The sequence below is a fragment of the Ochotona princeps genome, chromosome 27 (genome assembly GCF_030435755.1).
Source record: "Ochotona princeps isolate mOchPri1 chromosome 27, mOchPri1.hap1, whole genome shotgun sequence".
NCBI lineage: Eukaryota > Metazoa > Chordata > Mammalia > Lagomorpha > Ochotonidae > Ochotona > Ochotona princeps.
This window is the reverse complement of record NC_080858.1, coordinates 16,747,126-17,035,483: the sequence shown is the minus strand read 5'-3', so window position 1 is coordinate 17,035,483 and position 288,358 is coordinate 16,747,126. Positions and strand designations below refer to the sequence as shown.

At 42.5% G+C, this 288,358-nt stretch overlaps 1 protein-coding gene across 1 annotated transcript; it reads right to left on the bottom strand.

The window, feature by feature from the left end:
* Positions 1-64,463: 64,463 nt before the first annotated feature.
* Positions 64,464-260,696, bottom strand: LOC101523627 (glutamate receptor ionotropic, NMDA 2B). Its single transcript, XM_004592578.2, has 11 exons — positions 260,104-260,696; positions 178,185-178,299; positions 111,731-111,933; positions 110,805-110,976; positions 110,477-110,630; positions 107,129-107,254; positions 104,203-104,432; positions 72,856-73,016; positions 71,119-71,306; positions 68,460-68,698; positions 64,464-66,323 (listed from the first exon to the last, which is right to left on the bottom strand). Exons 1-11 carry the CDS (start codon positions 260,688-260,690, stop codon positions 64,464-64,466), a joined length of 4,035 nt encoding a protein of 1,344 aa, XP_004592635.2. The 5' UTR covers positions 260,691-260,696.
* Between the last annotated feature and the right edge of the window lie 27,662 nt (positions 260,697-288,358).

Here is a 288,358-nt window from a genome sequence, read left to right as displayed (position 1 = left end):
ACAACAATGGGCAACAAAGACACGGTCAAAGAAGAAAGCAGAGTTCACAGGGAACAGGCCCTCACCAGCTGCTGGGTCAGCCAGTGTTCTTGCCTTGAACATTCCAGTCTTTAGAATTGTGAACACTCAACACTTTGTGTTTATGAGGTACACTGTTTAGTATTTGTATTAGAAAAGCCTGAATGGCCTAAGACATAAAGCTTTGAAATTTGAATATGGTTCAGATATCCCAGAAAAACAGAAGTAAAAGGGATAAAACCCATTATATATATTTAGCTTTTCATTAGGTGGTTATAGGAGTTATCAGAAAACATGGTAGCTTTGATGGTCCTCAATAGCATGGATTTTGAAATTTTTTTTATTATTGTTATTGACCTTAAGTCAGAGATTCTTGCACATCATTTGATTTTCATACTCAATTTACAGAAGGTATTAAAAACTCCAACACACCAAAACAAGAGCTCATTCATCTTGTGATGACACTAAACATTATGGTGGGAGTGATAGAAATCTCCAGCTCAAAAGAGAAAGCCAAAGAAAAGAGACAAATGAGCTTTTCTGCCTTTCTCAAACTGCCCTACCACCCCAACAATGACTTTTATTACTGGGTAGAAAGCATGGTTTTCTTTTCCTTAAATTATCAGATGCTATTTATTAATTCAGCAATGGGCCTAATATTAAATTTAAAGAGTAACTGCTGTATGTCTCCACTTGCAAAAAAAATCAGATGTTGAAAACATGTGGTCACTTCTTAAAGCTTTCTTCTTTTTCTCTTTGTAACCCTATTTTTATTTTGGCCTTCGGCTCTCACAAATTTATTAACCAAAACTGTCATCAGCCCTTTGTTACTACAGATACATCTTTGCCCTGCGGAGTGATCTTATTTTCTTTGGTGCCATTAACATTGGCAAGGATCCTGAGTGCAGTTTTTATACATTCCTGTCCTTAGTCTAGCACTCTACAGCCCACACCCATTGCAATACACTTCATTTTAGGCTCTATACATCTACAGTCATTGAGCTTCTCTGCTGTTTCATTAACCCTTTCCTTCATTTTCACGCCAGTGGCCATCATTTGAATCCAGCTCCTCATGACTTTCATCCAGACAATGGTCCCTCTTCTGTGCTGGAATACATTAACATTTCTCACGGATATCATGCTTCCCTGTACTCCCTCCAACCTTAAAGGGAGGCATGGACTTACACCTTGACCCGGGCTGTCAAGTAGAAGCAAATTGTATCTCTTACACTGTGTATCCTATGGTGTGGATTTACATCATTCTAGAACATGGAGCTTGTCTGTGCCAACAGAGCTACTGTTGAAGATATGGAGGATAGAACCCCTCCCAGAGTGATGTGGCCATGTGTATACCAGGATTTGAATTCTTGTATGGTTATTCAGCAAAATCTCATTAAAATACCATGTCTCTTTCTCCTGTAATTTTCTTTGTTCAGTCTTGCCAGGATAATCTTTCTAAGTCACATGCTGGTTTATTTACTAATCCAAAATCATCAGCAGTTTAACATTATCCATACTATCGATCCAGAGTTGCAGTTTTCAAGAAACTGAGCCCTATTCTTGATTACTTATTTCCACTTTCTTACCAATCCTGATGTTCCAGACCCGTTGGAAGAATCTTTGCTACCTTCAGAGAGTCCTATCTTGATTTGGGATATTGCCTTTGCACATCTCATGATCATTCATATATATATGTATATAATGTTGAAATACAATACTCCCTTAAAGCACAGGTTCCAATGATAGACTTTCCTGACACCCAGACTTAGATGAGTGCTGCCTGGAGCCCTTAGAGTTCTACATCTCATCTATACTGCTTATTTCTTCATACAGAGCATTAATGTGCTTGTTGGACAATGTATGTCACCGCTCCCTATTAGATTACAAGTTATATTCAGGTAGGCACCAGGGTTTTTTAATTTTTATTTTCTCTACAGTAATAACTTTATAGGTAGTTGCTCAATAAAGAATTCATGAACTAAATGAGTCTTCAGTGGAGGACTATATATTTCTCTTTTAAATTCCAAATGATGACAGTTTAGTAAGTGACCAGAAATGCCACCTGTGGAGCAGGCACATGTTTTTTGGGTGACCTCCTTTCCTGGTGAGAATTCTGTATGAACTCCACAGAAGAGTCATTTTCATAGCTCTAGAAATGTCCAAAATTAATACTGAGTCTGTTCAGCACTGCTTTATGATAATATCTGCAGGTAATGAATCATGTTTTTGAAATTTCAACATAGAACAATGCTTGTGGATAGTTACTTTTACAAATCTAATGATTTGATAAAGAGAATCAGACAAAAATAGGAATGATGACAGAACAAAATATGGTATACTATATTGTGTGATTAGAGTACATGCGACCCAAATACCCATCAACAGATGACTGGTTCAAAAAAAATGTATGCATACTATGGAATACCACTCAGTCGTAAGAAAGAATGAAATTCTATCTTTTGCAACAAAATGGATGCAACTGGAATTCGTTATGGTTAGTGAAATGAACCAGTCCTCAAAAGACAAATATCATGTGTTCTCGGATCTGTGACAAGTAGTACATAGAACACACAACAAATGTAACCTCTGTGAGCAAGGTTGGCATCTGGAGATGTGATTGTTGTTCCCAGTCTGGGTGTATAATCCTGAGGAGTAAGTGTGTTCCGTACTTTGTGTTTGTGGCATCTTTGCCAGATGAGGCGCTAAGCCTGTGGTTGTGAAGTGAAATAAAAATATGGCACTGTACCAATTAAAAAAGAAATCAGAAAGGAGGAAGGTGGGTAGGGAATGCAGCCACGAGGGAGGGAAGAATCACTTTGTTCCTAACTTTGTATTTTGAAATACATGAGATGTATTCACTTCATACAAATACACTTTGAAAATGTGACCAATTAGATGATGACAATGAATTATCACAATGAATTTTATTTAAGGCCTTTGAGAGGGTTCCTTTTAGTTCTTAAATCTTCTTGTTTTTTGTTTTTTTGTTTTTTGTTTTTTAGTACAAGGGAGTGCTCTGCTATTCGCTGGCTTATTTTCCAAATGACCCCATTGGCCACAGTGAGGCTGGGCCTGAAGTGCACATGGGATATTAATCTAGACCTCCCCGGTGAATGTCAGGAAGCAGTTACTGAGCTCCTCTGGTGCCTCCTAGAGTGCACAGTAGCAGGAAGCTGAGTTAGGAGTGGAAGTCTGAAATGGAAGCAGGTGCTGTGAGCTGGCATATGGGCCACCGAACCAGTGGCTTCACCACTAGGCCATATGTCCTGCTTTTGGAACTTACACATAAATATGTTAGCTTGTTAATAGATTAATATATTACTCATGTATATCTTTAAGTGCAAACGTAGATTAAGTAGTTTAAAGAATTTCTAAAAGTTCTGCACAGATGAATTTGTGGTTTCTGAACTGTTTTTCGCTCAGTTATCAACAGCTGTGTTTTTGCATAACATGTCAGCTTCTGCACCAGCAGGAACATTGGGATGCAGAATTTTCTAAACAGTTCTCCCCTGGGATTTTTCCTAAGCTGCTGACATCCTTCTTCAAATTTTTTCTTGCTTTGTGTGTGTTGATTTTTGTGCATGTATCAATGAACTGGAATATCAAAGCTTCATCCATTGTTAGACAACTTCTTTCTTTTTGACTTGTAAAGTCCTCGGTTGTTACCTCGAAAGCAAGTAAAGACCTATGGCTCTTCCTTCCATATCAAACATTTGCTTCATGCTATCCATTTTCCCTCTATTGTTCTGTTTCTGTACCTGTCAGTGTATACATAACAGCTTCCTTTCAAAGCCAAGTGACAAGGTATTCTTTGTAGATATTTAAAAGAACGTTGAGACTCAACTGTGTAGCACAAATAGTAACAAGTAATTGATTGCAGTAATAAGGATACAACTAGCCAGCAGGAGCTCTGCACAACACAGGGAAGGAGGACAGTGTCTGCCAGCCTCTTGAGATTGTTGAAAACCTTGCTGGGAACTCATAACCTGGCTTTCCGTGGGGAGGGGTGAAAGGCGTATTTGTGTTAGAATCAAGGAACTATGAGTCTTTGCATTCCAGTGATGCTTATCAAGCTATCTTGTTGAATAAAAAAATGTGTCAGTTATGAATCTTCTGAACCAGAGCTGGGGATATCAAGTTCTTCCTGTCTCCAGAAGTGTTGCCAGAAGAAACTCTTCAAGTTTCAAAGCAAAGTTCTTCATTTACCTGTTTGTTTGTTTTTTGTTACTATAACGAAAGACCTAGTACAGGCTGCTTAAGAAGGAAAGGGATTTATTTTGGCTCATGGTTTTGGAGAGTCACGGTCCAAGACTTGATAAGCCACTTTGGTTTGTCTGTCTGGTTAGATGGGAGGATGGCAGTGGTGGAGAATGCGAGGTGAAAGTATCATTTGGTGAACCAGGGACCAGGAAGAGAACAGCTGTTGTGGACCCAGGGTTTTCTATCCAGCTCTTGAAAGAACAACCTTATGAGGGATACAGTTGCAGTGGTATAAATACCTCCCAAGCTCACCTCCCAAACACCACAGTCAGATTCAGTTTCTGCCCTCATAGCACCTTTCCTTTATGACTTTGGAATTTCACATCCACTTGGGTTTGGGAGTCATGGCCTATTCCAGTCATAGCCAGGACTGAACACTGGGAAAGAAGTTACCATCTCAATTGTTATTCTCTTTTTGGAAACAACTCCTCACCTTTTCCACCAGCATCTCGTGAGTTTGTAAAGCAATAAAGGGGTGTGCAATCCTAGCATATTTTTCTCAAAATGGTGGTATCTAGGGTCTCACCATTGTAGTGTCTCATATTCATTCACTGAACCAGACATTCTGAACTGATTTACTCAATAGCCACTTTGAGCATGAAACAGACCCAAAAGCCCTGCAGCCATGGAGATTTCAGGGCAACTGGGGAAGCAAAAGCAAACAAGGAAGAGGTATGCTTGGGTACGCATGTGGCATGCAGTGATGAAGACAACAGGATAGAACAAAGCTGGGAGGAAGGAATGACGACTCCAAATCGCTCAAGCCTGTTGTGCCCAGAAGCCGAATCAGCCAGCTTGCTCTTGGCAGCATGGCAGTCCCTGGGTGGGCCCCAGGCAGAGCTTGTAGTGCACACAGGATCCAGTGAGTCTTCTCAGTCCATCACAACCTATTTACCCATAGGGCAGGTTGTTCTTTGCCATCTGCTTGCTGATCTCTTCTTTATAAGGCTTTGAATCTCTCACCAATCACATGAGCTGGATACATCTTTGTCTTCCCTTGAGGGCCTGCCTAAACCGATCCCTCTAAGCCAGGATGACCAGTACCATCTGTCTGACTACCATTTTCACCACAACTGGCACCGTTGGGGACACTGGCTCAGTGAGTGGGTGACAGCAAGGATCAAGGATGAATTTCCATGTTGGGTCACCTCTTGCTGAGTGCCACTTCCTGCTTAGTCTCCATGTAATCATTGTTCTCTTTTTCCTCTTGCATATGTTCTTTCCTTGCACAACAGGTGCACAAACTTCTCTCCTCCTTGCCTTACCGAACAGCGGTCTGGCATTTCCATCTAAGGTTGATTGTGAAGACTGTGGGTGTTAGCACAAAGAAACATGACACAGGCGAGTCCCTTACTGCTGAGAATCACCATTTTTGCAGCCTAACCTTGGCCCCGAAGACCTGAGTCAGGTAGAACAGCTGCTTGCACAAGCAGGTGAAAGAAACCAAAGCTTTGGCTCTTTCTCCTTTCCTGCATTGATCTGGAATTATAAGGGACCAGAAATAAAGCCAGAACTCCAGTGGTGTGTGGCTTCTCAGAGAAACAGCACTCTCTGCTTCCCAGAGCTGCTGGGCTGGGGTTGAGTGCTGGGATTCACAGCTTGCCCTCTTGGCTCCCCACTGTCAACTGCCTCTGTAGAGGGAAACCCATGGAGAGAAGGCAGCAGGCGAACTGTTTGCAGCACTGTAGTCCATGAGAGCTTGTACAAGATCCACAGAAGGCTCCTATTCAAGGGCTAGAATGAGCTTTCCCCAAGCCCACACAGTTTCAGCAATCTCTGCTGAGACCTAGAAGCCCTGCCTGGGAAGGTGGTTGTAGGATGCTGCCACAAAAGAAGGAAGGTTTTGTTGTTGTTATTAAAAGATATACTTGAAAGGTAGGGTGACAGAAAAAAGAGACCTCCATCTGTTAGCTCATTCCATAAATGGTCTTAGCAGCCAGGACTGGACAAGGCCAAAACCTGGTGTCCAGAGCTCCATGTGGGTGTATCCTGTGGATGGCAAGGCCAGCCCCAAGTCAGGTCCTCTATCACTGGCTGCTTTCTTGGGTACATTTATAGGGGGTTGGATTAGGAGTATCTGGGACTGGAAGCAGCGCTGCTGGTGAGCTGGTGTCAAAAGCAGTAGCTTAATCTGTGCCACATTGGGAATCCTGATAATCCAGGATTTTGAATATGACTTGTTTCCTGGTTGAACATAAGGTGCTGTGTGAACACCAGGCCTGGCTCATCTTAGGCATCTAGATACATGGGTCAAGCAGTTTCCCTCCTGCCAAGGGTGAGGGGCTGGGATGCTGGGATTATTGTTCTGCTGAGTCCCTTGTAGGAGGAGAGAGGCAAAAGTTTCAAAGCTGAAGCAGGAGGTGGGGATTTGGAATAATTGTTAAGATGCCACTCAAATATCCTCTCAGCAAGTCCTGGTTCTACTGCCTATTCTGACTTCTTGCTGATGCACACTGAGCGAGGCAGCAGATGATGTAAAGTGCTTGAATCCCTACTACCATGTGGGAGATCCAGATTCAGTTACTGGCTTTAGCCTGGCCTACTTCTGGCTGTTCAGTGCATTTGGGGAATAAACTAGTATATGGGAGATATCTCCTTTCTCTCTCTCTCCCTCCCTCAGTCTCTCCCTCCCTCTCTCCCTCCCTTTTCCTCCCTCTCTGCCTTTCACAAAACAAAACAGGCAATATAGACTAACAATGTAAATCTGTTGAAAGGAATAAAGAGGCAGATCTGGAATGACATAGCCACTTTCTCCAGGGGTATCTCTGATATTTTGGGCCTCAGAAACTATATAAGAACCCAACATGGGCCTGAGTCATACCAGACATAGCTGGCCATAGGATAGTTAGAAAAAATGATAACTTCAGAAGTTAAAAATCACACCTTAATGATGGAACCTTAAAGATCTTTGGTTTGTTCCATTCCAGACCTGAGGTGTGTCCAGTGACTGCTCAGTGACTCAACTATGAGAGCAGGAAAATGGATAGAACGGGTTTAGGAAAACAGACAAGCAGAGGCCAGAGTCTGTGGAGGGAGCTAGGGAAGGACTCAGAGTATTAAAAACTCTAGTACAGAGTGAGGAGACCTATTCTGAAAACTGATTCTTATCTGATATGCCAGGTGGAATAGTGTTACCCTAACATTCATCTGGAACCCATCAGTGAGACCTTGGCTGCACATGGGGTTTTGCAAATTAAAACACGGTGAATGCTTATGGCATTGGGGCATAGGACTTGTAGCCTTATAAGAAGAGAGCAAGTTGGACACGGTGACATGGGTGGGATGAGGAGAGATCATGAGAAGGCAGGGCAAAAACAAGCAAGACAGCTAGGAGCCGAAGAAAGCCAAGAATGGCAGGCAGCCCCTCGAATCTAGATGAGACAAGCTACATTTCCCCCTAGCATCTTGGGAAGGAGCACAGCCCTGTGAACACCTTGATTCTGAACTTGTAGCCTCTACAAGCTTGAGAGAATGAATTTCTGTTGTCTGAGGTCCCCTGAGTTCATCAGAGCATTCCTAGAAAATGGATATTCCTGTGGCCAGGGCTATGTGCCAGGTGGGCACTTATTAACTCTTTCTCTGGAGTGGACCGAGACAGTACGAGCTTGTTGAAGGGGTGATTTCTCTGTGGTTCTGAAACCCTCTGCTGGCTCCCTGATTGTGCACAGCTTTGGCTCTCGCTCAGCTCTCAGACAGCCTGGTGGTTTTGTGTGGATTTCTCTATGCATTACAGACCTCCCTAATCACAGCTGTGCTCATCCTAGTGGCTTTCAGAGCTTTGGGTCTCCCTCCCGAGCCCTCTCCAAGTGAGGTGGCACTGAGAGGCACCCAACAAAACTCCTTAACTGGTTCCTTTGGAGATGTTCCCTTCATTTCCACATGGTGCGCATGGTCTCCCCCTTTCTCATCAGTCCTGATTTGTGCAGAGCGCCCCAGCCCTCGTTCATTCTTGATTGCACTTGTGCCCAGATTCAGATTTCTGAAGAGCAAGTGAAGTGCTGGCTTGCTCTCTCAGGCTGGAAAATGATCCATTTTTCCCCTGGGGTCTGCTGACTGAGCTTGACACTTGCATGTTAGTGAATAGAGTGTCTCCTTCACACCTTTTGCATTAGTGATCTAAGTGGATGATCCCAGGGCTCGGCAACTTAAAAAACACTGATTATGTCACACCATGGCTGAGGCTCAGGAATCTGGTTGTGTGGCTCTGGCTCATCACCTTGTCCAACAGGTGTGATGGTGTCAGAGCCTTTGCTGCGGAGAGAGAGCAGGCTTCCCAGATCACTCGCTTGCTGGCTTCATTTCCTCAGTGATGACTGGCTGCAGACGCCATCACTCATCCTGATGGTGGCTCTGCAGGCTGCTGGAGTTCCATGGGACAGAGTAGCTGGTCTCTTTCAGAGCCGTGACTGGAGAGAGCATGTACGAGATGTTGCCCAGTCAGGAAAGACCTTAATAATTCACCTGGGAAGGGCCACACCATCACTTTTGCTACTCTTTATTGGTCACACAGAACAACCCTGATACAAAATGCAAAACCCAAAAATGAATATCTGGAGGAGAGGAGTGTGGGGGTCACATCAGAGGCTGGCTGCCGCTCTATATTAGACTAGCGCCTATATTTTTTGAGCATGGTGTGGCAGACAGATCACTGAGTCTGTTGGTGCCTCTGGAAAGATTTAAATTTCTCCACTTTACCATGAGATAAGGGAGAGAATTGCTGCAGCGCTAGAAAATATGTGTGGCATTTTGTTTATATCTCTTGGATCAGATGACCTGGATTCAAGTCTTGTGTCTGTCACTGAGCTGTGTGATTTTGGGCAAGTTAATCAATTTCTCTGTGCTCCAATTGTATTACATGCAAAATGGGGCTTAAATAGTATTATGGCATAGGATTATTTATGATCATGAAACTAATAATGCATAGAAAATGAGTTGAATGTATTCATGCACTTTTAATATCTCTGTGAAGTTTGGAATGGTCATAGTTCAAGAAGATCAGAGCCAATAGATTTATCTGTGAAATATTCATTAGTAAAATCACCAGCCTGCCATGCTTCAGAAACTGTTTCCAAGGGGATGGAGCGCAGTTGGTTAAAGTCATTTATTGTAGGATTAGAAAGTAGTTCCTGCTTGCAGGACTCCTTGGGTAGTCTCACTTGTTGTTCTTGCAATACCTGACAGCCCAGTGGAGACACAGTAACTGTTTCTCAGAAACGGGGGCCGTGGGACAGGTGGTACAAGGCGATGATCAGCCAAAAGACTCAGCACTCAGGCCAAAGAATCTTTGATAAGAAATGAGACTTTTTTTTCAGCCAGTTTTCTATATTAGTTACTCCTCTCGCTTCCAAAGGCCCTGCTACCTGACATATAGAAATTCATAAAGTCACTGGAAAATTGTCAAACTCAGCAAATTCTCCAAGCAGATAATGATCACAGAGTGTTCACGTTTGCAATAATGAAAATAATAATGCTTTCTACACCTAAAGGGCTCTTCATCCTTTAGTTTGTTTTTAATATGAGGTTTGCACATTTGCATAGTCCTATAGGAGAATGCATACTGTATAAGTACAGAATATAATTCAGTAAAATATTGGTTGATTAATATCCAAAATTTATTCATCTTCTTTTAAAAATGTGGTCATAATGAGTACGTTAGTCTCCTCCCAATCTTATCAACTTTTCCCATTCACTTTTTCAGCATCAAGGATTTTGTTCATTAATATATTAGTGGCTAAGATGTTATAGCCCCTTTCCTCTAAGCATGTCATTTCTGACTCATAAAGCCAATACAGAAAGAACCTTGTGGAAGGGAAGGCGCTGTGTAGGGGAGTAACCCACAACTTTGGGCACCTGTATCCCGTATCAGAGTGTTGGTTTGAGTGCTGGAGCAAAGACCACGTTTTTATCATTACTGCTTGCACCTGGTTTCGGTTTTCTCTACCCAGTCTCAGGTCAGGAGTTCACGAACCAGAACCATCTATCATGGCTTTATTCATGTTTAGAAACCAAACACTTGAAATACAGAGTTGTGTAGAGTGAAGGATTCCTGCAGCCAACAGTGGCTCATGAACATAGTGAAAGAAACATTTTTGGTTTTGGCCTTTAAACGTGCCTCCTTAATCGCTGCTGGCTTCTCTTCACCACGCAGGATTCCACTTAAGACATCAGAGCCAGAGTGATAAAGCTCCCTGGGCTCTTTAAAGGGAATGGCTGATTTTGTGCAAGCAGAGTGCTAGTTTTATTAAGAATACAAGAGAAAATAAAACCAGGCTTCGCAGAGTGATGGGGAGATGCCACTGGTGGATTGAATTACCATTACTGCCCTTTCCGAGACCTGTGATATTGTCTGTAAAGATCAAGGAGGAGGTAAGCAAAGGGGAAAGCAGGCCTGTTAGAAGGAGAGTGAGCTTTGAGGAGGAAATTCATTTCAGCAAGCACTCACTGAACTTAGTGTTGGAGACAAAATTCCATACATCTGCTCCAAGCGGCTGCACAAACGGGAAATCTCAACATGTGCCTCTGAAGTCCCAACAAGAGCATTTTAATTTTTATTTCAGAGCAAGAGCGAGAGTGAGAGCGAGAGAGAGAGAAGCTCCCATTTGCTGGCTCCCACCCCAAATGCCTGAGAACCAATCAGATTTCCCAGTACTTGGGTCCGCCCCAGGGAACCAATCCAGATCTCCTGGTACTTAAGCAATCCCTGGTGCCTCTCAGTCTGCATCCTGTTTGCCATTGCAGGAAGCTGGAGTGCAGAGTGGATCCGGGAATCACACCCAGGAACGTCAGTCAAGGATACAGGCAGCCCAGGTGGCATCTTTACTGCTGCTCCAAATGTCCGCACCCTTTGGGGTGGTTTAAAGAAGGTTCCTGAACTGTGCGAGCCTCAGTTTTTGGCCAGGAGACACAGACAGGAAGAGTGGTCTAGGACAAGTGACACCACCCAAGAAAACAGGAAACCACGGTAGGTACTGGAAATTTCTAACACTTTCGTTGTAAGGACTGATGGAGAGGCAGTTGTGGCCAGGCCACATGGCCGTTAGCTGCCAGGCTGAGGAAAATAGTCTTGTTAGGTTGGAATTGTAGGAGCCACCTTTTGAAAGGCTTCACTCACTAGAAAATGGTGTCTGACTTTTGTCGTAGGTCATTCACAGTGGATGTTGAAGGAGCGAGATTGGTGTTGTTTGAGGGTGACTGAAACAGTGGTGGTGAACCAGGGCAGGGATGTTAGGGCGAAGAAAGTTGACTTTGGAGGCATAAATCAACAGGACCTGATCCATTACTTGAAGGACACAGGAGGAGTTTGTAGATCAGTGGTAAAGCACAGTCGCAGGAGAAGCAAGGGAGGAAGCATGGGCATCACCTGGGAGCTTGTTAGAAAAGCAAACTGGGACCACCTGAGAGCGTTTGAACCATTACTACATCAGAAACAGCAAGGCTGGCGCCAAGCAATCAATGTGCTGATGGAATCATGGTGTTGGGATAGCGTCGTCGATTTGCGCCTCGGGGTGTGGATAAGTGATGTTATTTGCTGAGAGATGCGCTGCTCTGGAATAAGCATGTGGACCAGGAAGAGCCAGAAGTTAAAGGGAGAGAAAGGCCACAAGGAAAACAGAAAAGGCAGAATGAGAGAACAAGAAAATTGCAGGTCAATGAGGAAGTCATGGTCAAACTCCTGCTCGAGGCTGGCAGGTGGCAGAGGAACAGTAGATTGCTCCTAGAAGGAGGGTTAGGTATAACTAGTGTCAGCTCTATGTTTTTCTGAATCAGTGGAAAGATCTTATTTTCTCCAACACTGATTGTAGTATTTTCTACTTTATATACCAGTGTGCAATGGCTGTAGTTTGGCAGGACTTGACTAAAATCTCTGTACCCTCATGGGAGGACAAATCTGTGGAAACAAAAGACTCCTATCACACGTTCCTGAGCCCAGGTTGTTCTCGTGCCCCGAGAACTGTTCATGTGATATTCAGGGAGCAGGGCTGGTGAAACTTGCAGGCCATGGGAAGAACTGGCCAAGGGGATCAGAAAGCCCCCTTGTCACCCCCATGACATCAGGTGTCTAGTCATGATGGAGGAAGAAGGGCTGGGAGAGAAAGCCCAGTTCCCCAGCTCTGCACAGGGATGTGGTTAGGAGCGGTGAGGAATAAAGCAGACCAAGTGAGAGAGAAAAAGCCTGGGGGAGCTGGTCAAGACAGGGTTCTCCTGTGGAGAGTTCTGCCTGGTTCGAACCTTGTGTGCCTCAGGGGGAGATGAAACCGCATCCTCATGCCGCCGACATAAAGTGGCTTGCCCAGGACATTTGAGTCTGAAAATAGAAGATTGAATGCACTAAGACAGCTGCTAACCCCATCATGACAGATGTGTGGAGGCTTTTTCTTAAAATGGTATCTGAAGATAAAAGCAGTTCAGGATAGACACATATTTTAAGTGTTGTCTTCCTAATATGAATCCATCATCGGTTAGAGGTGCTCTTTGATTGGCTTTTTAGCAGTTAGAATGGTTTGTGCTGATGAACTCATATGTTCTGTGCCAACATCTCCAGGTCCCTGGCTTTACAACATGGTATTCTAACCAACTGTTCCTTTCTCTGCTACAATTCATTCTACACATCCCTGGCCAGCTTGATCTTCTTTAAGTGGGTTCCATGTCATTCTTCTGCTCAAAACCTACAGTGGCTTCCTTTTGTCTGTACAGTCGAATACAGACCTTCTGACTTGGCCAGGGTACCTGAAACCTCCATCATTAATGCCTGTTTTTCCTTCAAAGCTGTAGTCATAATGGAATTATTATGACACCTGGGAAAGATAGTACATCAGCATCAGCTGAAAATTCAGCAGTGAGTGCATTTAACAGATGGATACGAAGTAGGCTTTAGGTGGACATGGAAGGGGCATTTTAAATTAAGCTTTCTTCTTACATTTGAGCAGTTTTATAATGGAAATTTCCAGATGGCATTCATTTGTGGAGGAGCCAGGGGAAAGGATTCAAGGAGCTTCAATGAGCACTAGTCTGAAGACTCTGTGCCCAGCCTGGGGATGGACTGATAAACTGCAGAAGAACCCTCGTTAGAGGCTTGGCATGCTTCACAAATGTGCAGCCTGGGTCCTTGCAGAAATCACATCCAGACCTCCCTCTGGGTGTGGCACATGTGTGAACAAGGGAATTCTGCTCCCCGCAACTCTACATACGCTGCTCATCCGAAGGGGCTTCCTCCCCCTTCTGAAATATTTATTTAAAAAATGCTAAATTTGATAGTACCAAGATTTTGTCAAGTGTGTGTGTGTGTGTGTGTGTGTGTGTGTGTGTGAGTGAGTGAGTGAGTGAGTGAGTTGGAGGGGGAGAAAGGGAAATAGAAATAATGGAAATAGGATCATGAAATTAGCTTCATTTGCTGTGGGAAAGCAGCAGATGCAGCTCTAAGCAGCACTTGGAGAGAGCACAGGATGTTCTCATTTCCCATTCTTGATCGGGTGCTCAGGGAACTTGGTTGAGTCACTTCTGGTGTCCCCATGTGTGCAGTGGAGAGAATATATTAATAATCGCACATCACAAGATTAGAAAATACTTACAACTGTGTCTTGTGTTCAGTAAGGCCTAAGCAAATCCTGCTGCTCTGTAAAGACTGGGTTTTGAAGTCTGTTTTGGGGGTTCAAATTCTACTTTGATTTTGCTGACCTTGTTCAATTACAAAATCTTCTCTCTGTTTGGTTCTTCCTTTGTAAAGAGATGAAACAATACTTCTCATTGGATTGAAGTGAAGATTAAATTAGTAGAGCTTGAGTAGTGATTGACATGAAATGTTAACTTTATGAACTATTCTAAGTATCTTAGTCTTTCACTGTTCCGTTACCATTCTCTGCCTCTCAGTCCATACTATTATTTCTAAAAGATTTACATATGTTCATTGGAAGGGTCGATTTACAGAAGGAATGAGAAAGATAAAATGATCTCCCAATCCTCTGGTTCATTCCTCAAGTAGCCACAATGGCCAGAACTGAGCTTATTGAATCCAGGACCCAGGAGTTTCCTCCAGGTCTTCCATATAGGTATGGGGCCCAAGGACTTGGTCCATCCTCTGTTGATTTTCCATGCCATAAGTAGAACACTAGATCAGAATTGAAGCCAGTCGGTGCATGAACTGGTGCCCAGATGGGATGCTGGCACTCGCAGCTAGAGGCTTAGCTGGCTGAGCCACTGTGTTGGCCCCGGTACTTGTTAAGAAAGGGTTAGCACTCTAACTTGTCTTTCCTGCAAGTTCTATTTCCTGTTTTGATTGGTGGGTTGTAGCTTTAGGATCATGGTAAAATCCTGATGCTTGAGTGTCAGCATATAGACTCTGAATCCGTTTGACTGCAGTGGGACCACTGTACTGTCGTTTTAAAGTTCTGACTGATACAACAAGATTCCAACTATGGAATTTTGTGGTGGGGCTTTTAGGAGTGATTAAGTTGGAATGCGTCATTAGGGTGTCACTGTTGTAAGGAGATTCTGTTAGCTTTACAAGGATAGGTAGGGACTTGGCACACAACCTGCATATTCCTACTATGATGTGTTCCAGTCCAAGGGGCCCTTGCTGGAGTTTGCATCAGTGTGGTTGTCCTGTGACCCCTGCCCCCCAAAACATTGGCTCAAATAAACTACTTTTGTTGACTTTAAATACAAGAACATAAGATAGAGAGTCAATATATCAGACCACCCATCACAGACAACCATGATATTTGAAAAAAAGAAGTGATCATACTGCCATGATCAAACACTTCACATTGATTTAAGAGGTGTCTTGTGTTTACAGATGTTAAAATTACCTGAGGGTGTGTTTAGATTCAGCCCTGATACCTGTTGTCACATTTACTATGAAGTCTATTTTGAGTTCAAGGGCAGTGGATACCACTTTGGGGTCATTAAGTCTTGACTTCACAGCTATAATCTTTAAGAAATCATCTAAATTAGAAACCAAAGTGAGAAATAACTTACTTCAGAGTTTTCCGGCTGCTAGACAAGGGACATTTAGTATTTCTATATCCAGGGCAGCTTTTACAGCCATTGTAAAAGGTTCTTTGACTCAGGCTAAAGGATTTTGTAGTTTATTCTGTAAGTTGTAGAAAAAGCCTGTGAAATTTTGGGGAAGAAAGCAGCATGGTTGGCAGAAGAATTTGAAGAGGATTGATGGTGGTATGTGGAGTGGATTTTATTAAAGAGCACAGACTGTCTTTTACAAGGAGTCGACCAAATTTAAGTGAAAAGTGTGGCGTGAGAAAGAAGAATGTGGTGTAGGAGGGAAAGGCTAGGATTCTGAGTGTGGGCTGCAGGTGAAGCTGGTGTTGGGGGAGGGAGGTTGGTCTGTCATAACCACCCCAGCATGTAGACAAAAGGCACTCAGTCATTCCACTTTCAATCCCCTGTATGTCATTGACTGTAGTGTAGTTTTAATGTTTATCATCTCCTCTCCCTACTAGATGGTGAAGCTTACACAATCTCTTCTGACCACCCAGAGCTCACTGCAGCACTAACACCAGCATCAGAAATCATCCACCTTGAGGTTTAAGTCAGTGCATTGCTGGATGAGAGATGAAGGAAAGGCTGTGGGGCTTCATAATTTAAGCTGTAAGAGACCAACTTCCTTACCCCACCAAGATCAGCCTCACCCAGCTTCTGATATGTGAACTTATAAGGGACACTATCAAATTGTATCCAAGCAATAGCAAGGTCATTAAATGAGGACAGACTTACTGGATTCAACCAATAGAAATTACTGGGCCAATGTAATGTCAGTTGAGTTAACGGATTACCCCAACAGGAGTGGGTTGAACAAGGAATATAAATATTCAGGATAAGGGAAAGCAAACTTAGAAAACTGGAGGTTTTACTGTGCAAGTGAGAAGAGAAATAGATGGGTCTGGGATGATCCAAATCGTTTGGCTTTAGAGTAAGCAACACTAGAACGTGCTGGTGTATTGATCACAGGATGCAGTGGTTGATGCTGGGGATGGCGGGGTGAGGCTGCAGGACTGAAGTCCTTGAATGTGAAGGAATATGGATCCAGGCACAAGACAGGGTTGCATCTGCCTGAGAGCAGGAAGAGATGGTGAAGGTCATGAGCATCCGTACTGGAAGGATGATAGAACTGGTGAAAGGGAGGAGTTTTTCTAATTGGTTTTACTTTTTTATTATTTAAAGTGTTTTAAAATATGTATTACACTTGAAAGTTAAGATGGTGGATTTTATGTGTTTTAGGTGGTATTAGGTGTAATTTAGACTTTGGGAAAAATGTGTTTCAGGATGCACAATCATTACCACTATCCGTCTTTACATCTCTATGTTGTGTAAAACTGAAACTGTAGCCATTAAATAGCTTCTCAGTTTTCTGCATGAACCTACCATTCCTCTATTCTACTGGTAGAACTGCTCTCTGTCCTATGATTGTACCAAGTACCCCAGGCAAGTGAAATCACATGGTATTTTTCTTCTTATGACTGACATTGACTTAGCACGCTGTTCTCTAGGTTCATCGATGCTGCAGCATATTACAGCGTTTCCTCCCTTGGAAAGCTGACTATTCCACGGTGTGTACATAGCACACTTTGTGTTCCATTTTTTGTATGATGCACGATTGATTTGCTTCCCTGTTACAACTGTTACAACTGAAGCTGCTGTCATGGGTGCACTACGATGTTTTCAGAAGCCTACTTTCAGTTCGATGGGGCATGTTCCCAGAAGTGCAATTGTTGAGTGATCAGGACATTTTAAGTTTTGAGGAACTACCATGCAGTTTTCCAGAGGCTGGATTGTTTTGTGTTCTCTCCATAATATGAGAGTTCTTCATCCTCACCAATACTTTAAAATATTTTTTTCTTTTCTATTTTTGAAAGATTTGTTTATTTTTTTTATTAGAAACGCAGATATACAGAGAGCAGGAGAGACAGAGGAAGATCTTCCAGCCAATGATTCACTCCCCAAGTGGCTGCAACGGCTGGAGCTGAGCCAATCCGAAGCCAGGAGCTTCTTCCGGGTCTCCCATGCAGTTGCAGGGTCCCAAGGCTTTGGGCCATCCTCTACTGCTTTCCCAGGCCACAAGCAAGGAGCTGGATGGGAAGCAGGGCTGCCGGGATTAGAACTGGTGCCCATATGGGATCCTGACCCATTCAAGTCGAGGACTTTAGCCACTAGGCTATCGCACCAGGCCCTCTTTTTTTTTTTTTTTTAATACCATAGGCTTTCTAATAGGTCTGGAGTCATTTCCTGCTATTTTAGTTTTCTGATTAGTAATGTTAGACATTTTCTTGTGATCATTGGCTTTTTAGATGCCTTCTTTGGAGAAATATCTGTTAGATTCCTTGATCATTTTTTTAAATTTTTGAAATTAAGTTTTAGGAACTGTGTGAATTCTGGATATTAATCCCTAATTAAAGACATGATTTGTAAATTTTTTCATTTCTGTAGCTGAATGGAAGGTTCCCTATTGATAAGACCTTTTGCTTTTAACTTTGGAAATTTAAAAAATATTAAATACTTTGAAGAGCAGTTTTGGGCTCACAGCATGAGGAAGATAGATTCTGTGTAGCTTCCTTAGTCCCACCGATGCGTATCCCCCTGATGAGATGGTGTCTTGATGCCAAAACTGAAAAATTTCGTTGTGGTTCCATTTGCTACTTTTTCTTTTGTTTAAAAAGTTTGTTTCAATTCTTATACTTAGGTTTTTGATTAATTGAGTTAATATATCATAAAATGAGGGTCTGACTTCATTCTTTTCCTCTGGTTTGTCCTTCTCCCCCCATGCCATTTGTTGAAGTCTGTTCTTTGCCTCACTGCATATGTTGGCACATCTGTTAAAAGGCAATTAATCATAATAACTGGGGTTGATGTCCAGTTTTTGTATTCCAGTTCATTCCTCCCTTTATCTTTATGTGAGTACAATCTTATTTTGATTATTGTTTCTCTGTAGTGAGTTTTGGAATCAAGAAATGTGACTGTTCCAATTTTATCCTTTTAAACATTGTTTTGACTACTTGGTGGTTTCTTGAAATTCACATGAATTTTGTATTTTATTTTCTGCAAGAAGTCATTGGGATTTTCGAAGAGATTGCGTTCAATCTATGGGTCGCTTTGGGTGGTACTGACATTTTCCCATGAAATTTCCACTGTGCATGTGGGATGGGCTGTCACTTGTTTATGCCTTCTCGGGTTTATTTGGTGACATTTTGTAGTTTCCACCTTACAAGTCTTTCAGCTCCTTGGTTAAGTCTTAAGGATTGTTTTTGGGAGCTATTGAGTATGGAATTGTTTCACAATCCACTTTTCAGGCTGTTCATTATTGCTGTAGGAAATGCAAGTGATTTTTATGTCTACTTATCCAGCAACTTTCAATTTTTTTTCAGTTTTTTAGGCTACAGTAGCACAGGCTCGGGGTTTGCTCTTCCTCCTGCCATCCTCATTCACCTGCTCCCACTGATTTGCCTTATGTGATTGTAATAGTATAGTCCTGCAACGCACTCATGAGTGTAACACTCTGCTTTTTAAAGTTTATTTATTTTAGATGTCGTTAACATAGTAGATCAGAGTGGGCTAGATGAAGGGTTAGAGAGGAGTGGGTGTCGCTGTCCCGCAGCGATGGACTTGGTGCACGGAGCCGATAATAACACGCGTGGACCCTGACTGATGGTCAAAAGCCGAGGTTTATTAGTAGCATCAGACTTTATACTCTGAGGGTCATATAGGATAAGGGAGGAAGTGCTGAGCTTATCAACAAAACCATTAATGCTTGTTTGGAACTCCTTTTGTCTTGTATATTCCACCAGGTGTTCTCATATACATATGCAGATGATATCCAATAAGGTATACAAAAGGTAGCCATTTGGTTATTCTCCTCCAAATATTATCCAACCAACTGTAGTCCTGTGCTCACTGACCTTTTCGGGTCACAATGTCCTCCTACAAGTGGGTTCTCCTTGTTTCGGAGGGTGGGGACAGATAAGGAGAGAAGCCATTGCCAGCCTCCCAGCCGCTCCAGTAACCAGGGATGGAGAATGGTCACTGGATATCAAGCCAGGGTCCCAATGTGGCTCATACTCCGCCCAGGTGGTTTCAAAGGTAGAAAACCCAGCACACTATTGTCAAGATTCATTGGGAGTCCTTCTATTATCCTGCTACTTTAATTCATGTATTACAGCAGTTTCTTTTCAGGGACATGTTAGATGTTTCTCCATTTTAAGATCTTGAAATCTATAAACAGATATTTTCTTTCTTCCTCATTTTATACTCTTTCTTTTCCATGTAGAACTTTTAGTATTATGTTGAATAATTGTGGTGAAAGGGACAATCTTTGCCTTATTCCTGATCTTAGACGAAAATCTTCCAGGTTTTTTTTTCTTGAATATGATGTTTTATTTTTAGGACATCATATTGATTTGAAAGGCAGAGACCAATAGGTAGAGACAGAGTTTTCTTCCATGGTGATTCTTCCCCAATAGCTGTTACAGTAGTTCTTGGGTCAGTCCAAAACCTGAAGCGAGGAAATGCATCCCAGTCCCCCGTGTGAGGCAGAGGTCCAAGAACTTGGGCCATCTTCTGCTTTTCTAGGTACCTTAAAGGAACTAGATTGGAGGCAGAGCAACTGAATCTCAAAAGAGCACTCAGGTAGAGTCAAGCATCATAGAAAGTGCCCTAACTCGCTGTGCCAGCCCTGAATCTGACCTTTTCTGTGGGCTTTCATGTAACTCTTATATTGAAGTGCTTTCCTTCTAGTCCGATGTTTTGAGTTTTTTTTTTGTTGGATTTCTCAAGGAAATAAATTTGATTTCTCTTTCTGTTACATGTACCTGTCTTCTACTCTATTACCACTGTCTGTCTACAAGTTGGACTCAGCTGTGCTTTCTAGTACCTGAAGTTGTTAAGCTGGATTTTTGATATAAGATCATTCCTATTTTTCAATGCAAGCATATCAAGGTATACATTTCCCCCTTAGCATTGCTTTGGCAATGTCCCTTGGCTTTGGGTATATTCTGTTTTTATTTTCATTTACCTGTCAGTGTTTGGAAACATCCTTTGTGGTTTGTTGTACTCATTCTTTGTTTAATAAGAGTGTTTCATTTGATTTCCACAATTTGAGAGTCTTCTAATTTTACTTTTTTTTTTTTTTTTAAAGATTTATTTTATTTTTATTACAAAGTCAGATATACTGAGAGGAGGAGAGGCAGAGAGGAAGTGGAGCTGCCGGGATTAGAACCAGCGGCCATATGGGATCAAGGCGGGGACCTTAGCCACTAGGCCACGCTGCCGAGCCCTAACTTTACTTTTATTATTGACTTCTAACTTAATCCCCTTAGGGTTGTAAGATGAACTTCATGTGTTTTCTGTCTCAATTTATGTCTTAATATACAGTCTACCCTACAGTAATCTTATGAAGAACGTTGTGATGTTGTCTGCCTATGCCTTTTAGATCCACTTGCTTCAATTCATTGTTTAAATATTTCACTTTTAAATGTATGTTTTATATGGTTGTTCTATCCATAATTCAGAGAATAATCTTCAACTATTATAAAGTTATCTCTATGCAGTTCAGTTCAACTTTTTGCTTTATATGACCTTTCGATATGCAGATATTTATAGTTTAGTATTTTGTTTAAAAAATTAACACATGGATATTCAAAAAGTGTTTGGATATTCTGAAAATAAATCTATGCATTGATTTCAAGAATTCTTATTGAATGCAGCTCATTTAACTGAGTTTTCCAAAAGTTTGTAAAGCTCCTTTGTGTTGAATGCTTTTCTTTATCTTTAGTAACTTAAATTTTTTTTTAACTTACATTGTTCCATGATACAGTTCCGTAGGCTCTGAGATTTCCCCACCCCTCCCCAGTCCCCCTCCCCTACTGATTTCACCTATATTATTACAATAGTGCAGTTCTTCAAAAATAACAATCTATTTTGTCTGTAGGTCAGAAAGGTACTCCATCTTTTTGCTACTATTTTCATTTAATAGCTTATTTCATCCTTTGCCTGTCAATGTGTGTCTTTTAGTATAAAATGAGTATCAATAGCGTGAGTATATTACAAGCAGCATTTGAGCAGATCATGTATTTGTATTCATTCTGCCTGACACAATGTAAGAGCTTAATCCATTCACATTTAAAGTGACTTCTTCTGTTATCATCCTGTTTGTTTCCTGCATGTATTATCACTTTTCTGTGCCTCATTTCTTGCATCTATGTATTTTGTCTTCAGTAGATTTTCCTGTACAGAAATATCCAGATTTCTTTTTTATTTTGTACATATTCTACAGCTATTTTATGCGCAGTTACCATAACAATTACCTTAATGTCATAAAGTTATAAACTATAATTTGAATTTGTTTAATTTCAATAGCATTCAAAAATTGTATTTTATCACAGCTCTGGCTCCACCCCTTACAGCTACTGCTATCAGTATTTTATATTATTTTACTTTATGGACCCTCAAAGGTAGGCTAATCATTGTTTCCAGTTCACTAGTTTCTTAAATTTTACAGAACACAGAATGAATAAAGGTTTGTAAGGCAATGTTATAATACTTGCTTTTTGATTGATAATATTTTTGAGCTATTAGTCTCTGAAATTCTACAGAAAACAAGTGGGGTTGCAAGCCATTGTTTAAAAACTAGTAGCTCTTGTAATTGCTGAAGTCTGATTTTGAGACGTTCGTTTGGATGGCTTCAAGTTACTGTCCGGAGACCTTTCGTTTCACATTGCCGGATTCGCTGTGGCATTCCTGGCAGTGGAAGTCCCGGCGCTCACACAGGTCTCCATGGCTTGTCTGGAAGTGTCAGTTTCTCCTTTAGTGTTTGAAGGCGAGTGTTTCCAGCGGTAGGATTAGTGGTTGGCAATTATTTAGTTTTACTGTTTTGAACATGTTGGCCGAGCCCACTCCCTGCTGGCTTCTGAAGTTTGATGGAAAATCCACTGATGCTGTTTAGTATCTACCAGGGGCTTCACAACATTCTAGGGGGGCAAGAGAATGTGATAATGGTTTCTTTCTTGTTGCTTTCAGTATTTTTTTCTTGGGTGTTGACTTTGGGCAGTTGGATTAGACTGTGCTGCAGTGTGTATCTTCATGTTCATCAGCTTTAACCTCTTGCCTCTGCTCACGTCCGTTCTTTAACATTTTCATTATCCTGTCTTCCTGTTCACTGACTGCATCTTTCTGCAGCCGGTTCTATCTCAAAATGTACCGGGTTATTTGAATTTCGCTTACTGTCCTCAATTTCAGAGGTTTTTGCTTTATGTTTCAGATTGTCTGTTACTATTTCACTTCTGTTCATAATTTTCTTGACTTCATGTGTTTTAATTTTCAACACCTTTTTAAAAAAATTTTATTTTTATTGGAAAGGTGGATATACAGAGAGGAGGAGAGACAGAGAGGAAGATCTTCCATCCGATGGTTCACTCCCCAAGCAGCTGCAATGACCGGAGCTGAGCCAATCCAAAGCCAGGAGCCAGGCGTTCTTCCCGGTCTCCCATGCAGGTACAGGGTCCCAAGGCTTTGGGCCATCCTCGACTGCTTTCCCAGGCCACAAGCAGGGAGCTGGATGGGAAGCTGGGCCGCCAGGATTAGAACTGGCGCCCATATGGGATCCTGGCGCGTGCAAGGCGAGGACTTTAGCCACTAGGCTATTGCGCCAGGCCCAATTTTCAACACCTTTAAGGCAGTTATCTTACATTATTTGCCAAGTAAATCTGCCATTGAATTTTATTTTTCTTCTGCTTAGTCATGCTTTCCTGTTTAGTGGGATTTAAAATTTTTTTTTGAAAAATGCATTTTTAATCTAATAATGTGGTAACCTTAGAAATCAAAATGTCCTTCTCAAGGGTTTCTGATTTTTCAATATTGTTTTTATTTAGATATTTTTTATTGCTTTACGTGTATCTGTCAAAATCATCTTCAGATGTGAACTTTTAAACATTTGTTTGACAAGAAAATGAGAGACTGTGAGAATGAGAGAATGAGAAAGCTAGCTCATACCGCAAATGGCTTTGCAAGTCAGCATTGGTCCAGAGTAAAGCCAGGAGCTTGAAACTCAAGCTGGTCTCTCATCTGAGTGATAGGAGCCCAAGAACTTGGGTCACCTGCCCTGTTCCCCGGGGTGCTAGCATGGAATAGGATCAGAAGCGGGGCAGTTGGGAAACAAACCAATACTCAAAAATTTGGGAATGCAGCCACTCAGGTGCAAACGTCAGGTCATCTCAGGTCATTTCTGAGTTTGGTTCCTTTCCCAGGGCACCTGTGCTGTTTCCAATGTTGCTTGTATTTGCAGTTGTGTTTATATTCTGTAGTCTAATATGACTCCCCAAAGGAGAAAACACAGAAAGATCAAGGAGGAATGGGAAAGGTGTCTGTGCTTCACACCCTCTGGAAGGCTGTTCAGCCCAGGGAACGCACACACAGCAGAGGGAGGACCGGAGACAGACGGCCATTAGCCTCTGTGCTCAAAGTACCAGTGATTGCAGAACAGATTCTTGATATTTGAAGAATAGGGTCATTTTTCTCACGCTTGCTTCTGTGTGCTGTGGCTGAGTGCTCCAGGAACAAATACCCAGATCTCTGCCTTCGGGGTACGAGTGGAGAATGGGTAGTCGCTTCTGTGGGGTGAGCTGGAGTTGACTAAAGTTCACCACCATTCATGATGCGAGCCCTCTCCTGAGAGTTGCAAGCCTTCAAAAGAATCAAGAGTTGCAAAAACAGCTAAAAAGTGCATGCTTATTTAGGTGGTAAACGGATTCCTGGTGTTTTCTTCTCTTTCAGCTTCTCTTCAGTTAGCACCCTGTTAATTTTACATCTAAAGAAGTATGAAGTGAAGTAATTAATTTAATGAAATGGGATAGAGGAGAGGGTAAGGGAACTTTAAGAAACAAGAACAAGAATTCCTCTGTAGAGTTGACCATGTTTCAGGAATTCTATACGAAATTGTTCACATCTACTAGCTTGCATAGTTGTCATAGGAACCCCATGTAGAGGTTCCCTGGTGAACAGGGCTAGGGGAGACTGAAGCACCTTGAGATTTGATTTGCAGTATTGATAATGAACACAATGGCTGTTCAAACTGCTTCTGGGGACTAAGTGTAGCAAAGTTATTTTGGACATAAAGATTTGTGTGCGATAAAAGCTTGCCCATCATCAATGCTGAATTTCATTTAAAATTTGTTTTCATAAATTTAACATGGAGCAGTATGCCAGGTACTTTCCTAGAGCTCGTAAGTTAGGGAGGAGGCACAAAGTAGACTAGCAATTTGATCTAACCCGGTGCATGGCCTGGCAAGCTCCCTGCGGAGGGAAGAGTGCAGGTTAGTTCACAGTTTTTGTGAGGGAATAAGTATGGTGCTGTTCAGCCATGGGCAGAGCCATGAAGATGTGTGAGTAATGGGGAGTTGGGGGACGTGAGAGGGTCCATGCATGGGAGATGATGATTCTAGGCCAAGACGTTGTACGATGGTGAGAAGTTCAGGTGGAGGGATGGTGGCAGGAATTCAGATGCCAGAAAATGAAGTTCTGGTGAAGTCACAGGTGACAGAGTCAGGCCTGCAACCTGGTTCACTCTGTTGCCACTCGCTTCCACCCTTGTGACAGACTCTGTGCTGCTTAAACAAGTGTTACAACTCCCATCTCCATGCCTTTGAGCACATCCTCGCTTTATCCAGGATTCTTTTTCCACCTTTCCTCTCCCTCTCTCTCCAGCCCCATTCCCTCATCTTCTCTCACTTCAACAGTCCCTATTGTTCAAGTCCTTTCCCAAACCAGAATGTGCTAGTCCCTCCCCTCCTACTCTGGTATCTTGAGGCTGAGGCCATTTAGTTTGTTCACTTGTGGCACTGTTTATACCCTTCATATAGTCCTTTTTTTTTTTAAAAGATTTATTCATTTTATTACAGCCAGATATACACAGAGGAGGAGAGACAGAGAGGAAGATCTTCCGTCGAATGATTCACTCCCCAAGTGAGCCGCAATGGGCCGGTGTGCGCCGATCCGAAGCCGGGAACCTGGAACCTCTTCCGGGTCTCCCACGTGGGTGCAGGGTCCCAATGCATTGGGCCGTCCTCGACTGCTTTCCCAGGCCACAAGCAGGGAGCTGGATGGGAAGTGGAGCTGCTGGGATTAGAACCGGCGCCCATATGGGATCCCGGTGTGTTCAAGGTGAGGACTTTAGCCACTAGGCCACGCCGCCGGGCCCCATATAGTACTTTTTATGTGTTGCTTCCTAGGGAGACATTTATTATTGTGCCTTAGAAACTCTGCTGGATTTTAAGAGCTCGAGGGCAGGGGCTATGACTCCACAACTTGTTATGCTGGTCCAGGCATGACCTAGTGCCTTTCTAGAAGTAAGAAAAATATACATCCCCATCTTTGAAGTACAGAAATCGTGCAGTACATACTCAAAAATATCTACTCAGTGGAGCTAATGGCTCAATGCATTAGGAGTATCTTTTTATATTTCTCAAATTGGGCTCACACTTAGATCTCTGCAGCAGCATTCCACCAAACCTAATTCTTCATGAGGTTCGTAGTCTAGTCCAGTTCAATGGTCCAGCCCTTAACCAGTATTTCCTAACATTTTAATCTTGACATGCAGTGAGAAATGCACTATAGCTGGCCATAGTAAATACACAAATAAAGATCTAGAATGAAAATTTCACAAGCTAATCCCTTCTCTGTATGTGGGATAATTTGGCATTTTGTTTGATTTTCTGTTATGTCACAATTTCTGTGTAGATTTGGATTGAGACTGCAAAAGACTGTTCTACAAGTTCTAGCGCCTCCCATTGCTGGAATAGATGAGTGATTGACAATCTTTCTCTAATTCTCTCAAAAAATTGGTTCAAGTTTAATTTCTTCATAAAAAGTGTGCTAATTATTGTATCTGGGAAGTAGCATGCACTGAAACTGCTGTTTAATTACACAGTGTTGAGTGTAAGTTAAATGACATATTCCCTTCTGAGTTACAAGTCACCCAGCTACAGAATTGCTCGAGGAGTAGTTCAGACAATCCTAATTGAAAAAGAAATACAATTAAGATCAGAGTAGTCCTCTGTCTCTGAAGTGAACCCCTCTGCAGCAGATCTTTGTCTCATTTAGATCACAGAAACTTCTGGGTGCGTAGAATTCAGTTTGCTTTTTCTCATTTATGTCTTCACTTAGTTGTTAACTTTACCCACCCATGTATTTTGAAAAGATTAACTTAAGCCTGTTTTCCCTGATGAGTCTGCCATCAGTTTCAAATTAACTGTCACGGTGCTAAAAGGGAGAAAGGGTCCCAGCAGCCTTGGAAGGACGAACGGCCAGCCATCCGTGCTGAAGGGAAAGGGGAGGACATGTAAAAGCAGACACTATTTAGAGCTAGTCCTGGGGAGTGATGGATAATAAGGGAAGAGCTGGGAGGTGTCGGGTGGCATGGGGAGAGAACACTGCAAGCAGACAAAACCATGTGCAAAGGAATGCTAACAGTAGGTCCAGAATGAGGTGACTGTTGTGGAGCTTTGAGTTCTCATGAGAGATGCGAGGGGCGTGAAGTGGGGTAAGTGATGAACGATAATTAATGATGAGGATTTTATAACATACAAGAAATTTGGACCACATTATATAGGTGATGCTATGCTACTAAAACGTGTGATAATTGGATGATAAGCACTGGTGTGTTAAAGAAAGGTGGGAAGTTAATGAAACAGGGTGACACTGTAACAGGACAAAATGTTACTCATAATGCTGAAAGTGGAAAGGAGCGGAGAGGGAGGATTAGAGAGAGGGAGAGAGAGAGAGAGAGAGACAGACAGACACAGCAGGGTGCCCAGGAGTTCCTGAGTAGTCCATGTGGGCAATGGAATTTGGAGTCTGCTTCAGGGAGTAAGGAAGATGTTAGTGCAATTTGACAACAACAAGGGCCTCAGGATTATGAGGCACAAACCACTAAGCTCTGTTTTAGGGAGAGTGCATTGAGGAAATTGTTACCTCCAGGTGTGACAACACAAATAGGTAGAGTTATTCGAGTTCAGACGTGAGTCTGGTTACAAGCACTGACTTGGGAGTGATAGGTTCTAGTTAGTGCTTCATGTGTTAGGGGTGTGTGTGTGTGTGTGTGTATAAAAGCAAAAGGATAGTATTTGAGCCAAACAGGTTTTAAAAGGTGAGATGAAGAGGAGGAACATGTTATAAAAATCCCTGAAACTATTAGCTGGAGAGGTGGGAAGAGAATGGGGATGGATTGTCATTATAGATGTCAAGAAAGATCGCAACAAGGAATTTTCCAGAAAAAGTCCGAAAGTATCCTCTGGTTGTCGCAGAGATATTTGTAGATATTGTAGCTCGTTGTAGATCCTGAGTGTTAATCCACTACCAGCTTCATAGTTTGCCAGTATTTTCTCCAATTCGGTTGGTTACCTCTTCATTTTGTTGGAGGTTGTTTCTGCACTTCCAAAGATTCTTAGCTTGATGTAATCACATTAAGTTTTTTGTTTTGTTTTGTTTTGCTCGCCCGTGATTCTGAAGTCTTTTCCAAGTGGTCATTGCCTATGCCTATGTCTTGCAGAGTGTTCCTAATACTTTATTCTGGTAGTTTGATGGTATCAGCTCGTAGATCAAGATCCGTGTGTGTGTGTGTGTGTAAAGTTTAAGTTGAGTCTTTTTCATATGTCTGCACGTACAGATCCAGTTTTCTCAGCTCCATTTGTCAAACACACTGTCCTTTCTCCCTAAATTGATTTCAGTTCATTTGTCAGGAATTAGTTGGCTCTGGATGTGTGGATCCATTTCTGGTATTTTTATTCGGCTCCGTTGATCTTCATGTCTGTTGTGCCAATACCAGGCTGTTTCGGTTACAGTAGCCCTGAAGTCTGGCATGGTGATGACTCAGGCTTTATTTTTATTGTTTAAGATTGCTTAAGGTATTTGGGATCTCTTAGGTTTCCATGAAGATTTCAGCATTATTTTTCTAGATCTAGGAAGAATGCTTTAGGTATTTTGATTTGAATCACGTTAAATCTGTAGACTGCTTTGAGTAGAATCAACATTTTGGTGATATTGTACAAATCCATAAACATGGCAGTTTTTTCCATGTTTTGGTGTCTTTATTTTTTTACGATGAAAATTACAAAACATTGCAGATCCCTCAAATTCTTGGTTAAATTTATTCCAAGGTATTTAAAATTTTTTGCAGCAACTGTGAATGGTACTGATCTAGCAAGTTCTTTCTCAGCTATGGAACTGTTTCTGTGTATGAAGGCCGTTGATTTATGTGCATTGATTTTTGTATCCTGCAACCTTGACAAACTCTTCGAGTTCTAATAGTGTCTTAGTTGAGTCTTTAGTTTCCCAGTCTACAAGATATTATTTCATTGAATAGGCCTTCCAATTCACTGTCTTTGCATACCGTCAGGAACTTCTAAACAGGTATGTTATGTTGTTTGATGATATCCCGTAAGTATTGAACACTGTGGTTTTTGGCCATCTTGATTTTTGTCTTGATTTTTTTTTCCAAAGAATTATCTTCTGGCTTAGTTACGTTTTTTTTTCTGCCTCACCAAGTCTGTTGTTAAGGCTTTTCACTGTATTTTTTTTAATTTGCCATATTGAATTCTTCATTTCTAGTATATCAATTCAATTTCTCTTAAATTTTAATCTCACAGGAAAATTTATCATCCACATTGTGTATGGATTGTCTGAATTAATTCATTTGCTTCTCATTTTTCAGTAATAACATTTTAAATTCATTCTCAGTCACTTTATCAGCATCCTCACATTTTAAAATTGAAGTGTTCCTTTTGGGGAGTCATATCGGCTCCCTTATTCATGTTTCTCCAATTATTTTTATCTTTTCTGGAAGTGCTCATGTTTTTCTCCTCTGCTGGCTTTTATCTTTGAACTACTACTCTGCGGCTTGCTGGAGTAACTGCATATCCAGAGCAGATGCTTGGCACAGGCAGTGAACTCGGGTCTGTGCTCAAGTGTGGGATGAGAACCAGCGGGCCCCCAAATTGGGCATGGTGTATTTCTTCTATCACTCCTGGGGAGGCAGTGATTACTACTGTTAGTGGAATGCCTGCCTCTCTTTCCTTTCAAGGTGATCCATGCCCCAGGTTAGCCCACAGTGGCTACAACTCCCAATCACACAGCACATGAGTTACACAAAAGATATGTGCAGTTTTTTTTTTTTTAAGACATTTATTTTTATTGGAAAGGCAGATCAGATTAACAGAGAGGAGGAGATAGAGAAAGATTTTCCATCCACTGGTGTGCTACCCAAATGGCTGAAGTTGAGCCAATCTGAAACCAGGAACTTCTGGGTCTCCCACACAGGTGCAAGATCTCAAGGCTTTGGGCCATCCTCTACTGCTTTCCCAGATCATATGCAGTTGGTTGGATGGGACCCCATATGGGATCCTAGTGCTTGTAAGATAAAGATTTAGCGATTGTCCCCAGCATGTTGGGCCCATGGGTCCATGTGCAGCTCTGTGTGCCTGGAGACTCAGCTACACATCACACACACAAAGAATTCTTACAGTCTGTACAAAAGACTTGTGCAGTTGTAGGGTGTTGAAGCTTCCACTCAGCCCTGTGAGTTTGGCCCAACCATGGAGACCACTGATACTTCTGGCTCAAACTACCTCTAAAACTGCACCTTAGTGGCCTGTGCTCCATGCCTTCCCAGAGGACTTGCAGAAGGGTGGCATTGTGTGTGCGCCTCACAGCCCGGCGGGCATGCACCTCCCTCTGTCAGACCAACAGGCCTGGCTCAAAGTCCACGGGGAACATAGACCTATCATTTTGTGAGAAACACCTAATTGTGCCCACCTGCTCAGAGCCACGTGTGTGGTACAGCCTCTGCTGTGGCAGCCTAGTGATCGTCACTTTGCTCATGCCAGTGTGTGTTCCTGGCAGGTCTGGCTGTCAACATGGTAGCTTCTTTCTGTTGGTCCCGGGATTTTGTAGCAGAATGGGGTAAAGGAGTGTTCTTCTGCCCCCGCCTCACCCCTGCCTCGGTTGCTAGCCTCTATTTGGTTGCCTTGCATCTTGAATCTGTTCATTTTTTTAAAAAATTATTTTACTTGAAAAGTCATAGATTTTCCACCTGTTGGTTCAATACCCAAGTAACCACAAGAGCCAGAGCTGAGCTGATGGGAGTCAGGTGCTTCTTCCAGGTCACCATGTAGGTACAGGTCCCAAGGCTTTGGGCCATCTGCTATTTTCCCAGGCCATAGGCATGGTGCTGGATCAGGAAGTGGAGCAACTAGGACATGAACTGATACCCAAATGGGGTGCTGGCCCGGGCAGGCAGAGGATCAGCCTATCATACCATTGTGCTGGCCTCAAACCTGCCTGTGTTTTAACTGTATTGTCTTTTGAGTTTCTTGAGCTCTTTATATATCCTAGATATCAGTCTTTGATTGGATATATAGTTTGTGAATATTTTCTCCTGCTGGTTATCCATTTACTTCACTAATTACTGCTTTTGCTCTGGATCAAAGTAGAACAGATGGGACTCCAACCTGTATTCATACAGTATGTTGGTATTTCGGGTGGTAGTTTAATCCACTGTGCCAAAACACCTGCCTTTCACTGATCTTTGAGTAGCATCTTTCTGTTCTTTATATCTCTGCTGTAATTTTAATTTTTTATTGTACTAATTTGTGGTTCGGCTCTTTGATAACCTTTCCAAGTTTTTGGTCTTTGGCACTTACCACTGTAGAGTTTACCTGTCATTGCTTTGCTTGTATCCCTGACATTCTGATTTCTGTTTTCATTTTCTCTCTTTTCAAGAATTTTTTTTTCTGCCTTTGATTTCTTCTATGACCCACTGCTTTCAGCTTCCATGTGTATAACTTAGTGTTTCTGTTATTAATTTCTGACTGCATTCCTTATGATTGGAGAAGATATATCAATTTTTTTTAATTTGTTGGAACTTTTTTTATGGTCTAGTATGTGGCCAATCCTGGAGGATGTTCCATGTGTCGATGAAAATAATGTGTCTTTATTCTGATATTTTAGCTGCAATGTTCTGTAGATGTATATTATGTTCATTTGGCCTATGGTGTAGGCTAGCTGTGTCTCTGCTTTGGGTGAGAGACACTTTCTGGTTGATTTGTCCATTGGTAAAAATGGGGCATTGAGGTCTGACAACATCATATTGGAGTTTAGATCTTTCAATGGTTATCTTACAAAACTGCCCTAGAATTTATATTAGTTACATCTTCTTCTGAATTGATCTGTTAATCATTACATAATGATCTTCTTTGCCTTTTTAAGTTTTTGTTTTGAAGTCTATTTTGTCTGATACAAATAAAAATCTCTGGCTCCCTTTGGGTTTCTAGTTAAATGGACTGTCTTATTCCATGTTTTTATTTTTAGTCTGTATATCTTTATTTGCGAAGTTTCTTGATTTTTTAAATGTTTAGTTTTTGAGATGATATATTTTCAGTTTATATTATAGTAAATTGCTTAATGTACCACTAAATAAGGACTTCAGCAAATAAGCAGTGAAAAGACCAAAGTTAATCAAGAATATAGGCAAAGGACATACAAAATAATCAAATGGTAAGAAGTCAAATTCACTTCTATATAATTAATTTTAAGCTAGTCACAGATTGGGCCTGGTGCAGTAGCCTAGTGGCAAAAGTCCTCACTTTACACATGCTGTGATCCCATATATGGGTGCCAGTTCGTGTCCCAGCTGTCCCACTTTCCATCTGGCTCCCTATTTGTGGGAAAGTAATCGAGGATAGTCCAAAACCTCGGGACTCTGTACCCATGTGGGAGACCTGGAAGAGGCTCCTGGCTCCCGGCTTCGGATCAGTTCAGCTCTGGCCTTTGCGACCACTTGGGGAGTGAATCATCAGATGGAAGATCTTTTTCTTTGTCTCTCCTTCTGTCTGTATATCTGACTTTCCAATAGAAACTAAAAACAAACTTTAGAAAGAAGATAGTCACAGATCATTAAAATATAGCAGTAAATCACTCTTAATTTGACAGACATTTAAAACAGTTAGTTTTTCTGTTTACTTTTTTTTTTTTAACTATATTTTCGACAATCTTTACATTGCTAATTAGGGTAAAAAGGTACAAGGGCTATAGGGAAGTGGGTAAGACTATTTCCCTATTGTTTCCTTCATGTGTCTGAGGTAAAGGGAATATTGAGGGAGAAGCCCCACCCAGTCTCCCACCCACCCCAGGTCCCGGATGTAGGGCATGCTCTGAGATCCTCACTGAAGTGGTTTGGATAGTTCACCAGTTATGAATCGCTGCCAGTCTTGCCACTCCAGGCATGAGGCTGTTGAAGAATCCACTGATTGACATAGTCCACCATAGAGTCTCCCTTTGTCCAGAATTTCGCTGCCAACATATAGCTGAGGTGATGGATTGACCTGTTCTGTCTTCCATCTTTTCTTGGTTAGGGTTCTGAGTCCACCATTTCGATTGGGGAGATCCCCCCAAAAGAAACCTTGAGGTATTCCCAGACCAGATTCTTGCATGTGCTAGCAAGTATAGGGCCCGGCACAGTCCATCACCCCGATCAGCTGGTGGTTGCATTTGCTGGGTTGGTTTTGTAAAACAGTTATTTTTAAAAACCTCTTATTTGCAGAAAAACCTGATATATACGTTCTTTTGTTTTAATGTAGTTCTTACATTTAAAGGAGAAATGCAGTATTTGTTTTTCTGTGTCTGGCTTATTTCATTCAACCTGTTGCAACCAATTTGATGAAATGATACGATTTTATTCTGTTCTACAACTGAATAGTGTGTGTGTGTGTGTGTGTGTGTGTGGTGTTTGTGCATCCTAGTATTGGGTTGCTGAATTACATGGCAAATCTGTTTAGTTTTCAAGAACACACCATTCTGTTTTCCACAATCACTGCACTAATCTATTAACATTCTTGCCAACAAGGTATCCTAATTCTCCCTTCTCCATACCCTCACCATTGTTTGTTACCTCCTTACGAGAGTTGAACTTCAGCATTTTTTTGTAAGTCTGGTCTAGTGGTAAGGAATTCTCTGTTTTGCTTATCTAAAAAATAACGCTTCATTTCTCCCTCACTTCCAGAGATAGCTTTGCAGGTTATAATGTTCTTGGTGGGAAGCTTCTTTCAACTAATTGAATGTATCATCGCCCGCTCTTACTGCCTGTAGTGTACCTGTTGAGGAGTCTGCTGCTAGTCTAATTGGTTTGGCTTTATATGCAATTTTATGCTTTTCTCTTACTGTCTTTAGGATTCTTTTTGTTGTTGTTTGTTTCATGTTTGAGAACGTCATTACAATATTCTTTGGAGATTTTTTTTTTCTTTTTGGTTAAGTGAGCCTGAGGTCTTTTGAGATTCCTGTATCTGTATGTCCATATCTCTTTGAAGTGTTGGAGTTTTCAATTGCTTTATTTCATTGTTTCTCAATACATTTTTCTCCTTTAGCTGTCCTATAATATGAGTGGCATCATATGGTTCACATAGGCTTGCTTTATACGTTTTAATTCTTTTCCCTTTAGTTTTGTCTGATCCAGTTACTTCTAAAGTCTTGTTCTCCAAATGAGGAATTGTGTGGCTCTTGCTTGTTCTCCCTACATCCTTTTTTAAAAAAAGACTTATGTTTGTTTATATGAAAGAGTTAGAAAGGGTGGGAGAGAGATGTTCCATCCACTTGTACACTGCCCAAATAGGTGCTATAGCCAGGCGAATGCCAAGACTCTGGGACTCCATCCATGTCCTCCACATGAGTGCAAGGGATCAGACATTTCAGGCATTTTCTGTTTCCCAGAAGCATTAGCAGGGAGCAGCACTGGCAGTGGAGCAGCTGGGACTCACGGGAGCTCAGATGGGATGCTGGTGTGGCAGGCGGTGGATTAACCTACCCAGAATGCTAGTCCCTGCATTCCCGTTCTTCCATCATGCTAGTTGCCCTTCTGTGTTTCTGTGGCGAGCACATCGTTAAGTAACACTGCAAGACTTGCCAGGTGGAGAAAAATTCTTGCAGTTTTTTTCCTGGTTTTAGAGGACCCTTGTTTCATTTTCATCTATGAATGAGAGCTTCACTGAGGAAAACATTCCGTGTTGGCAGGTTTGTGGTGGTGGTTGTTGTCATTGTTTAAGATCATGAATTATTGAGCACTGGCTTTGTGCTACTACTGTAGGTTAAGCCACTTGCCTGCAACACCAGGCTGGTTCCTATCCTGGTCTGTTCACTTCTGATCCAGTTCCTTGCTAATGTACCTGGGAAACTAATATCAGATGGCCTAAGTACTGCCACCAGGTGGGAGACCTGAAAGAAGCTCCTTGCTCCTGGCTTCACCCTGGCCCTAACCTGGTTGTTGCATCCGTTTATGAAGTGAACCAGTAGATGAAAGATACTCGTTCTCACCCTGTCTCTATCCCTCCTCCTTTCCCCCTTTCCCCCTTTCCCCTCTCTCTTCCCTCTCCCTCCTCTTTCTGTAGCTATAATTTAAAAATACATATATAAATCTTAACGTAAACCAAAAAAAGAACTGAACTGTATCTTCCCATTCTCTTTTGGCCTATAGTTCCTGAAGAGAAGTATGCTGTCAACCTGCTTGGAGTTTCTTTACAAGTTACCTAAGATTTCTGATTTGCAAATGTTAGAATATTCTCTGTATGTTTTACTTTAGAAAGTTGGACTATAATATGTTACAGGCAGAATTGTTGATCATGCCTATTTGTCTATATGTGTTTCTTAAAATTGGAGAAATTTTCTGCTAATTCATTAAATAGCTTTTTTAAACCATTCTTTTTTCCATTCCTTCAGGTATTCCCAAGTGTTACATATTTGGTCATTTGCTAGTACCCCAGAGATCCCATATACTGGTTTCATTCAATTTTTTCTATTTTGTGTTTGTTCTGAGATAATTTCAAAGTCCTGTCCTCTAGATCAGCTACTTTCTTTTGCTGTATTTCGTCTATTGTTAAAGATATTTGACTATTTTTTGTTTGATTTGCTGAATACTTCATTTCTAATATTTCTCTGTGGTATTTTCCCATTACAACACCACTTCTGATTTCTCATGATTGCCATGTACTAATTTCCTTGAACTGTTTCTCTGCATTTTTATTTTAAATTAACAGAACAGATTTGCATTTCACAATACAGATTTAGAAACATAGTGATACGTCTTCCTTGACCGTCTCTTCTTCTTCCCTATGTGTCAGTTATGGATAACTGGATAAGTAAAAAGTGGTATATACTCCATGGAATGCTGCTCAGCCACAATAGAGAATGAAATCCTGCCTTAAAAAAAAAAAAAGAAACAGATGGCACTGGAAATCATGCTTAGAGCAACAAGCCAGTCCCCAAAGACCGATGCCTTTTCTCTGATCTGTGGTTACTAATTCAAAATATAAAGCATGTAATCTACATGAACAAGATTGACATTTTTAAATTTATTTGTGCAGGTTTGTATCTATACTCTTGAGGAATAGCAGTGTTTTTATTTCTACTTGCTATTTGAGTTATTACTAATAAGTGTTAAGCCCGTGATTTTGAAGTGCATGGAAAGTATGCTGTTGTGAAAATTATTTTTTCTGTATATTTGCATAACCTTTCAATCATTGTGAATTTTTCAGGCATTTTGTTAATTTCCCTTTCTTCAACAGTTCAACATTAATGTGATATTGTGTTCTTTTATAAAGAATCACGTTGTCGTTCATATTGGTTTTTCTAGTATTTCTACATTGGTTTTTATTCATCCGGGGGATCTCCTGAGTCTATCACTTTATTCCTGGAAATATTTTGGTGACTGTTGGTTTGCTGGAGTGCTTTATCTTTCCATTGAATTTTCTGGTATAATCTCATTTTGTCTTTATTGACTTGGTCGATGGTAGCTGTAGTAAGGCTCCAAGATTTCTCTGTGGATCAGTACGGTAATGGAGATTCCAGTTCCATGGGTCTTCAGCCATCACTTGAGGGAAGGACTCGTGTGATGAGCTGCTCAGACGTTGCAAACAGACCCGCCTTGTGTTATGGCTATGCCTTGCACATCAGTTCTGGTTCCAGTAGCTGGCTGAACTTAGAGATTCCTAGGCCTTGCCCAGTTCCAGAGCTCCCAGAGTTGCACTGAGGTTAGATGGAGGAGGTGGACTCCACAGATGTTACCAGATGCTGTGGCTGGATAGGTGAGAGTCACTTTGGCTCTGTAACAGAGGACAAGATGTCCTGCACTGTGCTGTGCTGTTCACTTGTTTCCATTGTATGCAGCTACCTTAGGCCTAAGAATTGATGGATGAGAAGAATCAAAACTCAAGCAGCTGGAGGGAGGCTGGAGTCCAGAATCCTGAATCCCACACTGACCATGGACCTGGCAGATATCCTGTGGGCCAGAGATTCTAACCAGCAGTAATGTACTGTGTAGACTCAGCTCAAGGTGTTTAATGAGCAAGACACTGCAAGACTTGCTGGGTTACGTAAGGCTTATACTGGAATTCCAGGAGCAGGTGCTGGGTGGGACCAGAGAACACTGGCTGCAGTCCCTGGTAGGAGTAGTGGCTGGTGGCAAAGGCTGCTGTGGCAGCGTATTTGTACTCTCATGGTCGAAGGGGTTTTGTGCTGTTCTGTCACTGTTTTAGCAGCCCCTTTAGCTCTTGTACAGACAGTTGGGTGTGGGGATGTGTTTTCAAATTTGTGCTTCTGGGGAAGTGATCACTGGAGTTTCTTTACTTTCTGTCTTCCACTTGCAAGTCACTATCCTTTTGTAATTTTCCTCTAGATCCCTTCTGCCAACTTAGTGGATGAGTGTTGGTGGACGCTGGGCACACTGCACAAGAAGCAGGCCTGTTGCCAAGGTGACTCCACTCCAGAATGTTTCAACACTTTTCATATCAACACAAAATTCCATTGCTTCTAACGTTCGGACTCTCTTTCCTGTCTGGGTGTTTGTTGTCAGGACATAGCAGAATCCCACTTCTGTCACCAACTAGCTGTATAACTTTGAAAAGATTCCTTAATCTTTGGGCCTGCCTTTCCTCCATTGTGAACATGAGAGTTAAATGAAATCACTTCTGAAAGTTCATGGAGAAAGGAATTAAGGGTGTTTATTTTGGTGTAAAATGTTTTGTAGTCCACATACAGTCTCTTTCCTAAGATGTATTTCTATGAACTTTTGGAAGATGGATCATGAATACAATTTCAATTTATCTTTATAGCATAGTGTATCTACCTTTTAATTTTACCATGAGACTTGTTAATACTTGCAAAAGTTGCTTCTTGGAGTCGGTGCAGGGGCAGACCTGAAAATGCAAAGTATTTGCTCCAGCTCTCTGGCATATAGTGCTTACTAAAATGTTTCAGCAGTTAGTCCCTGAAGATGCAATCATTGTTTTACCTCATAGTTACAAAGACATAATGTGAGTATGGTCATTTACTTCATTTCCTGGCACATTGAAGGCAAGGACTTTAGCCACTAGGCTAGTGCACTGGGCCCCCATCATGGCCTTTTACACTGGTGTGTTCCCTGTCATTCTTGGGACTGCAGGCATGTCTGCTGTTCCCTTGCGTCTCCTTACTGAAGATTTGAGTCTAACCACTTAATCCATTTTTACAGATAGTATCGGTTCTATCTGCTGTGATAGTAAACATCTCTGGAAGTCAGTGAAGGCAGAAAGGAGAAAGATACCACTGCATGTCTGGCTCCTCCTTCCGGTTCCTCTGACCGTGTCTGCATTGAGCCACATGGTACACCGTCCTCAGTGTCTTAGCCCTGCTGCTCCTTTGTGTGGAATGTTCTTCCCCGGGATGCCTGCAGAGCTCACACCCTGTGCCCCTGTGGAGCCTTCTTAGGGGGTCTGTCTCCCCACGCACTCCGCTTTCTCCTTTGGCTTTAATTACTACTCGGCACGCTACATATCTGATGTGTTTGCTGCTTGTTTGCTTCCTTCTACCAGATGTTAAGCCCCACGCTGGAAGGGGTTTCTGTCAGCGGTGATCACGGCTGTACCTTCAGACACAAGAATTTACCTGACATGGGTTGCATGTTCAGATATTAGTTGGGAGGCAAAAAAGGCGGAGATGTAAAGGAAAAATAAAGATAGAAAGGCAAAGTTGCTTTTTTTCCTTGATTTGACTTTGAATTGAACCAAAATGTTTGCCCTGAGTACTGTGCAGGAGCACTGCCCCTTCCTTTAAGCACACAGTTGCGTTAGGGTGGCACCGCTCACGTGGGACCACCGCTTCCGGTTGTACTCCTGAGACCAGAGAGTAGGCAGATGGCCTTAGAGAAGTAACCATCCTATGAAGAGCCCGCAGAGGCAACAGGAATGTGCCCATAGCAAGGCTACGCCTGTTCCTTGTAGGAAAGCCCTGGGGTAAATGTTGAAGTTACTAACTGCTCCCAGTTTGTCCCTCCTTTGTGTGAAATGTGGAACACCCGGGTCTAACAGTAGCCCCGAATCCAGCCGCTCTGCAACACAATGAGCCAAAGAAGTTGGAGTTTGAAGTCTAAAGGCCTTAGTGCTGCTGAATTCTGACTTTCTTTGGGGAACGTCCCTGAAACCAATGGGTGCCTTCATTTCTCCTGTCTTGGTATCAGACAATGCTAATTTTCACCCACCCACTCTGCAGCTTTGAAGTCTAAAGGCCAGTTTTGTTCCAGGTACTGAACTTCTGGCTTAGGATGAGCTGTGGTGGAAACAGAGTTGGTCTGATGGCAGGAATTGCTGGTTATGTTGGAAGTGCTAATGTCCTGCCACGCGGTTTATTGAGTGAGGTGGGGGTGCAGCTGTCTCAGAATCACACCAGATTCCAGCTAATGGAATGATGCCCCTCCTGTGGTTGTTCCCTCCGTACTGTTTGGTCTTTCCTTTGTGCATCGCTCCCTGTTCCTGGCCCTCGTGACTCTGCTGTGTTCTGTGCTGATGGCTCACCCCTGCCATGCGCCACCAGGGCAGGGGCTGTGCTTGCATAAAGAGAGAAAGGGCACTAAATGGCTCTGAGAGACTCAGGCTGTGACACTCCGGGGCTCCAGGACATTGGAGGGGTCCAAGCAAGGCAAGGTTATTATTTTTCCATTCTCTAACATCCAAACAGGAGACTACACCTGTGGCATGTGAATTACCTAGGCTATGTTTTGAATCTGTGTGGAACCTATTGACTTGAGTTAATTAGGAAAAGAACTGTGAATTATTCTGGGTTGAATGCCACCTGCAGGGACCCAGGCCCCGTGTGCATTCAGTTGCTGCTGTGATATGAAAGCACACAGTGCCTATTGCTTTCCCATGTGAGGCAAGGCAAGATTGATTTTTGGGTCTCTGCTCTGATGGCAAAAAATATTTTTTAAAAACTTGCCCTGAAAAGTGGGACTTTGGAGGTCTCAAACTAACAGAGGCTGGAAGTGTTACAATAGATGGAAGAACATAAGTTTAGACTTCTCAAGGGGAGAAGCCTGTGTGAAGGCACCTGGGGTCTGCCCCGAAGCACCGGCCTCCAGGCTTGTGATGTGCTGCTCCCTGCTCTCTGAGCCAATACTTCGGACAGGAAATTGGAGGGGAAGACCTGGGTGGCCTCCTTGAAGGCAGGTGGGTGACAGCCTGCAGTAACGTGGAAAGCTGCCCAGTAGGTCATGGTGTCAGACGGATCCTATCATTTCTTAAAATTCCTCTTACCTTCCTTCCCAAACCTTTTCATGTCATTGGAAGCATACCATTGAAGCCCATGAAAGAAGAAAACTAAGAAGGCAGATTGAAGTTTGAATTCAAAGTAGAGTACCTGACCCATTTTGACACCCACTTTTCTGTGGGAAAGTAGAGGACCATTTGGCTTTCTGGGTTTTGCTGTTCTGCTACTGGGAAGGGCAATTTAATGGGTAGAAGGGAATGTTTCTGTGGCCGTGGTTTCATTCTTACTCCCTTCTGACAGTCACCACAGTAGCACGTAGGGAAGCATTCATGGTGGGTCCAGACTCTCTTGCAAAGATTTGTCTTCCCAAATGACCTATGGCCTCAGCCTATGCTTTTCCCTTGATTGCTTTGGCAGTGTTTTCTTTGACTCCCACTCTCTGAATTCGCTCTGGAAATTGTAAGCCACTGTGGCTCAGAACCTACAGAGGGGGCTAACTGTAGAGGTCAAGAAAAAATTGTGTCGAACAAACTTGGGAGCTCCCTTCCCTGCTGGTTAGAATCTGAGTGCTTGGTTGTCAGTACGGCATAAGCACAGCCCGGGGCCAGGGCTGGGTGTGGGGAGGGTGATGAGGAACTCCTCTGAGGCTGTGCAGCAGCCTGAAGATGCCCTCATTTGTTTTTCTTCTTTAATATGAGTGGCAATGTGTTGTGTAATGATCTGGGAGAGAGGGGTGACATCCAGACCCTACAAGATTGGGGCAGAGCTGATTGAGAACATTATGCAAGGCAGAGCACCAGCCAAGGCTCTCTCATACTTCTCTTACCCCTGGGAAGAGATCTGCATTTGCTGACTTAGCAGGATGTCTGAAGAGATGAGTATGGTTCAAGCATCGTCAGCTTTGAGGGCAGCAGGTGGTCAGTGATGTTGCTGGGGGACCATAGCAGTGTCTGGGGCATGTGATTGGACTCTGCATACTCAAAGTGTGGGGGTCAAAAGTGGTGGACACAAGTAGCCTCCCCCGTTACATGCGATCTCTAGGTTTGTTGGAGCCAAATAGACCCTGCCCAAAGATGCGTAGGCATGCATGTTCCTTGATGGCAGGACTTTGCTTTATTGTTGTGTCTTTAGCTCCTGGAACAATGCCTGACACATAGTAGACAATGAATGAATAGATGACGATAAATGGAAACTCTGGCCCTAGGATCTTCACACAGATCAGAATCATTTCCTAGTTTTCACCCCATCCTTTGACCATTATTGGCAGTGTGTCAGCTTTCTCAAAATTTTCCAGCAAGCTTATCCTAAGAGATTAAAGTTCCCTTATTTCTCTCTCACTGCCATCATGGTCAGAATAAACATAAACAGATAAATATCTACTTGTATGTATTCTTATTAAATAAGTAGCAGAAAAATCCATATATATTAAATAATTAATATGTAAATATCGTATCTCTAAAGTTGTCAGGAAATAATGTCCTATTTATGTAGCTTGCAAATTAATTAACTTGAATTTTCCTAACAGTATGATGTAACAATGGAAACAAAGCAAAGTCTTGAGCTGTCACAGGATAAATCTGCCTACAGTTCCTGGAGTCTTTTCTGAAGCCAATCCTCACTTGGGGTGGATCTCCTTGTTCATACACTCCTAAGATGTTTCTCCTAGAAACAGAACTGAATTTTGTATTGGCTATTTGCAGACAGAGGAGCCCACATACAGCTCTTCTATCCTCATTTTGTAATCTGTTGGGTTATGAACAGCATCAAAAACTGACAAATGTAGCATTTTAGAGAATCCAGTGTATGGAGTAGTGATGGTAGCTGGAAGAATCGTTGAGAGGATAGCTGTTTACTAGAAGGCTGAAAGAGATGCCAAAGTTCTGAGGGTTAACTGCAGAGGGGCTATGGGAAGGTGAACGCAGAAGCACCATCAGGAGTTGGAGCTGTTGTCTGGGGTCATTCTGGGATGTGCCAGTGGCTCAGCAGGTTGAGGAAGACTTCAGGGACCACCACAAGAGGAGAGACTATAGTCCACTGGCTGAACAAGACTAGGCAACAAAACAACCTTGCTCCTCCACCAGCCCTTCTCTGGAACCCTTTATTGGCAGAGCCTAAGGTAGTGTAGGGTTGGCAAGGCCTAAAGGCAGCTCCCAGGAGCAGTCCTTTGATGCAGGCCAAAGAACCTTTGATCCCAATCCAGTGTCTGTGCCCATTTGGAACTTGGAGGCTAAAAATTAATACCTGATACCCTGGAAAGAATTTATGGGTAACACATGGCTGAGCTTCATATATCTTCACCATGAGCTCTGTCTGCATTCAATGGGCTGGGAAAATTTGTAGCTGCCTCTTTGCTATCTCCTGGTCCTGATCTTATTTTCTGGTATTCAATCACACTTGTCCCCAGTCTGGAATCTGCAGTAGGTAAACCTAGTGAGGTTTAACAAAACAGTGAATATTCAGCGTTTGCATTTTCTAAGTCTTCTTAGGTGGCTTGACTATGCAGCCATATAGTGGCCAAAAGACAGGTTGCCAGAAAAAATATGGTGGAATAGCACGAAGATTTGAGAAGGATCTGTTCTTTATGAGTGTCAGGCTAATTAAGTAGCCTCATGGCTCCCTGTGAAACATGCTTTATCTCAACATTAGTATTAAAGGCAAATGGGTAATAAAGGTGAACTATTTAGCACATGCTGACAATTAAAGACATAATGGGTGATGTTCAAGGCTGCAGGGTTGCTTATTGTCACCTATAAGGAACACTTTGCATGGCTTTCTCAAGGTGCCTTCCCAATGTGACACTGTAAGCAGAGTTCTTTGCCAAGTAACTGACCCTGCCTGCCAGGTGTATTCTTTTCATCAAACTTTGACTAGCTTGCTGACCACTCATCTCTGAATTCTTTTCTTACAGGAATCCAAGAACCAAATCCTGCCTCTCCAGTAGAAGTACCTATCTTCAACTTTTAGCCTTCATCAGGGACAAAAGGATTCCAAGAGACATGAATGAAATGGCCACCTGGAATACAGTAAGTGCACATTAAGTGATTATTTAAGTACAACTTGAAGAGAAAAAAGTATCTTATTTCTGGGATCTATTCTGGATAAATTGTCCTGCTGTTGTGTATACTGGACTTAGAAAAGAATCAACAAAAACTTTAATTTTTTAAAAATGTGGTAAAAGAAGAAAATTACTGACATGCAAAAAGTTAAGTAATATAAAAAGCGATATAAGGGTCATTTTGTTCATTGGTGAGACCTCAGTGCATAGACCAAGAGTATGTTTTTTTCTCTTTATGTGTGTTTGAGGGGGGATGTCAAGACATGGCTCCAAATAGTAGTATGGTGTAGAAATAAAATCTGTAGAATGTTCCCTAATGGTGAGGAGGATGGACCTGTGTCTTTGTGTTGAGGGCAGGTGGGAGGGATGGGGTAAGTTACTACAGGCCCAAATACCTTCCAAAGTGAGCCAGGTCAGGAGAAAGAGTTCTGGAGTTGTACCAGGCAACAAAGGCTATCTAGACAAAGTCAAGCATAAATACCACTAAAGGAAGCAAAAACTTCTGTTCTGCTCAACAGAAGCCACTCCTCCAGCTGGGATCAGCCCCAGGACACCCATTTTCAACTCTTGGTTCAGGCCTTCATCTGTGGAATAGAGTCCCAGATGTCTACCTGTCAACCAGGAAGAACCTTCTACTCCAGTGGGGCATCTTTTGGAAGACGAGCTTACAAGCGCTGAAGCTGACCCTTGCATGTCCTGTTTTGTTTTTTCTAAACTTTTTTTTTAAATTTGAGATTTTTAAATAAAACTAGCATATAACTTTGAGCTTCTTATCTAAGCAATCTTATGGTTCTTGTACAGTTTGAAAATTAAGGTAGTATGAAGAATTTTTAGTTCATGGAAAATGTGTGTTATGAAAATACTATTAGGTAATTCACATGATTTTACAGCATTATAAACAGCTTTTAGTTCAATGTTTTATAAACTTTTTGAAGTTGTTTGATATCACCAACAGTGGAAATAATCTTTATAGCTGGGAAAGTCTGAATTGACCTTAGAACTTTCTGGAATGTTTAGTGAAAGACTTTTTAGGTACAGTGTAGCAAAAGACACTGGAGGAATTCTCACAGGGCATCTGAGGTATCACATCTCCAAAGACAGGACATACTGCCTGAAGGAAGCCTTGGAGCCAAGGTAAGCAATGCCTGTTTGCCACAATTGCCGCGTGTCCACTGCTGCTTGCTCTCCGTAGGGTTCTTTCTGGGACTCGGAAGATAGCAGGAGCACGTGATGCCTTTTGCCTTTTCTTTCTTTTACAATGACATGTCTTCAGTTTATTATATATTAATAGCCATGCACTATAGAATTCAGCAAGTAGTATCTAGAAAAACTATTGTCCCTGAAGAGTATAGATAAGGACTATAAACAATGATAAATTCTCAAAATGTCAATTTTGCTGTTGTAGGTAACATTTTTGGTACTCTGTGTATTAATTACCACGTATCATGGCACATATTCTTGTCTTTGGGGCACTGGTTTATTTCACTAAGCACAATGGTTTCCAGTTGAATCCATTTTGGAGTTCATCTTTCCTTACGGTTGAGTATTGTTACATAGTGTATATATAACTTAAACAGGTGGTGTTGCAGTGTGCTTTATGATTGCCATTTGAAAAGCTAAATATATCCGTGCTATTGTCTAACTATGAGAAATGCTAGCTGTGTGTATTTTTACCTAAAAATAATAATTCAGAATGATTGGAGAGATCATCTGATATTCACTTAGATGGCCAGAGATAGAGCTGGGTCAAGAAGGGAGAAAAACATTCTGGTAACTGTGGTAGCTGAAAGGACAGGTTGGGGAGTCCAGTGCAATCTTTGCTGCTTGTCTTCACTATGGGAAGAGCTTACTCATACCTAGACCCATTTCACTGTTTCCCATCTGGAAGATACCAGATTCTTGCTAGTACATTTCACACTGGTCAAAATCAATCAGTTTGCTTTCCAAATGTATCGAAGCAACAGGACTATTTCTTAAAGAACAAAACAGTTAGCAATTTATAGAGAATTCAGAGGACAGAGGTACATATTGAACATTAACAAAGATGCAATCAGCCAAATCCCCTTTAGCGACAAAATGCTTCTATTCTATAATAAATAAGTTTCCAGCTAAAAATAACTTAGGAGAAAACCACTAGATTCAAAATAAATTTGAAGAATAGCAACCAACTGTAGAACTTACTTAGAATGAAAAAAATCTGTAAATACTGCTAGCTTTTGGAAAATTAGAATTTTGAAAACTAGCTAGATACCTGCTCTCAATTATGATTGAATGTTGATGTTACAATGGCATAATGGCTAGTTAAAGTGGAGTCCTGAGTTTTCAGGGCTACATACTGAAACATTTGCACATAAAATAATACATTTATGAGAATTGCTTCAATATAATCGAGGAGAGAGAAGTGAGCAGGTGTAAGGTTAAAATGGGACCTGCATAACCTGATGATTACTGAAGCTGTGTGATGATTACATGGGGTTCATTTTACCATTCTCTACTTTTCAATATACTTAAAATTTCCTGTACTGATAACAAAGACAATTGGCAGTTACTATAAAGTCAAGAAAGAATTCTATGGGAAATAAAAATTGTGTTATGATCACATGTACTTAAACTTGGCCACCTTATAACCAAGAAACTAGCATCAGCTATGATAAACAAATACCTTGTTTCAATCCCCATTAGTCCTCATTAACTGTGTGCCTGTTGGAGCCATCTAATGAGCAACTGTGAACCTGCAAAACTGAGCTGAAAGAAGCCTCCTTCCTTAGTGGGTTCTCTTAGATATTTGTAAAACTCTTGGCTATTTCCCCCCCGAAGCACAGCAAAGAAAGCAAAAATACAAAGGAAAAAAAATAACTCTGATTCTGGTTTTTTTTTACCCTGATAATTTGTGGTAGGTTTCTTTATTTTTTGAATATAAAGTGACAGAAATAATTTGCCATTAGAAAAGAGAAAGAATCTTTGAGTATTTACAGCTTTTATACATCACAAAGTTTTTCTTGTTTTTATGTTGTCTGTTTTTTTTATTTGTTGTGATTTCTGTTCCTGCATCATTTGAACAAGTCCAAACTGGAAATCTATACAGCTCACAAAAAGCCCTCCACCCGAAAGGCCCCCCACCCCCACCCAACCCCAATGAGAACAAGATAAATCAAAAGAATGAAATCAACTTATTTCTTTTTTAAAGGTTAAGTCATTTGCTTATATATATACTTGTAATTATTTTTTTCAAGTTCAAACACCAAAATCCAAGAGAGAAAGGAAAAACTAAAAAGACCCAGTCATCCGCCCCCTCCCCCCACTCCAGAATCTCAGTTGATCCCTGCATGTCCAAAATATGAAATATATATTTACAGAAAACAAAAACAAAACTGGAAAACTTGGAGGTGGGTGGGCTGGGGATCTGAAAGTCAAGAGGAAGGAGAGCTGGCTCCAGGGAGGGGTGGGATCTGGGCCTTACCTAGTCATCTGTGCTGCCCCTGGGGAAGACACCCATGGGAAAGCCATGACCAGTTCCCCTCCACCATGCTACCTCGGGAAGGGTACAGCTCGGCATTTGCAACCAACCCCACAATGGATTTGTAGTCTATGGGTTTGTTTCTCTCTCTCTCTCTCTCTCTCACTCACTCACTCTCTCTCTCACTCACTCACTCACTCGCTCACTCACTCACTCACAACTTTTGTGTTCAGTTTAATTATGACCCTGCTGGAGCACTGGCTGCTGTCCAGTGGGAAGAGGTTTTCCCTAGGGACAAGAGTGTCTTGGCCAGTTTGCCCCATCTCCCATCTCCACTGTAGCCTGCCATCTAGCTCCCTTACAATGTGTCCCACCCATCAGAGCTGTTCTAAGTGTTAATGCTGGGATGGCAGTGCAGTGAAAAAGCTCTTGTGCAGAAGATTCCCTCTCCCCCATGAATTTGTCTCCTCCATCAGCTTCATGAAAATCCCAAGATCCAATCAGTCAGGTGCAGGGAACAACCTGAAGCAAGGCAAATAGGAGACAGAGTAAATGGAAGCCATGTTGTTTACTGCTCACCTTGTAAAAGCTGGGTTCCTGGAGGTCATAAGGAAAATAGAGGTCACAATGAAATCATCCCTGGCTTCCTTTGCTTCCTTCTCCCTAATTCAGTGGAGGTCACTTGCCATGCAGATAGCATCTAATAACCCTTTGAATTGGTTGCAGTACCCTTCCAATACATAAATCCAAGACATGAGTACAGTTGAACCTTGCGGGGAAAATGTCAGATACAATAGAGCCAAGATGAAGGGTTTGACTTTACTGGAGGACTAGGCAGCTAAGCCAGCAGTAGCAGCAGCAGTGGCTGTGACCTCATTCATTCCCTGTCAAGATTTTGAGGGGAATTGGAGCACCAGTCCACAAGAAATGGTTTAGCAGCTTCTGTTTCATTTCACATTAGGATTTTTTAAGGACATAGAAAATGAAGTAGAATGAGCACATCCTCTGTACCACAAGTGTGTGAAATGTTACTGGGGGTGGGCTCTAGTTTTGTTCTGGTAAATCTTCAACTGCCTCCCTTGGACACATTTCTTATTTTTGCCAGACTCAGCCCCGATGTCCTGTGTTCCCCCATGGTGTGCAGTCCCTCTCCTGAGCTTCCTCCAATACTCTTCCTCGAGGCTTTGAAAGACCAGCAATCATTTCTGTATGTCTCTGTTCATCGTTCCTGTCAACAAAAGCAAATAGTATATAAACCTGGTAGCGGAAGACTTTAATTTAGCAGAACTGAGTAAGATGTTAAACTGCATTGCAATGCTTTACCTTGAATTTAAAAAGTGAGATGAGTAAGAAGTGGGAACAATGAATTGATTTCCCATTAAGAGACTGACTTGGTTAGGAAACAGTAAAATGGAAAGGATGAGACTGACTGTGAAAATGTGTTCTTTCTTGGATGAATAGTTGAATGTGGCCTTAGCCCAGGAGCCTCTTGGCTGATGTCTACAAAATATATGCCATGACCTATTGCGGATGGCAGCAGAGCTTTAATGAAGGTAAAGAAGCAAACTGCAGGGTTGAAGAAGACATGAGTTCCTACATCTTTTCCCCCGCTTTGTCCCTGTAGCCTGATGATATCATGACAGTCACTTTCTCTCACACATCCCTCATGCCAAAAGACCAGGAGTTGGAGAATGTTCCTTCCTAGCTCCCTGGTGATGTTTCCAGATCGCCCACCCTCTTTCCTTTTATAGAAAACCACACAGCAGTGGGATTTTGTGCTGAGGCACATCAGACTATGCTAGCTAGTCCTTTTACTTAATACAAATATTCTTCCGTCAATGTCAGAAAATGCTCCCACACGACAGGAATGTGTTTTGTTGACTAAAATACTTGCATCACCATCTCCAGATCCTGTACCTTCGGTTTCTTGACCTCTGTTCCTTGGATAACATTTTCCTCCAATTTGCGCACCATTTCCACACCTGATCTCCCATTTCATAACCAGTTGCTGCAACACCACTTCAATCTCAGGTAGCTCTCTGACCCACCTTATAATTCCTAGATTAGTCTACCTGGGGCCTTAATTCTTTCATTTGATGACTGCAGACGACCAAGCAGTCCCCTCTCCCTACCATCCTTCATTCTTTCCAAATCTCTGCTTTTCTCAACTCCCAGCTTAGATTCTTTGGTCAAGCGTTATAATCAGTACAATATGGTTTGCATTTCATTCTACACCATTTGCTGAGTTTATTGCATTCGCTTGATTAAATACCAATTTTTCTTAAATCCAACTCTTCACTCTTTTCAGATTAATATGACCAAAGAAAATGTCTTCAATCTCTAAATTCATGGCCATTAAAAACTCAAGTTGTTTGTGCCACTCACTAATGTCTTCTACAATTTTGTTGACTCTTTCCTCTTTCTGCTTGATGACTATATAATCACACATGCCTTCTTCTCTAATACTCAGATACTCATTCCTACTCTCAGTGTTATCTGATGAATGCTCCATGTATTTCATTGAAAACTATCATTCAAAAATGACATACTCCCATATAAGACTAACCCTTGCCTTTGGGCCCCTATATACTATTTTCTTGTTTACTGTCAACAACCTCATTGGGCAATTTAAAACTTTCTTTTCATTTGTGCATTGGCTCCTGACCCTCTCACCTCATCAGAGAAGTGACAACCATTGTCTTTTCTTCCTAAGGAACAATTTTTACCTCTTTGTTGGATCATTCTGGTCAGTATAAAATAGGCTATTAGTTCTCTAACCCAAAATAATGCTCTTCCCTAGGCTCCACATGGCCTTGCATCTTTGCTATTTCTCTGTCCTCTTTACAACAGAGTTCTTAAAAAGTTGCTTTTCAAGTGGTCTACACTTCCTGTCCTCCCATCTTTTAAACCTGTCCCCATTGCTTTTGTCCCTGTAAGTGCTTTCTCCCTGTCTTCATTGGAATCACCTTCATGGTTTTAGACATTCTTTAGTAAATATACCACTTAATTTACTGCTGTCTACTCCTTGCAGATTTAGTGTCCCCTTATTCCTTGGGGTTTTAAACAATTCCCCAGGATGAAGTCCATGGAATTCTTAATCTGTACTCAGTCCCTAGTTCCAGATTTAAATACCACCTGACTGCCCAAAAACCCCAAATATACTCTCAGACCCTACTTCATCTCTGAGATCTATGTTCCCAACTGCAAATGCCCAACTGGAACTTCTCTGGATTATATCACAGACATCTTAAATTCCAATGTTTACCAATAGAACTTCTGTCTTATAGCCAGTAACTCAAAACTTCTAGTAGTTCAGAACACAAATTTGGGTCCTCCTTTATTCTGTTCTTAATCAAAATCTAACTCCTCAGCAAAACATTTTAAAACAGTTACAGAATCCACTTACTTCCTCTGTCAACATTATGGCCTGTGGTCCTAGCATCTTTTAACTTAGTTACTGCAGTTGTCTCCTCAGCGGTCTGTTTCTTCCAGTCCCTACTCTCTCAAAGGATAGTCTCAATATAGCAGTCACAGTGGTTCTTTATAAAGGAAAGTCTGGTCATGTCACTTTTGATCAGAACCTTCTAGTGACTTTTCTTGCTCTTGGTCCAAACTCAAACCTACACAATGGCCTACAACAATGCTGAACTGGGTCACTGACATCTCTTGGACCTCACTTCTCCCAGTCTCTTTCCTCAGTGGCCTCCTGGATCTTCCTGAAGTATACACCACACATGGTTTCATCCAAGGGGCTTTGGAATTCCTGTCTTTTCAATTGAAGGAAACCTTGGTCTAGGAAGCCTCAAGTTTCATTCTTTTGTTTCTTTCAAGCTTTTATTAAAATGTCTATTTAGAAACATATCCTACCAACCATATAAACAGTAACAATACACTGATCTCCATTCCCATTTAACTTATCTTTCTGTAGGGCACTTTGAGCTGTCTGGCATGAGTTTTTCTTTGCTTCCTCTCATATTCATGCAAAGTTACAGAGGGTATCAACCTCGTGCCGATCACTCTTGTATCACAGCACTGAGCTTGGGGTTTCCACTTAACAGATATCAGGGCATGGATAACTCTGTTCAGTGCATGCTCTATACCTGCAAATTCAATCAACTTAACAGAATTCTGAAGGAAACAAGAAACCCCAAGCCTCTATATTTATTTTAAATCATAAGCAAATTTCTAAATAGCAACTACAGAGTTCACTTTCAATGCTCTTTCCTGATTGAACATAGGTTTACTATTTTGTAATAAGTGACCCCACGTTTCAAAAAAATGATGGCTGTCACTCTCGTTCATTGTTGCCTGAATTCTAAATCCTAATGTACATATTCAGAGTGTTTGAGAAGAATATTTAACTTCCTAACCTTCCTTGATTAGTCAGAACCGATGATCTAGGACCTGTTTCTGGTATTTTATGGCTCCAGAGATCATTTCTGAATCAATTCCATGTTAAGATGTGTTTCCAAATCACGATGAAATCTCTAAAATGAGTATTAGTAATATAATCTACCAATTCACCTTCCCAAAGACAGTAATCAGGTTAGAAGCCTGGTGTTGTCACTGAGAATGGGGAGATGTAATTTTTATTTGAAAGATTTTCTCTACCAGAGGTGACCTGATTTTGTGATCAAATTCATTCCAAAATTAAAAAGAAAGTTAACCTAAACCAGTTCCCATGAGAGAGCCAGTTTTCAATTCCATGGACTTCTTGATTGAAGTGAAGGTAATGAGAATGAGTGTGTGCTCACATCGTCTGAGAAAAGCTGCTCTAAAGATCTGTAGCGCTTCTCAAGTGTGGCACTGCATGCTCATCGGTGCCTTCCTGGAAGAAAGCCCTGCCTCACTGCGACGTCCGTCTGTCAGCATTGCTGAGCCTTCACTGGCAGCCAGCTGCTTCTCCTGCCAGAGCCCATGGGGAATGATAATCTCCTAGGGGATAACCCACAGCATCTGGAAATGCCTGATGTGCCTGTCACACCACCTCAGCCCCGATGGCTCAATGTGGAGTCACTGCTTTTCTCTAGATCTTTTTCATCTCTGTCAAGAGTATTTATTAGAGCAAATCTTTTGTCTGCTGATCACTGAGCTGATCTGTATCCCACCTTCTCTCAATAGATATACAACGGTAAAGGTTAATAACCAACATGAAAATTTCATTGGGTGAGGTTTCTAGAAACACTTTCCTTCCATGAACTTTGAGCCCAGGAAAGCTGAGGTTTTTGTCAACAGCATATTCAAATAAAACAAGTAATCTTTCTTCCCAGAAGGTTTGTGATGAGAGAGAGAAAAAAAGAAAAAAAAAACCAACTTGTGTGGGATACACACAAGTGCCCTAACCAAAGCCCCTATCCAGAGTTCACTCTTGCTTGGGAAGTAACAAAGCCATAATGTCAGGAGGTACATTCTGCTTTCAAGTTCAGTGGTAATCCCTGATCTCCTGAGGATGCCGCAGTTTGGGAGTGAACTGTACACTTGGAAATTGCCTTGACCCTCTCGTGCCTCTCCATGGAACATCTTACCACCCAACCCACTAGGTTCTCTACTAAGATGATACCCTGAAGATGTGAATTTTCTAGGTGAGCCTATCTTTGACATGCTTTCCTGAGCTGAATTGCTAGAAACTTTGTTAGTGGCAGTCTTTTCATTTCTCCTTCATACATATTAACACCAAGAGCTGTCTGGTTTAGGTGAAATAGTTCTGTTCATAGAGTTCCCAAGAATCTTGCTATTCTACCTCCACTCCACCCCCTCCTCTAATGATACCAGAGTAGCACCAGCACGTGGTCCATCTTGGGAAACTCATCATTTGTTGGTTCCATCATCGCTTATTATGACCCAAGTCTCTGTGAGGACCCGTGCATGAAAGGCAGAATCAAAGTAGCATAGCCCTGTGCTCTCAACCTAATCTAATGATTTCATGGAACCCAATGGAAGGCAGAATGGAAGCGAAGAAAGGATATTTGTGATTTCCTTGATTGAAAACTTAAGCTGGAGGAGGACTTTGGTGCCTGCCTTTCCCCTCTTCCCCACCCACAGTAGGAAAAGTTGTTTCCTCCCTCCACCCAGTTTTTCCCCTGACACCTAGCTCCTGAACTAGGTTCAAGGGTATGGCCTCACTGTGAAGTAGATGGCAAAGAACACTCAGCTTGCCTATCTGAGGACTCTTCCCTCTTCCTACTTCTCCTACCTTTCTTTTGGAGACAGATGGATTGGTGAGCTAACTTTTCTTCTGCATTGAGGTCCTGAAGTATCTTTCACTGTTGTCGGCAATATGCAGAATTGTCTATGTATCAGAATCTTTTCAGTGGTGAATATCACCAGCATCTTTTTCTTTGGACAGTCCAGTAACAGTGAACCTTATAGTATTACATAATGAACAAGGGACTTTCAGGAGAAGGAAGCTGCTCCATGGAAGTACCCAGCTCACTATTGAAATCATGGGGCAAACTCAAGGTATTGCAGGTATTCTTGGATCATATCTACTGGTCTTTAGGACATGTGTGATTCCTTTCCTTGAGGACTTAGGCCACGACTTGCTATGAACATGGAGAATTCCTTTATATTAAGTTACACTGCTAGAATTAATCTGTCTTAGGAATGCAATTAGGCTTTTGGCATTGGGACTTAGTGAAATCAGGCAGAGGTGTCCTTTGGATGTTGCTTCCACACTTTGAGCTATCCAAGACCATCCAAGTGCCAGGACTTCCTTTCATATGCTCCTGAAGACTCCTATCCCCATGGAACACTCTAGAAAAAAAATCTCCCTGTGTTGTTCAGATTTTATTTGCTTTACATGCAACATAGAATTGTTTTAAGACATATTCACAATGACTGACCCCACAAAATTGAAAATCATTTTGACTTTCAGCGTTTCTTCAATATTGAGAAAACTTTTTCTGAACCTATCTCTGATTTTCAAATTTCTGCTTTGTATTCCCCTTTAACTGGTCTCAGATCATACCACAGACTAACTATGGCAAAGGCGTAACGGGCTGCTACTGCTCCTGGAGGCTCCATCCTTTTCCACAGAGGGGAGGCAGAGTTAAGTGCAGGAAGCTGGTTCAGCAGGGTCCTTCACATGGGAATTAAGTAAAACATGTTTAAGAAATGATCCAATTGCTATGAGGTGCAATTCCTATAGCTGCTACTGAGAAAATAGCCAGAGAACATGCTCTGAAAGTAAGCAAGTATCAGGAGCAATCTTAGGACCATGTTTTGTTTTCTGCAAGACAATGAGCCTGGTTATATACAGCAGGCTCCCTGCTAGTGCTTAAAACACAGAGAGATTGATTCTATTCAACCGGGTTGGGCTCTGGTTTGGGAACATAAAAAAATTTGACACGTTCGGGCTCAATGGTCTTTCAACTTCTAATCTTAACACTGGATGTGTGTGCTTGTGTGTGTGTTTGAGAGTGACGGTCTGAATACAGAATATTTCAAGACCCAGGAACTGAAGAATAAGAAAAAGACCTGAAAAGGTGATAAGAGAAAACCTGTATGTGTCATGCTTAACTTCCAAGTGTAGTCATCCAAAGACAGGATATTCTTTTTTACTTGCCTCCCTTTCAAAGACAGTTCTACTTGAGTACGTCTATGAACTTCTTATTTCCAGTCCACATGACATCTTCCCAAATCTTGACCTTGGGAGAGGTAAGGAGAAAAAAAGAATGAACCTCCCAAGGCATTCCTACCAGCAGTGAGGGCAGACCTCACCACCCCTGCCCATGTGAACATATGTGGTATGTATGTCTCTTAGGGACAGGACTGTGTTCCCAGGGAAACTGGTTCAAACTTCTCAACCCTACTAGCTCTGACCCATGAAGGGAACACCAGGAGACAACAGATGGGTTCTACAGGTTAATGAGGTTATTCCCTCATGTGAAGCTTGACTATTTCTGTCCAATCTTGTGTGTTGTGTTGTGTTTGTGAGTAGGATGGTTCAGAAGAGAAAACCCCCGCTGGGCAAACTAGTGTGTCTGTGCCTGTCTGCCATGAAGTGAGTGATAGTAAGCTTGTGTGTTATATAAAGAAGTACATGAGCATGGTGAAGAGGACGAGATAGGTACAGTTATGCTGTGTAGGCGAGTGTGAGGATGCTGTTTGTAAGTGACTTGGAGCACAATGCAGCCCAAGAAAAATGTATGGCTGAGGTTCTGGTTTGCAGAAGTCCTTACATCCCAGGCAGAGGGAACATTAAAATAGCCCTTGATTTGCAAAGAAAATGACCAACTATAGTTCAAATGTGACAATGACAGTTAAGTATACAGGCTGTTCTAAACAGGACAAGATCGTTCAGGCCAGCTTTTAAGAAATAAAACAGGTAATAGAACCTTCTATTTTTTTTTAAAGTAGGCAGGCCAGTACATTCCTACTCCCATGGCTACATACTCTGAAGCTGCACTTTTATCAGGTCTTGGTGCAAGCCTCTGCAAGGAGAGATGAAGTCAGGTTTTGGTGCCTTAGGCTCCTGGATAGAAGAGGTACAGTAAGTCACTTCCTCTCTGCTTGGAGGTGCTCAGGGAAGACCCATAGCTGGGCTCGTCACAGGCATTCAGCTCCTCACAGACAGGGTAGGACCCAGGTTTCAGTCAACTCAGGGGGCCAGAGTAACAGGTGACAGCAGCTGTGATGTGGTTCTTGCTTTTTTGACACTGTTGTGCAGCTCTTAGCTTCCTTGGCTTTTCTGGCATTGAATCAAGTAATTCCCAAAGCACAACTAGGTTTGAAGGTGGCCTTAGGAAGTGCCTCTCATTTTTCTGCATTCCTTATGTGCGCTCCTGCTGCCTTTGTAGTTACAGTGACCATGAACAACAGTTCCATTCTGTTCTTGGTCACATTACACCCAGAGAGCGAGCTCCAAGTTTCAGATGAACTTTTGCTTCTTATGAGAAATTCTATGGGTGGATATTTGGAAGGTTAATCTTGGCAATTCCCTTCTTTCCAAAGTTACTGTAAATGCCAACCTTCAAGGGAGACTGCAAGACCGAAGTGTAGGCTCCTGGTTGTGTTTGTGACGTGAAGGGAGTACCAATGTATGCAGGCCCTGTCCTTTCTCTTCCTTAAGTTCTCTTTCTCCTTTTGCTGGTATTCACAGGCAAAAATTTAACATGCATACCTCAGAAGGAACCTGCCTGGCTCCAACAGAATTTTCAGTGTCCTTCATGAGGGTGGCTGCCTTAATCTCTCACCAGCTTGTTCCCAGACCCTTGTTTCCTGGGTCAAAATAGCAATCTCACAATGAGAAGGAATTTGCTCTAAAATGTTAACTAGCTCCATTCCCAGGAGTGGGATTATCAAAACTTTTAAGAAAAATGACCCCTCTCTTGACTTATATTTCTATTTTCACTAAGCATCTCCCAGGTTGCCACAAGATTTGCCAAACATCTTTTCAGTAATAATTCCTCCTTCACTACCCTCTGCACCATCTCAAAGAAGAACGGCATTCATTTGCAAAAGAGACTTGTCAGTGTTGGTAACTTATTGGAATTGGGCTCTCTATAGCATGCTTTAAATTAGCCCACTGCAGCAGAATGCAGCTCCCCAAAGAAAATAATTCATGGCCAATGACAGAATGAAATTTACTGGGGAGGGTGGCGAGGAAAAGGAAAATGACATTTATCAATGACCAGAGCAACTTGAGTGAAAGAACAGTCATAGCCCTGAGTTGCTACACAGGGACAAAGAACGTTGACACTGATGCTTTCCCTGTGAAGCAATACATCCTTTCATATTTACTGAGAAAGGTGTTGTTTCCGAACTAGAATAGCCTCTGCTCCAGCTCATTCAAATCCTTACTTTGATTAGAAACAGAGATCAGAGGTGAAGTGTTTAATTATCTCCACTTTGATTTTCCATTCAGGATAAGTGATCCCATAAACAAAACCTCAGAAAGAGATCCTGCAGAGCCCTGTCTTGCAGTATCATCCAAACAAGGTCATGAACAGCTCAGACTGTTTCTGGCTTCACACAGACACAAACTGGGGAAGGACCAGCACGCAGTGTGATGCAGCTTTGTCAGTCTTGCAGGACCCATCTAGGATTAGTGGGGGAGGGGGGGTCCTTCTGATATGGCAAGTGTTAAAAAATGCTACATATTGAATCATAGTCTGATCAATTCCAGCATAGATCAGATTGTTCTAAAATCAGTCAGAAGCATGGAGTGTCTGGATACAGATTCCACTCTGTATCTGGAAAGTTCCTGCTACCAAATAGGTGACCAATAACCTCATGGTCTCTGCCACTCATACTGTATAACTAGAAATCCAGAGAACAGTCACACAACATTCTCAAATTCTCACTTGACAGCAATCACTCATATAGAAATGTGTGTGGAGATCTCTTCCTTAGGTTCTCCCCAGACTCAAGTATCCAATGGAGAAGAGAACATGAGCTCTTCAATAATAAGTTGTAATGGTAGCCAATGCTTACTAGTCTTTCATGTACAAGGAACTCTTATTGGGTGAAATAAGAGATAAGATGAATAAATATATTAGGGAGAATTTATAATATAGCATTAAAGATGAAATAACCAGATAACTGTGAAGAAAGATGACCTTTAATAATAGACACTAAAGGAGATGAATTTTTGTGCTCATTCACTTTTAAAAATACCTTTATCCCCAAGCTAGAAAAAAAAAAAGAGAAGTTGACATGATGACTACCTTCTAGTTTTTGTCTTTGAAGGCTTACATAGATAGGATGGATGTTAAGACAGGAGTTGGGAGACAAGGAGAAGAGTGCTATGGGCAAAGGAAATAGTAAATAAATGCAAGGGGGAAATAAGTTCGTATAGGACAGTTAAGGGGCATGCTTCACATTCAGCCAGCCTTGGTTTCAGGATAGTGACATAGGCAAACAAGCTATTCTTGCCGGTAGATGTGTAAATGAAGCCCATTGAATGTTGTTTCTTAGAATGACATCTGACTTGTATTTAGGAAATGAGTTAAGAATGGATTAAAATGTAACATCTTGGAACAATGCTAAAGGACTTGGAAATAATCCAGTCTAAGGGAAAAGGCATGAATGTAAAGGGAAGACTGAAAACAGGTGTAAGAAAGAACAGGCCTTCCAGGCCATTAGGTGGACAAGATGAAGGAAGCGGAGTGGTCCGAAGTACCTGAAAGCTTTAGTTTGATGAAAGGAATGGAAGAACCATTCACAAAAAAGGGAACTTGGGGATTATGTTGGTTTCACGGATGGTCTTGGATATTTGAGTCAATAAAAGTTGGTGGCTTAGGTTTAGGTGGAAATTTTTATGGTAAGCTTAAAAGCAGAGCTTAGGAGTAAGGACTGACTGGGAATTTACCTTAATGAAAATAGTCAGTGAAGTTGTGGAAGACAAAGATTTCCATAGAGCTATGGAGAAGAGGAGAAGAGGGCCCAGCTCGGAACCTCATGGGAAATCCATGCTAAGGGGTATAAAGGAATCAGAGGAATATATGACATAGTAAAGGACCAGAGAGCTAAGACCAGAAATAACTGCTGGCCAAGGTCAAGGAGATAAAAAGGAGGAGAGGAGGGAAGTTTGATTTTATAGTAAGAAACACATTGGGATGTTACCAGGGAGTAGTTCACAGGAGCATGACAAGGTGTAGTCCCACGATAAAGCCATGTGTACTGGAACAGGAAATGGCGAGTGGCATAAAGGAACAGGTCGGGAATCCAAGCGTCTCATCGGACTGAACAGACGCACCCTTGGCGATGATGATTCTGGATGTGGGGTAGCGGGTGAATGGAAGATGCACCTGTGTTTCTGAAGAGGCCAGGGATCACTAGCATGAGGGAAGAAGGGAGAGCTAAGTGAAGGGAAGAAGTTATTAAGGAAGAGAGGGGCTTGCATGCGAATGTGACCAAATGACATAAGAGGGAAAGAAATAGGGCTGGGGATAGTTATGATGGAGAAAGCTGTCTTTGTTTTTAAAAAAATACCATAGGGTATTTCATTGATTCAAACCCAGAAGTCAGAAAATATTCAACCTGCATTTGTTATCATCCATATCCAGGCTTATCTATTTATGCATATATAAAATATTTAAATATGTTATACTGACAGTCTATTTGAAAATCGGCCTTCACAGCTCTAGCCCAGGGATAGTCTGTGCTCCACAGACACAGGTCTACTGAACTAACATTTGATCAGAGCTTTTATTTTTAATCTCCTTCATAGTAGTAGAATCTGCCCCACACCCTAAATTACAGCACTAAAATAATTACACATAAGAGAATTTAGGCTTAGAGTGGAAACTAAATCTTTACAGTAACGGTTGTCTAATGGACTTAGTAGTATGCATCTTAATTGTACCCTCAATGCTTACATTACATTTTCATTTCTTTTCTCTTTGCCAAAAACACGGATTTGACACATCAGAGTCTCAAGGCTGTGAGGAATTGCACTCATCCACACTGCTTTCTACCTCCGCTTCTCATCAGGGGTCCTCACCCTCCTAATCACACTAATGATTGTATTGTAAAGCATGGAACAGTGCCAGACGCTCACTGTGATGAACCCAGAGGGAGATGCAAATGGACATGCCAGAGGGAAACGTGTAGAATTTCTAACTTCTCTCACTTCTTCCAAGTAATGGGCTATGATAACCCATTACTCTCTGAACAATATTCTTTTTCTTAGCTTCAACATTATAAATCAGAGGTCCTCTACTTTACCAATTTCCCCAAGGCACAGAAACAGCATTGGCTTCCATTTAAGGTTTGTGGTGGGGGAGTAGAGAGGTTGCCTAATTCTTCCAACTCCTAGGACCTCTACATGATTAAGTCAATGTGGCTGCAATGGCATGAAAGTAAGATGTTTACAGATGAACTTAAGTGTATATATATTATATATATAACATACATATATAATATATATACTCCTGGAACTCCCACACTAGAAAAAAATCCTAGATCTAAATCAAAATAAGAAGTTCTCAGATTGACCAGTCTGCATTTCAGTGCCACCCCCAGCATAGGATAGACCAAAAAAAGAATTGTTCCACAAGTTAAGTAGCACCTGGTAGTCAACTGGCTCCTAAGCAGTTAACATGTGTTGGAATAACTGGACACCTTGAATGGAGGAAGAGAAATACTAATAGAACTAAGCTAAGTGGAATAATAATTGAACTGGAACAGAACCACAGCAACTTTTTATTCAATGATGTTAGCTTTCTACTCCTTAATGTGCAATGGAGGGGAAACTTCAGTGTTCAATTTGCCATAGGTAGAGTTTCAGCCCTCAACCTGCTCTATATGTTAGTGATTTTAGCAGTTCTTAAACTATACACTTAACTGAATATAGTTCCCAGATAGCAGTTGTACTTGAGTGTCACGTGAGCCTTAAATAAAAGCAGGTGGGAGGTGAACTACAGTTCAAATGGCTTTGCCCTCTAGGATCTGTATCCTTGCTCCCTGTCAGTGTCGCCTGCTCTGTTTCTCTTCTCTTGTATCGTAACTGATTCCCAGAAGAAGGAATGAAAGTCCTAATGTAAATTAGGTGTCTAAATGTATAAATTCTTAATATGGCTTAATACATCATCCTTCCTGGGACTACTTTCATTTAAATGACAGGTGAATAGCTTGCTGCTAAAGCAATCAATCTGTGTGGGAAGCCAGTCATTGGAAAAAGAGAGGTCTTTCTCAAGACCTCAGAATCACATCTTGGGCCATTTATAAGGCCAGACCACTGCAGTGTGACTGTCCTCCATTAACTGCTTCTCCTGCAGAGTGAGTGACTTAAGACAGGAAGAAGAGTTTCTGACACCCCGGTGAAGCAATCAGTGGCTCTACCCTGAGCACATTTACTATATGGCTTTGGGCTCGGACAGCACATACAGTATGGCCAATCAACAGCACTGCAGTGACATCAGTTATGCATACATCTAGAGCATTCCTAACACATCAAGACAGACATGCACAGGGTGTCAAGCGTTGACAGGGTTTTCATTGTTTTATTCAGTTTAGGGAGAGGGTGATTTTTTTAAAAAGTGAATTCTGGAATAGCTTTTCCAAAGGCAACCCAAACAATCTAGTTACTCCATCCTTTAAACTTGGATCAAATAAAAACAAGCCAAAAACAAAAACAAAGAAACCCCCATTCTTAAGTGAGATGCGCAGGTGACCAGCACTCTGCAGACAGTTCTCTGTTGGGCGACCTGGATGGCCATGGAAGACTGGGCGGGTGATAGTCACCTAACTGTATAGACAACTCCTATTTTATCACATTACACATGCGTTTTGGCACGAACTGACACCACCAACATTTAATGGAATCATTTGGGATTTTTCCCCAACCACTTACATGGCTGTGGCCAGCACAGGGGAGCACAGAGTAAGGAGATTCCCCAAGTTCTGGCTGAGGGTACACAGTGACAGCTTCTTAAATGAACAAGATCCACTGTACATGCATCACTCTGCAGGGTGTGCACATTCTCGATTCAGGCAGATTCAAGGGTCAGGTTATTGAGATGAGTGGAAATGTGAGACTTCAGCATGGCCACAAACGGGAGCGTTGTAGGACCACACCCAGCAACCCTTTTCCACAATGCACGGGGAAGATAGAAGGTACAATATAGAAAATATGGATTCTGAACAAAGTTTGATCTGCAGAATCTCACTATTTTGCATAAATTGGGCTTTCAGCCACACCCATCTGTGATAAATGCATAAAGGAAGAATTCAGTAAGCCTCATCTTTAACTGGCTTATTCAATAATTAAGTAGCACTAGAAATGGTCAGTGCTCACCCATCCTTTAAGCTTTCTTGAGAAGTTCATGAATAGCTAGCTTGGTCTCAATTTAAGCATCTAGTTAGAAGAAAGTGACCAGTTGGTGCCAAATAAGGGGTTTAGAAAAATGAAATGATCTGCCTGACAGTTTCTGATAATGGGAGGATAGGGGAACAAATCACGTAATGTGCTGGGAAAAATGGATTTGCAGATTTTATCCTATGGTAAAGAGAGAGGCTACCATCATTGACAAAACCAACAGTCTAGTGAAAGAAATTCTATTTGTTTAACCCAGGGTTCAGGTTATGGATACCTAGCTCAAGGCAAATAGCACCTTCCTGATGGCAGTAATGAGGACAAGGCAAGTAGAAAACTCCTGTCGGCACCGTCCCCCTTATACCCTGCCTTCCTACCTCTACTGTGAACAGCAGCAGTGTCTCAGAGAGCCATCTAGCCACTGAATTTTGAGCAGATGGACTCTGCTCATCTTTCCTGGAAAAGTATGTCAATTGATGAGCTCCAAACTCTTCTCCTCCTCTCCAGATGTCACATGCTTCAGAGAGTCAAGGTAGTGGACCTGTCTGGGTATGCTTGCAGTGCTGAATTTTAAGGAGGGGGAATGAGTGGCCTTCCAAGAGGGGCCAGGTGCAGGTATGAGGAAGGTCAGACTGAATGAGATGATGGTCAGATGTCCTGAAACCTCCCTGCTATCCCAAGGATGGGAGGCTAACTGGACCTCAATTCCATTTTAAGCCCTTTTTAAAACTCTTGACTACTGTTGCTACTGAAAGGAATACGAGGGAGCCACCAGCTCATTTTGTAAGGAGTGCCAGGAAGCCATGGTCGACCTGGAAGCTCAGAGTTAGACCCGAGGTTTGCTTAGAGCCTGTGCAAAGCCCAGGCTAAAGCATATGAGCATTTCCCACACAGACCAACATGAAGACTGGCTTGGAGGAACCAGGTGCAGGGGAGGGGCACAGACCCCAAATGCTTCCCCTGGTTCTTCCACCGCCACTGCTTCTGTTCACATTTGCATCTCCTAGACACCTGGAAGCTAAAGCAACACGAAACACTTTTCCTAACGGAAAAGGAAAACCCCAGAACAGAACACTTGTCTTCCCCTTCACTCCCCACCCTATCCCACCCCCTCCAGCCCAACACCCTGAATACTGACAAGAGAACACTTTATCTGTACAAAATTAATTAGAAAACAAAATATTTACATATGAAATTAACACCATCTTCACTCCTGTTGCTGCGGAGCCTGACAGAGCCCCCGGCTGTTCTAGATTGCTGTTCGCTAGGTTAGTTGGTTTGGTTATTTGACTCGAGAGGGATGAGGTAAGAGGAGGGGTGAGGGAATGAGGCCCTGGCCTGAGCCCGGGAGAAGCAGTGCTGGGCAGCCCTTCACCTCCTTCCTCCTGGAGCGGCCACACGCCCTCGGTCCTCTCTTCCCAAGTCTTCCCTTTTAAACCTCAGTAAAGCACTCTGTGTTCCTCTCCCAAATCTGGGAGCGGTTCAGCCCCTTGTCCCCATGGTCATTTTAGAAAGAAAACAAACCTTCGCAAGGCCTTCAATTGGCTGGAAAATGAAAGAGACTGAGGTAAACATCAAGGTGTGGAGGGTGAGGGTGAGGAAGGAAGGTAAGGCAGGGCAAACCAGAAAGCCAAGAGCAGCTGAGGAGGGCTGACTGGAGGAGACATGGCAGCTTCCATCAGAGGAGGATGAGCACCTTTCCGGGTAGTGTGTCCTGTGTGTAACATGGCAATCCTGCAGTCTAGCATGCATACTGACTTGGGCTCTTTGGATGTCACCCTATATAAGGGAAGGATGGCTGGGCCCCTAACACACACCTACCCAGCAGTGCCAAGTATTCATTTCCCGTCTCAACTCTCCAACTTTAAGCCAAAGGATAGGTGGGGAAGAAAATGCATCCTGTCTTCCCGCACCCTGGTCCTTGGAGTTGCACACCTATTTCTTGGAAAGGAGGTGCTGCTGGAAGGCAGAGGGGCTTCCACCAAGGATGGTCACACTGGATTCAGTGACATTCCTGAAAGGTCAGGTGCAAGTGCACAGCCCCTTCCCTCTTCCTTCCCCCCCGCCCTTGCCAATCCCATCCCTTGTATCCTGAGCTGTCTGCATGCAGGTGGGCTCATTTCTCTGAAGTGTCTGTTCCATACTGATTATAATCGGTTCTGAAGGAACAAGACTGTTCTTCTAGCTCCAGGTTAAGTAAGAAGGGATCAAAGCATTGAAAACATCCCCCTCTCTCACTTACCCTGCCATGGATGACTCCCTTCCTTTTCAAAGTCTTGCTAAGCTCCTCCCCAATCCTTGACCAGTTGAGAGTTTAGAAACTTAAGACAGCTTATGTCATCTTTTGCTTTCAAGTGTGGGCAAAAGAGTCATGGCTGCCTCTATCTCCCCTTAGCCTTCTGGAAAGTTCTTGATCCAGACTGGCTGAAATTGTTGGCAGTCATTGAGGAACCAGTGTAGGATTGTCTCATCACCTTTTTAGTCTGGACCACAGAGTTGTCTCCATTCTCCTCATTCAGGAAGGTTGGAGGGGTAGAAAAAGACAAATCTCAGGTATCTTAGGACCATCTCTGCTTGCATATAAGCCAAACCAAGCACATTGTTGAGCTCACGGCAGGTGAGTCAGGGCTGCCTTCCCTCCATGTGGAAGTACCTGACTGCAACAGTGTGCAGCTGCCCATGAACAGGCACATGCAGTCCAGTCTTGCTCTCAGTGTACCACAGAATGAGCTGCTAATGTTCTCTCATCACCAATGAGCTTGCTTTGCAGATCATGCCCAGTGAGTCTCATGGAGTTGAAGCAAATGCTGTTTTGGCTTATACAGAAACACACATGGCCTTCTACCCTCTTTCCCTAGGCTGATGTTACCCATGCAACTAGAATTTAGCAACAGCCTCTTTCATGGCCAAGCAGTTTGCTAAACAGTCTTACTTAGATGTTCTTACTTCCTCACCTAAACGAAAAGATTCCTGTGGGAAAGGCTACGCCAGAGTTCATGCGCTCCTCTCTCTTCTAGTGTCACTCCAAGTGGGACGATGGCAGAGTCCTTCCGCGCTGGGAGGAAGCTTGTGGGCGGTCCTTCCTTTCTCCTGGCCGCCCTCCCACCTCATCCTCTGCTGCGAGCGGGAACTGCTGACAGATGGTGGAAGGAGGGGAAACAGAGACTGGCAAGAGCAATGGTGCTGGTCACCAGGGCTGCCCTCAGTAGGAACCAGAACTCCAGCATCCCATGAATGAATGAAAACAGCACGGAAGGAGCAAATGGGAACCAAGTTCACCCCCGTCCCCCTCTGTGAGGTGCGCACCACTCGACCCCCGGCCCTCCCCCTCCCGGCCCCACCTCCACCTCTCTCTTCCCCATTCAGACATCAGACTCAATACTAGAAAGTTTCTCATAAACGTGCCCATTGCTGGAGCCATTGAAAGCCCTGGGGTTTTTGTTGTTAGGCACACAGGGGTTGGACTGGTTCCCTATACAGATGTCCTTCTGGAAACGGCCTGGCACAGCCCCGTGGAGGGCTGAGACCACCGGCTTGTTGGTGACGAGGGCCCGGAAGTCCGGCCTGGCTTTCGATGCCCCCGCCCCCGTGGGCTGCCTGAAGAAGTAGGATTTACTGCCATGGAGCAAGCACTGGTCATCCCCAAAAGTGGGGATGAAAGGGTTTTGTGTGACCCGGTCAGGGTAGAGTGACTTGCTGAGCATGTAGCCGCCGCTGGGGTTGTTGCTGTGGTGATGGTGTCCAGCGGTGGGCACTGAGGACTTGTTGTTGGCAAAGGTGCTGTCACCGGCTGGCATCTCGAACATGTGGGCGTAGGGGCTCCCATCGAGGAATCGGCCCTTGTCTTTTAGGCTCACGCTGCGTGGGGCCAGGGCGGCTTCCTCCTTCTGCAGATCCACGAAGGTGTCGTAGGAGTGCTGCCGGCGCAGTTTGTTCCGGTTCTTCTTCTGAGCCTTGGAATTGGTCGGGCTCTGGGGGTACTTGGTGGAGGAGGCGGTGGAGGGCACCGCCACGGGGGCTGCCGGCTGGTCCAGCTCCTGCAGGGAGTTGTCTTCGCTGATGTCGTACAGGTTGCCAGCTTTCTTGCAAGCCTCACAGCGGATGCACGCCTGCCTGCCTGAGTTCTGACCTGCCACCGTCGTGGAGTAGTTGTGCAACTTGGAGGGGCAGCTTCGGCAGAAGTTGCCCCCAGACCGGTCCTCCCAGTCGACGTTGGTCAGGTTCTTCTCCCAGGGGGCCGGCACCCCACCGACCCCACCGTGTTTGTCGCCCTGCCCGTGCTTGAGGTGCGACCTGTTGGTGCAGGGCCCTCCTCCGCTGATGGAGTCACGCTTGAAGTCATCGCTGCGCTCCTTGTAGATATCGGTCAGGTCCACGTGCTCCCAGTGAGGCGAGTTCTCCTTGGTGCGAAACTGGTCCAGGTAGAAGTCCCGTAGCCCTTCCTTGTCCCTGAAGTAGCGTTTGTGGTCAGGGGAGCGGGGCGGCCGGCGGCGGTAAGCCAGCTCGATCTCGTCGAACTCCCGCCGGGACTTGGCGGAGGCCGGTCTCTTCTTGAGGCTGTCCTTGTATTGCTGCTTCCGCCTCTTGGCCGCGTTGCCCTCAATGTTGCCGTAGGTGACGGTGTGCGTGGAGATGTCTGAGACGTCAGAGCGGATCAGGTCGTCGTGGCCACTGTAGCGGTCACTCTTGAAGGAAAATTTTCCATATAGGTCGCTGAGCTGGCTGTGCTTAGAGGACGGCAGCCCGATGTCCAGGGGCTTCTTGCTGATGGACCGGGGCTGGGTAGTGAAGGGTGGGTTGTCACAGTCGTAGAGCCCGTCGATGGAGCTGGCGCTGCCGATGCTGTGTGGCCGGTGGTGATGGTGGTAGTGATCTTGGTACACGTTGCTGTCTTTCAGCTGCAGGTTGCCGAACGTTCTCTCCACCTCGCTGATGTAGTCACTGAACAGGTTCTCCTCACAGGGTGGGTTGTTATAGGACTTGCAGTCAGAGTGCGTGAAGCTGCGTCGGTGCTCAGAGATGTCATAGACAGATGATTCGCGGCGTATAAAATCCAGGGCGCTCTGAGGTGAACCATTCACACCAGACAGGTTTGCCATGTTCTTGGCCGTGCGGAGCAGGCGCAAGATGTTGGAGTGCGTGTTGTTCATGGTGGCCGTGGGGGAATTCATCACAGACTGGCGCTCCTCAATGGCCACTCCGTGGATGCAGCTGTAGATACCCTGGAGCAAGATGGGAGGGGACAGGTGAGGTCTCCACATGGCCAGCCAGAGCCCCTGCCGACAGCCAAATGCTGAACTGGTTAAGGACAGGTCAGGGAAAAACAGATATGCTCAAACACTTGCATAGACTGATGTGCCTAGAAGCTTGCCTGATGCATCGCATGGATGGTATCAAAGTTTGTATAGCCACGCCCTGAGATTGAGGGAGACAGACTGGAATGCCAAGATCAGGCATTCTTGCCTCAACCTCACTTACTTACCTTGGTTTTACTTTCTAGTCTTCCACTTTTGCATCTTAAAAGTGAAGTCATGATAGCAAACCATAGCAAAATGAATGGCAACATCTCACAGGTGTGGACACCTTTTTGCCCTGGCTGTGGCCACTGGTGGCCAGGAGGCTCAGGAGCTCAAAACTGGTATTTCTCTCCATCACTGACAAGTTCTGAGCAGCTTGTAGAATTGTGGCCACCCAGTAACAGCTGGTCACATTCCTTCTTGAGCCAAATTCAGAGTGAGATTATGAAGAAGCCTTGTAGGCAAGGAAGCAATTCTCTCCTGCTGTGCCCTACACTGTGGGAGGGAAGAACTGGGACAGATAACAAGTGCTAAATAGGAATAAATAAGTCCCTTGTTGAATTATCTCATTCTCTTGATCTCCTGTTGTCCTTCTTCTACTTTTTCTCTCATATGTACTATCATACATAATTAATGCCTTAACAAATTAGTATTGATCAAGAACTCTCTGTATATAGCTCCTCAGAGGGCTTGAACGAATCCAGCAAAGGGAACGGACGGGGTTCCTAGAGGGCCCTGCTACACTTACTTCTAAAGGCAACCTACTGCTCTCGTCCTGCTTTGCAAGGTGGACAGGATGGGCTCGGAACATTTCTCCCTGGCAAGTCAAGGGACTTGAAGAGGGGTTTGTTGAATTGTGTTTTTGTCATTGGGGCAATTGAGTTGGAAAGAAAAATGGTCCCAATGGAGGGAGGGAAGTTAGAAGGAGGAAGGAACTAAGAAAGGAGAAAGAGTTGGATGAGTGAGCCTCAGCTAAGATCTTACTAAGATCTGCAACGTAAGGTTAATCTATCTTCCCACACTTTTCTTTAACCCTGTTTCACTGTGGCCAGAAGGAAACACCAACTGTTTCTCTTTTATAGTGGCATGGGTTATGTTGAAGACTTAGGAATGGGATGTCCATGATGCTTTACTAGCTCTCATTCTATCATCATCCTGTCTGGGATCAAGGCAAAGTACTCACAGTACAACAATGTGGTTCAGGGACTGTAACCACCTCAAGTTCCATTTTCCTGTTTTGATGTGACTTAAGGATATACATTAATTCATATCCAGGGATAAACTGTTCTGAGTAAAATACAGCAGGAAATTGGTCAGTAAATTAAGTTAATGAAAAATCCATGTTCTTTTGTAATGCTACTGCAATCTAGGTTGGTCATAGGTGGAACATGGACCTCAATACCAAAATGACATTCAAGGTCACCATCCATGAATAACTGTTATAACTGTACAAATAAAATCAGGTGAGGCTATTAAAAAGAAATCTGTTCCCTGACCCTTCTCACAAACAAAAACTATGTTCTTATGACTAACTCTGGACTATAAAGGAATAGTTATATTCTTGTTCCATTAAGGAAGTTTCTGGAATAAAAAGTTCTTATAAGTCAGGGCTGGTTTAAGAAGGTTATGTTAAGGTTTTAACTCTTCCTATCCAACAAATGGTTAAAATACAGAGTGGAACACTTAAACTACTAATATGCCTGTGTATACTGCAAAAGAAATGTTACATTTCATTCAATGTAAAAGTAATTCTTTTAAAGGATTACATGATTAATGCAGTCTATAAAACTCAACTAATGGTGATGAAAGGCGTCTGGCAAAAAGCCAAATTTTTCATTTTGGTAGATCTGCCAGTTCTTAATGAGAACCAAAAGCCAAATTCCCACATAAAAACTGTTGATCTGTTCAAGAAAATATAATAGCATCCATTTTTTTAAAGTAACTTGAAACTTTCTCACCCAAACTCCTGAGGGGAGTTTGTTTGATGTGGCATTCTGCTTTGCACAGTGCTAGGTTAAGTTGTCTTGAATGAGCTCCAGGCATCTAAATCAAAGCACTTACTCTGCTGATGGAGAAGACCATGCCAGGCTTGCCAGAGCAGACACCCATAAAGCAGTGTCTGAACTGCCAATAGAAAAGGTGTTCGCAGATGAAGGTGATAAGGCTGAGAGCCATGGCTGCCCCCAACATGTAGAACACCCCTGCCATGTTGTCGATGTCCAGCTGGCTGCTCATAACTTCATTCTTTTCATTGTGGCAAATGCCAGTAAGCCAGAGAGCTTCCAGTTCCTCCATCTCCCCTGGAGAGAGGATAGAGAAGGAGAACAGATAGCAACAGGAAACGGGGAGAGAAGGGTGTTGGAAAAGAGAAAAAAAGAGTAAACAAGACAAGGAGACAGAAAATGAATAGTGTTAACAGTGATTTATTAATACTATTATGAACAAACTCATCAAGGTATTCAGTAGTAGTCAATGAAAATGTCACATGGGATATAGACATTACTGCTGTTCTGCATCCAGTAGATGATTATTAGTATATGAATGACCAATATGACAAGCTATTGGCTATTCAGGTAACAAGAGATACAAATGACTGAGTCTTTATGGATGAAGTGGCTAGTGATTTCTCACTAAGGAGCAAAGATGTGAGGTGGGAATGATACATGAGTGAATTTCAATGTATATCATACACAAAGACACTTGAGGTAGCAGCTCAAACGTGATCCATGGCAAGGAGGTGGGAAACTACAAGGACAGTCTGTGGAAGGGCATGCGTAACAACTGTTCAAGCAGAGCAACGTTAGTCAAAACAAGCTGAACAGAAGGACACATGGGAGTATTGAGTATCTGAGAATCAGATTTTTATTTTTATAGACAATAGTGGTACAACATAAACAAATGAATCATGAAACTGCTCTTAAGCTTCTGCAAAGCCAATTGATCAGGGAAAGGAAAAGTGATTGGCAAAGAGAGAGAGGCTATTTCCCTCGACCTCTGATACCCTGAGCTCTTGTAGAAGAGTACGCATGAGTAAAATCAGGGTGCTCTGAGCCTGCTGCCACCTTTTAATTTTATGTAAATACACATTGGGTCTCAAAGACCTTAAGTACTTTACTGAGTACCATCAATTATAAAGGTCGAGACTCTAGATGAAAGAAGCTGTGTGCTCTAGAATGAATCTCTTCTCAGAGAAGCAAATTTTTGGGGAAAAGAAAAATCTCTGGAAGAAAATTGTCAGTTCTGACCAGTCCAAGGTTGTTTAAAAACTGGAAGTATGTTTTCCCAATTGGATTCAAGTGTTCTCAACTTTCTCACCTTATGTCTGAGGACTTTAGTCCTGCACCCTACTTGTTTCAGTTCAAAGAGTTGGTCAGGAGATGGCTAGAGATAAATGCCTACCAGGTGACTTTCCTGCCCTTCATTGGGCACATACATGGCAGAGGTCTTTTCAAGTTTCCTCTGCTTTGTTTTGGCCACATGTAAAATGACTGGCTGGAGCATATGACAGCAGCCAACTTCTTCCCAATAGGTTAACTATACTCTGCAGTCCTGAAGCATACTTCCTGGCTGGTTACTTTCACCTTCGCCCCCATCCTATGCCCATAACCCTGTTACAGTTGAGTTGCGTCATCCCAAAATGTTTATGTACAATCCTAACCTTCGGTGCTTTATTATGTGACTTTATTTGAATGGGTTGTCACCAAGGTGACTGGTAAGTGAGGACATTCTGGATGAGGTGGGCGCCCAAGGTGATATAACTAGTGTTCCCAGGAAGAACAGGGTGTTTAGATACACACATTTAGAAAGGTCCTTCAAAAAGTTTGTAGGAAAATAGTTATGAAAGAAACTCCACATTTCATGGTTTTTTTGCCATGAAATACACTTAGGTTTTAATTCTGGTTTTCCACAAACTTTCTGAAATATCCTGGTAAAGAGGGAAAATACACACAGGCAAAATGCTATGCAAACAAAGAAATCAAGGTGATGCTTCTACAAACAAGCTCAGGAATGTCAAGTGCCAAAGAAGGGGGTGGACAAAAAAATCCACATTCTCCCGCAGGGCCACAGAAGCACCAGTTCTACTGACATTGCAGTTCAGACTTCCAGCCTCCAGCAATGTGAGATGATAAACTTCTCTGCTTTAGTTCATTCAGTCTGTGGTACTTCCTTGCAGCTGCCATAGGAAACTAAAATACATCTGCTATATATGAAAATGATTTGGCTCCCAACCACTAAGTCATAACTTAGTAACACAAAGAGGATGGGAACATAATTCTTTTTAGGGGTAAAGCCTTGGCAATTTGAGTAACATTAGATTGGGTCATTACAGTGAAATCCCCATGCTTAAACCATGATGGTTTCCAAGGATAAGAACCATAGATTGACAGACAGATGGGCAAATATACATACAGCTCTTCTTTTGCTATGGAAGATTCTAAGCTACCTTTGGACACAGCCAGGAAGAGGTGACCTAATGCAGCCCATCCCGTCTTGGACTGTGTATCTTTAGAACCATAAGCCAAATACTCACTCTCTTTAATAAGATTAAGTATATTTCTTTATAACAATGAGAAGCTAATTAATACAACACCTCAAAATCTCAGGCTGTGAAACACTTCTTTGCAATACTTGAATTAGCCAAACAAAGGGAAGAAAGGTTAGTGTTCTGAACTGGCCATCAGAGGAGATCAAATAAGCACTTCCCTTTTCTTTAACTCACCATCTCCAAAGAGCTGCAGGATCGCAAGGTCCACTTGGCGCTTCCATCCAGAATCTTTCTGGATGGCAATGCCATACCCAGTTGAAGCAAAGACCTTCCCACTTCCAATGGTCACCAGCTTACAGCCTTCATCTCTGCCTGCCATGTAGTTCAGCACTGCTGCATCATAGATGAAGGCATCCAGTTTCCTATATAAAACAGGTAAACAGGATCTAGTGAAGGGGTTCTACAACAAAAACACACATGGGACCAAAATGGGAAGCCATAGGATTCCAGCAAAGTATGCTGAGAATCTTCAAAGGCTCAAGTTGGAACTCTGCCAGAATCTACTGAAGCCCAAATCCCAGGCTGTGTGTTCTGTGATTTCAGGTTCAAAGGAGGAGCTCTTTCCCGCCCACTGGGAAGCTAAGTTGGGCTTGAAGCCAACTCATAAGCTGAGTCTGAAAAGGAGAAGGAGTAAAAGGGAATCAATAAAAATAATAACAGAAATAATAAAAAGTAAGCACTGCAATGATAACAAATAGCATGGGCAGGATTTATATAACATTTTTCATTTCTCAGTCCATTACAGTCCAGAGTGAGGATAAGTGTAGGTGTGTGTGTTCCAGTAGATGTGCAATGTTATTTTTGTGGTCCCAAAGGTGCCAATATTTTTTGTGTAGTACTGGGTGGAGTTGAGCATTTGGCGTGGTGGGAACACAGGCTTCTGCAACAGCAAATGTGAATAATATTAGAAATCAGGTATCTAAGATTTCTGAACATGTAAGAACCTCATTTTGTGCATTGTGCTTGGCAATGAAGGAATGCATAGAAAAGGAACGAAAACTCATGGTAGAAGTATGAAGGTATAAGTTAATACTTAAAAACAACATTTAAACACACCCATAATGGAGGAAGCAATTCAGATAAAACTGTTTAATTCATTTTGCAAGCTATGTAACTTTGTCCCTCATTAAGAAATTGCCCCTAAGGTATGGTAATACATGGTATTTTATAAACCTTATGTTATAGCAAGGTGGGACAGCACAAAACCAAAGTTCTCATATGGTAAGAACTTGGCCAGGCTACCTATATTAGTCTTACTCCTAGCTTGAATCCCATCTTCTAAAATTTGTGTTTACTTAATTTTTTGGTGGTCAGATAAGAATCCCAAAGTATTTCAAGCAACCATGTCCATTTGGCTCTTCCAAACCTGTAGCAATAGGGGTGTGGAGAGAAGGCCAAATGCTGCCTGTTATGAAAAAAAGACAATCAACTATAGGACCCCCTGGTCCCCAAATCCCATCATCTATAATGCTCCACTGCCTGGCTGCCAAGAGTCAGAGCTGCAGAAACAAATGAACAAAGAGACAGGTGTGGCTGGGACTATCCAAGCCCATACCTTCTTCGTTCATGAACTCCTTTTCTTCCTTTTAATATATGTATTTGTTTATTTGAAAAGCAGAGTCGCAGAGATCGTCCATCTGCAGGGTTTATGAAATCTTTTTAATGAACAAATCTTCCCTAGAGCACACAGCTGGATCACTGCGAATACCACAGAAACTGGGATTGGCAGACAGCCAACAAACTCCTCTAACATTTACAATTGAATTTTCAAAATTTCTCTTGTTCATTAAGATACCAGAACAACGATTTTCACTCATTGTCTTCTTTAACATTTTGTGGCACCAAGCATGGTATCTTAGCCCAACACATCCAATATTCATTTAATAAGTATCAAGAATAACCAGTTCTTACCCTGTTTTCAGGGAGAGCAAGGCATCATCCACCCCTCTCTGGTTGAACTTTCCCATATAGGCGTGCATTTCCGCATAGTTGTTGCGAATATTCCTCTCTGTGCTGCCATTAGGCACTGTCCCAAAGCGGAAAGGAGGTGAGAAGTCATTAGGTCTCTGGAACTGTAGAGAGAGAGAAGAAATGTTTTTGAAAAGGTGTGAATGTACATTGAGTGGAAGCACATCAACAATTGATCAATATATTAGTCCTCAGAATAGCATTTGCTATCCGAGGTGGACTTCCCTCAAAATCTGAGACGTATTGTCAAGTGATTTCCTAACCCTAATGTTACACCGTATGTGTCCCTTGTAAGTATGAGGTACAATGTGAGTGATTACAGCCCACAACACTGTGCTGTTGGTTTAATAGTGGTCACCTTTATTTCTAAAAAGTGTTTGAAGTCTGCATCCAAAACTTAATTTAGGGGCCTAAATACACTGACATTTCACTCCTGTACTTTGTACTATTTAGAAACATTTTTTTGGGGGGGGGAGAGAAAGACAGATAAAGATTGCCTGCTTCCCAGTTCACTCCCTAAAAGACCAGAACAGCTGGGGTTGAGCCAGATCAAAGCTGGGAGCTCAAACAAGGTCCCACTTGGGTGGCAGGGCTCAAATACATGAACCATCTGCTGCCTCCTAGGTTCACATTAGTAGGAAGTGAGAGCCTGCAGTGGACCTAGGATTTGAACCCAGGAACTCAGATGGGATGTTGGTGTCCACAGGGACATTTTGACCATAATGCCAAATGACACCCTTGTCATTGCATTATTTTAGCCATTGGGCTGAGGTGAGGTCAGTTATATTCCTGAAAACAGTCAAATCTGTTTTGCTAAGAAACTTCCTCCTGACTTTCCCTAAAAGTCACATTTAGCTGTATGAGTTGTAGAATAAACTGTAAAACCAAATACAATTTTAAGTATTTTCCTTTCCCTGCCTGAGAACTGAGAGTTATCTCCATTTCCTACTATACAAAATCTTGGATCTTCCTCCTAGGACACCACATTTATTTCTGGTTAGTACCCTGGAATGAAGAATAAACCTGAAGGTTGCTTTCCCAAACACTTAATTTGTTCTTTTGTATATTTGTGGTCTCAAAAAACCTATGTTCTCAGCACAAACTCAACTTTATCTGTATTCCAGTTCGGTTACTTTATGTTGAAGAAATTGCTTTAAATTTTATTTTAAGACATCTTCTATGAATATTTTCTTGTGTTCAGTTTTCTCTAAATAAACCCACCCATACTTGTTTTTCTGGTTTAGATCATTTCAGTTCACATGACCAATTCAATTACTCTCTAAGTGCACTCTAACTTATGAAAGATAGCATCTGATGCAGTCATGGAAGAGTTGTAGCTCTAGATTCAAACAGGCATAGATTGAAGACCAGTTCTGCAGTCACACTGAGCTTGGACAAGGAGTGTACTATCAGCTCCTCACTTCCATGAAGGAGCCAATAGCACCTGGTGTTCAAGCTGATTATGAGAAGGGCTTAGAATAGCACTGGCACACAGTAAGTAGTCCACTGTATTAGTTTAAATTCACAACTACTTTCTGAATTTCTTTGTCAAGTTCATCATCTCTTAGGCTTCTCATTCTGTTCGGCTAGTATAACAATGATCATATAAACCTGACCACAGTAGCTGTAGAGGACCTTGGCAATAGGGATGATGAACAAGATATCTGAAGTTCTTTGGATGTCAATATCATATTACTTAATAAATATCAAGAGCTCAGATTAAGCAGCTCTTAACATGATGGTAGATAATCATCAGATCTTCTAGCTTTAGGAAAACTCTAAACTGCAGAATTGCCTGAGCTTTGAAAATGGCATTGCATTCACTCAGCACTTGCCACAGTTAAAAACAGAGTCCAGCAGGTGTGTGTAGCAAACTATGACATATCAAAAGACCGCTGCTTCCTGACTACAAAGTTCCCTTCTTTGACACATTACAACACTGCAGTGAAATAAGCCAGTCCCCAAAGGACAAATATATCTTACGACTTGTGGTAATTAAGATACAGAATACCAAATAAAGGTAATGTGTATGAGCTAAATCTTGACATTGCACTTTTAATAAATTTTTTTGTATTCCTGGGGGAATATATTAATTGTTGGAGTCTTTATTTAGGGGAGATTTATGCTTAGGACTATAAAGTGAATTGAAAGTATGTCATCTTGAAAATTAAGAGGAGGAGAGGGTTGGAAGTATATGAATATATGCAGGGGACAGCTTATATCTATTTCATATAAAGAAAAACCAGAGAAAGTTTCAAATACTTTCTTTAAAGGGGAGGTTGTGACTTTGACTATTTTAGAGTGCCTTTATTAACTTAAAAGAATCTTGGAGCAGAATGGGCCAGTAAAGGGTCACTCATCCAAACCACTCATTTTACAAATCGCAAACTCCAAGCCTGAACCTGGTAAGTGTTTCCCTTGATCACCTACTGGCAGTGATGGCTAATATTGCCAAGACTCAACTGGCCTAATTAGGACTTGTTCTCCCCTTCTCCAGCAAATAGCAAATTAAATGGGGATATGCTTTCTTGGAAGAGACTGGCATCAGAGTGTCACTGTCACATAAAACTCTTCAGATGTTTGAAGAAAGGTATCGTCCAAACCAAAAACAGGTACTGTGGCTGGCGGCAATGTAACCGAATCAAGTCCCAGCAGTTCTTCACCTTGCTAGTAAGAACCCCTCACTTGGCTAGACAATGTAATTTAAGCAGTAATTCTCTAGTCAATGAAAATTGATGCTTATGATAATGAAGGTACCTCTGGGGTTCAAAGTAGTTTCTGGAACACCAAGAAAAGTTGTAATCATCATGTCCAACACCATTCTAGTAGACATTATACTTTCCCATTTTTGAAAATGGGCAATCCGTGCGAAGTATAGGCAACAGTTCCTGATCAATCGAATGACATCTAATGCCTAAAGAGCTCATTCCCTGAAGTCACATCACAAAATGTTTCTAAGCTGCTGCAGATAAGTTTTAAATTATCTTTAGATTTCTACATGCTGTTCTGTAACTCTGTCCCTGAAACAATAGGAATCAAATCAACTGTCAAAGACCTAGTATAGCCAAGATCATTTTGAAACAGAACACAATCAAAAAACTTACACGATGTAACTTTAAGATTTCTCATAAAACTGTAGATATCATGACAATGTGTGTATGGTATTAGATCTTATCCAGCAACTTCTTTTTCTATCTTTATGCTGTGTGTCCAGTAACAGACACATTCATATTTGCTGTACAGGCAATTCAAGACAGGGCACTCTCCTCAGTGTTGGAAAACATTAGCATAATTAAATCGGTGGGTCATATACCTAAGATGTGAATCATAAAATGATATCAAAACCTCTAGGGAAAAATCAAAAGGGAAATATTTGTAACCATGAATTAGGAATTTTTAGGTATAACACCAAAATTACAGTCCACCAAAAAAAGAGGAAATCTAAGTTGGACTTCATCAAGTTTAAGATCTCATATGGAGACAAAGTTCTGCATGTCTCTGGGCACACAGACCAAAGATAGGATGTGTTCAATTTTTTCACTGGGAGTCTCACAGTAATATGATGGACTCTCTGACAAGGTCCATGACTACATTGTCAGGAAACACTTCAATAACAGCATGGTGGACTTGTGACTGTTCATTAAGGACAGCCATTGGAAGACCAGAGGGGAAATCAATGGGCGGGGGGACCTTGGGGACGGGCACGAAAACCCTCTATATCATAAAACAAAATACAGTAATTTTCAATGTGAAAAAGGTATTACTAAGAATATGCAAGAATATGAAAAGAAATGTCAACACTGGGTAAAAATATTTGAAAATGAATTAAAGCTACTGCAAACCTGGAAGAATTCTAAAATATGGTAAGACTTACTTAAAGTGTCAAACCTGGAAGAATTCTAAAATATGGTAAGACTTACTTAAAGTGTCTTCCATATGAAATACTGAACGACATCAGTCAGTCAGTAGTGGGTAGACGGGAAGGCCCACTCCCATAGATAGGAATGGTCTTGGACATAGACAGTGGGTTTGGAGTCCTGTCAGTGCACGAATGTGGCGAGGTGTGCACAGCTGCAGAGGCTTATGTTTGGGAAAGCACTGTTGTAAGAGCAAGAGGACAGATAGGGAACAACAAGCATCTGCATGTAATGAATCCCAGTATTGCTACCTGGCTCTGTGAACTTTTGTAGGTCTGACATCTTAAACTGTCCCGTGGGAGCCAATGCTCCTTCAGGCTGAAAACCCTGCCATCTCATTTGATCTTTAAGCTTGGCCAGTCTGGGCATGAACCTGGAGAGAGAGCCTTGCCCCAGAACGAGCCTAAGCAGAAACACAAGGCTTGCATTGTCTTTTCAAAAATCTTACTTGGGCCCGGCGGCGTGGCCTAGCGGCTAGAGTCCTCGCCTCGAAAGCCCCGGGATCCCATATGGGCGCCGGTTCTAATCCCGGCAGCTCCACTTCTCATCCAGCTCCCTGCTTGTGGCCTGGGAAAGCAGTCGAGGACGGCCCAATGCATTGGGACACTGCACCCGCGTGGGAGACCCGGAAGAGGTTCCAGGTTCCCGGCATCGGATCGGCACAGCACGGGCCCGTTGCGGCTCACTTGGGGAGTGACTCATCGGACGGAAGATCTTCCTCTCTGTCTCTCCTCTGTGTATATCTGGCTGTAATAAAATGAATAAATCTTTAAAAAAAAAAAATCTTACTTGAAGTACGTAAGATCTATGTGATTTAAATAAAACATAGGTTTTTAAAAACCTGTCATTACACCTTGAACTTTACTAAAATTAATATCCATAAAGAAGTTTATGTTTAAGGAAACCCATGGAAAAGAAGGAAAATATAATCTTCCAAGTATCTTCATGCTCCCAATAAATATCTTTGTAAATAAGACTTAACATCCAGCTCTAACGGATACTGTGACATTGGTTTAACTCGAGTGGTGATCAATGCTCTCTGGGGTTTTGGGAAAGGCTAAAAGTTAAGACTTACCAATTTTTGACAGCTACTAAAGTCCATAGATAAAGAAGGACCCTAAAGATGAAATTTTTCAAGAAAATGTAAAAGCATAATGTACTACAGAGACAGGCAATTGAATTAAAAACTTTAGAGTTTTGTACAGTATTCCTTATTCATCATATGTTTTCCTTGTACTAGGAACCACCCATAAATACAGCTTTTGAAAGGGGGACCCGACGTGGTGTGGCCTAGCGGCTAAAGTCCTCACGTTGAACGCCCTGGGATCCCTTATGGGCACCGGTTCTAATCCTGGCAGCTCCACTTCCCATCCAGCTCCCTGCTTGTGGCCTGGGAAAGCAGTCAAGAATGGCCCAAAGCCTTGGGACCCTGCACCCGCGTGGGAGACGTGGAGGAAGTTCCTGGCTCCTGGCTTCAGATCGGCACAGCACCGGTTATTGTGGTCACTTGGGGAGTGAATCATTGGATGGAAGATCTTCCTCTCTGTCTCTCCTTCTCTCTGTATATCTGACTTTCCAATTAAAACATAAATAAATCTAAAGAAAAGATTTATCAGATTTTGAAAGGGAGTGAATTTTAGGGATCAGCTCAATTTCATAGGTAAAGAAACTAAAGCCCTGAAGAGGATGACCAAGTTGTTCAAGGCCCTTGGAGTAGAAGGAGAACAAAGACTTGGCCCTAAGGCCTGAACCTACCCATTATCAGCTCAAATGCCAGCAGAACAATCCTGTTGCTGCCTACTGGTGAATAAAGCCACGCACTAGGAGGGGGACCATGTGGTAAGGGTGTCTTTTCCTCTGGCATATCACATGGCAACACCCATTCTTCCCCCTGAGTTAAACACTTGTGTTTTCACAATTACCGAACACACACACACACAATTTACACAAGGGTAAAACAATGCCAGACTGCTAAGAGAACTATCATCTCACCTGATCCTCCTGGATGGCAACAAGGAATCATATCCCTCTGTGTGCCTCAGATCATAATCTAAGCTGTGTCTTCGTAACCTCAAAGCATATTAGACGTGGCCCTCACGCAAGGAGTGAGGTATCCAATGGCAAGGAGCAGAAGGCACCTGTCTGCTGTCCTGTCCCTACTCTCAGACAACTCCAAGGCCTGAGCTGCTTTGGCTACCTATCACCTGATGCAACCTGCTGCCAGGAGACAAGGAGTTAACACAAGCCAGGCAAGCAGCAATCTGGCCCATTTTGCTTTATTATGATTAAATAAATCTATAAATTGATTTTCTGATGCATAATGCATGATTAATTCATTACTTACAGCCACTCTTACTCAATGTCTATGAACATGCTGGGAATGACTCACATTATCTTCCTTAACTATAAGAATTAAGACATCAATTCAGTTGACAAATATTAACCAAGCATCTATTAGCATAGAGGACTGTGGCAGAAAGTGAAGGTGCATGGATGAAAACTCACCCTGTTTTCCTGCGGACATTCTACAGTTAGACATGTAAGCATTTGTTCAGTTTTACAACTATCGTTTTGTTCACACATTTTCATTTATATATATATAATATACATACAGCAATTATATAAATTATATATATATTCAACAAGTATTTGTCTCTATTGTGGTGATAATATTTTGAGTACAGAAGAATATGATATTGCCTTCAAAGGCACTGTCAAGAGGAAAGGCAGGTAATAAGTCTCTCAGTGTAACAAAGTCTACTACAAATTCTTTGCTACTTCCTGCATCAAGAGGAAAGGTCCATATCTTTCCCTTGATTCTGGAAAGACTTATGTGACTGACTTGATCGGCAGAATGTGGTATAAATGACACTGGAGAATAAGAGGTTAAACAGCTTCTCCTTTGGTCTTGAACTTTTGTTTCACTAGTTTGGTCCGTCACATAAGAAATTCAACAACTCTAGAGCCACTATTTAATGATACCACCTTTCAATGTTCCTAGCTGAGTTCCGCCTTCCAACCACTGCAGCCACCAGCTGAACATCAAAAGACCTCAGCTGATGCCACTCATATGAAGTAGAAGAAACACCCAGACAAGCCCTATCCATATATTTGGCCCACCAAGTACTGTGACACAATGAAACCGTTCCTGCTTCCAAGTGCTGTGGCTAGTCTGCTGTACAGCAGTAGGTAACTGCAGCACAGATGATTTCAAATAGTGAAAATGAAGTGCAATAAAGACAATGAAACCGCATAAATGAATAAAGGAAGATAGGCAGAGAAACAAGTTTAGACTGGCCATTCTGAAAACACCTCTCTATGAAGGTGGCATCTGAAAAGGGGTCTGCATAAGAAGCAATCAGGTGCATGACCATCAGGGGAAAAGTGTACCAGGCGCTGAAAACGGCATATGCTAAGTATCTGGCAAGGGAAAGCTTGGTAAATCTAGGGGCCTGACCAATGTTGTAGGTGCTGTTGTGCACCTGTGCCCACCTGGCAATGGGGACGTCAGTCGAGATGGAGGACTCACGGCATCACAGGTGCTATGACATGAAGGAAGGGGAACAAAGGCATTTGTAGACAGAGATAGTAGTCTGTTCAAAGACAGAATGGTGAGAGAGCCTGAGCATGAATGGGAACCCCTGACACTTAACCATAGCTACAGCCTAGCAGACAGAGATATGGCAACTGGAGGTTGACCTGGCCGAAGAGAAAGGCAAGCCCTGGATCACCAGGAGAATTGAATTTGGTACAGCAGAAGTTTGGAGTTCATCCTCTGGATATGAGTATATCTGAAGCCAAAATACTCGAGCTCAAATCCCAGTTCTGCCATTTGACAGCTCTGTGACCATGGCAACTCAATATCCATGAGCCCCAGTTTCCAGATTTGTTTAATGTGTTAACTGCAGTAGTGACCTCTAAACAGCTGAGAGTTCAGTCAGTTCATCTGGATAAAGCATAGCATGTGACAAGGACACTGTACTATTATGATTAGCATTATTAATGCCCTAGTCATCGCAACCATTTTCCTTGTCAATGGAAGCAACTGAAGGATTGTGTCAGAATGCAAAGCCTGGGATTTAGAAGTGCCAGCAGATAGGATGGGTTGAGAGGACTAAGATGGAGTAATAGGACAGAGGAGAAAACAGTTCCTGCTAATGGTCTAGGCAGCAGGAGAGGATAAGCAGGAACACAAGCATCATCAGATCCAACAGCAGGAAGGGGAACAGGCACACAGCTGGTCAACACACAAGACCAAGGAGTATATATGGTTACCATAGAAATTCCCAAGCACCAGCCTTGGGGGAAAGCAAGTTAAGATGCCTGTGATGCTGAGATCCTATATGGATAGCAGTTCATGTCCTTGCTACTCTGCTTCCAATCCAGCTCCTTTCTGATATGTCTGGGAATGTAGCAGATGGCCCCCGTTCTTGGGCCCCTGCCAGCATGTGAAAGATCCAAAGGAAGCTCCTGGCTTTGGCCTGGCCTTGCCCTGGCCATTGTGGCCATCTGAGAAGTGAACTAGGAGGTGGAAGTTCTTGCTCTCATACCCTGTCTTTTACATTTAAAAAACACTACCAAGAGAGGCCTACATTGCAAAGACACTTGTTACCATTGAATGTATTATTGCTCAATTAAAAATAAATTCCAAAGCTGAAATGTGGCAACCATAGCTAGTTAGAAGAGAAAATGAATGGATGAATATATATTCCTCTGGCTTATTCACTATCCAGGTGCCCACCACTCCTAGGATTGGGTCGGGCTAAACCTTGGAGAATAGAGATCAATCTGGGTCTCCCACATGGCCAACAGAAACCCAAGCATGTACACCATCACTTGTTGCTTACTAGGCAGCTAGAATTGGAAACAGAGCTAGGAAACAACTCCAGGGATCCCCATGTGGGAGTGGACATCCCAAGAGGTGTCTTAACCATTGGTCACACAGACCTACCTTTTGGAAGGCTTCTTGAAGCAGGATGAGTTGAAATTAGCAGAGCAGATGCTCTGGATTTGGGGTAGAAATAGAACATTTCCACCAGTTCACACCAGGGAAGCCCTTGCCTTAAGATTTTCCTCTTTTAGTAGGTTAGCCTCCTGGATGAGGGTGGGGATGCAAACTATAGAAAAGTCTGATGTCGTGCATGAGTCCTGCAGAAGACCAAGTTCTGAAGAACAGTACCCAGATGGATGGTATTCTCTTCTAGCTGTGGTTCTAATCACAGACAAGGCCATCTACTGCTCAGCCATCACCAGGTCCTCGGGAGGTTAATTTGAATGACCTCCAGTGAAGGGCAGCACACAAATCAAGTGGGTAGGAATGGTCTAGGAGTTGACTGCCCTGCACAGTGGCTCCTCTCAGCCCAAGGACCTCTTAGGCCTATGCAGATTCACGCCAACCAGGGCTCTCCTTGCAGTGCTGGGAATTGGATATCCTGTTTGCAGGCATCATCTGCATGAGACACGGAATCTGCAGGCTTTTGTCTTCAAAGCTTGACAATCCTAAGCATGAATATTCATACCACTTCTGATTTTAATATGAATTGCAGAAAAAAAAACCCACGCTCAAATGCCACTCAGCCCTTCTAAGGTACCCAAGAGAAAGCGTGGGAAGGCTAAGGATATAGTGGGTAGGGATGGGGGAGGCAGCGAAGGGGGTCATGTGTGCTACCAAATGCTGTGGAACTGTATGGGCTAGGCTGTTTTTAGGCTCCCCAGTACCCTCGGATTTCTATTGTCACTGCTCTCTATGTTAATAGTACTTGCAAATTACTGAACTTTATTATTATTACTGATGCAGAATTCCCCTAGATCACTCCAACTGTGGACACAGCCAGGGAATAGAAAGTCAGTTTTCACTTTCATGAAAGTTACAGCCTGCAATGATTATTTCCACATTTCATTACAACTTCTTCCTTGGAGAGAATATTTTTCACTTTCTTTTAAAGGGGGTGACTGAGTTATAATAGCCAAAACATTATAGAATGTAACTAGACGTCATAAAGTCAGTTTTCTTCCTGAGCCCCTGAGGAATCTGATGTCACACTGCTAGTACCAGAACGCGAGTGAACACACAGCCGTCATACAGCACCTTGCTCGGTTCTGCTCTCCTCTCGTGATTAATGCAAGTGCTAGAATGGTCCAGAATCATGCATTTACGTGCAAGGGAACCTTGCCATGGATGTGAAACAGTTGGCGAGTCTACCCTTCCCCTGATCATGCCACCTTCTAGACGGTGGGTACTGCTGCTGGGGAGGACCCTGGCGTTGATAAGCTCTGTGTGGAGCTGGCTTTCCACAACTGACTCCAGAGGGGTGTCGGTGAAGAAACTGCTAGACCTTCAGTCGCCACCCCCTGCTGTGGCCCAAACACCAGTTTTAATGATTTGTGATACCTTTAAATTCAGCTGTAGAGGAATGGTCATTTTTAAAATGATTATTCATAGGCCTTAACTATATTCCCACTGTAAAATAAGGTCTTTTTACTTGTTAAAACTTTCTCATTGTAAAGTATTAAGCCTTTTTTTAAAACTGAAATATAAATTTAAAATATATTATCTCAAAAAATTAAGAGAAAGGGATGGGGATGGAGGGATGAAGGGAATATCATTATGTTCTTGCATTGTATCTACAGATCACATTGAATCTTAAAATTAATTAAAATTAAATGCAAAAGGAAATAGGGGCTCCTCAGATTTTTGAAATATGGTAATCAGTTTTCCTTGCAATGATAGTCTTAACACAGTAGTCTTTTCTATTTTATAAAACTGAATATGTATGTCTTTATAAATATTTTGTATTGCATCATACTGCGCAGTGGCATTGTCCTGCATGTTGGACAGCAGGGAGTAGCTCCCTGAGCCAGAAGAGCCAAGTGAGACAGCCAATTCCTCTACTCATTTTGTAACTAACCTGACCCTACCATTACCTGTGCCCTAAAAGTATTAGCTATCTGGTCAAGTTTTTTGGTCTGGCAATTAATTGTTATCACTAATACACACTTAATGGGCATATTCCATGTGTAAGTCACAGCTCTGAAATGACGTGAAGCCACAGATACTAGCACAGTTTACAGTTTAGTAGGAAATAATAATGATCACCCTAGTAATGTAATGCCAGCAACAGCTGGCATTTCTGCAGCACTTGCTGTGTGTCTCACAGAATACATTAAGTAACTGGTTAATCTTCTCATCAGTTCCGAAAGATATTACTATATCCAGCCAGTGGACAGTGAAACTGCTACACCCTTCCGTAAGCTGAAGAAAGCCACAGGAGGAGACACTGGCAGAGCAAGAATTCAAACCCAGGCTCCTCACATGTAACCAGAAAGTACAGCACACAGACCACCTGCTCAGAAAAAGTATAGAATATGACGGCAGGCACAGGACACAGCCGTGAAGATGCTGCTTGGGTTATCTGAGTGCCTGATCTCACAGTCTGTTTCCCATCCAGCTTCCAGCTAAGCAGCAATTGAAGGGAGCAGACAGACCATGGTTCAAGTAGTTGGGTCCCTGCCTCCCCACCAAATGTGGAAGATCTAATTTGGTTAGGTTGGGTGCCAGATTCCTGGTCCAGCCTCGGGTGTTGAGGCTAATGAAAGATTTCCTTGTCACTACCTACCAAAATAAGGAATCCTTTGGAAGGTGCGGAGAGTAGGGGCTAAGGAGGTCTGCAGAGAGGGTAGCACTCATCACGAGGGGGTGTGATTGGGGAGGCACCACAGAGGTGACAGAAGGAGAGCCACTCCTGTAGGCTGGCAACGATCACACAGTGCACGCTGGGGAGGCCATGAGTGCAGGTGGCATGGCACTGGCAAACAGCATCTGCAGTGACGCCAGAAGAAATGCTCACATATGCACACAAGCCACACCAAGATGCACGTTGAAAAAGAGAGGCCACACTGCACACCACACCGAATGGCCAGGCGAGCAGGCTGCGGTGGGGACCCTGTAGCACAAAGGAGGACTGCTACTCAGCTTGTGACAGAACAGCCTGAAGAGCATGGCTTCAGAAGAGCTGGGTACCAGAACACTGCTCAGAGCCTGGACTTAGGATCTGAGGGAAACCTTGATTAAAGCCAGGTCAGCCTATAGATCTGGAAGAACCATGAAGAACCATGAAGAACCAATCCGCACTGTTCTACAATTCTATTTTCTCTGTTGCTTTTAACACCTGCCAATATCACACACAATTGCCTTTTTAATTTATTTTCTGTTCTCTGCCAATATAGAACACAATAGAATGGGTAATCATGCTTCTTACAGTGGTGAAGTTGCCTCTTTGGGGATTGTGTCCCACATCTCTGTGTCTGGGTTTGAGTCTGGCTCCACTGCCCCTGAATCCAGCTCCCTACTGATGCGGACCCTGGGAGGCAGGGAATGGCTCCAGTACTTGAGTCATTGCCTCTCATGTGAGAGACCTGGGTTGAATTCTGTACTCCTGACTTTGGCCTAGCTCCATGGGGGCTGTTGTATGCTTTTCAAATAAATTTTAAAATGTAAAAAAAATGCCTTATTGTGAAAAATATTTTTAAAAGACTGTGCTGTAATGGACAAGGCTTTTGTCTGGTTTTGTCACTGCTACTTACTAGTATATAGAAAGGTGCCTGGCCCCAAAGCAGCACTGGAGATGAGAAATGGATGGTATAGCATGGAAGTGGACGCAGTCATTGCATTAAGAGTGCACAGCTTGAAGGTCTATGCCTCTCATGCAGCACATGTTTATGCATTTGTGCGTCTGATTTCCCGCTAGCCTCACATGCCTGGTGAATAAAGGCTGAGCATGTCCTCACCCAGCCAAGGACATACTCGTAGGCACTTTTTCCATTTTTCCTTAAAAATCCCTTCAGATATGAGATCTCCCAAGAGCTTGTCAGATTTAGGATTTTGACAGGGCATACGATTCTTTCTTTGGCATAAAACATGTGGCTGCATTGGGAAACAAGTCTGGTAACATGAAGACCAAGTGGAAAAGGGATGAGCCCAGAGGCTTCTGAGTCCTGCACATGACCTGGAGGATGGAGGGTGAGCAAGGCCACACTGCGTCCTCCTACACTGAGACGAGCCTGCTCACTACGAAGAGGTATGAGGCCTTCCACTCCACTGCACCTCATGAACTGACCTGGAAGAGTACAGGGGATTGTTCCAGACACTTCATAAAAGCGGTGGGTGCTAGCAAGTAGTAGCCTTTAAAGCTGCTTTCATGTAAGGGATACGGATGGATTCACCATGGAAACCGGGATGTGGAAGCTATACCAAGAGCCCTGGCAGCTGTCAGGGAGAATACTGAATGCTACTCTCAGAGTTTCCATGTGCAGAATACTTAGATGCATGCTCACCTGAGGTCCTTAACACAGTATCAGTATCATCAGAGTCATGAAGCTGGGGTGATAGCAACTGCCAAAGGTTCTTACAAAGCAGGACCTACTGCAAGTGAGGACCTGAGAAGAGGCAAGTCAGGGGCAGAGGCACACCTCTACTGTCCTGGCTGCTGATCAGATGGATCAGGTCCAATCTGAGAGATGGAAATGCCAGCATGTGCAAAGCCTGGCACATGGCAACCCATTTACGGCACAGCAGAATGTGTTGCTTTGATCAATAAAGTGAGCCCTCTGCACGGAATATCTAGGTGATGAAAGGTCAGTGCTGTGAGATAAGCCAGTGATCCTGTGGTGCACACTGCCTCTGCCTCTAGGGCTCACCATGCATGATAACAAGAGATGTCTCCTATTGGTCTTTGGTTTTCTAAAAAAAATTAAACTTGGCATAGCATTTCCCCAAACTTGTTCTTCCAAAGATTTTCTAAAAATTAGAGAGAAATGAAAGAGATCTTCCATCTGTAGCAGCTGGGGCTGAGCCAGGTAAAGCCAGGATCCAGAAGCCACAGGTAGCAGAGAACCAAGTCTTTGAGCCATCACCTGCTGCCTCCCAGGATGTGTGCACCAGGAAGCTGGAATGGGAATCAGAGTCAACTCAAACCTAAGCACTCAGCTGTGAGATATTGGCACTCCAAACAGCATCTTCACTGCTGCACCAAATATCCACCCATGGTTTACTTTGAAAGGATACCCATTTGGGGCAGGCATTTGGCCTAATGAAGAACACTGATTGGGATATCGACATCCCATATCAGCCTGGGTTTAAGTCCTGGCTCTGCTTCTGATTCCAGCTTTTGACTAAGATCCTAAGAACATCTGGGGAGTAAGCCAGCAATGGTACTTTCTGTACTTTCTCTTTCGCTCACTCTCTCTCTCTCTCTCTCTCCCCCCTCTTCAAATAAAACAACAATATCTATTATTTTCCCGGAACACTCATGGACTCTGTAGAGTCTGAGAATTCCAAGAGTCACTTTCTCCTACACAGATGAAGAGCGGAGGTCTGGGCAGCTCATTACCTAGCCATGACCGTAGCCACTCTCTGCTCCTACCTCACGCATCCCTTGCTTACTCAGTCACTGCATGCGTCCTGCAGCCTACTCCATCCCAGGAACAGCACTGAAAGTCAACCAAGATAAGGCAAGAATGTCCATACCTCATGTCTTCAAGACCAAAGGAAGCCTGATGGGTATAAGTCACTCTTAATGAACCTCAAATTATAACGACAACATCATTATTATACAGTTACCATTGCCAAATTACAAACATGAATATGCTAATGGAAGAATTGTACTTCATTTTTCCAGCTGACTAGGGCTTAGGCCAAAAGCAGTATTATTTTGTTTGACTTTTAGGGTTACTATTCACTCAAGCATGTTCAGTGAACACCTGTTCTGTATCATGACTCAGGGACATGAATGCTTTCCGGGAGTTTCAATACAAAGAAGGTTTAAGAAATTCTATTTAATGTGAATTTAATTCTAGGAAAATTCTAGAAACTATTGTGACTTTTAATAATGTCCTTTGTAGGTTTACTTTTTTTCATTTATTACTTTTCCCTTTTAAAAAGTATTTATTTTATTTTTATTGGAAAATCAGACATGCAGAAAGGAGGAGAGACAGAGAGGACAATTGTCCATTCACTGATTCTCTCCCTGAGCAGCCACTACAGCCAGAGCTGCGCTGATCCAAAGTCAGGAGCCAGGAGCCTCTTCCGGGTCTCCCATGTGGGTGTGGGCTCCCAAGGCTTTTGGTTGTCTTCGACTGCCCTTCCAGGCCACAGGCAGGGAGTGGGATTGGAAGTGAGGCTGCTAGGATATGAACCAGTGCCCATAATGGATTCTGGCATGTTCAAAGTGAGGACTTCAGCCACTAGACTACCACACCTGGCCCTACTTTCCCCTTTTGAAAATGTGAATCATTACGGTTCTTTTCACTACCTTTTGTTAAATGAGTGATGTAAGAAAGGTATTCCAAAAGTTCATGGAAATGCATACTAAGGGCTCAAGGTTTTGTCTCCAAATCAACTCATCTTTTAATTCCATCTTTCACACTGCAGCCCCTTGTGTAAGGAAATGGGAGGTCTTGAGCACTAAGCTGAGATCTCAGGTCACCCTGCCGGGGTAACAGGCATATGGAAGAGGCCTGGCATCCTCTTTTCACTTCTCAGATGAGGATAAGTCAAATACCTGCCAAGTCAGTCCTGAATGTACTTCATAGTTTCAGATCTGCCAGGTTCCATCAGTAGCACAGTAGCAGACTACAATTTTCTTCTTAAATACCTGCCTCATTTCAATGGTTTGATATAGGACTAGAAACCTACAAGGTGAGAAGGCTCTGTTTGGGACTCATAACCATGAGTTATGAAACTATATTTCACTGTTTCTCAAATTCAAATGGCTAATAAAGAATGAAAAGTATTGGCTTATTACTACATATGCTATATGAATTACATTACTGCGTTCTTAGTCACTCACTAGCTTAATGATTAAGACATCCATTCTCCAATAAATATTTCAGTACTATTATATGCCAGACTCTAGTTACTGCAGAACAAAACAGACAAAAATTCTCACCCTAGTAGAGGACAGTCTGAAATAGAAAAGCAAACAAGCATTAGAAATACATTAAACACTGGCATAACATTGCCGTTTAACATGATCCTATTGATATAAAAAATAGAAAGGAATAAATATACTTATTTTTAAAGATGTTCTGACTTTTTGATCTGAAGCTCATCTAACAGCCTCAGCAACCCACCCACTGCTTGATAACTCTTGTCTCTTGCAATACAGGTGTATCTCTACTCCTGAATTAAAGATGGGTCCCCAGTGAAACTGTTAAATGAATCTTGAAAATCGGATGCTGCACTTTGTACCACTGTCTATACCTACAGTGTAAGGATACATTTATTGAGCAGAATGATGGAGTTCTGACTGTTGCAGAAGGACTATGCTATTATAAAAGCACAGAAGAAAACATTGGGTAGGGGGGTGGTAATTGGTGAGGATGGAAGGGGAAATCCCTGAGCCTATGGAACTGTTTCATGAAAAAAATACATATACATACATATGTGTTTTTAAAACAACCATATTGGGAGAACTTTATTTCAGTATAGTAGCCCCACTAGCCTGAGCTGAAGCAAATGTTCAAAACAGTTTCAAACTTCCACCAGAGAAATATATTGCACTTTATTTTCCACCTAAATCTCAAGGTTTGTTTCATCTCAGGCATCGAAGAGGGGCTTTTTGTGGAGTAAGCAGATAGACTGGTTGAAGAGATAGAATTACTGACAGGACAGCTTGCCTTGGAATTGCAACAGATTTTCAGAAAGAATCCAGATGAGTCCATTTACTTTCATAGTTTAAAAATCTTAATTAGAGGAAAATACATTCACCCACCCCACAAGGATATGTTCTCATTTACCGATTAGCTTGATATTCTAATTTCCTTATTGAGTTCCAAGGTTATTCTATGAAGAGACCAGGCCACTGTGTCCTTTTAATGATTCTGAGATGTGCATCATGTTTTCTGTGGCTGTGTTACAGAGAAGCTGGCCTACTTTAACCTTAGTAACATATAGTTCCCAAACAGGAGCCTATAATGAATGCAAGAAAGCCTCCAGTTGATACCAATGTAAGCTGCAAAGAAAGATGTTTCCCTTTATCAAACAAAATCCCCAATCGCTAATCAGGTGGGATGCTTGGTGAAAGGGCAGACATAAGCAGTTGAGTTGGGAGTGTGAAGTAACTTATTAAACATTGAGGGAAGGAGCACATTCAGTCACTTCTGGGATGGTATGGAAAACTTGCTGTGTAAATTTGTAAATGTTGGCTATTTGGAGCTCAAACTGAGTGAAGGACAGGACATCAATCAGTGACCTAGAGGAGGGTCTCTAAGGTGGGTTTGGGCTGTGGCAGAGGACAGGGAAAAGGGATTGGCCAAGTATCTGCGGGTAGAAGAGGGGCAGGGGATGGGCAACGAAGCCCTCGGCAAGAATGGGGAACTTCCCTCTATCTGCCAAAGGCCATGTGGGTATTTGTATTATCATTTTCAGGTTGCACAAAATCTTCAAAAAATTAACCTGCTGCAGATTTATTGAATTCTGGGTCCCAACTGCAGTTGCTTTGGCAGGCTAGACCAAATGATTTCCCAGGTTTTATGTGGCCTGTGGTCGGATGTTCCCTACCCCTGTTGAGAAAAGGAAAAGGAATCACCTATGCTGAGGTTTCGGGCTAGCCCTTGGACCTCCATGCCCGTAGCCCACTTCCTGGGTTCTGAAACTCTCCCGAGTGCCCCCCGGAGCAGCCACATCTGACAGTCCCTATCTTCCCACACGATCCATGCCCACAGTGTAAAGTCCTTCCAGAGAATCATATTTAAGTGTGAAGACACTGATGTGTGCTTAGAGTCACTCAACTTCCCGAAGATAAATACAAGGCCACTTCCAAAAGGTCATAGAAAATGGAATTAAAAGGTAAATTTATCCTGGTGAAATTTCTAAATCTATGCACAGAAGGTGGGTCATAACAGTCATAGAGTTCATGTGTATTATGTGAAAAAAAGAGTGCACAGATTTCCAAATTTGTGGCACCACCATAATCTCATCTTTTAATTCCATTTCTTTTTTCTCATGGACTTTCCAATGTGCCTTCATCTCTTCCTAAATGCGTTTTTGAAAGCCAGCAGCTGAAATGCTGTTTTTGTTTAACCTGAGAGGATAAATGCAGAGGAGCATTCAGCAAAAGGAGCAGTCCTGCACGCCAGCGGGCTCAGCTGGCAGGTGTCCTGGGACCATCTCCCTCTAGAGAGGCTGCTTCCTGAGCCCCAGATCCCGTAGATGTTGCCAGCGGGCTGTCCTTTTCTCCTCGACCAGGAGGAGAGGTGCAGTGGAGTGGCAGCTTCTCTAGTTTGTCTGCAACCTGAGGGAGGGACTCAGTGAGGAGCATGGATGCATGGGTGGGTGTGTATTTTCACAAAATTGCTGAGGGAAAGGTACAGTCACAATATGAGGACTCTCAGTTTCAGAGTAGCTAGAAAACATCTTCTCTTCCCAGACCAGAACCTGGCTCCATTCCTTGGGGGTAAGATCGCAGCTGCCTCGCCAGAGCTGCCTCCTGCTGGTTCAAATCTCCTCCAGCACAGAGCAGGCAGGGTGACCATTATATAATTTTTTCTAAAAGACTCTCTTCAAAGACTTTGGATTGAACTGTGGGACTGTAATTCCAATTTAAGAGGAAAGTCTGAAGATCTGGGGCAAAGTGACATGAGAAGTAGTCAAGGGAGAAAGAAATAAAATGACTGGGAAAGAAAATGACTCTGCACACAGCAGAATGAATGAATGTACAGTCCCTTTTTCAGTGAATTTCTTGATGGGAGTGAGATCTTAGTGTTTGTTGGTTTCTTCCTGTGTGTGTATTTGCAAATCTTTTAAGGGTGCACCATGCTCACCCTTGACTGCAGGTATTCCCTGGATCCAAGCATTTCTCGTCATACCTGGCCTGATCTGTTCAGCTTTCCCCACCATATGTACAAAATGTATTTATGACTATCAGATCACATGGGAATCTAAGAGACTGAGCCATCTTGTATACCTTGTTTGGATTGGAAGCTATCCTGAACTACATCTGATCCGATGGTGGTCTTCCCCATCAGGGACTCGGCCACATCAGGGGAGCGGTGCTCTGGGAGCTGCTGTTGACTGACTCAGCCTCCAGTTCCACTTGAAGCTTTCCAGCCTCCAGACAGAAGCATCAGAACTGAAGGCAGCTACCCCAGCCCAACTCTCTCTGCCTGCAGAGGCAGGGACCTCTTATTACCAATCTAGAATCAGGGCGGTGCTGACAGCTGAATTATTCTCCGGTATTTGAATAACAATTCGCTTCACCAAGCAGGTGAGAAACCCCCTTACCAGTTTAGGCAGCCAAGACTGGCAGAGAGAAAGGAATGTGGTCCTAATTGGCTACAATTAATCTGATGTGCTTTAATAAGGTTAAAAAGAAAAAGCAGAAAATTTGTTCAGTGCTCCAGGTCAAAGCTACATCCACACCCTCTGTGGTGCATGTGTGTATGGTTGCAGCAATGGGTGGGGTGTAACATGTAAAGGCATATAATGGCCTAACCCTGTGTGTTCAATTTCCTTGCATTTCTTGTTCTAAGGCCAAAAAAAGGTTCACTTCCCCAAAGTCTGAGGCTACAACATCCTTTGTAACACAAGACTGTTGGCCATCTTGTTCGATTTATATCTGAGGCCACTAGGAGACATGATTACAAATCACAGCCTTCTTTTCAGTTTGAGGATAACACCCAGCTCAACATCTCTTTTGTACCCGTCCAAGAAAGGCTGAGTCCCAGCTGTCTCTGGGCCTGTAAGCAATCAGTTCTTGCAAGAAACTTAACTGGCTTAGGCTGTACCCAGAACACACTGTCATGTTGGTGATAAGCTGGCAGATGTGTGAGCAAGGTTCACAGAATTAAGCGTTTAGGAAATTTAATATCAAGGTGGTTTATAGGCTTAAGCTGCTCATGGTCTCCTAGTCACAAGTACTTCAGAAGCACTAAATATGGCTCTTGCCTTATTCCTCCCCTAAGATAAGAATGGAGGGACAGGGTAGGGAATATAACCCTTCTCTCTAATGCTTCCCTCTGCCAGAGAAAGAGTACTCTGAGAGTGTGGGCTTTTCCCTTCTAAGCTAAGTACACCAAGTCCCAGCCTAGAAGAGCAAAACCACATCACCTAACAATAAGCATGACTGACTGAGATTCATTCATCCAGTCCACAATGGGCAGAGGGCTTGCAGACACAAAGGGTCACCATAGAGTCTTTGCTGGAAACACTTTTAGAGCACAGTAGACACGAATCCCTTCAAAGTCTCATGGCTGGCAGCTGGGGAGAGGGAAGATCTCTGCTCTGGGCCCATTCCCATTCACTTGAGAATCTAAGAAATCAGGCCAGAGAAGGTCCCCATGACAGAAGCTTTGTTGGACTCTGTGGCCTCATACCAATGCCTCTAGAACCTGTTATTCCTTCCTTGGTCCACCCAAGGACACAGGTGGAGCTGCCATGCAGTGTATCTGGGACAGGCTTCCAGGCGAGCTCTTTCTGGAAGATGCACAAATCCTCATTTTCTAGTTGTGTGTTTAACTCTTACATTGGCCGTCCGCATCTGTGAGATGTGGCAATCATATGATTTCCAAAGTGGGCATGAAGAAGCAAAGGAGCAACAGACATGAAGGGTTAACAACAGTTCTGGCCCATGATTCAATTTGGTTAAGGAAAAATGGGCAGTTTGGCCCTGGGAAAGTCAGTGCCCATCTAGGTGCCAAGATTTGGTGGATCCTGCATTTTGGTAGTTCTCTCACTGTCTGGGAGGTGAGACTGGGAGGCAGTGGTTCAGAGAGGAGGCAGGAAGCGCTTCTTGGCTGTGCCATCCTCCTCTACCATTGACACCCTCTAGGCACAGCAGGTGCTCTTACGGACTGGCAAGTTCATGACTATTACAGATGCTCTGAGAAACTACTCTGCATCTCCTCAGAGCAGGTGGCCACTCCAGCCTCCATGACACAAGACCCTCCCTGTTCTTTCTTTTGGGGTTGTCTCTTCCCAGGCAAGAGACTTCAGGCAAGTGACCTAGAAATGTACCTAATGCTAAATCAATTCCCCCTTCCCATGTGGTCCAATCTGCTTTTGAGAAACATATCTACTCCTGCCACTGGTGACAGAACAGCCCACTTTCAGGCACCTGGCTCTGGCCAAGACTCATCACCTTCACCTTTCTCAGATGGGAGTAAAATACCAGCCCCGCCCCACCTGTAATTTGAGGGGGTGATTATGCAGTTCCCTAAATGACACCCTCAAAGCAGTCTCATTGGGTAACAAGTAGAGAAGGGAGGTCATGCCACAACCCTCCAATAACTGCCCCTAACAGTAGCTTTCTTTCATGTTCGGTATCTGACTACCTCTCTAGCAAGTGCTGCCCAGGTGGAAGCATTTGGCATCTGTAGGTTCATCTCCATCCAGTTGGACATAGACCAGTGTTGTTGGAAAGGGTTCCCCGAGTGCGCTGGCAGAAGAAACAGCTGCTTGATGCCATACCTCCCCCTCACAGCTGCTCCCTCCTGTGTACTCCATGGCAGAAAGGAGTACAGGCCCAGGCTACTCAGTGGTTTTTAAAGTGAAGATCCAAGACCCTGATCTTTTTACACCTGACTCTTCCGAACAATCCAGGTAGCCTCCACTGTGATGGACCTGGCCTGACTAATTATCTTATCTCTTCCCTGAGGCTTTTGGGATCATAGTGGCAAAGCCAAAGCCGTGGATGCTCAGAATCAAACTACCATACCTGGACCAGACCAAAGTCTGAAAGATTCTGGAATGTCTGAGAGTCTCATGTTCGTACATGAGTTGTGCACTCTTTCAATGGTTCTCTGTGACTCGAGCTAGAAAAGAAATCTTGGCATGAACTGTAAAGCAACTAGTTAGACTTCCCCAGTCTCGGCCACCCGGTCCCAGCACAGGCATTTATTCAGAATGGTTCCAAGGAGATTAGCAGGCTACATCCAGTCTACCAAGAACCTTCCCCACGCTTGCTGCTGTTACAGCTGGAGACACTGGGAGGGCAGTAAAGCCGAAACACATTGGAAGCCCAGAGCCAGCTCAGCAACCATTTCCACTGTGCATACAATCCCAGCATCTCTAAAGCCTGATTTATTCTAGTCTTGATGCCTTTGGCCACATATAAATTTTCATGCTGCATTAATTTTTCTCAAAGGACTCAGACTTTGTTGTTCAAAAGTGAAACACTAATTCTTAATAAATCCTTAACCCACAAGCCAAGATTTAGTGAACATATAAATGCTTAGCCCCTCATGTATTAAAATATGTATTTATAATTTTTATTTTTAATCAATGAAAAAGGGGTGTTGGAAACTCTCTTATTTCCCTTTGATATAAATAACCTTCAGAGTGAAGATACTGCCTTCAACAGTCAGCTCAAGAGAACAGCTCTGCGAAGTAGAGATGTGGTTGTCAACAGATTTGAAGTTCAGTGGGAGGCCCCAGAATCACTTGCTCATCCCATACTAAGAGAGATGCTGTGATACAGAGAAGCCCCCATGCAGTCACAAATAGGTTCAGTCATCCCAAAAGTACAGAGAAGTGTGCACCAGCTTCACCTGCTTCAGAACCCCTGAAGCTTACAAGTACCCCATCCCAAGTGACATGCTTTCATTTTTTGTTAACTCAAATTGTGTAGCTATTGCTGGTCTTCATTTTGAAATAAGCTCAATTTGGATAAGGTGCAGCAATTCTGAGTTCATTCTCATCCTAGTCTGAACAGCTGCCTTAATCTTCTGGAACCCCAGGAAGCATCTGGTCCTCCAACATCCTGTGTAGAGCTCCCTTATGAGGAAGAGTTCTACAGAGCAGGTCTTGCCCCAGATTGGCTCTGCTATTTTCTGTTCCTTCCTTCATAACCTCATCCATGTATTTCCCTCTTATTTACATAGTTCTCTTTTTCTCTCTTCATATTTCCTTATGCCATTTCAGTTGTTAAAAGATTTATTTGAAAGACAGGCCAACAGAGAGAGGAAGTGGGGGAGGGGAGAAAAGAGACATTCTATCTGCTGGTTCTCCAACTGGCTATAATGGGCAGGCCAGGCCAGGCCAGGCCAGGCCAGGCCAGGCCAGCCAGGAGCTGGGAGCTCCATTCACATATCCCATGCGGATGGCAGGAATCCATTGTTCTCTGCCTTCCCAGGTATATTAACAGGGAGCAGGGTCAGAAGTGGAGCAGCAAGGACTTGGACTGGTATCCATAATGGGGTGCAAGCACTTTAGGTAGAGGCTTAACACACTGAACCACAATCCCAACCCTCCCTAGTTCATTTCGTTTCATCCCATCTTATAAAAAAAGATGTTCCCTCAATATCAGCAGAACGAAGAAAGGCTGCTTTCTTTCCCCAGTAAGAATGACAGAATGACAACATTCAAAGATCCCTTTTGTGAAACTTGCATTCTATGTACTTGGGAAACTCCAGCTCTTTGTATAGCTCTGTGGATGCCAAGCCTGTATTTTCTATCTTGTTAATTGATGCTTCGATGAATGGAAATTAAACACACAAGAATATATGCATCTGTGAATATGCATTCTTGTGTAACAAGGATGATACAGCCATCTGCAAAGAGAAGTCACTTCCAAATCTCAAATAAAATCAAAATACATAGATTTTTATGAGGGGGGAAGAGGGCAGGTATTTGGGTCAGCTGTTAATGACTTCTTGGGACACCCACATGTCTAAGTGCCTCTTTGAGTCGCATCTTCTTCTGTTCCAATCTAGCTTCCTGCTACTACTGCACATCCTGGGGGACAGCTCAGCTACGTGGAGGCCTGTCACCAACAGAGACCCATGTAGTATTTCTGGACCTGGGTTTCATCTTGGCCCGGCCTCAGTTACTACAGGCATTTGAGGAGTAAACTAGTGGATTCAAGATCTTTCTGTGTCTGCTTCTCTGTGTCTCTTGCTTCATCTTTCTGCTTTCCAAATAAGTGGTAGTAATTTAAAAAGAAAGGAGGAAATTTGTTTTGTGTTTGATGAGAAAAGAGTTATGCCTGAAAATCAAGCAAAGTCACAATTCTATGCTTTGAACAACACAGAGTAAGAGACAGCGGCACTGGTAATGTCTCCAACACACAGGGATTGGGAAAGTGACACATCTCTCAGAAGAATGCCTCCAATCCCCTTCCACACTGTCATGGCTACTAAGGCACCTAGGGGAGCTCATGAGAAGTGTGCCTATAAGTAACACATGGTACACTGTGGGAAACTCATGCTAATTAGGCTCAAGGACAGAGTAAAAGGCAACACATAATAACACATGGCTTTGCTACTCCCTGAAATGAGCCAGCATGAAAAAGCTTGGCTGCTTGTAGAACAGGTCTCTGCAAATCAGTGTGCAGTAGATCCACTCATCACAGCACAGAAGAGGAACTAGATCTCGTCTCACTGTAAGAAATAATTCCTTTTAGAAGGTGGGGCTGGGTGGCTGACAAAGGAGACAGAGACAAGAAAGAGAAGGAACGCAATAAGCTCCAAGTGCAGCTGTCAGGGCCAGCATTGTGGCATACCAGGTAAAACTGCCCCCTGCAATGCCACATGAGCTCTGGTTTGAGTCCTGGTTGCTCTACTTCCTATCCAGGTTCCTGCCAATAGACTGAGAAAAGCAGTGGAGGGTGGCCTAAGCACTTGGGCCCCTGCCACCTATGTGGGAGGATCCAGAAGAAGCGTCTGGCTTCAGCCTGGTCCATCCCTGGCCACTGTGGCCTTTCAAGGAGTGAACCAACAGATGGAAGGTCTCTCCATCTTTGCCCCTAACTCTGACTTTCTAACTCTACGTATAGACCCCCTAACTAATGGGCACACAGACACAGATGTATTCTTACAGAGAGGATAGCGAAGTCCCCAAACCAAGGTGCCATCTAAGACGTAAGCCCTCTTGAGACTCCAGGGGAGAATACTTTCCTTGCCTCTTCCAGCTCTGTTGATGCCACATGTTCCTGTGGCTCATCCCTCACATGACCTCCTCTTCTGTGTCTGCCTCTTTCTTCTAAGTATCCCAGTCATTGAACTTAATGTCCAGTAAGTAATGTAGAGTGATCTCATCTTGAGATCACTAACCTGATGATGTACAAAGACCCTTTTCCAAAGAAGTTCATCAGTTATGGGATTAGAATAGAGATAACCACCACAGGACAGTTAAAAAAAATCTTGTGTGAAAAGTCAGGGAAAGTCAGGAAGCAATGGTAAGATGGTTATGAAGGAGAACACTAAGAGGGAGAGAACATTCTAGAGCCGCCTTCATTCAATACTGGCTCATCTGCACCTTGGGGCTTGGAGGGTAGCCACGGCTGAGCTCCAATGAATGTAGAGCTGAGGTTAGGGACTTCCTGTTTCAGCCAAAAACAGATTCAGGAATTAGGGTTCAATGGTACCTGCTGGGGTGGGGCATGAGGAAACCCATTCTTAAAAGAAGTAGACAAGTAGTGGTGGCTGCCCATGACCCATGCAGTTGGGGCCATCTGGATCCATCAGGAGGGAGGTCAGCTTTGCAAGAGAGCAAAGCCTCTGATCTTGGGCAGCATTCCACAGAAGTGAGATTAGCTCTGCCACTGAAGAGGAGAGGGGTGGGTGTCACTTTCCCCACCCATGTGTCTTGTTCACACCCCCCCCCCACTCCCTGGATTTGAGTCATTCTACTCTTCTGCCATCTCCTTTAGCAGGCAGATCTTGATGGGTTGTTCTGACAGGACTAGCTGCTTGGGAGCCCCAGACAATGCCAGGCATGAGTCACACCTTGCATTTTGCTCAGTTACTTGGATAGCCAACCCAGACCAGCTCGCTGGATAGTTAGTCATGCCTGCTGCTTCCCCTAGTATGCTAATTTTAGCCCAGCATTCCATATTCTGACCAAGATGGCTTGGGCCAGGACCAGGGTGTGACAGACCATGCTCAAGCTCAGCCGTCTTCTGCTGGCTTTCTGCCTCAAGTTAATGGGGCAAGGAAAGTACATGTGTCCTGTGAAAAGCACAGCCCCAGTTCTTCACCCCTGCCCAAATACCATCCAAACATTTCAAGGGAGCTGTGGCATAAATATGCTCCTCAACAGACTGGTTTTATTCAGGAAAGCATATTTACTGACTTGTTTGTAGATTATTTTCAAAGTCATACCCTGCTGTGTTTGTCTGTCCTATGTTGTTATAACAGAATACCACAGACTGGGCAATTTATGAATAAAATAAATGTGTATGTACAAGCTGGGAAGCCCAGGAACATCATAGCAGTGTCTACCAAAGCCAAAGTGTTGCATTCTAACATTGAAGAGACCCTGTGTGGTGGGGGAGTTAGTGAGACAGAGAAAGAGGATGGAGGCAGTAGTAGCTGAGGAAGCAAGATTTCATTTCCAAGATAACTAGCCCGCTCCTGTGACAGCGATGTGGATCCCATACTTTGCGGGCACCTTAGAGCTCTGGAAAATAAATTTCTTCAAGGTTCCATTTCTCTAAGATTCTGTCTCTTAGTCATACTACAATGACAGGTTTCAATGTGAGTTCAGGAGGGGACATTTAAACACAGCACTTGCCTGTACTCCCAAAAGACAAAGAAGTGACCATGTGGGGCTTCTTAGGGACCCAGACAAATCACTATCCAGAAAGATCATCAGATCTCAATTAGTGTTACATGGCCAATCTGAGGTTGTTTCCCACATGGCAGGCAAAGGGCTATGTCATCATTCAATATGTAAAGACGTCTACACTGTTCAGCATTAATACAAACTCCTTCAGCAGAAGCGGGCAGTGTCTGAGCTCAGAGGCCATATAAAGCCTGTGAAATCATCTGATGTGGCCCTGCCAAGGCAACTGAAGGCAGGCTAATTTTTAATTTATTTTAAGATCTGAAAATCATATTGTAAATATCCAAGTGGTCTTCAGCAGAAATTTTCCTATTCTGTCTGTTTCCCTACTTCTGTATCTATTTGAGGGAAAGAATTATACAGTATGATTTGTGTACGTTTCCAGTGGTGGTAGGAATGTGTGAAGTGGGATGTGGTGAGATACGCCTTGAAGTAGACACGAGCCTTTCACTCTCTCAGGATACCAGTAGCTTTCTCCTCCCTACAGATTTCTGTCCCTGTGACCCCGAACTCCACTGACCGCCACCACCCTCCTGCCACACTGAGCCTTCACTGTCCTGATACCTACAGTAGCTTGTAGGTCAGGGTCATTCTGTGCTCAGACTAAAGACAATTTGAAAGCCATTAGCTTGCCTAAGTGCTAGAAATTACCATGATTCTGTTTAAAGTGATGCTTCTAAAAGACTTATTAGATAAAGTGCAAATCTTGGGATACCATCTAATTATTACAGCTCAATTAGTTAGATTGCTACTTTTAGTACCAGAAAGGGATCTAACTTGTTCAGCCTTGATAACAGAAGGGAAGGGGAGAAGAAAAAATGATTTACTGGAAAAATCACCAGGGTCGATTCAACACAGAACATTGTTTAGAGTCCACAGACAGTCAGGAACATTACAGGGTCAAACTACTTCATCTCTCTAAATTTCAGTTGCCTCATATCTCCAAAATAAAGGTATTAACAAGCACAATTATGGAAGGGAGTCTACATAATGCATTGCAATTCATGGTATTCTGTATGGCTTGTGAGAGCTGGTAAAACAATAGCTGAAATATTAGTAGAGCTAGATTCCTGATAATAATAGTTGTTATTAGTAGCAATAGAAGGTGATCATGTGATGGGAAAGGTTGCATTACATGTAACTAAAACAGTTGATAATGAGAAGAAAGGGACTTAAGTGAGAAAGCAGAGGTAGCAGTGTTAATACCAATTTGTTGCTTCATCCTAACTTTAACTGGGATTGAGAAGAAAGGCGATATCCTGGTAGGAAGTTGCTAAGACTCAGGCACACAGGAACTAGAGATTGACTCTGTTACTTGACAATATATAGTGACTAAGCTTCTCAGTTTCTGTCTTGTATGTAGAATGGGACTGGCCAGGCCTTTAGGAAGATCATATCAACAGTATATGCACATGGCACACAATGCATCTATGGCTTGGGAAATCGGTCCCTTTCCGTCTCCAGGCCAATCTCCACACTACAGTTAGCGGACTACCCAATGAGAAACAGGTACTAAACTTGAGAATGAGCACTGTGAACTCTTTTCAAGAAAAGACTGAGGTCACTGATTGCCTTACACCCTCCACTGAGTGTACTGCTGGAACGCACAGTAGGGCTGCTGCACATCTGAACCTGGGCATGCTTATTTAGTAACAGCAGGTTAGCGCAGTAATTCTAACTTTAATATGCGACTAAAGGATGGAAGTCATCCAGTAAAAAGGGGCACAAAAATGGATTTTCATGGAAATTTAACTGTGAACATTCTAGCTTTGCACCTTAACATAAATGAGATCTGACATACATTTTTTTCTGTCAAAAATGAGAGAATTTTTAAGGAGCCATAAATCTAATGTCTGCAAATATCTTTCCATCATCACCCCAAGTTATTTATCTTTTGAGTTGTATGGAAGACATGTCATCTGTGATAGTCAAAATGAGTTTGGCAACCCTTCTCCAATTTAAGGGTTACTTTCCTTGATAAAAATTAAATTATATTGTGAAAGAGAATATTCAAAACAACTTCTTTGCCTTCCTCAGCATTACTATTTGGAATGCTTTCTCTCTCTCAACCTGTGGAAATTCACATGCTACCCCTCATGTATTATCTCCATTGTCTCAAGACCTTTTCTGGTCTTTTGAAGTAAAGCTAGTAAGAATTTTGACATTTCAAGTGTATTTTTAAAAAATGCTCCTTCTGATTTGCATAACTGTTTCTGATACTGACATGCTGTTATACATCATTAGTTAGTTAAATATTTTTCTATATTAATATAAATTACATCGACACTTTCTGGGTCAATGCATACACTTTACTGTTTTGTTATTGGAAAAATTCTTGAAATGCATCCGATACTCATTTTCAAATTAAACAGCTGTTGAAAATTCTTGCTGTCTTGTTAATTTTCTGGCCTTTACCGCTGATTCCACTGTTCATGCAAGATGCTATTAAGGAAATGTGCTGCAGACTTTGTCTTCACACTGACTGTAATGTGGTCCCTGACTTTGTAGAGCTCACAGATAGAGATATTGCCAGGCACAGACTACTACAATCAAATGTGGAAGACATGTGTTATAATAAAGAGATGAGTGATTGTCACAACCGAGGAAAGAAGGGTTAACTCTCTAGAGGAGTCAGGGAGAACTCCACCAGTGAGGTGACTATACTATGAGTCTTGGGGTTTTAGGAGTTTGATGGGTGAAGATATGAGAACACTGCAGCCAGGGGTACAACAGAAAAGAATGGCTGAGAAGCAAGAGGACTTGAGGATTACTGGGGTATGGGAGGCAAACACCCAAATTCTGGCTGCCAAGACTGGAGATCTGAAGCATACTGAAAAGTCCTTGAAAGAAGTAATGTGGTGTAGAGAACAACTTCACACCCTGTCTGTCTTACAGCACAGAATGATTATGTTCTTTCAAAACCACAGAAGGCCAGACAACTCTCCTCCATCCTAACTACTTTTCGTTCCTATAGAGACATGGATTCAGTTTGTGTGGTAGCCCACAATAGTATAAGACACATACAGAGTTCCAAAAAATTTTTCAGAGACACTTGAAGAAAATATTGTGATGTGTACAGTGGCTCCCCTATGAAGAGCCCAGGGCTCTGGAAGGGCTATAGTCCACCAACCAGCTGCCAATATTAGTGCCTGGTGACAAGGTTCACTGTATTCTGCTACATCATGCATGAGGACACTGTCTCTTCACAATGGAAGGTGACATGGCTCAGCTCTGCCATATTCTGTGTGGGCACAAAAGCCACTGGGCATACTTCTGAAAAACTAGTTTTGGGCATGTCCATTAACTATTGCAACATCTAGACCTCTAGGGGAGATACATCCAAGTTCTGCTCCCTGAGGAAGTTGTTAATCTTAGCCCTACTACCGCTGGGGTCACAAAAAGGTGGCAGCAGTCACAGTGGTGATGGCTGAACATGGGGTGATGGCAAGTGCCCAATTCAAATCTAGTTAGGATCAAAATGTTGAAGGATGTTGATGAAGTAGCAATGTGTGTGTGTTTGTGCGCGCGTGCATGTGAGAGATTCAAATAGTGAATATATCAAGTTGCATATTTATGTACAAATTGAGGCAGATTGGAAAATTAAACTTTAAGGGAGAAATAAATATGAGAATAGTTTTAAAAATAAGGAAGAAACAGCAAGAAGATAAATCAGAGAACAAGATAATATGAGGCAAATACAGCAAATGCCATATAGATACATGCATATAGATATCTATAATAGATATGAGTATCTTCTTCCCTCAAGATGCTGTCTATTTCCCTTATGGTTTAGAAACGTTCTCAGTGAGCAAAGATGGGTAGATTCATTCAGTACCTGAGCTTCTGTTCACTCTTCTCCAACCACATGCTTACATGTCTAGGGTTTTACATGGGGGAAACCTAATCCATGTGATAGAACAGTATTTGGCCTGAAGGCACTTTGCCCATATCTCATTCTCTCATGGCTTTATCCTGGAGGTGCAGGTCAGGTTGGGGGAAATTATGTTTTCTAAATATTAAATAGAGAGTGGGACATCTGTTGTGAGTAAAAGTCTACAAAATTCTTTTGGCCCTGAACTCTACTGGACACTCCTTGAAGGAAGTTTTTAACACGAGTCTTAGGTTGTTTTTGTGATGATGGCTTCAGGCATCAGTGCTGTGATAGAAACCATGATGCTTCAGATGGAGCTAGAGTCCCGTGCCTTTAGAGTGGGCTTCGCCAGCCTTCTACATAAATGATTGAGACTAAATAATGCTTGCCTTCTCTTGATTGCACAAGCCTATGGGGAGGGCTGCGACTGGCTCCAAAGCAACCTATTCAATCAGCAGCAAGCGGGGGCCTCACTGAGTTCAAGGGCAGTTACTTCTCTTGCAAAACAATGTGAACAATCCTCCTGGCTCAGTCTTAGGAACACATGAGTGTGCAGAGAAACAAATGGAGAGCCCACAGTCAAACACCACTGGGAAGAAAATAGGGTCTTATATCTCCAGTCCTCTCCATGTAGGTACACAGGGGCAGCCCTCTAATAACTAACTAATGGGCAGTTCAGTGCTGACAGAGCCACCCAACCAAATGTGCAACCAGATAAATAGAAAGCTTCTAACACACCAAGTCCCTTATTTGCAGCCCAGGGTGTAATTTTGTTGACAACCTTTCACGGATCTGGAGGTAAACAAGTAGTCCTATTATTTCAGCAGGGAAACTGATTTCCTACTCCAAGTCTCCAAGACAGCAAACTAGTAGAAGTGAGGATTCTGAGCATGGCCCAGAACAAGATGGAGCGAAAGACAGTAAGTTGCACACAGGTCTCTTACCTTTTTGTCACTCAAGCCAGAAACCTGGTCTACATATTCCTCTTGGATCATGAAGGCAGCTAAGTTGGCAGTGTAGCTGGCCAGGAAGATGACAGCAAAGAAGGCCCACACTGACACCATGATCTTGGAGGTGGTCCCCTTCGGGTTCTGCACGGGGACGGAGTTGTTGAACACCAGACCCCAGAGTAACCAAATAGCTTTGCCAATGGTGAAAGATGGGCCGCCTGGCTCTGGAAGGACAAAAAGACAAAGGTAGAAAGTTAAGTTAGAATCATTGGATTTTTGGTTCCATTTCAATGTTCAAGTACATGAAGCTGGTACGTTTCTAATCAAAGCAGTAAATCATTCACCTAAGCCTGGGGTCTTTTATAGAGGACTTTCTAGTTCAATAGCTTGTGTTTCTCTTACAAAAGAAGAAGAGAGATGCTGAGAAAAACTAGAGGCATGGTGTGTTGTGTGTGTGTCTAACCATCCTGACTCAGTAGGGACACAGGATGAGCGATCTTCCTGTCCCCATGCCCAGCACCTTCAAGATCACATAAAAACTAAAAATCAAAGACCAACTATCTTTCTGTGGTCAATTTCAGGCCATTAATTTTGGTTTTCCTAAGTTTTATATTTCTAAGTACCAAGAAAGCATTTCAGCTTCCAAAAATGTCAGCAAGAATTATGTGCAGACTTTTTTCACCATGGTCATAAATCTCCTCGCAGTCTAGTCTAGAGGCTAGATGGCTCTGAATGAACTTCTCCTGCCTTTTCTTTGGCTTCCAACACTTAGTCCTCAGTGTTTCAAAGATGACCTTGACTTAACTCCAATGTTAACACTTCCTTAACACTCTCCTCCAGTTGTAGCTTCTGAATAAAAAAAAATATATCAGAAGCCTCAGGGGGCAAGGAAGTCATACCCTGTGTCTTGACTTTTACCTCGTTGCACCCACCCTCTACACACGGCGTGCAAGGGCTCCTGCCTCTCATGGTCATGTATTGTCCCCTCACTGCTATGTCTGCATGGCAAAAGCATGTCTGTCATCTGACTCACCATAAAGCAGCCCCTCCACGGCGGAAGGGAACATCTGCCCGCATGATTTTACAATATTTTCGCATGGGTCTTAGGATGTGAACTGTGATCCGAACAGCATCTGCTCAGCCAAGTGAATCGTCAGGGACTAACACATGTTGGACCCGATACCTAACTATGCACACACATCTGTGCGTGTGGACATCATTTCACACAGCAGATGTGTCTCCAAAACGTTGTTTATAAATCAAAGGTTTTAAAACATACAAAATATAAATCAATAGTTTATAAATTGTGAAATGCTGTAAAGCAATTTGGTGTTTCAAGTGGCACCATAAGAAAAAGAAAAAAAAATAACAGCTTTTGGTAAAGTAAGGAATCAAAAATCTTTGCTCTCAGCTTTTTGAAATGGGGTTTGAAACCAGCTTTGTCAGAGTAAGGTAGAAGACCACACTGACTTCAGTTCTGACACTGCCAGCCTGTGTGTGTTCTTGTCACTCCCGAAGGCTGAGATACACGGCGTGGCTTCAAGATCACCTGGTATGGACAGAGGTCTCCGTGCTTTGCGGACAGTCAGAATTCTGCTCCAGAACACACAAACTAGATGCAAAACCAGGTCTACATCTGAACCACGTTGATGAAATGGTAGTTCGTACCTGGCCTGGGGAATGTTTACAAAATATTGCTGGGTGGTGCTCTACTCTCAGATACTCTTATTAAATGGGCATGGTGAGCTTATGTGCTCCCAGGCTGGAGAACCACCACATTGACGCCAGTCTCCATTCTAGATTTGGTGAATCACAACATGAAGTTGAAGCATCATTGTCTTCCAAGTGTCCCATAGGTAATTCCTATGCATAGGCAGGGTAAGAATCCTTCCTACTTACTGGCACAATTACTTACAATTCAAGGACACCGTTCACATTCTAGAAGGGGAATTTATAGAAGGTAAACTATTTCCCTTTAAAAAGTATTTTTAAAGGCTATTTATTTGAAAGGCAGAGTATAAGAGACAAAGATTGTCTACCAGCTAGTTCATTCCTCAGATGTCCCCAACCATCAGGGACCCATAATAGACTCCAAGTCTCCCACATGAATAACAGGGACTTGGGCCATTATCTGCTGCCTTCCCTGGTGTATCAGTAGGAAGCTGGATATGAAGCAGAATTGAAGCTCGGACTTGAAGTCTGATACAGGATGCTGGCCTTGGTAAAAAAACAAAAACAAAGAAACCTTTCTTAATGCTAAGTTTTGGAAGAGTTCTTCACAGCGATCCCGCTGGTTCCATGCAAAAAATTGTAAGCTTTTAAAAAGGGTCATAAGGCTCTCAAACAATGAATGGACAGCCCTTATTTCTCTGGACATTCCTACCCAGGAGACTGGACCACTCCTCAGTGGTGGCTGTGGGCTGGAACTGCTCTCCCCACCAATGTATTTCATAGCCAGAGTGCGCATTCTAGAAATCTTACACCTCAGAAATGACCCTCATGCAGTGGGGGAACTCTTAGTCCCAACCACTTGCAAATAGCCTAGGGAACATTATTTTCCCTTATTCTTAATATATGTGTATAATATAACTTGTTAGTCATGTCTATTCCAACACATTTCCTATAGCCTAAGCTTATCAAAATTGTTTCCTCAACATGTTCAGGCTGCCCATAGCCCCTATTCATCTTTCCTGTCATTTATCAATGAGTTGAACTTGGCTTTGAGCCAGCCATAAACAGGAGGGCGTATGCAGATTCAAACATCTTGGATATTTCTAACAAGCCACCAAGCTGATTACCCAGAAAGCTGAGGCTTTCTTTTCAGAACTGGATAAGTTGGAAAGGATGCAGGTATTACACGAGGGGTGCAGATGTGGAATTAGAGAAAGGGCAGACATGGAGCAGTTCCAGCTGGCCTTACCTCTGCCATCAGCGAGGCACCTGTTATAACCCACAGGGCTGAAGTACTCAAAGACAAAGACAGCCACAGCTGAGACGATCAGCAGCATCACAAACATCATGACCCACACGTCAGCACTGAATGGCTCTGGGGAGAAAAAAAAGGACAGTGTTAAAACAGAGAACAGACAGCCTCAATTCATCTATTCACTTGATCAGGTAAACATGCATTTGGGGTGGGGTGGTAAACTACCAATACACTGCATGTCTCATCGTGCTAGGGCCTGAGTTAGCAAGTAGGAAGTGTGTTGCCTGGGTAGCTCCACTTCCTGTTTCAAGGATCCTTCTCTCTGTTTCTCTTTCTCCCCTCCTTCTCCCCCTGTCCCCTCACACCTTCCTTCTTTCTTTCATCCCTCACTTTCCTTCCTTCCTTTTCATTCTCTCCCACTGACTCATGTCCATGGATCTTTTGAGTTTACAGAGAGTTTCTGCCACTCTTGGATCAATGTGTGCTTTTCCAGTAAATAGTTCACTCGGAAGTCCTAGATACAGAGTAAGTGAGTCACACTGGATTGCCTTGGTGTACATTCTCATCTGTATCACTGCATCACACAGCGGAGGCCTAGAAACGCCCTTCTAGGGTTTTTGAGCTTCTCAGCCAAATGCATTCACAACAGACTTTGCCACCATTTCAGAGTCAAATTGGTTCAGTGATCATTTGATGAATAGCCAATTCCCTTGTCCCCTTTACATCACTTCTAAAACTTCCTGGTCTAAATTTACTTTTCTAACTCACTTTGATGTGGTATATTTTATTAGATATCATTAGCATAAGAGAATACAAGCCTAAGTCAAAGTAAAAAAATTATATCTATATATATTATATCTATATATATTATATCTATATATATCTATATATATTATATCTATATATATTATATCTATATATATTATATCTATATATATACATACACACATTGAATATCACTATTTTAAACTATGGGAATGTAACAGGAGACAAGGAAATGTGAATAAATTTTAACTCATGCCCTGTTACAAAATGACAGGGCTGATGGGACAAGACCAGGCAAAATGACAAAAATGTGCTCTGCATGCTTTATTTAATATCTTCATTCACTTTTGATGAAAGCTTTGCAGCTGAACTCAGTTTCTGTCTCGGAGATGTCCAGAAGCTGAACACCACCCCAGAAGCTCTCTGTCTCTCTGAAGGCCTATGAAAAGGGACAATTGCTATTGTGTCCTGTGATACGATGCTCCCTCAATTGTGTCTCAAAATAGCTCTGGCCTTTTTAGCTGTCACATCACATTGTAAACTCATAACTAAGTGAATTAATATGCTGTTTGCTCTATCTTCCGAATCATTAATAAAGATGACACTGAAAATGGGGAAAATGGCTGAAAATTAGAAAATATATTTTTGATTCCAAAATTGAGTTTACTATTGAAATTTCAAATGAATTATAGAAGCCTGGCCACCTAATCTGTCTAAATAGGTCCCTAGAGATGAATATACCCACTATGAATCACAAAACCTTTCATTGGCAGCCAGAGATGGAAGGGTAGAGGGTCCATCGCAAAACTTCTGTGCGGCATTGTGAATACTTCCTTACCCTTGACTGCTCGCTGTCCCACCCTGATTTTACTTTTGTTTCAGAATGAAGAATAACTGAGTATAAACTTCATCACTATGATCTCCTCCTAGAGTAACTTTCTGTTTACAAAATTCAGTAAGTGTCTGCATTGGTCTTTGCGGTTTAGGATGCACTGTCATCAGCTACTGCACAGGAGTATGAGCTTTTTAAAAGTGCAAGATGGGTCACATTTCCTGTTTCACAAAGTAGTAAACTAAGATTGAGACACAAAGTTTTCCTTGTCCCATGGTTTTATGCTGCACCACTGTCTCCACCAAGGGCACTAGCTCCCAGGTTAGGGATTGGATTCTGATGTGGTATCACCAGTATTAGAACACAGGCATAAACCAGAGTCTAATTCTGGATCCACCAGTTACTGGCTGAGACTGTTGGAAAATGGCTCACCTGTCTAAGATTCAGTTTGCTAAACCATGAAAAAGGGAATGTAATAGTGTTACTGGATGAACAAAACCAAGAAGTTTACAATAAGGCCTGATCCATCAGTTGACTTCTCTCACCTCTTACTAATTAGCTGCTCGTCCACCACACACATGCCCTGCTTGGCATTTCTAGAACATTCCAGCACACTATCTATATGCCATTGGCTGTTCCATTCAGAAGTCTGTGTTATACTGTCAGAAGCCGAATGTCTGTTCTATTTGTATCTCTTAAGGTTCTTATTACAGTTGTAAAGAAAGAAAGATACATACAGCAACTAGAAAGATGGATACATATCATATATGCGATCTAATCACATTTCACCTAAAACTGGCAGGGCCAAAATTTGTTTCATTATAAGAAGATCAACTACAAAATTCGGATACTTTACAGAAAAATTCTACAGAACCTATAATCTTACTTTGTAATGTATTAATTAATTCTCTGTGGATAGAGCTTAGTAAATGTTAGTTACTACCTATTCTAATATCCCTATTTAATACATGGTTCTGTCTCTTAGATTGTTCATCCATTAATGCTATATGCTCATACCCTATTGAAGATCAAACTAGGTTTCTGGTCTCCTGGCCCCATTTTCTGTTTTCAAGGTGACATTTTATTTTCTAACTCCTTGCTGTATACACCCTGCAAAAATATGGGCTATGAGCTCACAAAAGACCTAGTCTAATTGAAATTGTAGCTTTATTCACTTATATCACATCTCAGGCTCCTGACATCCATGTGATGCTGGAGGGTGGGGAAGCAGAGACATGTCTGGAGAAGTATGGGGTACAGTGGGAGGAAGTATCAGATCTGGTCTGTCTGCCAAAGCCTCAGAAACTTCATGTGGAAACACGAACTTGTTTTTGGTAGCACTGAGCTCACTTCTTGAAGACAATTAAAACTAAGTAAGTATTTCAATGATATCCGCAATCAGAAAGTATTATAGTAGGGAACAGCCTCAGAAATTAACTGGTTGAAATGTCTGTTGCAGAGGTAGAAACAGAGTCCCTCACTGGAGCAAAATCTCTCAAGGTCAAATGATGACTTAGTGATGAGAACAAGGCCTCTGATTGGCAGTCCGCCACTGTGTTCTTACAGGGCATCATAGCTTCTGATCTCTCTGTTCTTTTGGTCTCCTGTTGGAGGATCACTGATTGTGAAGCCCCAGAATGACGAGACCAGTTAAGTTGAACAACTCACAAACCAACTCCCAACTAAAAGAAAGGAGTGGTCGTTCTTTCCATGTTCCCTCCCCAACCCTGAAAAGCTTCATTCACCTAAGAAGGCAGAAGGTGACACAGTCCCATTGCTGCGTGACACCATGACACTGATGCCAGTCTCTATGAAGGGCACAGAGAAATCGACCACCTCTGAGCGTTCTTCATTGATGGTGAGTGATCCCACCGCCATGTAGGCCCGCTTCATGACCACCTGAAGAGAAAGGTGCAAGGCTCCAGTTAGACGGTTCAGGAAGGCAAGGGGTCGCCATGACCTAGCAAGGGGGCGCTGCACATACCATTTACAAGTTCATGAGCATTTATGCCACACCCGAAGTAAACCAAATAAATCAACAATGGAAACCAGCCCTTCGTTCCCGACACTCACCTCTCCAATCATACCATTCCAGGTTCCATTGATTTTCTTGCCGTGTTTGCCGTTGGTTACCAGGTAAAGGTCGTAAGTGAACTTCACAGATTTTGAAATTTTCTTAAGGATATCGATGCAGAACCCCTTGCAGCACTTTTTGATATAGCCTGGCTCCTCATCTGTTTTGTTCCTAGCCAGTTAAAGAAACAAACAAAGCAAAAATAAGGCTTCATATCAGCGGCAATATATTATTCTTTGTCTTTCTATCTCCAACCCCAAAGCACTCCCCACCCTGCCCAGCTCAGTGCAGTTTATAAGAAATGTGAAAGAAAAATAAATCAGACTCCAGAACTACAATATTTTCATTATCTCATCGCACTGAGCTTTGCTTTGTGAAAAATTTAAACATGTCTTTGAAGCATAATGTACGTCAGGAAAGGAAGCATTTCCTAAGGGTTCTGTTGGATTCATTTTCACACACTGAACTCTCCCTTTGAACCAGCACTTGAATCTGAGGACAGAAAAATAACCAGCACCTGCCTGGCTCCCCAGTCTGCCTTTCAGGCATTTCCCATCCTAACCCAACTGATTCATTATCCTGACTCCTAACAGTAGAGATTAGTGCTATCTATTACAAAAGATGGTTTTAACTTTCAAAAATTTCAGAGCACGCTGGCACCAGGAAACAGTTGGATGGCAAAAGTAAATTTATATCTCCCATAAACTGGAGACCCTGGTGGTTGAGGCCAGGCAAAGGGGTGTTAGCTTGGCCAGCATCCGTTCTCCCAGGTATCCAGACACCGAGCACAACATTGCCAGGAGTCAAGGATAACTAGAAAATCAGACGTGGTGTGCAATTCATTGCATGCCTCAGATCTCAGGCAACACTACATCACACATGAGCCTGTCCCTGTCACTCAGAGTCATCAGAGAAGCTGACGTACTCAGAGATGATACGCTTTTGGCAGGGGACGGTGTTCCTCATGCAGGTTCCGCTCAGAGGGTCCACACTCTCTACAATGACAAATGGTGCCTCCTCCAGAGTCACAATACTCAGGTGGTCATCCTCCTGCTCTTCAGTCTCTGGACACATCCGGGGCCACACATAGTACTTCATTTGCAGGGATTTGTCTTTCCACTTCCCCACCTGCACAAGGACAAAGACAAGACTCAGAAACCACATTCCACAACACAGTGGCCTGGCATCATCTGCAACATTCCAACAAGGCAAACAGCCACAACCCAATTATATATAACTGAAGAATTTGCAAACCTTATGCTCAGAATGAACCTACTGCACTCAAATGTAAGAAAGGGGTGGACTGGCACTATGGCACACAGAGTTAACCTGCTACCTACTCCCATATTAGTATTGGTTGGACTCCAGGCTTTGCAATCCAGCTCTCTGCTAATGCGTGTAGAAAAGCAGTGGAACATGTCCCAAGTGCTTGGTTCCTTGTCACCCATATGGGACATTGAACAGTTTTCAAGGTTCCTGACTCCAAACCAGCTGAACCCTAGTTGTTTGGAGCCATTTGGGGAGGGCCTGAGGATGAAAGATCTGTTTCTCTCTTACTGCTCAGCCTTCTCTATAATTTGACCTTTCAAATAAGCAAATCTCTCTCTTTTTTTAAGATTTATTCATTTTATTGCAGCCAGATATACAGAGAGGAGGAGAGACAGAGAGGAAGATCTTCTGTCCGATGTTTCACTCCCCAAGTGAGCCGCAACGGGCCGATCCGCGCCGATCCGAAGCCGGGAACCTGGAACCTCTTCCAGGTCTCCCACGCGGGTGCAGTGTCCCAGTGCATTGGGCCGTCCTCAACTGCTTTCCCAGGCCACAAGCAGGGAGCTGGATGGGAAGTGAAGCTGCCAGGATTAGAACCGGTGCCCATATGGGATCCCAGGGCGTTCAGGGCGAGGACTTTAGCTGCTAGGCCACGCCGCCAGGCCCAATAAGCAAATCTCTTAAAAAGCAGTGATGGTTCATTCATTGACCCACTTACCAAGCTATTAAGACCCAGTATGCACTAGGCATCTTGTTAAGCTCTAACATTCAAAGATAGATCCATGTACCCTTGATCAAGTTTATACCAAACGAAGGGGTCAGAAACGTAAACAATCATTTGCAGTGCCGTGTAGCAAGTGCTAAAACGAAAGCCTGCACCCAGGACTGAGAATGTCAGGGTTTCTTGTGTATGGCTGTTTTGTTTTTTTTTTTTTTTAACACTACTTAACTGTAACAAGAAGCATGACAGTGAGAGCAGCAAATAGCTTTGGAAAGGTCAACAGAATGACTGGAGCAAATGAGCCAGAAGGATGTGTTTTGGCTTATGGAGAGGTCCCGTGGGGAACTGTGAGGAGAACTAGGCAGATCTGAATTGAAATAAAATGGGAAGCAGGAATGAAAGAATACTGACGTAGCTTGTCTGGGGCACAGAGCATGTTTCAGCTGGTGATGAATGCATGGGTCAAATGCAGATATGCACCTGCTCAACTGGGTGGATGCTCTGGAATGAATTAGACAGCCAGGATACTCTGAGAGCTTAAACAGCACAGGCAGGTGCCCCAACCACAGGGAACACCACTTGTACAGACTCCAGCATGAAGCATGAGTACCCCCTGAATCAGGTACATGGTACACCTGCTGCCAATCAAAGAGAAATGTATGGGTCCATTATCTTTCAGAAGAGCCATTCATTTCCATTTTTATAACAGAATTCACACTATTGTACTGGTGTGCTATTGGCCCCACTCGACCATTGGGTTTAACAGAGTAGAGGAGCACATTTAAGCATTTTCTATAACTGGCTATCTTCAGTTATCACAAGGAATTATAGATTCCAAGCTCATTTGTTGTTGCAATTCATTATTTCTTTCATGCTACAATGTAAATTACTAGAACAGGTAAGGTACCAAGACTATAAAACTACTTAATTTATTAACTATAGAAATCAATATGTAGCAACAAGTTGGCAGTACTTCATAAATTTTCAAGCAAAAAGCTCGGGTTTTCATATTAATATAAAATCCAAAATCCTCTGCTCACTGTTTGTGCTTTTGTCTCTTTTCAGGTTTCTACCCACTTCTTCCTTCCAGCTTGCCCCATGGTGCTGAATACTTTCATGCCCGGACTACGCCTGCACAATCACTCCCCTTGTTTTACTGCATCATTATAATGTGGGAAGCGGTTTGGTGTGCTGGGCTGTCTTGTTTGGCACCCACACAATCTTTGCTTGGCATTAACTCTGATGCCGGTCCATCTTCTTCCAAGTGTATAGATCATTGATTCTATGTCTCCAATTATACAACTGAAACAAACATTTAGGGTTTTTTTCTTATGTGTGTAGAAGCTCCGTGGTGTCTGGAATTACATCCCCAAAACCCATTATAGGTCGACAAGACATTATGTTGAAAATGCATTTAGTGGACCCAGCACGGTGGTCTAGCAGCTAAAGTCCTCGCCCTGAACACGCTGGGATCCCATATGGGCACCGGTTCTAATCCCGGCAGCTTCACTTCCCATCCAGCTCCCTGCTTGTGGCCTGACAAAGCAGTCGAGGACAACCCGAAGCCTTGGGACCCTGCACCTGCGTGGGAGACCCGGAAGAGCTTCCTGGCTCCTGGCTTCGGATCACTGTAGCACCAGCCGTTGTGGTCACTTGGGGAGTGAAACATCGGATGGAAGATCTTCCTCTCTGTCTCTCCTCATCTCTGTATATCTGACTTTGTAACAAAAATAAATAAATCTTAAAAAAAAAAAAGAAAATGTATTTAGTACACCTGGCTTGCTGACCACACAGCAACAAGGCACACTCTGCAATCCCAGTGGTATTCAAAGAGGCTAAAGCTGTCCTTTGTCTGAATACCCAGAATCATGATTGGGGAAGTTGGGGACTCTTTATAGTATGCTTGGTATTATTAATTCTGATTTTATTGTAAGGGTTTTTTTCACCCATATTTCTAAGCCTACTTACTTCTAGAGTAGAAATTTCCCAAATGATTCCTCAGCCATGTGGAAATATTAATGGGTTAGACCAGTGTTTGGGAGCAGGTGGTACTTGGTGATAAGGGATTAAGTCTTGGTGCTCATAACACTGGGTCACCTCCATCCCAAAGCAGCCATATTGACCCCAGTGGTCAGACTGATGGGATTTTTTCATGTTGAATAATGTGAAAAGGTTGGGAAATCCTCAAGTATCTATTTTATGTATTTTTCACTCCTATCATCTCTCTATGATTATTTGTCTTTTTTTCTGTTAAAACAAGTTCATCATCTCTCCTTGGCCTCACCAAGTATGGCTCAGCAGCCTATGCTGGGATGATTGTTGCTTGAAACTTCAAATCAGGTAAGAGTCTCTGGAGTCCTTGTGGGCTTTCTTCAAACTCACTTTCACCCATAAACCCTAGTCAGGAATTTCAGCAACCTCTCACTGAGATCAAGACTGCCCCAAATTCTCTCCCAGAAGGTAAAGCTCTGTATTTTGAGCCTGGCTTACTTTGATGCATTCAACTTCATTTTTTTTGAATGAACAGTCCTTCCTTCAATATGGAAAAGGAAGTTGATGCTGTTAGAAACTGACATAGGTTAAACAGGAACAGATTGCAACAAACTAACTACATTATCCTCTGATAGATTTCCCATATCTGCTGGAGAAAATGCTGCAGACATAACCTTTTGGCACCCCTATGAACAAGACAGAATTTGTATTACTGCACACTTTGCTAGATTTGAAAAGTTTAAAATTTCTATTGCAAAAGAAAAACAAAGGGTGTTTGATGAATCAGTGTCAACACGCATGCGGGTTTCTAGTGCCACGTGAGGGGACTGTTCTGAGACGTGGCCTGGATAGCGCTTAGCAAAAACAAAATAGAAGGCATGATTAGAAAACTGCAAAGAACACAAAGCGAGACAGGACAAATGACAGAATGAACTGCAGAGACAAGCTTGGAAGAAGATGTGAACTGATTGGAATGAGGGACTGAACCTAATGGAATTAAATTTAACAGTATTTATATTTCAAATCTAGCATAAACACTGGCTTGAAAAGCAGATATTTCCATCAACAGCAGTCTCTAACAGTGATTGCAATGACAAATGGAGTATTTATAGACTTGCAGTGTCTAGCACATGGAGTGAAGGGAGGACGCACATGATCCCACTCTGCTCTGTGTTCGCCATACCACAGCTGGAAAACTAGACTCCGAGCCTATAATTCTACGATCGACTGATTCTTATTAAATAAATATGTCATTCTCATTTTCCCAACAATAATTTGCTCATGCAAGTCCCCTGCAGCACACCATTCCCCAACTTCCTACCAAGCTGTGTTTGCTTGTCAACCAATAACAACTGAACACCAATTTTGTGCCAGGCACTGGGCTGCCTGCTAGGCCAACAGTACTGGATGACATTTACTGAGGACCTAGATGGGCTAGGCCCTGAACATGTCTGGTAAGCTCATTAGCCAGTGTATCAACTACAGACTCACGTCCAATGCCTCAGTTCACAAGTGACTAGAGATGGGTTTGATGATATGCCCAAGAGCTCAGGATGAGGGAGTACAGAGTCAGCATTTAAAGTCAAGTCGTCTCACTATAAAGCTTGACCCTTTACCCCAATACCATGCTGTTTCCCTGACAATGGGGGGAAAAGACAGGATGCCTACGTATAGTCTAAAGAAAAAAAGGATGTTGTGACTGGCACCGTGGCATAGTAGATCAAACCTCTTTCTGTACTGCCAGCATCTCATATGGGCAGTGGTTTGAGTCGTGCCTGCTTGACTTGTGATCCAGCTTCCTGATAATGTGCCTAGAAAAGCAGCAGAGGATGGTCCAAAGGCTTAATCCCCTGCCCTCATGTGGGAGACCTGGAAGAATCTCCTGGCTCCAGACCAGGCCAGCTCTGGCCATTGAGACCATTTGGAGAGTAAACCATCGGATGGAAGATCCCTCTCTGTCCTTCCTCTCTCTGTAAATCTGCCTTTTAAATAAATACAAAGCAATCTTTAAAGAGAAGAATATGCCATAGTTATCTACTGATTACTATCTCAAATTAGGTTTTGGTGAGTACCCAAATAAAAAAGCCTAACAAAATACTTAGGCCTTTAAAGCAGAAGTGATTATTCCTGAAAGAGTCTAGGAAAAGGCTCACGGAGACCCTTCCCTTTCAGCTGAGCCTTGAAATGGAAGGTGAAGATCTCTGTGGTCACTGAACCCAAAGCCAGCGCAGAGGGCGCTATGGAGAGACCAAGGGCAGTCCCTCACAGCTGAATGGTACCATGTGTGGCAGAAATGACCTATTCAGTTCTCCTCCTCCTAAAACATCTGCTCACTCCCGCCAGAAAAAAAATCTGTCTCAAGAGACCACTGGGCTAGGCTTGTCTCTCTTGAATGCCATGTTGAACAGTATCACACTGGCAGCCTCAAGTGTTGTGAGTGGCAGGACATGGACACAGCACAAGTCAGAGTGTCCTCTGTCCACCCCTACCCCCTCTGCTTACTCACTGAGCAGATCACCAAGTCACTCACTGTTCCATATGACTCTCTACCACCTCTGATGATTTTGTAAACTTTCCAGATAATTGGTATCCTAAATGAAATTCTAAATGTTCTAAGTGTTTCTGAGACCATGGACCCATTTGCAGGACTCTCTGAGCACCAGGCTTCACATCTGTGACAGCAGCAGAGTGGACTTAGTTGGTACCTTCCTTAGAACAGGTCAGAACCCCGTGATCTCTTCAGGACGGGGACTCCCCATCAGACGTCCTACAGAGCAGAGCACAAGATAGGGGTGTTCTTCAGGGCTGTTTCCTCAGGAGTGGTAGATTGATTATTTGTTTATGTAAAAAACAAGCACGTCTTAATATCATACTATATTTTTGTTTTCCCTTTCAAGGACCATTGCGATAAGAATAAAGTTAACAATGACTGTTAAGACACTGCTACAAAAAAAAGTATATTACGAATACAAGGTTCACAAGGTCAGTACTTCAGACTCAAAGAACATGTTCAGATGATTTCTTCAATTTTCAACAGAATGGAGGCAGTTCAGAAAAGACTAAACAACTGAGATTAATTTTAAAAGGGATATGTTTATGTAGAACAAAGGACATTTCAATTTTTTTTCACAGAGGAAGTATCATAAGTTCATAAAATGGAATATAAAAATAGGTTTTAATATGAATTTTTTAAATCCGTGCATGAGGAACCTTTGAAAATGTCGTGGAAAATATGTAGTACAAAAAAAACCCACTATGCATGGATTTCAAAATTTTTACACCAAAATGAACTGATCTGTTGAATCCCATTTTCCCATGAACTTTTTGAGATGACCCTGTATGGTAGAAATATTGTCCATGGAAAAGCTTGAAAGAAGAATAAAAAGAAAATAGCAGAGAGAGAAAGATAAACCAAAGGCAGAGAGAGAGAGAGAGAGAGAGAGAGAGAGAGAGAGAGAATGAGAGAGAGAGAGGTGCTGAATTGCTGGTGTAGGACGGCTAAAATGGTTCAGGTCTATGATTCTGGAAATGCAGAGAACAGTAAGAACTCAAGCTGACAGGAGGTTTCAGAAAGAAGCCAAGGAGGAAAGTTGAAGAAAGAATGTATTGTCAATATTAAAATATGAAGAGAGAAAACAAAACTCTAGAAAATAATAAAGACAACGTTGGCAGGACACTCCGAATTCCTTAGAGAGAAGCATTAAACAAACATCATTTACCATGAGCCCATTTAACCAGCACATCTGTCTAAAAAATTCAGTTACCTGCAGTCTTAACATTTAAGAAGTTCTCTTGAGGACTGAAATCATTTTTTTCAAAAAGGAAAAAAAAATCCCTTGTTTAGATTTTCTGGATAAACACGAAGTCCTTTTTTAGGCTTTGCAGTTTAGGCAGTTTGGTTCAAGCCGAGCACCTCTACAACCGGGACCTTCTCCTTGGAAGGGAGTCCCCTCGCAAGCCTGTGGCATGTGAGTGTGGACCTGGCCCGCAAATCTTCCTTTACAAGCATTCCAGGGAACCAGTCTGGGGATTTGACACTCTAGAGCCTTTCTCCTGCTAACAGCTTTCCTCCACTAACACCAGTGAAATTGGCTCTAATTAACATCTTGACAGGGCCAAGCAGAAAAAAAGACCTCAGGGACTGTGCTTCTCTCTGAACACCTGAATTTGCTCCTTCACTGTAAGCACTGGACACGTGTGTCAGTGCAGGTGTGTCATGGTGGAGCGGGGAGAGTGGACCGGCAGGGCACTGGCCCACTGCAGTCCTTGCAGGGAAAGCTGAAGGACATCTGTCTCCCCAGGCTGCCACGCTCATCAATGCACAAAGTTCTGCTTTTTTTTTTTTTTCTTTAAAGATCCTGGAACAAAAGCCTTATTAGAGCCTCTTTAGATGTCAAAGGTTATTTCTCAAAATCAAAGCACTTTTGTTTTTTGCTTGAGATGACATCTGGATCTAACACGAAACACTTGCTGCTTATTTTAAACCATCATCTGACTTTTAAAACGTGAAAAATTTAAAAGCTACATGTGTTCTCCTGAGCAAATGGAAGGATTGGTCAGGGGCCTCTCCAATTCTATCTCATTTTGTCCCAAATTAGGGTGCACCCTAGGGATTGTCCACAGCCACAGTAGGTGCTGCATTGGAGTGGGCCCACGACTCCTAATGGGAGAAATGGGATGCAGGAGGGCATCCCATAGTCACTCACGTGGATCCTAAGGATTTTACATATTTGCGCACACAGCAGTATGCCGCTGTGTTCGATCACTGCTTTGCCATGTCTACCTTTCAAACATTGTGATGTATGATCATCCCGAATCCATAGACAAGAAAAGGGGTGTGTTCAAATATCATCAAAATACACACATGCCTCCATCATTTGCTCTTCCTCATTCATTAGACATCGAGTTTTCTTCCAACTCAATATGTGGTCAGTCTAACTCCTTTTAATGGCTGCATGGTAGCCCATAAAAATGAACATGGCTTAATTTATTTTTACCACCTCTCTATGGATAAGTGGCTAGGCTATTTCACACACTGAAAAAAAAGTACGCAAAATACATAATACAGACCTTGGCATTTCTAAAGTGTCAATTCCTAACAGTAAAGAAGAACAAGAAATAAATGAATAAGGATAAACAATAAAGACTAAGAAGGATAGGTATGGTTTGCCATGTTCCTCGTGTTGCCTGAGTACACGTTTGTGACCACTGCAATGGCCCTGTTCTCAAACTATCAGAATCTTCTTGCTTACACCTTCACCAGATCCAGGTTTTTAACTCTACCAAATGTCAGTCTCAGCAAGAAGCACGCTGTCTTCTGGCTCAGAATTCCTGCTCCTAGTGAGTCCTGCAGCACCTCTCCACATTTTCGAACCATTTAGATTTTCCTCTCTTACTTTCTGGTTTCATTCCTTCTCCATTTTTCTATGGAATAGCTTGTCTTTCTCATCTCTTCGCAAGGAAGAGCTCCTGGTGTAGTAGATAACAATCATTTTTTGCTGTGAGATAGGCAGGAAATATCATTTCCACTCTGAGACTTGCCTTCTGTTTTGGATCACTTTTCTATGAACGACAATGTACTTTTTTCTCTATTGGAGCACGGTGTGTCTTTTAAATGGGGGATTTTGTGCTTGTCTGTGTGATGAGAACACTTGAAATCGACTCTCATAGCAGTATTGAAATGTACAAGACTCATTGATTAGCTGTAATTACCATGCTGTGCAATAGATCTTGAACAAAACTTTAAAAAATCTGGCCCACTGTCAAAGTATTTTTTGGTCTCTTGGCATTCTGCTGGTATGTCACTGCCGGGGACAGCGATGAATGTTTCTTCCTATTGCATACAGCCCTCCCTCGGCTCAGCAGCTTCCCACCTGGAGGACACTGAGTCCTTACCAGGCCTTCCCACTGCCATGACCCACTCCCTGGTAACCCCAGCAAGAGAAGGGGCTGTGCTCTGAATCTCGTCAGGAACTTGTGGGCCACTCTCTCTGGCTCTTATATGGAAAGGTTAACTCTACTTTCATTACACAAATCCCCATCTCTGAAACAGTCTGTAAGTACTTTGGGGATAGGGACTCTTATTTAATGGCCTTTTTATCCCTTGTATTGCTTGAACAGGTATGTCCTTCATAAGTGACGGACTGGTGCTGCCCCTCTGGATCCAGCTCCTGTGTTCTGTAGGAGGCTGCCCATGCACATCGCCTCGTGCTGTTTCCCCAACGTTAAAGTTGCCCCAGGAGGACCCAGTTCCGGATGAGCTGCTGCAAGTCCAACCCAGCACAGGCTGCTGCGGGAGAGATCTAACAAGGCCATGGGCACAGCTTGATGCTCCTTCTCCTCATCTGCATACTTGATGACGTCTGTAATTAGAAATCTAGAGCTTGAAAAAAAAGATGTGTCTGAAAAGAATTTTTTCTTTTGTATTTAAATTTGATCCATGGCTGCCTTTGGCCTATTGCTGCTTCCTCATTTACTAAGCTGGGGGACTGGCGGTGCTGGCCACACAGGTGACAGAAGATCCAGCCACACATTCTCGCTTGGCACTGTGTGGGTCTCCTGATGGCAATGAGACCTCTGTTACCATCCAGGCCTCAGCTGCTCTCCCCAGCTGACTCTCCTGAATCTCCTGGGGAGTCCAAGGCTCCCTGGAAGCTGGAAGTACCCATCGTGGCCACTGGTCATCACCCTCCGTGGTCCATTTCCACTGCAGACCCTTCCTTCCTGTCTCCGGCCCTGGAGAGACAGGACATCAGGGAGTTGGGAGGTGGAGTAGAATCTGGGCTAGGAAGGAAGCTACTGATTTCCAGTGGCATCAGAAAGCAGTTAGGAGCATTTCGATGAGCGGCACAAGTAGGGGTAGCATTAGAATAACTGCAGCTACTTTGGGCCAGGCCTAGTGCCAGGCAACTCTCCTGCAGTTACATCATTTCATCCAGAAGACAGTGCTTGCTCTCCCCGATATCACACTAAGACTCCCTGAGAGATCAGGATTGTAGTCCTGACCTGGTTGATGGTGAAAGCCCACCTTTCTTTCACTTTGCCATGTTGGCAAGAGAACATTCTTGACCTCTTCATTCCTCACAATTTTACTGGAAACCAACAGATAGAACAGTGTACTTCAGGACCACAGCCTTCTGCTCTTAACTCAGCTTTGGAGAACCCTGACAGCTGTGTCTCAAGGATCCATGGCAAGTGCCAACTGATGTCCATGGTGTGGAAGCAGAAGGCAGGGTTCGGGTGAGCTATGGGACATTTGGTGAATTAATTAACCTCTCTACATCTTGTTCGAACTCATTTTGAGAGTTTGCATTTTCTATTTTTCTTATTTTCCTCCTCTTTGTTGTTACTACTGTCACTATTAAAAACAATGGCCAAATCCTGCATGCAACTAATACCATTCTGATTTTGCAAGCAGCTTACAAGTGGCAAGAGAGAAGACACAGAACAAACACTGACTTTCTAAACTTTCATTTGTTTCAAAATCACGGTATAGGCTATATAGTTTTGGGGCTTTTTTCTCTATCTTTGATCAAGTAAAGAATGCATGGCATCACAATGATGAAAATGTTGCTATTCATTTGGATTTATCCAATGCCTTGAATCCAAAAGAGTCCCATTTGAGTGAAGTGCTCATCTCGAAGATCTTCATCCTGGAACTAGGCAGGTATTTTACAAAGGGTATGGACACCTTTAGATCACATAAGTTGGTGAAACAGGCTCACAGAGGCTTAGGGATATAACATTTCTTCCTGAAGTTTCAGATGCCTGTGGGATTCCAGGGCTCAAAACCTTCCCTAGTCCCAACTTCCCAGTTTTAGAAAGTCAATCCTGCAAGTCCCATTTGGGATTCAAAAGAGGTCAATTTTTATTATATTATATTATATTATATTATATTATATTATATTATATTATATTATATTATATTATATTTATTATAGTTTTACTTAAGAGAATGAATGCATGCACACATCCATTGTTCGGTTCATACCCCAAATGCCTACAATAACTGGAGCTGAGTTAGGGCTTCCATTACTTAGCTTTTCAAATACATACATAAATAATTCCTAAACATTTTAAAAATGTGCTCTGTGGGAGGGCACAGGTGTTTTTACTGCTGGGCTGACTTCCTGCCCCAGGAGCTCAGTTATAGCAAACTGAGTTTTGCCTTTTCTTCCCTGTGTATCTTCATCAACAGAAGGTTCCCACTTCTGGAACACTCAAACTGCAACCCTAACCATCCTCTGGGACACACAGGAGCCAGGGAGGGGCCTCACTGATTTAAACAACACCAGGCCTAGTCGCACATGCTCCGAATCAACTCCTACCCTACTGTTTGCTTCTGGGATGTGCATGGCATAGTGAGGTTAAGGCTTGCTCCATGGCACACCGCTCAGCAGAGATGATGGTTGACAGAGGACAGGCACACTGTAATAATCTGTTTCGCAGTCTTCGGTCACTGATTCAGCTGATCATCAGGCTAACTTGTTGTCATCCTCCACCTCAATCCTCCAATAACAGTTCAAAGGGTAGAGCCAAAACATGTAAGGCAGGTCATTCCAAGTCGGCCTTCCCGAGACTGACCACTAGACAAGACTGTCACGGTCTTCATTCTCTGACCCCATTTTCTTTGTTCTAATTTGTCACTTCATTTGTCTCACCAGGTAAGAGCATAAGTTGAGAAAAGGCTGCACCCTAAGTCCATGCTCAGCATACTTATTCATGAGTCTGGAAATACTGGTTCATGAGTCTGGACAAGCTCTGTGTTGTGGATGCCTACTACTCTGTCCACTAAGCGGTCATCTCCTGCCTCTCACTTCTTTCTCCCACTCCTCTTAACTCAGTGTCTCCTTTCGTAAACTGCACCTTTCTCAGCTCTAACGTAATGGAACACTGCCATGTTACTACATCTCCTGGAAGGGGAAGTTGATTGGCTGGGTAGGATCCTTGGGATCTTTAGCTATGGGCCAGGAAGAATGCTACATCGCCATTTCAGTGACATGCACTATGCTAGGTAAAATTCAAATGCTCTGGGCAGCCATATTTGATAGCTTATCAAGATTGGCTTGGGCCCAGCACCATGGCCTAGCAGCTAAAGTCCTTGCCTTGAATGCACCAGGATTCTATATGGGCGCCGGTTCTAATCCCAGCAGCTTCACTTCCCATCCAGCTCCTTGCTTGTGGCCTGGGAAAGCAGTCCAGGACAACCCAAAGCCTTGGGACCCTGCACCCTCGTGGGAGACCTGGAAGAGGGTCTGGGCTCCTGGCTTTGGATCGACACAGTGGGGAGTGAATCATCGAACGGAAGATCTTCCTATCTCTCCTCTTCTCTGTGTATCTAACTTTGCAATAAAAATAAATAAATATTTAAAAAATGAAACTGGCTTAAGGGAAGATTAAAGAATGAATTTGGCAGCTACAGAGAAAGAACTAGAAGTTACTGCAATTGAGCAAGATACATGGGAGCACAAGGGTGGGTATGTTGACAGCCATGGTCAAGCCAACACCTGGGATCCCTGTATCCTTACCAGAATGCTGGAGTTCAAGCCTTAAGTCTGCTCTAGATTTTAGCTTCCTGCTAATACCAGTGGAGCAGTGGTGATGGCTGAACTACTTGAGTTCCTGCCATCCACTTGGGGAAGACCTGGACTGAGTTCTTAGCTCCTACCGTTGGCCTTGTTAGTCCCAGCTGTTGTAGATATTTGGAAAAAAGATCTTTCTCAAATAAAAAAAGATTTAAACTTTATGAAAAGATGCATAAGAACATCAGGTTTCTGGATTATGGCTATTCTGAAGTCTCAATCATGTACCCATTATGAGTTCCATAGGGACAATCCAGTATCTTCATAGTAAGTTTGTCCTTTTCTTGTTGATTCTTCATAATCAAAGCAGTCCTCACAGTGCACTGTTTGTCTCACCATTCAGGACCACCGATAACTAACTGTGTGGGGTTTTGGTGAGAAGTATTAAGATAAGTTACACAAAGTGCTGTGCAAAATGCCTGTGACATGGTGACCAGTGGGTTAAATGACAGTAGTTGTGATGGCAGGAGTGGGGGTTATCACCGTCTCAGCAGTGAAGAAGTAAGTTAGATCACCAGTGATGTGGAGGCTCTACAGCCATCCTCAGCAAGTGGCTTCACTTCATGGGGCCAAACAGAAGGAAAAGTTGCAGGCCTGCTCTCAAACTCTTAGTCCTGGCTTTAAGAATAGCCAATCTGCTGCAATCCTTTGTTCCCATAGTGACTTGTGGTTGCACCTCTCCCCATTCCCCAGGCCTTGCAGGAGCTGCTTGCACAGTCACATTATCTATACTCACAGCCAGTCTCGCTCAGCAGGTTATCTGGCATCTCCTCCTACCTGGCCCTCATACCAAGCCCTGATGCCAGACACAGTCCTCTGCATGGTTTCCATCTCCCTTTCTTGTCTCCGGGTAACCGCTTCCGTAAGACCTTTCCAAAGATTGTAGGCTCCTAACCAGAAAATTCCTGAAAGGTGCCTAGGACTCCTCAAGTCAAGCCAAGTATCAAGAGCAGAATTTGAGTGCAGACAATCTCACATCAAAAAAAGTTTTGTTGTTCCTGTTACTGTTGTTGTAACTGTACTATTATGCCTCAAATATCAGCTAAGACACTTGGGAACAGTATCAGGCATGCAGTAATCATGCCCAATAGCAAGAAATGACTGCAATAGCCCACATGGCCTCTAGTATTTAACAACTCTAATCTAGAGATCCAAAAACAGAAGGAGGGAGAGAGGCACTTAGAGAGAATCAGGAAGACCCCTGGATGATAGAGATGACGACACTACTCTCCAGATGGTGCTTGCCAACTGATCTCCCGCTTCTTCTCCCTGGTTGCCCTTGCCCTTGACCAGTCCCTTCCTGCATGATTTTCCCCTAAATTTCAAGTATCTTCAGTAAAAAGATTATTTGACAACACTGAAGAATCTACCTAGTAGTCTTGGCCACACTGGACTAACACCTCTCCCACATGTCTCAGACACTAAAGAAACATGATGCAATTTATTGCACATTTAGAAAAGCCAATCAAATCAGCATAACTAGGTCTTCACATGCAGTTTAAAGAGCGTAAGACAATAGCTGGACTGGAGCTCACCTCATCAGCTGAGATTGTGTAAAGCTATCTTGGTCACTGCAGGGTGTTCATGTATGAGTGCCAGAGAGAAGTAAAGGGAAACATTGTGGAGAGGGGACGCATTGCACTGGTATAATGATGAGGTTTTCCAGATCATATATCTGAATATAAACACTGATAATTATGAATGTGCTTCATGGAGCAATAAAGTAGCACAGTGCAAAGTGTGACCTTCCAGGAAATTCAACATATAAGGTTGCGAATATATATGAAAAGAAAAAAAAAAGGTATAAACACTGGACAGACTCATAAAACTTACTGAGACAGGGCCTGGCGCAGTAGCCTATTGGCCAAAGTCTTTGCCTTGCATGCGCCAGGATCCCATATGGGTGCAGGTTTGTGTTCCAGTAGCCCTGCCTCCCACCCATTCCCTTTTTGTGGCCTAGGAGGGCAGTCAAGGACAGCCCAAAGCCTTGGGACCCCGCCTGCTCCTGCGTGGGAGACCTGGAGGAGGCTCCTGGGACCTGGCTTCAGATAGGCTCAGCTCCAGCCATTGCGGCTGCTTGGAGAGTGAATCAGTGGATGGAAGATCTTTCTCTCATCTCTCCTTCTCTGTGTTCCTGCCTTTCCAATAAAAATAAATAAATCTTAAAAAAAAACTTACTGAGGCAGTATGAGAGTGGGTCGGGTGTTAGAATTATGTAATTATGGTCAAAGACTAGACTACTGAGACAAGACAAAAATATCCTGGTTGATTCCATGTCTCACATGTGTGACTAGGCTGCTATAAACATGGACTACCAGTGTCTCTCTTGCATGTTGATTGTAGTGTTTCACAGAATCAAACCATGTAAATGACCCTGTACTCTTCTTTTCCCATATTCCAAAAAAGAAATGGGGAGGGCAAAGCAGTGAAAGCTCTTGGGGTACTGGTGAGGCTTTCTTAATTTGGGTGTTAGTTATGCATGTGCTCTGAAGATAAAAACTGGTTTATTTGTATATTATGTGCATTTCTTGCAATGTCGCCTGCATTTTAATAAAATGGTTAAATAAAAGAGCTCATTAAAGATGTGTGTTTAAGAAGGTCCCCAGGGTTGTAAGCCACCTTATCAAAAAGCTGTTTTCCCAGCTCACAAAGGCCACCAACAGAATCAAACCCCTAACAACAACACAAACTCTGGTCCAGCATCTACTGCCCCTTGGGCAGCCAGTAAAGATCCGTGTTGTGAACTAGCATACTTTAGGTAGGTAGGAAACAGCTTATCTCAGGTCTTCGTGGATATTTTACACTGTGACAGTCCAAATTAGGTTGTCCAAGGTCATCTCAGCTTGCTGTGAATGGCCTTTGTCAGCTGTGAAAAGGGACAGGACAAGGAAGAATTTGGTCCCGGCCTCCATGCTCAGATACTCTGCTACTTGCTGGAGGTCCACATCTCTCCCATTTTGTCCACGTCCAGTCTTACCTTCCTCCAGTTTATCTTTCAGTTTGCTCCCAGAATGATCTTTCCAAAATGCACACCTGAACTCAGCCTTCCCCTTCTCCGTGAATCTCAGTGTCTCCTTACTTATAGAGAAATACCTAATGTCCTTGGGAAAATACACATTTGTTCCTTAATTTCTCCTTTCTCTTTCCCCTTCATTTTTTGCTTTCTCACCCCCACACCTAACCCAACCTTCCCCTCTCCTCCTATTTCCTCTCCCCAACCTCTTTCTTTGTTGTTTATTTTGATGGCTCTAAGCTTTTGATTTTTATTGGATGACATAACACTGTACTTGATTGCTTTACTGGAATTTTCCATTTCCAGCCCTTAGTCTTCCTGATGACACCCATTCAATGCTTACGACTCAATTCAGGTACTATCTGCCCCAAGAAGCCTAGCTTTATCATACCCCACGGTTGCAGAGACAGCCATCCTTCTTCTGCACTTTAAAAACACCTTGCCCATATCTCCGTCACTGAACTTGCCATCATGTATTATTTTCAGTTACTTTCATAGCAAATATTTAGGAGAAGTGATTTAATAGCTTTCTCTTATATCCCCAGTTCCTGAAATAGAAAATATTACTGGGCATGAAATAAGGTACTAGTTAAACAGAACTTCAAAAATAGAAACTAGTCCTGGTAGCTAATAATAATGATTGCAGTAATACTAGCTAATGTTAATTAAGCATTTATTTCATGTCAGGGATCACAGTAAGCTAAACAGATCCATTGTCAAATTTGATTTCCAGAATTCTCTATCACTTCAACATTCACTTATAAATACATCATTATATTAGTGCCAATAATGGATCAAGTGTCCCAGTAGATTCTAGATTTGACTCTATAACCAGCCCTGGCAAACAGCCTATCTAATAATGTGATACATGGATAGATTTACTGAGGGACAATGCAATTGGATTGCCCTTTGGACTATTGTTGACAACGCTGGAAAATTCCAGGACATCCTTCATGAGGTTGAGCAAATAACCAGGATAAGGCCAAGCCCATAGCCAGGATCAACAGCAAGACACATAAGTGAGGGTGTTTTGGTGACCCAGTTTCAGCTGAACCAACAAAGACTGAAGGCAGATTGGGGACTCCTCGTGACACCAACCCAAGAGCCGCCCAACTGATCCCAACTCAAACCACTGAACTCAAGAAGACCCAAGTGTAGCACAAGGCTGCTGTCTTAAGCCACCAAGTCCTGTGGTCTTATACAGAGAAGCTCAACCGAAATATCCACCTTAGGAGAACACTATGTGTCTCAAGCACAGCCAGCGAAGAAGACAATGAGGGAGAAAACTAAACAGCAGATACAAATGAAGAGACAAAATGGCACGAAGCTCCACAGTGCTACGAATACAACTGACATGGTAGTGCTGACATCAGTCTTTCCTAATTGCAAGACTGCTTAAACAGTGCAAAAACACAGGGTTGGCAGTCCTGGGTTCCAAGCCAGGCCCTACCACAACCAAGCTCTGTAAATGTGGCAAGCACTGATCCCCTTGAAATCTGAAGGTTTTTGGTCAGCAAAAGTGAGGAGATATATATGAAGATACCTTATATCTTCATATAAGATGGAATTAAAAGTTAAGTTTATTTTGGTGCAAGAGAATTTCAAATTTTATATACGTTGTTATTTCATAATATGCATTTCCATGAATTTTTGAAGATGTCTTCATTTGTATACACATATGTGTGTACATTTGAATATGTGCATGTGTGTGTATATAGTCTGCTTTTACTAATCTGATAAGGTTGGTACATTCAACTGTCCAAAAGCGCAGTACTGAAATTAGTAACTTTTTTCCCAAGGATTATTAGGATCTCTTTTGCCTCTCTGTGTAATTGATCAACAACATTGGCCACAATTCCTCTGCAGGGGCTTGATAGAGGAAAATGCAATAACATATGAGAAGTGGCTTGAACCTGTCTACTTCCTGCACTAAGGCAAAGTACTATGACAGCTCTAATTCAGTGAAGAACTCCCAGTGTTTACAGGATTCTCAGATGTGCCAGACTCTTGGCTTGAGGGGTAGGCATTGCAGAAGAGATGCAAGTGGTTACAGAATTAATAACTGCTCAACTGCATTCAAATCACTATCTGTTTCACTCCAAAGCATGGGTGTCTTACGCAGCGCTGGGTGGCCTCCAAAAGGAAAGTCCGCAGTCACAGTAGGAGAACAGTTTTATTGGCCAGATTGTGTATTTTATAAATTTATTTTTATTACAAAGTCAGATGTACAGAGAGGAGGAGAGACAGAGAGAAGATCTTCCTTCTGCTGATTTACTCTGCAAGTGGCCACAACGACTGGAGCTGAGCCAATTTGAAGCCAGGAGCCTCTTCCAGGTCTCCCACATGGGTGCAGGCAGGGTCCCAAGGCTTTGGGCTGTCCTTGACTGCCCTCCTAGGCCACAAGCAGGGCGCTGGATGGGAAGTGGGGCTGCTGGGATAAGAACTGGTACCCATATGGGATCCTGGCACGTTCAAGGCAAGGACTTTAGCCACTGGGCTACTGTGTCACGCTCCAGGTAGTGTACTATTAAATGGGGTCACCAGCTTGTGGCTTAGGAAACAGATGATGAAAAAAAAAGTGCTGGGGAGCAAAGGCCTGTTTACAAACACAGCTTAATTAATCAGTCATCTCAGATAAGGCAGAGGAGGCGGGCTTCCAGATGCTTGACACAGAATTAATTAGCAGAGAGGCACTGGCTCTCAGGCCTTAGGTTGAAAGCCAGACCATATGGTAAAGATCAGTTACTAAACTGCCTCAATGGCACTCAACAAAACTAACCTGCCCCTCAACTAAAGTCTCTTGCTTGAAAAATACAAACACTTCCTTGATGATGACATCAGAACTGTAAAAATTCCAATTAAAGCATCAAGTGAAGTTCAGAAAAGATAGGAAAGGTCTTAATGCTTCTGATTCAAGACACAGCATATCAGAGTAAAACCAAAATAGAGCTAAGTTATACCTACTAACAGCCACAAATGCAGAATCAACAGCAACTAAGGCAAACAAAATGGAAAACAAAGATAACACCTTACAAGGCTAAAGCTGCCATTTTGGTTGTGAGCATTTTTTTTAAGTGTACATGTTTACTTGAAAGAGTTAGAGAGAGAGAGAGAGATGAGAAGATACAGATACAGAGTTTTCTTCTATTAGATGACTCACTCCCCGAAATTCCTGCACTAGCTAGGGTTGGGCTAGACCAAAGTCATGACATAGAAACTCCACCCACGTCTCTACATATGGCAGGAGTTCAAGCACTTGGGCCATCTTCTAGCGCCTTCCCAGGAACATTAGGAGCTGGGTTGGATGAAGGGCAGCTGGGACCTGAAGAAGTGCTCCAATAAGAGATGCTAATGTTACATGCACTGATGTAACCAACCTGCTACACCATGACATGGGCCCACGTCAGTTATTTTTAGTCTTGAAACCAAAGGGTTTCTGGGAAAGCTGACATGTCCAGACCATTGCCTCAATTTTCCACTTAAATCATCTTTAGGATAAGTAATGGAAATCCTTTCGTTTGGGTCACTTGTAAGTACAAAGTAATATGAATCTGCAAAAATCATGATAAAACGGAGTGGAGGCAACCCAGAAGAATAACTAATATGTGGCCAACATGAAAATGGAATGTGAATTTTTCCAGATTTTAACTAGATACTCAATAGTAACTTTTCAGAAACGGGTTCCCCCTTTGCTTCTGTAGTTAACATTTCATGAAGGTCCTAAAAGGGCTCATAAGTTGCTCATGCTTTTACTCATGAATTTCCGTGTATCCTGCAGTTGCTTGGAACTCATCCTCTGTCTAATTAAGCAGGAGTTAATGAAGCATGAAGTGACTTTTCATCACATTGTTAAACTGAATACAAACTGCACAAAGGAGAAATGATGGAGGGTCAAAGCCAAGAGCCACCTGGAGAGCTGGGGTCTGGGCAGAGGGACACACAGACAACATGGGATTCCATAGGGAGTGAGGGTGTGCATGGAGACCGCTGCATCTAGATGTGACCTAGACAATGTTCTTCAGTAAAGTTGGATTTTAAGGCTCACCTCTAATTGTTATTAAAATAGGCATTTAGTGAAGTGGTTAAGATACCACTTTAAACATCCACATTCCAATCAGAGTGCCCGAGTTCAAGTCCTGCCTTTACTCCTGATTTGTAATTGTAATTTACACACTAAGACTTGGTAGGGATGGCTTAGACGGTTGGGTCTCTGCTGCCCATGTGGGAGAACTGGATGAAGCTCCTGGCTCCTAGCTTCAATCTGGCCTAGCCCCAGTCACTGTGGGAATTTGTGGGTATTCTCAAATAAATAGATGAATACTTAAAAATGCTGACTCCAGGGCCCTATTCCAGACCAATTTTTGGGAAAAAGTCCAAACAACTATATTATGTAACACCTCCCTCAATTACACTAATGGGCACCAGAATAAAGATCCACTCATTTATGGCAACTTATGTCCTTTAGTAGTAGGGGAAGGAGGGAGCACAGGTTGAGAAAGCCTAATCTGAAAATACCAAATCATTCAAAATCCAAAACATGATTTGAATAACAATGCTCAGCTGGTAAAATCTAAGTATCTATTCCCATGAAAAACCAAACATGCTCCCTAAGCTGAAGCATCTCTGGTCCCACACATTTCAGAACAGGGATGTTTAACCTGTGCCTTTGAAGAAGCAAAGGAGTCAGGAGTTTCGGTCCACTGAGCTGACCACTCAGTGAGTTGGCCTGAGCCATTGTGTTCCTGCCTTAGAGCTCCAGTGTGTCAGGATGAAAAGGGAGCACTCACTGCTAGCTCCTTCGCTTCGGGAGGGTGCTGTGCATGTCTGTGCATGTCTGCAGGTTACTTCATCAACCAAGAGGGAGGCTGGAAGCATTCAGTGCTGCTCAAAGCACAGCCTCCAAATCAGCAGTGTCAGCATCACTTGGGAACTCATTAGAGATGCAAATTCTTTGGAGCTAGGGTTGTAGCACAGAAGGTTAAGCTAATGCCTGCTATGACAGCACCCTGTAAGGGCCCTAGTTGGAATCCTGGCTGCTTTGTTTTCCACCAAGCTCCCTACTACTGCACTTGGAAAAGCAGTAGAAGATGGCCCATGTACTTGGGCCACCGCCACCCATGTGGGAACCGAGATGGAGCTGAATCCAGGATGTCTTCACCCTGATGTGGCTGTAACTCTGCCTTTCAAATAAATCTATCTTAAAATGCAGATTCTTAGGCTCCATTCCAGTCCTCTCAGATCAGCAGCCAAGAAGGGCGGGACCCAAAAGTCAGGGTTTTTTAATCTCATACCTGTCAGATTTTGACCACCACCAACTCATTCTTCACACCCGGTCTTTGGCGACAGGGAACACAGTAGGGGATCACTATGGAGTGTTTCAGAAGGCACTGGCCCTGAATCTGAGGATGAAGGCTGGCAGTGTCTGCTCCAGAACATTCATAAACAGTGGAACACAATGCCAACACCACTCCTCCACCATGAGGGTTCTCATATTCATGGCATTTCAGCCTGACCTGCCAGACCTGCAGCCTCCTGGCTGGAATGCAAGACCTTTGTTCAAAAGAGATCTGGATGCCAAACTGAAAGGTCCTGTTTTGAACAATCTTCATCTGTTCTTAAGATAGCGCTTATCCAGCACCATATATTCTTATTGTCAACTCTTAATCACATGACATAATAAAGATGCATGGCAATAGTAAAAAAGATGATCACCATTTTATTTGACTTGCAAAATGCCTTCACAAGTCATCCCTGTCAGAATACAGCACCATCCCAAACCCACCCTCTCCTGTTTCTGATTGTCTCTTGGCTCAGGGCCCTTCTCAGCGCCTACGAAACAGCTGGTGACAGGAGGAATGTGCCAGAATGATGGAAGAGTTGGGTCACAGCAGATAATCCATTTATGGATAATAAAAAATGTATGTCACACTCCACCGACCATGTCAGTTCTGAGCTGCTATACATACGGAAGAACTCCTTCATACCCAAGATGATTTCAAAAGCAAAATGAAAAACCTGTCTGATTTGGCCATGTTTCAACTCGCCCTAGAATAAAAGGTGGAAATAAACTCGGAGCAACAGCTCTACCAATTGCATGTTCAATCTCTCTAGAACTCCACAGGGGATACAAAAATTCTGTTCTCAAGGAGCTTGTAATCAAATGGATAACAAAGAAACAGCCACAGCGGAAACAGGTTATACCATCAGTGCCTCGGTTATGGTAGGATAACTGGTGAACAAATAGCCTGTGGAATGTGTAGTTTTAGCACAATAGAATTTCATTTCTAGTTCATGAAACCACACTGAGCTTGGCAGGGCAGTCCTTTCTATGCACCTATTTGAGGGAATGGAGCTGATGGAGATTCTGCCATCTGCAACATGAGGCTTCCAAGGTCCCTAGGTGTCTGCACTCCAGTGAGCCAGAGACAAAAGGAGCACAGGTTAGCTTGCATGGGCTTGTGTTTTATGGGCCAGGCTTTGAAGGGACACCTGTCTCTTCTGCTTGCAGGGCAACTTTAAAAGAAGCTTGGAAAAGCAGAGTCCAGCAGTGGTATTCAAGAAGGAGAGTAAATACACTTGTGACAAATAACTATACCAGTTTCTGTCACATTGGGCATGGTTTTGGAAGGTGTATATAGTAGGGAAAAGCTAAATAATTCTCTTTAAATATGCTTGTCTTGTTTCATTGTATCTCAGGCTTATGCATGACTTTTTGCAAACACTGAGAATTCATTATCTGAATATACAGTTGCTTCTCTGTTTTTTCCAGGTTCTGCAGGAGTAATGGTCAGTATAGTTCACTCTAACAACGAGTGTTATCATTGGGAGGCCAAGGAAAAAACTCAGTGGGATAGGGACAAGTCTTCAAATGATGCTGTTTTGAACTTTGTCCCCCTCCTTTCAGCTACTCACACACTGCAATGCCAAAATGTGGAAACTATTTGGAGTAGGCACCTATTAAGTTTCACACAGGTGACTGAGCCGACATACGGTCCAATAATCCAGGACACCTATTCTCAGATCTGATAGGATGCTAATGCTGGGAGATTTTAAACCATAAAATGTGGAGGAAGGCTGGTGGTGGGGCACTGGAATCTCTTCACACTAAGAGAATAAAAGGAAAGGCAGTTGGAAATAGACAGGGCCATTTCTATTTTTTTTCCTGTTTTCTCCTCTCTTTACCTCACTGCCCCTGTCATCCATTGGTAAAATATTCTTTTATTAGCTCAGGGTTCTGGGAGGATCAGGGAAGATGGAGAGGTATTATGCATCTTGACCTACAACTACCCCTTGTAGATATTCAGCAGAGGTGATTTTCTAGTTGGTATCAACAGACACGAGCGTCAGCAGTATCTGTTGGGAACAGCAGACATCCTCATAAGCAGTAAGAAGGGAGGACATGAGCAGAGGGAAAGCAAACGGAAGGGTGCTTCAAGATGTCCACGGAAACATGAAGGTAGAAGTTGTTTTGGATGCAAGTTTATCTACACAATTTTTTTATAACATGCTTTTTCGTGAGCATTTTGAAAATTTCTCATGCATGAATTACAAGAAAGTTTTTGTGCCAATAGCCTGATATTTTAATGCCATTGTCCATGACCCTTTTGAAGTATTTTTGTAGGTAAACCTAGACCCTGCCTGAAGCCAGGCATGTGCCCACTTTCTCCAAAACACTCTGCTTCATTTAGGCAATTATCAGCAATGAGGAATGAGCGTGTGCTGGAATTCCTACCTCTAACATCTGTGGTAGAGACATAAACTCAGGCTGAACTGACAACTCCAAGTAGAATACAAGTTCTGCGTCTCTCACTCATTCAACAAATATTGTTATACAACTACAATGGTCCCAACAATACTCATGTGTCAATGGGGACTGAGAGGTATTTAAGAGGATGGAGACTTAATTCAATGGTGCCATTTGGAGATGGCACCTTTAGGAGGTAATTAATGTTAAGTGTGGTCATGGGCCAGGGACTTAGCCAATGGAACTAACAGCTTTATAAGTAGAGGAGGCAAGAACTGAACTAGGATGCTCAGTTCCTTTTGCCTCCGAATGTCCTGTGCTGCCAAGGAACCAGCAAAAAGGACCTCATACTTCTACTTCCCAAGCTTCAAAATTGTGAGACAAGCAACCTCTTTTCAAGACAATTTCCCCACTCTGTAGTATTCAGTTACAGCAACAGAAAACAAACTACAACTAGGTCTATCAGGAGACAGGCACTTTTCCAGGTATTGGTGGCCATGATGATACGCTAATTGCTGCTCTCCAGTCTACACTCTACTGAGAGAGAGAAATGTATTAGTTTTAATTATACAGTCACATATTTTCAGTGATTGGGGCATGTTCTGTTAAAGTGATTTCCTCACTGTGCAGGCATCATGGAGGGTACTTCCTCAAACCAAGACAGCTGTAGCATCGTGGGAAGGGGGGAATATAACATTACAGAAGCACCCTAGTAGCAGTGACCTGTCATTGACTGCAAAGTCATTATGTGCCACATGAGTGAGTAGCCAGATACAGGGGAGAAAGAGCTGCTATTAGCATAGGGAAAGACGAGAAACAGGATGGCATTTGATGAGATTTACACAGGTTGATCAGGGATGTCCTCTGGACAGAGATGACATTTGAGCAGAGTCTTGAGTAAAGTGACAGTGGTGTGACTACCTGAAGTAAGAGGGGTTTGGGCAGAAGACACTACGCGACCATGGCACCTTGCTTTGGAGTGTTTCAGGAACAGTACCTTGGTCAGCATGACTGGAGTAAGGGCAGCCAGCAAAAGAGCAGCATCAAATGATTCTAGTGAGGTAGGAAGGCAACATCAGACTCTATAGGTCATAGCAAGGCTGTGGATATTCTACATGCGATACAAAGTTATTACAGAGCTTTGAGCAGATAACTGGAATGAAATACTATGGTTTGAAGGAGCTATTTTGGCTCCCACCTAGAGAACTGACTATGGGGAGCAAGAGTGAACAGACTAGTGAGGAGGTGATGGGCACATTGATGATCATGATGGGGACAGAAGGAGTGTGAGCTGGCTAGCTTCAGGAGCTGTATGGAAGGCAGATTTTGATATTGGATGATGAGCAAGAGAAGACCAAAATGGCACCGACTGTTTAGGCCTGAGCAACAGAGTGAATGACAATGCCATTGACCAAGGCTATTCCTACACAGAACACACATGAACTGAGGTCAACCCAGACCCTGACTGAGATGCTCCAAGAGCAATGCTCAAATGTGCTACTGTTGAACTGTGTGACTTCAAGTTTTCTCTGAATGCCTCTCTACAAGTGGTCTTCAAAAATTTCATGGGAAACATGTATTATGAGCAAACTATACAGGTATTTTAAAAATGTTTGCATCCAAATAAACCCATCTTTTAACAACATTTTCCATGTGCTTTCTGGAGTATGCCTGTATCACAGTTTCATCCTCTGTGAAATGGGAATATCAATACCTACCTTGTAAGCTGTTATGAAGACTAAATTAATACCTACAAAGCATTTGGCACAGTATCTGCAGTATAGGAAGCTTTCAATAAGCCTTCCTTGGCATTGCTTTTCACACTCACGTTTCACAAGGTGACTCAAAGCCGAGTCTAGCCCAAGGATTTATTGAAATACATCCTCTTAAGGACTATGAGGATGGAAAAAAAGACTTGCAAACTGTTTGATTTGGGATGAGGTAAGTTTGAGAGTCCTTCCATATATTCCAGAATAAATATCAGAAGCAGGTAAGTCCAAGGTCTGAGGTTTCAGGACAAAGTTCCAGATGTACATTTGCGAGACAAGGACAGACAGATTGTATTAGTGGAGGGACCATCAAATTCAGGCAATGCACCAGAAATTACATGGATTCTAAAAGCTAAAAAATATCACTTGGCCATAAGAGTAAAATCCTGATATGCACTATGAAATAGATGGAACTGAAGATCACTATGCCAGGTGAAATAACCCAGATGCAGAAAGACAAACACATGTTTTCTATAATCTGTGGAAGTTGATGCATAGTATACAAAACTTTTGCGAATGTCATATTTTGGCATATAGTTTTATATATTGCTTTATTGAATTATACTGTATGCATGACAATACATCTTTCTTTCTCCACTTTAAGATCATTGTTAAATTCTCACTTTAGGATGCTAATATCCCTGCTTGCAAACAACTAGTACATTTGTATGTGTATACAGTGTTTACATATGAAGCACATAGGAGAACATTTTTAAAACTGTTACAGTTTAAAAGAAAATGAAAGTTAAAAAAAAAACAGGCAGGTTTACACAGTAGTATGCAAAAAGAACCCAGATTTGGGACACCTGGGTTTAAGCTGAAAGCTGATAGATAAACATCTGTTCATTAGAATCACTGCTTCCCTTTGTAAAACCTCAGCCACAGCCTTAATGGCTTTTATGGTTCAAACAGGAGCATGAAAAGGAAAATGAGAAAACTAAGTGCCTGCATTTTCTTGTAAAAAAAAAAAAAAAAGTGTATGTGGCCTTCATCAGAGAGATATTCTGTTCCCAGTCAAGTTGTGGCATCTACCAGCTCAGGAAAATGTTATAGTTCCCATATTATTTGCATCCATGGCCAAGAAAGAATTCGTGGCTGAATCAGTCTTTTTTCACCACGATAACAATCATCAAAACACAGGGCCTTTCCAAAGCTAACAAATTATGATCTTTGGTAACTTTAGAGTAAGCAGGACCCTGAAGAAACCATTTCCTGGCTTTCTCTCTTGTTTGGGATATTAGAACATGCCTTTTACTTCCACATAGTTACAGAGAAGCTGCATGTAGTAAGAAGCCAATTGAAAAACTCCACCAAGATGATTTCAACATTCTCTATTCACTGTCTTATACTTTGTGTAGAACATCAGCAAATCACTTCACCAAATTAAACAGAGCTTGGCTAAGTGTCTGGGACATGACAGCATTACAGACCAGTAATGGGAAAGCACGTCCGAATGGCAAGAAGAATTTCAAAGTAACAGGAGTAGATTTCCTGCCGAAGTGGAAAGGAAGATTTCTACTCCTCCGAAATACCTGCTGTCATCTTCCCGCTGTCCCAGACAGTGACAATTATATACTTCTTGACCTGAACCAAAGAGAATGGTAGACAAAAAATGAGACACAGACAAGGTTGAGCCAACGCTGGTCTCTAAAGGCTATACATACATATGAAGTGACCTCCCAAGGATGCTTTCCCTGACACTGTTGCTCATACTAACAGTTTACAATGCAAGCCAAAGCCAAGTCTTGCACAAGACTAGCCCACGGCATCCCACAAGACCAGAAAATAATATTTGTATATTCAAAGGAAGGACATGGAACTCAGCAATTTCCTTCAAGAAGCAAACCAATGCTAAGATGCATCCAAATGCATAAACAGCTGTTGAATGCGAATGAATGGAGCCCTAATTGCAGACAGAGGAGGGTATTGGCAGAGGAATCAGTGACCTCTACCTCACACAACAGAAACTAACACTGGGCTAAGCCATGCCTTGCAAAGCCAGAATTGGGCTCTAGAGTGTTCAGTCTGGAACTCAAAACACTCAAGAAAGGTTTCTATAACTGGAAAGCTAAACACTTTCCAAGTTAAGTGAAAACCAATGCCTCTCCATTTTAACTCTCATTTCCAAATAGTGCTGTCTTAACAATGAAAGCATTAGAGATGACATCAGGGTTAGCACTCACGAACCGGCAGGCAGAGGGGGAGGAGGAAGATTCTGGTAAGGTCTATTTTCCAGAAAACTGTACATTCCTAATTACTTCAGTAAGCAAGTCCTAACCTGCTCCAGTCTATGGAAATGAAATGGGCCAGACTTTTCTGGATGTTACACCTGCTTTTAACCCCTATAACCCTCCTTTTGGCTCCCCTTCTGTATGATAAGCCATGATAACAAGGCCCTATCTGTGCTCCATGAGAAAGAATAAAGAAATGAATAATATTTAGGAAACATTTCCTGTCTCCCAAGCCCTGAGGAAGGCTATGTACCTAAAAAGGTAAGTAATTTTTTTCTTCTACTGAAGAGGGGATGGATATTCAGAAAAGGTGGGTAGCTTTCCCAAGGTCACTGAGCTTATTCTTAGAAGCAGCAGTGTTAACATTCAAACCCCAGTTGTCTCCCAAAGCTATATTCCTCCTGGGAAGGCTGGTCTGGTTAGAACCATGCCTGTCGTCCTAGAGATCCCAAAAGAATTTCAAGAGCAATCTTCTTGATTCATGGACTGTGGCAACTGGTCCGCAGCAGCCCCTAATGCCAGACAGCATCTCGGACAGATCATAAAAACAAAAAGATTCTGCAGTGGTAGAGGAGGCAGTAAAAGCATTGGAGGCAGTTCGTAGTCATTGGAGAGGTTGGCTCTAACGTCCAATAAATCCTGCTGCTTCCAGCAGTCATAGTGTTAATAGTTTTTTCATACCTGAAAACCATTAAGAGGTCACTCCTCAAATGTTCAATGTCCCATTTCCTTTGAAGCTGCTACATGTGCTCTGTTCAATGCCCTTTTAATCATCCTCTTGCTTCAAATAGACATCCACATGATTCTTTTTTCACTCGTGTAAATTGTGCAGTTCTCAACAGGACCTAGTACTTAGGAAAAGACTGGAAAACTACCATGTGCCACAGAAGCAGGAGACCCTGCGCAGCGTCCCCAGTGCTGGTCAGAAGCCTGCCACACGCTGTGGCTCAGGATTCATGCCGCCTGCCCTTCACTGCAGCTTTGAGCTCCTCCATTTTCACCTGTTCTTCCCCTCACTGCTCCTCCTTTGATTTGCTTTTCACCTAGCTGTACTCATCGCCTCTTTCATCATCTTGTTTATCCTCTCTGTTGGCTTAAGTACCCCAAATTCTTCCCCTTCACCTTCTTCCCCTCTCTTACAGGCTTAGAGGCAAATTAGATCAGGTGAGGAAAAAAAGCACAGATGTTCATGTTACAATAATTAGGTTCAAACACTGGTTCATCCACATACATTCAGACAAATGACCCTCCTGTCTTAGTCTTCTGACCTAAGGAAATATTTAAATGCCAACTATATGTGCATACATGTGTGTATATTCAATGAGGTAAAATATGTGAATTCAGTCTATGACTTAATATTCAGACATGATAGAACATTAACATTCAGAAATGACAGGCAAATCCTGTCTGTCGTGTGTCTTGTCCTGCTTTCATTCGTATGAAATTTCCTTTGTCATTCTCCGATTTAGCATCTGACTCATTCTTCCTCACTGCTACATGAGTTCTTTTTTAAGTTCATGGGAATGCATATTACACCAAAAATGCATGGCTTTCAATTTTTTCCACCAAAAATACACATCTTTTAATTCCACTTTTGAAGATCCTTCATATTTTCATTGGTTCTTTTCTACTCGTGCCCGGCATTCCTCTACTCTGAGTCCATGTTGCAGCAGAAATAATCACAAAATGTTGCATATCGATAGAATGTTCAAAAATTTCAGTGACATGTTGGTTTTAAGGCACTTGAATAACAATAATATTAAATACTTCTGGGCCACTCTGAACTATCTCTTGAGAACAAGAAGTGTCAGGTTAAGGAACAGCTACGCTTCTCCGATCATTAAGAATCAACTGTGTGACTAAGAGGCTACACAGTGAGATGGGTGAGTGGGTAAGACTCGCACTCCTGACCAACTCAGGTAGTTAGAAAACAGTGAAAATTCTGTTCATTGTATTTTTTTTCTTTTTAGATTTATTTTTATTGGAAAGGCGGATATACAGAGAGGAGGAGAGACAGAGAGGAAGATCTTCGGTCCGATGTTTCACTCCCCAAGCGGCCACAACAGCTGGAGCTGAGCCAGTCTGAAGCCAGGAGACAGGAATTCTTCCGGGTCTCCCACGTGGGTGCAGGGTCCCAAGGATTTGGGCCATCTTTGACTGCTTTCTGACGCCACAAGCAGGGGGCTGGATCGGAAGTGGGGCGACCGGGATTAGAACCGGCACCCATACAGGACCCAAACGTGTGTAAGGCGAGGACTTTAACGCTATCTCGCCAGGCCCTGTTCACTGGATTTTTAAAAAAATTTGTAAACAATACCAACCACTAACTCTCATACTTACTAGGTTGCTTTTTAGTACACACAATTTTAATGTCAGGAAAATTTGGGAATACATTTTGCATAAAACTTCAGTATCATGCTTCTCCTTTCCAAAAAAACACATGGGATTCACAATCCAGGCAGCAACTTGCATGGTGCAAATGCTGACGTCTGCTGCATGATGACATCCTCTAACCAGAGGCTAACTGTCACCCTCACATCTTTTGGTAACTACCTGCCTGACCTGCCATTTTGGCATCTCAGATTTTCCTGGTCTTTATCTTCTCTGAGTTGTTGACTTCCTTTTGCCCTTGTCTTTACCGAACTTCATTCTGTTAGTTTCTGATTACTTGTCCAATTTGTTGAGGTCATTTCCAATTCTAATTGTATCCCCCAAGGCTTTTAGCCTCCACTTGAAATTCAGTCTCATCTATGGACTTAATGAGTATGCCGTTGTGTTACCCAAGTCATTGATGACAATCTTAACTAGAAGTGGATCGGGACAGAGTCCTGTGCAGTACCACACTTGTGAGGTTTCTTGTCAAAAGAAATATATGTGTAGGTGCTTTAATGAAGTTGAGTTTACAAAACACAAACTTTTCAAAATCTGGGGTCACTCTGGTAGAATTTGTGACTCTTTGGGGTATATAAGGCTGCATTTTCATACAAATGCAATTAAATAATCATAGTTGCCATTGTCGCTCAAAGTCCATCTTTACAAAAGCTTATTAGTTTGACTATAGAAGGTAGCATCTGCTTCCACCACTCTTTGCTGAAACACACTTGTGCTGTGTCAGTGCTGTCTGCTGAGTGAGCACTTCACAGGACAAGACCCCAGGTTCTGATCCCACCACTATCCTTGGATATATGGCTGTGATTTACCAGAACTTGCAAAAGGTAGACCTTACTGGCATCAGCACATAAGTGGTCTGGATCATGAATGCCCACATGTATGCCTTCTGGATACATGAGTCTGGGCTTCTTAATCAATGGTCAAATTAGTTTTAGTGGTAAATTACTACATGTCTTCTTGAATTGTAAACTTCCCTAGGACATTTTAATAACTGGAAACATACTGAAGACAGGCTAAAGTAGCTTTGCATTTTGTCTAGAATGTATCTGCCCTCAGATGCATGGTTATTTGTGTATATGTGTTCCTTCTCCACACCTTGTCAGATACATGAATGTTGACTGCGTGTGGGTAGCTGCCACTTGCTGGTTGTCACTAGCCTCCAATGTTTCATTTCCGAATTCTCACTTGAAAAACGAGGAAACGGAAGGCCAGACTGGTTTGGTGACTGCTCAGGGTCATGGAGGTTACAGGTGGCCTAGTTGCGAGCTTGAACTCGGGTTTTTGTACTCTTTCAATTATTGCATGATGCCTTTGGCCATGGGACTTCATTGTTCAAACTCAGAATATGTTACAGAAGAAAATCATATCAATTCTAGTAGCAAACAATCATAGTGCCTTGCCACACAATAGAAGAATATCTCTTTTTCAGTGATGAATAACCATGAACTCAGTCCCTGGAGGCCAAAGTTATCCCAAATGGTCTTACACTGGAGATATGTAAATATTTTTCTTTAGGCAAACTGTAAAAGATGTTTTCTAAATGCTATAACGGTAACTCAAAGAATTCATGGAAAATGCATATTATGAAAAAAAACTATGCATGAATTTCAAAATTTTATGCATTAAAAGAAACTTATTTTAATCCAATTTTCCTGCAAAGTAAAAAAACACATATTTATCTATTTGAGAGTCAGACACAGAGAGAACTACTGTCTGCTGATTCACTCTCCAAATGCCTGCAATGGCCGGAATGAAGCTGGCCTGAAGCCGAGTCTCCCAGGTGGGTGACAGAGACCCAATCATTTGAGTCATTACTGCTACCTTCCAGAAACTGAATTAACAGGAAACTGGAATCAAGAACCAAAGCCGGGACTTGAACCCTGGCACTCTGATGTGGGACACAGAACCCTCACCAGTGTCTAAACCACTAGGCCAAATCTCCACCCCTTCACAGACCTTCTTGCCATTTCCTCACATTTGGATGTACATTTGGAAAATAACTCCTACTTTTAAAAAGTGAAAATTTGTGTACTAATTTATACATAGACTCGATTCCTTCCCTCCTATAACTTCAAATCCTTCTGTTTTCATCCTACCACTTAGGTTCTCATGTGTTTGCTACTGAATTAGCCCCAGATAGGAGGGAGAATGTTTACAGCTCCCTTTCCTAACCTCTAGACATTTCTCACTGCAAAGCCACTGATGGATGACTTTGAATTGCTTGAATTTTCTTAAAAGGCAATTTCTAGGTAAAGGCATGTTTCAATCGTAGGGGTAGGAGGAGAGAAGGGAAAATCTAATCACCTTGTTGTAAAATTTAAAGAAGAGTGAAATGAAAGGATGGATTTGGAAAGAATGATTGGAAGAAACTCAGCATCTTCTTACGTCAGAGTTAAAAAAAAAAAAAGAAAGAAATACTCCTCAGATGGTGCTCACTGATTAAAAGTAGAATATTCTTCAAAAATTGCTACATGGCACAGATGCCAAGAACCTGCTGTAGCAGGAAGTTAGGAGAGTTGAATGAGGTGCCTCTCCATGAAACTGCAAAGGGCACATTCAAAGAAATGTGGCTCACATCTCTAATGACAGGTTCTGAGTAGAAGTGCCTGCTCTTGCCTTTCCAGTCTCTTCCTGAAGTTTCTTCTAACATCTACATCATTGTATCTCGCACCTGGACGGAGCCAGTACTGCATGGATTTGCTCACTCCATCCCCAGTGCAATGGGTGCACCCTAAGGAGTTCAACTGAGCTCCTTATGTCCTTCCCTCCTGGGACTTGACTCTAACCAACAAAACATGGCAAAGGTGATAGGATGTCACTGCTTTGATAGGGCTATGTAGTAATGACAAAGGTGATGTGTTGTCACTTCCTGTGATTGTGTTACATTATGTAACATTTTCTCCTTGATAGACTGGAAAAATTTCCCCAGCTGGGTTTGAAGGAGCAGAAAGCCTCCCATGTCAGTGGTCTATGGAGAGGGTTACATGACCCAGGGGCTTCATAAGCTAAGGTTGCCTCTGACTAACATGTAGTGAGAATCTTAATTGTATCCTGCCAACTAGAAGAATGTGGTGTAAGAGATGCTTTCTTACCCAGACCAACAAAAGAGATCCTGCTTGGTCATCACTTGGTAGCTTTGTAAGATCCCATGTAGAAGACTCAGCTGGGCCCCTGACCCCCAGAAACTTGTGTGTGTGTGCTATGCAAGCACAGAAAGCCAGTCTGATTGTTATTTTTATCTTATGGAACACAAAAGCAAGTTTTGGCAATTTCAAGTGTGCAGATTGGCGAGTATGTGCCACTTTATTCAAGACTGTATAAAACCACCAAGGAACTATACTCAAATCTAGGTCTTCCTAAAGTCTCACAGTAAAGGCTTTCCAACATACCACATTACCTTTCCACAACTCCTTTCTCAGTACTTGCCATTACTGAATGAATGTGGTCACATAAGGGTTAATACTTGAGAAGGGTAATAGCTGGTCCTCTCCACTTGCCCTTCTCCTTGATCTCCTTGGAAGGGAAGCTGTCCCCTCCTCATCCTTGACAGAAACAGAGGAGGAGGGGAAGGGACCAAAAGAATAAGAGGGATGCTAATGCTGAGGAGAGGTGTAGAGCAACTCACAAGGGGGATTAAATCAATTTCCTCAAGGCAACAGCTCCACCTAGGAAAAAGTTCTGGGAGTCACACTAATGAGCCTCTAATCTGAGAATATCCCAGGGGCAGGGGCCAGAGTCCATGACTAAATTTCCATGCTTTGGGTTAATGTCTGGGTACAGGGAATCCCACAGCTTCACTTTCTTGCCATGAGTTTGGATTGACTGAAAGCACACTGGCAGTGGGCTGACTTGAGAGTCCAAGAGTGCTGGTTCAGAAATCTAAGGGCCTGTTTGGTGTGGATAGACAAGGTTGAAATCTTATTGGTGAGGCTTTGGCTGAGCCTGTCTGCAGTTGAGCTGCAGTTGAGCTGAATTGGACTGTACTTTATATGTGTCTCAGTAAAATCACTGTAACAGTACAAAACTAGGTATATCAAATTATGACATGTCAAATTACATGGGTGTATCCTAGGAATGGTCTAAGCTCCGCTCTATCTAGTCCATCTCAGGACTCCATTTCTAAAGCAAGCTTCCAGCAAGAGCTCAACAAATAGTTGAGAGCCAGATCTTCAACCAGGCACCAGATTCCCTCCCACTGCTACAGAGCAAGTAGCTTCTCCTTTGATTAGAGACTTTATGGTGACGACCAGGGATGCCAAGAGGCAGGGTCCAGTGGAAAGGAAGATGAGGCTCATGAACATTTCTGGACCCCATCCGCTTTACTTTCCAGGTGAATGACATCCGTAGGCAGTGCAGAATGAGGAATTTAAGATATGGATCTCGAACCTCTTCCTTGTGATCTAGGAAAGCAGGGAAATCAACTCCACGCTTAAATAAATGTCTAGACATCACAGGAGCTGTAGGGCCTTTTTTGTTCCATCTCCTTGATACTTCAGTGTCTTCCCCAACAGAGGAGGACATTGGTTTCACCAGATATCACATGTGTGGCTGACATGATAAGCAAGGAAGCCAAAGAGAGAGACAGAAGAAATAACCTGAAGAACACTGCACGCTAGACAAAAATACTGGCCTTATTGTAGACTGCTTCGAAACCAGGTTCTTTTACCAATTTACTTCTGTGATCTTGGGCAAGTTATCCACTGTCTTTAAGCTCAGTTGCCTCATTTGGGAGAGACAGCATTATGGACTTTGCTAGAAAATGATTGGTTTAGCAAAATACAGCATGTGAAATCTATACAAGAGCATTGTAGTATTTTTGAACTGAAAAATGAAGGTACGAATACAGTATGAGAAAACAAAAGAGAGGAGGAAGAGGACTCAGCTTTTCCTTAAATGTCTCATTTTCCTTATTTTAGGTGTTCCCCTGAAATCTCTGATGTAACTTCCTTCCTCCACTAACAAGAGGCCAACTTGTGTTGAGGCCTGATTACTCTCGATTTCTATCAGCAAGTTTTCTTGGGAACCCAAAAATGTGATGAAATATGCTTGGAAAGATACCACAGCAGAATTAAAAATGTTATAGTCTTTATTCTCAACCATGCATTTCAACTCTTTCAGGTGACAGAGTAGATAGAATCTCTCAAAATAACCTGGCAGGAGCCAGTACTTCACAGTAGATTGCATGTAGAGCTGCACTGAATACCATCCTGAGAAACATTTCCACATACTGAGACAGCACACCAGTATTTACCAGAATATTGTGTTTGAGGGAAACAAAATCTGTAAGAGCCTATTGAGGAAATAATAATAAATAGGAATCCCAGTTTTCCAAGCAACTAAGTGCTATAAACATCTGCTAATCATTCAAATTTCATACTTTGTTTTCTAATTGTATAACAAAGGATGGTTACAGAGGATATTTGAAACAGTTCATGAAATAATGCAACTAAGATACTAGTTTATTGTAGTGCAGAAAAATTAAAATCTATGCATAGTTCCTTCATAATATGCATTTTCATGAAGGCTTCTAATATGCATGGATGTCAGAAATTTTGGTACCAAAATAAACATGTTTTAATCCCATTCTCCATGAACTTTTTAATGTACTCTTGTATATATTCTAAGTATGCTTTTGCTCTAGCAAGTTAATATTTCCATGTAGATATGAACTACATAAACATTCAAAATTATGCACATTACTAGTTTCTTTCTAGGCCATCAGTCATTAACATTAAAAAAAACCTTCTGTGGTGTTGACTGAGCACCCACTGCATGTCACGCTCTGTGACAGATGCTCTTCAGATCTTGCCCCTTGATTGTTACTACAAGAGCTGTCCTTAGAAATAAGGCAGAAATAGAAAGAAATTGCATGGCCCTACAGTTCAGGTCCTCCAGAGACCAGCTACCTGCATTTCCCATATCCTACTAATCCTATGCCCTCCTTGGGTCCTCATTCCTTCCACTAGTCCACGTGGAAGCTCCTCTCCTGTTAAGCTGCTCTGTGTGTCCTGCCATTCCCCTAGGCAGGTGCCCCCGCCCTTCACAGCATTTTCATACCTGTCTCTACCCGTCTATGTAAGTGGTATTCTGCCTCAGGATATCTGTCAGATAATAAGAAATCTTTCCATCCATGCCATAGGAAGGATCCCCTCCTTACTCACAGGAAAGGCAGCAGATTTTAAGGTGCACCGCTCCCAAAAATGTTGGAAAATTTCCTTTATATGTGTGTTGATTTACCTCTCCAATGAAATCATAAGAGGGAGAGATTCCAGGCTACCAAGCACTCCTCTGATCCTCTGGCGTTTTGAGCAAGGAAGTGCTTTCCACTAACACAAGTCAGAAAAATAGAGGGGATATGGCTTTCATCCAGTTTAGTAGCTCCTAATCCACTGAGAACAGTGAGGTTTTCCTTAGCTCTATGCTCTAAAATTTCAACACCTTCCCACAGTGTTTCATTCATCCTTCCTTATTTTATTGTATGTCTTTAGCACTTACCTCTTGCTAACATAGTTGTTTATAACATCTCTGTCTCCCCTCTAGAACAAATATTCCACCAGAATACAGACTAATTTTTCTTGTGTTTATTGTTCATTCTATTTATTTATTTATTTATTTATTTAAAGTCAGAGATACAGAGAGAGGGAGGGAGAGACAGAGCTTTTCCTTCCACTGGTCATGCCCCATATGGCCATGATGTCTATGGCTGGGCCAAGCCAAAGCCAGAGCCAGGAGCTTCTTCCTGGTCTCCCATGTGGGTGGTAGAGGCCCAAGCACTTGGGCCAGTCTCCTGCTTTTCACAGGTCATTAGCAGGAAACTGGATCAGAAGTAGAGCAACTGGGACTAGAACCAGTGGGCATATGGGAAGCTGGCCTTGCCAGGTGGTGGCTTTACCCATTAAGCCAGTACCTGTTGAACCTTAGTGCCAGAATACTATAGAGGTGTCTGCAATAGAGTAGCTGAATAAAATTTTTGAATGAATGCAGAATTCTTTTTATAAAAGCGGTAGAGTTAGATTGTCATTTAAGTAAAGGTCTCAATATGTACCACTACTCTCTACTCAGTTGCCTTGCAGATGTGTGGATGGATCATCCTGGTAATGAAAGCAAAGTCAAGATGGAAGTGTACCTGCTGATGCCTAAGGAAAGGGGTGATGCAGTCACAAAAACAATCTGTCTCAAAAGCAGAGACCCAAGCTAACCTAGACTGCTTAACTCAAGCTGGAGGCAATGCTCCTGGCAGAGCTGGCACTGGAAAGGAAAGAAAAGCCATGATGAGAATTGACTATGCAAGGGGAAAAGGAAATACAGACCCCAAAAATATGCAAAAGGAACCAGAGTTTACAACTGGTTTTGTGCTCCATTAAGACTGGGTATGCGATCAATAAAATGAGTCTTTTACTATCAGTAAATATCCAACATCCAACTCCCAACCCGGGGGCAGGGGTGGAGGAGGAAAAGAACCTCAGGCAGCTCAATTGTTTTTGAGGGAAGAGAAAGAAAAGAAGAGGGAAAGAAAGATACCCCAGTGTAAATCTCACCAAAATCTGCTAATACTAACATCATATTTTTCATTGAGCAAAGCACAAAATGTCCCAATAAATGTCAGCTAATTGGTTTGCTGGTGTCAATTTGACAGGCATTGGTAGAAATTCTAGAATTAAAACAGAAGCCAGCAAGGAGTCTCATTTCATTGGGCTTCAAAGTCTGTTGCTAAGCTTAAGTTCTTTAACATAAATTCATATCTATCCCTGTATGCCTCTCATAACCGAACTAGAAACTATCCTATATTTTAGAGTTCCAGTAGCCAGAAATTAATGCATTTGCCTGTGTAGGTGTGAACATACTTGCATTACATTACCCAGTGACCTGATATTTATATGATCCTACACAAGTTAATTCACCTCTCCAGATCTCAATTTCCTCATCCCTAAAACTGGAGTCGTGTTTTCCAAGTGAGATGTTATGAAGATTATGTGAGGTAATTCAGAATTTTGTTTGTTCATTTGCTAGATGTTTACTAAGCATTTACTACATTCCAGGCTGTATTAGGCACTAGGGAATTAGAGACTTAGTCTCTGCTCTTCAGGAACTCACAGTTTGGCAGAAATATACATATAGAAATGAGCAATACAAGACAGGCCTCCCTCAGGGTTTATGGGGAATTGGTTCCAGGACCCCTTCAGCTACCCAAATCCCCCAATGCAAACAGCTTAGTACTTTCATAAAACCTACTCCAACGTACACATGCCTTGTCAGATTCTTTAAGTCATTTCTAGATTACTTAGAATTCCTGAAACAATTTGTCAGGCAATAGCTGCTATCCTGTATCACTGAGGACATAGTGATGAGAGAACAAGTGTTTAACACACACACAACTTACTTCCGAAATGGTTTCAATTTTTGAATTCATGGATGTGGAGGTCAACTGTGCGGAGTGGGAAGTGCACAGCTGATGTGTGTGTCGTCAGCTGAAGAACGCACAAATCCAGTTTCTAACGGGGCTTGCCGAGAGGTAAGCAAAGCTTGCCAGAAGTGGCAACGTTTGAACTGGATCCTGAAGAGTCATTAAGAGTTAATCAAGCAGGAAAAGTCTAAAGGAGAAGGAAGAACGCGACTTTCTCTCTCTCTGCAACAGGAAACCTATGGCAGGAGTGGTGGTACAGTAAGTTAAGCCTGTGCTTGAGACACTCTGCATCCTGTATCACAGGGTTGGTCAATGTCCCAGATAGCTGCTCACAATCTAGCTTCCTACAAATGCACTGAGAGGCTACAGATGATGGTCTAACTACATGGGTTCCTGCCACTCACGTGGGAGCTCCTGGCTCTTGGATTTGCCCTAACACCAGCTATTTTCAGCATTTGAGGAATGAACCATTGTACAAGACTATATGTCCGAGCCTGGCTCCACCTCTGGACCCCCGCCCTCCCTCGCAGTGACCATCGGGATCGCTTCGAAAACCCCTCACAGCAAACAATCATACAAACTAAAAAAAAAAACAAAAAACCCTAAAATAAATAGACAAACAACAGAAAGTAGAGCTTGAAATCTGACAGGAAAGAGCTGGCATGGATTGGCTCATGCCTTGCTGGGTGGGACACAAAGATTAGTCACTCCTCACCATGGTGTTGAGGATTTTCCTGCACACCCCCCCCCCCAAAAAAAAAAAATGTTCTGCACATTAAATGTCGACAAATATCTTGTTAGAGTTACAAGCCAGTCTAGATTATCCCAAAATCTGCCAAGATCAACAAAATTATACTTCAACACAACAAATGGCTAAATACTAAAATGAAATAGACATGAGACAGCTGAATGGTACCCTATAGCCTTTTCAAGGTATATAGCAGCCGGTCCGGTCCTGTATATAAACTAAAATTGAGATGTCAATGAGCTAATCATAGGTTGTGGTTAGGACTTGTTTTTTGTTATTTTGTTCTTTGATTTTTTTTTTTTTAACATACTGGTTACTCAAAACCATGTCAATTCCATAATATTGCAAATTGCTGTTGATGTTATATTGGGACTCTTAATTGACTGTGATGATATTATACCAGCTCTGACTTCGGACCAGAAATGGTCTCCCCAAGAAACTGTTCAACCCATCTGGACAATAAGTAGCTGGACTCCATGCTTAATATATGTTTGCAAGGAAAGAATCTTGATTGAATTTGAACTGTAATGCTGCATCAAGGTGGAGGAATCCACCAGGGGGGAGGGGAGGAGGAGGGGGAGGGGGATTCCCAAAGCCTATGAAACTGTCACATAATGCTAAATATTAATTAAAAAAAAAGACTATATGTCTGTCTTTCTCCCCTTTAAACAAATAAGAATATCACTTAAAAATAGGAAAACTACATGCAAACACAAGGTGGTGAGAATATGGTAGATCCAGGGAAGCTTGCCAAATTTCTTACAGGTAAAATTTTGCATAGAAGTTGAATGACAACAGCAAATAGGAATGAAGAGGCAAACAGAAGTCAAAAGCCAGGAAATCAAAGTTGAAGCTCTTCTGTGTGGCTTCAAGGAGCCTCTGGTGCCTCTCGAACATTACAGCAGAACTTCAGTCAGGAAACTGTTTTAGGAGGATCCACCTGACACCATGTGAAGGATTGAAGGATAGATGAGAACAGAGGCAATGCTCTCAGCAATTCATGGATAAACAACAAGCGCATGAGAGAAAATAGAGAACAAGGGAGATATAAGAGATGAACAGATGTGAAAGAGGAAGCGCTTAATGGCTCTCAGGTTTCTACTGGGATAGTTAGGTAGAATGTGGTGCCAAGGCAGATACAGGGGCAGAAGCACAGTAGAGACAGCAGTTGAGTTTTGAGTTTGATGAGGTTGGAGTTTCCTTGGGACATTAAAGTAAAGAAGGTGGCAGGGCTGTAAATTTGGGGCACAGGAGAAAAATCTGGGCATAGAGACATGAAGGTTATTCCTTTCAGGCACCCTTCTGTTGTAAAGTCCATGCAGATGGGTCTACAAGAGCATGACAAGGTCAACAACAGAGCCTGGGAGCGCATGGACAACTGAAGGCAGACTGAGTGAGTGAGAAGGTGAATGGAGAAACTTCAACGACAGAAAGAGAAGTTGCAAGGAGAGCAGTCACCGGTGACAAATAAAGACAGGTCACTAAGTTCATAGGTCCTGACCGGATGGAGAGCTAGCAACTCCAGGGGCCATTAGGAAAGGCAGTTGCAATAGAAACAGATTGCTAATTCTAAACACACTACTTCATTCTGGAATTCAATTATGTACAATAGGAACTCATGGAGCATGTGACTTCATTTTTTTGTAAACTAGATTTTCATTTATTTTTTTCTAATTTGAAAAGGTGAGAGATTGAGATCTCTCAGTCACACAGGTCCATTCCCTCAAATGCCTTCAACAGTCAGGCTGGGTCATGCCAAAGCCAGCAGTCAAGAATTCAGCCCAGGTTTGTCATGAGCAAGGATCCATCACCTGCTCTATTCATCACCGGCTGTATTCTACGGTGTGAATTCACAGGACTCCAGAATGGGGAGTAGAGTTGGGACTAGAATCAGACAGGCCAATGTGGACCATGAGAGCCCTAAAGAAAGTCTTAGCCTCTGTGCCAGATGCCTACCTCAACAGTATGGCTCTTTATCAGCCATTTCTGTTAAGTATCTCTATCCATTTTCAAAAGACAATTTTTGTTTCTGGCCAGTAATTGTCCATTTCTCCCATTTCCTGTGCCATTGGCTAAGGGTGCTTGTTGAGCCAAACACAGGACCAAGTACCTGATTCTTGTAAGAAAAAAATGTATATATATATATATATATATATATATATATATATATATATTTATATATTTATATGTATATATATTTATATATATGTAAAGCCACAAAGTTAACCACTTTATGGACTATCCACTAACTCTCAAAATACATAACGGCTGTTCCTGTGCTCCCAGTATTTTCTCTCTGACTCCAAAGTAGAGGGCTGCCATGCTGGAAGGAAACTGCCCAGTAGCCCGCCCTGCCAGAACGGCTTAGTGTCCTCCGATAAAAGTCAGGGCAGAAAAGGAAGACGTTATTTCTGAATTACCATGGTAAGAGATGTGATAATAAGGAACTCATGGCAGGACCAGGTAGGAAAAAATACAAAAATTAAAAAAAAAAGAGGTGGTGGCAAAGAAAAGCAAAGCTTTCTTGGTTTTCTTAGCAAAGATGCTCTCGGAAAATAATTGAAAATATGTGAATGTTGAGAAGCAAGCAGGAAACTAGAAAATGAAAGCCACTAAGGGTGGCTGAGGAATCCCACTGGCTGGCTGAAGGGCCTCGACAGGTGCACACCTGCAGCACTGGTCTCTGTTGGCCTCTGCCTAAGCTTTCTGCCTTGCCAGACCATGCCAGTGTGGAGATGCACACGGTGTTCTCACTGCTGATTCTTCCAAACCGCTCACTGCCAATGAGTCAACCAGATCTGTTTCTGATAGTTTTCACTGCTGGCTCTCCCAAACCACTCACTGCCAATGAGTCAACCAGATCTGTTTCTGATAGTCTATTTTCAACTACAAAAGAGAACTGAGTCAGCACTTGTTGTATACAAGGACTCCATGAAAATAAACTGTCCAGTTCTGGCCATGCTGAGCGTATGTTTGGCTCTTCTGGGTGAGGGTACTATTCAGACAACTGGTATTCTAGCAAGCCTGTTTACCAGAATTCAAGAGCAATGAATAACGGGAACTTGATTTGGGGGTGTTTGGTGTAGCAGAGAAGATACCATTTTGGATCCCACATTCCACATCAAAGTATCTAGGTTTCAGGTCCAGTTCTGTTTTCCATTTCAGAAGGTGATGGAAGATCAATCTCTCTCCCTCAAACAGAAGAATTAAAAATAATAATAATAGTAAAATAATAATAATAATAATAAAGCTGTAATTGCCTCCAATTCTACAAAGCCAAATTTTCATGTTTCAGAACATTTTCAGGGTTAAGATGTTGCCCTGCTTTGGGTCCTAACTGCTTGTCTAAAGGTTTTACAAGCAAGAGAAAATCGCTTACAACTGTTGGAGAACATAAGAATCCAGGACAATCAGGAACAATATTTCAGCTAATAGAGTAAGATGGAAAGTGCCCATCTTTCTCAGTCATCTCCTTACAATGAAAAGAAACAGATTAATAATTTCCTCAGTTGAGTCCACTGCTTTTGCTCTTGTGTTTAGCTGGGCTATCTTTACGAGAAATCCAGAGACTGAAACTTAGTGACTGGAAATTGTATATCATACATCATTTCGAGGGAATCAACATTTAATCATGAAGCACCAGACATCCAATGGCATACAAAAGCTACAGGACTGTCATAGATCTTTCTAAGAACAAGCAAACATGCGGGATGAACGCCCATGTTTTCTCAGTTTGTTCTGCTAACCTTTCTTAGCCCAGAATAGAGCCAGCACACAGTCTGACCGGTCCTGATTATACCGTAGCCCAACCTGAGGCTAAAGCAAAAAACAAAACAAAACAAAAATGCTGCATTCAGTCAACATGGAGCATGAGAACTGAATTTTAGGTCAGCAAGAACTGGTGGGGAAAGAAAGCAGGTGCTATGGCACCTGTAAGCTGCTATGTATGAGTCCACACTGCATCACCCACTGGGCATCGATGGCCCAGGCCCATCTGTGTGTTCTGACTGGTATTGTGTAGGGTTCAGTACAATATCCCACTCACCCAACTACTAGACTACTAGCTGCAAGCTGCAGCCTTTGGACAGCCCCCAAGCCTCTTGGGGCCTTCTGAGTTAGGTTTGTTTCATCTTAAATCTTGACTCCAGGGTTGAACACTTAGCACAGCAGCTGTCAATCACCACTTGGGATACTCACATCCTCTATTAGAGTGCCTGCTCCATTCTATTCAATTTCCTGTATACACTCACTCTGGAAGACAGCAGAGGATGGCTCAAATACTGGGGTCCCTGCCTCCTACATGGGAAAGGGTCTGGGCTTGTGGCTGTAGTCTGGCCTGGCCCTAGCTGCTGTAGGCATTTGAGGAGCAAACCAGCAGATAGGAAATCTTTCTGGCTTTTTCTCTTTGACTTTCAAAGAGGATGAAAATGTAAAAAAAATTAAAATACTGACTCCATATGAATGTTGTAGGGCCTTATATGAGTTAATAGAAGCAATTTCTTATAATAGTGGCTGATCTATAAGTACTGACATATCATGGAATATCATGCACACATTATAGTGTTAGCTATTACTAACAGTTAATTTAATCTGTCAATCAAGGCTCCAATTGCTTTAGAGAATGCTTAAAAGACAAGTTGGCACATGCTAGAGCGTTAAGTCCTTGAATCTCCCCATTCTGTTCTTTTCATCTCTTCTGCCTTCTGCCCTGCATAGCTCCCTGTTTCTTCTACCATCTTGCAGCTTCTCGGTAGTGTCTTTCTTCACCCTGCCCTTCACCGTTCCTCTTGTGTTCTCCACTGATAGGCCATGTTCTCCACTTACTTCCCTCATACTCCTTTCTCATAGAACAGAATCCGGCACACATTATAGCGATAAATTAAAAATGTGAAGAAATGATACATCACAGCATGAACACATGATTGTTCCCCCAAACATCATCATGATTGTAAAATACGAAAAAGAAAACAAAAAGTATCATTGTGTCCTAATATTAAATTTGAAGGAAAGGATCACAGAGAAAGAGATTAGGGATCAGGTGCAAAACAACGTCCAGAAACACAGTTTTAAAAACAATCAATCCGAGATGGGAACCTCTGGGACGCGGGGGAGGCAGGCTGCAGTGAGGTAGGGAATGATGGTGGTGCTCTATGTATGCCAGTGACCAACCGATGTGCACACAGCCCTGTTGAGCTCCAATCCTAAGATGTCTGTCATAACAAAGGAACCACAAATGGTCCAAGTGCACAAGGTAAAACAGAGTTTTCTCTGATGGTTCAGAAGCAAGACTGCAAAGGTGGTTGTTCTAAGACTCTCTTCAGATGCAGAAGCAAAACAGTGGAAAAATTCAACCCCCATCTGCGCATTCTTCCCAAAAGGTAGCTGTTAACAAAGCCTGCGGAGCCAAGTGACTGAGCTGCCCCATGTAAAAAATGAAGTTCTAAAAATAAGTCTTATAACAAATTAATGAGTAAGTAGATGTCACTAGAAATATGTAACAGTCAGAACACTCTGCAAATTCCAAACCAGCACTTAAAAGAACAGGGTGTCTGAGCTAGAAGGAACCATGGGGATTTATACCCATTCTCCTCTTTTACAGGCATGGAAAAGGAGACCCAGGGCCATTTTGTGACTTGCTGAAGATCTCCCAGAAGATCGAACATAGTGCTAAATTCTGACAAGCCAGTGGGAAGGCACTCAGGTATCTCCGGGACACTCAAACTTAGAAAATGGATTGGTCATGCCAAATGCAGAGTGGTCACCCTGGTTGAGTCACACAACAGTGAAGAGAACCCTAAGTGGGGGAGGAGAACAGAAAAAGGGACTCTGGGCCAGGAAAATGGTTACACAGATTCCATGAAAATTGAGTCCGGGATTGAAAGCATATCATGAAGAAGAAACAGAGCAACAAAATCCACCCAGAAAACCATTCACTGTTATGGACTGAATGGCTACCAAACGGTGTCTTGGGGAATTGGGGACATTCCAAGAATCAGCCTGTAAGGGCCAAATAGCTTTTTGTTGTTCTCCAAACTGCCTAAGCACTTGTTTCTGAAGAAGGGCCCAGGTGCTCATCCATTATTGAGCATGTTTAAAAAGGCATTTAGGAGAGAGCACCAAGAAGCCAACTGGCAATACAACATGGTCCCAGGAGGGCCATACTTGCTCCATGAAGGAGCAGAGTTCACGCTGGCAATATGGGAAGAGTCCACTCAGACAGGTATGCAGCATTCTCCAAGACACCTGTTGCTGTGGTCTCCTTCAGCTGCAAGCTGGGAACCAGAGAAAGCAGGAGCAAAAGCCAGCAAGTACCACAACAGTTAACTAACGACAAGATTTTGCCCCTTGTGTGTGAGTGCTGAAAACAACCAGTGTGTGTGCTGGTTGGCCAACAATGATTTGAATAGTGTAACAAACACAAGAAAATCTAAATAAATAATTGATAGACACATAAATAGATAAGTATTTGATCATGTCAGATATCACTTTGTTTTATGCATTTCATATTTTAGTGACATATATGGATGAGTCATCATTCACAGTGCATTTTTTAAAGACAAATGTAGGTAACAGGGTGTTTAACACTCTCCCAACTTATATGAGGTACTTCAGAAAATGTGTGGTAAATCAAATTAAAAGCTAAGTATATTTTGGTGCCAAAAACACTGAAATCTAAGCATTGCTTTTCCTCAAGACATATTTGCTTTGAGTTTCTCTGAAGCACCCTCATATAAAGGCATAAAAGAAAAAAAAAAGCAATCAAAACATAAACAGATATTATCTCTGGGTGATAAGAAATGGAGTAAATTTTGTTTTCCTCTTCATGATTTTCTGTATTTTACTAATTTCCCCATAATGAACGCTTATTATACCTTTGACATTTGATACAAGAAACAAATGGTATTACACAAAAGAGAGGCTTATTACCCCAAACAGGAGGATTCCACAGAGTTTAGAAAAGAGAGTTTTAGAACTGTAACAAATGTATTTAAAACCACCTAGCACAAGGCCCTTTTTTCATTTAGAAGCTTATATTTAAACATAGTGACTTCAGAGGCCAAGAATTTACCCCAAATACATGCAAACTTGAAGGACAGATGTCCCACACTGTAGAGTGATAAGTGCTTACATTTGGATAAAATGCAAATCTGTGCCCACTTTCTCCTGAAGACGACCAGAATGGCTAGCTTTAACCAGGAAACCAAGGGCCACAGTGCTGTGCCACTGCCTGACAGGATCTCGTCTTAGGGATCATTTCTTCCTGACAGCTCATGAGTAGAATGTTGATGGCGTTGACATCACCCCCTCCTCTCCTCAAAGCTGTTTCCCCTGACCTTACCCTGAAGCTCTCCCACTCACCCCCATCTCTTGAGTGACTCTTTTCTTTGCTGCTTCTATTCATTTTTCCTATCTTGCACCCATCCTGAGGAGATGGAGTGTCCTATAGCTCCTTACCTTGATCCACTTCCCCCTTCCTTTGCTCTTCTGACACTCATCTGCTCCCAGCTTACAATGTCCACGACCATCCCATCGGGGTGGGGCACCCTGGAAGCTACAGTGTTGCTGGCATTTTCACACTAGAACAAAGTAACATTTCTACTTACCCCTAGATTCCACCATAACTCAGAATTAAGAAGCCTAAAACAGTAGCACTGGCATCCCATATGAACATCAGTTTGGATTCTGGCTGCTCCACTTCCAGTCCAGCTCCCTGCCGGGGTCCTAGGAAATCAGCAGGGAATGGTTCAAGTCCTTGGGCCCTTGCACCCATGTGGGAGACCTAAAGGAAGTTCCTTGCTCTAGAATGGCTTAGCTCTGGCCTTGCGAACATTTGAGGAGTAAACTAGGAGATGCAAAATCCTCTCTCTAGGTCTGTTCTCTCTGTAAATCTGCCTTTTAAACAAATAAGTAAATATTACCAAAAAAAGAAACCTAAAGTTTTTTCCCATCAATCACATGGTTACTCCTTTTGATGCCTGAGTCCCCTAAACATCCGTTCCCTGAAGCCTAGGTCTTCCTTGATCTCTGTGTCATTTTCCCCCAGTAGTTACAAGGTCTATTCTGTATCTACCACCACGTGTCTGCCATCCCTGCTCCATGGGGCACTCAGCACCGAGCTGCCCATGTTCACTCAAAGGACTGCACAGATCCTGCAGGTGCCTCAGTCCAACACAGCTACCAGATGAATTTCCTGAGAAGGAGCCATCATCACCTCATTCCTCCTCTCACAAACACTCCATAACTTCTAACTGGCTGCCAAGCAATTCACTCTAACTTTGCTTCCAAGGACCTTTGAGCCTAAGCGGTATTTCAAGGTGCTCCTCAATCCCCTTTAGACAATACCCTATCATCCAAATGGAAGAACCTACCAGCCTAAGAATGACTAGACACACTTCACCTGCCACTCATACCTGAAACAGCATTCTCAATTCCACTATTTCTCATTGTAGGGAACATCTGTAAAATCAAATTCTCAAACCCTTCCATTCCCTTAACCAGATGTTATTTGACTCAATGAATGCTGTTGTCTCATCACGTATTACTTATCTCTTGCTGTACAAAAGTTACCATAAAACATAGTGGCATAAAGTACATATATGTATTATTTCATTGGTCCTATGAGTCAGAATCCAGAGGAACCTTAACTAGGTCCTCCAACTTGGCCTGTTACACTCAAGTCGACGGTCAAGGCTTTAGCTGGTGTTGCGATCACATCCAAAGGCTTAATCAGGGAGCATCCCCTTTTGAGCTCACTCACGCTGCAGGGTTTTGTGGATATTTGTTCCTTGAACTTGGGAAGGGTTGATCCCAACTGCAGGGCTAGATTCCTTCAGAGCTAGGGGAGAGGGCAAAGGCCCCACAACACATGCTGGTCTTTCTATATGCTCACCCCCAAAGTGACCTCTCATTATGTTTGCTGCCTCTATTCCTAATAACTGGGTTGTTAGTTTCACCCACACTCAGAGGTGAGGATTTGGCATGGTGGTTCAGTTGCTGCTTGGAGCACACAAAACTCAAACTGGAGTACCTGATGAGAAATTCAACTCCACTACCGATTCCTGCATCCTGCTGTGTGTACCCTGGGAAGCAGGATGTGATGGTTCAAGGACTACAATCTTTACCAGAACATGGAAAACCGTTGCTGAGTGTTGGGCTCCTGGCTTCAACCTTGTCCAACCCACTAGCTGGAGGCAGTTAGACAATGAATCAGAACATTCAAGATCTGTCTGGCTCTCCCCTTGGCACCCCTCCCTACCTGCCTGTTTCCTTTCATGGAAACTGAAAGTAAATGACAAAAAAATAAGAAAAGGGTACCTGTCCTGAGAACATGGCATCTAACTTAACTTTTATTCTCCTCTTAGAAGCTTGCTCAGGACGCTCTGTGGAGAAGTCCTTCACTATGTGTTGAACTGAAGCCAATCTAACTGATTGATAAAAGTGATGTCTGGCCACAGATGGCACAAGCATGTCTCCTTCTGCAGCCTTTGAGACTCTGTTTACATGTGGAAAGCACAAATGCCAATAGGGACCCAGACAGAAGAGGTCGCGGGAGCCTTACAGAGCACATGAACATGGTAAATGGGCATTATGCTCCTTTCAATATTTGAAACTTCCTGAGACTGAATGCTTGTAGCTTCTGGGGTGGGTTGTGGGGAAAATCTGAAATACCATGTTCCCAAGGTAGAAAAAGACTTGATGCTCCAATTATTTAGAACTTGTGAAACATAAAAATGTGTGCAGTTATTATCAATGTCAGCTTCCCCTCCTTCTGTCCTGAGTGCTCAGCATCCTCGCTGTGGTTCCTCTGCCCGGACAATCTCAATCCCTTTTCTCCCTCGGTCTCGGTTAATGAGAGTTAGCATCTGTGAAACCCATCTTGTTGTCTTTCTCTGCAACTGTCACTGTCACTTTTACTTGCTATCACTTTCCTCATTTAATACATGACAGGTTTTGTCTCTGCCTTCATTGCTAATTTCAGTTTTCCAATCTTCCCTTTCACATCCACCCACCCTTTCCACGCTCCATCTTCGTGCTGGGCTTTCCCTCTGCTGACACCTTTCTCTCTTTGCTGGGTAGGAGCTTTTAGATCACTGAAATTCCTCTTGAGAATTCACATCTAGGAGGACTTCCCAGGAATTCTTCCTGGGTCATGACTTCGCTTATAGATACATAAGCTCCATATGCTTAAAATTAAGGCTTTAAACCCTGGTACTTTTGGATCTTGTCTGACATATATAAAGTCCTCCAGATGAACGATGCCATGTGCTCTCTACACTTTTAAGAGAAATTTGGAGAACCAGCCCAATTTCTGTGCTTGCCTGCATTTGGAACAGTGCCCCCTAGAGACTCCAAGGTGAATTGTAGTTCCTGAATCAGTATGCACCCATTTGCAACCGGGTACATAGGGATTATAAAGACATGGGTATTTCTTCTGGTGCTTACCCATTTTCTCAAAGTTGTACACCCCAATTTCTGCTGGGACCAAGTATACTATTAATAAAGGGTGGGGCTGGGAGGCTGTGCTTTGCTGGGGAGCAGGTATCATCCAAAGAAAGCACTGCTTCATTGCCAGGATTTCAAATTTCTTGATGTTTCAGGAAGTCCAGAGATCTACTATTCTCTGGGATTCTACATTTTTAAATGCTAAAAACAAATTTCCTTTTCAAACATACCTCTCTAGGGCCACATAGAATGCATCCATTTCCCAAAATCAGCCTGTATAGTGCCACTTCCTCCATGTGCCCACCTGGCTCTTGCATAGTGTCACATTCAGATGCCACAGGGTCAAATGGAGACAATCGTTTGAAATAATTGCCAGTGTAGTTGTGAAAGACCAAAGTGTATCATGCCAACTTAGAACAGAGGCGAGACTAAGGTAACTTACTAAATATAGCTCTTATTAAACAATGAGGGTTAATGCTTTTTAATTCTTTGGGAAAATCAAACAAACACTGAACTGCTCGTAGCCTGATGTGTCAGATTATAGAGATTCGGATCCCTTATTGAAAACCTGACAGCAAATGAAAAAAAAGGAGAAGAAAGATCAAATAGTAGTACATTTCCTATGGCTTAAAAGTATGTCTGTAGCTTCAACATTTCATCTATAGAAAATTTAAGAAGAGGACCGATGGTATAATTTAAATAGATTTGTTCCACATATGTAGTCAGTTAAATTCCTTACAACAGCCCTTGGATATAATCTGCTGGATTCAGATTATATATTTCTACAATTTGTTTGAACTAATAAATCCATTTCTGAAAAGCCATTTGAGGCTGACCTTATACAGCTGGGCCATTGCACCTGTTCTACCCCCTTCATAGTCCTTGGTCTTATCTGAAATGAACCCATTTTAAAGAAAGATTTATTTATTTGCAAAGCAGAATTACAGCAGGAAGGGAGGGAGGGAAGGAGGGAGGGAGGGAGGGAGGGAGAGGGAAAGGGAAAGACAAAGACAAAGACAAAGAGAAAGACAAAGACAAAGACAAAGACAAAGACAAAGAGAAAGAGAAAGAGAAAGAGAAAGAGAAAGAGAAAGAGAAAGAGAAAGAGAAAGAGAAACTGATCTTCTGTCCACCGGTTCACTGCCAAAATGACAGCAATATCTGGGGCTAGGCCAGGACTCCATGTGGGTCTCTCACATGAGTGGCAGAGACCCAAACACGTGAGCCATTTTCAGCTGCTTTCCCACGTGAATGTTTCAGGGATCTGCATTGGAAGTGGAGCAGCTCACACTTGGACTGGCTCTCAGGTGGTGTGCTGGTGCTACAGCAGTGGCTTAACCTACAGCACAATGATGTTGCCCCCTTTTAGGTGTTAGATGTGTTTGTTGTTTGACCCCTCTCACCAAGACGCACACTACTGAAGACAGGAAGCTTTGTTGATTTTATTCAGTATTGTTACCCCAACACTCGAGGCCTGGCACTCAGTGGGGGATGGGGACTTTGTCACTGAGTGAATAACTCAGGCCCTCAGCCTGAAGTGAGAAAAGTTCTCCAGCAGTCCCAGGAGGAGGGCGGGTACTTTAGAATCTCCCAGAGTCTGTAGGCTCGGCCTTAACCGTTCCCTGTCACACTTCTAGCTCTGTCCTCTACTTCATGAAGAGACAAAGATTCCATTTCATTTTAAAGTTAGTGGTTGGAGAGAACAGTGACAGAGTAGCTACCTTAAACCTCCACGAGGCAGACTCCTCCTACAGAGGAAAGAAGTGTCTGTGATAAACTCTCCTGTGTTCAAGTCCAAGTTCAGAGCAACAAGTCTCATTCCTGGATTTCACGGAGTGGTGCCTGAGAATCTGAATTTCTGCCTAGTTCCCAAATGATGGTGGTCAAGGGCCCTCATTTGAGCCCCACTGATGTTGACAGTATCCAGATGTCTGTCATGGCTCTCATTCATCACCATCTACTTTCTCTTCAACCCTGCCTGTGGCTGTGTCTTTTGACATTAAGCCACTTTCCCTCACAGAAGGAATTCCTTTCACGGCTGTAGGTCAATGTGCCTGCCGTAGAACCAGCAGTCATAAAGGAAAGGCTCTTCATTATTAACCACAAAGTGGTAGTTTATTACAGAGAAATGAAACCTAATCAAACAGCACAAGGAAACACTACAAAGTTTAACAAACTGTTAATATTGTTTAATATGTTGGGTAGTATTTCTTGATCACAGAGAAGTCACAACATGCCAACCCTTAGCTGAGACAGTTTCTAATCCCCTAATAAGCTGGCTGTTGGGTCCAACATGGCCTGTGTTATGCTATGAACTTTGCTATTATTTTATTGTTAATTAAGACTCCATTTTTAAGACTCTATACTATAAAATTCTAGTACAAAAAAAAAAAGCCATCTTAGAATGAAGTAAGCTATCCCAATGCCAGGTGATCACCAAGTGCATCGAGGATTCTATGTGCTGTGTTTCTGAGTCTTCCCCTTAAATGACTCTGGCAGAAATCTAGCCTAGTTCCACATGCATTCATGCAGGTACGTGTGACCGTTTTCTCCATCTTCTTGCTTTCTGGAATATAATTTCAACTGTATTACTGTTGGTTTAAAATTCTTCCAAGGAGCCAGTGCCATGAAATAACTGCTTAAGACTGCTTCTAGCATCAGCATCTCATTTGGGTGTGCTTCAAGTCCCACCTGCTCTGCTTTTGATCCAGCTCCCTGCTAATGAAGAGTAAGAGGTGAAGGATGGTCTAAGTGCTTAGTCCCCTGCACCCATATTGGGAGACCTGGGAAGAAGCTTCTGGCTTCAGACTGGTCCAGCTCTGGCCACTGCAGCCATATGAGGAGTGAACCAGTGGATGGAAGGTATTCTCTCTCTCTCTCTCTCTACCTTTCTACCTACCTGTCTATCTCTGTTTTAACTCTGCCTTTCAAACAAAAAACAAACAAATCTTAATCTTCTCAAGTAAAATAATAGCTAACATGAGCTTAACACTTGCTGTCTATCAAACCATATGCTAAACATTATATATGAATGAAAACTTCATTGATTCTTACAGCAACAGCTTAAGGTAGGTGCTATTAATAGCTCCATTTTACAGATTTAAAAAACAAAAATCAAGGAATCGCAAAGTTATCCTTTCCCTCTTTAGATTAATCCTTGTGCCAAGCCCAGGAGAGTAAGATACAGTGTATCCTGTCTTTTAAACTTTGCTTCCAAGCAAACATTCAAATCAAAGATTAAGAAAACAGGATAAGTGAAATCATGAATGTGCAAACAGGTGTCAGAGTGGTGGATTGCTAAAGTTATGCTGGTGTACAGGCTAAATGCAGAAACATGAGGGGGAAGAGAAAGGAGAGGAAGGTCAGTGCCGAATGCCTGATTCAGGAATTGGCAGAGGAGGTGGAATACACTGCGCCCTATGAAAACATTTAACAAACCTCAATCATTCCAGTACCACTGTAACAATTTTGCCACTTCTATATATTACCCACATCATTTTAAATTTTAACATACATGTATTAAATTTTTCATATCATTAATGTAGGCATGAATGCATGTCACTTGCTAGGAACAGAAGGCCACTGTAAGAATAAACAGGTGACTATACAAATACAAAATGAACACAGAAACCCACCTCCATACGAGAAACCTGCAGCCACACTTGAGGAAACACTGAAGGAGCAAGATGAGGCCAAGGTGAATGTACTTATGCATTGAAGTTGCTCCTACTTATCCTTTCATTTATAGACAAAACTCAGGAACTCAGTGCAATTAATTTTACAGATCCCACAACAATTCTCCCTCAGCTAGTTGAGTTCATAAAATATTTGGATGATTGTTTTATATAAAACAAAGTTAAATTTTCATGTCACTCTCCTACTAAGATTTAAAGTTTGTTTTGTAGGTCAGTTATTTTAACTCTGCCCTCAGAGTTTCAGCATCTCTCTCTGCTGCCTAGAGATGTCTCTTCGGGGGGAGGGGTGCATGGCCTCAGTGCCACTGGTGTGGTGGCCACATTTCAGGAGAACTTCCAGCAGACAGGATGAAGCAACCCTAGAAAATCCTATGCACTGTGCCCCAATCCAGCTTATTCTGGAGACATTCAAAGGCACACATTCCTTCTCTATTGTTAGAGAGGGTATATGAAGCTGTGAGTATGTGTGTGAGATCACAGATATTTAGGAGAAATAGGGATACAGTGATACAAGAAAACCTTCAGAGTAAGGCACTCCGGGAAACAATTAACACTGTCACCTGGGATACCTGCATTCCATTTCCTTGTGCCTGGGTTTGTGCCTGCATTCAAGGGTCAGCTCTGTTCTCAATGGTACCTTGTTGCTAGTGCACCCTGAAGACAGCAGATCACGAATCAATTAGACTGGTCCGTGCCATCCACAAGGGAGACCTAGATGGAGTTTGTGGCTCCTGACTTTGGCCTCGGTCCAGTCAGTCCTGGCTGCATAACTGTTTGGGGAGTGGATGGGAGATACTGTTCATCTCTGTCTCTCTGCCCTTCTACATCAATGAAGTTTCTTTCACTCTTCTCTTCCTTCTCCCTTTCTTCTTCCCTCTATTTCTTTATTTCTTTTCTTCCATACACTGAAATAGCCAGTAAGGGTTAATTAACATCCCTTAGTGCCACAACTAGTGCAAAACTATTTCTTACTATGTGGTTTTTCAAAGTCTAAAGTGATAGGCTCTGCATACTTCCATGGTGCAAATTATCTGTTTACAAAGTTTTCTGTATTGATACTTCCATATTTGATCTGATTGGCTTAGTCATCCTTTTATGCTCATCCTTTCAAAAGCTCATCCTTTTAGGGCCAGGCGGCGTGGCCTACCGGCTAAAGTCCTCGCCTTGAAAGCCCCGGGATCCCATATGGGTGCCGGTTCTAATCCCGGCAGCTCCACTTCCCATCCGGCTCCCTGCTTGTAGCCTGGCAAAGCAGTTGAGGACGGCCCAAAGCTTTGGGACCCTGCACCCGAGTGGGAGACCCAGAAGAGGTTCCTGGCTCCCGGCATCGGATTGGCGTGTACCGGCCCGTTGCGGCTCACTTGGGGAGTGAAACATCGGATGGAAGATCTTCCTCTCTGTCTCTCCTCCTCTCTGTATATCCGGCTTTCCAATAATAATAAAATCTTAAAAAAAAAAAAAAGCACATCCTTTTAAAGCAAAAGCTCTACTGGACATGAATGGAGCTGGACATAAATGTCTACATCTGGTTCAGCCACTCCTGAGATGTGTGGCTTTGGGAAAATCACATGGTCCTCTGAGCTTTAACTTATCTACATATCCAAGGATTGGCAAAAGTCTTAGTAGGAAACAAAGCAGGATCTCCAGAAATAGCATCATAAAACATTAGATAAAACTCAGATGGGGTTAGTGGCCAAATCTTCTCTCACCATCTTTTAATCCCAGACTAGACTGTCGTAGCATATGTACATAGTTCCCAGTACCTATAGGGAAAATATAATTGTTCCTTCACTTTTCTATAAAGAGAACACTGGGGTATCTTATATATCCAACGGAAATCCTACCTAAGAGAGAATCTTCTGTTCCTTTGTCAGCAAACTCCCTCCTCTGTGGGATGAATAATGAAAAAAGTAGTATATTCAGGGACTTCCAAAAGTGCAAAGAATGTAGGAAAGAGATAAGTTTATTTGGATACAAACTTATTTTGAAATCCATATGTAGAATGGGTTCTTCGAAATGTTCATGGAAAATGCATATTAATGACTATGCATTGATTGTAATTTTTTTGCAATGTTTTTTCTTTTCTTTCTATTTTCTGTAAACTTTTTGAAATACTTTCACCTATTACTAGGTTAGGATTGTGTTAGTTACCATATCAGGAATAGCCTAATATCATAACCTCAGAAGTTACTGGCAGTATACCCTGAGACCAGAAGAATGCTAAAGAATATTCAAAGGAAAACTTTTGAAAGCAGGGGCGTGTGTATCCCTGGAAAATGCAGCAGGGGCACACTGCTTTCTTTCTTTTTTCTTTCAGATTTATTTATTTTTATTGGAAAGGCAGATCATATAGAAAGAGAGAGATGTAGAGACAAAGACCTTCTGTCTGCTGGTTCACTCTCCAAGTGGCCGCAACAGCCAGAGTTAAGCCAATCAGAAGCAAGGAGATACTTCCTGATCTGTTACGTGGGTGCAGGGTCCCAAGGCTCTGGGCCATCCTTTACTGCTTTCCCAGGCCACAGGCTGGTAGCTGGATGGCAAGTGGAGTAGCTGGGATACAAACTGGCACCCCATGTGAGATCTTGGAGTGTGCAAGGCCATCGTGCTGGGTCCACAGGCACGCTTTCTTTCCCCTTGAGATCTATAATTCTCTGCAATAACCACCTGCTACAGTCATGCTTCTTTGATGTTCCTCTCCAGGGTCATTCTTCCCTTCTCATTACTCACTGGCACAGACTTGCTTTATGTTTCAACCTGAACACTCAGCTAATAGAGCTATGACCTGGAACGCCCTTAAAGCTAGCAGTAGACAACCTTCCTGAGCAGTAAAAACATGTGCACATGATAGAGAGGAAAGGCTGAAGGAAAGGCATGAGAACTTCCAGGATGCCATCATGGACATCTCTCTAAAGAAGAACTAAAATGTTCATGAAATCCTGAGTGGAAATAATTCTAACGGAGAAATGTGTGAAATCACTCTGAATCATCTGAGATCTATGACTACTGTGGGAGATTTGTCTCTGTGTCTTTTATTAATAGCTTTCATCTTTAAGGAACATTTATTTTCTTTGTTAGCCAACACTTCCCTTGAATCTCTAATGCACAGCTTAGCAGAGGGAATATGCTGAGGCTGGGGCTTCTTTCCCATGGACATGGGCATCTTCCACCCTGTCACTGGCCATTGCTCACCAATATATACTGCCTGGAGAGACTGCAAGAGAAACACAGACTTTACATGGCGAGTGTACATCCATCATCACTGTAGGAAGAAAGTATAGGCTTGCCTGGGGCCAGAGCAATGGAGGCATGCCTGTGTGTGAAGGACAACCAGATATTATGGCTTTAATGTCACACTACAGATCGCAGCTAAAGCCAATCTGCTATTAATACACGTACAAAGTAACTTGTTGGGTGGAAAATACATAAAGGTATGGAAAAAATAGTACACTAGCATAATATCCATCTATCTGGAGGCTTAACATCCTGTGAGGATGTGAGTCAGCCATGTGCTGCCCCACTAATGAAAGGAGGATATTGGTTTCCCTTCTTCCAGGGCACCTATGAACAAAGGATTAGAAATACCCAGGAAGGAAGCTACAGTGAGGAACAGCCCTAGTACTCCTTGGAACCCTGAGTGTAAATCTTATAAACCACCACCTCTAGAAAAAGGAAAAAAGAAAAAAGGAAGAAAGGAAGGAAGGAAGAAAAAGAAAAGAAAAGAAAAGAAAAAAGAGAAGAAAAGAAATGAAACCAGGTTAATGAAAAATGCAGACAGACAGACACAGAGCATATGGCCAGCCCTATTCTGAGTGATGTAACTACCAAACAGAAGATATAATTTGGAAAGCCAGGCATAGATTTCTCATGGTACAGTTTCATAAACTGTTTGCAGAGCTCACATGCATACATTTCAATTTTTTATACCAGAATAAACTTAGCATTTGCTTCCATTTTCTTCATAAGCATCCTGAAGTATCTCATACTTAGCAAAGTTAGAAGGCAGCACACACAGTTGGAAGGGCAAAATGAGACTCCCAGTGGACCGCAAATAACAAATGAAGGATCGGGCCACATACTGTCCCTGCATCCACTTGCTGTTATCTGAACTCACATAAAGCAGGCAATTACCAAATTAAACGTTCTCATTTTTAACATTTAGGGACACTAGATAATAACCACGCAAAAAAAATAGCCAGACCTTGTCATCTTAAAAAGCAATCTTATGGCACCAAATTTGGATCATCAATAACAAATCATTTTCACATGAAAACCAGAATCTCTACTGAAGACATATGACTCCCTAATCATAAGAGAAAAGCTTGAAGAAGGGTAATAAAAACCATACAATGCAATAGTAAATAGTCATTAACTTTGTAATTTTGAATAATTTTTCACAAAATAGAACATGGCCACAATATCCTAGGAGGACATAAAAGTAGATTATAATCTGTGTATACATTATACACAGGGGGACTTCAAAATGTACACAGAAAAGTAGAATCAAAGGTAAGTTTATTTTGATGCAATTTGAAATCCATGCATAATTTTTCCCATGAATACTTAAAATTATCTCATATATACCAATTCTATTATACTGCGTTTTATTGTGTTACAACAACAGACACATCTACATAATGTGTATAGCAAAACTCACTGGTAGGAAATAGAAATAATTTAATTCTGCACTTGTAGATGAGGGTAAATTTCATTTTATACTTCTTCCATGTCTCTAATAAAGATTAACTACATTTATAATAAGAAAATTTTAAAATGTTTTTAACTTGCATAGATTCAAGGAAGAATTCTTCTTTCTACATCATTCTTTGTGAGTTCCACTACTGGAAAAATATTATAACTCAGGAGTTAGTAAAATAGTTAAGAGGACTCAGAGCCCAACTACAGATAACTGTTGTGAAATTAAAAAAAAAAATCTCACTAAACTTTAAGCACAATGGATGAAACCCATCTTTTGGCTTTGGGGACATATTTTTCTTTTTTACTGTGTTTCCTTAAGCCAAGGTTAAGCCTCAGTCTCTGAGTTCAGCTCTGCTTTGCTCCCCATCAGCATGTACAGGATTCAAAAGTCAAGTCAACCAAGGTTATCTTGCTCTTTTATTCCTTTCATTCAGTGGCTGGTGACAAGTACCTGAAGACAACCAGCTTTTTCTGAAATGATATTTCTGAAGTCTATTCCCCTAACACATCCTGCTTCTTTCTTTGATTTATTTCACAAGTGTCTGTGGTAGTAGAAGCTTGACCTTGTGGATGGAGCCTAATATCAGTGTTGAGATTTTAGAGTCCCACAACATACTTTTTCTTCCGCCTGGGAGCCCGCAACTAGTAATCTCTTTCTGGATCCACAGAAAAAGCTGTTGGCAAAAAGATAGGCCAGTCTCCTAGCGCTCCGGGAGCCAGAACAAGGGAACATTTGGATGTGAGGGTCTGTAACAATCATGGCCTAAAATACATAATTAATTAGCTGTGTGTAGGAGCCATTGGTATATAAAGTAGAGATGTCAGCAGACTCTTTGCTTACCAAGCATCATGAAACCTCAGCTTTACCACAGGTAAGACAGGACATCACTGGTGGGTTACAGAAATGGTAAGGGTCACAAAAAAAAACGCACTTTTCTTCTTAATGTGTACTTTGATTTTTTAATTTCAGCTGTTAGCAAAACTACTCGTTTGTCGGGAGCCATCCTTGGCTCATGGCAGATTCTCAGTGATCATGTCTGAGATGGAAATGAGGAAGGGAAAGGGGGGAGATAGGAAAAGCGAGAGAGAAGATGAAATGGCAAAAGGAAGGAAGACGACAAACTCTCAAAGCCACACAGTGCATGCACTGCAGCTTGAGCAGGACCACGCACCAGACAAGAAAAGATCCAATTTTTAGTTCTCTGAAAGTCATCCCCTAGAGTTGTTAACAACTCACCTATTCACCATGTTTCTCCATTAAGAAATTCTCCCTATAGCTACTGTAAATCCTCTCTGCTTGATTTTAAACCCACTTCCTCTCATTTTGTCTCAGAAGAGAAAGTGAACAGCTGATTCCCCACTTGATACAAGAATTCTTCATACATATAAAGACAGTAAGCCATCACCTCACTGCCCTTTTCTTCCTCTTCATGACCCATTTCCCTAAGGCTTTTTCCATAGATCCTGTGTTCTAATCCTTTAATCCACTGATGCATATTAGCATTCAGTTCAGTGTCAGTGAAAACAGACACAGGAAATGCTGCTGACATGAGGACTGTCTGTTTCAAGCTTCTAATGCCCTCTGTGGAATCAGGTGGATATGAATGCTCCTTCGCCTCTCGCCTGGGGCTGGCAGGTGCAACACAGTTGCTGCAGGTGAGCTCAGCAGTAATGTCTTGCATTATGTTGAGCACAGAGGTGCAGCAGAAATGCAAACCAAATTGAATCCTGTATACATGAGCCTTCTGTCAGAATATTTCTGAGTGTGTGTGTGTGTATGCACGCGCACATGCACAAAAGATGGAGAGGCTGCCTTATTTTGATAACACATAGCTTTCAAGTAGGAATAGATATTCTGGTTCAGAGGTTTCCACCATCACGAGACCTGCACATCCCTTAAAGGAACTAGCTTCCTGCTAGCGTAACCAGGGAGGAAACAGATGATAGCCCAAGTACTTGGATCTCTGTCACCTACATGGAGATTCAAACAGGCTTCTAGGCTCCTGGCTTCTGCCTGTCACAGTACTGGCTGCTGTGGGGATTTGGAAAGTGCACCAGCAGATGGATGAGATCTCTCACTCTTATTCCTCTCTCTCTCTCTCTCTCTCTCATTCTGCCTTTCAAATAAATAAGTAAACCATTAAAATATTTTATGTTGTAAACCATGGCAGCCAGGGACCTCTCTTGTATGATCATGGAATTGGTGCAGAACACAACCATCACCAGCCTCAGACACACGCAGGGCAGAAGCCAACACTCTGGAAAGAGTGCTTCCTCATGGATACAAGGCCCTCCACACACACACAGAAGCCTCCCTTGCCTAACTCCTCACAGGCTTTCCACATGGCAGGACATATCTCATGTTCTGTGTTGGTGTAGCCACCACAGCTTCGGGGTCTTCCGATTCTCAGCCTGTGCACCCTCCACACTTCTCCTGGATCCATGCAGTAGTACTCCTTTAGAGCCAGCACTGCATGCCAAGCACTTCCTTTCCTGGTCACCATCAGTTTCATAAGCTGTGTCATACCACCATCACAAGCAGTTAGCAGGAAGCCGAATGAATGACCCACACAAGCTGAGAGAATGTTTGCATCTACATAAAGAAGGCTTTCTTCTGACAGGTGGAGGAAGAGAAGAGGGAGTGGGCTTATAAAGATGTCCCTCTCGACTCTTCAGAGAAAAGAGAACAATAACTTTAATTCTGACCCAAACCATCCCTTTAAGGTCTGTTTACATCTTAGAGTCTGAAAATGCACCATCATCATTTCTTGGAGTCATTACTCAGAACACACCCCCACTGCATTTCATTTTTATTATCCCCATTTTAGGAACGATTAAATGGATTCAGAGAGCAAGTAGCAGTGAAGCAAATCATGAGAGGCTGTGCTAGAGACGGCAGCCCAGAGCCTGTTGGAACTGCTTCTTGGCACCAGACTATTTTTAATGCAAGTTTATGCAGCTGTCCCATACTCACAGAGCCCTATTCTGCACACAGTTATTTTTTCATCACTCCCCACTCTTTGCAAAGCACCCTGCTCTGCCTGCATGCAGGTGCTATGTTTTGTTGTGACTGTGCGTTCTTTTTGAAATATCCTCCACGTGCCTGTACATGAGAGACATGTTCTTGGCTTTCTGAGAATGGAATGTTGGTCCAGAGATCTCTTTGTGATTTTGCCTTCTGACAGTTACTTAACATTGGATCCCATTTAAGTATACAAGGGCAAGATGCTATTTGATTTACAAATAAAAAGGTTGAATACATACATAAAATTTGTATATTCCTGGAGTATTTTCAGAAAAGAAAAAAAGCATGAGAATTGGCAGCAGCAATTTCTCTGGGTAGGGATCCAGTAACTGGGAATAAGGCAACAGAGGCTGCATCTTAGGAGTCAGATGGAAGAAAAGGACTTCCGTTGTGTTGGGTATTCTTTGGCTCTTTTTGACTTGTTAGCTTGTGCAAATATTACCTTAAAAATTACACAAAAATGTAGCAGCTGTCAATTGACATTTGTTGAACACTGAACACTTGGCAGTCAGTATTAACTGGATTTGACTAAAAGATCTCATTTAATCTTTACAGGAGCCTTATTTAAAATCCTCCCTTACAGAAGGAAAATAGACTCAAATCATATCATCGCATGTCACTTGACAAGTGGCAACATGGGGAACTGAACTTAGTTGTTTCTGGTTTTCCAAACCACAGACTACATTGTGCTGACTTTAAGCCTTTTCAAAGGAACAAAGTTAAAAGACCATTGGGGAACTATTCATAACACACAAGGACTGATGTAAAATCCTGTCACGTGGCTCACATCTGCAAATAATCATCCTTGGCTTTATTCAATCCATCCACACAGTAATCACCATACTGAGCTTCCTGAAACATATTTGTCACCATCCCCTCAAGTAGGCTGCACTTGCAATCCTCTCGCCAAAGCTGGGAAGATACCTGTTCTCATACTGCTTTCAGCAAACCACTCTGTCTAACGGTGGGATTTTTCAAGCAAACCTAAAATATCTTGGCAATATATTAATCCTCTTTAACATACAGATATTTTATTTATGTAAGAACTACATAGGGCTGGCACTGTGGTGCAGGTTAAGCTGCCACCTGTAATGCCAGTGTCCCCTCTGCATGCCAGTTTGTGTCCTGGCTGCTTCATTTGCAGTGTAGCTCCCTGCCAATGAACTTGAGAGTGCAGCAGAAGAGGGTCCAAGTGCTTGGAACCCTGAAGCCACATGGGAGACCTGGATGTGTTTCCAGGCCTCTGGCTTCCACCTGGCCCACCCTTGGCTGTTGAGTCCATTTGGGAAGTGAGCAAGCATATAGAATATCTTTTTCTCTGTGTCTTTCCCTCTCACTTTGTTACTGTGACTTTAAAATAAAAAAAAATAAATCTTTTAAACACAGAATTATATTTTGAACATTAAGCAAGAAACTCTTTTTATGGGTTACAATCGTAAAGGGACATAAGACTCTTCTTTCCATGAATCATCCACTAGATGCAAAGAGGCAATAAATAAGCAAGGAAACAAACACACAGAAGAGTAAATAACTATACTGAAGAAAATGAAAATAAAACATGATAGGGCAAACACTTGGTGCAGTGGTTAAGGCACTGCTTGGGATGCCCACATCGCATATCAAAGTACCTGGGTTTGCGTCTCAGCTCTGCTCCCAATTCCAATACCTGCTAATGCATGCCCTGGAAGGCAGCAAGTAAAGGAGCAAGTACTTGGCTCCCTGCTACCCATGTGGGAAATCTTAGCAATTTGTCAGCTCCTAGTCTTAGCTTAATAGGCATTGGAATGGCAAATTGGGATCTCTGATTCATTCATTCACTTACTCTCTCTTTCCCTGTTTTTTCTTCCCGTCCTCCCTCGCTCCCCCCTCTCTCTCACTTATCCAAAAATATTAAGTAATTTTAAAAAATTTAAGTAATCCATGGAATGGGATGAGGGAATGGCCACTTTACAATGGGTTGTCAGCCAAGGGAGATGATATTTACTTAAGTGATATAAGATAAATCTGGGGGCAGCCCATGGCTCAACTGACTAATCCACCACCTCCAAGTGCTGGGATCCCATATGGAGACGAGTTCATGTCCCAGTTGCTCCACTTCCCCTCTGGCTCCCTGCTTGTGGTCTGGAAAAACAGTATGTGTCAAGGGCAATGGCATAAACTTGCACTCTTCTGGATAGATTTTTGACTCTTTCATTCTATAACGGTTCCTATTCATTCCACATTTAGTGAATTATGAAGCATGCTCTTTCAGGCTTCTGTTAGGATACAGTGACATAATAACATGGCTTTTGGCCTCTGGAGGCTTTCCTCCAGACAATGTGATGGTCCTTCAACACAAGCATGGACCAAAGCTACAAGAGAGAAGAGAGTGAAGGACTGTAACTCAAAGGCTGGTAAAGCAACACTTTAATTGGGTTCAAAGGGTGGAAATGAGTTGGATAACTGGACAATTCACTCCAGGGAAAAGAAACATTTATACAGGCTGCAGGAGACACAAGGACTTGATGGTGAGAGAGACATGATACGGAAGAGAAGACATGCCTTGTATGACATCTGAGCCTTGAATGCAGAAACAAAATTTAGACCCAATCCATGAGTCATAGAAGCCTTACACTGGTTTGAGCAGAGGAAAACAAAAACAAAAACAAACAAGCAAACAAACACTAGAGTTGTGCACTAGGAAACTCATTCTAGTATCTGTAGGCAGAACTGACCAAAGACAAACGGGCAGGCATCTAAGATGAGCAGCCCTGTTTTAAAAACTTATCACATGGCTCTTGATGATTTACAAGTAAGGACTAGAGCCAGGGCTAGAGAGAAAGCAGCAGTGAGGAGGAAGCATCTCAAATCCCAGGAGGGAGTGCCTCATTCTGTAATGGTATGGGGGTCACATGCCTCAGAGTCCAGTCCCAGGGAGAGAAGTCAGCAGATCCGTGGGTGTGTCCCTTTAAGTTAGACAGCTGTGAGATGCACCTGCTTGAGACAGCAATCTTGAGTCTACTGCATAAAAGCTACTCTAGTTGGCCATCTTGGTATTTACATATGAAATCTCAGCTGTTAAAAACCACTGCTCTGGAGACATTGAGAAGTGCCTATTCTGCACAGGGCAAAGAAGGGCCTGGAACCCTTCTGGCAGTATGTTTTCATGGCAGTAGTGAAAGCCAACCTGATTAGGGTGGAGAGCATTTCTAAACAAAGGGATATTCAGTGGTAGGAAGGTGACTTTAATCAAGCCCATCAGCACAGGTTGAGGCCTGGAGCTGTGTCCTGATCAAAGCAATCGCATGAGAGACTGTTGCATTGGATTTGGAAGAAGCAGGCCCTGGGCTAACTTTCTGAGCCACACATGTCCAGTTTTTTACCTATGTGCCTTTGTGGAACTGGCTATCCAAGGCTCTCTGGGGCAAGATTGTGAAGATCAGGGTATTTGTCTCCATTTCTTTTCCTGGCAGCTTTCCCTAGAAATGTAACAGCTTAGTTTCTCTTCCACTCAGAACCAGGGGCTGACACCTTGATGCTTGTCCTCAGACAATGCGTCTGTGGATTTTGTGGCGCTTACCATCCATCTGTGTTCCAAAGTGTTTTCATGGAGCAGGAACAGTATGAACAAGGGGGTCTTAAAATAATTAGGGAAAATGCCATAATCAATAAAATTAAAGTGCTTCTTGGCTGAAGTATATCTGAAATTTCAAATGCTGACATGTTCCGAAACTCTTCTAGAATGAGACAGTAGGCAGCACCTGTCAACCTTACTAATCTGCAGAATTGCTTCTCAGCAAAGTATCTCAAGGGACAAGTGCCTTGCAGAGGTTACCTGAAGAAAGACCATTGATGACAGTAGTACAGTTTCACTGGTATTTAACTGAGAATCTGGAGTAATAAGGAAAGCAAATATGTACCAGGTAATCACTATGCATATAGTACATTTTTTATGTTTTATCAGATTTATTTATTTTTATTTAAAAGGTAGATTTACAGAGAGAAGGAAAAACAGACAGATCTTCCATCCACTGGTTCACTCTCCAAGTGGATGCAATGGCCAGAGATGAACCAATCTGAAGCCAGGAGCCAGAAGCTTCCTTCAGGTCTCCCATGTAGGTGCAGGGTCCTAAGGTATTGGGCCAACCACTACTGCTTTTCCAGACTACAAGCAGAGAGCTGGAAGGGAAGTGGAGCAGCCAGGACACAAAGCAGGGCCCATATGGGATTTCGGTGGATGCAAGGTGAGAATTTAGCCAAAAGGCCATTGCGCCAGGCCTTATACAGTACTTTTCTAAGTATGAGTCTTCAAAAAGATACTGGGAAACTTATAGTATGAAAAACTATGTATGAATTTCTTTTTTATTGGAGAGAGGGGAACAGTACAAATCTATATTTTAACTCTAAAATTTTCTGTAATCCATTTTAAGTTGCATCCATATTCTACATGTGTTAGTTAATACAGTTCACCCTTGTGCCCATAATAGTATACTATTGTTATTATTCAATTTTACAGAAGAGGAGATTGTTGTATAATGTAGCTAAGAGAATTGTTCAAGGTCTTAAGCAGATAAGTGAGTCCAACATGGGCAGCCTGACATCCAAGGAAACTAATCCTTTATGTTTGCATTTCAAGCCTTGTGATCAAGTGGCAGTAGAAAAAATTCTGAGCAGAGCCTGGAACAACAACACTTCACAACATAAAATCTAACTGTGTCTGCTCATCAATCAGTCTTCACATGTGGCCTGACCCTGGAAGACACATTACAGAACTGAGCCACCTCAGTGCCCAACAGTAATGCCAGAATGGGGAGCATTCACAGATGAACAGTAAAGGTTAGACAGCCAGAGCACCTAAGCCAACAGAAGACTTTGAGTACCTCTTCGAAAGACAAAGTAGGACAGGTTGAATAACACTTCGTGCCAGCTATACATAAAGCACCTAGGTTTGTGGACACATGAGGGATATAGAGACAACCAACAGGCCTTAGAAAGAATTTCTCACCTCTGGTGTAACAAAGGCCACTCAGAAAAATCAAGACCACTCAAGTAACAGAACATTCTTCCCCACAATGAGTCTCAAATACAGCATCAAGCAGTCCGTCTCCATCCGTGGGCACTAGTGCAGTATGATAACAAAGAGCGGCCACCTTCTCCCCGCAAACCCCACCATGGCACAGAGGGAAAACAGTCATTTATCTCACTCACCTTTTCCCATTATCCATTTTCATCCTAATCAGAGGCCTATTTGGGCCTGTAACACCTCATTTTTGTAATAAATATTAAAATTTAAAAATTGTATGTATCAGTCTTTATAGGATCCGCAGATCCTGTGTAGGACATAACTACTGAATTGTACCACTGACTCAGTTTCTTCACCAAATAACATATTAAGCAAATACCTTTCCATTAAAAGAAAACTATGTCTCAAACAATATGGTAGTTACCAATATCCAATGAAAATACATAAAGAAAACAACCTCTTGGTCAACCAAACTAGTCAGTAAATGAAGCTGTAAGTCTGAGAATGTGCCAGCTCTTTTGCATTTTTAGGACATGATTTCTTGTTCCCTAGGTCCAGGGACCAAAACCAAAGAGAAAATTTTCCCTTAGTGTGTCACAAAATTTTCCAGCTTGCTCCTCTACTTTGCCCCCAGAAATACAAAAACCATGTCCTACCCGCTCCCATTTCCGCTCCTTGTTCAGAAGGATTATCACCAGTTTGGGATGCATCTGGTAGCCGTCCTCACTGAAGGACAGGTTTCTCCCTTCGAAAGTGACATTGATCAGATACCTGTGAAGATAAGAAAAGAAGGAAGATTAAAAGCATGAAGAAGATATACCAAAAAGAGTATAGGTGGAAAAAAAAGATGGAAGCAGACAAATCAATAGGTCGATACACAAATATCGTTGCACCGTGGTATTCCTCTGGTTCCTGTTTGATTTGACAATACAGCCAATTGTTCTTACATAATACGAGTCACATGAAAAACAGTGTAGTAATTTAAAATAAGGTCAGTCGTTGAGACACATCTATACCTTCAGCTTTGAGCAGACTGCTTAGCCTCCTGAGCCTCAGGACTTGTTTTCCTATCTGTGAAAGGTGAAGCAATAGAGAACTCTACATGATGAGTTTGGTAAGGCTTGAATGAGATAGATTAAGGACTTATCATGGGACATGGTGCATATTAAACTCTCATTAAGTGCCAACAAGTATTACTCAAGAAAGGAGCTAAAGACAAGAAAAGAAAGTAGCTATGTGTACCATGACAAATTCCTGACAAAAGAGGTCTCATGCTTAGGGTTCTACACCAACCAGGGATCCACCAATTTCTAACACTTGTTAATGACATGCCCAGCCCAATTTCTAAGAATTACAAATCCAGTAGGCAGTGATCTAGTACCACAGGATACAGCTAGAACCCTGGGATGTTGTACTGTATAAATGAACAGAAAATCCTAAAGGTAGGAAAAGAAGCAAATGTGGTTCACAGAGTTCCCCAGGATCATCTGTACACATTTGTCAAAAGCCTGGAGAGAACTGCAGCCAAACCAGTGGGCTGGTCTTCCTCCTGTACGCCTGTACCCCAGCTTGTCCCACGTACCTACTGGCTGCTGTGCTGTGATGACCAGATCCTGCATTGGGAAGCCCCACAGTGCTTATCACAACTACATTAACGCAACTGTGCTGATAAGTAATGTCCCCTTGCCATATGGGTAAGGGATCTAGCTTCGTCAACCATGTGTGTGCATGGTAAGCTAATTCGGGAGACTGAGGTCTGATGCTTGCTACCAGCATGGACAATGACAGAGTCCAGCATCATATTGTCAAGATATAGTTAACAGTTTCATTGGGAGTCCATCTTTGAAATAGAAGTAGAGATGCATACTACACTGTATCCTCACATTTGTATATGACAGTCTCCATTACACAGATACTGTACATACCCTTAAATGAAAAGCTACAAAAGAAAAACAGGAAGAAAAAAGCAAATTAAAAATGCCATGAAGTTAAACATGCTACTGAATGACTAATGTGTCGCTGAAGAAATGAAAAAGAAAATCAAGAACCTTCTTGAAGAAAATGATCCATGAGTCAGTGAACAATTTAATGAGAAAGTGTTTTTAAGAGATGAAACTAAAAACAAATCAAAATCCATGAGATAGTTTCCGTTGATCTTTGTTGGTGAGATGTGTCTCCCATAGGCAACAAATAGATGGGTTGTGTTTTTAAAATCCAGTCTACTAATACATGATGTTTGATTGATGAGTTTAAGCCATTTACATTCAGGGTTAATGTGAATGGGTGGTCATTTGGTTCTTTCATTTCAGCAATGGTTGTTTTAATCTTTGTTGTTATTTTGCTGGGATGTTCTTCACATTTGCCTTTGGTTTTGGTGGGTGCTATTCCTCTTCTGTGTCAAGAGAACATCTTTAAGTATCATTTGTAGGGCAGGTTTGGATGAGGCATTTTTTTTTTTTTACTGTGGAAGAATTTTATTTCATTTTCATAGAAGGAAAGCTTTGCTGGGTATGTTATCCTGGGCCAACAATTTTTTGCTTTTAGAATCTGCAATATGTTGCTCCATTCTCTTTGGTCTGTAGAGTTTCCTGTGAGAGGTCCTGTGAATTTAATTGGCATTCCTCTATATGTCAATTGATTTTTTTTTTCACGAGCATATTTAAGGATCTTTTGCTTATGTTTGATAGAAGAGAGCTTGATTATAGTGGCTCATGGCAAAGATTGCTTTTGGTCAAACCTGTTGGGAATTCTGTGTCCCTCCTGGATGTTTCCCAATTCTTTCTCTAGATTATGGAAATTTTCCTTTATTATTTCATTAAATACATTTTTAAATCCAATTTCTCTTTCTACACCTTCTGGGACTCCCATAAATTGGCCTAATAATATCTTTGGGGTTTTTTTTTTAGCACAAATGGGTTAAACTGTTTTCTCAATCTCACAAAGGCAACTAGGCACAGAATATTGTTCAACATCCTCAGTTTAATGCCCTTTCTACCATATCACTTTGATTCTCTTATAACAACATTAAGTTCAATAACTTTTCTTTACATAGTCAAAATGTACCATGGCTTCAAGTTCCTTCCTTCCACACCTTGTCTGCTCTGGATAGTTCCACCATTGAAGCGTAGCATCCCTAATCCACCTCAGTGCCCCATCTAGCATCTTCTCCATTCTTCAGCTGTTATTTCCAAGCTGCATACTCAAGCCCAATCCCAATTTAAGAAAATAGTCACATGTCCTAAACTGATAACACCACCAATGCCCCAACCAAAGCCTGAGAGAATTTATCTTAGGTGATATAATTACAAAACAAGATAGAGTATTTTCAACTGACAAAATAGAATTAACAATAAAATTTGCTTAGAAAAGATGTTCTTTCTACAATTATATTGCATAAATTGGAATAATGTCTGGAAATCTGAAGATAAATATTATGAATTACACAAAATAATTCAGCTACATTCCTTTTTTGAAGGAAGGAAAGAAGGAAGCGAGCATGAAAGGGGAGGAGGCAGAATAGCCAAGGAGGAAAGAGGAAAATATAAAAGGGTAAGAAATAATTTACCTGGTTTAAGTGCCCTTCTTTTCACTAGACACGGCTCTGAATAATTCTAACTTTATCTAAAACACCATTAAGAATGCTGAAAAGAATGTTTCCATTTCAGAAAGCAATTATGAAAGAGAAGTTCTAGAAATAATTCAATTAATAAGCAGTATGAATGGAACAAATGTATTTCCAACACAAGTATATAACCTCACAAGATGAATTCTTTGAAGGGACAGCATTGAACTGGATAAGCAGGTGGAGAAATCTGAACTTTCAGAAAATAAACCACCCTCAAGGACAATGTAACTGGCCTATAGCTAAATTTCTCTGGTTAGTCCACTTTTACACTTGTGATCCTGTAATGGAGATATCATTTTTACTTCCATCTCATCAGACATGGCTGTCATGATGATAAAATAAAATACTGAATGGACAAAATATACATCATACAAACATTGGATTGACAATAGGGAACACTGAGGGAGAAAACAAAGTATATCGGCATAATTTGAGTATCCGAAAACCTAATTTGAACCTTAATGATATGATCATGATACCCCCATTTTAATAAGACTCAAGCATTAGTTAAGTGCCTCCGGGAACGGGGATCAGATTCCACAAGTGGAGGACAAAACTGACCATGTGGGCATATTAATCAATTTAATTTTATCCACTTTGTAAGACCTGAAGGTATTCAGCTACTCATGGTTCTGACTGTACTTTGTCAATTTTGAATATTAACTAAAATCTCATAACTTTCATGTGTAAACCTCAGGTAAAGAATTAAACTGTAATTAAGATTAAGGGATATCATAGTCATTCTACTATTTTCTGAGCATGCCATCTTCGGGGACTATATCAGAACTCCAGCTAACTTTCTATGTCAGCCAAGTTCAGGAGTTCTTCCCATAAGATTTAAATTCCCTGGGAATTCCATCCAGGTTTGAGATATCCAAAATTTCCTTATGTGTCTAGGATGTAGTCTGACCAGCTAAGAAATGTGATGGCCTATTTAATAAAGTCTTCATATTACACAGAAGTTTAGAAATCATCCACTGAGCTTGTTCATTTAGAGGAGAAAACATATCTCAAATGCACAGTGACTTTCCCAAGGAGCTGTTCGGAGTTGCAGCTGAAGCCTTTGAACTGTCAGATGTATCTTCATGATACCACCTATTTTAGTGAAGTCAGGTTCCAGGCTCCAAGTGTGTATTGTACCACTTTCATATCATGCATCCTGCCTGGACCATACATACAGATCCCTAATAGGCACCAAATCAAACCAACTGTCCCCTTTTCTGATCACCTGCTTGCTCAAAGAGACTTAGAATCCTAATGGGCTTGAAGCCAACACATGGTCAAGGTCACACACTAGTGAACTTAATGGGGGCAAGCAGAGCATTCTGAGCCCTTATGCCTCTGTGGCGTCGGCCTTGTTACTAACAGCTCACCTGCTGCACCACATTGATAGCTAAGGCAATGATGTAAGTGTGAAAGGCACCTGGAGTTCTCCCAGAGTCCATCCAGACAACCAAGAACCCTAGCACCACAATGCTTACTTGGTTCTCCATATTGTTACAAAGCACTAGATTTTTAACCTATTAAAATGATTGTGAGACTTGGAATGGCATCACATCTCATTCAACCCTTTCATTTTCAGATAAGTCCACAAACGGTTGTGTCTTTACCAAGATCAGACAACAGAGCTGGAAACAAGGTCCAGATGACCCCAGCCCCAGTCCAGAATCTTCTGAACTCACCACCATGCCACAGAAGTGATAGCAATTTCTCCTAGTTTTCATTTCCATTTTCCAGATATTAAGATGTAAATTTGAAAAACACACACACACACAGTTGAGGGCAGGACACTTCAACTCTTGACTCTGTTCAACTTTTCTAGTTCAGAAAATCTGGAACTCTGCTTTTGTTACTGGCATATCGATTACCTTCAAAAGCCTCAAGCTTTCCTAATTTGTAAAACTGATCATTTTGATGTGAGAAGCTATAAGGTAACCCTTTTGGCATGTTATTTATCTCTAATTTCTTGTATTGTATAGATTTTAGGTATACAACATGATTTCTTGGGCATACCTATAAATAACACAATTTTCTACAGTGAGGCCAACTAATAGTTGCCGTCTCACATTTTATTTAATACTGTAGCTGTTATATTTTTCAACTCTAGCATCTGAGTGGCTAAGTCACATATCTTTCAGAAGAACCCACCTTTACTCTAAAAATAATGGGAAGCTATGAAACTATGTCACATAATACAATGTAATTAATGAATTAAAAATAATAAATAAATAAATAAATAAATAAATAAAATTCCCCTCAAGCCCCCAAGGAACCACTACTGATAGAAAAAATAAAGCATTTACCAACCAAAATAAATAAATAAATAAAAATAATGGGAAGGATTTCTCACAGGATGAAAACAGAGTTCTGAACTTTAAGACTTGTAAAAGCTACCTAATTAAAGATCAATACTGGTAGAAAGAATCAAAGATATCTAAAAATCAAACATTCAGTCTTCTTGTTCAGATAGGTTAAAGTAACAACTTCTTCCCCTAGTTTTGAATTAGAAAATTATGGGGAAAAATGAAGTTATTAACCCAGCATAGTTTGGTCAACATGATGGACCACGACCAGTGAGTAAATCCCTCCTTCTGAGCTCATACTCAGGAGATTGTTCTAATTGCTAACATGTTCTACCATCAAGTGATTTAAAAAGTCTGGAAAATGTCATGTCCCAGAATGCTGGCAAAATAAGAAAATGGAGGTGTTGTGGTAAAGCAGGTTATGCTGCCACTTAGGACCCCAGCATCTAATCTGAGTGCTAGTTCAAGACCAAGCTTCTATGATCCAGCTTCCTACTGGGAAACAGTGGAACACGGCCCAAGAACACTGGGCCCTGCCACCCATGTCAGGGACCGGGATGGAATTCTAGGTTCCTGCCTCCTGCAAAGCCCAGCTTCAGCCTTTGCAGACGTTCTGGAGGCAGCAGGTGACAGTTGCGGTACCACAGCCCCTGTGGGCCACAAGGGAGACTGCACTGATTTAGCGGCTCAGGGCTCTGACCTGGGCCAACTCTGGCTGTTGGGGGTGTTTTGGAAGTGAACTGGCAGATGGTATTTCTCTCTGTTATGTCTGCTGTCTTATTTCTCTCCATTTCTCTACCAAACAATCTATTATTATTATTTTCCATGATACAATTTTGTAGATATAGTGATTCTTTCCCTTGCTATTCCCCAAATAACTCACTTTTTAGGATAAAAGTGTTAAGATAATATCATTTGAAAATATTAAATCATACTATTGGACAAAATAACCTAAAGCTATCCTTTTCTCTCTTTTTTGGCAGAATGAGAGCTAGACTCTCAAGGAAATTAATGAATAGACTGTAATATTAATTCATAATTACTTAAAACAGGCTAAAATGGTTGATCTTCTAGTGGATTAAACATTTTCTGTACAATGTGTTCATATGATTAATTTTTTAAAGCATTCTTGGCAAATCATAAAAAGTTCAAGTTTGGGCTAGTCCATATCTTACTCAGATTCTAAATTAGACGTGTTAACCTAATGAGATACTTTAGTATTTTGGTGAGCTGTGAGGGGGAGTGAACATGTGTTATGGCAATTAAGACACTGCTTGATACGTCTATATTTCATACTAGAGTGCTGAGTTTAAGTCACAGCTCATTCCTGATCTCAGCTTCCTGGGAGGTAGCAAGGATATATCAAATTACTTGGGTCCTCCCACCCTCATGGTAGACACACATAGCTGTTGCAAGCATTTGAGCAGTAAATTAGAGGAGAGCACTTTTTCCCTCTAAATGTGCTTGTGTGTGTGTGTGTGTGTGTACATTTCTAATAGACAGAATAAACAAAATTGAGAATAAGCACCTTGAAGAATGAGTAATATAAATGTAACATACTTCCCGGCCTTTGGTGTTGTTGAAGTGCAGGCTATACAGCCCCTCGGTGGTGTGGGCTGCACTGTATTATTTGAGAAATGAGTGGCAATGTGTCAATTCACCACTTATTACAAAGCAAGAGTCTTTTCAGTCCCTGAGGCCTAACAATGAAAACTCTCCGAAAGCTATTACTCGGATTGTTTCATAACTGAATGCCATGAATCCATTTTATATGAAATGAAAGAAAATAGAGGAGGATTATTGGGAGTCGCCCGACAACCTCTGCTTTGGATAGAAGGAAGAGAACATTCACTTTCCTCCCAAAAGATAGTTATTTCTGATCAATCATCAAGTCAATATGAATTCTGAGTAGCTCTGCACCATCTGGCATGGTCTCTTTTTTAGCCATCTGTACCACTATACTAATTGAGGTCAATGTGCCAGGTCAGAGTAAGTGGGCAAGTGGCCTCTGGACTTCAGTGCAGGTCTAGCTGTATCAAACCCAGGAGCAACTAGGAGCAGGTAAGCTTGGTATGCCAAAATCAGAGTGACTGGATTCATATCCATCCAGAGTCTGTTTGCAACTCCAGCTTCTTGCTGATGCCCATGCTAGAAGGCAGTGATGATGGCTCTCAAGTAGGTGCATTCCTGCTACCCAATTGTGAGAGGCCTTAATGGAGTTGCCAACTAACAGCTTCAGCTCAGCTCAACTCTGGAAGTGGCTTCCATGAATATAGCAATTCAGGCAATAGAAGAGCTCTCCATTCATACCTCTCTCCCCGCCACTGCGTTTCAACAGGTTAAACAACAAAAATTGTAAAGAACACAGAAAATCATCTTGGTTTCATTCTCCCCAGTAAGATGTCCTACACATAAATGAATTGGCAACCCTGAGGAAGGCTAACAAATACAGTGAGATGTGGAAAGGAAAGAAAGAGAAAAAGAGAACACAGTATTATAGGGACTATAGAAAGATCATGGAAAATTTGCATCATCACGAAAATTCAGTTTTTCCTCAACTTTTCTGAAGCCCCTCACACTCCACCAATTTAAAATACCTCTGCCTTTGTGCTACAAACAGCAATGTAGTGAGGTATTTAAAAGCAAGGGCCAGTGCTGTGGAATAGGGGGTAAAGCCGCCAGCTGTAATAGTGGCATACTATATGGGTGCCAACGCATATCCTGGATGCTCCACAAGTGATTAAGTTCCTCGCTTATGGTCTGGGAAAGCAGTGGAATATGGCCCAAGTCCTTTGGACCCTGCACCCATGCAGGAGACCTAGAAAAGCCCTCTGGCTCATGGCATCAGATTGGCCCAGCTCCAGCAGTTTTGGCCATTTGGAGAATGAAGCAACAGACAGAAGATCTCTTTCTGCAATTCTCCCCTTCAGACAAGTAAAAGATAGATAGATAGATAGACCGACAGACAGACATAAATGCACACAGGGGTCACATGATTGCTGTTAAAATCTGGAATCTACCAGTTCCGAAGCTTTGTGATTGTGCAAGTTACTTAGCCCTTCCTAGCCTCAAATTCTTCACCATTAAAATATAAATAAGAACAGCACCCATCTCCTGGGATTCTAGAGAAGACTAAGCATTAGCATACATATAAAAGACTTGGAGCAAAGCCTATCACAGAGTGGACATCCTGTGTTAGCACCCTTACCGTGATTGTTATCACTTCTGTCTATAATGCCTGTGTGTCAGAGAATTCCAGCATCTGCAGACTTTAGTATCGAAGTCTGATCTTTCCTGTCAGGCTCTGGGAGAGCCGGCATCATTCACCTATTAAATTCAGGGGCTGAGTTTGCCCACCCATGGATCTCTGCTTTTCACTAATATGACTGGCATGCACATTTCCACTATTGCCTGTGTTATCCAAAGTATTAAGGGTTGAGAACATTTGTTTTATTTTGCTTTGTTTTTTCCTACTGTCATTAGTTACTACTTGCGAGGTGTTTTGTCATAGGGAATCAATCCTATTACATCCAAAGTTCACTTTGCAAGGAAGGCGGGAGATGGATGCAAAAGTCTTCAATTTCAGCCTGGAACAAATCACTTATCAAAATGACCCCTAGCCTAACCTCATAGACTTGAGCTTGGAACACAATGAACTCTCTTTAAAAATCCCCCCTTTGGGAGGCATGTTCTTGTTTGCGTGAGAAGGCACCATGCAACGTTAGGGAATTATCATGCTGCCTTTTGGTGGCAATTGAGCAAATGTGCAGAACAAAGCTGTTTCTCACTTAGTTCTACAGACAGAACTCAGCATGGAAAAGGAATTCCCCCTCATCCTTGTGCCCATGACCTCTCATCACCCAGCTAGTGATGAGTTCTGCAAAGATGCTATGGGAAATCCAGATGTACCAGAAGTAACCAGAAAAGTAGGATTTTCCAGTGGCAAGCAACCAAGTAGCTCTTCTAGATCATGGTATTGTCAGAAATCTGGTTTCCTTTTTAGATCACTATTGATGTCCATGCTTTACTCTAAATTACTTTCTTAAAAATATATAAATTGATTCAGGAGTGGAATCTGGCATAGCAGGTAAGACCATTGGTTGTAAAGCCCACACCCCATAGCCAATCTTCTCTCCAATCCCTATTCCAGCTGCCTATTAACACCAACCCTGGGGAAAATATACAATAGCCCAACTCTTCAAGTCCAAGCTACTCTTACAGGAGACCCAGGCTGAGTTTCCAACTCCTGGCCTTCACCTAACCCAAACATTGGCTAAACCAGTGAATGGGAGATATCTCTCCTCTCTTCTCCCTCTCTCTCTTTCTCAAAAAAAAGATATGTATTAATTTTATTGTCCAGTGCAATAGCCTATTGGCTAAAGACCATGCTTTACATGTGCCAGGGTCCCATATGGGCACCAGTTCATATCCTGTCTGCTCCACTTCCCTTCCAGCTCCCTGTCTGTGGCCTGGGAAAGCAGTCGAGGATGGCCCAAAGCCTTGGGACCCTGCATCCATGTGGGATAGCCAGAAGAGGCTCCTAGCTCTTGATCAGCTCAGCTCCATTGCGGTCACTCCTTAAGTGAACCAGGGGATGAAAGATCTTTCTCCGTTTCTCCTTCATAATTATTCTGACTTACCAATAAAAGTAAATAAATCCTATTTTAAAAATGGAAGGGTCAGAGTTATAGTGCAGTGGGTTGAGCTGCTGGCATCCAAATGAGTGTCAGATCAATTCTGGACTGCTCCCCTTCTAATCCACCTCTCTGCTATGAGTTCTGGATGCTCCACTTCTGATCCAGCTCCCTGCTAATACGCCTGAAAAAAGCAGTGGATAATGGTCTAAGAAAATGAGTCCCTGCTTCCCCTGTGGGAGACCCAGATGGAGTTTTAGGATTTTGATTTCAGACTGGCCCAGCTCTTGCCATTGTGTGGCCATCTGGTGAGTGAACCAGTGGATGGAAGTTCTGTCTCTCCTTCTTTCTATGCAACACTTTCAGATAAATAAAACTTTTTTAATGAATAATATTTTTCTTTTTCAACAAATAAAGTGCCTAATATATTGGAACATGGCTCACTGTATAAAAACTAAGGAGTCCCTTCCAGAGAAAATGCCAAGACAGGTCAAAGACAAATCAGTCATTGAATACATTGTGATTTCTTCCTTCTGCCTATTGACAATTGAAGTAGAAGACTTGCCTTTTTGATACCTATTTTAGCTCATAAAATAGCTCATGACAAATATTTACAGATTATATCAAAATTTGCTGAAAAGTGACTGGCCAAGATTTCTCCATAGGTTAAATTTTGACCAGGAAGCCTTTTCCTTCCTGTGAACTTTCAGACATGCTGAAGAAATCCTGGCTATATACACCCCAGAAACTCTTGCTGCAGGATTCACAGAGACACTGGCATGGAATCACCCTTAAGAAAAGGAAAGGCTCACTTCCTTCAGACATCCCTTCATTTATTTCTTTCCTCTTATGGAGCCTCTCCATCTTTTCTCTTAAACTGTAGGTGGTAAACAAAAATCAACATATTTGAAACAGCTCCATACACAGTCCCTAGCCCAGTGCTTTATTTCACAAGTTCCTGCAGCAGCTCTATTTAAGGTTGAACAAAAGACGTGAATCGATATATGATGAATCAGTAATGGCTTGAATTAAAGGGACTCGGAGTCCAGGTTATAAGAAATTGCCAGCCCTGAGAAAAGCGGGTTATAATTCAGTCTTAAAATAAATGGTTGGCAGAGACCTGAAATAAAGATTTCTAGAAGCAATTATCTTCAGTGGAGAGGGTAAGAAGGTCAAGAAAGCCAGGAACTTCCAGGGGCACTGGAAGGTTTCCACCAGATGCCCACGTGAAGCTGATGCCTTTAGATAAACTGGCTGCTCCATTCTTGGGCCACACTATGAATGCAAGACAGAATGATGGATGCTGTTCATTCATGTAAGACTGCATCTCTGACAGGAGTATATTCAGTCATGAACTATGGTTGCCGCATGGATAAAACCCTTTGCCATGCAATACAGAATACAACAGCTTCTTGAGTCTAGGGGATAAGCATAGACTTGGACACAAAAGAGAAGCAACAAGTTATGCAGGATTGGACTGGGGAAAGTCAACTGTCATGGAGGCTATTTGGCAACAGGGATTTTGTTCATGTGGTTCTTGTAGCATAGTTTGAGAATGTCTTTTCGGGCTATCCTATATAGATTAATATGATGACCTGCCCCTAAAAATAAGTTTGGTTTTTTGGGTACAGGAAATTTACAATAGTTGGAAGTGAAAGGATTACTATGAATCTGAAAACAGTGAACATATATGGAAGAGAAACTTAAAAATGGAAATGGTAATACAAAGATCAGCAGTCAAAATTTGTTTAGAGTTTCTATAAATGCCCCTCTAAGTTGCTCTAATTTCTATTTCTAGACCAGGTTAGAACACAGAAGTCAGGAGAAATGCAAGTTTATTTATTATAAAATGGGTGGTACATTAAAAACATTCATTGATACTTCCCAATATCCTAGAGCGAGTTTGATCTGTGAGGCAGAGTTCCAAACAAATGATGGTTAAGAGTCATTGAAACTAAAGCCCACTTCTTTCTTTCTTTATCCTCAAGAGGACAACACCAGGAACCCTGACTGCATCTTCACAGGGAAGCTGAAACATGTAATCACGTCTCCCTGCTGTAATGTGTGGGGGCTAGAACTCTGCTGTTCCTTCTTTGTCAGGGGATCCTAGCTCTTTCTCTCCCTCTGTAGGTTGATGTTTCCATGGAAACATGCTCTTTAATGCTTCTGAAAATTACTGTGCATTTATATCATTAACTCTTGGCTGACCAGGACAGGTCATAAGAGGATCTTTAAATCCTACTGAAAATGAACTGGGAAACAACTATGGACACCTGACACCACTGTTTCTCACAGGACCAACTTGGCAACCTTGCTTTTTGTTTCTATCATTCCACTGGACAAAAGGTCATCACTACTACTCAAAACAAGGTCAGCAAATCACATCAGTAGGCTCAGCTTGATCATCATTTTTCTTAATATTATATAGTTTCCAACACTGAACTCTTACAGTTCCTTTGCTTGTTTGTTATTTAAAACAGGATAATCTGCATCTCCTGCCCATCATTTTAATTCTCAGCTCCCTAATTGTGGTCACCTCGAGACCAAGGCTTGAGTCTGTGCTCTCTCCCTTCCATATTCAGTTGCAGGGTCACCATCATGGTGCAGCTGGTTAAGCCACAAGCTATGTTGTCAGCATCCCACGTGAATACCAGTTGGAGTCCTGGATGACTCACTTGCAATCCAGCTCCCTGTAAATGGGCCTGAGAAAACAGCAGAGGACTGCTCAACTACTTGGGACCCTGTCATCTATGTTGGAGACCTGGATGGAGTCCCATCTCCTGGCATCAGTCTGGATCAGCACTGGAAGCCGCAGCCAAATTGGGGAGGTGAACCAACAGAGGGAAGATCTCTCTTTTTAACCATACCTTTTAAATAACTTGATAAAGGAAGGAAGGAGATAAGAGAAAATGAATGAGAAAGAAAACGAAAGAGAAGAAAAAAGGAAAAAGAAAGGCCTCAATTACAACCACAGCACTGACAATCTCCTCCACACCAAGGGCCCTCGAATCTCTATCATAGAATCCATGTTTTTCTTGACCCTCTGCCTGGTAGTTCTCATTGGACTGATCTACCAAACGATACTAGGTTAAATGGACTACAACCAAGACCTGCTCAGGCACCAGGACTACTCCCTACAGCTCTCTGTAGTTGTGAATTCTCTCTTTTTGATATAATTCTATCATTTGCCACAATGAAAGAGAAAGCTGACTGCTGCATTCCCAGCACCAATCAGTAAGTTAAAAAGAAGTCAACTGTCCTATTAGCATGACACACAAAATATACTGGTTGATGTATTTTTTTTCCTAACACACAACTTTGAAGTTTTGTTTCCTAAGGTAAATAAGTTTTACAGTTTTCTAACAAGAAAAATTGCTTCAAAGTTCTATTTCTGCTCAAACTTCTAAAAAAAATCCAATCCAATATTGTTACCACTTACTGAACACATGTCAAATTCTGTTCTAAATGTCATTTGTTAAATTACTGCAGCCATGCCATAAGATACCAGGCAGTGCCACAATGAAGGCTTGGGTTGTTGGCCCTGGGATCTGAACACATCTACTTCTGGATGATTTTAAGCCCTTGTTCCTTGTGTATTATCACAAGGAAACATGATTAAAGGAAAAGAAAGCAGAGAAGTGACGAACTTCAAATACAGCAAAACTGAAACACAAATCCAGATCTGACTGTGCCCACAGCTTGGGCTCTTAATTATATACACATCTTCTCAAATAGTCATTTCATATAGTGGAAAAACATTTAAAACTCTTTCTTCATGCTTTTTAAATTACACAGTACATTATTATCTATTGATATCTTAATATGCAACAGAACACTAGAATTTCTTTCTCTCATTTAAGTGCAACTTATCAGGGTGCTTTAAAACATTTGCAGAAAAATGGAATTAAGAGGCAAGTTTATTTTGATGCAAATATTTCGAAACCCATGCACTGTCTTTGTAACAGAATTTTTCCATGGATGTTTTGAAGATTCTCTGTCCATGGGTCTCTCTCCATCTCCTCTTTCTTCCTCTCTCCAAATTCTGATAACCACTCTCAACCTCCCATCCATTGCTATTATTGTCCCTTACGCTATATCACAAAGGATATCCACCTGGAGGAGTACATAACACACAGGCTCTCTGCCCAGCCAGAAGACTGGAGGCATGTTGCTGAGTAGATCTGTTCACAGAATAATAAGATGACTGCATTCCCCAGGGGCTGTCAATCTGTCATATTTCACAAGCACTAGCCTCCAAAAAAAGTGAAGAAATGGAATTAATTTGCCTTAGAAGAAAACGGGAGACAAACCAAAAAACAGTAAACTTGACTGGACTTCTAGGAGAATTAATCCTCAGGTCACGCACTGGAAGGAAGTCAGATGTGAAGCCTAGGACTATACTCTGAGTTCTTATTAGCAGCTAACAAGAGCTGCAATACTTATTCAGCCTAGTTCAGATTGGAAAAAAGTTGAGATTAGTTTGGCATGGACTAAGTTCTCTCTGGACTCAAAATATAATATTAAAACAATTTCTTTGGGGCTATAATCAACTCTATTACCTTCAATAAAAGAGTGAGAATCACACTGAATGATTTAGACAATCAAATACAAAGATAATTTTTACTACTTCTCCTGTTTGATCTCACAATAGACGGATTGTAGAAAATCCCGTTCCTTTGGAAGCACTCTCTCTCTTGGCCCCACTCTGCCCTGTTACACAGGCCCTTTTCCCTCTACGACTGTTCCTTCTTCATCTTCTCTGCTCATTGCTTTTATAACCCCACACCTTACTCTTCTTTAAGGGAATGCAGCACGAACTCTCTGTTCATGTCTCACCTCATGAAGGTACTTCTTCTAAGTACATGAGTCCCAACTCTAGTTCTGACCTCTCTATCATCCCCCACTGACCATGTCTGCTCACATTTCCCCATGTTACAAGCTCCTTTCGCCTTTTAAAATGGACTTTTTTTCACATTATTTGAAAGACAGGGAGAAAGACAGTGAGAGCTCTTCTATCCATTGGTTTACTCCCCTCATCACTCATTAGAACTCAGCTTAAAACTCCATCTGGGTCACCCATGTAGGTGGGAGGGGTTCACGTACTTGAGCCAGCACCTGCTGCTCTCATGGCGCAGATGAGCAGGAAGAGGGCTCAGAAGGGAATCAGCTAGGATTCAAGTCAGGTACTCCGGCAAGAGACGCAGGTGTCCCAGGCTTCCCAGGGTTTGAGAGAGATGAGCTTTACCTTCACTCTCTGAAGCAGCTGGCTCTCTCAGTCCCTTTCCTCACTGAACACTTTCTCAGCACTTAAAAAGGTGCTGGTGCACAGTAGGCGATAAGCAAATAGTAACTCATTTTTTCCTTTTCCTCTAACAAACTGCATGCTACAACCAGTCATTTGCCATTTGAATGTATCTGCAACAGCCCTTCCGGAGTCTTCTGCCTCCTATTGTTTTCCACATTCCCCAATACCACACCCACTTCATTTTCCTGGAATATGTTCATGAATTGGCCCTGTCTGCTCAGAAATCTCCAAAGGCTCCAGCTACCTGCTTGCAATCTTCTATGAAGCATGCTGGAAGCCAAGCAGCTTCTCCAATGTGTCTTGAACATTAGGCCATTTTTCTGCCCAAGAACTTTTCTTCATTACATATTATCCAAACCCTGTTCATGCTTATGGGCTTGGATAATTCTCAGTCTCTCTCTACACTTCTGTGACCATCCAAAGTCCTTCACTGCTCCTGTCTTCTCTAGGCTTCAGGGCACATTTCAACATTTCATTTACAGTTCATCTGAAATGTTTTGTTTCTTTCTGGTCCTTAACTTTTTATGTGTCCATCTTGTGTCTTCCGTAATAGAGAAAACACTGTCCAAAGGTAACAATCAAATTCTGTCCTTCTGCTATCCACTGCAGACTAAATCTGTTCATGGCCTTTAGAAAATATTTAATAAATACCTACTGATTTGCTTCAAAGTGATACTTGATACTTTCACATTTCCCAGCCCACCTAACCCCTTGGATGCCTCTGCCCAAACACATTTACACATGAGCACCTGTGCTCATACATACATATACACACAAAGTACCAATTCCTTATGGATGAAAGTGACTCTGATTAGTGGTTTTCAGAAAACAAAATATACCTACAATTTTCCTTTTCTAAAAACAAGACAAAAAAGCAGACAGACATCATTCTGCTTCAGCCCTCTTTCAAACCTTTTTCTAATGTGTTCCTCATTAGTTTCCATAAAAACAGGTCTGCCCATGAGAATCTTTTAACCCAGCCAAATCCCCATCCTTTCATGCAATCTCTAGTCCCTAGGAATTGACATTAATGTAAACACGAACGATAATCAATGGGAAAAAGTGATTTCTATTTATTTCTGAAATATTTTATTCCCCCACAAAAAGAAACAAAATTACTTGAAATTAGTGTTATAGACAGTATTTTATTAATTAAGAAATTAAAACATTGGAAAAACCTGAGATAGTTGAATGTGGCTTACTAAGGTAAATCTACTTTGTCAGTTTGGGAAAAGAAAGAAATAGATTTCATTTTGCCTGTAACATTCATGATTTGAGAAGGTCTTTAAAAAATTAGAAAAGCAGCTTTGACGAGCCTAGTGCTGGTGGCTTCCTTTCGCCCTTGTGGAGCTGAAGCTGCCAGTGGCTTTGCTGCTCTCTTCCATGAGCTCTGGGGTCTAGGGACTCGTGCTGGGGGCTCTACCCGATGGCAAGTGTCTGGGTTGATTCTGGGGGGAGGGGTGGACCAGGCAGGGCAGGGCCTACTTTACCTTACTGGCATGTGCAGGAGCCAAGCTGGAGTGTGGGGCTCCATACGGATTTACATGAGCCAGGGATGAGAGCAGACTGGGTAGGGCTCAGCTACAGCACCCAGGAATGAGAGTTGGAACGGAGGGCAGACTGAGCAAGGCAAGGCTGAAGCATCAGATGGCACAGGCCAAGAAGAGGGATGGGCTACACTGAGCTGGTCAGAGCAACCACTGGCAAGTGCAACAGCTATGGCTGAGAACAGGCCCAGTCAGGGAGCTAAAGGGATGTCCTGGCTGGGTTGTAGTTCCTACTGGTGAGCTCAAGAGCCAGAATGGGGGTGGCTAATTGGGCTGAACATGACTGTAGTGCCCTTTGGTGTGGATGTGGACTGGATCTGGGGTTTGCCACACAGGGCTAGACTCCAGCTCATGCTGGTGCTTGTGAGAGGCCAGGGAGGTTGTAGGACAGGCTAGGCTAGGTCTTGATATCCACTGATGTTAAGAACTCCTCTGTCAGCCTGCAGTCCCTGCAGGGGAACACAAGAACCAAGGCTGCGAAAACCCCACTACAGGCCAGGTTATGGTACCTGCTGGCATATGTGTGGGTCAAGTCTGGGGATAGGCCACGCTGGGCCAGTTCATAACACTCACTGGCAGATATGAGAATCAGGACAGGGTGCAAGACAGACTAGACTGCACTGCAACACCAGCCAGTTCACATAAGGGCTGAGGCTGGGTGGGCTGGGCTCGGCTGCAGAACCCACCAACATGAGCTGTAACTGAGGGCAGACTGGGCCAGGCCAGGCTACGACACCCACTGGCAGATGCCGAAGGTAAAGCAGGCCATGGCAGAGTGGGCCACAGCACCCAACAGCACACATGAGACGGGGCATGGAGGTGAAGGCAGAAGCCTGGTAGGGGAAGTATGGAGGACTTCCCTGCTGAGCCATCTCTCCTATTAGCAAGTGTGAGAACTGGGATCAGGGGCACACCAGGCCAGGCAGGGCTGCAATACCTGTTGGTCTGCATGTGGACTGGGTTAAGGGGAGACCAGGCTGGGCTAACCAACCATAGCCACTGGTGCATGCATAGGCCAGAGTAAAAGCAGGTTGGTTGGGCTTTGTCTCAGCATCAGCTGGCAAGTGCTGAGAATTCAGGCAAATTCCGTCAAGCTAGACTGCAGAACCACCTGGAAAGTACAAGATCCAGACTGGAAGTGGGCACAGTAGGGAAATAGCGAGCACCCCTCTGATGAGTTGCAACTCCCACTGCTGAGCATGAGAACCAAGGTTGTGGGTGGGCCTGCTAGACAGGGGATGGTACCCTCCAGCATGAGTGTGGGATAGATAGTGGGGTCGGTTGGGTTGAGCTAGGCTTCAACATCCATTGATATGTATCAGAACTGAGTGGGATATGGAACAGACTAGACCAGTCTGCTGCACATCTTGGAAAGCACAGGAACCAAGCTGGGGGCGTGCCTAGTGGGCGTCACTGAGGGTTACTGTAACTAGGTTGCAGTTCCCACTGTTGTATGTGAGGGCTGGGTGTAAGGTAGACATGGTTGGGAAGGGCCACAACATCCATTGGTTTACATAAGAGACAGGACTGGAGACAGAACTGACTCAGCAATTGCAACTATCAGTGTGTGTGTAGGCTGATGTGGGTGATGAATAGAGCTGGACCCCATACTGGCAAGCACACACAAGAGTCAGGTCTAAGATCACTTCAGACAAGGTTTCTTTGGGAGCCCCCCAGTTGAACTGCTGGACTTTGAACTCCAACCATGGGGATAATCATACAATCTGTGATCTGAAGTGCATGTGTCAGAACTGGGCCTCCTCATAGGGTAAGATGGAGGAGTGGATGGTATACCTCGATGCACATGGAAGATATGGCAATCTAGTAAGGCCTGCAGAGGTCATCTGGTACCACCACAGAGGAATGAGGACAGAAAAAATTGATCAACTATCTCAGCCAAGCATTGGCAGCAAATATCTGAGTGAATGGAGACTCTATGCTGGACTATGTCATCCTTGGAAGGATTTCCTCATCCTTGGATCAGTAAGATCAACAGAACTATTGAAGCCACTTGAGCAGAACCCTCAGAGCATGCTTCACATGGGGGACATTGGGATGACAACGGGTTGCTCATTCCCAGCTACTGACGTGGTTAGGAGGCTAAGTGTGGCTTCTCCCCTTATCTCTCCACTTCCTCTAGATACAGGAAGAAAAAGGGAACTTTGAAACAATGGTCTCACCCAATTTCCCTTAATCCTCAACCCTTCTCATCCTTATGAACTATGTAAACATCATCAAAAATAAAATTAAAAAAAATAGAAAAGTAGTAAAGGAAGTTCACTTGCTTTATATATTTTTTTATTTTTGAAGAAAATTATAATGCCTTCTGTGAAGCAGGATGATAATTTTTCTTTTCAATTTCAGATAGTTGCATATAACTACAAAATCTCTCCCTTACCGCTTCCCATTCCTCACCCCCTACACAGTCCACAGTGAGGGAGGGGAATCAATCGCTGAAATTCACATGAAGCTCTTTTTCACATTTAGCCTAACTCTATAACATAGTATGGATTGATGAAAACAATGCCCAAAGTGCATATCTCATGGGTGGTATATCCAGTTGAAGACTTATTCCTTGATAGATGAAAGTCTTTGTCAATAACACCAGGAAATGAAAAACTAGCCCAGGTGGAAAACAGAAAGGTAAAAAGTAGTTCAAGAAAGAGTTAATCCCCGTGAAAGCAGAGAGAACCTAATTTGATTAGAACTTGCTTGAACTCCCTCAAATCCTTGTGCATCCTAGCATAACCTGGAGGAATTTAGTACTTCAGTCATTTTCCTTCCCCCATTTCTAGTCTCTACCAGGTTGCTTTGATTATGTGAAAAACACCTTCAATATGAATGAGGGAAAGGTGGTAAAACAGCTTGAAGAAATGCTGTGTTTGATGTTATCAATTACAAAAAGGATGCAGTGTGTGCGTAAGAGATAGAAATGTGAGAAAACAAGCACACACTGGAGAGAAATGAAGAGATGGAGGGAAGATGAAACAGCATGTAGCAGGCTGCATAACATCTCCATGGCAACTGCACTGCATGTACAGGGAACTGCCAAAATAAGTCAAGATCCACGTAAGTAGGTGTTGGTGGAGGGAGAAGATAAGCACTCTGCAACGGACAAAAAACCACCTAGAGGAGATGAACTATCTTTAAGAATTTAACTCCTCTTCCCATCCCTTTTTTCTAACCATACCCAAAGCTCCAATTTCAGCAAGAATTCATCTAAAGTGTTGGCTGCTGTCAAATCCCAGTCTTATTCTGGAAGGTCTCAGGATGGTAAGAATGAAGTTTAAGGAGCCCTCGATCGAAGCCAAGGAAAAACAAAATTGGGAAGGATGTAAATAATGTCACTATAGCCATTAGCTTGCTTTCCCTCACGCTCACCTGGAGCACTTGTTAAAAATACATATTTCTGAGCCACACTGCAGAGACAAAACGTCAACCTGCCTGTAATAAAAGGCTGAGAACATGAACTCTGAAGCTTCTCCTGGATGGTTCTTTTGTGCAGACAGGGGAAGATGTCGTCAAATGGAACCCATCTTGCTTCTTCCTCTCCGTCAGTGGCTCCCCTACTCTGACTGCCAAATAGCAGAGAGGTGAACATTCACTCACCCCCAAGAATGATAGTATCACTAAACAAAGCAGATTTTCCCTGGGCATCCATCAGGTCATAAAAAGATTCAGCACTAAAAATTAGTCTGCAACAAGCCCTGGTCACCAGCCACCCCCATCCAGGGCATCTGCTCTCAGAGACACTCTTGTGTCAATGCTGGGGAGAGAGAAGATCATGCTGAATTGGAAAAAGCAGAACACAGTTTACACCAGAAGATGTAGTCACTAGTGAGAATAGCGAGATCTTCAAGTAAAATAAAGAACCACATTTCGATTGAGAAACTAATATGGTATTTGTTCTCCTAGAAATCTGTAGAGGTTCAAGGGGTTCCCAAGTGTTCTTGGAAAATCAAAGTAAAAGATAACACATATTTGTCATGAATTAAAGAGCCGCATCATAGTTCCCTGCATCCTAACCTTTCCCTGAACAATCACAGAAATGTCAAAGAAGCCCTCAGTGGAACATCTCAAAAACTGAGCTCTCTTAACTTTTGATAAAACTATTTTTTCCTGATTTACAGGTATACAATGGTACATCTGAAGAAGTTCCTCCCAAACTAACTAAGCAATGCCTAGAAAAAAAAGAGAAGCAAACTAGGTGAGGCACCTCCTGAACCCGGCATGGATCCATCAACCCAGATACGGAGGGGAGGAAGAAAAAACCATGTCACATCCCCAAGCACTTTGTTACAGGGTTGCTGTGTATGTGACCTGATGCAGTGAGTGGGGAGACAGGCTCAGAAATGAGATTCATTTGTCAAAGTCACCCAGCCAGTAAACAACAATCCAGAATTCAAACAGAAGCTTGTCTGATCTTCAGATCACACTCTCTCAACATTATCTTCATACGTCTTCCCCACAGTTCGACATGCCAACAAAAAGGAATCTTCACAAACTTATATTTTGGATCACATGTTCACCGTTCCTCTTTTATTTTACCAAACAAGTACGTAGGACACATGGCATGTTTATGGGCAGAAAAAAAAAAAGGTGGCTTTCTACTCATTGTCCTTTTTCCATGGCTGGGGAAAAGTGAAGTTAAGTTACAACTTTTTTTTCCTTGGTCTTTCTTTGCCTTTCCCTTCACAAGAGTTGAGGCCACATGGGATTCCTTCTTAAAAGTAACTGACTCCAAAGAGTGGACAACTTAAAGCAGTGTCCATGACAAAGAACAAGGAGTTTGCTGTTTTATGGGAGACTGCAAAGGACTATCCTCTGGTCTCAATATCATCCCACTTAGGTCACCAGAGAGGAAACCTGTGACAGAGACACAACAGTCTAGTAGCGAAATCCTCCCTTTGCATGCGCCAGGATGCACCATGTGGTTGCCAGTTCATATCCTGGCTGCTCCACTTCCTTTCTAGTTCCCTGCTTGTGGCCTGAGAAAGCAGTAGAGGATGGCCCAAAGCCTTGGGACAGTGTACTTGCATAGGAGACCTTGAAGAGGCTTCTGGCTTCAGATCGGCTTAGTTCTGGCAATTGCGGCCACTTGGGGAGTGAATTAGCAGATGGAAGATCTCTCTCTATATACCTGCCTTTTCAATTAATAAAAAAACTTTAAAAAAAGGAAAAAGAAATAATGTGGATTTTTGGAGGCGCATCAGAACAGTCATACAGGAAACCACTGCATGAGCCTGGCATCATTTCCAGTCATTTGTCCTTTCCAAACTCTGGCCCGTCACTCTTTCCTCTTGGGAATACAGCACAGTAATAAGTGACTCAAGGGGGGCACAACTGAGGAGAGGAAAATCCCACAAGTACAGGGATTTAACTATCATAGCAATTTTGTAAAAAAGTGAGGGCACAGAGGTCAGAGTGCTGGGAAGGAACTTACGGTGTCACAAGGGAGAGTGACTGTCACTTCATCTTAAGGAATGAGTAGATACTCAGCCAGGAAGGAAGGGATGGAGAGTCCACGGAGTGCCTCATGCATAAAGACACGTGAGAACGTTGAAGCTGCCACTTCAGGGTAAGACGGAGGAAAAGAAATGAGGGAATTGGGGTAAGGAGAGACACGGATGGCATTTCAGCTGCAGAGATTCCAGGATCAACTGTGACGGTCTGAAACATGATGCTGTATCCCTGCCCACAAGTTGAGACCCGAGAGACCTGTTTTAAAACAGGACAGATAAGTAACTCCATTAATTTTCTAATTAATTTTTTTGTTGTTAAGCAAAATAGAGCTCGGCATCAAGACAAGTTGAGGGATTCCTCCTCTAGATAAGAGAAACGACACAGATGTGAACTACAGTGGCGGACACAGTGACTGGTTGTGAAGGACGACTGTGGAACAGGAAATGTGGAATTAAAGGCATCAGTTGCTCTCTGTCATTACAGCAAGATGTAGAGCTTTGTATGCCATCTTGATTTTCTCAACTTTTGCATTGTAACCACAACTTCCTTGGGGCTTCAAGTCTGGCTCTTCTTAAATAGCAAGAGTGGCAAACTCAGAGTGGAAAGGAGCTTGATGCATTAAGAATGCCCAAGCAGGGGCATGGTAAAATCATGGTGCATGTTTGCAGATCATGTCCATGGGGATGTGAATAATGCTTCCCACAAGGAATGTTTGACATAGATACGCAACAGAAGTTACTCTGCCAAATCAGAAGTGTTCTACCTTCTGCTTGGAAAATTCTGATTCCTTTACCTGTTTGGAGTCCCTTTAACTGTTCTTATTGTTCCTGCTCAGGCCTTTTTAAAGTCACCTTCATCTGTTTAACACAGCAGGACATAAGATGACCAGCACAGTAGTTTTTCCCAAGTCCACACCCTGACTGCCTCTCAAGTTTTGCCCTGTATAATATCATTACACATTATTTGAAAAAGTTTCCCCAGGTGATTATACTGTCTACCCTCTCCCTTCAGCCTCATCCTTACCAAAAACACATTCTAAAGTGTGCTGAGACCTCTGCAGAATGAGAAGAAAGACCGCACAGCAATTTGATACTTCAGTGAACGCCTATGAACCCAGGCTCCATCTCATTACGGCAAGATATTACGGGGCCATGTTGAAGTCATGGCTCACTGCGATCTGGCTCTATTTTGAAGTCCCCTTCCATCCAGGTTTTCTGCAAGTCAGCTCTTGGTTATCAGTACTAATGGAGGACAAGGAGGGCGAAAGGAACCAACACCAGCAGGTAACTCTAAACATCATGGCATGGAAAGGCTTTGGAGCTTCCCCCACTGTGTTCTTCCCAGAGCCTATCATGAAGCAAAACTTAGTAATACTTTAGCTGTTCTGCTGCTTCTCCCCACCTGCTGGTGGAAGCCCTAACAAGCAGCAAAATGACCAACATACAGCATGAGGAGAAAGGGCGCTAAACAAAAAGATCTAGAAACTTCACAAGATGGGTAATCAGAGCCTGAATGATGGGGTCCCCGTAGAGAAACCAGGCCCCCAGTGATGAGGCTCATTTTTATTCAAATGAAGACAAATCATCAAGCAAGCTTTCTGTAAGGTGCGAATTTTAAAATGCCATGAATTACTCCCACCACCCAAGGATGGGAAAAGTCTCAATACTCACTTTCCCAGGTGCAATCCTAACTTTAAAATGCATCCGACTCAGGGACAGTATGCCAGATACTGAAGCCCAGATAGCCCAGTGGAGAGCCCACAAGGCTAAGCATCAGGAATGGGAGACTCCCTGCTGACCTCCAGCTAAAAGCTACCGGTTATAGGAGAGTCCTTCAGTTTATGGAAAGCAGAATTAAAACAGTATTTTTAGATGCAAAATATTTTGAAACCCCACTCAGTTTCTGTAATGCACATGTTCCAGTGAACTTGTCAAGGACCTTTTATACACATGGATTTCAATTATTTTTACAGCAAAATTATCTTTTACTCTATTTCCCAAAAACTTTTTGAAGTACCCTTCCATGGAAAAGTCATCTTTGAAGTGAATCCTTCTGCTTTGGTCAAATATATCTACTCATGCAACGCCAAGTTCAAATAAGCTGTCCCTGCAATATCCCTTCCAAACTGTAAAGCTTTTAGTAAAACATGAAAATATTAAGATTTGTATAATAAGAATTTTATAATTCAGCAATCTCTTTCACATGCATAATGTAGTTATTCCATTATCATTCTCACCAAGTTTTCCCCACAGGATCTTAGCATGACTCCTCAAACACACCCAGATTTACAGTGCTGCCACTGATGCCTATAACCTGTCTACTTTTCCAGGCTTTCTCCTGTGAAGAGAATCTCAAACTATTCATTTTTACTTAGAAAAATGTATTTGCTGCCCAGATCCAAGGGGGAAATCATAAGAGAACCAAACGACTACAACATGCCCATGGCATCTTCTGACTCAAGTTCTATTAGTTTCCCTTATCAACCTTTTGTTCTTGACTTCATCAGAATGCCACTAACATCAGTTTCCACATCAGTGACAGCTCAAACAATCTAGGACTGAAACCATCATAAGTGGCTGTAAACTAAACCAACAGCACAGCTGTTAAATGAGCACTATGATTTCAACATAAGAATATAACCCATTCATGTGCCCTCCACAGGGGTCCATGCACAACTAGCAGGAGTCTGTCTAGCCCTGGGGAGGGAGCTCCATTATAACCAGGGTTCAGTTCATTTCCAAGTGTAAGGGTGGTGAGAATATGAAGGACAGCTTCCTGGAGCTTTCATGAAAACAGGAGGCCACAGGCCTGCACTAAGAAACACAGCTTTTGAATTCGTATCTCTTTCCTCTCTGTTCTGTCATACTCTGGCCTCCTGAATCTCTCTTTATTCTTAGTTTGATGCCCTTGTGTTGTTTCAGGCTTTACAAAGTCCCTAAGTCTGAAAGTTCAGAGCTTTTAGACATCTTCTGCCTGGTGTTCCAAAGCTGTTCACTGATCAGCCATCATACACGTTATTTCTATGTTCCTCAAAATTCCCCATTGCTAAGCTCTCAGCCAGAGAAAAGCCATCTACACAATACTAATTCACTTGAAGGCTCATTAAATACGAATATTGTTTGTACTGCATTCATGATGTCAATTTACTAGCAGACGGCAGTAAACTGCTTTGAGGAATGGACACCTTTTATTAATTTGTGCAAAGGTGCTATGTAAAACAAAATATTCTGTGACTCACTGTTAAATTTTTGTGCTCACAGGGAAATTTATTTATTGCTTTAAATAAATCTCTCACTGGGAAGAACCTATGGAAAGAGATTGTGTTCATTGACTGGGCTCTTTTATAAGTGATCTTATTCCTCGTTATCGAAGTAGGTAAAGAAAGGACAACAGGATTCCTGGACACAGTGGGAATCCTCTTCATCCTTTCCTTTCCTACTCATTGGCGACTAGAAGGCTGACAGTGATGTTGATGCTCCAAGTCTATAAGGCCAGAGAAGGATATGGGAAAGCAGGAAGCCACATCCTAGCCATCCAGAGACAGTGCTGAGACCTGGAGCAACAGACTCTGGGGATCTTAGAGGCACACAGGACCCTAGATAAGAAATAGAAGGGACGAAGAAGGTTGTCACAGGAAAGGAAGACATGGACCCTGTATGGCACATGGCCCTCACAACCTGTCCTACACATGCTGTCTACCCAATGTCTCTGACTCCAACCAAATCTCAACGTAATCCAAATCCTCTTACAGTGCAGGTACGTACACACACACACACACACTCACACACTCTCTGAACTAGCATTCCTGTCCTTTTTGGTGATCACAGCATGTCCAAGTGACACCAAGAGGCATACATATCTGCACCCACAGAGATAAAACAGTATGCACCTCATTGTATGATGGGGGTTAACGAACACATGCACAGTCTTTAAGAGGAAGTGACACTGTGGAACAGTGGGAAGAAAGTCCCACCTGAGGCATCAGCAAACCATATGAGCACTGGTTTGAATTCCAACTGCTCCATTTCTTATCCAGCTCGCTGCTAATGTGCCTGAAAAACTGAGGAAGATGGTCCAAGTACTTGGGCCATGACACCCATTTCACCCTAAAGCAGCTCATGGCTTCATACCAGCCCAACTCCAGCTACTGTGGTTATTTGGGGATTAAGCCAATTAATGGAAGATCTCTCTCCCTTTCTCTCCATCTCCCTTCACCACAACTCTTTCAAATAAATAATAATCTTTTAAAAAGTTCTAGGAAAATGTTTACTATGCCATAAATTTATTTATGCTATGTTTAATAGCATAAACTCTAAAATGCTTTTGCATCAAAATAAACTTACCTTATTTTTCTTATTTATCAATTTATTTGATCAGCAGAGAGAGAAGCAGGGAGACATGGCTCTCATCCACTGGTTCACTCCCCAAAAGTGATCAAGGTCCAAGCTAGAAACAAGGAACTCAATCCAGGTTGTCATGGGGGTAGCAAGGATGTAACTGAGCAATCACCTGCTACCTCCCAGGGTGTGCACTAGCAGGAGGCTAGAATAGAGAATGAGGCCAGAATTCAAACCCAGACACTCTGATACACAATGTAGCTATCCCAACCTGCATCTTAAGCACTGGGCCAGACATCTAACTCTTAAACTTTCAATTTCATTTTCCCATGATCTTTTTGAGGTTACCTAGTATAAAAGAAATTCTTTGCCTGGATAGTGTAAAGCTAAAAAATTTTAAGTTACTAAATTAAAAATTATTACAATATCTTCTTATATAAGTGAAATGTATGTTACTAATACTGTTATTCCTCATCTCTTACTTTGCCCCAAAAGTTGAAGAGTCAGTTCCGCTTCTTTTCAAAAATCAATGTCATGTGACTGGTTTTAGTGGAATAACCACAAACAATATTTTACTAGATTAATCCTTTTCCAATTCCCAGGTGCTCCATGGTGTCAAAATACAGGAATATCTTGGTTTGATGATCATATCTGTTCTTTTTCTTTTGCCCAGATAGCAACAAACAAAACTCTACTGCATTTCACACATCCATAATACCTAACATAGGTTTTACACACAGGAAGTATTTAGTAAATGTTGAATTGTATTCCAGGGTTCTTTTGCCAATGCTTCTCTCCATTATCTATTATCTTCTTAACCTCTCCATAAACCACAAAGCCATTTCATGAGGAAGTAGTTGTCATACCATCTCAGTTACCTGTAATGATCATCTATATCCATGATATAAAAGGTATTTGGGGCCCGGCGGCGTGGCCTAGCGGCTAAAGTCCTCGCCTTGAAAGCCCCGGGATCCCATATGGGCGCCGGTTCTAATCCTGGCAGCTCCACTTCCCATCCGGCTCTCTGCTTGTGGCCTGGGGAAGCAGTCGAGGACGGCCCAATGCATTGGGACCCTGCACCCGCGTGGGAGACCCGGAGGAGGTTCCTAGTTCCCGGCTTCGGATGGGCGCGTACCGGCCCGTTGAGGTTACTTGGGGAGTGAATCATTGGACGGAAGATCTTCCTCTCTGTCTCTCCTCCTCTCTGTATATCTGGCTGTAATAAAATGAATAAATCTTAAAAAAAAAAAAGGTATTCTGAAACACACTGCAGGAAATAATGTCAAATTGATTGGGAAGCAAGAAACAGACCACTTGAAGACTGTGTGTTATTTTCTCTAGGTTTATAATTTAAAAGTAGTTTCAGAGGCAGATATTTGGTACAGGTGATGAAGATGCTGCATGAGACACCTGTGCTTCTGTCAGTGTACCTGGGTTTGAGGACCAGTCCTGGTTCCAATCCCATTGACCTGCTAATGCATAGCCTCAGAGGCAGCTCATGACCTTTGTCATACATGTTGAAGATCAGACTAAATTTCTGAGCACCTGACTTTGACCATGCCCAGCCCTATCTATTACAGACATTTGGGAAGTGAATCAGTGGATGGAGTAGCTGACTTCCAAAAAGATTTTTTAAAAATTTATTTTTTATTTGAAAGGCAGCTTTTCACAGAGAAAAGAGATTGAGAATGTCTTCCATCTACTGGTTCACTGCCCAAATGGCCACAACAGCAAGAGCTGATCTGAAGCTAGGAACCAGGAGCTTCTTCCACGTCTCCTATGTGGGTGCAGGGTCCCAAGGATTTGGGCCATTGTCTGCTGCTTTCCCAGAAAATAAACAAAGAGTTAGATCAGAAGTGGAACAGCCAGGATGTGAACCAATGCTCATATGGCATGCTGGTGCAATAGGGTGGAAGGTTAGCCTAATGCACCGCCACGCAGAACTCATACATACTTTTTTTAAAAAAACAATTTCATGGCAGAAAGGCTCACTCGCAACAATGGTCATAGGATTTCTAAACATGGATTATAACTCAGGCAGGTTAAGCTTATTAAAACACTAACAAACAATTTATAAAATGCATGTGTTGGGCCTGGTGCAGTAGACTAGTAGCTAAAGTCCTCACCTTGCACCACTGGGATCCAATATGGGCACTGGTTCTAATCCTGGCAGCTCCACTTCCCTTCCAGCACCCTGCTTGTGGCCTTGGAAAACAGGAGAGGACGGCCCAAAGTCTTGGGATCCTGCACCTGTGTGGGAGACCTGGAAGAAGCTCCTGGCTCCTGCCTTCAGATTGGCTTAGCTCTGGCCATTGTAGCCACTCGGGGAGACAGAGGATCTTCCTCCCCCTCCTCTCCTCCTCCTCTCTGTATATCTGACTTTCCAATAAAAATAAATAAAATCCTTAAAAAAAATGCATGTGTCAACAATGACCTCACCTAATAACATGGTTCTGACCCCAGGTATTTTTATAACAAAAATGGTTCACAAGGGACCACCACTGCGGCATAACGATACACTGCCTGTGTTGCTGCCATCCCCTATGGGTGTCTGTCTGTCTGCTGGCTGCTCCATTCTGATCCAGCTCCCTGCTAATGTGCCTGAGAAAGCAATGGAAGCTGATGGCCTAACTGCTGAGACTCCTGCTACCACAGCCAGGGATCCAAAAGAAGCTACTGATTTTAGGTTGGCCCAGCCCTGGCCTGTGTAGCCTTTTGAGAAGCCAATGGATGGAAGATCTTTCTGTGTGACTTCTCCTCTCTTTGTAACTCTGCATTTCAAATCAGATAATAAATTACAACAAAAATAGTTCCACAAACTTCTTCACATTGAAAATCACCAATGAAGGGCTGTTGTGGTGGCTCAACAGGTTATTCCCTCAACTTGCAGTGTCGGCATACCACACAGGTATTGGTTCTAGTCTCAGCTGTTCCACTTGAAATCCAGCTCCCTGCTTATGGCCTGGGAAGGTCATAGAGGATGGCTCAAGTCCTTGGTTCCCTGTGCCCATATGGGAGATATGGAAGAGGCTTCTGGTTCCTGCCATTGTGGCCATTTGGGGAGTGAACCAGCAGATGGAAGACCTTCTCCCTCTGTCTATCCTTCTTACTTTAAATCTGACTTTCAAATGAAAAAAAAAATCTTAAAAAATTGAAAAAAAGAAAATTGCCAATGTCAAAGAAGTGATTCTACATTTTGTCTCAACTTCTGGTTACTGTTTTAAAGAACGTAGGGAGATGAAAAGCTTCCAAATAATTTAATAAAAATGTCTAAAGACGTATAGATATATTTTCTGTTGACATCTGCAAGAATTCAGAGATTTTTAGCCATGACGGACAGAAGGGTGAAGGGGTGCTCGTCTTCAAGTTCATGTAGAGTTGCTACTAATAAAGTCAGAGTCATTTACCATCCATGGGGTAATTCATCTACCAACATTGCGGCAAGTGAATTAAATCAGGGAAGATTTTAATAAATAGACTAGCACAGAGTACCTGAACGGGGCTGTCTCTCACCCCATCAAGGAGACTGTGAAGCCTGTGGGCTTTGGGGGACTTTGGCAATCGCCTGTCAACAGGCAGTGACCTCTAGAGGTCCTTTCCAAACAGCCGACTTGATGACTCTCTCAGAGTGTTTACCAGTATCTCATTGATCACAGAAATAAATTGGAACTGGCAAAAGGCTGGGGATCAATAAGGCTGGAGAAAAGCAGGGATTAGCGGTAGAATTAGGTACTGAATAGAAATTAGAAGTGCCGCTCACTAATATGATCATATCCTAGCTCTGACAAGATCAAAAGAAAAATATGAAAAAACTCACACCTTCTCAGTGGGGGACATTAAATGCTTCCAAATGAAAAAGTTTGTTCCAGCAACTTACGCAGAACTCAATCAGCAGAGAAAATCAAAGGGTAAAACAGACTCACTGTTGAATAATATTTTCCAGTATACCAGCATGCCAGCCACTGGTCTCAAGTCCCAGGTTTATGGCAGATTGTTCAAGCATTTCCCCCCAAATAAGTTCCACTCATTTCATCTTCTGACCTGAAATTGGCAATGTCAGCCTGCTCACGGTTGACTACTGAAGCACAGCACCAAGCATCATTAAAATCGTAACTTAGAAGCCACTTTCTCCAGCAAGACTCACAGAATCTCCTAACCTAGAACACCAGGGTTCCATAACACTCACTTGCATCTGCTCCACAAAGCTATGGGACTGGAGATTGTGGAAGTCCGCAAAGCTATGGGACTGGAGATTGTGGAAGTCCGCAAAGCTATGGGACTGGAGATTGTGGAAGTCCGCAAAGCTATGGGACTGGAGATTGTGGAAGTCCACAAAAGGGGCGGACATTTGTGCCCCTCCTCGTTCCCAAACATGTTCTTAGCTGTGGTTAGCCTTTGACCAGGGAGCCAGGACAGGGTCTCCATGCTCCTCCTTTCAGGCACTACCACCACATTCATTACCACTCATAAAACCTCTTCAACCAGCCTTGGCTAGGGAGTAGAAATCCATCACTTAACCCTTCACTCCTTGCTGCTCTGTGGGGTAAGAGGAAAAGAATTTTTATAAGCCCAAGATTATTCTTCTAACTTTGATCTAGATCCTTGGCTAAATACTCTTCTGATAGGGTCCATGGAAGCCTTGTCTTGCTTTCATTCCTGGAGAAGGAACCCACCAGATATTCATGCTGCTATCTTTTAGCATATTCAAAAAGGCCTTGAAGTCTTTTTTCACCCAGAAAGATTTAGTCAGAGGAGAACAGAAAGTCTACTCCTGACATGAGGTGGCATCTCAGAAGATTTCACCAGGAACCACTTTCAATCAACTAGGTCTACTCACACGCTCCCGTAGTGGAATGCTAATTGAAGTCCCGGTTACTCCGCTTTCTATCTAGTTCATTGCTCATGTGTTGAGAGCACAGATGATGGCTCAAGTGCTTGGATCTCTGCCACCCACACAGGCAACTAGGATGGAATTCCAGCCTCCTGGCTTTGACTTGACTTAACGTTGGGTGCTGCCTTTGGGAAGTAAACCAGAAGATACAAGATCGATCTGTCTCTCTCTCTCTCTCTCACACTCTAACAGATGAATAAAACTTTTTTTTAAAAAAAAAAATATGCTCTTCCTTTCCATTTCAAGGCCATTGTTTTTAATAGAAGAGGAAATGAAAATGTTTCTCCTTTAAGAAATTGTTTCATTTTTCATTTAAGAAGCAGAGAAGCAGATGAAAAAGAGCAAAAAATCGAGAGATTTCTCATCTGCTGGCTCACTCCCAAAAACCTGCAAAAACCAGAGCAGGGTCAAGATGAAGCCAGGAGATGGAAACTCAAGTTGAATCTCCTGCATGGGTTACAGGAACTCGACTAGTTGAGCAATTGCCTACTGTATCTTAGGCAAAAAGCCAGAACCAGGAACAGAGATAGGCCATGAACTCAGGCATTTGTATAGGATCTCACTGTCCCAAGAAGCATCTTTTTTTTTTTTAAGATTTATTTTTATTGGACAGTCAGATATGCAGTGAGGAGGAGAGACAGAGAGAAGACCTGCTGTCCTTTGATTCACTCCCTAAGTGGTTAAAACGGCTGGAGCCGAGCCAATCCAAAGCCAGGAACCTGGAACCTCTTCTGAGTCTTCCACTCAGGTGCAGGATCCCAAAGCTTTGGACCGCCCATGACTGCTTTCCCAGACCACAAGTAGGGATCTGGATGGGAAGCAGGGCCACCAGGATTAGAACCAGCATCCACAAAGGTGAGGACTTTAGTTGCTAGGCTACCACATAGGTCCCCCAAGAAGCATCTTAATCAGAGTGCCAAACATCTGTTCCAGAGGTGTTCTGTTTCTGCATTCATTTGTCATCTGTTTATATAAACCCAACTTCCCCATGAAATGACTATTCATTCATTACTCCTAATGCACTATATTTTAGACTTGCTCTTTGTTATCTCTGCATTTGAACAGGAGTGAAGAGAAAAACACTGAATTTATTTTTGAGCACTTGCTTTGCAAAATTTTTTATAGTTAATTTCTACAAAATAAATATCATTTCCCATTACCCCAAAAAGAAGTAGAAGAGAGAGAAAGCAAGCAAGCAAGAAAGAAAGAAAGAGAGAAAGAGAGGGAGAAAGAAGAAAGAAAGAAAAAGAGAAAGAAAGGCATCCAAGGCAACTTGCCCAAGGACACAAGTGTTGGTTTTTCTAATTATCTTCTTACAGTACTGGTCAGTGTACAGCAGTGTATTCTTCCTTGTTTATTAGCTTCTTTCATTTAGAAGTACTGACTGAATGCCTCTGGAATAGTGTCAGACACAATTCCAAGTATTTAGCACATATAAAACAAAGAACATTACCTATCTGAAGCTTATATTCTAAGAACGGTAACCAGACAACAAGTGATCCACCTAGGCACGTTACTATGTAAGTAGCATTTATGTTTCAAATGTGTGCTTTCAAAATGCAAACTTATTAGTTCTCTTCCCAGATAAGATGAAGTCAGAACATGTCAACTTTTATGTCTTTCTGCCATAACCATAAAACCTGGACAAAATGCAGGGCACAGTGACACCAAGTCTCTGAAATCAACAGGCGGCTTGGGAAAAACATTGAAATTCGAAGTATTACCAAATGAATTGCTTTAAACAAGACTCGGTGTCTTATAACATTCAAAATACTCTGAATATAATCACCAATTATTCAGCCTATGAAGAATCCTAACATTTTCTACTTGTATGGGAGAAGCCAATCAAGAGAAACCAACAAGCAGGTAACACAGGTCTCAGAATTACGAAGAAATTTCAAAGTAGCTATTAAAAAATACTCATGCAAGCAATCATGAACATGCTTGAAACAAAGTTGAAGTAGAGAGTATCAGCAAATACACAGAATACATCCAGGAGTATTGGATGGAAATTTTAGAACTGAAAAACCATAATAGCCAAATAAAATAATATAAAATAAGCACACACACACACACACACACACACACACACACACACACACACACACACACACACACACACACTGGCTGGGTTCAGTGATTTATAATGTTGACGGCAGGAAAGAGCCAGTGAACTCTAACGTAGCAAGCAGAGGGTGGGCATTAGGTGCAGTGGCTGTCATTATGCGGGACACCTGCACCCCACATGCTGAAGTGCTTGCATCCAAGTCCCAGTTACTTTGTTTCTGATCCAGCATCCTGCCAATGAACACCCTGGAGAGGCAGTGGCTAATGGTTCAAGTATTTGGATCCTTGCTACCCATGAAGGATCCAGCCAGACCGAATCCCAGGTTTCTGACTGTGGTTTGACTCAGTCTCAGCTGTTGTGGGCCTCTGGGGAGTGAACCAACTGTCTGTCTGTCTCATGTTTTCAATGAAAAGAAAGAGTAACAGTCTGTGAACAGGTAACTGCTCAAGCTCTGCCCCACAAAACTCAAATGTCACCACCTCTGAGTTTCTGAATTTTGATAACCACATGCATAACTTGACCAAAAACAATGCTGGTCTTGTAGGTTCCATTTTCCGGTATTTCCTTCATGTTTATGTAGCCCTACAATTTCTTGTGCCATATTCCTTTTAAAGCATTCATTTATTTCTAGTAAGAATGTAAAGTGATATAGTCATTTAGAAAATGGATTGGCCATCCAGGGAACTTACAAAGTTTATGAAAAAGTAGAATCAAAAGTAAGTTTAGTTTGGTGCATAATAGTTTTTTGAAATCCATTTAAGTTTTTTTCATAATACACATTTTCTTTCAACTTTTTGAAGATTTCTTGTTTAGAAGGACTTCAAAAAACTATATACCACTTGACGTAAGACATGAAAATATGTCCACAAAAGGTCATGAACAAAGATGTTTACATCATTCTTAAATTGGAAACAACTCAAATGTCCACTGACAACAACCATAATAAGCAAATTCTGGTGTCTTTATGTAATGATGTATTAGTTTGAAAAATGGTGAGCATGTGACTAACAAATGTAACAACACTGATGAGTCTCAAAACATGAGCAAAGAAAGCCAGACACAAAATAATATGCATTTTTGTTACTGCATTTACACGAAACTCTGAAACAGACAAAATTAACCTACGACAAAACAAAATCATAGCAATCATTGTCTCTGTGTGTGAAGTGGAGGGTAGGGGACACATATGGAAGAGAAATGAAACCACAATTGGTGATAGAAATATGTCAAGTCTTGGTAGAGTTGTGAATTATACCCTGAAGATATTTAACAAAATTCACTAAAAAGTCCCCCAAATGATGGTATTTCAAGAAGTTTATGAGAAAACAGAATTAGAAGTCTATTTTTGAGCAAAAAGAATTTGAAATATATGCAGTTTACCTTTTTATTTATAGAAAGAGAACAAATCTCATATATTTCAAACACAGTTTTAAAAGCATCATGACACTTCCCACCCTACCCTCCCTCACGCCCACCCTTCTTCCTGCCTCATTTGTCCTTTACTTTTTATAATGGCATATTTTCAACTTACTTTATAATCACAAACTTGACCCTTTACCAAATAAGGAATTCAACAAGTAGTAACTACAAAAACCAATGATCCTCAAGAGTATAGACACAGGCTATTAACAACCATCAAACCTCAAGATGTCAATTTCACTCAAAAATGTTACTTTTTCAACTCTGTATATTAGTTACCACAAGTCGGGGCAACTTGATATATCTGTCTTTTAGAGACTGGCTTATTTCACTTAGCATAATTGTCCCCATTTACATAAATTGTCTGGTGAAGGACAGGCTGTCACTCATTTTCACAGTTGAGTAATATTCCATCACGTATGCATACTACAATTTCTTTATCCAGTCACCAATTGATGGACAACTGGGTTGACTGTGTCTATCAATAGCTTAGCTACCTTGAGCTGAGCGGCCAGAAACAAGCAAATACAGACACTCTTGGACATGCTGATTTCTCCTCCCTGGAGTACATTCCAGGAGCGGAATGGCTGGGTCATAGGGTAAACATTTTTATATTTCTAAGGAGTCATAATGAACATCCCTGTGAAATTTTTGAAGACCCTTACATGCACAGATTTCAGCATTTTTGCACCAAAATAAACTTAGATTTTATTCCATTTTCCATGAACTTTTTGAAGTATCCTCATGTTGAAATACTTCATACTTAATTTTTACTAGACATTTACATTTGAAGAACTTTTTGAAATCTAACCACCAGAGAAAGCCAATTTTTCCAAACACTTTTGAGTAAGAATAGTGTTTGTACTTTTGTAATTTCAAAATACTAAACCAAAACTACAAATATGGTTCCAGTCACCTTCAAATCTTTAATCAATTTTTGGAGGTAATGCCTTCGGGCAGTTAATTTATATTTAGAACATATGACAGCATGTTTCTTGACTTCAACTTAATTTACCTCAGTGAATATTACTGTTCCTAACTGGGTATAAGTGAGTGTTAAGTGATATCAGAGACTCAAGATAGATGTCATGCAGTTCCCTCCTTCAATGTGCTTACCACCTAATGCCAGATAAGACTCCAAACAACTGAAACATAGGCAAAATATGAGTCATTTTTAAAAGTATAATATGGATTCAACAAGAGGTAAGACATGTATTAAAGTATAATTTGAGAAATGTGATACTTCTTATGATACTCCTGGTTAAAAAACATGCTAAGTTAATGATATGATGACCTTTTTTCCTCCTACTCCAAGTCCATTTGATGTGCTACTGGTATGGTACTAGCAAACATCATTAAGAGACACAATGATTTCATTCCCCTAAGTCTCCATTCCTGTTCATCCTAATGATTTTGGCAAGCAACCTTCAAAGAACCTGAGTGGCTAAAACTGCACAAATTCAAGAAGTTCACATCTTAGGAAAGACATGCATTGTGCAATTTCCTTTTTCAGAGGCATCGACTTCTTTCCAAAAGAAATCACAGAGTCTAATTATCCTGAAAATTATACAGACGTCAGTATCCCTATTCCTTTAACGAAAGACTAGCCCTGAAAATCTTCCTTAGGCGTGAACCACCAGGGCTTAGAAGGTGTCCTCCACAGTACGAGGAGTGCTGTGTGTTGATACGTCTAGACCACATGTATGGAAAAACTCTAAGTGAACAGCTCAGAAGCTGCATGGGCTTTTGCTTCTTCTATCAATCAGTATCACCAACACTTAAGAAAGAAAAGTAGGGGGAGCATATGGTGCAAGTTGGGGCTCAGTGTATAAATTTGGAAATGTGGGCTTGCAAGAGCTTCCCTTACTACCCATCACAGTACTGTTAGCTCGTCTGGAGAACACTGCAGGTTATATTAGATGCTTGGTTAAACGAGCCTCCCACACAATTTTTCCCCCTCCTTCTAAGGACTCCTGCTATGGCTCATTTGTGACCTGCAACGTATGTCATTCTCACTGTTCAGCATAGGCAAGGTGGGTATTGTTTCCAGCCCAAAATTTTAGAAGTAACACATCTTAAATTCCAACTTGGAAATTAAACAGCGTTCTAAAAATGGACCTTCTATCACTGAATCCAAGTCAGCCTTTTTAAAAGTAGGTGGGAAGATGGTACTCTTTTTTCCCTCCTCCCTTCCAGCCCAACACTGCTGATGGATTGCAGATGTCAGCCTGCCAAGTGCTATTGGGTGCTACCTGATGTAAGTCCACACTGAAACGGTGAAGGCTGTTTGCAGTCAGCTCTTTTTATAAGTTCTAGCTAACAGGAGGGAAGCAGATCTAGTCAGTGAGATGTTTCCTCTTATTCAGTCAAGGCAGGGGGAAGAGTCCATGACAGAACTTTCATATGGAGGAGACTTTTAAACACAGAAGTTTTTTTTTTTTTTTTTTTCACAGAAATTGCAAAAAAACTGTTTCTCTAGGGATTTGGGAATTCTAAGAAATATTCCATTCCCGTGCTTGTGATTCAAAGCTGACCCAGACTCCAGCCTCTTTGAAAAAAAAATCAGGTCTCCTTTGTAAAGTGTCCCATTCCATAGAGTCTTGCTGAGTCCTAAGTGTTGTGTGGGTTCTGAACTCTGATAAGTAACTGACGCTGCCTCCTCCTGGCAAGTTTTCCTTAGGGAAACTAGGAGGTTAGCTAGCCTTCTTCCCACCCCAGGAAGAGTAAGATAGAGGAAACCAAAGGTTCCAAGGAAGGATTTCATAGCATAACAAACTTAGTTCTTTAGAGGACCAAAGTAGAGAGTTCCCCAAGAGATTTCAGAATTCTCAAACTCTGTTTCTATAAAAATAAAATTCAACACCAAATTCTAATCATTACATTGAGCTATTGTATGGGTCTCCTAAGATGTCAGGGTTTGCTTATATTTTTAATACATCTTTTCTTTTCAAAAATGTTATTAATACCTATTTTATTGAGAAGACAGAGAATGAAAGAGAAAGAGAAAGAGAGAGGGAGAGAGAGAGATGAAAGGAGAGAAAGGGAGAGAGGATTTTTCAGAGAGGTTCATTGCCCCAGGTGTCCCCAACACCTGCAATTGGGCCAGACTGAAACCAAATGAGAAGAAATTCACCCTCCATCTCAAACACTGATGGCAAAGTCCCAATTACTTGACTTTTCACCTACTGCCTTCCAGTGTGGACATTAGCATGAAGCTAAAATTGGAAATGGAGGCAGAACTTGAACACAGACACTCAACAAGCAATGGGGTCCAAGTGACATCTTAACTCCTGTGCCATATATCCACTACATGGTACTAGATGCCAATGGAGAGTGTTGGTGCTCATAGTTACGATGATAGTAATGGAAAAGACAAAGATGCTCGCTAACAAAATGTAACAATTATTATGATGTATTCATGACTACATTCATTCATTCACTCTTCTAAAGCTTCCCGGTTATCAGTTCCCATGTCATGTTCATATAGCCCAGGAAAATGCAGATCTGGCAGAATGCGAATTTCAGAGTCCATCTAGCTGCATTCAAATGAAACTTTTTATGCAATTAGATTGAGAAATAGTTTTCCTTTCTGATGAAAATAATAACTACCAAAGTCCTTAATAATATTTTTCAGGAATAGTCTTGCCCTAGGAAGTTTAAAAGTCTTCACTTCTAATCCACAAGTAAAATGCAATAAACAGTGAATGAAAGCCTGATTATGTAAATGAAGGAATAAATACATGAATGAGTGAGGAAATAGAATGGATGGCCTCTTGAACTACATTTCTCCAATTTGGAGAATAGTCACTATGAAGATGAAAATCACATTTTAAGAAATCTGGGATTTATGCTCTTAAAGAATGAACCTGAACCCTTCCAAATGAGCTATTAAAGATGACAGACACCCCAGCAGCATATTGTAAACCATGATCCCTTTGGGCACACAGCAAACCGGCCATGATGATGTCATAGAGCAATTTTTTGAGCCATTATAATTCTTCATGACATTTTACAAAGAATTTAAGTCTATTCATATGCAATGTGGTGCTGAAGGCTACCCTGTTCCTAATAATCTGAGCCCCAAATCACTGAGCTACACAAAATCCTTTCTATTGGACTATTTTTTTAAAAAACCTGTAAGTAAAGCCTCAGTGGACAGCTAGTAAACCTAAAGAATCCACATGCTAAAGGCACATGGGGTTAAAATAGATCCAGGAAAAATAAAATAAAATAAAATAAAATAAAATAAAATAAAATAAAATAAAATAAAATAAAATCCAGGCTCTATGGTAAACAGAACAAAACTACATGTAAAACAGACTCTTACGTGTCCAGTGATTAAACTTCAGCACAGAACTGGCGTGATGCGACAAGAGATAATTCCTGTGCAAGTTTGGAGGCAGGGGAGTGCAGTGAAGGTGTGAAGTCAGCACACAGCTCACAGAGGACAAAGAACTTGGATAATGCATTAAAATAAATGGCTGTGCTTTGAGCCAGTACTAATCTAAGCAGCTAAAATGAAAAAGCACCTACTGCCCAGGGTCCCCGGCAATCTCACAGCAGCACTTCATACAAGGCTTTCTAACTTCTCATATCTTACTCTTTGAAAAGGACACTGGCTGAATAGGCCAACACATCACTGTCACAGTGGATCCTGGCAAGTGAAATATGAGGCTCTTTTTAAGAGAATACAGTATCAAGAAGCATCCGACATGAGATGGGTGCAGAATTTTTCAAGGATGAAAGACTGAGATATGGGATGGAGGTGAAGAAGTCAGAACACAGAAAAGCTCTCAATAAAAGGCATTCTTACTCACATTTTCAAATGAAGCAATCTGCCCTTCAGGAAAGGAATGTCTTAACAAAGTTCTTCAGGAAAACATTAGAATAGAAAGAACTTCAAAGTGCCCAGCATCCCGCTCATCCTTTCCCTATCCTTCCGTAGATGGTGGTCGGCTTTGGTGACTGAAGATGGCATCCCTGTTCATACCCTCTGTACTCTGTGCCTGGCACAATGTGGCCAGATCTGAAAGGGGTAGCTTCTCACATCATCTGCAAGTCCCCCAAGTGTCATGCACTCACAGACAATAATAGTGAATGCTCATCAGAAGGGGACAATGAAGGAAAGGGAACGAGGGTTTCCTGTGCAATAGAGAAAATTGTTAGGTCCTGTGTATGCACACACATGCATGCATGCATATATATTAACACTAATCACTGGAATCTTGAAAGTTACTTTAATATAAAATTGGTAAAGCTGAGATATGGACATTTTCACACAAGTAGTTAGTAAATGGTTATGAAACCCAGTAGCTTCAGGACTCTAAAATATATCACAGCTCAAAAAAGAAGCAGAGTCTAAGAATTCCTGGTAACAAAAAAATTTTATTTGAAATAAAAGCAAGGCAGTACAGAAAGCTAAAGTTAAACCTAGAAAGTTTCACTACATCATCAACTCTTGGACCGGTTACTCACTTCTCTGCAGAATGACATGGGAACTGCCTATCGGTATAGCAACACAAATCAGATACGGTTGGTCATCTTTGCTGATGTGCCTACTGTAGGTGGGACACAGGATTCCTGGCCCATGGATATTTATTAACTATTCGGTAGATAACAATAAGAACACAGTGACTCACAAGAACCATCTGTTTTTCCAAAACCTCAACAGACTTGGCCTGATCTTTATGGATGTCCTCCCTCTTCCAACACTCCTAGAGACCATCCGACCCCTGCCTTCCCTATCAGAATCACAAGGGAAAAATGCAGAAGCAACGAAGATGCAGGTAAAAGCAAGGCTACAGGAGAGAGGAGATTCAAGGCAAACAATACCCAGCTCTCTCCAGCTGCAAATCTCATTCTTTCTTTCCTTTGTTTCCTGAGTGGGTTCACTTACAGCTGGCTTCCCTTCAAAGAAGAAAATGAACAACAAATAGTACAGGCATCTGAGGTCAGCTGCTGAGGTATAGCTCTTGACCAGAAACAACTTTTCTTTAGAAATATTTTATTTATTAGAATGGCAAAGAGGAAGACAGAGGCTGGGCCAGGCTGATGCTAGGCATCATGTTCTCCATGTAGCACCCCCATGTGGATGACAGGAGCCATCGCCTGCGGTCTCCCAGGCTGTGCATTACCAGGAAGTTGATGAGAAGCTGAGGATCCAGGGTTCAAACCAAGCATTCCACCGTGGCACACAGCTGTCCCTCAGTGACAACTGCTGCTCCAAAAGCCTGTCCCTGGAAAATGTGTCCTCCCATTTTCTCTGTGCCATCTTTCCTTTTCTCTCCTCCAGGGCCTCCCTTGTCCTTTTCATCTATAGCAACGATTCCCTGCTTCTGTTTTTGGAAGGAAAATTTTTGCCTCCCATGGAGAGCCATTAGGCTTGATGCAAGCCCAGTCTTCCATCCCAGTACATATATACATACACCCATGCACATACACATCAATGCACACACAGGCGCATGCACTTGCGCGCACACACACGCACTTCTCTAATTCTCAGCAGGACTTCAGCTGCCCAGAAAGGCGGGGGAGAATTTCAGCTCCCCTTCTGAGGACCAGGGGGAGATGGTAGTTGGTGAAAGAATGGAGAGGAGGGCAGTCTCACTAGCTGCTTACTAAAAAATCAGGGACTGGCACAGAGGCAGAACAGGCTAACCCTCTGCCATCCTATAATGGTGCCAGTTCAAGTCCCAGCTCCCTGCTTAATGACCCAGGAAAGCAGCAGAGGATGGCCCCTGGAATTAACTCCTGGATCCCAGCTTTGGACTGGCCCAGTTCTGGCCCTTGTGACCATTCGGGGAATGACCCGGTGGGTTGGATATTTCACCCTCTGCCTCCCTTTTCCCTCCCTCTCTCCCTTTCTCTATAACTCAAACTTTCAAGTAAAATAAATTTTTCATGTAGCAGAATATTTAAGGAGAAATTTACAAGTAAGCCTGAGAATGCTAAGGAAAAATCATGAAGGAAAAAGGGGTAAAAATGAGGATTCCCACTCCCAATTATTGGGCAGGTGAGAAGAAGAAGTCCTTGCTGATGCTTAAAGTGCCAGTGACTGCTCTGCCCCCATAGCATTTATGGTGCAAGGAAGCTTCTCGAGCAGACTCCTGCAGGACTGGAGATGCTGAACATGTAAGACTCTCCAGTTGTCCTGGATGGCAGCTTCTGAAACCAATCACACAACACCCCTGGTAAGCAAGCTCTGATGCATGAGGCTAAGCTTGGCAATGACGACAAGGCATATGCACCGTGGACCATCCCTGATTCTGTGGCTGTGGCATCTTAGTTTAAAAGGGGGACAGTTGCTTCATATCACAGCAACTCAGAGGAGAAACCATGCTTCAAAGAGCACCTTGGTCCGATAACAGTGCCTGAAAAGCCTGGTTCCCAACAGACTCACTCCAAAATACACAAAAGGGTGGGTATTTAGCTGAGCAGTAATGATGTCATCTAAAATGCCTATGTCCCAGATCAAAGTGGGTTTGATGCCCAGCTCTGGGTCCTTACTCCAGGTTCCTACTGATGTGTACCCAGGAAGTCCTCATGCAGATCACCTTGTAAATCTCAGAATACCATGCATTGTAAATTCCAAAGCATAAACATAGTACCTACTCAGTAAATACCTAAAGTCTACAATAAATTTTAGAAAATTGTAGTTTTGGTGTGAAACTTCAGACAAGAGTCTCATCCTACTAACCAGAATGGCTGTGACAATGATTGACCTCCATTTCATTCTATGAAACTGCACAGTTGCAGCATCTCAGTAGGAAACCATCAGAGAAAAACAAGCAGGGACTCCAGCAAAGCCAGGCTAGTGTTCCTATCCAAAGTTTAAAGGCCTCTTCTCTGCATACAAAACTTGTTATAAGCCTCAAACATAGAAGCCAAATTCACACAATGACTTTTGGTGTCTTTACATTCTGCTTCAGAATCCATTCATATACTAACTTTTCCTTTTGAAATGTACCTGTCCCAGGGCCACAGGGTAAGGAGGCAATTCTGTTATTTCCTGGCAATCAAAGGCAATTTTCTAGCATATTCTTGTTAACCACTGCTCTCGTCCATGAAGAGTCTTGAAATCTTGCAAGAACAAAGATGAGTTAATCACAACAGTACTGAATGATTGTGGAGGACTTCCAGTTCAAACACCTGTGTACCTCAACATGGAAAGAAGGGACAATTAATCCAAACCTGTGGAAAGCTGGGACACAGTCTCAGGAATAGTATGCTTTGCTTACTGCAGGGGGAAGGAGTAGGTGTTTGGTTAAATCAATACAGACAGTTGCAGCCCATATCCAAGTGTCTGAAGTTGAGTCCTTGCTTTGCTCTCCTTTCCAACTTCCTGCTAATGCTCACCCAGAGAGGCAGCAGATGAAGGTTCAAGTAGTTGGGTCCCTACATGAAAAACAAAGAATGCATCATGGGCTTCTAACTTCAGTCTGGTCCAGGCTTGGCTGCTGTGGACATTCTGGGAGTGGGTGATAGGGCAGGGAAATTGCTCTCTCTTTCTCTGTTTCTCTTTTTCTTTCCTCCTTCCTCCTTCCCTCCACTACCTTCCTGCACCCCTGTCTTTCAAATACATAATACATTAAAGTGGAAATTTACAAATACATAAATCAAATATGGGGGAAGTAGAGTCAAAAAAGATGAACATGAATCTCAATGGACATACAGGTAAATTTCAGTCAGTCCATTTTTATTTAATTTTTAAAAATGGCTTCCTTGTATGGATAATCCTTTTGCTTGTATCACTCTCAGGTACCTGTGTCCTGGCATCTTCCATTGGGTCTCTGACCCCTCAGTTCTGGCATAATGAACAAAGTAGTCTTTTTTTACATCCTCCCTTTATATAAAATGGGATACCCTTCTGGCACTGTGTCAGACTGCACTAGTAATTATGACTAACTGTATTGTAAAAGAGAATTGCACAAATGTCTGGATACGTAAAGTTGGCTAGGGTCACAAGTCATCTGGATCTGGTGGGACTCATGTCATCTGGCCTGGGTCCCACGGCCCACCTGTGAGGTGGATGTCAGATTTGGGAGCCCCAGGGGCAGAGGATCTGAAAGGACTTGGGTCGCCTGGTCTGGGTTCTGGGTTCTCCTGCAACATCCTAGAGTGCTGGGTTCTTGAGTCCCAGAAGCGAGGTTCTGGTCACCTGGTCCAGTTCCCTGCCTACGAGGTGGGTGTCAGGTTTGTGATCCCAGGGGGTGGGGGATCTGAAAGGGCTTAGGTTGCTTGGCTCCGGTCCTTTGGGCCCACCTGTGAGGGGGTGCTGGGTTCATGGGCCTGAGGAGTAGGGGAATCCAGTGAGGCTTGGAACACCTGGCCCAGGTCCTTGGGCTTGCCTTCAAGAACATGTCCTACTTAGTGAAAAAGGAGGAACGGTAAACACAGGCCCTGATGTAAAAGAAGAATATGGCAGCTCATTTGGTGCTGTAGCAGGAGGAAGAAAGCAGAACAAACTGGACAACTACCCCAGTCAAACAACGACAGCAAAAATATCTCAGTGAATGAAGACTTGAGGCTTACTATGTCAGCCAGTGAGTGTTGGGATGGCTACACCATCCTTGGACTAGTGAAATTGACAGCATTTCAGAACTATCCAAACCACCTGTGCAGAACCCTTGGAATACATGCACAATGGGACCCTGCGTTGATATGAAGTGGCAGTTCCTCATCCCTAGGTACTGGGACATTTGGAAAGTTGTGTGTGGTTTCCCCCTTTATCTCTTCCTTCCCCCAGAAACAAGAAGAAACAGCAAATTTTGAAACAATGAGTTCACCCAATTTCCCTGAACCTCGATCCTACTCACCCTGATCCACCATGTAATCATTATAAAAAATAAAAATAAAAAATCCATCTGGAAGGTCTGTAAATTAGCATTAATTTATGGTCAGATTCACGTCTTAGTGAATGTTCACTGGGACTGCAGGAAGCTAAAGCCCCCCTGCTGCCAGGAAGCAAGTGTAATCTGTTAAAGAAACATGAACTAACATCACTGACTGGCTTCCTTCTAACCAGCAAGTTTCTGAAGAACTAGAAAAACAGATGGAGGGCCTCAGTCTTGCACTTTCACTGACATTCATTCAAAGACCCTCCAACTTCACAAGTTCAGTAAAGGAGAAGAGGCTTTCAGAATTCCCATATATCACTTTGGGTGGAAATGGAAGGCAGGAACATTGCTGCAAGAGAGAGTCCTGATAGAATTGCCCAGAAGCTTTTCTCACACAGTGAGTGCATTTTCTACTTCTTTGTTACCTTAATGTATGTTGTTTCCTTTATCATGGGTTAAGCGCTTCATAAACTGATCTGAACAATTTACACACAGATTTTGGACTCATGACTCTTGACTCTAAAGGAACAGAAAGATAACAGACCACAATATAAACTGAGGATGATCAAGATATTAACTAGTTCTTACAGATATTCAGGGAAGTAATTAGAGCCATCCTACAGACGGTAGCCAGGCAGCTCCTTGGTATTGGGTAGGCAGGAAAGTTTGCTCTAAGCAATAATCAAGCTGAGATCTAAATGGAAATACTGAACTGGCCATATGGAAAGCACACTAACAAGAGACGGCAGCAATATTCCAGAACCCTGAGGCAAGAAGAGGCTTGACACACTTTAGGGAAAGGAAGTAAGCCAATGGGACTGGAACAAAACATACAAGGTTGGAGAGAAATCAATCAAGATTGGAAAGGTCTTGGTTTTTATTCTAAGTGTTACAGAAGGCCACTGGAGAATTTTAAAGTGATATCATCTGATGTTCTGTTTAAAAATTCACACTCTCTGATTGCTGCATGGTGAGGGCAGTTGGGACATTCCTGCAATGATCCAAGAAGAAAACCACAGAGACCTTGGTCTGGGGTGGTGGGTAGATAACAAAGGAGGTATCCTGATGGAACAACAGAGCGACTAGCATTTACATACGTCTTGGATAGAGAAGAAAATGGTAATTTAAAGAAATGAGCTGACTTTTGTACAGTGATTTTTGTTTAGCATTTATTGAGTCAAGAAGGCTAAGAAGGAATGTCCACAACAACTGGCATTGAGCCAATGGAAGGCAAGGTGCCAGGGTCCTTGAGCCATCATCCACTGTCTTCCATGGTACACATTAGCAGGACACTGGGATGGGAACAGAACAAGGACTTCAGCCTAGATACTGTGATATGAAATGTGGCTGTTCCATTTGTTTTCTAATCGCCATGCAAAATCCTTGGCCTGAAAAAGAAATTCTTATTTAAGTCATGTAGTTTCAGGTACCTACAAAACTTGTAGAGAAATGTCAGGTAGAAAACTAGACATTACACAGTTCTCCATTATGGCTGAAGATGAAGACATATTTGGGATCTACCGCATGTGGGGTAGGCACTGTAGCACAGAGGGTAATGCAGTGCCAGCATTCTAGATAGGCAATGCTTTGAGTCCCAGCTGTGTGACTACCTATCAAACTCCCTGCTAATGCATCTGGCAAAGTATTGGAGGATGATAACCCAATTGTTTGGGCCATAACACCCATGTGGATAATCTGGAAGAAGTTCCTGACTCTTGGCTCTTGGCTTTAGCCTAATCCAGGTTCACTTTTGTGGCCCACTGGGAAGTGAACCATCAAATGGAAGACCTCTCTCTGACTCTGCCTTTCAAATAAATAAAGTGTTTTTAAAACACAAATAAAATGCACATGTAAAAGATATGTAAATCAAAACTAGACAAAGTCACCTTGGAACTTTAATTAATAAATAAGGAGCCCTGACAGAGCCTTTGTGGCAGCCAACATTTAATGAGAAAAACAAAACAAAACAATAAATGAAGCTAGCAAATTTTTAAAACAATTGGAATATTAATGGGAATAAAATGATAATATTGTGGCTTCCAGAGAACCAAGGATTGGGACTGACACTATACCTCAATTAGCTAATCCTTCATCTTCAAGTGTCAGGATCCCATATGGACACGTTTGTCCCAGTTGCATCACTTCCCATCTAGCTCCCTGCGTACGGCCTAGGAAAGCAGGAAAGGATGGCCCAAATGCTTGAGACTCTGTGTGAGATACCTGGCAGAAGCTCCTGGCTTTGGATCAGCTCAGCTCAGGCCACTGCAGCCATTTAGGAAGTGAACCAGCAGATTGAAGATCTTTCTCTCTGTCTCTCCTCCTGTTTGTAAATCTGATCTGCCTTTCCAATAAACATAAATAAATCTTTAAAAATAAAATCAACGATTGAAGGTATATCAATAATAAACAAAAATGAATAAACAAATCATTAGCCACTAAGTTATCATGCGGGACCCTCAAATACATCTTTTTTAAAATATACAGTATTTCATGGCCCAGAGTGATGATGGCTCAGTGGCTAAACTTTCATCTTGCATGTGTTGGGATCTCACATGGGCACGAGTTCACGTTCCAGCTGATCCATTTCCCATCCAGCTCCCTGCTTGTGGCCTGGGAAAGCAGTCAAAGATGGCCCAAAGCCTTGGGACCCTGCACCACATAGGAGACCCAGAAGTAGCTCCTAGCTTCGGACTGGCACAGCTCCAGCCATTAGGGAGTGAACCAGTGGATGGAAGATGTTATTTCTGTCTCTCCTTCTCTCTGTAAATCTGCCTTTCCAATAAAAAAGTAAATCTTTTAAAATAAAATAAAGTTTCAAAGAGGAAGCTTTAAATTGCACTATCTACTACAGAGAACACAAAATGAGAGTTGATTAACTATTGGATTTGACACAGTGATTGCTGGTGACTTCAGCAAGAACCACAAGACTATTTCATTAGTGTGATATTAACAGAAATCCAACTAGAGAGAGCATGAGAAGTGAGAAAGCAGAGAAAACAATTACAGACAATTCTTTCCAGAATTTGTGCTATCAAAGGAATAAAAGAAAATAGGAAAATGCAAATGTCTGGTCAAGAATTTTTGGTTTTGTTTTTTTTGCTTAGCAAGGAACATACTAGAACTTCCTTGTGGCTGATAGAAATGCTGAAGTGGAGAGGAATAAACAGCAAAATACTTGAAAGAGAAAAAGGCAGGAACACAAAATGTGAGAGTTCAGAAGAGCTGGATGTACAATCTTTTGCTTTCTCGAGGAATCTTCTCTCTCTAAAGAGTTAGTCTGTAGATGGAGTGAAGGCAGGAACCATGGACCCCAAGGCAGGTGACAGGCAGACTTGGCTGTATGAAAATAAGGAAGTTCCTGGCAAAGAAACTCCATATTCTCAATGAAACAGGGAGCAGATATATCAGTAGAGAGCATGACTTAAAGAGATGTGACAGGTTCAAGGTGACAAGGGAGGGTGTGAAGCAGTTTTGAAGTGGGAGAAAGTTAACATAGTAGAAAATGTAACAGCAGGGCTGAGCAGCACCCAGTGACAGTCTGAGATCCTTGCCTCGTAGTTAGCATGCTGATACTTGAACTTGGAGGGGAAAGTGGACCTCTTTGGCTGTCTCTGGACACTTTCTTCCACCAGGGCTATGTCTTAAGACACCACCATGCACTCCTTTCAAATACTCTTGACACACCTGCTATTCAAGTTATGAACTTAGCGACCATTGCTGTTCAGGTTTCATTCAGCCAATGTCACACATTTCACAGCTCTGACTTCCAGCTTCAAAATCTTACCATGGGGCTTCTCTAACCCTGGGACGTTGGATGCTGGTAAAGGGACTACTGGGCACATCCAGATAGACAACCCGAGGGGCAAGAGTAAATAGAAACTGGGTCTGGCGCAATAACTCAATTGGCTCAACCTCCCCCTTTAAGGCCGGGATCCCTTATGGGGGCCGGTTTATGTCCTGGCTATTCCAGTGAATGGAAGATATTTCTGTTTCTACTTCTCTTTATAAACTTGCCTTTCCAATATAAACAAATACATAAATTAAAAAGAAAGAAGAAAAACAAAAAGATATGCAAGACTTCTTTTCTCTCCCCTTTCAAGGGAGTAAGATATCCGACACGTAGAAAGGATCTCAAAATTTCTCCTCATGATGGGATTGCAGGGTTAATGAGGACTCCTCTGTTGGGAATAAATGGAACTTCTCAATTGTCATGGACAGAAGCAAAAAGTGATGTATTAGGTTGGGTGGCAGCAACTATTTGTGAACATACAGGCAGTCCACTGCCTTTGTCAATATGCAAGGCCTGCAGAAAACTGGAAAGGCCGATGGAGTGATCAACTCAGGAAGACTGCTGAAAACCAAACCCACGAATGAGCTGTAAAGTTAACAACACTGTTCGGCCCGGCGGCGTGGCCTAGCGGCTAAAGTCCTCACCTTGAAAGCCTTGGGATCCCATATGGGCGCCGGTTCTAATCCCAGCAGCTCCACTTCCCATCCAGCTCCCTGCTTGTGGCCTGGGAAAGCAGTTGAGAATGGCCCAATGCATTGGGACCCTGCACCCGCATGGGAGACCCGGAAGAGGTTCCTAGTTCCCGGCTTCGGATGGGCGCGTACCGGCCCGTTGAGGTTACTTGGGGAGTGAAACATCGGACGGAAGATCTTCCTCTCTGTCTCTCCTCCTCTCTGTATATCTGGCTGTAATAAAATGAATAAATCTTTTAAAAAAAAAGTTAACAACACTGTCAACACTCTAAGAAGGCCCTTCCAGAAGTTTGTGCAAAACTGATTTACATGATAAGTGTATTTTGGCAACAAAAAAATTTGAAATGTTTCATTTTTTAAGTATTTTTAAAAATATACTTCATTTATTTTTGTTGGAAATGCAGATTTACAGAGAGAAGGAGAGACAGAGAGAAAGATCATCCATCTGCTGGTTTAATCTCCAAGTGGCCGCAATAGCCAGAACTTAGCTCTGATCTGAAGCCAGGAGCCAGGAGCTACTTCTGGGTCTCCCATGTGGTAGAGGGTCCCAAGGCTCTGGGCCATCTTTGACTGCTTTCCCAGGCCACAAGCAGGGAGCTGGATGGGAAGTGGAGCACCCAGAATATGAACCGGCACCCTTATGGTATCCTGGTGCATGCAGGGTGAGGACTTTAGCCACTAGGTTACCACACTGGGCCTATTATAGCATATGTGTGTGTGTGTGTGTGTGTGTATTCTTTTAATTAAAAAGAATTATGCATGGATTTCAAATGTTTTACACCTTAAAAATTCATCTTTTAAAGTCTATTTTCCATGAATGTTTTAAAGCTCATTTATAAATGTACAACCTTAGCGCATCTCTGTGAAAATCCTCATAGGAAAAGAATGGGATGGGACACACACATGGCGGCATTCACGTGGACCCTGAGGAAGACAGAAGAATCTCCTCCTCCCCTTGCCAGGTGGAGCAACCCTGCCTCTCCGCAGAGAAGGAATGGAACTCATGGGAGGCAACTATCTCCCTGTCCTCTTCCACTTTTCAGGCCAATGTCTCGAGTCTAGTCATAGCCCAACTACAGCCAGAGATACAGACCCTAGGATGGGATAAATAGCTGGGAACAAATAGCATATACACTGAAGAGGCTGCTATGGAAAGACACAGCTAATTATAGACATACAGCAATCAGGCAGCCCATGTAGGAATTAATTCCGAGGGAACTAGATGGGGGCAGGGCAGAGCCAGATACCAAATTTATGGATATGGAAAAACGTCTTTGTGAAGTAAGGTTCAGACTCCTTACAAAGGCATCTGGAGGATCCTATTACAGTCCTGGTTTGACAGACCAGTGAACAAAGTCATAAATGAAGGAATGACTATGGTAAACTATTGCAAAATGTGACAGAAGCTTGGGAAGTGAGACTGTTAAAATGACCCTATTATGACCAGACTGTTCTCAGAGGCACTTCATTAGGGTCTTCTAGAAGCTGGTGTGGTCAGTTCAATGTAGCTTCTAACTTGGGCTTACCCTTCTTCTCGGCCTTTCTCTTGCCTAGTCCCTAACTTCTGCTCCCTACACCTGTTTCCCATAGAAACTGCTTACACAAAAGCTGAGACAAGCTAACGAATCCGCAGACTGCTCCAGGCCCTATCACTGACTCCCAGAACTTCTTTCCTACCCAGTGTACTAAAGTCTGTGTAACTTGGTGGGTCCTCAAGAGATTAATAATTTCCTCCTCTTCTTTGCTTTTCACCTGTATCAGTAAATTCAGATGGCAGCTAAAGGCACACCAGTCATGCAGGTAGAACAATCAGGAAATGGGTAAGTCACAGCCTTCCCCTGCCCTTCCTTGGGCATACCTGCTCCTCATTCCCCAGAACAGTTTTCCTTCATTGTCACTCTCTAGCCTCAGGATGACACTGTTCCCTGAAGGGAGCAGATCCCCTTGTGGGGAAATCAAAGAACAAATCAGGGATTAGTCAGCAGACTGTGTCACTTTGAACACACAGAAGAAAGGAAGAAAAGGTAGCAAGAATGTGGGACGGGAGGGGAGAGAAGAGGGTGGGCAGGTAAGAGGGAAAGGCAGTGTGGTGGCCGTGCTGTATCTGAGGAGTTCACACGTTTTATTTAATCATCACAACACATTTGCAAGGTGTTCTCCCAGTCCTACAGATGGGAAGCCAAGGATACTGGTCCCTATTTTATAAACAACTGATGCTTAAGCTAAACTGGCAGCTCAGAGTTACAAGTTGTACCACAGCAGGAGCAAGACGCAGGACACGATCAAGGAGGTGGCAAACAAAGCAGATTGCATACACAGACTCCTTCGGCATATGTCTGCTGCGGGGACTTAGTTGGATTTACCAACTTGTGGGAACATTTCAGGGAACAGGGTGGCCAATGATCAGAACAGTTTCATTTATCTTCTGCTTAAGGAGCAATGGCAACCAGATGAGTATAAGTCTGTGTGCAGCAATTTCCATCGGGGGGGGGAGGATCCACCCCAACAGAGTGATCCCAACTTCTGATGTGACAGGACCAGACAGCCCAGGAACCAGGACAGGCAGCTCTAACCGGGAGAGGAGGGGCTCAGCTGCCTAGCTACAAAATCAACTTAATGATTCCCCTCAGATCTGAGGTTCTGCCATCATTCCCATCGCTTTTTGGTTTCTGAGAGTTCCAAAGCATTACTTTGCTTCCTTACCAAGATTTTAGCCCATGAACTCCCACCCAGACCCATGAAACAGTTAATTTCTTAATAGATCATAGCCCCTTCAGGTTTCTTGCTGAAGTCCTTACAATTATTTGCCATTTCAGCATTCTTTAAGCCAAACCCTTTGTAAATTTCACATGTTTCTCTTCTAGTAACAACCAAGTTTCAAAGACTCAAAATATCCTAGGACTGAAAGGACTCTCTTTTCAAGTTCAAGAAACAATTATACAGCATTACTCCCAGGCATACCCTGTTTAATCATGTAAAACTATTAACTTTATTTCATACAGCAATCTTATTGGCTAAGTACAGTTACTATTCCCATTTTTTTTCACATGAGGAAATCAAGGCTCAAGGAAATTAAGTAACATGGGTGACAGAGTTAAGACTCAATGTGGGCCATCTGGCTTCCACATCTGTGCTTGTAGCTTGAGGGGTTAGTCAGGCAGTCTATTTTACCAAAGAGGAGAGTAAGACACAAAGAAGCTAAGCAACTCATGAAAGGACAGGATGGACTGTGGCTTGTTGGGCAGGTCCTCTGATTTCCATTTGTCACACGGCATGACTTCATATTAGACACCTCTAGTGCATGTCTCAGTGGTAGCACCCATTGGTTCTTCAACTAATGTGTTTATTTATGATTTCCCAGTGGAGCTTCATCACATTAAGGTGGCATGGCAAAAGCATCTGGCACCGTCTGGGTTTGCATCTGTTCACTTGAATCTACAGAATTGGATGTTTCAGGTTCTAGCTCTTCGCTGATTAGCTGCAACAAGTCTGAGGGTGCCCTGCAAAACCTAAGAAGTCTATAAATCCTGCTATTACAACAACAACCCTGTTACAAACACATGTGGGGAGGTGGCAGCATTGTGAGTTAGAGGATTAAGCCACTGCCTGAGGTCCAGTTTGAGACCCAGATGCTCCATTTCTGATCCAGCTCTCTGCTAATGCACCTGGGAAAGTAATAGAGGACAGCCCAAGTGCTGTGGCCCCTGTGCCCATGTGGGAGACCCGGAAGTTGTTCCTGGGTCCTAGCTTCAGTGTGACCCAGTCCTTGTCATTGTGGCCATTTGGAGAGTGAACCAGCGCATGGAAGACCACTCTCTGTACCTCTTTCCTTGCTCTGTAACTGTTTTTCAAATAAATAAAATAAAAATTTTAAAAATCATACTTCACTCATGTCTTCCAAGTGTTTGAAACAAAAACAAAGGTTCAGACTTAGGTGGTCATTCAGCATTAAATTTCTCAGGTGGAGCTAGGGAGCCTATGAGAAAGAGACCATATTCTTGCTGATTAACAGCTCTCAATACCAGTCTTAGAGGATAAAATGTGAAGTCAATAGTAACAGAGAATTTGGAGTCACAGAAACCTCACAATACACCCATTCTCCTGGGCATTGCTGGCAGACCTTCACCAGCTCCTTCCTATCAGCTCATATGGAAGCATTGTGTTTTCATGTAATACCTTTACATTTAGTATCTAGCTGCTTTCTCAGCCATCTTCACTTGAGATGGTGAACTCTTCAATGGCTGCAGCCCTCGTCTTTCATCTCTATATTTACAAAACCAGTAACAATGTTGGCTGGCAAGAAAGGGTGGCTGAACAAAGAATGAATGAGTGAGGTCTGCCCTGTTTGAATTGCAACCATTCTGCTTTCATTCAGCAGCTTGTGACTCATGGTGTCCCCTAAGAATGATACCCTGAGTAGCATGTATGTGCTTTGGGATGCTGTGGGATAAGACTAACATTGGAGTTTGGTAGTCAAAGTAATTGTGAGAAGGAAAAATAAGGGGTTATGAAGCTTGACATTTTTTTCAATCACCCAACCACCAAGAGTGTCCACAGCTCTCAACACATCAGAATATTCTCCTAAACATATTTTAAATAAAAACAAAATCAAATTGTAGAAATTCCAAGCCAGCATTTTGTCTTACAGGCACTGGAATCGCTAAGGAATTATTCTGAAAACTCTACCTTTGGGCTTTAAAAATAATAAAACATGGAAAACAAGTGTAGAGAAAGTCCCAGAGAGAGGAGATGCCAGTTGGTAGATTGCATTGTGTGCTTCTATAGTCAGAATTCCCTTATGGCAGGAAACAGATGCAAACTTAATGGATCTTAACACCTAGCCATCAGTGGCTATACACAAAGTCAGTGGTCAATAAAAACTGGACAGGTGGACAGACAGGATACAATTGGCTATTGCCGAAACTAACAATCATTTGAAAATTTGTGTAACTCTATACCCAAGGAACCTATCAATTTGAGAATCTCACTTTTTCCACTCATTAATTCCCCCCTTGGACTTCTCTTTGAATGAAGTAATATTCATTTTTTTCTTTTCACAGTCTACTACTAAAAAAAAAAATCCCCACCTGCCTCACCACCTAACACCAAAATGCTCTCCAGACAAAACTGCCCTCTTACATAACATTACTTCTGGTTGGAGTATGTGTTGTCATCTAACTGAAAGAGACACAGTGAAAATCTAAGACAGATGCTTTGTTTTTGGTCATTTATTTGGCACTAGGCACTCTGTATGTAAAAAAAGCAAAAAAGGAGAAGAAAGAAACCACAACATGCTACCAACAACCTCCCGGCCTTCCCTGTCTGGGCAAGGGCAGCTAATACAGACCATGTAGCCCACTCTCCATCGTAGCCCTTCCTCCACAATCATTCATCGCCATCAGCTGCACCCACCCTTTGGTCAGTTTTAATCACATCCTAAGTAATTCTTGAGCCCTTTCTTCCTTCTGTTCTGCTGTCCCACCCCCCTTTTTTTTTTTAAGATTTATTTATTGGAAAGTCAGATATACCGACAGAAGCAGAGACAAAAAGGAAGATCTTCCATCCATTGATTCACTTCCCAAGTGGCTGCAATGGCTAGAGCTGAACCAATCCAAAGCCAGGAACCTGGAGCCTCTTTCGGGACTCCCATGCTGGTACAGGGTCCCAAGGCCTTGGGTCATCCATGACTGCTTTCCCAGGCCACAAGCAAGGAGCTGGATGGGAAGTGGGGCCACCAGGATACAACCTAGTGCCCATATGGGATCCTGCTGTGTCCAAGGCAAGTTCTTTCGCCACTAGGCTACAGTACCCCCCACCCCCGCTTTAATATGTATATGGAAAGTCAAATTTTAGAGAGAGGAATGACAGAGAGAAACATCCTCCAACCACTGGTTCATTCCTCAAGTGTTTGCAATGTCCAGAGCTGAGCCAATACAAAGCCAGGAGCGTCTTCCAGGTCTCCCACACAGATGGAGGATCCCAAGGCTTTGCGCCACCTTTGGCTGCTTTCCCAGGCCATAAGCAGGGAGCTGGATGGGAAGTAGAACATCCAGGACATGAACCAGCACCTATATGGGATCCTGGCACATGAAAGGTGAGAGCTCTAGCCACTAGGCTACTGCACCAGGCCCTATTTATCCTAACTTTACTATGATAAAAATCTCCATGGCTAGCTAATTCTTAGAGTAGTAGCAGCCTAATCATTGAGATACGATTTGAGGAAGAATGTACAAAAAATGAACAGTAAGAGTGGTGCCAAGTGAAAAGAAACACTGGAGAATGGTGACCAAGGATGCAGAAAAGACTGCCTCCCAGACCTCCTGCTCATTCAAGAGCTTGCTGCAAAGAAAGAACTGGAGACATGGAGAAATGGGTTTAGAAAAAGCCACCCTCTGTGCTGTGACAGATTTCATTTTGCTGCTAAAGGAAAATAACCTACAAAGGAAGAGAGAGACAGAAAGAAAGCAGGAGTAGGGTGGGCGAGCCAAATAGGAAGACATATGGGGAGGGGGGTGGGAAGAGAAGGGCGAGGAGGAGAGAACATGGTATGCAGTGGGAACACTGTTGGAAACATAAGAACCACCCCCAGAAACAAAATGCCAGCGTCTCTGGGCAAAAACCTAAACTGTCAGCACATGCATCTTTGCTTGGAGAAATCTACACCTTTTCTTCCCCCTCCCGGGATGAGTCCCTATTCCAACATCAGCAAAACACATCGAACTGAAAGATGAAGAGGGTTTCATTCCTCCCATCATGGAGCATTCCCAGTTCTGTTCCTTTGTGTTCCTTATAAATGCCCTGTCCCCACACTGGGATTTTCATTACCGTGAAACTCAAACACAAGTCCTTATTGACATTTCATATATATTCATGCTTTATGAAGCTACAGTGTAAAAAAATATCTGTCTCTTCTGGAAACTATGAGGGAAAGAAAATAGGGTAAATATGGTTACACTGTCTCATGTCGCTTTCCATTCAGTTCTCAGTTCTGAATGTCCATATGGGCAGGGGCAGTTTGGTAAAGTAAGCTGTATGACATCAAGGCAAACACAATGACTATGTCTTCTAAACATTTTCGGTGTCAGCCTCTCTGTTAAGTACTTTGCACAGTTATTTAACCGGCACCAAGACAGCAGCAAGCCTTTACTGCTGCTTCTATCGATATAAGTGAATAGAATCCAGAGAGGCTGTTCACAGGCCATGGATGCTCAACTAACAAAAAGAGGAGCCAGAGCCCTGGTACAGTGGCTCAACTGGCTGTATCTTCCCCTTGCAAGCAGCAGCCAATTTGTGTCCTGGCTGCTCCACTTCCCATCCAGCTTCCTGCTTGTGGCCTGGGAAAGCAGCAGAGGACAGCCCAAAGCCTTGGGACCCTGCACCCGTTTAGGAGACCCGGAGGAGGCTCCTGGTTCTAGATTGGCTCAGCTCAAGCTGTTGCTGCCACTTAAGGAGTAAACCACTGAATGGAAGATCTCTGTCTTTCCTCTTGTCAATCTGTCTCTCTAATAAAAATAAATAAATCTTTAAAATAAAAGAGGGCCCAGAATATTGACATCCCATTGGTTCTGGCTTCTGATGACATACAAAATGCCTGAAATCTCTGATGCTAACTTTGTTAAGTTTCGTTCCCATAAATTTTGCCCCACACCTGGAGACAGGTTTTGACTCCTTCCTTTTAACTTGTCCTCTATGCTATTTTTTAAAATAGAACATTTTTTAAATGAGGCAAGTGACCTGAATGAATGAAATAATTAGAGTGAACATTTGATGCAACAGCAGTTAAGCCGCAGCTTGCGGCACCTGCAACCCTTTCAGAGAGCCTGGGTTTGAGTTCTCATCTGCACATTCCTGCCAATGCACATCCTGGAACAGAGACGTCGAGGCTCCTGTTCTTGGTTCCCTGCCACCCAGGTAGGAGGCATGGACTGAATTCCAGGCCTGTGTCTGTATTGAGCATTTGGGCACTAAGCCAGTATTTGGAAAATCTCTCTGCCTTTCATATAAATGCAGTTTTTGAAAACTGAAGCCGTAGAGTCCTGATCGAGTGGTAGTCAAATATATCAAATGCAGGAAATAAAAGATACACAGGATCCCCAATGCCTATTCTACCATATTTGATCCTACTCATCTCTTTCCATTTCTTAAAATATTTTTTTTCAGCCTCATTATCATGTGCCCATCTGTGGCTCATTTCGCCATGTCTCCACCAGGCCTGTGTGACCTGTGCAAACACTGTCCCTCCTCCCTTCCAGCTTTGTCAGATGTCCAAGACCAGTGTGCAGCAGCCCACCCTCGGCCCTGTGTGCCCTTCTCCCAAGACAGCTCATCTTTCTGCAGCTGGGATACTAACAGTTGAATTAGCTCTGCTGATGAGGTTCAAATCTGCAATTCCATGCTACAGACAGTGCAGTTGTAGGCACTGCAGGACATCCTTGCTAACATGTCTGACCCTCAGCTCAGAATTTGAGGAGTCTTCTGTGTAAAATAAGTTCCCATTCCAATGTCTCAATCTTCATTCATTCTTCACCATCCCCACCGTTTTAAAATCCCAGTCTTTCAAAATTCTGTTGCCTTCTCTGTGGCCACGAAAATTCTGGCTCTTGGCACCTCACAATTCGCGGGACGTAGAAGAGGTCTGGCTCATCTTCCCATGTTGATTGACTCTTGTTTCATCCTCTCATACAGTGTTACAAGACTTAGCTCCAAAAAGCTGTTTAATCAGAACTATTTCAGTAAGTCACTCCTAGGATTCTTCTCAGAATAAAGTTCAATGACATTAATCTAGCCTCCAGTGTTCTCAATGATCTGCTAGTTGACAGTGATAACTATTCATTTCAAGTCAGAGATTCAAGAAGTAAATAGGCTGTTTTAACAGAAGAAAAAAATGCATTCACAGCTTCATATATAGTTTAATGATGCTATAGATCATAACAAGTGATAGCTAACAGTGAATGCCAGGCTGTTTGGCACGGTGATTCAGATACCCCTTTGGGTACCCTCCTCCTACAGAGTACCTGCATTGGAGTCCCAGCTCCACGTCTAGCTACCTATTGATACACAGCCCGGTGTTGACAAGTATGTGGACTGCTGAGCTTTCGACTCCTGGCTTCAGCCTGGACAAGGCTTCTGATCTCCTATTACCTGTCTGCTGTTCCACTTTGGTGAAGTTGATGCTAATACAACTCTCACATAACATTCAGTGTCAAGTGTCACATCCCAAATCTTCATCCATGCTATTACTCTCTTTTAGGTAAATTCAGCCTTTCTCTAGACCTCTACATTGTACGTTCCTCAAAGCAGGGAAGTGCCCCTGCTTCCAATTCCTCTAAGAGGTTTCAAGGCTATCGCATCAGACTGTGTAGACAATCTCCTCTCCACTAGAGCATATGAACTGCTCCAAATATTTGAGACCCTTAATCATATTTTACCTTTCACTTTTACTCAACATTTTGGAGAATACAGATTTTGTCTCTGGAACTAGTTTCATCTTCCAAAGTCAATCACACTATGTCTTTCCTATTGTGTAATCCTTCACGCTGAGTACATGTGAGTGAAGAAGGTACTGCACTCTCTGTTCAAAATATAAATAGTTTAAGAACAGAGCCTGAAAAAAGTCTTAAGTGGCTAATCTGAAAGCCCAGAGGACATCAAGTCCATAGATAATTTAAAGCTTGATTTCACAATTACTTTAAGCCAATCCACTCATTCAGCAATACATAATGAGCACCTGCTCTGAGACAATTAAACCGCCATTAAAATGCACAAGTGATTGAAACAGACACATGCCTGCCAACATGGAGTTAACAGTCTAGTCAGACGACAGACGGGGACACACACACTCTGTCTCTCTCTCTGTGTCTCTCTCTCTCTCTCTCTCCCTCTCTCTCTCTCTAACCAGAACTGCAGGAAAACAGAAAAAGGTAAATTGATTTGAGATATACTTTGCAATAGACCAAGTAAGATTAGAAAAATGATATGAATGGAGAAAAGGAAAGATAAAGATGACTTGAAAATTTCACACACAAGAATAAAACTGCCATTCCCATCCGATGGAGAAAAGGAATGAAGGATAAAGTAGATGAGAGCATGTCATGAACACAACCTCAGGCAGAAGGAAGGGGATTAACAGAGAGGCTATCTCCTTAGAATTCTAAAATGAAGCTTCTTCTCATTGCATTAATTTAAAAAATTCAAGAATAAGAATTTGACATGCTGAAAAATGCTCATAAAAAAACTATCAGAAAAAAAAAAGCTGAAATCAAAGTGGTTTTAGATCCATTTCCTGACTTACTCTGCCCAACTTCAAGTGATGTTTATTAAAATTCAGAAGAACCTGGGGGCCCAGTGTGATAGCCTAGTGGCTAAATCCTTGCCTTGCATCTGCCAGGATTGCATATGTATACTTGTTCATGTCCCAGTTGTTCTGCTTCCCATCTAGCTCCCTGCCTGTGGCCTAGGAAAGCAGTCAAGGACGGCCCAAAGCCTTGGGACCCTGCACCCACACAGGAGACCTGGAAGAAGCTCCTGGCTCCTGGCTTCAGAGCATCTTAATTTTTTGAAGAGTAAACCAGTGGATGGAAGATCTGTCTGTCTGTTCTCTCTGTATATCTGCCTTTCCAATAAAATAAATAAATGAATAAATAAAATCTTTTTTAAAATAGATCTGGGCCACAGCACCAGTCAGTTCTTGAAATTCAGGGCTGGGGCAGAACTGACCAGGCAGCTTGCCTCCACAAGTATTTGTATTAACTTATGCAGGTTCCAGACCAAACCTGACCCTGCACTGCCTGGCACACACAAGAGTAAAGTCTGAGGTAGCCCCAGGCAAGGTTTCTTGGGAGATTCCCCAACTAGACTGCTGGACTCAGACCCTGGTCACAGGACAAATCATAGGATGTGTGGTCCGACCTTGGAGCACATGTATTGGACCTCCTCATTTGCTGATTCTTGTGCAGTGGACAGCACGTCCAGATGCACTCAGGGGATAAGACAACCAGCTCATCTAAGCCAGCAGGGATGCCAACTGCTGTGTCAGAGGATGGAAAGCAGAACAGTTTGGACAATTCTCTCAATCAAGCTTTGTACCACATTCCTAGGTCTGTGGATACACTGAGACGGACTTTGTCAACCAATAGATCTTGGGAATATTTTCTCAATCCTGTAAGCAAAAAATCCACCAGCTTCTCAGAACTATCAAAACCACTTAAGTAACACCCTCACAACACTTTTCCCCACATCGGGGTATCTAAGGTGTCATCAAATGATGTTCCCCTTCCCTGGGTGCTGGTAGAGTCACAGCAAACAGCAGCCCTCCTGCTCCTCCCCTGTGGATACAGGGAAAAAAACCAAACTGAAATATCTGTTCTACCCACCTTCCTCCATACCTGACCCTCTCTCCACCCTAATCAAAGGCCCCCATGAGCTAGCATCCTTCTCAATTATGTAAATATTAAAAATAACTTTTTTAAATTCAAAAGGAGGGGCATATTTGGTACAACGCTTAAGTCAGTGTTTGGAATGCCTGGATCCCATATCACAGTGCCAGGTTCAAATCTCAGCTACTCCACTGCTGATGCAGCTGCCCGTCTGTGTACCTTGGAAGGCAGCAGGTGATGACTCAAGCACTTCGGTCCTTACATCTACAAGAAAGTCCCGTGTAGAATCACAGGTGCCTGATGGCAGCCTCACCTTGTACTGACTGTTGTGGGTTTTGGGAGTATAAACCCAGCAGATGGGAAATCACTCTCCGCCTGTCCGTTTCTTTCCTCTCTGATTTTCAAATACAATTAAAATAGACAATAGAAAACATATTTGGGAAAAACAACAAAAAATTTTTTCAAAAAAGTAAAAGCACCACCAAACATTAGGCTTAAGAAGAGGGGAGCAAAACCTAGGAGCTCGGAAGTCCAGAACCAGGTAAACAGACTGTGAGTGACTGCAGGTGTTTGCTGAAACAGGAAGAATATAAATTTTTTCAATCAAAGGAAATCAAATCTGCCCTACTTAATTCCCTTTATCAAGTGAATCTAAAGCCTGGCTGAATGAAAATGCAAAAACCCAGCCAAAAGTGGACTGCATTGGTGCTGTGCATGTGTACACCAAAGGAGGGTGCCAGGGAGGCCTTCATCTTCATCCCCTCTGCTGCCCAGGCAGCTGCTGTGTGACCCTGTGCTACGAACCAGGCCAAGCTTTGGGACTCAGACGCATTCACACCTCTTCACTGGTCATGTAAATTCGAAGGGAGCACAGAAGTTCAATCCTGCATCAAATCAAAGAATTCAAGAACCTTAGCATAAAAGGGGTCAGAGGCTCATCTCTGCCAAATTCTTTCCTTCCAAGCCAACTTTTCTCCTGAGGCTTTATTTTACCCAAGATAACAAAGCTGGAAGAGGTGAAATGTAAAACGACTTGTCCTTACAAAAGTAACGCAGCAAGTTAGGGAGTAAGCTGGCCCTGCCAACACTACTTAGCCTGGACGGCAAGGCAGAGTGTGCTTACACAAGCACACTTGCAGAAGGCAATGTGGGATCCAGCCAATGCTACGCAAGAAGGATGACTGGCATGCCGGGTCTTAATTTGCTAAATGAGATTGCTATAGATCCTTCATCATCTGAGTAAAATGATACAAATGGTATCTGAGAGTAAGAAGTCAGTAAAATAACGGACAAGATGAATTTTATAATACTAAGAGAACCCTAGAGTCCTGCTATAGAAATATAGGTCTACGCAAGTGGAGAGGAGAGAATGACTTAACTTAGAGACCCTGCGCAGGAATTCTGGGAGTTGGACTGGATACATATATAAGAGAATGAAAGGCAGTAGCGAATCACTTCTAAACAAATTATACTAATTGAAAGGCTTAAAAGACTGTGTGAACACTACACGCAAAAACCCAGTACAATGCCTATTCAGTTCTGCTAAAGACTGAAACATTCTTTCAACATGAAGGATGGCACATTTAATCTTTAAAAAGAATAATCAGTATCTCACTCCATATGTAGCCAACTACCTTTTCCTTTGTTGATTCATTCACATTTTCATTCACCAAAAATAAGTGTCTATCTACTGTACAATGAATCCTAGGATTGCTGCAAAAATGAGACTTTCCAAGCTTGAGCCATTCCCAGATGTATCTTTAATGTGATATCTTGGCACATTTAAGCACTCTAATAAAGGTACGAGCAGGGCTATGGGAGCATAGAGAAGTGACTAATTCTGCCTGGACCTGTCTGAGAAGGTTTCACAGAAGAGGGTGACACTTGAGTTGGATCTTAAAGAACATGGGAGTTTCTATGAGGAAAGTGAAAGGAGAACCAGTGGGAAGATCCTGTGCAGATGCTTGGCGTAGTAAGGCGTTGTCATACTTAGAGGACGGCCAGTGACAGTGATGCTGTTGGATGTGCTTCATCACAAACAGTGTATCTTTGGTTAAGCTGGGGAATTCGAAAAAGTGATGCACTATAGTAAGATAAGCCATACCAGGAAGGTTAGAAGCAGGTGATCAAGGGCTTTTCCTAGCCTGCTAAGGACTAGCTCTCATCAATGGATAAAAATGAGGTCACCAGAGATTTGTGAGAAAATAGGTTTATTGCTCTGGATATCCAATTCTTCATTATTTGTAGCACGCTGGACTCATAGTTGATTCTATCAGGCTTGGGTTATAACTTTTTCCTCATCTTTAACTTGCTTTGAGAAAGACTAGTTAGGCACTAAGAAGCCTTCAGGGAAATTCTGCATATAAATATCGACAGACCCAAGGGGACAGATGTTTCCTCATCGATGCCAATATCAGACATCAGTTTCCTGAAAGACACTAGTGAAGGTCTTTGCTAGACTTTTGAAACTGATACCTGATGGGCTTTGGTTCTTCTTCCTTTTGAGAGGGACAGGAGAATACATCTGAGGAATTTAGAGCATATACCTCTTCGAGGCAACAACCTCACCTTAAAATTAAACTCACAAATGCAGGATTTTCATCTCCCTAGGGCACAGGCAATGCCCCCTCTGCACAATCTCCTGCCTTACAATGGACCAAGGCAGGTTGGTTTATCAGAAACACAGCAGGTAGCCATCCCAGGATCAAACCCCAATTTATTTATTACTAAAGTGTCTCTTTCTCCTCAGATATGTCCTTTATGTCTGTCAACATTTTTTATAGACATATTTCCCCGCTGCTAACGAATGACCAGAATCACTGATTGGACAGCTGGTACAAGCAAGTGTGCAGAAGTAGACTCCTTTCTCAGAGTTCAGAAGGAATAGAAGACATGGGGAGGGGGTTGGTTGGTTTGGTTTGTTTTTGATAAGATCCCCTCAATCTGAAGCACGTGTTACTGCTAGGGCTGACAGACTGTAAGTCTTAGCATGTGTGTCCTTTACACGGGACCCAAAAGATATCAAAGGCTGACTCACATGCAGTATTTGCTGTTTTTTTCACTTCTTCATTTTACCTTTGCAATAGCAAGGAAACACTTCACAGTTTTCCTGACATTGAGACAGATGAATCAACATCTCCCATAGAAAAAGGGAAAAAGAAATAATAGGTGACTACTCAGCTCTCAGATGTACCTTTCACTTGTCCAGAACAGCACTTGGCATTTCTAGGTCGCTCCTTTGGTGGCGACATGCAAGCATATGGTGGCCACCAAGGGGAGGTGCTCTGGGCACATCAACTTTGGTGCTTCTCTTCCCCTTTTTCTGAACACAACATCAAAGAGCCAGGCTAAAAGGAGACTGACATTAATTCAGGAGAGGTGAAAATAATGCTTGCAAGAAAAGCAAGCTCCTTGAGGCACAAGAGACATTACGAGTGACCACCAGTTTTTGACCACTTCAATTTCCAGCTCCATAGCTGCTTGAAGATGCAATATAGAAGCAGTATCTCCCTTCACCCACCCTTAACCTCAAATTCAGGAATCAACACTATCTTGTGAATCACTGGTACGAAAGTCAGGAAAACCTCTCTGTACTGAAAAACAAACAGCCAAACACATAATCCTGCTTACAGCAACAGTCATTGGACATATGCAGAAGAATGATTTGACTGCCTGCACAAGTTATTTTCAATCAAAGCTTGAGGAGCCAGCTCAGAAGAATTCGCTTTAGAAGAAAAGTCTGGCTGGGCCCAAATGAGGAATATGCCTTGTGTAGCAATTAATAAATCCTTTGTAATAGTCATAAGTTCTTCCAATACCTTGCTATTAGTAAAGGGACTCCAAAAAAAAAAAGTTCATATCACAGCCCACATGTGTAGTCTGGAGTTAGTTAGGGCAAGAAAAAAATTCTATATTTATTGTCTCTTACTAGTCCCACTAAGCCTAGATCTGACGACCTTAAAGACATTATGTGAAAATCCAATCCCTCTACCCAGGCTGTCTTGGTGGAAAATGTGGCAGATACACTTGGAGCATGGGAAGTACACATTAAAGTCATTGGTAACAACCAGCAAATCAGTACCTACTTGGTATGTGTGCCTGCAGGATCAGCCATGTCATACCGTCTGCAATCAAGCACAAAACCCTCAAACAAGCAGGTAGTATTTGTTTCTCTTGTTATTTCTCAGACACAAAGCTTTCTAAATCTTGAATCAAGATTCATGGCATCGCCCTCTTATCAAGAACCCAAGATTCCTTAATTGTGTTCATTAATGCAAATTCAAAGTGGTGCCTTGGCCTGGCTTGTTCACAGAACACATTGCCAAAATTGGGTCCAGTTGGAACCACAAAAATGCTATGTAGTGTTAAGGCTCTACAAGAACATGAGCAAGACTAACTGAATTTGTTCTCCTAAGGAAAGGTTTGTTGGGCCTCAGGGGGAGAGTTGGAAGGAAGACAGCCCACTGTTTCTTCGCTTGCTTCGGCTCTCTGTGTCTCCCTCATTCTAACCACTGTTTCTTCTTTTATTCAGCAGCACTTAAGGGAGCAATTCCATTAAATATAATAACAGTGTAGTAATACAAAGAACATCATTTTCCAGTGCTAATAACTTTCATTTTAAAACCACTTGTGTACTCCAAAATTCAGCAAAGCATCAATTTCTCATCAAGGCCAGCAGACACATCATATTTGAAGCTTTAAAGTTCTGTTTCTTTGGGGTTTAATCTACATGCAGGGGAATCGAAATGCCATTGAAAGTCAAATTTGTTTTGATGCTGAGGCTGCCAGCTTCACTGACGCTCGCACATCTTTGCACAAAATAGACATGGAAGGCATCAGCAAAGGGGACAAAAACTGCGCGAGGACACTGTGTCCACCTGTGACAGGATCAACGCTGCTGCAATGGTCACACCCTGTGCCGTTTCGAGAGTTCAAGGTTCATCACACTGGTGGGGGGGGTTCCACAGTTTTTAGACAGGTCATCAGAAAGCAAACTAAGGAAGGGACTCTTTCAGGATCATCAACTTTATGTGAACGATGTCACGGCCTTTTCTGCTATCAGGGCCACTGTTGCACAAAAATGAAGGGAAAACAACAGTTCACAGGGCTTGATTGGCTGCCCCAGTCTGGTAACTTCTAGGTGTCACTTTCCCGTCTCTTCAATCTTCCAGGCTAGATAAATCCAACTTTGTGCTCTGCTGTGCCTTGAGGTGATTCACACACACACAGTCAAAGCTTTGCAGAGAATGTGCAGTGAGGGCTGAGAAACACTAGGGAACTTGACTGGACACAGGAAATGTGGCACATGTATACACTATTATACCACCCACTGTTACAGATTACACTGTATCATTTACAATGTGGATAGAAGTAGAGGTGATCATATTAGGTGAAATAAGCACAGGCCAATACTGCATGATTTCACTCACGAGTATACTCTAAAAAAGTGTTTTTTTAGGTGTTCAAAGTACAATGGTAAACATGAAAAGCAAAGTAAGAAAAGGAGAAAGAGGTTGGAAGTGGGGAAGGTAGGAAGCTAGGGTGAGAAGAATCCTTGTACTCTAAAAATTACATATATGAAATACATGAAACTTGTTCCCCTTAAACTATGTCCTGTTAAAAGCTAATTATTTTTTAAATGAATATAGGGCACTACAGCTTAGTGGCTAAAGTCCTCGCCTTGCATACCCAGGATCCCATATGGGTAACGATTTGTATCTCGGTTGCTCCACTTCCCACCCAGCTCCCTGCCTGTAGCCTGGGAAAGCAGTTGAGGACGGCCCAAAGCCTTGGGACCTGCACCTGTTTGGGAGACCCAGAAGTTCCAGGCTCCTGTTTTCAGCTCAGCTCTGGCCATTGCAGCTACTTGGGGAGTGAACCAGCGGATGAAGATCTTTCTGTATCTCCTTCTCTGTGTATCTGCCTTTCCAATAAAAATAAATAAATCCTTTAAAAATGAATATAGAGGGCCTGGCACGGTGGCCTAGCGGCTCAAGTTCTCGCCTTGAACACACCGAGATCCCATATGGGTGCCGGTTCTAATTTCGACAGCTCCACTTCCCATCCAGCTCCCTGCTTGTGGCCTGGGAGGGCAGTCGAGAATGGCCCAAAGCCTTGGGAACCTGCACCCGCATGGGAGATCTGGAGGAAGTTCCTGGCTCCTGGCTTCAGATTGGTACAGCGCCCTTGGGGAGTGAATCATCGGACAGAAGATCTTCCTCTCTGTCTCTCCTCCTCTCTGCGTATCTGACTTTCCAATAAAAAACTAAAATAAATAAATCTTTTAAAAATGAATAGAGATATAGGGATGAATAAATATAAAAATGGTGAGTTCCAGATGGAATGGAGAACAGAAAAAGGCTGATTAATAGGTACTAAGTTAGAGTTAGGTAATTATAAACAGCTCTATCACACAGTTGGTTTTACTAAGGATAATGTTAATGTACTGTGTACCTCTTTATTTTAAAAACAGAAGATAGGATATCCAATGTTTTCACCACATAGATCTGTTAAATCTTTGAAGAGGTAAATATATTTGACCTAATTGGACACTGCACATATGTACCTGAATTGAAACATCACATTGTAGCCCATAATCCTGTTGAAAAATTCTTAACGAGAGGCCAGCGAAAGATGGCACAAGGGTTTAGGCCCCTGCACCCACATGGGAGACCTGGATGAAGCTCCTCCTTGCCACCTGGCTCAGCCCCCAGCAGATGTGGCCACGTGGGGAGTGAGCCAGGAGACAGGAGACCTCAGTCCCTCTATCTCTGAAGCATTCCCTTTCTGATTAAAAAAATTTTAATTTTTTTTTTTTTTAGTTAGCTAAGAAAGAATTTAGAGAATCAAAAGCGTGGTGCAGACAGCATGCGAGAAAGTCAGCACTTCCTCCAGGCAGTTGAATAATTGTTAGGAGACTTTTTGATCTGAAAAAAAAAATGCTACTTTCTTATGCTCACAAAGACCTGTCTGATTGGCATGACTTCACGGGCCGTCAACGTCTCTGGCCCCCTTGCCTCATGCCTCCACCCAGTTCTCGGCCCTTCCATCTGCCTAATGCCAGTCCAAGCTGGCTGTTGTCTGCAGTTTAGAGCTCATAGTAGGTGCCAACTGGCTTGTTGGCTTGTGGCTGATGAGAAGATAGCTTCTGCAAACAGCTGATCACACAAGGAGAGCTCCGAACACGCAGGTGTTCCATTAGGGCTGAAGTGCAGAGAACCTGGCGGAGAGCTGAATGGGTCAGCACTTCCTGAAGGATGGGGCCGCTAGAGGCCGCTCCCAGCCAGTCTCTCTTAACCTCATTCTCCACTGAAATCACATCAGAGGGAAGAGGCAGGCTGCTGAGTAGCACTGGGTGTCATGGCAACACCAGGGTTCCTATTTTTAAACTTGATGGTGAGTAGGCACACCAAGTGCTGCGTGTGGATGCTTGTGGGGGAGGGGATTCTGATGTCATTTCAAAAGCTGATTCTCTCCTGAAGTTCTGAGTCTGCAGGTGGCTAATGATCTGTGACAATGACATTTAAACAATAAACTAGAAGCAGCTCTGTGGGAATCCTTTTCTCCTGCATTTCACTGTCTTGGTGTCTGCATCAGAAAGCTTTCAGCAGCTTCTGTGAGGAATAGCAGAAAACTCTTCATCCTTTTAGCCAAAAATCCTGATTTTGTTCCCTTAAGATCATTCTGCTAGCCTCTTAGCATGTTGTCTCAAGAAAATCAAACCAGCAAATTAAAAGGATCCATCTGTGGACAGCTCCATTGCCACTGTGACCAAGCACCTGGGTATTGTGTGTGGTCAGTCTCTGCAACATGTCGCATGGGGCTCAGGATGTAATAAGGAACCCCCCCCCCCAAAACCCTACTCAAACTGTCACCAAGCAAACCAACAGTGTTTTAACTCGGTGAGGTGCAGAATAGGGGTCACCATGCCACATTTTTATCACTTTCAATAGTACGTTTTAAACATTGCTCCAACCTCTGGCCAAATACAGTCCTGAAGCAAACCCAAACTTACCTGACCTGTGAAAACGCACAGCAGCCCTAGAGATCAGTACATCACGACAGAAGCCAAGGTCTGGTTCAGTTTTACTGAATGTCCCCGAACTCCCAGCCCCTGGCCAGTGTCTGTTGTGTGCCTGTAACCCGCTGAGCCTTACAGATTCCAGAACACAGACTCTGCACCCCACTGCGGCTCCAACGACTTTCAGATCTGTAAACACTGAAAGTTGCCGGTTGTTGTTTTTTTCCCCCCACACACGGTATTAAAAGTCTTTGGAATATTCAGGAACAGGATCAGAAAATGTAATTATCCATGGGTTCAAGTCCCAACTGTACACCCTGAGAAGTCACAGGGGCTGGCTTAGGTGGTTGAGGTTCTGCCAGCCATGAAAGACATCAAGATGAGTTCCAGGCTCCTGGCTTCAGGTTGCTGTAACACAGACCACTGAGGGCATTTGGGAATTGAAACAGCAGTCAGAAATTTCTCTCTCTCTCTCTCTCTCTCTCTCTCTCTCTCTCTCTCTCTCTCTGTGTGTGTGTGTGTGTGTGTGTGCCTTATTCTTCCCAATAGGAACAGGAAGACACCAGCAAGTTCCGAGGCAGGGCAGCAAACAGCTGTGAACACACTTTGGGACAGACGGTGAAATGAACAGGCACAGTATCCAAGGGACAGTGTCTCCAGGAGGACTCTGCTATTCTCATCATCTAGCCTGCAGGAAAGGAATTCAGCACAGAGCCTGAGAAAGGAAACCCTCCAGGAGTATAAAACCATTGCGTGCAGAGGGTTAATTTTGTGTTCCTGTCCATCAGACTCATGCCTGATACGCCCAGCCTCTTCAGCGAGGGAGACAGAACTCAGAATGATGGATGACATGGGGCAAAGTACACTTGGCCCAACCTCTTGGGTAAGGAGAGGAGCCAAGTGATGCAATCTTTCTGGATCTCAGTTTATCTCAAAGATGGAGGTATGACCACTCCTGTGCATTATACTTTCAGTTTAAGCCTCTATATAAAGCACTTGGCATGAGGAACATTCTCTCAATAATCCCTTTTTTAAGTAAATTTTCTAGATTGCTGAAGCTGAGTATTTTTAAGTACCAATCTCTTTAATTATTATAGGCAGCATTTTAGTGGAAAATTTCAGAAAGGTATTACAGAGTTCTCTTTCTGAAACTAAGGATAATCAATATAATTTAAAGTCTTATTGATGACTTAAAATGACTATGCTATTTCTCTATGTGATAATTTTTTTCAAAGGACATATGCTTTCTGGGGAGTATATTGATGGCATTTCACACAGGATTTTAGATAACCATGCTTTTCCAAGGGTTCTCTTTTTTTTCTATTATCTCTCACTTCTGTCTATTCATTTTTGTATTGATAATGCTGTCACCTTGCCTACTCGAGTTCTGTTATTTTGTTATTTCTAAGCCATTGTTACCTGTAAAATAAGTAAACGTGTCACAGACTAGATTTGCTTCCTAAAGATGGCCTTTGACCCTCCCTAGCAGAACATTGATTAATAACTTGCCATACTACTGCCCAACTTGAAAACTAAACTTCCCCAGTTTTCCTTGCAGCTGCTTGAGTCCATCATTGATCTCTGACCAGTAACAGCTACTAAGTGAAGGGCTGGGCTTCCAGGAGATCTCCTTCAAAGTGAAGTGACTTGTCACTCATCCTTTCTAATTTCAGTCAGATGCTTGAACCTGAGTTCCAGTGGCCATCATGGGTTGCAGGGGGGATGAAGGCCACACTCAAGGATAAAGGAGGAAAGAGCTGGTAGTTTTCTGGGTTCCCAGCAACTATGCTGTCATCCTTCCACATGCCCATGCAACTTGTTTAAACTGGGTTACTAGAACTCTACACCAGGGCTCACCTGACTGTGTGCCCTACAAATAAAATCAGAATAAGTGAGTTGGGAGTTGAAACACATTCATCTTAGGATATGAATTTTATGTCAGGTATTTTAGTTCAGAGCCATTTTTACATTTTTCACAATTGTGGCTTATGTTTTATATACATGAGGTTATTGAACATGTGCTCTTCCTCCTGATAAGAGTCCAGTCTACGTGTACACACAGAAGTAATGACAATGACCCTGCATGGCTGTGGAATAGTCACTATTTTAACTCATAGTCCATAGGGTGCATACACACACACTTTTCTCTGTAAACAATAAGGGAAACCTGTTACATTATACAAATCTATACAATAATGAGTTATACTGCAATACTCTATTGTGCTGTTTTTGTCCAAACAAAAGTTCCTCTTAGATTTTTGTTTAAGCAAGGTTTAAAAAAAAACGTCAGTGCAAGGTATGGAAGTGTCACTGGACTAGTGTTTGAGTCTTCTGGATTGATGTCCAGATTCATTCCAGGAAGTAAACAAAGGCAGCCCTAGCTGGTTTAATTGCAACAGTTAACATATACACAAAGATTATCTGTATGACAATGGTCACTTTTCTTAGTATTAGACACAACAATTTGAAGTTGCGACTCATAAGAAGACTGGTTAGGATAAATACTGTATCTTCATTGTGACTTCCATGGTTCTTTTTTGGGGATGGGGGTGGTTTCTTTTAAATTTTTGTCAAGGAAGAACTTTGCTTTAAAAACAGAACATCTATGACTTAACCGAAAGATAAACAGAACCACATGACCGCTAGGTCCACCTCATTTGCCCAAACAATAAACATGTGAGAATTAATTAACAACTGGACTTTCATTCATCAAGACTTAAAACTTGAGATCATGCTGGAAGGAACAACTTGCCCATCAGCACCAATACAAGGCAAGCAATTCAATAGGATTCCTTCCTATTTCTACCCCAACGCTCATTCCTTCTCACAATATCATTTCTGCAATCTCAACAGGTAGGAAGAGTTAGGGTAATATAGTGTTTAAAAAGTTTTATTCAATTCTCTCAGTCATGCTCTACTTCATTTGACATACAGAAATACCTATAAAGAGATGCAGTTTGGTTGGACAGTACACACACATGGCGAACATGGGTATGCGCAAGCAAGATCTCTACCTAGCCTCATTTATGAGCATAAGGCAGCCAAAGGCTTCTAAACCTCGAGTGAAAACTGGCTAAAAGAGGAAAAGAGGAACAGGAAAAGATCAAGGAATGAACATTTCAGAGGGATGGGCAAAATAAAGAAAGAGGATGGGGTGCAAAGCAGGAGTGAATGACGGAACAAAAGGTCTGAGCAGTGAGAAAGGCCATAGGCTGGCTGCTGCTGGAAGCTGGGCAAGAGGGAGCAGATTCCAGCAGCAGGGAGCTCTGTCAGCAGTAGTTCCTTCATGGGTGGCCAGCCAGCCCAGTTTGGGAACAGTGCCAGTCTGGGTGAGCTACCTCCACCGCACTGTCCTGGAAGAAGACGTATCACGTAACAGACACTGAAAGCCTGGGGAAGATTCCTCCACCCCAGCTCCTGCCCTACCCTTCCTGGGCGTCTCCCATTCTTTATCCGGAGGGTTACAGCCAATATCCTAGTAGTTGTCCTCAATAGCTGGCCTCTTCTGAGTCCTCAGCACCTGCATCAGGTCCAGGAGAGTTTTCTCCAGGACACAACCACCTATGCAACTCTGGCAGCAACAGAAGAACAAACAAAGAGAAACACCCATGCCAGGCTCTATTTCAAACAGGTGAAGATCTAGAGATGCAGAGGCCAGAGCCACTTCTGCTCTCCAGAAGCTCCTTTCTGTTCAGCTTGACCTTGGCCAATTGTGCTCCAGCCCTCACTTAGACTTCCCACCCATGTCTGGAACCGCAAATGACAGCATGATAGCTTTTTGGCAAATCTCCCTCATTCCCACCCCCACCCATTCAGCCTTTATCCTTTGATGGTAAGAGAGAACAGATGGAGAAATGACTCCCACTCAATTCTTAAATAATACCAGATTCAACCCCATTAACTGTGAATGTACCTCCCTGTTTGAGTAAAAACCCAGACCAAGAGGACACTGCCAGGAAAGGGCAAAGGGTAGCTGACTGTCGGCCCTCCTGAAGTCATGGCCAGCAGGTAAGAGGCACTGTGTAGTGTCAAGTTCTGCCCCTCTGGGATGTGTACCTGTCTGGCCTCTGAGACTGCCTTTGAACAGTGGTAAAAATCCATTCGTCATGGGGGGAATGCGGGGGGAGGGGTGGGGTGATTCCCAGTTCCAACGAAACTGTATCACATAATACACTGTAATCAATAATAATAAAAAAAATCCATTCATCATTCCAGCACCTATTCGCCACAATGACAAGTATTGCTAGGGTTTGGATAGACGAGTGTAAAGGACACTTGCGGCTCTAATGCTCTCACTGCAATGGATCTGAGCTTTCTTTGAGGCTTCATTAGTGTGTTGCACAGGGACGGACTTAAATCCCACTCTGAAGGCAGACTGTGGCCAGACCCTGGCATCGCACAGCCTGAGCTGGGGGCGCCTGGGACTTGAGATTTTTTAAAGAGATACAAATGTGAATAATTCTCCTCTTTCATTCATGTTTCCATCTAACAAATATTCATGTAGATACTACCTTACCTTATCTGGAAAGGAAATAAAATAGTTTTGGGGAAAAAAAGTTGAAAAAAAAAAAAAAAACCCTCTGCTCTTACAGATCTTGAATTCAACTAGTGGGGGAGTCAACACAGCATTTAAAGATGAAATGGAAGCTCAGGTGGCTAATCCTCTGACTGTAGGCACCAGCAACCCATATGGGCACTGGTTCATGACCTGACTGCTCCACTTCCATTCCAGTTTCTTGCCTGTGGCCTGAGAAAGCAGTGGAACATGGCCAAAGTCTTTGGGACCACATGGGAGACCCGGGAAAGGGCGCTGGCTCCTGGCTTCAGATTGGCTCAGCACTGACCCTTGCGGTCATTTGGGGAGTGAATTAGCTGATAGAAGATCTTTCTGTCTCTCATTTTCTGTGTAAATCTGCCTTTCCAATGAGAAAATAGATATTTAAAATAATTAAAAAAGAAAAGATGAGGGCCCGGTATGGCAACCTAAGTGGCTAAAGTCCTCAGCTTTCATGTGCCGGGATCCCATATGTGTGCCGGTTAATATCCTGGCTGCTCCATTTCCATTTCAGCTCCTTGTTTGTGACCTGGAAAGCAATTGAGGATGACCTAAATCATTTGGACCCTGTACCCAGATGGGCCACCCAGAAGATGCTCCTGGCTCTGGATTGGCTGAGCTCTGGCCATTGCAGCATCTTTGGGATTGAACCAGCAGATGGAAGATCTGTCTGTCTTCTCTGTAAATCTGACTTTCCAATATAAATAAATCTTTTTAAAAAGATATAATGTACACACCATGTTAAATAAATGCCACAGAGCAAAATCAAACAGGCACAGGAGGCCTTGAGCAGTGAGTTCAACTTGCCCTTTGAAACATGGAGTTCAAGAAAAGTCTCTTAAGGATGTTTGCTTCTAGTTTTCTGAAAGGGTTAAATTGGACAAGTGCCCAATGCCACAGAGGCAGTAAAGACTCAAAAAGGCAGTTGATGCTTGAAATCATAACTTTTGGCAGTCTGGCTAACAAATAGGGCTGGTCTGAAACCTTATCTTCTAAATCCTCACCATAGCTATCCACCCATGTCTTTCTTTCCTAAGACACAATATATGTAATAGAACCATGACTGTCTGCCTCCTCTGCCACCGCCCATTTCTGCTTCCAGACCATTCTACAATCTCCCATAGACAGCCCTTCTCTCAGAACAGGTGGGCCTTCCCCAGCCCCCTTCTGCTCAGTGAAATGCAGATCGCTCCCCACTCACTGGCCCTCTTTAGTCCTTAGCCTCTCATCCAAATTATGAACCATTCTGTAGAAAGAAAAGGGGGGAAGTGGATAGTTGTGGGGAAAGGCCAAGACAAAGAATGGTGGAGAAGAAATAAAAGCCATAAGGAACACCTCATCAGTCCCTGATAACTTTTAACTCTTTGAAAAAGTCAGCCACAGAATGACAAAAATGGACAAGTATCATAAACGGCTCTCAGTGTTAAATATGTGTGAAGGTCTTTCACAGGCTGAAATTGAAAGGAAAAATCCAAGACATGATATGCAAATCTTATATCAGGAATGTGGAAGACGAAGTTTGAATAATCCTTACCCTTAGTCACTCTCCCATAAACAGTGAAGGCGTGATTTGTACACTCTAAATTATAATAAACATTGAATATATCTTTTAAGATAGTTATTAGAATCTTGAGTTATTTCTCCAAATTATATGTTCTCTTACTACCTTGCAGATCCATTTTATACTTTTAAGTGCAGGTGTATCTCATTTTCCTTAATATTTCAGAGGAAAATGCCTCTTTCCTTTTTATCTTAGAGCATTTCTTTACAAGGTGAAGGGTCAGTGTGCCAGTTATTGTATTTATAACTATGCATGTATGTAACCTTTTGGCTGGGTCACATGCAAATCAGATTAAGTTAAATGAACCTATAACACCTATTTGCCTTACCACAAATCTGCCTAAGCCTGGCACTCAACAGAGAGATGGGCATAAAGCTTGAGCAGCCCTTGCTCACGGTGTCTGAAAACAAATGGACTCCATTTCTCATCTATTTCTTAACCTCTCAGCATTTTGCAGGCCAAGAGAGTGAAGTGAACATCCCCTGGGAATAATCCAGCTAATACAGTGTTTCCGAGCTTGGGGAATCTGCCTCAAGGTTGTAGCAAGATGGTGTTCATTATAGCTCTTTTAATAAGAATTTAACAAAGCACCTATCTTTACCTATGAATTACTCAAAGCCTTTATTGCCCACCCCTCAAAAGCTAAGCCAGAAGACGACACCAGTTTCATAAGATGACAACTTCTACTGGAAAGAAAAATTGGGAGTAGGGGGTGAAGGTGGGAGAAGAAGCACAAAAGAAACATTTAGTTAGGGAAACTGAGGACAGTAGCAAAACATACCAGGCAAAATTCCCAAGAGGTTTGCTGTATTGAGATCCATTGAGCTTAAGGTACAGATCTGCTCTAGATGTCAATGAAGTGAAGAAGCATTCGGTTTTCAGGACACAAAGCGAGCACAGATACACAGCACATGTGCCAGCATGCAGATGACAGAAACAAACCAAGGGAGTATCCATCAGCACTTGGGTAAGGGAAGAAACACCATGAACTATTCCTTGAGGAAACAAAGCAAACACAGACACGCATGTCCCTAATAGCTAGCAAATCTGCACTAGCTCAGGGGCATAACGTTGGGCTTAGACACCTGATATAATCACTTCCTGTTTTCTATTTTATTTTATTTGAAAGTCCCAAGTCACAGTGAGAGATGAGAGAGGAAAAGAATCTTCTATCCACTGAGTCATCCCAGAGATGGCCACAATGCTCAGTGCTAGACTAGGCCAAAACCAAGAGCTTCATACGTGCCTTCCATACAGGTGGCAAAGTCTAGACACTCAAGCCAGCCTCTGCTGGTTCTTGTCCCAGCTGCTCTACTTGAAATCCAGCTCCCTGATTGTGGCCCCAGACAGCAGTAGATGATGGTCTAAAGCCTTGAGACCCTGCACCTACTTGAGAGAACAGAAGAGGCTCTTGGCTTTGGATCAGCTCAGCTAAAACCATGGTGGCCACTTAAGAGAGTGGGCCAGCAAACAAGAGATCTTTTTTTCTCTCCTTCTCTCTGTAAATCTGCCTTTCCAATAAGAATAAATCTTGAAAAAAAAAATAAAAATATTCGTTGTTTATCTGAAATTCAAATATAACTAAGTTTTTGCAACTTCCTTGAACCTCTAAATAACCTAGAGGCTACTTGGAAACATTCCCCAACTCTACAGCTTTAAATCTACAGCCAAGTCTCAACCAGTAAGGAGTTTGGATTAACATTTGACAAGCAACAACTATTTCATAGCAAATAGAAATAGCGCATTTTTAGGACTGCCTCTGAAAATACACAAAGGTCATTAACAGTACTCTTCCTTTGGTAACATACACAAGAATCACTTACAATATATTTTTCTCTTTGAGGATTGAGGGTATCCTATAACCTCTTCACCTGTTCCCCAAATCCAGTTTTATGACGTTTCCCCACATGGAAGGAAAGCCATGGTCTATCTGAGGAGAACTTGACCAATCCCTTCCATGATGTCACATCCTCCTGGAGACAGGTCACTCCCAGAAATCTCCCAGGAAGCCCTCCTCTAGCTTCCTGCACTAAGAAGGAGCAGCAGGCCAAGAAAGTCATCCAACCATTTGCAGCAATTTTACTTGCAAAGATTTCCTGCAGTGGCTAAATGGTGTGGTTGCTTGGTTTGTTATTTAAGAGAGTACCCCAGTGAGGCTAGAGCTAGAAGGGGGGCCTGGGGAGAGTCAGATTTCAGCCTGGGATAGGAAAGAGCAGCTGGAATCCAGAGTGCCTCATGGAATCCCATAGATGGTTTGCAGAGGGCAGTGCCTGGTGGGCATCTCACACTCCTGGGAGATAACTTCTGTTAATCCTCCATAGCTGACGTCAGCACTTTACAGATCCTAATAGACAAGCACATTAAAACATTCCCAAGAAAGACTAGGGATGGCATCAAAAACTACAAAACGATAGATTTTGTGGTGAAAGACAATATAGAGAAGTGAGTGACTGACATAGACAGACAGTGTAGACATCCCAGGGAAGTGCAGCAGGCAGGTGTATTCAACACCTAAGAAAAATCAGGGAGGGGCTGGTGCTGTAGCATAGCAGGTAAGGTCATTGCCTGTGGTGTCGGCATACCACATGGGAACAGGTTCAAGCCCTGGCCATTTCATTTCTGACCCATCTCCCTACTATACTGTCTGGGAGAGCAGCAGCAGACAGCACAAGCACTTGGGTCCTTGCAGCCGTGTGACAGACTCAGAAAACATTTCTGGCACCTGGCTGGCTACGCACTGCCCAGCTCCATCCATCACAGCCATTTGGGGAACATGCTAGCTGATGGAAGATCTAAGTCTCCCCTCTCTCTGTGTAACTCTTCCCTTCAAAGTAAGTAAATACATATTTAACAAAAAAAAAGGAAAGTTAGGATTCTTGAAACGGATGGAGAAAAAACTCAGAGGAAACACATCTGGCAACACCGCTCAGCCAGGGCACAGAAATAAAGGCATGCCTCAATGTTTCTTGGTGTCTCTCTCTGCTTCTCTCCTCCCTGTCTGCTCTCTGTCTTTGCTCATCCTCTGCTCTCCATCCTGGGGCCTGAGGAATTGATCAACACCTGGTTGCTTTCAGGATGAACACACTTGAACCAATGCAGCCGGGCATCCACAGCCAGCTGGACACTAACCTTTAAGGAACACAAGATGAGGACAGCAGCCTGCCTTCAGGAACACCTGAAGGTTTCGGCGACTCCACAGAGATGCTCACAATGGTTAAAACCGATTGTGGGCACAGAGACAGGAGGCAAGAGCCCAGGCTTCAGGGACAGTTTTCACATTTTAGCATAAAATAATTCAAGCAAACAGGAGATAATATCTGTTGATTATGGTTCACACATGGGAAGGCTTAAGATAAAAGCAAGCATTCTTGGGCCGTAGTTTTAGACTAAGTAATAATCCATTTCGTTTCTTCATGGTGTTTGACAGATGTTACAGTCTCAGTAGTCCCTTATGCCTTGGTTTTAGTTGGCAAAAAATTTTGAGGAAACAGTCTGAATTGGATTTTAAGTTTTTGTAAAAATGTATTGATTTGAAAGGCAGCCTGACAGAATGAAATCAAGGGGAGATAGTCCAACTATTGCTTCACTCCCCAGCTGGCCACAACGGCTGGGGTTGGATCAGGTCAAAACCAGGAGCCTGGAATGCCCCGTGTCTCCTACATACATGGGTGCCAGAAGTTCAAATACTTAGGTCATCTTCCACTGTTTCCCCAGGTGTATTGGAAGGGAGTTGGATTGAAAGCAGAATGACTCCAACAGCATACAGATATGAAATGTCAGCACTGCAGGCAGTGGCTTAGCTCACTGTGCCACAATGCTGCCGTCCCATTTGAATGTAACACTGAACTCAGTGAGAGAGAACAATAGCGCCTGCCTAACAGAATCAAGAGTAAGTTTTGGGCCTGGCGTGGCCTAGCGGCTAAAGTCCTCGCTTTGAAAGCCCCAGGATCCCATATGGGCGCCGGTTCTAATCCCGGCAGCTCCACTTCCCATCCAGCTCCCTGCTTGTGGCCTGGGAAAGCAGTTGAGGACGGCCCAATGCATTGGGACTCTGCACCCGCGTGGGAGACCCGGAAGAGGTTCCAGGTTCCCAGCTTCAGATCGGAGCGCACCGGCCCGTTGCGGCTCACTTGGGGAGTGAATCATCGGATGGAAGATCGTCCTCTCTGTCTCTCCTCCTCTGTGTATATCTGGCTGTAATAAACTGAATAAATCTTTAAAAAAAAAAAGAGTAAGTTTTTAAATGAGTCTATGTTGTTTTAAAAACAGGAACAGAACAAGAAAACTCCCTTTTCAAGCAGATGTGCACTGAGTTTTGCAAAATCTCATCCCTCCACATCACTGTGCCACACGCTGTGCCAGGAATGTGGGCAGAGAAATGAGTACAATAGAAAGATTTCTGTACTCCCAGAACTGGCAGAGCAGGTTCACAGAGCTTGTCATTACTGTCCCCCAAATAGGGGCTTTATTGGAAAAGTATAAGATGCAGCAAAGGCAGCTACTAGGGTAATGTTAGTTCAGAGTTGGGGACAGATTTCTTAGTGGCAACGAGGCTGAGAATGAAGCCTGCGACACATACCTAGGATCATTCTTTGGCAAGGGGCACATGGGGGCATAGTCCAAGGCAGTGAGAACCAACAGCTGGAAGTAACAGGAGATACGGCAAGTCCTTGAAGAACTGAAATCTCACATTGTGTGAAAGTAGTATTTAAGAGAGAGAATAACAAGAGCCTGTTGCCAAAAGACCGGTGGGGTTCGCACCGTGGGAGACTTTATATACTATATTAAGGAGAGTGGACTTTACTTTAGGAGCAATGAAAAGCCACTGAAAGACATTAAGCAGGAGACTATCGCAATCACATTTTCATTTTAGATCACTATGACTGTAATATAGATTGAAAGGAAGCAGAGCTGGAAGCAGAAGATAAATAACCTAAGAGCCCCTGCAGCAACACAAGTAAGAAAAGTGGACTGGGATATGGTCAAGGAGATGTAAATAAGCAAAAGCAACCCAAAGGCACCACAGGATTAAAGTCCACAGAAAACATCCTAGTTAGCTATGACGTAGCAGGCATATGCAACCAAGGACATCTTGGAAATTTTTATTTTAGGCTTCTTGGTAATAGGATGCATTCTTTACAGGCAGTAGAGATTCAGCTAGGAGAGAGTGGGAGGGTAATAACAGATGAGATAAGAAGTTTAGCTTTGGATATAGCAAGATCTCAAATCCTAGGGCATCCAAAGGAACACATCTGGTCCACAGTTAAAGCGACAGACCTAGGAATTGAGAAAGAGGTTCATGCCATTAATGTCACTTTGTCAAATGTGCATCTTTTGGTGATGGTTGATAAAAGAAACAGGTCTAGGCAGAGCCTAGTGAAGCGTCCGTATTTAAAGGATGTGTAAACATGAATGTGCTGGGACAGGTTAAATGGAACCTGAGACAATACAGGATAACCTCTAAGTGTGCAAGATGCAGAGAACTAGAGCTGAAAGAACAATAGGACTGGATCACAGATACAGTTCCCTCAAAGCTGCTTTTAACCCTGATTCAGGAGCTTATAACCTGAACCAAGAATCTGACCCTGAATCAGAAGCGTACCCTGGACACTACAGTCCAACTCCATTCCACAAGCTGAACACATGTCGGCAGGTACCCATTCCACTTCCACCAAATCGATGCATACTGTTTTTGAGAAGCAGAGAGAGGACAGAAAGAAAGACAGAGTGTTAGCCACTTGTATACTCCCCAGATATTTACAATAACTAGGGCTGGGTCAGGTGAAAGATAGGAGCCAGGAAGGAACTTAGTCCAAAGTTCCTTCAGAGATGGCAGGGACCCAATACTAGAACCTTCACCACTAATTCCCAGGGTCTATGTCAGCAGGAAGCTGCAGTCAAGGGGTGGAGCCATGAATCAAACCAGCAGATTCTAGTGTGGGGTGTGGGCAACTTGACTATGAGGCTAATCACCTACTTCTGAACGCATCTTAGTACTCCAAAAATACAATCTCTAACAATCTATTTCTCAAGATAGTTGACGGATAGTTGAGTAGGCATTATTTTTTTCTGAATACCCTTTTGTGTATCTGATACGGCTTAGAAACAAATTGAAAATGGATGTCCAAGACATAACATGGAGTAAAAGGAAGTCAGATGCTTGAACAACCTGTCTAGTTACATTTCCACTTAGATAAAATTATAGATTGATCATATAGGTATACATGCATGGGGAGGTTCTAGAAAGACATTCACTAATTGTTCCAACAATGATTATCGCTGGCTAACTGGATTTAAGGCCATTTTTCTTTTCTTTTGCTGTTACAGGGTACATCCACAAGAGTTTCATGTCAATAATGAATATTACAAGCAGACGAGACAGACTGCTACTCTACACAGAGTCATTTAATGCCCCCAAGAGGAGGTACTGCAGTGCTGACTGGGTTATGGCCAAGGAGGGGAGGACAGCAGACCTCCACCTGTACCTTGGTCTTGTGAAACAAACCAGACTAAGAGTTAACAAAAAAGCTGCACTCACCCTCTGAAAGGCACAGAGCAGAGAAGCAAAGGAGTACAGAACCAATCCTATTCTTTTACAGGAAGAATATTCTTCATGTGCCCACAGATACATGGATGCTATCCTGCATTCCCGCATAGTACAGCAAGTGGACTTGTATGCCCTCATTTCATGTTCTGTTGAATCTTCCCCAGTGGTACAAACACTGAGGAACCAGGGAAGCCTGGGTTCAACTCCAGCCTGAACCACTCACCTGCAGTGAGACTTTAGACAATTTCCGCATCTACAAGCCTTTTTCTCTGTTGTTGTCAGCAGAGACCAATTTTTAAAACTTGTCCCATAGAGCTGTTTAGAGGTGTAAATGAGGTTAAACATGTAAAACATCTCAAGTAACATCCAGGTCATATTAAGTGTTCAGTAAGCAGGAGCTGTTTTGTATTGCTAAGGATAAGGATACAGTTCAGCAAGGTTTAGACTGAAGCACTCCCATCACCATCACCAACTTTCACTGCAGGAGCCAGCCTTCCACCTGCTACCCTCTTGTACTGCTCTTCCCACAACTTCTGAACCACCCTGTGCAGTCTTTGTAGCTCTCCTCTGAACCCCCCCACCACAACACCCTCTGTTCCACACTCACCTGTTGAGCATATTGGACTGGTAGATTCTCTTCTCATGGGTGTTGTAGCAGCTGCTCTTGGGCTCGGGGATGAAACTGTGTTCAGACAACATGTCGGAAGCAGCAGTGGTGATGATGGCAATTCCATCTCTCACTCTGGCAGGGAGACCATAGTCCCACTCGTCATATGATACAGAGATGAGCCCAGTGGGGAACTCCGAGGGCACTGTGTCTGTATCCCCTGCCACCAGGCTAGGCACAATCCATGTGTAGCCATAGCCTGTCAGCCCGACTGAGTTTGCCACTTCAAAGATGTAGGTGGCTTCTTCCTTGGTACAATAAAGAAGAATGATGGGACTTTGGAGTTTCTTGAGCTGATTCTGGATCTTTGAATCTCCATCATCCAGGGACATGTCAAGTAGGAGGACTTCCTCCAGCTCCCAGCCCACAAAGCTATTCTCGATGGTGCTGCGGATCTTGTTCACAAAGTCCTGGTAACCAGGGAAATAAGTGGTAACAATAGAAAAGATGTACCAGTCGTACTCTTCCATGATATTGAGCATCACAGAAGCTTGTTGTTCGATGGATGGCCCAAACTGGAAGAACATGGAGGACTCATCCTAGAATAGTAAAAGAAAAAAAAATCAAAACAAAGATAGTAACAGAACTTTCTACAAGTCAAATACAACCATTTGCATCTTTCATATTTTTTCGCATAATGTCTTTAGTCTTTTTTCAATGACATGCCTTAAGTGCTGGAATTACAATATTTTAATACCTTCCCCTGTAAACTTCTTTAGGCTTGTAAGAAAACCAACACAGATCTATACTCTTTTTTGTCTAAAATCCTCATGGACTCTGCTGGAGCTTGGAAACTGTCCCCAAATCAAACATGCTAGTATTTTCATGAAAAAAAACTACAAGGAGTCACATCAAGTGGAATAAGAGCCTCTGAGAGGGCTCATGTCGGTTTAGGTCAGGTGTTGCCATTAAATGAGCTATATTAATTTGCACACTTTCCTGTAGACACACACACACACCTTTCCTTCAAGGTTTTTGATGTCTTGATTCTAGATGTGCTCCACTTAGCCATGGAGTGAATAATACAAAATGCCAACCTACCCAGGGAGGTGGTTCAGTGGCTGTAAAGGAAGATCGTGGTCAGGTATGGCTTGCAGGGAAAACATGGGCAGAAACATGGGCCTTCTGTAAGCATTATTTAATAGCATGCTTAGGTTTCTGTAAGTTCTGCTCTGATAGTAAGATATACAAGTTAGAGTCAGGCTCAGAGAGCACACATAAACTACACATAAAATTACTGGTATCTAAGTTCACATGGGATTAAATTTCATTTTAAAGTTACATACCAAAACCATTCTTTTATACTTACAACACCAGAGTTTGGTCTGACCTGATCATTAAACACTTAGCCTTCTGTCAATTTTGAGCATCTCCTGTTCTCTCCTACCTTCTGATGGGGAAATCATTTTAAAAACTGTATTCCACGTGCTGCTCCACAGTAAGCTCTGCATTTGCCTTAACAGCTTGAAATATCTGAAACCATAAAATGAACACCCTCTTGGCCTTGCCCTTCTCTTGGTCTATTTTCCCTAACTTCCACATGACACCTTTTTTTCGTAGTCTATGCCTCTACCTTCTACCTATGGCTCATCGTTGGGTTTTTTTTTTGTTTTTTTTACCCACAAAGGCTCAAGAAAATCATTATTTTATCCAGGGAAAATTCCTTTTTATTCCCCAACTAGAGCTCCAAAGTACAGTTACAAGAGACCAAGAAACAGAGCTTTTATACAAAATTACATAGCGATTGCTTAGTTTCAGAATGTATTGTTGTACAGCTGAGAAATTGCTAAGTATTTAGGTACCCTCTATTGAAAAAAAAAAAAAAAAACAGGTTGGGAGATATCCAGCTGGTATCCAAAGATCCTGATTCGGCACTGAGCACTGCCAGCCCCTGGGCTGTGCCAGAGCTGTTTGCAAATTATGGCTTACATTTCTGTATTTTCCACAGGATGTCTAAAAGGAACCAGGAGATGCTTGGCCATGTGGGGGCAAATCCTCCAACTAATGGCAAAATTGTGTTGCACATCACAGGTCCCCTTTTGGGGAATGAAAAGTTTCAAAGGGGCCTCTTAGGATTATGGAATTCAGAACAGCAGGAAGAATGGGGCACCAAGAGTGAGCAGAGAGGGGAAAGGAAATGAATTCAGAATTGAATAATTACAACACATGTGGTCATTCTAGACCCTGGTGAGTTCCTGAACTTCCCTAGGGCACGTGTGCTGCTCTTCCAGCAAAGCTGACCTTATTCTAAGATAGAGGTGGAGACTGGGTCATAAACAATATTCTAACAGACATTCCTGAGAGCTGCCCTGCCCCCTTCCCCTTGTGGGGACACAGGGAGAGGACGCCATCACGGAAACACAGGATCGCCTCTTATCACACACACTATCTGCTCGCATCTTGGTCTTGAACTTCCAACAAAAATTTTTTTACATGCTGGTCGCTTATCTGCAACCCTGTGTACGGTATTTTATTATAGCAGCCTGAAAGGATGAAGACAAGTGGGAATCCAAGACAACAAGGTTTAATTACTCCAAGATTTGTCAGGCCTACAGGAAATCACTACAGCAGGGAAAGGAGGCCAGTGACAGAGTTTGCTTAGAATAACTGTCACTTTAAAGAAACAGCCATTTGTTTTTCTTGTCAAGCTTCTAGCTAAAGGAATTTTGGGAATTCTCAGATGAGAGATATGATCATTACAAGATTTTCCACAAGCCTATTGGTTTTAGCAAAGTGACAATAGCTTTCAAATATACCTTAAGGCGTACAAGCCTGGGATGAAAAGGATCCCAGTTACCAACCAAGCAAGTCTAGCTGATCTGTGATAAATGAATGGGTCTTATCATCAGCACGTGCTTGGGTGCACAGAGTGTCACAGACTGCATATCCCAAATGTATGGCAAGAAAGCACCTGGAAAGAAAACTGGGGAGCAAATGAGCTCACACTAATGAGATCAAATTTAAAACAAAACTAACCTATGAAATCCTGACCTGACTCATCTCTTAGTCTTCCCTGAATACTCTGAGAATTATAAATGAGCTTGGAAAGACACTACCAGTTATCATGTGAATAAGGCTAACGTGTGTCAAAAGTAAGGAAAATGAATCACTAACTTGGTGCCATCATTCCTGCATCCTAGCCCTAGTTTATCTTCTTCTGCTACTGTCTACACAACCTCATTCTTTTGGGGTCTGCTCTGCCCTTATCCTTACTCAGGTCAAACATTTTAAACAGCCAGCCTTTCGTTAAATAAGGACACCTCCCACAACCATTTTAGCTGGCACCAAAGGGAAGTGAACAAAGCCAAACAGAAATCAAGAGATAGAGTTATAGCTTGGGCAAATGCTTCCCAATATAATGAGTAGTCCGGTGTTATTAATTTAGTTGACACATCAATCTGGTGCACAGCAAATAAGGAATGGAACAGCTTTTTTTCAACAAAGCTCTGGGCTAACTATAAGTTGCAAACAGTGACAGGCTTTGCAAATTATGGCCAGAGTCACAAATCAAAGAGCAATCTTCACGTGTGCATGGAGTGGAAAGGACTGATGGCCAAGCATCCATCTTTGCAGGCACTCAGCATGCACCATGACCACAAGTGATCTAGGACGAAGGTCGGAGGTATAATTCTATTTGCAGCTCCCTGGGCCACCCCATCTCATACTTTTACCTCCTAATGTCATGACCAAACGTTGACTTGCAGAGGTCCTGGGAAGATTCCCTGTCACATTGGTAGCAGGAACTTCTCCCATTTGCATCTTTAAAACATTCCTATGGCAAAGGCCACCTTCCCAGACGGAGAAGTGATTACCACAGGGAAGGTACATTAGGTTGGATGGTCTCGAACCTTCCTGTTGGACCTCCATTACTCTGGTCTGGAGTCCATTTTGGGGTCTTGCTGGATTACTATTACAAAGCGATTGCTTTTATTGGTTGGAAAATTAACCACAATGACCTTGACGGTCTCATCCAGATCTGAAACTCGGGGCTGATAGTGCCCATCAACCTCCTGGAAACAAGGAGTGCTGGAGCTGCCATACACAACGTCCATTTTGGGGTCCAATATAGGAAAAATACCCTCAAAACAGAGTTTTTCCCAATGGAATGGTCCTCTGAAGGTAGTGAATTCCCTGTCATTATAAGCATCCAAATAGAGCTGGATTATTAGTTGACAAAGAATTTATCCTCAATTTTCTGGAAACCTCATGTAGGAAATCTTTTCATATTTACCCTCTTCAAGCTAATTCTTTCTCCCTTGGATTTTTCCTTCATTATATGCACCATTCTCTCATAACTCTTGTCACATAATAAACACACACACTTGTCTCTTGTCACTAAATATCTGAGCTTCTCAAGAGCAAGAACTGCACTTTATTCATTTCCAAATCCCTATGGGAGCATATAAAAATGGATTTAATGCTTGCTGGATTACTATTACAAAGCGATTGCTTTTATTGGTTAGAAAATTAACCACAATGACCTTGACGGTCTCATCCAGATCTGAAACTCGGGGCTGATAGTGCCCATCAACCTCCTGGAAACAAGGAGTGCTGGAGCTGCCATATACAAACCAGGCTTTTACAAAATTAGGCTGGAGGTGATGAGGGTACATTTGACCTAGCTGTTAAAATGCCCTTTGGACAACTAGACCCCATTTTCAGACTGCCTGAGCTGAAGTGCAACCTGAAATTCAGAGTTATGTCTCTCGAATGAACTACAAGATAAGAGAGGCGCTCTCTCTCTCTCTCTCTCTCTCTCTCTCTCTATTTCCCTTCTCTTCCTGCCTCTCAGATATTGAGATCACTGTTATCACCAGTCGAAAATACTGTCAGCACTTATTACTCCCTTTCTCAGGAAACTCCCTAAAAACATCCCCTATACTCATTTCTTGTGCTCTCTTCCCATTCTCTCTTAAAGCAACTCCAATCAAGCTTTGGACCCCACCACTCCATGAAATTTCCCTGGTAAAAGGCGGTGGTGACCCGATATTGCTAACTCTGACATCAATTTTCACTCATTCGTAACCTGCTGGCACCATTTGGCCTCCTTTCCCCCAGTTGCTACAGAGATTCTCCCAATGGTTTCCTCGCCTCTGTGTATCTACCTCCTCCAGTCTATGTTCAAAACATTAGCAGGATGATCCTTTCAAAACTTCCATCAATGGGTGGGCATTTAATTTAGTTCAGATGCTTGGGTCTTGCACCAGAATGCCTAACTTCAAGTCCCAGCTCCAGCTCATGACTCCAGCTTCCCACCAACACAGATCCTGGGAGGTAGTGGTGTTGGCTCAAGGATGTGAGCTCCTGCTTCCTGTCTGCCTGCCTGTCAGACTGGACTGAGTTTCCAGTTCCTGGCTCTGCCCCCAGCCTAGCCTGAACATTAGGCATAGTTGAGGAATGAACTTCAGATGGGATTGATCTCATTCTCCTATCTCCAGCCTGTATCTTTCCTTCACACAAATTTTAAAACTGCAAACAGATATATATATATATATAAATAATCAAATCGAGCTTAAATGTGGTGGCCATCCAACTGTGATTATAGTTATCTTCAACTCTTTTGCATGTTCAGCTCTTAGATTTACTTGTTGTTATTGAACAGGTGTATTTACAGGGAGTAGGAGAAAGAGAGAAAGATCTTCCATTTGCTGGTTCACTCCCCAAATGGCCACAATGGCTAGAGCTGAGTTGATCCAAAGGTAAGAGCCAGAAGGAGCTTCCTCTGGGTCTCCCACAAGGGTTCAAGGGTCAAAGGCTTTGGACCATCATCTGCTTTCCCAAGGCCACAAGCAGGGAGCTGGATGGAAAATAAAGCAGTTGGGACAAGAACTGGAACCAATACAGGATTTCGGCACTTAAAGAGGAAGAACTATCCAATTGAGTCATTGTGCTGGGCCCTCTTCTTGGCCTTAAAATTTATGTATTTGAAATTAAGGATTACAGAGACTGAGGAAGAAACAGAACAAGATCTTCCATCTGCTGGTTCATTCTGAAGATGACTACAACAGTCAGGGCTGGACTAGCCCAAATCCAGGAAACAAATCCCTTCCAGGTTTCTCAAGCAGGTATCCTAGTCTCAACCATGAACAGGAAGTCGGCTCAGAAACACAGCAGCTAGGGCATGAACCAACAACCCTGTATGTGGTACTGGCATCACAGGTAGCAACTTCACTTGCTATGCCTCAACCAAGTCCCTTGTTCTTCTTCTTTAACCCTTGTACAGGAAGGAGAGTCTCCGGGTGTTCAGATGCCCATAAAGAGAAATTCAAGCAGACGGGGCTCATTGAAGAGCAGTCTGCATCACTCTACAACCCCCACAGAAGCCAGAATTCTTTCCCTTCTTCTTTCAGATGATTTTGCTTTCTCCCTCAACTTTGCCCCATTTTCCTCGAGTCCCCCCTTTGGATGTGCTTCAATCATTTAAGTCACAGCTGTGAAACAACCCCAAGGCATCTAGTTTGAGAATGTCTGCAAAGCTCTTCATGGTCTCAGCCTCACCTACAGCAAGAAGCAAGTTCTCAAGTATCAGGAATGGCAATAAATGAGCAAGGATTTAAAAAGGCAGGACCCCTCTCACAAGATACTCAAATAGATTACAAAACTTGAGTGGAAGAGCAGAGGTTCTGGAAAACACTAAGAGTCCTTCTGGAATTCTTTGCTGCTACTCTGAAGGCAGCAGAGCTGCCAAAGCCTTAACAAGACTATCTCACTTCATCTTAAACGAAGACTCCTCTCCATGGCCTCTTCTTCCATTATGCAGATCAAAACAACTCTCAGATGGATTGACTTGTGTTTTTATTAAGAGGTTCTTTTCTGTAAAAGAGCAAGCTGACAAGTTTAGCAACAGTCAAGCTCTGTGACTGAATAAATACTGTTAAATAAACTCAAGGAATATAGGGAAAGGGTTAGCAAAAACTGAAGAAAAGGGAAAAAATAAATATTAGACTAATAGAACTAATTAGGTAATCATAGCATCAGTATCTCACTACATTTAAACAAACCGATGAATTGTTTTCAATATCAGCATCAATCTGAGCATCTATAGAATAAACAGGACACAGTAGTGCAGTGACTTGTTCTCAGCCCTGTGGCACCAACATCCCATATGAGCACCAGTTTCATGTCTCAGCTCCTCCACCTTTGATCCAGCTCTCTGCTTATAGCCTAGGAAAGCAATAGAAAGTGGTCCAAGTCCTTGGGACCCTGCACCCACGTGAGAGACTTGGAACAAACTCCCAGCTCCTAGCTTCAGATCAGGTCAGGTCAGCTCAGCAATGGCTGTTGTAGTCTTTTAGGGAGTGAACCAATGGATGGAAGAGCTCTCTCTCTCTCCTTTTTTCTCTGGAAAATTTGCCTTTCAAATAAAATATTTTTAAAGATAAAAAGGGCATCATAAAAAAGAAACCAAGCAAACAAAAAGACAGAGAGACCACAGCTCATTAGTTATGAAATACTATATACCAAAATATCTTATGCCATTAAAAGCTTTCCATTCAACTTAAGCCAATAGGATGGAGTTTATGGAAGAATTATGATTATTACTAAAGAGGAGGGTTACGTACAAGCCAATGATGATACTGATATAATAGCAGAATTATTCAGAATAAAGATGTTGACATTTGCTCAAACTCACATTCCCATATCATCATTGCCATCTGATACACAGTATCACATTCCTACACCCAGGTGAACAGAAAGAAAGATGACCTCAAGATTGAAAGGGTAAAAAGGATATTTTATATGTGATTATGCCCTATGATTTCTAGGACCTCATTTGCTTCCCCAAATAGCAAAAGCACTGGTTCTGGGTACAATTATTTTGTTGTACAAGGATCTCTTCAAGGGATCCCTAGAATATAAGGAGTCTTTATCCTCCTGCCTTTGCTCCTGAATTTAGATCAGTCAGATGCACATTACCTCCAATTGCCTGGCAGAGGTGGCCTCTTGCCTTGTGCCTCTCAGGTACTCAATCTAAAAGGTTCAGCTTCTTCCTCATGTTCTCATTTCTACTCCATTTCAGAGGCCCAACAAAATGCTTCATCCCTTGGTAGCACTTTCTCCTGCCAGCTGAGTTCAGACACCACCTTGGTTCTTTTCCGTCCTACATGGTGACATGTTGCCAATTGCAACACATGTGCATGTCCTTGCCATCATGGTATCAAACCCACACACTAGTATAAATCACACCAACAGGTTGATTGCATCTTCAACAAGGCACTTAGAACTCTTCAGCTTCCACCCTGTGACAGACAACCCAAAGTCAGGGTTAAGCCTAACTTTCCCAACTATCTGATGCTCTCTAGAACTATTATTTAGATACTAGCTTGCCTGTCTTCCCATCGAGTAAAAATGAGTGTCCAGTATTTGGTGGGAGAAAAGCAGCCAGTAGCTGGTGGGCATTTTGGGCCTGTTTAATGCCCAATTTGTGTTAACCACACCAGTGTGTTAGCATAGTTATTTAATTAATATATTTTTTAAAAGTTTAAAGGTATGTGGGGAAGGTGAGGGATGCCGGGCTAGGACATGCCACGCTGGCCCTCAAGTGGGGCAGCTGCAGATTGTCTGAGAAAAGGAATCTGGAGACATATTGGAGTGGGAGCAGTTGAGGGCATGTTGGACAGTGAAGGAGTGACTTCTGGGATCTTGCACAGTCCAGGCCACTGTACTTGCAGGTAAGTGAGGGAACTGAGATGGAGTGGTTTTAGCAGAGGAGACTGGAAGACATTTCTGGGTCAGGCCAAGCCATCCATCTACATGGGAGACCTGACAATAACATCACCTGCCATCCACTGGTACACACATGCCCATTTGGGCTAGATGGCAGTACCAATCCATGAGTGTCAGACGGTGGGCCATGTCAGGCTGGGCTACCTCACTCACCAGAACACAAGGGAACTGGATCTGGGAGTGGATTCGATAGGGGTCTTTTAAGTTCATCTCCATGAGACTGAAACTGAAAAACTGAAACATTTGTTCCAACCACCTTACTCACCCTAATCAGAGGCCCACCTGGGCATACATCCTTCCCAACTATGTAAACATCAAAAAAATTTTTTTTAATGAAAAAAAAAGTGAATCAGGGAAGAAAAGTGGTTCAGAGCTTCTAATTACTTATCTTTCATTTTCTTTCTCCCACATCTCACAGCATATCCCACAGCACATCTCATAGCATTATTGGGAGACAACACAATCTAATAGCTAGTTGCCCAGGTCCTAATCTGATACAGAAAAAACACACTGAAGCTGTTTTTCTAACTTGCAGACTTCCCCCTTGTCCCTACAAAGAGACTATGTGATGTAGCAGATGTAGAGCACTGCAGCTCTAGCTCCCAAAAGTCACCGATCATTCTCATTGGCCCAACATGGTCCCTCTGAGGCAGCAGTGCTGATCCTCCCCAGAGCACTGGAATTCATCTTGTTGCTGTTGCAACCAGAGCTACAACCCATATTGAGGATTTGTTGTTTTCGTCCTTCTCTTTCCGGTATTCCTGATTTCACAAATGAGTGTCCCAATTGACCTAAACCCTGGGTCTCACCAGGGTTTCCACTCCTCCATTTGGGCAACTTCAGTAGCTTAAACACTGTTGAAAGTGCAGCTTGATTTTGGGAGGTTTGCCAGGTCAAAAAAGGCACCAGAAATCATTGAAAAAGGTGCTAACGTCATCAAAATCTTTTTCTGAAACCAGAACTTGACAAGTCAAAGAATGGCCCATTGACTCCCTCTCATTTTGAAGCTTGTTTGTGTTGAAATGACGTCCAGCGGTCTCTGACCTTTCCATAGTTGGTAGCATTTCCCCCAAACACTTTCCCTCTGGAAAGAAAGCAAGCAAAGAAAGAAATTCTCAAAAGATGATGCCAATTGTCATTTCAAACAAAGAAATTTAGTGCCTCTTCACTGCTCCAAACTCAGACAGTGCAGTCCAGAGGCTGTTAGAATCAGACAGGAGCCTTTACTAACTACTCATCTGGACCCCTCACTGTGGCACCTCTGCCTATAGATGAATCAGCCCAGACAAATGTGTGTCTTACATGTACTCTCATTATCTTTAGACCTGGTAATAAAGCAGCTCACCTTGAAGCTATCAGCCACATGCTAACTGGCTGTGAATCCAAATCCATGCTAATAAAACAAAATATGGGCATCCTTGTGGCTCAGCAAGGACATTTGGATGTTAATTTGGTGTTACTGAAAGATACTGAGCATGTCTGAACAAGGACAAATACTACATGTTCTTCATAAGAGCAATGCTGTTTTTGCTGCAACTCATGGGTTTTGATATTTTTATTTTTATTTCTTCAAAATAGTTTATTAAAATTTTCACTGACTCATAGATCACACAGTAGCATCATTTTCTTCAAGGTTTTTTCTTTTTCATTTCTTCATCAACACATTGGTCACTCAGTAGCATGTTACTTAACTCCATGGTACTATAAAAATTTTTAACTTTATTCCTGTTGTTGATTTTGTTTAATGGATTTTCATTTAAGGGAATGTATAGTAACTATGTAAGAGAGACTATCATTTCTAGATGTGAAGATACAATGCGGTGTACATCCCTACTTCCAAATCAAAGATGGACTGCCAATGAAACTGTTGAATATATCTTGACAATAGGATGCTGGACTGTCTGCCATTGTCTACCACAATGTCAGGATACACTTAAATAACGGAATGATGGACTTATGACTGCTTATGAAGGATTATTCTATTGCAACAACATGGGGAAAATCAGTCAAGGGGTGCAATTTTGTGGAGAGAAATTAGAGTGCAATTGGACCATAAAATTCAAAAATTCAAAATAAAAATTCAAAAAAATTCTGAATATATCAAATTGATCATGTTCCTAATTTAAATGATAATGCAAGGTTTAGAGTATTACTGTGGTAGAAATGACAGGAATAGAGAGGAGTATGTAGTGTTTTCCTACTGATTACTCCCCTCGTCAATTCTGCCGCCACTTCTATGAACTTGGCAAATCAAACTGTCTGGTGCCTTTCAATTCAGGCAGCTGGAGGATGGAAGCACCAGTAACACTGGTCTTGAATGGAGTCTTGGATTTGTCCTCAGGAAGCAAATGAGCTTCAGGCAGCAAGGTAGGGGCTGATGGACACACCATGAAGCCTCATATCCAAACCGCATCTACAGTCCAAATGAATTAAATATCAATCTTTTTCCTTGATCTACTCAGTTTTTATTTTCATCTCAGAGGATTAGATTTGTATGACAGGACTTGTCCTTTATGAGGTCAGACTCCCCATTAAAAAAACCTTCTCTTCAAATGATTGCAAATTGATACTGTTAAGCTTTCTTTTCACTATTCCTTTGGAAAAGCTAAAGGAATGACAACTGCTACTTTATTCTTCTTCCCTCAGTATATTTGATTTATCTACACTGGCCTCTTCCTTCTAGCCCTCCAATAGTTTCCAATTACACACATTGGTCAGGAGATCAACCACTGATTTTAGTGCTCTTTGCATAAAAATGATCTATGCCTACAAATTAAAATCCTCACAACTTACAAAAATAGTCTAATGCCAAATTTTCCTTCTCCAGTTCAATTAATTCTCAATACTTCCTGCAATTAAAAACACAGACAACATAAATGTTATCAGTTCTCAAAATGTTTCCACGTCTACTGAAGAAACATTTTTTTCTTATCTTCTCACTGATAAGACATTGAAGAGTATATTCTAAGAGAAGATTACATCCGTGAACCAATGACATTAAATAAAGCAGTAATGGGAAGCCTTGAGTTTCAGCACTTTCCCACATTCTGCCAAAAGCAGGACACAACCTGAACCAAAGACACTTCCGGGTGTAAGTGGGGCCTGGCGCTGCGTCATCTGCATGTGGATGCTCAAGTTGGTTGCAAAAATAAGAATTTACAAACACAGCTAACAGAAACCAGTCCCCAGTCTGCAAGTTAAATTGCATCAAAAGAGGAAATCTAACTTGGATGATAATAAAACGTCTACATTCATATTTCCAAGTTCCACAGTGGTGCAGAAATGTTAAAAAATATCTAACCAAGAATCCCCCCAAAGGAGTCCCAGGAAATAAAGCCATTGTATTAAGAACTTGAAGTAGGTCCCGGCGGCGTGGCCTAGTGGCTAAAGTCCTCGCCTTGAACACCCCGGGATCCCATATGGGCGCCGGTTCTAATCCTGGCAGCTCCACTTCCCATCCAGCTCCCTGCTTGTGGCCTGGCAAAGCAGTTGAGGACGGCCCAAAGCCTTGGGACCCTGCACCCGCGTGAGAGACCCAGAAGAGGTTCCTGGTTCCCGGCTTCGGATCAGCACAGCACTGGCGGTTGTGGCTCACTTGGGGAGTGAAACATTGGACGGAAGATCTTCCTCTCTGTCTCTCCTCCTCTCTGTATATCGGACTTTCCAATAAAAATAAATAAATCTTTAAAAAAAAAAAAAACAACTTGAAGTAAATGCTTTTAACATTGGAATTGTTGGTATATGAAGGCCAAGGTCACGTCTCCTTAATTCTCTGTACCTTTTCATTTGAAACTAGGACAACTCCCAATTCCCCCTCTCCATTCCAACATGTAAAGGCTAAAATTCTCCTGCGTGGCCACAATACAACTCTTCATCTGGAAACATAACTGGTCTTATTTACTAAATATGCCATTGAAGAGGATTTCCGTTTTGTTCAGTGAGTGGCTTTAACAGCCACAGTCCGTCAAACCCCTTCCACTGATTTGTCACCTAACCACTCCATCACATCCAAGGCTCCTTTAAGGTTAACTTGCCTTTTCCCAACTCCTTTATCTTTGCTCCACATACCAACTGTTCATCAGAATTAGTGTCTGGCTGAAACAGTCCTTGCTCAAGGCACCCCCAGCCTATAGTACAGGCCAGGCCAGAAAAAAGTGCAGGATTTCGGGCTCTGTGTTTGTCTTGGGGGCCTGAACCCAAAACCCCTGCAAGAATGTCAAGATCTTTCAGCCATAGCATGACAAAGAGAGGGGGCCCCGAGAAACCCATGGCATGAGCACTGTGAAGCACTGAGCAAGCAGGCGTTCTGGACTGACACAGGAGCCTGAAATAGAAAGGGAAACGGATCCGACAAATGTGAGAAGCAGAGGCTTTAAATACCGACCATGATGTCCTCAACAGAGCCCCAGTAGTTAGTCAGCCCAGGAGTGGCCTCAGTTTTCACAGATTTTTTAGCCTTCTCCACATATATCCTCTTAATAAATTGCCTGGGATTTTGTTTCAGCATTGTTTGTGCTTGTCTGGCAATAACTTGGTTGGTCTTTGCCTTTGCTAATTACAATGGCCTAAAAATAAAAAGGCTACCATTAGTTAACAATTTAGTATCATTTTTCAGAATTTATTTTACAGCTTCCCATTTCCCTGGGGCAAATATCTGCCTAGATGTGTTTAACCTTGCTCCTAACTCAACAGAGCAGTGCTGCTCTCTGAGTCACACTTGGCCCCAGCACCTGAGACTACCAGAGCAGAAAGCCGGCCGGATAAAGTCCTCTCAGACACACAAGGTCATTCACACCCAAACCTTCCCAAATTCACCTAAGGCCCTCTTTTTTTATCCCCATTCTGTTTTCATCCACTGACTGGCTGCAATATTTACTCAAGTGTGGCTTTTTGTCACAGGGCTCTCAAGATGGATGGTGAGCTCTCTGTATTCGGACACCTTCCTGAAGATGCAAAGAGTACCCAACTAGCAGCGTCCCTCCATCTCTTCCTTTACCTATGCAATCACCATACCACACACGGCTACCAGCGAGCACGGCACAGTATGGAGATACTATTTACTTGGAGTTAAAGTTGACTTAGCTACTTGAAATGTGCAGTTTTTGCAGAGGCAAAAGCTACTTGCTTTAGCAAGCCAACAGAAACTAACAACAACTAGCAATACTGTATCCCTTTCACCAGGTTAATCAGAAGTTGCTTTCAACTGGAAATGCAAATACAGGGTATCAGAGACAATGGGTTGTGCCAATACAATGGAAAGACGAGCCACGGCACATGATGCATCATGAAGAGACAGCTGCTTCCGTGTTGTCTGGAGCTCCACATCCCACCCAAACCTTTGGATTGGTCTATGAGAAAGGTAGGCAACCGGAAGCAAATACTCAATAGTACAGAAACTGAGCTGCTGCTCTTAACTGCTTTCTTTCTCAATTTTCTGCTCTTCTGAATATGGGGCCTGCTTTCTGAAATTCTAACTGTGTGGGAAATGGAATTTCTCCCATGTTGTCCTCTTTCTCAAGAACCTTTTTAACATGCTCTCCACAGAGCCAAACATGCTCATCCCATTCTCTACCTGTTCCTTGTTAAGAATTGGGGCTGGAAAAACTGCCTCTGAACTGCCAAGTCAGAGCCATTTCCCTTCTGAATCTACAGACAATTCACACAGATCTAGAAGACCAGGAGTTCTTCAAAAGAGCTTAATTTTCTTTGTTTAATATTTATTCATCTTTATTGGAAAGTCAGATTTTTTTACATAGTGAAGGAGAGACAGAAAGATATTCCATTAGCTGGTTCACTCCCCAAGAAACTGCAATGGCTGGAGCCTAGCTGATCTGAAGCCAGGAGCCAGGAGCTTCTTCTGAGTCTCCCACACAGGTGCATGGTCCCAGGGCTTTAGGTTGTCCTCTACTGCTTTTCCAGGCCACAAGCAGGGAGCAGGAAGGGAAGAAGAGCAGCTAGGATTCAAACTGATGCCCATATGGAATCCCAGGCATGCAAGGTGAGGACTTTAGCCACTAAACTACTGCACCAGGCACAAGAGCTTAATTTTCACTGGTGTTGGCCAAATTTGGTTCGTTTTAGGAGTGTCCGAATGTAGCAAGGCCAAATATTAAGTTTATCCACCTCATAAAATGGCGGTTGAGCAGTTATCAGAAAGACCAGTTTCAAGGCAGGCATTTAGAGCAAAAGTTAAGATGCCCAAATTCCTCCTCAAAGTCCCAGGTTTCCATATTTGTCTTGAAGCTCCAGACTCCAGCTTCCTGCTCATAGAAGGTAGTGAGGATCACTCTAGTTACCAAACTGCCCATGTGGAAGGCCTGCTCGTGTTCCAGTTCCTCACTCTGGCCTGGGACTGGCCATTGCAGGCATTTGAACTGGAAAGCGAACCAGATGGGAGTTTGTGTGTATTTTTTTAACTTATTTTCTTTATTTCACCCCTTTCTTTCCTCCCTCTATTTGCCTCTGAAATACAAGAATAACTTGTTTAAATGGAAAAAAAAGACTAGTTTCTGAAATATTTAAAGAATTTTCTAAAATATGGTGTATGAGAAGTCAGAAATTGTTAGCTTTGAGATTTGAAAGTCAAACACTGAGTTCTTAGTGTTAACATTCCAACATAATCATGCCACAAACTCTTCCCATCTTAACACACACAAAAAAAGACATACACTGTCTATTTCTGACACTAGGGATCTAAAGACATCCTACAGTAGACTCTGACAAGAACCAGGAACCTATAGAGAGGTCCCCAAAACCTGTCCTCTCTTTGCATCATTTCAGAGGCCTGATCCTTTTTAAGTCAGCTCTCTGCTTCCCTATAGCCACCACATTCACTCCTATGTGAAAACCTAACATGTAGACACTTTGTCTCTTTAGAAACATACATGGTTTTAAAAGATTTAATAAACCAAGATAACAAGGAAGCAAATACGAAAAGTGAAGAAACATATGACTATTGTAAAAAACAACAAACAAAAAAGGACTGGGTTGGGAATCAGAATCCAGGATTCAAGTTCATATAACTTCCTAGCTATGTGGTCTTGGACAAGTTATTTAGCTCATCCAAGCCTCAACTTCTTCTAGACAAGGAAAGTGCCAATTCCTAACTTATTGAGTTGTAAAGAGGATTAAAAGAGACTAAAGTGCTTAGTGCAGTTCCTGGCACACAGTCAGCTCTCTGGTTCAGTAACTATGAACCTCCTGACAACATGTCACTGCCAAGAACGAAAGCAAGGAGCGAGCTTACCTCCTAAAGCTTCACAGACTACTAAGCCGCTAAGTGCATCATATTGATGGTCTTCATCATCTAAGGCTCAGTCACATCTGATCAAGCAGTATCTGTGTGTGTTTGGAGCTTCAAAATAACCCAGAACCCCACACTGAGAGAACACTCCAGTTCTGTAGGTTTCACATGGGTCCCCCTGATTCTTCCTAAGGCTTTAGGTCATTTGCCCAACTGGATGACCACTATGATCTCCAGCACAAGAAATTATTTCCTGCTTCTTGCTGTTGAGATGCTCATCAGAGGGGCCAGTGTCGTGACAGAGTGGGTTAAACTGCCACTACTACCTCACAGTATACAACATGGGCAGCAGTTCTACTCCCAGTTGTTCTGTTTCTGATCCAGCTCTCTGCTAATGTGCCTGGGAAAGCAGAAGATGCTCCGATGCTTGGATATCTACCACCTATGTTGGATGCCAGGATAGAGCTCCAGGCTCCTGGCTTTGGTTTGGCCCATATCTGGCCTTGTGGTCATTTGAGGAATGAACTAGTGGATAGATTGCTTGCTTGCTTGCTTGCTTTCTCTCTCTCTCTCTCTTTCCCTCCCTCCCTTTCCTTCCTTCCTTTCCTTCTCTCTCTACAACATGCCTTTCAAATAAATATTTTTAAAAATTGGTGAGCAGGCCTGGCATGGTAGCCTAGCAGCTAAAGTCCTCACCTTGCACATGCTGGGATCCCATAAGAGCGCCAGCTCTAATCCCAGTAGCCCTGCTTCCCATCTAGCTCCCTGCCTGTGCCCTGATAAAGCACCTGAGGACAACCCAAAGCCTTGGGATCCTGCACCTGCGTGGGAGATCCAAAAGAGGCTCCAAGCTCCTGGCTTTGTATCGGTGCAGCTCTAGCCATTGCAGCTGCATGGGGAGTGAATCAATGGACAGAAGATCTTCATCTCTGTCTCTCCTCCTCTCTATATATCTGACTTTCCAATAAAAATAAATCTTTTTTAAAAATGGATGATGGACATTCAGCACTACTCTACCATGATTAAAATCTTCATCTTACACCTTTGCTCCCAGATTCCATACAGTCTTAAGTGCTAACTTCTATTGCCATACACAAGTGCTCTGTACTATCTGAAGGAAAATTACCCTTTTCTTCCTATGTGAAATTCAAGTTTCCTCTAGGCTGACCCCAATCTAAACGTTTCATCCAATCTGAGGAAACACAAACAGTTGGCTCATTTGCAGACGGGCTTGCTCTGAGCATAAGGGGTCCACATGCTTCCTCTTTTCACCATACCCCATTACTCCTGTACGGGTCTCTCCTTTCACTCCGCTCATTTTCCTGATTCTCTTTGATGACTCATTATCAAGAGAGCATGCACTGAAGTGTCTAATATCAGCTCATGAAAATTTTACAGCATAAAGTTCTCTAAGCACACATAAAGTGATACAAAGTAATTCCTATTGACAAACAGTACTGAAATCATGCCTGCACAGCATAAGTACCTGATCTAAATGCAAGAGATAAGAAAGGAAGCTTGATGTTCTAAACATTTGAATTACTTAAAACATCCTACTTCAGGTAACGTAGTAACATTGTAACAGATGTTTCTCTTTTATAACTAATTTCTAAATCTTTTCATGGGTATAAAGAAAAAAAGTCACTTTCCAATGCTGTTCCCCATCATCCAAGCTACCACAGTCTACCACAATGTACTCTCAGCTGGCAAAGTCTGTGGTCATGGGCAAGTATCACATCAAATGCGAGGGATTCTTGATCAGCCCCAGTCCAATGAGGATACTGGGCTAGAAGGGAAAGTTAGAACTGCAATGACCAGCGCATCCATGTGACCATCACTGACTCATAGATGCATACTTGGTATTCCATCCAGCCACACAGAAACTGTGAAGCTCTATTAAAGGAAAAAAAGTTTTTCAGAGGCCTACATTTTTCTTGCTTTTTTTTTTTCAAACTTTATTTTTGTATAGCCTGAAATAGCTAGTGTGCTCTTAGGATTTTTGTGCAAGCCTGCATACACCTGCACTGTTCTGCATGCGCAGGTGCAAGAGGCAGAAAGGAATCATGAGAGAAAGATCTTATCCAGAGTGCATAGCTGTCAAATACACATGCGGTGGGTCCTGATGTCTAAAGGCTTAATGCTGATTGGTAAAACGCTGCTGGCTGTTGTTTTATTGTGTTGGACACAGAGCATCCCATTGGACCAGAAGGCTACATCTTCCCAGAAGTGCCCAAAGGCAAACAAATGTCCATTTTTCTGGGGGAGGCATAAGAGAAGACTGGGAGCTGATGGAAGTATTCCTTGCAGTACAGACAATACCATTCCCACTCCAGAAAAAGAGAAGTTGGGGTAAGGGAGTAGTGAATTTCCAGGAATTCTATTGGGAGAAGATTCATAGTCAAATGTCCTATCAATTAACCTATTCAATCTATCTTGGGTAGATTGATGGAAAAGGAAAATGACCAAAGTCTCTATGTGGGGAGTGGGGGAAAGTTGGAGAGCAAACCAGAGGTTCATAGAGAAAGAACAATGTAAGGTAGAACCAGAAAATCCTTCTAGAAACAGGCACCTGGAGCAATAGTCTTGCTTTGATATGGTGGGTGAGCCAAGAAATTAACTTGACACTGCAAACCTAAGACATAGAAGAAAAACAAATCCAACAGAGTGTCCTTGTTTGGATGCAGACAAAGGATACTAGTCCTTGTTTGGATGCAGACAAAGGCCTCCAAACTAAGGTTTCACAGTCAAGTGCAAGAACGAAAGATAAGTGGGAAGCAACACAGGTACTGCACTACAGTACACGAGGGGGTTAACAGCAGAAGCTCTAGGAGGTGGTGTTGGGATGCAGTGTTAAGCCACTGCCTACAAAAGCTACACTCCATATCAAAGGCTGGTTTGAGACCCAGCTGCTTTCTTTCTGATCCAATTCCCAGTTAATGTAGCCAAGAAAGCCACAGAAGATAGCCCAAGTGATGGGTCCCTGCTATCCTCAGAGGAGACCCAACAGAAGCTCCTGGCCCAGTCCCAGCTCTTGCAGCCATTTGGGAGAGTAAACCAGCGGATGGAAGATCCCGTCACTCTGCCTTTCAAAATAGGGAAATAGAAGCAGGAGCTCTGTGATAAGATTATTCATATCTATGAAGGAAGTTGACTCTGGTCTACAATTTACTCGTTAAACTAGTTAAGTCTTTGTGATCATGGTAGCCTTATCTGTCTAACAGGCCAGAAACACATCTACTGCAAAGGGCAAGACAGTGCCTACAAAGCACCTAGGAGGGTACTTTAAACTGTGAAAAATGGAATTTTTTAAAAAGGTTCATTCTGTTTCTCAAGGCCTCGCTGGACAATCTTTCACCCAGCTGTTCCTAGGCCAATACAAGTCTCAGCTCACTAATGCTCCAGCCTAACCCTCCCACAACAGTCTTTTTTTTTTTTTTTCAGCTCCAAGCAATGCCCTCCAATACCATGAAACACAAGGCTGGAATACTGGACTGAGCAGAAGTGACTCCAGCACCCTGCCTAAGTCAAGCTGACACTCTCATCCAAGAATGTTTGGAATGCCAAGTCACCATGAACTTGTCTGTGCAGGTCAGCATCTGCCCTGAGGACATATCACAAGCATGTGCAAGCTGAGGAGCTGCTACCTTCCCCCCACCCGGCCCCCGCATCTAAAAGCCTAGTGCCGTATACCTGGGTTGGCCATTCCCCCACATGGTCACCCTGCCATGTGCAAGTGGTCCCAGACTATTTCCTACCAGGGAGCCATCCATCAGACTCTCTCATCCGTCATTAATAAAACCCTTTACTTAAAAAAAAAAGGTTCATCTTGATACAAAACATTTCAATTCTCAAGGTTTCTTTTTATTTTTGTCATAAACTCATTGAAGAACCTTGGTAAGTACAGATTTCAGAAAAAAAAATTGTTTTAAAGTGCTAGAAATGAGCACATTTTTTAATCTCATTTTCAACAAATCCCTTCACAGCACAGTGCTGGGTACCAAGTAAGCACTCAGGAGCCAAGAGTGTGTGGGCTTCATTTACCTGTACTTCTCCATCAACATGGCTGATGCCATGAACACGGATTTTTAAAGGAGAATTAAGGAAGAATCCACCAAGAATTTAAATATTTCAAAAAGTCATTGTTACATTTTTAAAAAAAAGATCTGAAATACAGAATGACACATAGAGGGGGAGAGAAGGATAGATTGGGCGGGAGGAGAAGGAGAAATGATAGAGGGTGAAGGAGAAGGGGGGAGAGAGAGAGAGAGAGAGAGAGAGAGACAGAGGAAGGTAGGCAGGCAGGAAGGAAGGCAGGCAGGCAGGCAGGAAGGAAGGAAGACAGGCAGGAAGGCAGAAGGAGAGACCTTCTATTTACTTGCTTATTTCCCCAAAGGCTGCAGCTCCTGGGGCCAAATCAAGCTGAAGCCAAAAGCCAGAAGCCAGGAACTGCATCCAAGAATCCCACATGGATGGCAGGGATCCAGCATTTTGGGTCATCTTCTGCAGCTATTCCCAGGCCATTAGCAGGGAACTGGATCAGAAGTAGAACAGACTAGACTCAAACTGGCACTCCTTTATAGGAAGCTGGTATTGCGATCAGTGGCTTAACTCACTGTGCCACAGCATCAGCCGTCATTAATGCATTTTCCCACATTTTCCAAAAAAAAGATTCTGTTTTATACTTGCATAGGCTGATCTCACTGTAGCTCACACCTTATATGGTCTTCATTTTTTTTGTAAATTTTATAGGTTAAAAAAATTATTATCATTTCAACTTTCGTATCTTTGGTTATTTTCCTCATGTTTATTAGCTATATATATTTTTCTTCACACCAGAAAGGTATTTTACTTTTTAAAAATGGGGAAAGTTGGAATTCTGGTGTCATGGTGGACTTCAAAATCAGGAAACGTGAAATCTTTGAGAATTAAGAAATCAATATAATCGAATACTACATTGTATGCGTGCTGGCTCATGGCATGTTATAGTTAGGGGAAGAGCAAACAGAAACAGGAGTCATACAAAGCAAACTTTTGGGAGAGCAGGAACTAATGTGGGTTAAATAATACACATTAAAAAAAGCAGCAACCTTTAAGAAAGATGAATACAGCAAACAGAAGCATAACTATCAAAATCAGGAAAGGAGATGGAAGACCGAAACATAAGCATCAATTAACATAATCATAGTTCCTATTCTGCATAGCCCTACCACTGCACCCAAACAAATGTGGCTTTAAGTATTCTGCACATGGCTGCAAAATGCCCCAATATGGATGAGAGGATGTGAATAACACAGCCAACCAGAGCAAGGGCACATTAATGGGAGTCCCAAAGGTGCAAGGCTCTCAAAGCCAAGGAAACCGAGAGTCTTCTTCCACTAACCTAGTGACCCTGTCTTCGTTCTGACCTGCAGGCCAGAAAGCAGAATCGGAGTAAGAGCTTTTGCCCATGGATGCTACGGGAGGCAGGAGAATCTGCAAAGGAAGAAATAAACTGAAAAACAGGCATGAGATGGAGCTGGCAGCACAGAATCCCTCAAGCCCTTGGGCCCCTGCAGCCACACGGGAGACCTGGAAGAATTTTCTGGTTTCAGGTCAACTTAGCTCCAGTCACTGCAGCAATCTGGGAGTGAATCAATAAACGAAAGCTCACTCGCTCTCTGTCTCTTCCTCTGTGAAATATGTCTTTCAAACAAAAATAAAATCCTTTCCTCAACTTTACATCATTGTATTTCCTCCCTTTTTTTAAGTGTTAGGTACATCTTTAATAATTGACTTAAAAAAAAAGCTGGATCAGAAGTGAAACAACTGGGACTTGAACCAGCAATGTGATATGGGTGTTCCAAGCAGCAGCTTAACCCAAATGCTGCAACAACAGCCCCTACTGACCATTTTGAAATGTGCAGTCCACCGGAACTAAACATATCCACAATGGTTTGTCCATTACACAGAACAAAAGTACAATTCTGGATGCGCTAAACTACTTCCTCATGCTTCCCTTACCTCAGGCCCTGGAAACACCATTGTAGTTTCTGTTACCAAATTTTAACTACTCTAGGTTAGGTGTGATTATCTTCAAGAGGTTGGGTGGGATACTAGAATAGAACCATAGATGAAAATATTTTCTTGGTAATTCATAGCTACCATTCCAAGAATAATAATGCTTAGCCACTGGCATGGCACCTGTAAGAAGCAGCCAGGATTGCAGCCAGACCTAGGCATGGAGCAAGCCCTGTGCTGCCAGGCCTTAGTAATCTGAGTGCTGAGCCATGGGGAAGTCTCAGGGAGGCCCCGGGCTCTCACAGCACAGCCATCTCTTGTTAAATGTGCCAAGTGGATTCCAGCACACCATTGGAAACCAAACACATGCAGCCACTCAATTTCCTTACATAAAATGGCGTATTGCTTGCATGAAGTCTATACACATTGCAAATGTCTACAGTACTTACATCTAACATAATTTAAATGCTTACATAAGTCATCATTATATTATTCTGTTTGAGAAAAAAATTTTAAAGTGTTTGTACAAAGGGGCGGCTCTTTGGTTTACAGTTTAAGAAACATCTTGAGGGCACCCAGCACAGTAGCCTAATGACTTAATCCTTGCCTTGCATCTGCCAGGATCCCATAAGGGTGCTGGTTTGTATCCTAGCTGCTCCACTTCCTGTCTAGATCCATGCTTGTGGCCTGAGAAAACAGTGGAGCATGGCCCAAAACCTTGAGACCCTGCACTGAGTTGGAGACCTGGAAGAAACTCATGGCCACTGGTTTCAGACCAGCTCAGCTTTGGCGATTGTAGCCACTTGGGGAGTGAACCAGACGATGGAAGCTCTGTTTCTCTTTCCTTCCCTCTGTATATCTGCCTTTCCAGTAAAAACAATTTTTTTTTAAAGTATTTGCCTTGGGATAACTTCATCCCATGTTCAAGTGCCTAAGTTCCAGTCCTCAGTCTGTTCCTGACTTCAATTTCCTATTAACAGTCACCTCGGGACAAAGTGAAGACTCCAGCAGTTGGCTGCCCTACCACTTGTGTGTGGAAGACGTGGATTGAGTTATCACCTCTCACTTTAGCCTGGCCCAGTCCCTGCCATCATAGAGATTTCAGGAGCAAGCCAAAGGAGTAGAACTTTCTCTGACTTTCAAAAATTTTAGTCTGCATGTTTTTATACAGATCCTTAACATATATCTTTAAAAAATGAAGGGGCCTGTGCAGTGGTTCAACAGATGAGCCCTTCTGCTTGCAGCAGTGGCATCCCATAAAGTCACTGGTTCCTGTCCCAGCTGCTCCACTTCCCAACCAGTTCCCTGCTCATGCTCTGAGACAGCAGTAGAGGGTGGCCGAAAGTCTTAGGACCCTGAACTCACTGGAGGGAGCTCCTGGTTTCTGACTTTGAATCACCTCACCTCTGATCACTGCGGCCATTTGCGGAGTGCACTAGAGGATGAAAGATCTTTCTGTCTGTTCATGTTAATCTGCCTTTCAACTAAAAAGCTTTAAAAAACTGTAAGATGTGCATATGCATATGCGTACGTTCATACACACACTCCAGCCAGCCAACGTTAGTTCAGGCCAAACTTGGAGCCAGGAACTTCATAGATTACCCTGGCAACTGATGAGACCTGATTCACACTAGAAGGAAACTGGAATAAAGGTGACACTGAAACTCAAACCCTGACACTCCAATATGAAACAGAAGTGTCTTGACCAAGGACTTTACTGCTAGGCCAAACTGGTCTCCTAAAAACTATTTGTAATCTGCAGTTGATCGAGGCTGCGGGTGCAGAACTCAAGGCTGTGGAAGGCTGCACCAACACACAGGTGCTGACCTTCTGTACTTTAGTCCTGTGGTTCATCAGGAATGATCTGATTTGATCCCATTTTTACTCGACTGCAAATAGCGCTCTTTCTCCCCAATCTGTGTTGTTAAATCACCTGAAATCTATTATTTTCAGTACTTCTGCCCTTTCCTCGATAATTCACTCTTGGTTTTATTTTGCAGTACAACACCAATGCTCTGAGATGTTTGTGTTCCCACAAAAATCTATTCATTTTTACAAAAGGTGTATTTATTTATTTGAAAGGCATATCATCAGGTGGGTAAGTGGGGATAAAAAGATAAACATTTTCTGGTTCCCTCACCAAACAGCTGCCATAGCCAAGAGCCAGGAACTCCATCTGAGTGGTCGAAATGCAAGCATTTGAGTAATCATGTGCTGCCTTCATAGGTAGATTAGCAACAAGCTGGATTCAAAACGGAGCAGGTGAGACTTGAACACAGGGTGTTTTCATTGCAACCACCAGTTCAACCAACTGTGAACAAAATGATGGCCCCTGCTGCCCACTTTTAACTATTTAATGCCCAAAAGAAATGATGTCACTATGTTAAGAAATCCTCTGTAAGAATTCATTTCCCAGCCACCAGTCTTTCTCAGTGGGAAAAATAATGACGTAGAATAGTATTATACCCTCAGCTAATTAGATGCTGCCAATCCCGGCAAATAGTTTACAATCCTACAACCTAGATAGTTCAACAATAACAGAAAACTGAAGTTCCCAAGTACATAGCCAGAAAAAAGTATTGTTTCTTTTTATTATTAATCCAGAGTCTAAATTCTTATTTGTAATAGAGCTTATTTTCTTAAGTTCAATATTCTCATTTATGTAAGCAACTTCTATGTCTGCCTGAAATTCTAGCCAGTATTTCACAAAATTTCAGCCAGAAAAAAATCATTCATCATGATTTACCCTCCCAAACATTACAGGATGTTATTTAGGTGGCCTTTAAGCAGGTGCCATATTCATCCCCAACCATGGCTTCAGTTCAACCACAAGGAAGAGCAGATGCATTATTTTTCAAAATTCCTTTAAAAACAAGCTTAAATTGCCAGAAGTATTAGGAACACTAATGACTGAAGAGTTGGCAACTAAGGGGTGGGTACATAATGCTTGGAATAGAAAGAATTCAGTTCAAGGGTGGGCATTTGGCCTGGGAGTAAAGCCACTAATGAAGATGCCTGTATTTCATGTAAGAATACATGCATTCAGTACTGGCCTTAGACCCTGGGAGACAGCAGGCAATGACTCAAGTCTGGTCTCTGCCAACCTTTTAGGAGACCCAGCCTGAGCTCTACACTGCCAGCTATGGCCTAGTCCTATTCTAGCCATTGGGCATTGGCAAATGAACCAGTAGGTTGTATCTGTGTGCGTGTGTGTGTGTTTGTGCTTGTTTCTCTGTCACAACAAAAAGATTTTTTTTTAATGAAAAGAACCCAGTTCTATGAAGGGCCAACTTGTTAAAGAGAACAAGGGCTTATAGAGTTAGATGAAAAGAGCATTTGTAGAGAAGGCCAAAAATCTGGAGTCAGAGATAATCTAAGAACCAGCATGTTTACAGAGCTAGGTAATATGATATTTCTATAGCGATAAGGAGATCCTTTTGAGGGCCCAGAAAATATGTTGGAAAGACAGGTTTTATGACAAATATGAAGTATTTGCATGGGTAAGAGGCATGGTTGATGAAACTTCCAAAAAATATGAGAAATATCATGGACACAGCATTATACACACAATATAAATCTATACGTTATTTTTCTTAAGAATATTTTTTGATTGTGAAAAATTTAAGCAGGACACTCAAAGATCTTTGTAGAGTTTTACTGGAAAAGATGGAGCAATCACATAGAAGATTCTTGGTGAGTAACCAGATGATCCTTACTCTGTATTATGCAGCACTTTAATCGATAATTCATGGAATAATATTTTGGCCAATTTAAGAAGTATGCAGGCAAATGACTGATAAAAATAAAAACTCAAGCTTCAGAAGTATAGGAGCAGACTAGTAAAAATGAAACAAATCCAAAGAAATGATGTTGAATTTGGTTAAATTAAAAACCCATCATAAGTAAGTTGCCTTACTTTGGATGTTAAACAATTGCGAATTTGAGAAGCCAGGCTGTCAAGAGTTTATGATCTTCAGTTGCTTTCACAAGAAAGTGAAATAAACAAGGAAGATGATCAGTCTACTGTATTCAACAGGAAACAAAACGCACTGTGGCGTTTTATTGCCTTGATTGAGTTTCTACCATGAAATATTTGGAAATCATTTAATTTGAGAAAGCACCAAAGAGGTTTGGGGTGAAGAAGAGAAAAGTCTGGGACTGCTTAAGAGTTATAATCTATCCAGAGGCACTCACATGATAACCCAGTCTGATTTCAAAGAGAAGCATACGACTCTCACCACAATCGACAGAACAGTTATTTCTCAATATACAAAAAGTCTCCCACACAGCCTGAAGAGTTAATTCTCTTGTTCATCTTAGTGTGTTTCCTGCCATAAGAAATATCCTAAGAAAAAGAGCCAGAGTCACCCGACATGAAATCTTACACTGGATGAGATGTTGAACTCCATGACCTTTAAGATTCCTTCTCAACTGTGTACCACTGCTATTTATGAAGTAAAATACAAACATATGAGCATGTAAAAAATATGAGCATGTAATATAAATGTAATTGAACATACACAGTTCTATCACAAGGCACATGACTACTACTCCAAGACATATCTCAGCTCTTCTGAGCCTTAAGATCAATTATGCCAACAGAATTACATATTGGACTTTGTACTAGTAAGGGTGAACATAAAGCAAAATTCAAACTTCATCGGGTTGATAAAAGACTTCCCTTTTCCAGAAATAGACAGCATAGATTAGTTCACAGGGTTGGCGAGTGAAGGAAGGAAGCTACAGAGGAACACTGGAGAATTTTCAGCCCTTCTACCTATGTGGGTCACACAGGAGAAAGAGGAGGAGCTCAGACCTAGAAACACACAAATGTGCAAGCACTACAACCAGGGGCCAGGCCACAGCAATGATCGATATTCCCAAGCTGCTTGGAGGCAACCCTTCCTCTCCTGAATCCAGCTCATCTCTGCCATTGATGCTGCAGCAATGGAGGACACAAGTCTGGCTCACCCATTAACATTTCCAAATGCAGTCTCACCCCCACCCCAACTTTCCCCACTACATTTCAACAGACCTTTTACATCTGGCAGCTGCTTGATAAAATCTCTCCTATCATTCGAACATTCCCTTCCACTTTCCCAGGGGACAAAACCTTTCAAGTTTGAAAGTGCCCATGAAAACCCTAGCCATTTGCCCATTTCTCCAAACTCCCTCAGAACATTTCAAGACCCTAAAATTATAAAAGGTCCAGTCTGCTAAAAAAAACTGTGCTGCTGCTTCTGTCCACACGCTGGTAGCCAGTCACCTCTTCGGGTTTACTTTTCTGATATTATATTCAGTTTGGCTGTGAGTCTACTGCTCATACCTTTGTTCTGTGACACTTTCCTAACAGTTGAGGCCAAGAATGGTTATTATTCTTCTGTTCCTCTCAAGGGATAAATTTGTCATATTTTAAGATATGATTTTTGTCTTTTCATTGAAACTACAGTAAAATAAAGAATTGTAGAATATCGTGCAGTGCCTCTGGTTTTAAGACTGATGATTCAACATGGTTCCCCTTCTGACAAGAACATAATGAGGCTCATTTCTTGCAGATTTGGAGAAAAGAACTCCAACTACTTTATTGTACTGCTTCGTACATCATTTCTGAGCTGCCTTTCACTTTTGGGAATGAAATTTTAGAAAATTCTTTGTCTAGAGCTGGACCACCTACATATTTCTATCTTCCCATCATACCCTTCACCTTGCCTTACATCTCTGCGAAGGTCAAAGCTGCCGCTCAGCAGTGGCCTGGGGAATCTGCAGGTAAGGGACTGACTCCACCATCTGGGCTATGGAGGTGGAGTAACGGGATCTGGGCAGTTTTCATGTGAACAGCAGACACTATCCAGTGCCTGGAGCTCTCCCACATTCAGAGAATGCCAAAGATTTGACTCAAGCCTACTGTCATTCCAAAAAGAAAAACATTTTTAAACGCTGAACGGGCAATTTATAACAAAGTCCTGTTAGTATAAAGGACTAACTTGTATGTTCATCACCAAATTCAAATATAAAAACTAAGCAATTTTATAACACCAAACAGTAGCAAAAGCACTGCTTTAACACAATGCCTTCAATGAATTATCAGCTTTCTCCCACCCCTCCCCTCATTTCAATTATCAAGGGGCAGGATACTGAAGACGGTCTTATATGCTAGAAACAAAGAGGAGTAAGATCCTGATTCCAAGTACATCTACATCCATGTACAGTAGCTACTGTGCGCTTATA

What these genes read in the sequence shown, in the direction of transcription:
- LOC101523627 (XM_004592578.2), bottom strand. Translation starts at nt 260,690, where the DNA reads ATGTTCTTCCAGTTTGGGCCATCCATCGAACAACAAGCTTCTGTGATG. An exon ending in AGGAGCGGAAATGGGAGCGG is followed by an intron (nt 111,934 to 178,184) that starts GTAGGACATGGT and finishes GTCCTTGTGCAG; the next exon opens with GTGGGGAAGTGGAAAGACAA. An exon ending in GTCACCTTCTGCCTTCTTAG is followed by an intron (nt 107,255 to 110,476) that starts GTGAATGAAGCT and finishes TTTTCTCCCCAG; the next exon opens with AGCCATTCAGTGCTGACGTG.